The 267,851-nt window shown below is 43.7% G+C and overlaps 4 protein-coding genes across 22 annotated transcripts; 2 read left to right on the top strand and 2 right to left on the bottom strand.

The window, feature by feature from the left end:
- The first annotated feature begins 13,931 nt into the window (after positions 1-13,931).
- Positions 13,932-132,782, top strand: VEPH1 (ventricular zone expressed PH domain containing 1). Of its 13 annotated transcripts, XM_064516537.1 has the most exons (17): positions 13,932-14,049; positions 18,445-18,737; positions 19,490-19,623; positions 19,718-19,804; positions 19,995-20,075; positions 21,348-21,563; positions 25,639-25,813; positions 40,380-40,546; positions 42,350-42,559; positions 51,075-51,295; positions 58,745-58,954; positions 60,196-60,590; positions 76,005-76,144; positions 81,838-81,972; positions 88,169-88,286; positions 101,568-101,704; positions 127,336-132,782. In XM_064516537.1, exons 6-17 carry the CDS (start codon positions 21,546-21,548, stop codon positions 127,579-127,581), a joined length of 2,172 nt encoding a protein of 723 aa, XP_064372607.1. In that variant the 5' UTR covers positions 13,932-14,049; positions 18,445-18,737; positions 19,490-19,623; positions 19,718-19,804; positions 19,995-20,075; positions 21,348-21,545; the 3' UTR covers positions 127,582-132,782. The 13 variants fall into 13 exon arrangements, with proteins under 13 accessions (XP_064372607.1, XP_064372608.1, XP_064372604.1 ...); XM_064516538.1 differs by lacking the exon at positions 19,995-20,075; XM_064516534.1 differs by lacking the exons at positions 19,490-19,623; positions 19,718-19,804; positions 19,995-20,075 and adding an exon at positions 88,647-88,842 and having other exon boundaries at positions 127,336-127,497.
- On the bottom strand, positions 29,727-35,976 carry PTX3 (pentraxin 3). Its single transcript, XM_026096882.2, has 3 exons — positions 35,670-35,976; positions 34,734-35,270; positions 29,727-31,050 (listed from the first exon to the last, which is right to left on the bottom strand). Exons 1-3 carry the CDS (start codon positions 35,815-35,817, stop codon positions 30,437-30,439), a joined length of 1,299 nt encoding a protein of 432 aa, XP_025952667.2. The 5' UTR covers positions 35,818-35,976; the 3' UTR covers positions 29,727-30,436.
- Positions 132,783-136,624: 3,842 nt separating the features above from the next.
- CCNL1 (cyclin L1) lies at positions 136,625-150,616 on the top strand. Of its 2 annotated transcripts, XM_026096849.2 has the most exons (11): positions 136,625-137,002; positions 137,198-137,272; positions 137,471-137,580; positions 143,903-144,023; positions 144,420-144,484; positions 145,828-145,927; positions 146,039-146,143; positions 146,427-146,568; positions 148,487-148,598; positions 148,742-148,840; positions 149,825-150,616. In XM_026096849.2, the coding sequence occupies exons 1-11, from the start codon at positions 136,727-136,729 to the stop codon at positions 150,171-150,173; spliced, it is 1,554 nt and encodes a 517-aa protein (XP_025952634.2). In that variant the 5' UTR covers positions 136,625-136,726; the 3' UTR covers positions 150,174-150,616. The 2 variants fall into 2 exon arrangements, with proteins under 2 accessions (XP_025952634.2, XP_064372611.1); XM_064516541.1 differs by lacking the exon at positions 137,198-137,272.
- A 23,271-nt stretch (positions 150,617-173,887) lies between these two features.
- LEKR1 (leucine, glutamate and lysine rich 1) lies at positions 173,888-249,462 on the bottom strand. 6 transcript variants are annotated; one of them, XM_064516523.1, is made up of 13 exons: positions 249,148-249,462; positions 245,328-245,606; positions 236,316-236,530; positions 223,188-223,307; positions 222,363-222,538; positions 218,790-218,975; positions 199,023-199,104; positions 194,587-194,664; positions 194,107-194,310; positions 191,705-191,798; positions 186,557-186,709; positions 185,247-185,546; positions 173,888-181,401 (listed from the first exon to the last, which is right to left on the bottom strand). In XM_064516523.1, exons 3-13 carry the CDS (start codon positions 236,528-236,530, stop codon positions 180,988-180,990), a joined length of 2,022 nt encoding a protein of 673 aa, XP_064372593.1. In that variant the 5' UTR covers positions 245,328-245,606; positions 249,148-249,462; the 3' UTR covers positions 173,888-180,987. The 6 variants fall into 6 exon arrangements, with proteins under 6 accessions (XP_064372593.1, XP_025952654.1, XP_064372594.1 ...); XM_026096869.2 differs by lacking the exon at positions 245,328-245,606; XM_064516524.1 differs by lacking the exons at positions 245,328-245,606; positions 249,148-249,462 and adding an exon at positions 248,947-249,090.
- Positions 249,463-267,851: the final 18,389 nt, after the last annotated feature.

The following is a 267,851-nucleotide window of genomic DNA, read 5'->3' as shown; positions in this document are numbered from 1 at the left end:
ACCTCCAATTTAATGGGTAATGGCAGCTAGTGATCCAAGAAGTCTAATGAACAATCCTGGGATCCTTCTAGGATATGTGCTTTTAAACATGAATATTTTAAAGTATTTTGACAGGAAAGAGTGTTGTATAATTTACTGAATTTTTAATACAATTTTACTTGTTAGTCTCATGTAGAATCATCATTTCTGTAGTTGCTGCAGCCTAGCTAATTAACATAGTGTTGGAAATGATTAGAGAAAGGCTTCGGGTGTCTGCATTGTTCTAGTTTAATTGCTGCTCAAGCAGCGACCCAGTGTTGTTTTTGGCAGTGGAGCAGAATTTGCCTGGCGCTGTGAAATTCCCTGTTTATGACCATAAGACTTATCTGTTGTTGACTGGCAAAAGCGTGCAGATTTGGATACTCTTTTAGTAGGGCACGGACTGAGCAGCCTCACCTGGGACCGTGACCCCGACCCCGACCCCGACCCTCTGCCCAGGAGCCCCATTTCAGGGCCCTGAGGGTGCTAATCAGCTTTAAGGGCCCTAAGCAGCCTCACCTGGGACCCCCCACCCACATCCTCTGCCCAGGAGCCCCATTTCAGGGCCCTGAGGGCACTAATCAGCTTTAATGGCCCTGAGCAGCCTCACCTGGGACCTCCACCCACATCCTCTGCCCAGGAGCCCTATTTGAGCTCAAGTTGGGCCTTCAGTCCTAGATGGACCCCTCATGTATATGTTGTAGCTTGTTTTCTGGCCTGGCTTTGGCCCTATTTTTTAGGCGGGCTTTGGACCCATGTGGTAGCCTTGCCTCCATTCCTGTTGCTGGGCCTGTCTCATTTTGCTCTTGCCTGGATGCATCCTGGACCTGGCTCCTTGCTTGTTTTCTCTAGGACTGTCGATGGACCCTGTTGCCCGTGCCTGGTCCTACCTGCTGTGTTCAGACCCTGCGGGACTGTGTCTGCTGGAGGGGGACCTGCCAGTGCCAGGGTCATTCCGTGTGCACAGCTTGTCTTTCCCTAGGGAGCTGCTGGCCCTCGCTGCACCCTGATACCAAGTAAGGAACTTAAAGTATTTTTATTATTTTAGTTCAGATACTTATGTGTTGTTAAATACATTGAGGTAAGTATACTGATATTCAGACGCAACTTGTTGAAATGGAACAACTTAATACATTTAGAAATATATAGTATTAATAATAAGAAAAAAGGAATAAACTAACAGCTTAAATGTGGAAAGATACCTTTAAAATGCTTTCAGAGGTTGGAAAGCATTTTCAGAAATGGAGGTTGGAAATAATAGGTTTATGCAGGCCGGTTGCTTACGTTCCTTGTGTGTATGCATATCCTATGTTGTGAACTGTATCTTTGGACATTCACTTAAAAAAAAAAAAGTGAATGAAGAGAGGATAATGTGGTGAAAGCCAGCCAATTATTTCATAAATGTAAACTACATTAAAAATGATGTACAGCATTATATATTTATAGGTACAATTTTGTTCTACTGTCACATAGCAGAATGAATAATACATTAGTCCAGGAACTTGTTATTAAGTGAATTTCTTTGTCGTCTTTTTATTTAAAAAAAAAAAAAAAAGGGCTTTGGTCTGTGTATATGCATGGCTTTAACCCTTTTCTGGGTGTGTAATGTAGTGTGGGTGAGGTTACTATGAGACCATAAATTTGAAGTAAACTTTATAAGTTTTAAGGTGAAATAATGCTAATGAAATTCATTAGACAGAAATGAAAATATTCAGGAGGGTTTTACATTTTTTTTTCCTGTTAATGAGGTGCGGTAAAAAGGAACTGATCCTGGATACTATTTAGACAAGAAAATGTTGTTCCTACTTACCTTGTCTGTTGTCAGAACGTTATTATGATAACCTTAGGAAAGAGTTCCTTGACAAGAATTAATGAGAACATGGAATTGGAGAAGATGTAGTTAAGCATCAAAAAACTTTCAGGTAAGGCACAAAATCGTGCTTTATCAGATCTGACTCTAAAATACCAAGCCCTTTTCTCTTGTAAATTACTATGTATTACAATACCATGCTCATGTCTTACTTGTTGCAATGAGGCTGTGTCCAGCTATGACAGCAATGACTTTTCTTCTGTTCTTCCTGCTTATATTATCCTAAAGTCTGATTTTTGAAAGGTGATGAATGAACATATTTGAAAGCAATGTGTGAAAAGCTGAACTAGTGTCTACAGAAGTTTCTGGACAGGCTCAGATCATCTTCACTGGCTCACGCGCCCTTGCAGCAAAGGCGGTCGGTGGTATCCTGGGCTGCATCAGGAAGAGTGTTGCCAGCAGGTCGAGGGAGGTGATGGTGATCCTGCCCCTCTGCTCAGCCCTGGCGAGGCCACACCTGCAGCGCTAGGTCCAGGTATGGGATCCCCTGTACAAGAGACACATGGACCTACTGGAGCAAGTGCAGCCCGAAGATGCTTAAGGGCCTGGAGCATCTTTTATATAAGGAGAGACTGAAAGAGCTGGGACTGCTTAGCCTGGAGAAAAGATGGCTCTGGGGGATCTTCTCTGTGTATAAATACTTGATGGGAGGAACAGAGCAGTTAGACTCTTCTCAGTGGTGCCCAGTGATAGGAGGAAAGGCAGTGGGTACAAACAGAAATACAGGAAATTCTATTTAAACATAAGGAAAAAATCTTTTTTTATTTGAGGCTGGTCAAACACTGGAACAGGTTGCCCAGAGAGACTGTGGAGTCTCCATCCTTGGAGTTAAGTTTAAGAATCTGTGGTTTGAGCTCCAGGACCTGCTAATAACATCTCCTGAAGTCCATGGTATCCGACCTCTAATTTGTGTGTGTTTTGATCTTTTTCCATGGCTTTTCTTTCATTCTTTCAAGAAGTTAGGGTAACATCTATTTACTGTCTGATAGGGAAAGATTAAAGGAGTAATTTAATTTGAGGTTTAGGAGAAAAAAAATACCTTTATGATTAAATTCAGTTGGATATGGGAATTTCAGGCCCCAGCCTGAATTCCTGTCTTGCCCCATGAGCCCAGCTGAGTTAAAAAAGAAAACTCTAATACAGTTACATGGTGATGCAACTTACAATACTGAGCTTCCCAGGTATTCTGCAGAGTTCTCCATTTAGATGTGTGTGATGAGTTTGCACCTTTCTAAAGTAAGATTAACCTTATCTGAAATGCTATTTATCTCAGAATGTGTTAATCTGATTTTTTTCTATTTTCTCTTTTTCTCCCTAATGTAGTTGACAGCAAAATTGAATCACCTTACTACTGAGTTGGGCATTGAAAGGTGAACACTGAATTTTCTATTACTTGATTTTTATAAATGTATACACTGCAGCATTTGATAAATTTTAGACCTTCTGGGGAAAAAACAAGAATAACATTTTGAACACAAAGGCTCAGTCGTTGACTCATTGCAGAGACCATTGGTTTAATTTTTTTGGTTTATGAGAGGAAAAATGGATTCTCTGCAATATATTTTGAAAACTCAGGGAGCTGGTTTCATACTGGAGCCCTTGCTATTAGATGTGTGTTACTCCTGTGGAGTTGGAGATGCTCAGGCTAGTGAGAATGCTCAAGAAAAAAGACAAAAGGTAAAGCAGCACCAAAGTACACCTGAAGAGCCTGGGGTTATGAAAATTTTGGTTAGGTCCTGGCCCGAAGCCTTGACTCTTACTGTGGCCTGTATACATAAGCAAGAGGAGAATGTGTATATGAGAAAGGCAGGAGCACATATTAACAATATGTACTGCTTTTTTCTTTCAAGAAAGTTAGCATAAATGCTGTATTAATTTTAAATGTGGATACATAGTACAGATTACTTGGTATCTTTAGTAGCTTCAGAGGGTAGCTGTTTAAAATTAATAATCACTCCGTTAGCCTATAGACTTAATTAGAAAGAGAAACAGCTAGATGCATGTGAAAACAGCCTGGGCTCTGGATGTGCTGTTTCTCTGCAGCAGGCATGCTCCGATTGCCGAGCTCTTAACTCAGGGCAGCTGAGAACAGCATGTTCTCATGGTTACTTTTCAATACTGCTTTTTCTCTGCTTCTAGGACCTTTCTAAAAGCTTCTGGCTCTTAATAGGTGCTCAGGCTCTTAGTTTATCATTAAAACAGTGCCTTGAGGTCAGGCAATTTTTCTTCTGTGTGGGAGTAGCTGCCTTTACCCTTCTAGGGTAACTTCTCTTGTCTTGTGTTCTGAAGGACAAAAAACATGAGTTACTTGGGCTTTCATCGACAGTTTGATGCATTTGTCCTAGCTACCCTTAGGCAGATTTTTTGCTTAAGCCAAGTGCAATCTTCAAACTATTCAGGTATTCCAAAAGTAGGAAGAATATACAGAAATCTAAGAAGTGAAGAATACAACTGAACTGTTGAGGTACTCCTCACCCTACAGAGCTTGTAACTCCAGTGGCACAAATCCAGCCCTCAATACAATGTGATTGATATAGTATATAAAAACTCGGCAGTGGAGTTATGCAGCTCGGTTAGCACAGGTCATAAACTATGCAGCTCAATTAAGAAAGCCCTGTATGTGGGAAACAATGTGCATAAAAGTAGATGCCTGAAGTAATAAAATATGCAGTTCAATCAGTAGATGATGCAGGTGGATAATGAAAATATGCTACCTGAGACGCAAAATGTGAATGTGAGAGTGTATGTGCATGTGTATATGTAAAAATAGCCTGGGTGTGTTTGCAGCTAGTCCATCACAAGAAGACAGGCTGCTGAGCGGGTGAAGCACTGTGTCAGATGTTGCTCGTTGCCTATGAGTATTTTGGAACTTTCTCCAGAACAATAGTGGCTATAAAGAAATGCCTGTGCAAACTTTTTCTATTTCTGATATACTTTAGCAGCGAGATGGCACCTCGATGCACAGCAGATGTTGCCTTTTGTGATGCAGATGAGTCGTTTGGAGCAGTGCAGCTGCTAATGAGCTCTGTGTATTGTTACAAGGTAGGGCTGCCAGGCAATAACCACGTAGGAACCCGACTAACAAACAGTTACGGTGCTGAGACGGGGTCTATCTCCTCTGAGACAATGGGTCACATCCCATAGTTTTTAGTCTTCATTCAGGGAAAACCTCTTTTAATTTCAGTAGGAGCTTTGACTTTGTCTGGAACACAGGATTTGGCCTTTAGAAATAAACAGCTATTCTAAAAGTGTCAAACGAGATTGCTCGGCTTTGCCAGTAATTGAAGTGGAGTATAAGCAATACTTAGTATGCAAAAAATAAAATAATTAGAATAGTTAGAAAATAGCTTTGCTAGTTAATATGGAATTTGATGAAATGTTAGGTTGACATCTAACATTTCTTATTTGGCAGGACAGTTTACAATCCTGGATAATCCATTTAGTGTATGAAATAATGCAAGTACACTAAACATTGGGATACTGCCAGTCAAATGTTTAGCCCAGAAATGCTTCTTGTAAGCTGCTCCATATAGAAACCAGAATTTTTACTTTATAAATGTCTGTATGGTTATCCCCTTCTCTATATGGGACAGCAGATTGGCATGAGGTAACTTGAGGAAGTATCTGCTGGGAGAACAAGACTAGAAATCCTTGTAATGACAATAAGAGTCTCTGCGTTAACTTCAGTGGACTTCTGAGCAGCCCTTTCTTTTCTGGAGTGAAATATTTCTTCCTCGCAGGAGTGGACACGCCAGGATGTGACATCTGAAAAAATAAAATTAGCTATCCCTTATTATGGTAGAGGAAACATTGAATCTGGTTCTACAGGTCTTAGACCAAACTTGTGATATCTATGTACGAGGCATAGCTGTGACTTAGTGAACTGTGTAGTATGTGATCCATGAAGAACTCGCTTACAAGGGAGATGTTTTTATGGCCCGCCAGGTATTTGTATTATCACTGACTCCATCAGAATCAGAGGAATCTGGCCAAGCTTTTAAAATCTGAGCAGGTTAGGGGAACATTCATCAGTGGCTTGTTTGGCAAGATCTTGAAAGGTGCGTGTCCCATGTATTTATAGGACAGTAAGAGGTTGCACTGTGCGGGATCAGGGCTCTGACAGTGCCACCATCAGTAACTGACCACGGGGCACTACAGCACAGAACAGAATTTCACTCTTCAAAATCGGGTGATTATTAGTCAAATATGTAAATTATTTGTAGGTACTATCTGTAATTGCTGTAACACTTGCATCAGGCTTTCCTGTTCTGGAAGGTTCACTGTTCTTGGTTTTCCCTGGCTCACTCTGGGAATACAGGAGACCTTTGTGATCTAGACAGACTGCAGGAACATAGAAGTGTTCTTTTCTTTTTTTTGTGTGTGTGTGTTAATGGGGTGGGGGTGGGAATTTTTATAAATAACCTAAATTAAAGTGACTCCAGCCTGACTGTGAAATTAATAGAGCTATCAAAAAAACCCACTGTCTTTATACAACAGCTGTTAATTATTTACAAGCAAACTTCTGCAAGAACAGTATTGTAGCTGTCAGCATTGTCATTATTAAAATTAAAATGCTTCGAGTAGAAGATAACATGACTCATTTAGGCTAAATGCAGTGAATACTGAATATTCTGTTTCTCCTTGCCAATTAGTCACAGTGAACAATAGCATCTCTCTTTCCTACTGCAACGTCTATTCAAAGAAGTCTAACAACTGTCCAACAAAACAAATATTTTCAGGGTTTTGTTTAAAAAGGTTTTCAGGGTTTTGTTTAAAATTTACAAATTCATTGTACATATTGCAATAAAAGTTAGACAAGTTTGTTTTTTTCTAGGATGGAGGGGCAGAAAAACTACCTGCAGTGAGTAAATTTCCAGAAAATATACGTGAAAATCTTTTGGACTTATGATATGATATTGTTCAACATGTGTGTTATATGCTTTAGAGTCATGAATTGCTCAAGTGCTCCTTGCTGTCTCTGATTTAATTTGTCTTTCCAAACATATCCAGGTCCAGTGGTAATTTCTTGTGGTCTTTGTGTAGCTGATCATGATTTTTTTTTATAAACAGCAAGTGGGATGTCAACTTTCAGGAAGACTGTGTGGGGTGGCTTGAGTCAGTCTTCCTGCGGCTGTGTATTCTTTCCCATGCAATCTTTCATTAGCTAATATTTCATTGTTTTAGTGACATTAATGGTGTATGTCAGTGCATCCATCAGTGAGGAAGTAGAAGGAAAAGAGATGAGGTATGAATATGTTGAGGTCGTAAAGGGTGATGCGAGCATGGCAAGTCTCTGCAGATCAGAAGGGGTTGAAGCATCTAGCTAGGAAAGTACCACGTCACGCTGTCTGTCTTCACAGTAATGCCATCAGTCGTCTTCCCAAAAACTCTTTGGGTCTCTCTCACTTGATCGTTACTTTGCTGCTGTACATCCTCTAGCCTACTGTCTTTGCTGGTTTTCTTTTGGGATGATCAGACGATTCTGGGAGCAGAGCACACTTGCTTCGGAGTAAGAGCAGGAAAGAACAGTAAGTGCTGGAACTACTGTCCACCTCATGGCATGAAGAGAATGAGTTGTCTGAGAAGACAGTTGAGACTTACCCTTTTCAGCATAGCAATCAGAAGATTGCTTCTGTGTAAATCTTCTGAGGACTGTGCTTAGCTATGACTGTAGTTGTGCTTGAATAGGTAGTTGTGCTTGAACTAAGTACAAAAATAGTTTGCTCTTCTACATTTTCTTCCATATGAAAAATTAAGATTGTCAGACACTGGGGGAAGATGTTGCTTGGGTGCTATTAGAAGCCAAAAGTTGGCTTGCGGTGAGTGATCTGTTAATTTGTACTGTATGACGAGTTAATTACTTAGCTGCAGAAATACAATCCAAGATCCTCGGTTACAGTCTCCTAAGCCAATGATTAGGCCATACTTCCTCTTGAAACACTTTTTTTTTCTTTTTGTTTAGAAAACAATTTGTAAAGTGAGAATTTTTATATTCTGCTAACAGCTTCCAAGTTTTGAGTACTCTCATGGGGGTAGGAGAGAAGCAAGCTGTATGTTTTATATACATACTAACTTGAAAGGAAGATACAGAGAACACATAATCGCATTTTATTAATAAAGATCTTTTTTAGTGTCATTAAAAGTAAGTGTTCATCCACTATTAATTTTGTGTTTGGTTATAGAGGCCATGCTGGAATGAACAGGAACAAAAAAGCTATTCCCAGCATTTACGATTAAAATGGAGGATGCATATAACTGAATGTGGATTCTATGGAGCAGATATAATTTGTAAATCCTTCCTATATTGGGGGGGGGGAAAAAGCTCTAACAAGAATGGTGCAAACATGCCTCCTCATTATCTCTGGGCAAGCAGTCTCTGTTTTTCCAGGAGCTGGCTAGCAGTGCTTGACCTTCCAATTTGCTTTTCTGAGAGTTGGTTCACTTGACATTACTTTGCCTGTTATTAGAAAAATGTCAGTGCTGGAACACTCCCAGCATGGGTTTGCTCGTATGCTGTCATACATGTGGCGAACATAGCCCAGCATCGGCTCTAAAGACAAGATCCTGCCGGTCCATACGTAGGATTGGCTTCAGTTAGGGTCGATTCATTGGAAATCTGGAATTTACTTGTTAAAGGAAAGTTAAGGAGAAAAACTTACAGATGTGCTTTAAGTGGAAGGAAAGTGTGCTCAGCTTGTGTGCAGAAGGCTGCCAGAATTATTTAGAAATCACTTTTCCATTACAGTTGCCAAGCTTTGGATGTATTCTGCTGGCTGTATCGGGTCCTGAGCATTGGTTTCACTGGGGCAATTGCACTTCTCGAAGCCTGTCTAAAGTTCTGTGATTTGGTGAGATACAACCAGTATTAACTGAAAGGATTTATTTCTTCCAAAGTGTCCTATTCTTTCCTAACTTTTCTTTTGGCTAATCTTTCCCCAAAGATACTGAGGGGGTCCAACCTTCTGCCTGATTTCTGAGAAGAGGCCCCGTCAGTTATATTAACTTCTGCAATTTCCTTGTTACTCTTAAGCAAGTTATTAATTAACTGAATGTAACCACTGGCTGTTGATAAATCCTTTTAACTAATTCAGATTCCATATCAAGCTCAGATATTTTCACTTAAGCTGCTGCTGAAGTTGAGCTTTGTGAAGAATTAGTTCTGATCTCTTTTTTGAGTGTTAAGAGTTGGGGAAAGCAGAGAGAAGATATTTGTTTGCTTGATTCCACATGACAACTCCCGGGTAACTGAATAGACTGTACGGTTGGCTTGATAAGGCTACGCACGGAGCCAGCAGCCTCACATACCAGCGACGGGGGGCTGGACGGGGGACTGCCAATTGTAATGGATTTTATCAGAATTTCTCTAAAGACCGACAGTTTGCCTTCAATTATTAATGTTTTTCAGAGGTTTCCCTTCTGAGAGGTATGAATAACTAACTTAAATATGCATTCGTGTAACATTTTCAATAATGAATAAATTACTACATCGAAAGAAGTTAACTAGCACATCCAAATATTAAATAATGGAAGAGATTTTTGGGAGTGTGGGAAATGTAGCCTTTAAGTAGTGTAACTCTTACTGTTTTTGATGTGTATGCCAGTACTATGGTTATTACATGTATAAATGTATTACAATAATGTTTGTGAAAAACACATTGTAAATTAGCTTGAAGTGCTGTAGAAAGATAAAGCAGTGCCTATGTATCTGGGTGCATCACAGCATATGTGTTAATCCTGCAGCGTTCTTAATTCATCTTTGGGCTCAAAAGCATTTCGTTTTCCTCCCCATCCTCAAAAAGCACTTTGTGCCCAGTGATGTAGGGTTATTGCCTTACATTTGAAGCAAACGCAGACTGGAGAAGGCATTGGCCCTATTAAAACATATACTGAAAACAAACTGGAGTGGATTGCCAGGCGCATGGAAAGAACCTTAGGGCATTCAGTTATCGTTCGGGGATTGATATCGTAGGAGACTTGGAGGGACAGTGATTTTGTATTTATTGTTCTAGTTCAGTTTTTACTTTGAGTGGAATTCTAGGAGACCTGTTCCTGTAGTTTCCCTCTGACTGCTCTAGTCTGTTTAGTCTCTGTCTCCCTTTTCTTCTTTTTTTTTTTTCTTTTTGATAAAATTTTATAGCAAGTCCTTTTCCTGTAACAGCACTGTAGCGTTCAAAATTCATCACAAAAATGAAATCTCATCGAAGAAACACTTGAACACACAAGCTTTTGACAGCATCACCATGACAATGAACGTATTGGTATTTGTTTTGTGATACAATTTATAGTATATTAGGAGTATGTTTATTTTTAGCATAATATTTTAATATCAAGCTATTTAGAAGTGGAATTCTTACAGGGATCTGTCTTACTGATATTTAAAAAATGGGAAGTTTTATGAAGTGTTACATATGGCATCAGTGTGTTCTGAAGCACAGCGGTCAAATTTAAACCTTTATGATTTTTTTAATATACTGAGAATTGCAGAAAACTGTCTCCACAGTGTATAGCTTGTAAAGTAGATGCTCTTTTTAAACAACCTTTCTTTTGTGTTAAGATACAAACTGCTTGCAAAAGCAACACTTGAAGTTTATAGGTACATTCTTCACTTCTGTATTGCTACTTCTGCATGAATTGTCTCCAAAATCATCTCGGAGATCTGTGGAATCTGGTTTGTTTAATGCAGCATCTGACTTCTAAAACCTAAGAATTAAACCAGTGTATCATAGGAGAGAATATTTGCCTGCATGCCAGCTTACATTTCTAGGGAGAATACCAAACTTATTTCAAAATGGGGAAAGTAATGGAGCCTTGCAATTTCTAGTAAAGAGATGCCTCTTAAGAGGCTGTGCAATTCCTCTGGATGTTTTACAGTTGCTTGCAGTACGAGTACTGTTTCCTTTCATATGAGAAGTGGATGTTGAGAGCAAGTCAGTTCACGGCTCCTATGACTGTAGCAAGGTGTTTCATTAGCAAAAAATTTTTTAACCATGCCCTAATTAGTAGACTTCATAATTCATTGTTTCACCATCTGATCTAGCCTCAGCATCCATAGGATTTCTAGATGACATGAAGTGTGGAAACCTGTCATGACAGAAAAAAACGGAGGGGCATGTAAGAAACAATGGTTGTCTTGTGGGAAGAGTTTAAATATATGCAGCTGATCCCATGGGAACTGCTGTCGTCTATTCACCCTGTGTGAAAATGATGCTCTTTCAAAATAATCTTTAATCCTTTTCTTTCACTGGAAAATGTGAGAACTTTATTTGAAAGTTTCAAGAGTGCTGTATTTTAATAAGTAAATACTCTTCAAATGTAAAAATAAAATCATTAGTGTAACCTGAGGGAAAAGTTGTCTGAAATATCTTGTGGTATTTTGTTGTGATATTCATAAATCACATATGTGAATGTTCTTGGAAAACTTTCAGACCCAAACTAAGCAAGGAATGTATCCAGGCTTGCTTTTTCCTCCATGGCTGCATGTAGGGAAGGAAGTATGCAGTAATCCTGGAGCTAATACAGACTTATGTAACTGGTTGAAGCATATACTTTTCCCACAAAATAGATTTTTTTCCCCTCTGAGATAGAAAGGCATTTCAGGAGAAGGGAATCCTGTCTTATACATAAAGTAAGTTTGCTTTGAAGATAATTCTAGTCTTCCCCCTATTCGTAGGGAATTAAAATAAAACTAAATGTGCAGTTGTTGAAAACTTTCACCCTCCGCCCCAGACAGAATGTAAGTCTAAACCTGTTTTTGTTCAATCCATGCACGTGTGAATAACTTCACAAACTCCCACAGGGTTTGGAGCTGCTCTCCTGCTTGTTTTTTTTTTTTTTCTTAATAGGACCATGTCCTAAATATTACATTGTTTGGTGAAATGCACAGTCTTATTTCTGGCTGTATCATGCAGCATGTGTTTTATAGTCTGCATACAGAGTGCTGAAAAGGCAAAGAATTACTGATACTATTTTGCTTTCCCATAGCTTCTTTCATCCGAGCCATCCAAAGCACTTCATACAATCCAGTGCGTTAAGCATGGCAGCATGTCTGTGAGGTAAGGAAATTTATTCCCCCCCCCCCCTTTTTATGGATAGAATAATGAAAACATTGTGGTTGTGATTTGACCAAGATCACCATGGTAAAGCAAGGCCTCCAGCCTCCCAGTCCTTTAACACAAGTGCCTTAAATTAAGTGGAATTCTTCTCTGTGACCATCTTCCTGTCCTGTGTAATTTGCTTTAAATTCTACATTACTGCTTAGAGCTGGATCCTGCATAGTTCTCAGAGTTTATACCTTTGAGGTGGTTGGGGTGGTTTTTTGTTTTGCTTTCATAAAGTGAAAGTTATCTTTTGTTTACCAAAGAATTTTTGGCTCATGTGGTAACTTGGTCCCTAAGTGAAGAACAAGAAACAGCAAAGGGAAACGCTCCAGTTCTGAGCCGCACTGCAGCCTGTGCAGAGTGCCGTGCACTGTGCCATGGCAAACTGCACGTTACCAAGGGGAATGGGGTTTGAATGAATCAAGCAACGCGACCAGTCGCCTCTTGGGAACGCTGGTTTTCCACTGGTTTTGGAGTGTAACATGTAGTCAGTGTGGCCCAAGCGAGGTGATGGTTTGCACCCAACAACCTGTTGTCCCTTGATGTAGACTGCAACTGGTCAGTGGCTTTGAGAGCCTGCAGGGAATACTGCTAATGGCTGTGGGTAGATGGATTTTAGCGAGGGGATGAATTAGCTCAGAAGTTGCTACCGTGCATTTAACCTCCTCCAGAAGTGAGGCCATAAATTAGCGTGCAGTATTATGTTAGTTCCCTTTTAAGTTTAGTTCAACAGTATAATAACATTTAGGTGTCTCTTGCTTTGCAGCAAGTGATCTAGGAGATGCTATAAGATTGATTTAACACTAGATGCAGATGATCTACTCTTCTTGAAATTTCTTATATATGTTGTGAGGATTTTCTCATATTTATGTTACTTAGAGAACAACTATATTAACAATATTGTGGCACAGGTGTGCAAAGCTTCCCCCTTTGTTTTCAGTGGGATAGCACCATCTGGGTAAAATCTAGTCACCATACTTCCATTATGAATCCTTTGAAAATTAAGGAGGTGATTCTAATTTCTTGCAGAGTTTGCTTTACTATAAATTTAACTTTTTTGATCTCCCCACCTTCCCTATGTGATTTCAAGGGGGGTACTTCTAATGTCCATCAGCAGAATCTGAGTTCCTGATAAAATCGTAGTACTTGGCTTCTCAGCTCAGAGTTCCACCGGCTGTTGGATGGCCTTAGGTCCAACTGCCCTTTTACATGGAATTTTTATTGTTTCTCTTCTATTATTGGAGGAATTATTTTGCAAAGAAGCCAATTCAACGGCTTCAAGCTCTGAAACCTGTCAGGCTAGCTTTTATTCTGACTGCTGCTGATAAGGAGCTTTGGTAAGAATGCTGTGCCTCCAGCAAGGGAGAGACTCGCCTCGGAGGGGAACAGCTTCGAGGTCCCAGGGAACGTATGACTCTGTTTTCCACGAAAAGGGAAACTAGGTGCTGAAAATCAGAATCAGAACTTTGAATTAGATGTGGGAATGTGCCGGGAACCAGTGGAAATGGCCTGTGTCATAAGCTGGGTCTGCATAACCATGACTTGAAATTTGTTAAAAGAGCTGGAGCCACCACTTTGTTTCCACATTTTGACCACATATGGATCCCTACCGCTAAACCCCCCAAGCGATGCAACGATGTGGAGCCAGACAGGAGTTAAAAACTTCTGCCGAGACCTCTTTCGTCTTTTCTGTTGATTGTGTACCTGGGACCCAAATGTAAGTTGTTTTGTGTTGATCTGGCAGATACAGTAATCTCTATCCTATCTGAACAAGAAGACACTGATAGATGGTAGGAAATCCAGCTTATGAGGCATTTCAGGAAAAATACTCTGAAGCAATTTTATTGTCCAGCCTGACCCTATTGTGGGGTGGGGGGGTGAAGAGAACAGTTAAAAGATGTATTTTACAAGATTATATATATTATGCTTTTCCCTTCTCCTTAGTACCAGCTACTTATTAGCAGGAAACAGAATGAGCTTGTAGTGAGCAAGGAGATACTTAAAGGACAATTTCTTCCTTAGAAGAGCTATACAAGATAAATCTTTTCAGCACTGTTACGTAATGTAAGTATTAAGAAGATTTGCTATAATTCCATTTCAAAGAGCTTATGGTAAGTAAATGTTTTTCAGTATTGTCCTTAATGTTGTCTGTAAAAATTACATTGGAAGAATCTGTTTGTAAGATAGAGAGGGGCCTTTCTGAGAAGCTCTCCTTATGCAGGAGCACATTGAGTAGAATATCTTTCCCAAAAGCTCGAGAAGAGGCTGCTGTGTTTCAGTGCAGCTGATCAAAGGCGGGGTTCAAATGGAGCTTCGTTCCTTAAGCGTTTCTGTAAATTATATGCATGGATTTTGTAATGCTAGTTATGAAAAGGATTGTTAAAAGCCAAAATAAATTTCAGACCCTCTTTTGTATTCATGCAAAGTGTTACAGAATGATGACATTTATTCTTTTGGATAGCAAATGTATTCTATGCTAAGTTTTGTTCGCTTGTTCTTTTTCTTTCAAACTGTGTGAGCTTATTGAGGTTTTTTTGTACATTCTTCCTGAGGAAGGATAGCTTTCCACTAACACAGAGTGTTCTGTTTTCTCTGTTTAAAAACAACTGCACTCAAGTGGAGTAGGCTTTGTATTTTGTCCTAGGAAACAGAGCATTTCATTGAAAGATAAGGCCTCTGCATTTAAGTTCATTCTAGTCACCTGACTGAGCCGTTGGTAACTTTTAGGCTGCTTTAGTCTGCATTCCTGGCGTGCCTTACTCCTGGCGCTGGAATTAACAGCTTCAGGTTCACTGCTTGGAGTGGATTCCATAACTTTCCACTTGTTGTGCCCTTGGATATTGCCTGTGGCAGCACAAGAGCAAAGCAAATACTCTGTTTCAAAGAACACAAACTCTTCATCTGTAAGCATCATTAAGAATGTCACTGTGGAGTCATGAACAGGTAAAAAAGAAAAAAAAAGAAAAAAAGAAATCGGTTTGTGGCTTTTCTTGAAGTTTTGTTTTCAAATTTGAGAATTACTGAATGAGTACGATGGGCCCAATCCCCTCTGTACTTACACCGTTACCTTCAATTCAGTGACTGGTGACTAATATTATAAGGATTGTTGGGAGAATCTAGCCTGTTATGCTCTGGGTTTGGGGATTTTACTAGCTCTTATCTGCTTTTGTCTTGTGAATCGAGGAAAAATCCACTGTAATGATACTAATAGATTTAGAGAAATTAAAAAAAACTTAAAAGTAGGCTTATGGCAGATCAAATGCAGGGTGCCAAGTATGCTATTAAAATAGAGATTGTTTCAGTGAAAGATTTCCAGAAAGCCCTTGGCGTTTTGTATCGGTTTTGCCCTTTATTTGACTTTTACGTTTTGTTTCTGAAAAATAGGGTAATTTTAATGCCTGTTACTCTAATTTTATGCCATATCTCAAATAACAAGTATAACTGATATGGTATGCTACAACATAGTACTTTGTTCATAAACTCCAAAATGAACACGGATGAGCTGAGTTTGGCCATGAATCCATACGGGCCATCTGGAGGACTTGCTTACTCGATCTCTTGCTATCCAATGAAAATCAGTAAGTATTCTTCGATACGAATGAGTAAAAATAGGGTAAGATCTTCTTTTTGACAGTGCTTGTATTTAGGTAATGTTTAGATACCTATATACAAAGAACATTCCTACCAACCCCTGATGCATTTGAGTCAGGCAGAAGCAGGCATGAGCTGTTTGTACCTGGCTGAAATTGGTTTAATGTGGCTATGCGCAGGTATAGCAGTTTCATCTAATGCAGAGCTATGTGGAAAATCTGATGTTTGATGCCTTAATTTGACTGTTATGCTTACACAGCCCCTTCATCGCTCTGTGTAGGTTATGAGTAGCTTATTCATCACAAAACTCTCCATTCTCCTAAATTTTATTTCAGCTAATACCTGTCAAATCTCAAACACTTTTTTTCTTTTCTTTTTTCTTTTATATAAAGCTACAGGGAAATTCTACTCATTGGAAATATGGAGATGTCATTTAAGCAATGTGTACAAACAAAGGCAAACTGATGCAGTTTTAGCAACTGCTTTTCTTGTGCATAACACTTGAAACTAACTCTTACTCTTGAATAAACATGAATATCATATATTTAGCATGTCTCCCTTAATGTCATAATTTTATGTCAACTAACCATTTTACATGTGTATCTCATATTAGTGTTCCTGCACAGACAGCCACTAGTAACTAAGCAGAAACTTTCTTGTTTAGAATATTACATATTTGTATATCTTATATACATACATTATATATATATTTTTATATACACACTATATATGTGTATGTATGCATATCCTTTATACTTGGGTAAATTTACTTTAACTCTGAAGGAACTTTTGACTAACAAAACAGCAAATGGCCTTCTTCACAGTTCTATGAATGATACTATTTATCTCCTCACACTTCATTATAGAGAAAATAGTGATGAAATGGAAGATGCTTTTTAGTGTAGCGTATTATAAATAACTTGAAGGAGTGAGATTGATCATTTGTGTACTAAAAAAGGGCCACCACTGATGCAATTACAGCAAAGACCTCGAGGTGAATGTCGGGCAAAGCTTGTTCAGCGTGAGGTCTGTTAAGCTGTACGGTGGCTTTTGGGAAGAGTGAGGCATTCCAGCCTAATGGCACCTGCTCTAAATTTAAAAAGTAGATTACATGTAATGCTAGAACTGTGCTGTTGCACATGCATGTGATGAGAGTTGAGGAACTCTGAGAAAAAAGTTACGTTTTGCTTTCCCAGAAAAATTTCAGAAAGTTCTAAGTGAACATGTAACCTAGCTGTTAATGCGTGTGTTAATATACTCTGAGCCATGTGCTGTGTATTTTGTTTCCCCTTGTGACTAATGCAAGCTTTGCATGCTTCTGGTTGGTAGGAGTGCTTGCGAATGTACTTTATTCCTTACGTGGTTTATGCCTTTCTCTGTGCAGCTTCAACCAGGGGACAGTTTCCACCACTGCCTTTCCCTTTCCAGCTCCCTGTGAAGCCCTGGCAGCCAGGGAGGACCCTGCACTTAGGCTTTTACACCCTCTGGGCTGGGAGAGCAAACGTTGGCCCTGCTTCTGAATTCCTCTCCAGCCTGTCAGCAGCCTCGTACGCTCAGGTGTTCTGGATTAACGCTTCTGTTGTGGGCTGTAGTTCATTAATTCCACTCAAAGTGAACATCCAGTGGCTTTGCTGCTTACAGGCTCAGCCCTTCGCTTCAAGCCTTCCTTGTCTGAGGACTTGGAGTCCAGTTCACCACGTGCTAACTTCCTCGGGCAGTGGGAGCTCTGCTTGTTCTTCTCGTTGTCCTGGATCTCTGAGGAGATGGCATAAGTTTTTCTTAATCCCCGTTTTAAGGGATTTTTCTCTTTGTGGCTGAAAATTGTGGCTTACTGGGTTTCTCTGCCATCATGAATAGTGCTGGTGGGAAAGTGTAGGAGTACAGTCCCTTTTCCCATTCCCCACATGTGAGGCCATCATCCAGACTTGGAAGACTCCCAGTGAGACATCCATTTGACCGAAATAAATTTTTGCCTATCTTGGCAGCCTCCAAGGAGGGTGCCCAGATTCAACAGGATGGTGATGGTGGGGAGGACCCCGGGTTGGCTGTCCTCTCCCGTCATGTGCAGGGCTCCCTGGGGCAGCATGACTGAAGTTAGGGATAACGACCCTCACCTAGAAGGTGGGAAGGAGCAGAGGAGCCACATCAGCATGAGGAAAGCCTCGGTAATCCCAGAATACCAAACTGCGTTTCTGTGAAATGTGGAAAAAATAAATCCCTTCTATACTTAAGGCAAATGTGTCCTCTGGGGTGCTTTAATCATCAGAGCACAAGTGTGGTACTGTCCTCTTTCATGAGTGTGTCAGTGGTACTAAACAAACCGAGGTCCCTGCTTCTGCTCTGCTATTGTAAAATTCCCCAAGAAAAAGGCATGTGTAGTTTCAGCTCAAGTAGGTGTTTGTTTTACATGGGTTGAGAAGACTGCAGGTATCATTTTGGCAACAAAGCTGACTTTTTTCTAAACAAAAATCATTATCTTTTGAGTCTTATGAATAGTGTAGTTCTGGGGTCAAGACACAAGAGCCCAGAAAACAAACTAAGCAATTTTACCCACCTGCTCTAGGTCCAAACTACTATTGACTGAAGAAAGGAGGTTTGTAATCCTTATCAGTTAGTCAAGTCAGCATCCTTCTCAGGACCACCTTCTCTGTGGTATGGATTGAAATGACAAAAACTTATTTTTGGTTATTAAGTTACTTATTGTTCAGCTAATTTAAAGCTATTCAATATACAGTTGATGGTACATGCTTAACTACACCCCCGTGTCAGGTGTGTATACCTCTTAAATGCACCATTTAACAATTTTTGCTGAACTGGAGAGTGACAGGCAATACTTCTGCTAATAACTGCTTTTTTTTTCCCTTTTAGATCATGGCTGAGAAAGTCTTGAAATATGCCAAAGACACATTCTTCCTGCTAAATTGATCACTAGTCAACAGGATTGTTTCCATACTATCCTCATGTGACCCCTTCATATGCATGGTACATGCAGGGATCTGGCTGACTGGCAGAGAACATCAGCCATGCATCACTTGTTTGGACTGGTTTTGGCACAAAAGGACCTTTCACGTGCAGGGGATCTTTTCTCCTTAGATGATGCTGAAATTGAAGGAAGCCTCTCAGAAGCTCTTGAACAAATAAGAATAATTAGTTCATCTGTGGTAAGCAAAACACTGTCCTTAATCATTTTGCATGAGATTAATGTGTTGTATAAAGTATTAAGTACGGGGACATATACAATTTAAATCTTTACAATCCTGAAGAATGCCAAGCAAAATGTAAGATTTAATGTAAGTTTTAAAATGTGGCTATCAAACTTGGTTCCCACTAGCTGATTCCATTTAAAGGTATTTCAAGTTGATCTTTGTCATAAGCTTTAAAAGGCTCTTTAATAAAAATTATTGAAGAGTAACAGGAGTTTAACAGTACAGGTGCACTTCATATGAAGTATGTATTTGCTGTAAGTACTTCAGCAAAAAGTGTTCTGAGTGATGATAAGCCTACTGATTTCTTTTATTAAACTCTAAGTACCATCCTAGAGAAAAATGCCCTTTACCTTTTCTGCTCATACTCCTGACTTTGGTCGGTCTGTGACGTTATTTGAAGTGGGCTGGCTATACAAGCCCCAAATTGGGCCCTATGTGGTGAACTTAGAGTGTGAGTGTGTGCGTGTGATATATTTTTTTTTTTCCTCTCTTTTCGTGGCTGTTAAAAATGTCTTATAGGTTTTTGGAGGAGGACACAGAAATAATAGTGTATATCATCACTGTACAGTTCAAGGCCGAAGGAGTCCAGCAGCTGATGTCATCTAACTTCCTTTGTCACCTGTCTGCCCCTGTGTTTTGCCTTTAACTTATGACTGACTACAGCATAACTTGTGTACAGTTTGTCGATCAGCCAGTCCGTTCCTTAGTTATATTTCAGAGGAGACTTGAGCCTGCTGAGCCACTTCAAAACTTCTCATGTCCACTTTTGATTGCAACATATATCAGTTTGCAAAAGGGAACTGGAAGCTTTCATGAGCCTAAGACAGTCAACTAGCAACAGGTATATGTTCTGAGAACGGTGCTTTTCTGGCATGTTTATAGCATGTGATTTTTTTAAAATCAGTTTTGGCAACATACAAACCTCTGACTTTCAGAGCTTTGATCACCGTGCTGCTGGTTGCCACAGGACCTCTAAATCATCCATTAGGAAGGCCACTCTGCAGAGGCTATTCTTTTCTGCGGTAATTTCTTTGACAGCAATTACATTTGCACAATCTTTCAGAACATTAATCAAATTATTTTGGCTGTTGTCTCTGCTGTTTCGAATCTACTTCTACTAACCTAACTGCAGATTGTCAGATGCTGCAGAAATTCCTCCTAATGTACTTTTTCAAGAGAAAATTACTGAATTTGCTTCCAAATTTTTTACAGACATACCAGTTTGCATAAAACTGCTAAGCCATACTACAGCCTAAAGAAAAATATTTTTCTGCACTGTTAAGTTCCTGAAAGGTAATTCCCACTAGAGGGCATCAATGATCAATGAAATGCTACTTTTTTTCTTAAAAACCAATGTAGAACTGTTTGTTGCAATGTTAATATTCTAATACTAGAATTTGACACTGAGCGCATACATTTTCCCCCAAACATGAGGAATTTCAGAGACATGTAGACAGGACCATTATGCTTTCTGTGTCCAAACGGCACCAAGGACTGTGGTATAAACAGGATGTTGAACCTCCCTTCCCTGCTCCTGGGTGGCTGCTCCCAGCTTGTCCCAGCCAGCAACTGGCTGGGAATGTTCATCCATTTACCTGTTTGTCAATATGTAACCTAAAGCAAAAGAAAACATGTAAATGTTCTTTAACAAGTACAGGGATTTTCTGGCATACCGGGCAAAGCTCCTAGAGTGTCAGCCATGTATAAAGCCAGAGAATTGCTTATGAGACAGGCCAAAATGTCATGTCTTCTGTGTTTCGTATAGCGTGGTAGAAAACTGCAGCTTTAGATCTCAACAGAAGCAACCCCAACTCCACTTCTGTAACCTAATGCAGAATTTGGCCACGACCATTTAAAACTCTGCTTTAACTTGCAAAAATGATGACTTTTAATACTTCCATCTGTCTCTCATCTTCATTAGTTTTTAAGGCAGAATAGTAGATGTTAGACTGAGGGATGTCTGTTGTCATTTCTGGGCCTGGTTCTCCACAGGAGTCTCTTACATTAGTGCAAAGTGATACCCTTTCATATCCGCATGGCATACATGTAAATAATTACGGGGGATTACAGGATTTTGTGATAATGCCTATTTAATTAGTTTTTATTCATTGTTACGTTAATACTAGTTGAACCTAATTGTGTCCGCATCAGGGACTGTGTGATGTGAAATATTTGGGACCCTGCACTTGGCTATGTGGATGTAACAGTTTGTTTGAATTTTGAGATGATTGTGGAAGAAAAGGCCCGTGCAAGTGGTTGTAAGGTATATGTCTTCAGGCTCTGGAACCAGAAGGCCATGCTTCCTGACAGAGACTACTAAAAATCATGTGATAACATGTTTACAGAAAAACAGGTTGTTTCTTCTCTTTTTTTATTGACATTTAAAGCTTAAAATGGTGTATTGTCTGCGACATGATTAGCTTCTGTTTTTAATCATTCTAAACTTTTGAAAAAAGATGTATTTGAAGAAAATGGACAGTTGCAAGAACTTAATGACTTTGATTAGTTTTGTGGGTCTTCTTAAAGAATGTTGAGTCATTGGCAAATGTTCCTTCTTTGAACTAGGACTACCAAACTAATGACAATGACCAGGCTGTGGTGGAAATCTGCATCACGCGAATCACCACGGCCATCAGGGAGACGGAGTCCATAGAGAAGCACGGGAAAGCGCTGGTGGCTCTCTGGGAGTCATGTTTGGAACACAACCTAAAACCTTCAGGAAAAGATGAGGACACGCCACATGCCAAAATTGCATCTGATATCATGAGCTGTATCTTGCAGGTAAGACTGAATTGAAAGCAATGCAGCATAATGCATACCTCAGCCATGCAGCGTTATCCTTTTTAAAGCCGCTGTACTTTGTTTTCTGAGGGGGCATTAGAGTGGTTGCGTTGGTTTAAAACCAAGAAACTGACCCCAAATGTTAATGTTACTACATGTATGCAGTATCCATTGTGATGAATCAGAAGTTTTGGCAACTTTCTTATCTTTGGAAATGTCTTGACTGTTTAGTGCCAGATTTCATTATACTGATGTTCCATTAATTCTAAGTAATTTGCACTTCATGTAAGAATGGAGGGCAGAGACCTATCATTTGTTGTGGTTACAGAAAGTTTTATCTGAAAACGCTTAATATCAAGGCATAGGTTATTCTTTGTCGTTGTTCTGGAAAGCAGCAAAATATCAGAAATACTTTAATGACTTGAAATTTAGGTCATCGGATATCCTGTCAGTAAGGAAGGTCTCCCTTTAAAATTTTGATTGCAAATGCTGAGTCCAGATACAACACAAACTAACTTCCAAACTAAAATCTGATCTTGACCATAAAACTCAGCCCTTCGCCCTCAGCCAGTTAAAGATGATTTGCTCCTTTAAATATTAAATTGTCGTATACATTTAACTGAAGCAGGTTTCTAAATGCGATTCCCACTGAGATTATAAAGTTCTTTGCATGTCATCTGGAGAGAAGTTCCTTTTGCAAAGAAATGTTAGTTTGCCTGTTACAGTAATGGAGGGGGGGAAATGGTTTTAATTTTAAGGGCCTGATAGTCAGCATTCAGTTCCCTCTTTCAAAAACCTAGTCGTCTCCCTTGCTTCATTCACTGATAACGTACCTCTCATCCAGATCTTTTAGGAATTGCATTGCGTTATTGGCTACGTCAAGAAAGGAGTTCCCGTAAATGAAATGAGAAAGCTGTAAATGTACATTTACTTCTCTCTCAAATGCAACTTTGTCAGCAAGCTCCTTTGCATTTAAAAAAAAAAAAAGAAATAAAGCATAAACTGAGTTTTTATATAATATGTGAGCAATAGTTGAAGTAATGAATATCTTACAGCTGAGTTGAATCTCACAGCATGTTTCTGTTGATATTAGCAGCAGGGAGGTCTCCTAGGTTTGCAAACTTCACAATATCATATTATTGAAGTCTGTTTTTCATTGTCACCTTCACATTTTCCAAAGTGTGCTGTCATGCCCTGGTACTTATAATGGAGCAACTGAAACCTTACTCATCCTTCCATCTGAATTAAAATCTTTCCTTGTCTAAGTATTTTATCTTTATTATGAGGGAAAAATCCCATTCTTTGAAATTTTCTTAGAGCTTTTAAATCCCAGTCAGAGGGCCAAACCTCATCTTCCTGTCCTTTCTGTATGGATTTCTGGAGTATGACTTGGAGGCAGAATCTGCCTCCTACTCAGTTGTGCTTCTCAGTCAAAAGCAGTGAGGCAGTATGTTGATTTAAGCATGCTGCTGCATAAAGCTCTATTCTTCTTTAGGGCTTTTCTCATTAATGAGACAGTCATTGGTCATATAGCAGTTGCTGCAATGAACTATCCTGACACCTAGGAATTGCTGCAGCGCGTTCCTCCTTCGGGCTGGAGGAAAGGGACTGTGCTGGAGCTGCTGCAGTACTCCGTTGCATGACAAGTCCCGGCGTTGGAAAACCCTCGTAGCCAGTTTAACTTGGCTCTTGCACTACTCAACCAGTGCAAAATGCAGCCTTAATTAGGGTCAGTCCTGCTGTCAGTGAGGCTAATGGGGAAGGCAGTTACTATTGATGGAGGCAGAACTGGCCTAGTAGGCAGTGTAGCAGTGTGTATGGAACAATAGGATTTTGGGGGTTGGGTTCCCCCCCCCCCTCCGATCTACATTTATTTTTTCAGTGCTGCTCCAGAATGAGCATGTGTTAAGTCTGGACTGCCTTTCTTTTCATTGTTTTGTTGCTTTCTGAAACATCTGGGTCCCAGTGGTTGACTGATTTCAGATGCTAATTAAATATAATCATATAGCGGGATTATTTTCAAAAACAATGATGTAATCCAGTTTCAAAGAGATGATCAAAACTGAGTGAAGATGAGAGAAAAGCACTGATTGAGGAGGTTCCAAAAAGAATGCAGGTCCTCAATTACACACACAATATACAGATGACTGATTGCAAGGGGAGCTGTGCATGGGCGATAGATGTGTGTAGTATGTGCACACAATTCCACATACAAGTAACTGGAGAAAGCAGTTTCTTACCCTAGTGTCAAAACCTAAGTATACATACAGATACCCCTGAAGTTTGGCGTCAGTTTGGAGACAGAATTTAGCTGTGTTTGGTGCCACACACAGAAAAATTTCAGTTGACCCTCGTGTTCAGTGAAATTGGCTGGGATTTGAGAAGGGAAATCTTAACTAACAGAGGAAAACTGATGATCATATACTGAAGTGATTACCAGTGTACCTAGTGAAGATGCCTCTCTTGACAGGTATGCCTTTGATTTCAAAGTTAATGACATCTTTTTTCCTCTCTTCTGCTCTTCAAAAAAGTGTGTTTTTTTTATTTACTTCACAAAAACTTCATGAAACTGCAATTTGGAAAGAGTTCTTTGCATTCAGTGAGCAATGCTATAGGGTTTTAGTTCTGATTTATGGCTTTGGGCTCTCACCACCCATTGCAGCCATTTTCCTGCCTTGCTGTGAGTTTCTAAAACCAGACAAAGAAACCAAACACGAAAGAGAAACCTCGCTGCTAGGTCGAATACAAGGAAGATCCGACACTGCAGAAGTGAATGTCTCTAGGGCTTTCTCCAGTGTGACTATATGGTGCTCTGATGCTGTTCTGCATGTGAATGCAGCACGGAAGTGACTAATTTTCGGTCAGTTTAACGAACACGGACTGGCTTCTGGGGAGTAAAGAGTGTCGCGGTGCAGGTATAGCAGGGTGGAGAGGAGGCGGGTGCAGTGAGGAAGAGGAGAGGAAGCCAAGGCTCCCTTTGAGCAACAGCAAAACTTTGGTGTGGCTGAGCCGTGTTGTCCTGCCTCATCCACAGTGGTGCTGAGTGAGGAGTCGGCTGTTGCTTTGGGTGGAAACCTGAGCAGGAGGCGGAAAGGAGGATAGTGAAGAACAGGAGCCTGGAAACAGGGAATCTCTTAAAGTGATGACAGAGATGGAAAAAACAAATTATTTATGAAAATGATTTTCATATATTGATTACCATTTAACAGTCAGCCTTCTAATGACCTTCCCTTACAGAAATAGGAGTACTAAACCCAAATTACAAATAGATAATGCTGTTTTATACCTGTGCTTTGTCGCAGTCGTTTAGCAAGAGATTCCGTTTTGGGAACGTAGGAATTGCTTCTCAGCGTGGTCTCTGCAAGCACAAAGATGTTCCAAAACTCAGATCAGGGTGGTTGAAGTAGTCATGCAAGTTGCACCTCCGATGAGGGAAGCTGTGACTTGCGCTAGGGAAGATTTCCTTCTACGTGGAGTTAAGAGACTCTGCGGCTTGACTCTGTGACTGCAATGCTCTGTCTGCATGAGCATTTAAAGCTGTTCTTATCGCTAGCCCTGCTTGGGGCGAGACCTCTGTGAAGAGGAGGTCGCTACGACAGAGGACCGAAACGGAGCAGTACATCTGTTAGCGCAGTGAATGACCTTTACCAGTCAGCAGCGTGACTGACTGCTGCAAAACGTTTCTGTGCTTTGGGACAAAACATCTACTCTGTGTGAATGATGGATATAGCTTCTGCTGTCTTCTCTGATTACACCAAACACAAGATGTATTGTTAGAAACATTACAGCACTTAGCATTGAAGTAGTGCACTTAATGTCAGTGTCTTCTACTCCTCTTGCAGAAGACAAAAATAGGTATATTATTAGCATATCCTGATGCAGCAGTTTTAAATTTGCTTGCTCTTTGAAGCCTGACTTCAGTGTTGTTACCAAAATATAACCTTCCTCAGTCTGGTTTTTGTCTTTTTCTGCTTTGATTTCTTTTTTTTTCCCGATTCTCATCATCATGAGACTTTATTTTAATCTTTTTTTTTCCAGCACACTTATTTTTCAGTGTGCTTTCTTGTTCTTGCAGAATTACAGTCGACCTCCAGTAATGGCCTTAGCTGTCCCAGTGGCAGTGAAATTCCTTCAGAGGGGAAATAAGGAACTGTGCAGAAACATGTCAAGTTATCTGTCCTTGGCTGCGATTGCTGAAGTGGATCTGCTGGCTGATCACACGGATGCCATTGTCAAAAGTGTCCTTCAAGGTATGAACACAGTGAGACTCTTGCATTTGGTCCTGCAATGTGCCCACCATTAGATTAGTTAGGTAGGCTGTAGTAGGCATATATAGGCAAACATACAAATAAACATATTATACATAAAACATGGCATGTAATGTTTTATCAAGTGTTTATAGATATCTTCATATGACTGTATAAAACAATCAGGCACAGCCTAATCACAGAACATACCAAGGAAGAATCTTCAACAATACATGAATTCAGTAAACCCTGATTACTGTGGAAGTTCCTTTCTAGACTAGATGATCTGAGGAGCAGGAAATCTATCTCTGTGTGTTAGTGCATAGTACTAATGGACTTCAAATTAGAAGCCATTATATGAGACACTAGTTACTGGGCTCTTATCCCTTCTATTCTTATTGCTGGCAATACTCCAGAATTTAAATGGGGATGGAATGAAGCCCATTCTGAAGCAAAATAGTCAGAGGTAAAATTTAAAAGCTTTGTAGTTATACTTTATTCTTGCCTACGTTATTAGCTTTAAGTGGAATTTGTTGCTAAATTCTGTAAACTTACTCTTACAATTTAAAAAATAAAACCAAATAGACTCCCTTTTATAGAATTATGCATAATGTAGTTGAAGTAGTGAGGTTTACAGCCCTTGTTAGGGTACTAGTACAGTAGTAGGGTTACAGCTTGGGTTTTTTATTTTTTGGGTTTTTTTTGAGTAGGGGTAATGGCAATAATAGCTGTCTAATTATTTCAAGAACGTCATTCTGAAGCTATTAAGCCTTCAAATCAAATGTGCATTCTGTATGTCCTTAATTCTTTTTTTTTTTTTTTTTTTTTTGAATGTAGTTATTTTATGGCATTTTATGGAGGGATTGCTAAGTTTGAAAGTAATTTGTTCCTTAAGACATTGTGGTAAGAGTTTATTTCTGTCTACTTTGTTTAAGGACAAATGTGTGATAAATATGTATGAGCTATGTGATAATGCTGATGGAGTAGAATCCAAGTAAAGAATTTTGCTAACAACTTACAAAGCCACACAGATAATTATTTTAAGACTTGTGACGCTAGTATTTAATTTTTAGCATTTTGCGTTACCTTTGGGAGCACAGTGCTTTTAATAGAAAGAAGTGAAGCAAAGCAAGTTTGATATAGTCATAGATTTAGGAAAAAGGCAACAAAACCCCACAACTGTTTGAAGATTTCATTATGACTCTGCTTGCTCTTTTTATGTATTTATATTATTCTACCAGCAGATGTTGCTATGGACATCAGAGATGGAAATTCCAGATTAGGAAAGGGCACTCTGAATAGGCAAAATGTGCAGTTTTGCATACTGGGTTAATTGCGCTATGCATAATTTGTATTTCAGTCATGAAGAGGTTGGTTTCCAGCAAGCTAAGAACCATGGTTAAAGACTAGAAGTGTTTGCTGAAGGGAGAAGGGAAGCAAGAGGATAATCTGTTAAATACGGATTTACAGAGCAATGTGGAGACAAAGGGCCGTATTCTGGTGTTGCGCAGACTGGGCTCAATCTAATGGCACTAGTGAAACTGATAGCAGAATTTGGCCCATTGCCTGTGGGTGTTTGAGAGCTAGCTGGATTTTTGACTACTTGGGGCAACTGTTTGGCTGCATAATCAATTTCTTATCTTATTAGCCAAAAAAAGAGCTCTTTAGGAAGAATGTTAACTACTCTGTTCCATTTAGTGTGAACTCTGCTTCTAACCACGCGCACGTCTATCCTGTGTGCAGCGCTGACAAATAGACTGTGTGCTGACAAGCTGCATCGGGATAATGGATCGGGCAGATCTATTCCTGTTTCCAGGGGATAGCTGCAAAACTGCCCTGCAGTCATTACTGTAATCCAAGAGTCCCATGGCTCCTCCATCTTCTAGGGGAACTTAGCCAATGCACGTGTACTGCTGTGCTCAGGAGAGGCTGGTCAGAGAGCAGAGCTGAGCTCTGCAATGTGTTGCAGGCGTGCATGCTTCGCATCTGTTCCTTGAGGTGTATGTGCTCAGTGCACTAGTAAGATCGCACTGGGTCTTCCATGTTCAGAGCCCAAACTCTCCCAAAATACTAGCACTACCATTTACTTGATGTTTTCCAAACAGGTATAGTAACTGCTGATGAAGAATACCTAAACTAGGAAAGAAAGATCTTCAGTCAAGAAATGAAATTTGTGCAAGCAGATGTCATTCTTCTGCTTGGATGAAGTATCATGATATGGTCTATTTTGGGGTTGTAAAGCCTGCTAATGTGGTTGCCTCGAGGTACTGGACAGGAGGAGGCCAAACTGTGGAAAAGATTTCCTAGTGATAAAGGGAAAGAAAAGTAGTTGGAAAGAGAATGATTTCCAATTGAATGAATGAGAATGAAAGGGCAGGAATTGTATTTGGTAATCTGCCAAACCAGTACAGCGATAGTAAAAGACTGCTTCAAAGACAAAGCATTTCTGCTATGAGCTACGGTAAGAAAAGCGGTCAGTAAGGACTTTCAGTAATCTTTTTGAGGATTTTCCTTGTTCTGCTATATTTCACATACATTTGTTTCCATTTAATGGAGGGCAGGGTATGGAAAGAGGCTCTGAGAGCGTTGTTGCCCTTGCACGATGTTGGCAAGTCAGTGTTTTTCTTACCTCTGAAGATATGTTTTCTGGCTGACAGCGGATGGACAGAGGTCGTCTTTCATTGTTCCATCATTGAGATTATTTGCAGATATTGATTAGTAAGTGATTTTTTTTTGTGGTGTTAATAGCTAAGCATTTATAACTTACATTCTTATTGCAAGGTAACAGCAAATAGAGCAATTATTTTTACCTGGAATAAATAATATTGCCAACATGTCAGAGCAGACCATACCACTGTAACTGTGCAGTGTAAGACTCTCGAATGGCGTAGTGAAGTGGAGATTACCTTGTCATAGCTTTTTCTTACTGCTTTTGTATCATGGAAAGATATGGCAGCTGCATTGTATTGAGGAGTGAGTGTAACAGCAATGTGTCAAGAAACCTTTCAGAGCGTGGTCTTAGGACATCTCTAGAGAATGAGAAACACGAGCAGGTGGATAGGGCAAAAGAGTATGGTGATTCCAGTGGAAATAAGAGTTGCTTTGAATAAGAGATCCTCTGAGATTACTTGCAGCGGCTTCAACATGCAGTGAAGAATTATTCTTATATAAATGGTTACAAATTCAGTTAATAATTGTTCATCACTCTCTGCTTCTGCTCAGTTTTCTACAGGCAGATTGCAACTAGTGTGTACTCTCTGAGTCTGTTTCTTATGTACCATACCCAGCCCTTCTTTTATTTATTTATTTTTTTTTATTTTTTATTTTGGAGAAGCTTGTGTACACAGGGCTGTTCTTGTTTGGTTTGTGAAAGGCACTGCCACCCAAAGTTCATCAATTCTGTCTTATACAAACCTCCTTGTAGCATCAAAAGCTGGTTGCTCTTGACATCTAAACATCTGTTGAAGCTGAACATGCTCTCCTGGGATAGGAACATTGAATTTTCCATACTTGGAAGGCCAACATTATGTCTTGAGTACTGATTGATTTTACTTGGGGATACCTCAAAAACAACCCTTCCTTTAGTCTCCAAGCACTCTGCTAGCACAGCCTTGGGCTGACACATTATCCTCTTTATGAGTGACTCTGTCCATGTGGGAAAAGTCCTGGAGTAGTAGATTCTTCCATATGACAGCGTTCATAAGAGGGATTGTTATAATGACAGACATTTAAAGCTGTCTCTGGTGAGTGCTTGGATTTCAGTCCTCCAAGGGTCTCTCTATTTGTATGAGATGTTGATATTTTATGTTCTTTTTCTATTAGTAACCAGAAACAAGTGTTTAAAAAAAAAAGAAAAAGGACAAGTTCCAAGTTTGTACACACTTTCAGAGTTTTAGTTCATGAAGAGGGTGGAAAGTATTATTCTAGTAAAGTATCTTTATTTACAGAACAACTTACAAAAATAATTTCAATAAAATTAATACCAAGTGAATTTACAATATAATACAGCTGCACTTTTTTCCTCAAAATGTAACATCAGATTATAATGGAGGAATATTACTTTTATGTTAGATCAATCTATGGTATAAATAATGTTTCAAACAAGGAACTAGTTTTATTATAGTCTACAAATTGCTAAGGATTAATAAACAACACACTTGGCTTATATGGTTCATCTGTACAATTCACATTAGCACTATAAAAATTGATGACTGGAGAAGCCTGGAAGATGCACACAGCCTTATGTCTGCTGCAGAGAATAGGTCAGCCATTTACCTGATATACTTAGTTTAGCGCAGATTCCAGGAGCCAAAATCCTGCTCTGAAATGTCCACAGTGGCACTCACTTCTATAAATCTGAAAACACTAAGCTAGGGAGACAGCAGTTGTCTGACCTCAGGAACAGCTTTTCCAATGTCATTGCTTGATGTATTTTTTCGGTGTTTTGCCAAAACAGCAGGCGGAGATCAAATCCCATCTCCACAGTACCTCATTTTGTAAACTTACAATGCTAATCTTCCTTGGGAATTTGAGACTCGGGCTCCTAAGGCTCTGTTTACTTGTACATATTGGTATTCTGCTCTTAGTTAACTATGTTCTTTGGTTCAGAATCTACTTTGTCAGATTTTAAGAAACATACTGAGCTCCTCCGTATGGCAAAACTTCAGTGACTCCCCACCCAACGATATTGCCCCTGATGCTGCATGCATCCTCTCCGCTCTGCATTGCTATCTCTTCATCGTTGAGCACTCTGTCCCACATATTAAAGCCAGTTAACTTTCCTGAGAAGGCTAAAGCTTCGTCAAATCCTCCTCCAACACAGCAACCATTCTTTTCTTGGCCGATCTGCAGAATTCCTCCACCTGGAATTGTGTGAGTGTCTGCAATTTCGGAGGTGGTAGCTGCAAGCTCTCCGTTTACCCACAGTGATGCGGTTCCATTTCCTGAACTCCAGGTGCCACAAAGATGGATCCACTTTCCAGAAACAATTACGTTTTTCACAGTTAACTTGTGCTGGTCACTACCTACAGCAAGCACTGCAGATTCCTGGCTGAGATAAAGCTGAATTTCATACGGATTTGTCTTTGTTCCATAGGAGAAGACAACAGTTTTGTCCAAAGCCTCGGTCACTTTGATCCAAATACAGGCGGTGAAGGAGTGGAGTGTCATGTCAGCAGTTGGGTGCACACTCCCAAATATCTTTTTTGAACGCATTGGGAATAAAATTGCTGTTTCACACCCTGAAAAAGTTAAAGATTAGAAAGATTATCTTATATAAATGAAAAATTGCATATTTGCACATGCACAATTAGGACCTTGACATATGCTCACTTTTCAAAGGAAGCTGTGAACTTGGCTCATCTGCAGGATATTTTGTAGACTGTGAGAAGCTATTGCATCTGATGGATGAATTTGCTGAACGCTTTGTATGGGAATGGGCCTAGGCTAACAGCACTGCTTGAACAGGACGGGTCTTTCCTCTTGCTGCAAAAGTGTATTGCTGTCCTGTACCATGAAAAGTTGCATTTAGGTTTAATGCTGCCTGTCTGTCTTGGTGCTTGCATTAGGAAGTTGGACTTCCTAAAGAGCCTGTGCAGAAGGCAGTTACCTTCTGCTCTGAAGTACCTTGTAGAGGCGCTGCTCTCATTTCTGGGTCACCTGGAGAAACTAGCACTTTACATTAGGTAATTTTGTCGGGAAGTCAAAGGTGAGTGGAATAATACCTGTTTCATGTATGTATGCCTTTAGCTTCCATGCTCTTTCTGCAATACGATGTTATGAAAACAACAATATTATGGTAATGGGGTGGGTTCAGCGATCTATAAAACTGGAGGTTTTAAACAATACAATGTACTTATCACAACTGCAATTTCATGCTATCAGTTATGAAATGGAGACATTGGATAGTTATGTTATAGCTACATAGCATTTTGCTGTATTAGATAACAGATAATCTCTTTCAGAGTACTACAGGGACTTGGGGCACGTCAGTATGGTGAAGTGGAGAAGTGCCCAAGCTAGCAGGATTAACTAAGAGCTAAAACCAGAAGCCGTGAAACCATATCACTGTGGCCTTCTGCCTTGACTGCAGAGCATCAGCGCCTGGGTGCTACTTTAGGCCAGAGGGCAAGTATGGATATGCTGATGAGTTGCCTGTCAGCTTTCTGAAGATATTTCTGTGCCTCTATCTAGACTCACTTTTGAAAGTCAAGCTCTAATCTTTTACGTCATGTTGTTGGTTCAGAAAATCTCATCTGCTACCTTGGATGTATGAGGCAGCACAACAAACGCTGTCAGCTCATGGAAGCTGAAATGGTACAGGCTGCTATTAATACTTGTGCATCGAGAAAGCAGACCACTGCGCCAAAATCCGTTCTGGTTACGTCAATGTGAATCTAGTACGGCAGAACTAACACTTGTGGAGATATATACTGGATTAATTAGGAATGGGACCAAGCACAAAGGAAACTGCATGAGAGTAGTTTCAAATCCTGGTTAGTTCCCCCATCCTCTGTGAACATCTGCCTTAACGTTTCCATGCAATTGGTCACAAGAGGCAACCTCCACCAGAGGAGGATGGGACAACGGCGGGAGTAAGAAGTCAGGGCAGAGGCATGCAGAGAAACTTTTTTAAGCAACTATTAGTCATTAACTTTCACATGCACTGGTTAAACATGGAATAAGATGACTGATATTTTTAAAGCAGCTTGTCTCCCATCTTCAGTTAATTGATATGTTGATAACAGAAATTAGGTTAGTAAACCACTAGCAAAAATTCATGAAGCTTAAAGTAACTGATAATCACTAAAACCAAGACACTTTTGACATTCTATGTGCTGTTCCCTAGTTATTATGTCTAACTCGATATTGTAAGTGACACAGGGAAAAGGCAGCCCCCTTCTACAATTAAGCTGATTCATTTCCTGTTTGAACAAGCTAGAGGATCTAAAATGTCTAGAAACTTTTGCTTTAAAGTATCCTTCAGGATTATGCTGATGCATTATTTCACAGAGAGCTTCCTTTGAACTTTGAGCAAATTTTACATTTTTTTCATTCTCTCTTTGGAGAGAGAGAGAGGGACAGTAAGTAACTGTAGGGGTTATTCCTTAAAATGCTACTTAGGAACACTTTTGCAAAACAGCTTTTTAATTAGCAAGCTTTCTGGCCTTATTATCAAGGACTAAACAAAATTAAAAACAGCCTTGCTGAAGAACAAAAAGTGTGATTGGAAAAATCCCTCAAGAGTATGTCTGGCAATAGTTCAAGATGTGAGAAATTAAAGGCAGTTGCTAAAAACTCCTTTGAAAAAAATGTCTGGAGAGACCCTGGAAGTACTTAGTGAATCTTTAAAAAGAAAATATATATTCCTTATAAAACCATTTAGTGATGGATGCTGATCTTTCTTATGCAGTGTAAATCAAGATTAAATTCAGTAAAAGCAGTGGAATTAATCTGGATTTCCACTGATGAGACTGAGATCAGAACTGGTCAAGTTTACTCTCACCTAGTCCCTACTATCTGAGAGGTCTGTCATGTTACAGGAGAGAGGTGAAGAATGAGATAACGATTTTTGGAAGGTGAGATGCTTATCTCTGGTAAAAGGAATATGCTGTATAATCTACTCCCAGTGCACAAAGACTACTAAAATGTTGCAATAAAAAAGGAGTGAAATAATTTTTTTTTTTTTTTTGCTTATAAAGCTGAGTTCATGTTCTACCACCAAAGGGTAGATTTTTGTCTTAGCTTGTAAAATGCTTTGATGTTCACTACTGTTGTGCTTGTATTTTAACAGGCTCATGCAAGTTACTGCTTTTACTCTTTGCCTCGCAAGAAGTGCTCCTACTTGCTCGCCTGTGTAAGACCTCATTTGCGGTGTTGCTAGGGTGTTGCTCACGAGACGGGTGTAACTGCACACCAAACTTCCTGTTTGCACACACAGTTGCAGATTCTGTGAGTGTAAATTCTTTTCTTAAGCTGCAGTAACTTTTTTTGTGGGAAACATGATCATTAAAGATGTATCAATACCATTTAGAAAACGTGCAAAGATAGTTATCCATAGGTAGTTATATACAGCATAGTTATATTCATGTAGCAATTTTGCACCCATGCTTTCATGTAAATAGGAGTCTGTTCTGTCATCCCCAAGTTTCTGTAATTGCTTATGTTGGGTATCATGTTACAGCGCATAGAAAAATTGAGATGAATTTTGAGATATGAGCTCATCCTTCTACAGCCACCTCATTTGCTGACCAACAGAAATGCTTCAGAAGGACAGGAAAAAAAATAGCCGTGCAAGGTAACTAGTTTTTCCATGCTGGGGGAAAGCTGTTCTGTCCTGACCCTTGCATGCAATGAACGTGTCCTCCTGGACACGGGAAACATGATTAGCTGTTGCTGGCTGACAGCAGCAGCAGGTCCTCAGATCTAGATCTGCTCTTAGGCAGGCAGAGCTGGTGAGGAGGAGGCAATAGCTAGTGCAGAAGGAGGGAGTCCGTATGTGCAGGGAGAGAGGAGGAGACTTCAGTGACCTGTGAGTATGTGTGGGAATTACCAGCTGGAGAGGTAAAAGGTGAGAGAACATATTTTGTAGGTTAGTCTGTTTAAAATGTACTTGCTGCTCTTTGGCAACAGTTTGAATCTGGGAGATTGCCTAGGAGTCAGAATCCTGGTTGGGTGGCTGGTTACCCTGTGTAAGGACTTGATTAGATCTTTGATTCCACATTTGAAAAGCTCAGCAGCTCTCCTTAGAGAGAAGCTATGGATCTCCTCCCTGTGTGTACAGGCTGCTCCGAGCTGCTGTATTGTTCATAGGATTTCTCTGGAGTCGTGCACAAAGGAAAGAGCGTTCAGCGAAAGTGTTTGCAGTGTGTCTGGACAGGCCCACAAAAGAGCTGTCCAGGAAAATGTAATGCACTGGACTTACCTGCTGGCAGTAAGTGCTGAGCTGCCCATTTTTGAGATGCCTTCAGTTCAGCTCTGGTTTGCTGTAGCTCTTTCCACAGAGAGTTCAAGACGAAACCGTCTCCTCTGATGTGACTGAATTTATCCTGCTGCTGAAAAGCCGTCTCTTGAGCCTCCGCCTCGGATCTCCTCTGCCAGACACTCTCCAGCTGGCTGAGTCTGTTGGACACGTTGTGGCTCAGTGACAGAACGTGTTCAAGAACCTTGCCTTGTTCCGGCTCGTGGAGCTTCTCGGCTGCTTGAGCTTGCTCATCGTTCCTCACGAGTGCCCGCTCTACCTGTGACACGACGTGGGAAGTGACTTTCTCGACCGCTGTGGTGAGCGTGCTGGCGAAGCTGGCTGTGAACCGGCTCAGCTCTGCTTGCACGGTCTGTAGTTCCACCTTGAGGATCTCATCCATAGCCTGGAGCATCATGTTCTCTTTCATCTGTGAGTTCTCAAGCATGATGAAGAGCTTGTCCCATTCTGTGTGTTCTCGCTGACAGTCGCATGAAACAGCTGAAATGCAAGATACAGATGTTGCTATTCCTTTGTACTTACGTTTATAAACAGTTACTTAACAAAATCTGCCTCTCTGTAAAGCTTATGTGCTCCAAACTACCAGTGTGTTTCCCTCTGGATTAAAACAGAAAGGTAAAGCAATGTGTTTTATAGAAAATCTAAAACTTAACGTCATCCCCAGTATTTCCTGGGAAAACCAAAAAATAGAGTATAAAGCAGATTCCAAGGGATGCTGTTTGAGTACTCCAACGCTTGCTATCCATAATAATCTACTTGTATAAGCACATGCATCTTCCTTTTAAAAAATGTAGTGCTTGTAATAATGGTTACAAGAGCTAAGCAACAAAGAATGCAATTCTGCACTTAGTAAGAGAATGCTAGTTTAAATCTACTTACTTTCCTCAGTACCAAGAACGGGACCTTCAATTTCATTATCCAGATTCACGTACATGAGATCATAGTCGTCATCTTCATCCAGAACAGAAACAGAAGCCCTGAAAGCACAAAACAGTATAAGCAAGGAAAGCATTTCTTGAGGCAGCATTCTCCAGCTGTTTCCTAAAAGTATCTGAGCTGCCTGGAGCTAAAGGTCTCGAGCGGAGACAGGACTCTGAGTGAGAGGCAGCGAGCCCCTAATAAATGCTCCGAGTGCCTCAGCTTGAATGAATGAGTAATGCTCGTGCCAGTGTTGTAATAAGAGCACTTCTGATTGTTTTCCTTGGATGGGAGTAGAAGGGGGCGTGCTGCTTGCTCAATCTCAACCTTCAAGGTTTGCGCCGGGGGGAGAGGTACTGATTAGAGGAGGGGAAGAAGTGGGGAAGGCTGCTTTTGCAAACTGCGACTTCCCCTGCGAGAGCAGATTGCCGTAACGTGCAGTGATGTGAGGGTGAGAACAGGGGATGAAATCACTCTGAGTTGGCTGTCTAAAAGCACAGTACACATCAGATAGGCTGTTTTCTATTCTTTGTGAAAAGGAAAGTGTTGTCTACACTTTGATTACTCATTTTACAGTTGATATATGCCAGGGGTCCGGAAAGGATTGGTAGAAAAAACTATACCTGGAATTGGTTTAACCTAAACATTGCAGCTTTTTTGATAGTTATATTTAAAAACTTCTCTGATACTAGCCATTTACTGCTTTAAGCAATTGAGGAGAACTCAGAAAATAAAGATGGCTTGTTAGGATTTTATTTTTACATTTCTAGCTCTAGTTCCTGATGATAACGTTGTAACTCGGGATAATGCATTACTACTAGGATCTTGTTTCAGGAGCCAATAAATTAGCAGCTGGACAATTAGAGTTGTTTCAGTTAACTTAAAATGAGGCATCCTTTGATTAAGCATTAATCTAGTGCTAAATATTATTGTTATTGTTGTTAAAGTCTATCTAAAAACTACACAGTTTCTGGTTTAGGTTTTGGAAAGCTCAGTGAGCTATTGGTTATTTCAGGATGCATTGCTTGGGTGAGATTAAGGGTAATAGAATGATGATATAAATATATATTGGCTACAAAATATTTGGAGTATAGAGAAAAGGTGTAACTGTATCTATTGGGTATTGTGCATCCCCTTTCTGTGTGAGAATCTCTAGGTTGGTGCCCTACCCTCATGCACATGCCTTACAGGAATAACTGGTGCTGCATACAGAGGGTCCTGTGCTTCTGTGCGTTTCTTGCTCATTTTGCCTCTGTCCATGAGAGCTGGTGATTAATGATTGGACTTACCTTAGAATATTCAGTGTAATATGAAGTGAGTGTCAAAATACTGCTGTATAGCCATGGAGAGCTCTTTCTATCCATGTTAGGTTTGCAGCGTGCTACCAAGTTCGTTGTTTTACAGTGTCGCTGTGTGGGACCAAGGATTGCACAGAGCAGAAGCTGAGCAGAGGGCAACCCTTGCTGCTGTTAGCGTGTAAAGGGAAGATGGACAAGGGGAGCGTGGGGGCATGGTCCAAGGCCAGCCGGGGAGCTGGGCCAGCGCAGAGTACTCCCATGCACAGCTGGGGTTACTCCTGCTTTACGTGCCTCTTCCCCGTCTGCCTTGAAGCCAGCCGTGCAAAGCCATCGCATGTGCCCAACTGTATGGCAGTTTCCGACTGAACTGCGTAATTCTGTGTGTGTGGTTTCCTTGGAAAATCCAATCTGGAAAGTATTGGGGATAAAGATGGCAGGGGGAGGAAGAGGGAGAGAAGGTAATTAAGAAGGTTTTTCTGTTCTCAGATGGCAAACATACTTTCAGGCTCATAGTTTAGGCTGAGACAGACAAAGCAGGATGGGACAGAAGTGAATTGCTCAGGAGTGGGCACGGTATTACCTCGCATAGCCTGAGCTCTGGAGATGCAAAAGGTTGCTGAACTGCACGTGCATCAGTCTCTTAAAAATTGAAAAGATATATATGACAAGCAAATGGCATGATGTATTCAGAGCTAATTCAAGGTGTGAAAATCAGAAAATAATGAATTGGATTATGTTTCATGACTTTAAATTACAAGAAGAACAGACATAAACTGTGTTTTCTGCTTAGGTTGTTTGTGAGTTTGTCTATACAGGTTATTCAATTAAAAGCAATTCCAAGTCAGTGAGATCACTTAAATATCATTCAGAAGCAGTGGGATTGCTTCTAATTTGCCCTTGCTTTTCTTTTATTGTTGTCAGTGAATATAAACCCAGTAGTGTTGGCTGTGTAATAACTGGATGAAACTGCCCCATCTACATTTGTACAATGTATTTTTGTTCAGAGAAGTTTCATGGCTGCAATCCGTCATGTCATGTCAAATTACATTACTCCTTAATGCATATGATATTTAAAATGGCTGTTTTCTCAGATGGAATAATTGCTGTTAATTTCCAGAGCTGACAGCTTACTACGCATGATATTGTAATTTAGGCAATAGCGTGTCTCAGGTTGATGTCTGTCATTCCTCCTTTAGAGCTGCTAGTGGTTTGGGTTTTTTGTTGGTTTTTTTAACAACTGAGATGAATTTTGCCTGTTGAGGAACATGGGGATTTGCATCTTTTGCAATTGTTGCCGTTGCTGAAATCTGACTAGAGTTTCAGGGCTCTATCCTGTATGTGCAGAAAGCTTCCAGTTGAAACCGGTGGGTGTGCAAGCACAAGGAATGAATGGCTTATTTCTGTGAGCACTAAATTATCTGGAGCAGGAAATAATTTTAGAGCAGTCAGTTATAAGATTTTTCCATTTCAAACTAAGATGTGAGTCTAGAAAATGTTAAATATGTCTTCTCACCATTTTATTAAACTCTGAGTAAATTGGTGCTCTGCTGTAACTACAGGGCTGTCATAACTACTGCCTTGCTTGGTGTTTAGCTGTGTGCCATCAGCTGTGTTACCCTGTCCGGTGAGAAAGGACCCATAAGCTGCACGTGCAAGTCAAAGTCAGTGGGACTTTCCAAAGAACTTCTGGGCTTTAGGAGCATGAGTCCCACAGTACGCTGGTGACACTTGTGCCCCTTAATTTTTAGTCTCCTGTTAACACCAGGAAGAGATTTATAGTAAGAATGTGGATAGAAAATGGCCCAGCTGAACCACTTGCTAATCTGTTTAGGGTAATTCATCAGCAAGTATCTTTCCGTTGCAATTGGCCTTTATGCTTTTGCGCTGAAAGATGCCAGTTCACACTGCAAACTGGACATGCATTTGCACTCGCATGAGGCCATCCCTCTTGTAGCAGAAGTTGTGGTACTCTCCAGTTTAGGCACTGCACTTCAGGGGGAAAGGAGATTTCACGCGGGGATTGCACTTACGTAAAGCAATGGATATGCAACACGAGCATTTACAGACTAGAACAGCATAGAAATTCTCCATGTCCATGTGAGCAAAGGCAGGATCTGAACCTTGCCGTGGCCTTTAGTGCTGCACTGGTGGTATGGAGGGGGTTCAGAGCTGTCTTCAAGGAGAAGCCAAGGATTATTTGAGCAGAATAAATGCTTTAGAGTAGGATGCAAAAGTCTGGCTGAATATATAGCGCAGAGGCATTCCCTCTAAGCATAAGGACCCCTCAAGGATCATTGCAAGCTGTTTTGACTAAGTTTTCTGAGCCTGGTAAGAATTATATTTTAGTTACCTGGCCTAGAGAAGATGTTGCAAGACCTAACGGTGCCTTGGGGTCTTTTTCCTTTATCTGGCCTGAGCTTGATGTGGTCGAGTTTGACCCCATATCCTCTTTTTACCATCCATTAAGTGACCTGTTTATCTTCCAAAATTACAGGGCTCAGATTTAAATGGGAGAAAAAGCAGCAGGCCAGAGTGCTTGTTCCTGCTGGAAACCAAATCCGAAGAGACTGCAGGGACTTTCAAGGGTTTACAAAAAGGATCCATGCTACACAGCACTAGGCAGATGTTTTCCATATGTTGTTCAAGTGAAACCTAAATATATTGAGGCAGGCGTGTACAGCAATGTGAAGTTATATATTTTGGTATGAGCCTGGGTTTCAAATTGAATTATGCACAGACATCTTAAGAAAATGTGTGAGAGAGGGTTTGCATATCTCTGTCTGTCTGCAATTGACTCTCTCTCTGGCTCCTTTCTATTCCTGGAAATGACATCCTTAACTATTTATGTTCAAATTTAGTCATACATATTCAGTTCTCTTAATAACTAACTATTCTTTCCACATGCTGTTTATTTAATTTAAATGTCTGAATCTCAGCAAAGGAGAAATATAGCTTTTATGTGCTCTCTAGGCTTTTTTTTTTTTTCTTTTGGATTAATTTAAATCACACTTAGTCTGGTTTCAGACTCGATGGAGTATCATCCAAATCTGAAAGCTCATTAAGTAGTTACGAGTACATGATCTTGTACTTGAGACTGAAAATTATAGTTAATGGGAAATATTTCTTACTCCCATGTTATTATACCTAAAATAATTCTTTTTAGCCTATTTATTTATTAGGCTTCTTGGCCCAGTATGCATTTTTCTACAGTGAGTTTTATGCCTCCCTGGTTTTATGCTGATGATTCTTAGAAATTGGTGTCTCCAGATGTGAGCTGACTTTCTAAGGATCTGTCTGGCTATAGGATATTGACATGGCCAATCATAGGGGCAGTGACTTTTTTTGGATGGCTTCTCATCTGTTTTGTTAACAGGGAACTCCATGTTGCTGCGCATTCTGCCTTCTTTGTATGAAAAGCAACCACAGCTGATAAACTGCCATATGAGGGAGCTGGTGGCACTGATGGCTCAGCTGGATCAAGCCGAACAACACCATCTCTTAAGGCTCTTCCAGATAGTGGCCAGGAAGAAAGAACTTGGGGTAAAACTCTATTTGGAAAAAATTACAGCTCAATATTGCACCTCCTTTTGGAGAAGTTTAATTAGTTATGGATAACTAGATAATGTTTGTCTGCTAGCTACTCTCAGAGCAGTAAGGAGTCCCATAACACGCATGGCAGTGCTTTCCTACTTTAATTCCATGTAAATTCTTCAATTCCATTCCAGATCTTCCATTTAATCATAAAGAGAACATTACAATGACTCTGTTGGATCAAAAAGATTGGTTAAACCAGAGCTGCGTTTTGCCTTTTTGGCTGTTCCTCTGCCAACTGAGTATTAGTTCCAACAACTATGTTTCCATTAGAATATAGGAACTGTACTAAATAATTCATCAAGGAGAATTAAAATGAGTTAAGAACTGATTAGAAGTGAGTTATAGATTAACAAAGGCAAAATGTATCAAGCTTTGAAAATGGTATGACATTGACAGTAGCCAGAGCGTTAAAACGGGGCACAAAACTCCCTACTTTGTAAAGCAATTTATGAAATTTCTGGGGAAGAAAAATAATAACAGTAGTTAAAATCTTCTCCCAAGTAGCCAAGGAATACTCATCATAATGTACATTCACAGATGGAATAGAACTGCTTTTGAGAGCAAGATATTTGTTAGCCAAATGGGCCTGTTGTGCCTCGCCAGCCATGGAGGGCCAGATGTGTCTTGCAGGGCTGCATGCTGGAGCTGACACTGCTCAGCTGCTTCGAGTGACTGGCATGTGCTCGCTGCAGAACAGGATTCTGGCTTTGTGAAATGCAGATGTATAAACAAAGAAATACAAAATTATGCATTTAGCACATCCCCCGAAGCCCCTTGACGTTGGCGGAAAGCCTCCCTTTGACTTTGGATGTAGGATCAGTCTGTAATATTAACATGCAAATATTTATCCTTGATCCTCATTAGTTTTAAATTATTTCATGTTTGTGCAGTGCTTTGTGTCTGTGTCATGCATAAATCCTAAATATTATCATCTATTACTACTAACAATTTATTCAGACCACCCAAATTCAGTATTTTGCCAGTGATAGGTGTCAATTTACTGACCGATAATTCTCAAAAAAGCAACAGAAGAATGAGTCTCTTTATGCCCGTAACTGTAATGAAATACACCTTACACAGGTGACAACAATTTCACGGTTCAGAGGGGGATTGGGGTGTGTGTGAACGTGTGTGTGTGAATGTGTGTGTAAAAATAATTCACAACAGAGGTAGCTGAATACACTACATCCTGTTTGCTAGAGGATTTTAAGGACTAGATCCTCAGCCTCTTGAAAATGGTGTTGCTACAAGAAATGACAACTTGTCTACACCATTTTCTGTGCAGCGAGGATCTTGCCCCTTATTTTTTTTGTCTGTTCTAGCTATTAACCTTGTCATGTTGTTTAGTCTCCCGGGGAAACCAGACATTTCTACTAGTACTTTAATTTACTGCATCGTTGGGGAAGACTAATTCATATGTTGTTTTAATCACTGAAGTATAGGACTGGCCCAGAGCAAGGGAAATACTTGGTGAGGCTTTTTGTCTTTTTTTTAACAATTGGGCATTAACTTACTTACTTACCTATGCATAACTGCAATGTTTCAGGGCTACAATTTACCCTTGTTCCATATGTTGAGCTGAACTCCTATTGACCTCAGTGATAGCTTTGTGCAAAGGTCAGCAAGGCTGGAAAAATATTTTACTAAATCAAAATCTAGTGTTTTATTTTTATCACTGCTATGTACAGTACCTATATAAGTTACATAAATTCACAATTCATTTCTCTCTCTCTTTTTTTTTTTAAATAGGTGCTGAAAGAGTGTATTCCATTTCTAATGAGACACTTAGGAGACCCTAATTATAGTGACATTATTCTAAACATACTTACAGAAATATCTAGGTACGAACCAATAGCCTTAGCCACTTTTCTTCCGATGCTAAAAGAAATTGGTGAGAGTTTTCCAAGCTTGATCGGGCAGACGGCAAAGATTTTTGGAGCTGTTGGACGTATTGGTGAGGTAAGTTTAAAAACAAAAAGTTTGTTTCTTTTGTTGGTTTGGGAGATTTTTTGGCTAAACCTTGTGTAAAAAATACATCTAAGTATTCCTTTCTTCAGGTATAACCAAACCACCCTACTAGGATATGCTCCTGGTCAAAACCAACAATATATCCGGGATGTAACACTAGGATGGCTAGAAGAGCAAATAGAAAATTATCACGTGGTATCTTAGTGCCTGAGCCTGCCCTCAGAACTTTTAACCAAAGGAATATAGTAAAAGGAGCCTGCACAAATAGGGTTTAGATTAGTGAGAAAGAAAATTTCTACAAGAGATTAATGATCATGGGAAAGAAGAATATCTAAACTCTTATAACTGTAAAGATAAATATCTAAATTATAATTGTTCATCCAGTCTGTGCATGTTTATATTTGGCTTACTTGAATTATCTTTTTATGGAACTGTTAAAACTCTAATTTGATAAAATCACAAAATTGTCATTATTCCAGGAGCTTGGCTAAGTTAGACTACAGTGTCTACAAGTGAAGTGAAAATCAGGCAGAAGTGAAAAAATATTTTGCACAGCCTTGGTATGATATTGAATTTTAGGTACGTATAGCCTTCAAGAAGGTGGTGGTAATGCAGTGAAATATGAACTTCGTAGCATAGTGTAATCCAGTGTATGGCTTTATAGCCATGATTAATTGGTTACTTCTGACTAATGCCTTTATAATGAAAGTGTTCAGTGGTGATGCTGGGCTCAAGTCTGGTCACAGGAAGCTCTTCAGGGACTGGAATAACTGCCTGGCCTTTTGGAGTTACTGTGGGTTAACTGGGTTCAGGATCTGACCCAATGGAAATATTATGCCTGAAAACGACTTACAATGACAATATCCTAAAAATTATGGGAGTTTCACAACAGAGTAATGAATCTGCACTGAACTCTTTGCTTTAGTCATAAATATGCAATCAGGACATAGCTTCTATGTTTACCTAACCCAGATGCCACAAATAGACTTGGATATACCCTATATATGGAAACCACTCTCCTGCATTTCGTCCCTGAGGCTAGAGCCCCTCTCCCCACTCCCAAAAAATCCAGGGTCCGACGTGCATCCCGTAGCCTCCCGCAGCTCCGCCAGCGGAGGGCAACACCATGGGCAAGGAGCCGCCGCTCCGTCCATCCTACGGGAACTGTTCAAAATGCTGAAATCAGGGCAGGCTGCGGCTTTGCAGGGGCAAACGCTGGAGTGTGTTCTGTCACTTTGTGGTGTCTGTGTCACCGTCTCTCTTTAGATTGACAGTGAAGTGACTTGTAGTCAGTGGCTACCCCAGCCCTTCCGACGACCCGCAGCCTGTGTGCAATTAGCACCGCACGTGTACAAAGGACCTTGTTGCCTGAGACTTTGGGTGTCCTGGGGACACCAAACTGGTCAGATATATTTAGAGTCATGATCTTTAATGAGTTTTTATTTTTGTCCTTGGGTATATGCTTATGTGTATTTCAACACTATTAATAGATGTTTTACTTCAGCATCAAATCACTGGCCTGTAGAGTCAAAATAATGTTCTGCTGAATTCAAAGAGTTTCTGTAAAAAATTATTCATATTTTTAAGTCTGTGACAGCACTTGATTATTTATCTAGAAAATGAATGGTATGTAATAAACATTTACTGAAGTGTGGTGATGCCTATAGCAGAATAACTTGGATAATTTGTTTCAGCAAAGAGCTGAATCCTACAATTTCCTTGTCCTTTCAGCGATTCCTCAGGCAAAACTTAGAGTCAACTGGAGCTTGTCTGCATAAAGGCTCTAGAAATTGGTCCTGTGTATAAATCAGAATGTGGCTCATTGACTATCTTAAATGTTTTAAAAGACTTTATTTTCATAAACTGCCTATTGAAGTTGCAATACAAGAGTAATGTTTTGCCCCTGAGGAGACACCATTCGTTCTTTGCCTTGCTTTGCTTTGCTTCTCTCTTCTTTTCTCCTTTCTCTTCTCTCATCTTCTTTTCTCTTCTTCTTTTTCCTGTTCCCTCTTCTCTCCTTTCCCACCCTAGATGGTTTTCTTTCTTTGCTTAGTGATCATCACTTATTTTACCATCATGTCCTACTGCTTTCTCATGGGTTCTGCATATAGACAGGCTGCAGGATTCAAACATGTTTGAGCAATTTCATTGCTAGAAGGGAAACTATTTACCCTGTGGCTAAATATATTTCTCCGTTAGCGGGTGGTTGGCTTCCTAGCTCAGCGTGCAAGGCACAGTAAAGGGGCAGCAGGGCCCTGCATGCAGGGGAACGGGAGCTGTCGGAAGCAGATGGCACAACTACGAGGTGTCGTTACTGTATTTTGCACATACGCTCTTACGTGAGCTCGTGTATGTTTCATCATATGGCTGCAGCTTCCAGCATCCTCTTTAGTAAATACCAACTGTGAATGTAAGGTGCAATCTATTACTCAGCCATTAAAACAATTCTGTATAAATTTCAGATCTTGAATACTCTTCTTTATCAGATAAGGGTTATTGAGTAATTATTAAGTAAATATTTTACTGAAGATTTTGCCTTTCCAAATTGGACCTTTTGGTTGTCCTACCTACTCCTTTGACTCCCATAGAAGCCAATTTAAAGGGAGGAGGGGAGAAAAATGGCATAGTTTTGCTGTGCAGAGGAAAATCCTCCACATATTTGTCTTCTGCCTTTAAGACAACCGTTGCTTTTATTTACAGTTGTTTAGATACAGATGATAATGTGCTCTCAGCAATGATGGTGTCATCACAATCTCCAGAGAGATTTTTCTTTCCAGGGAAAATAGTTTCTTTTGGTCCCTAACCAAAGTTAGTCCTCTAAGTGGTATTGTGCAAGATCGTGGTGAGGTTATGTTCTGCACATCGCAGTGCTGCTTGCTGACAGCTGTCAGCCTGTTCAAGCAATATACCTGCTCTATCAAGAAAGAGCACTGGAGGACCTGAAGAGGGACTGTAAACTCGCTGATAAATGATGTGCCATCACCCAAAGGTGCAGTGCAGCTGGCTTGACCTGACACAGAGGCTCATCTACCCCAGTGTGTATGCCTCAGAGTAGCTCATCACGTGGCATCTGGCTGTGGTATGCCCGGTTATGTGCTGCTAAAGGTACAAGACATCCTTTGGGGCAGCTTAAGGGAAAGTGTTCCTTTGCACAACCATTTTAATGATTCAGAACTGTCTCAATAATACTCTTAAATTGGATAGTTGCACTAATTGAAACTGGGAGCGTGTGGAGTGGGGAAGCCTGATGAGAGGATCCGAGCTGTGGCCTCTGGGATGTGGGTGCAGGAGGTTGGGATTGGGAGGGAGTTCCTCTGTGCTCCAGGTCTTTGGCACAGATAAATGTCACAGAGGAGTTACCAAATCCCCACAAAACCATAGGAACTAAAAACATCACTTGTACACAGAACTAGCTTCACATGCAGGCAGGGCTATGTGGACACTAACAGGAAGCCAAAAATCACAGTGGAGGCTGTGAACCAAATTAAGTTTGCTCTTGTCTCTCTCTACTTAATCCTAGCAAAATTTGCCTTTCACAACAACTGCAGCTGACCAAGCTTATTTCTGTCTGGCGCTGGAGAGTTAGCATCTCCTAAAAGCCTCACAGCTCACCTGTACCTAGTTAATCCTGGTAGGAACACAGTTGAGATTAGAATGCAAAGATTAATTCAGATTATATGTATTTAGCATACTGAACTGGCTCCTCACATGTGAGTGTCTGAGGTCCCTTTTCTGCTACATCCTGCTACTTAGAAGTGACAGAATTTATTTTACATTTATGTATTTATTTTGTTGATTTATACCGATACTAAGAATAAGCAAGCAAGAAACTGTACATACGTTGTATTTCTTATATTGTTGGAAATAATAGAGCACAGTGAAGTAGTTTACAAAGAAATGATTTGCCAAATGCTTCCTTCCCATGTGTTTCATGTGCTGCTTTGTGCAGACACACGCAGAGCTACCACGTTTTGCCCACGTAGCCTGCAGTGAATAATTCCTCTCTAATTTCTCTCGTGTTTAGTAACTGGTGTTATGTCCTGCGTCATCTGCGTCGTTTTGCTAACGAGCTGTAACCTGCTGACTTAGCAGAGGGCTGCGGCGCGGCATGGCCCCGCGGTGGGGACGTGGCTCGTTTGCGGAGATGACATGCGTTTGCTGTGTTTGTAGTGGGTCTGTTTGGTGACATCTGGGAGACCTCTCGCTAGATGCTGAAAAACATTTACAAAAGCAGCGTGAAAAGGGTGGCAAGGGTGAACTTTCCAATGTTGAGACAAACGGCTCCTTTCCCTCCTTGTTTTGCTTTCTAAAGTGATACCCGAGTAAGGAAAGGTCTGCCCTGGCTGAAGCGTCCAAGTCGTCGCGAATGGCTCGGCTGAGCAGAGCAGTGTCTGCCTGTACCTGGCTGCCTGCTCTGGCACCGCGGGTTTGTGTGGTTTTTCACCTCTTCTGTAACGTGGGACGTGTCCTACTTCCCCGGATCACCTGGACGCTTTCATAGAACGCGTTCCCTGTGCTTTCACAGATGTTATAATTGATGGCTTTTCCTCTCACTTCCTCTTTGCATTTGGCACCTTCTAGTTGTGACTTTTGGTATTTCATCCTAAAAGTTTTTTCATTTCTTTTAGGAAGCTGGAATGTTTTGTGGCCTACAGGTTTGAGGGTGCGTGGACCCGCTTTTGAGGGACGTTCATCGGCCCCCAGTTGCCTGGGGCTGCAGGAGGCTGGGCACGGCGACCCGGTGGTCACTGCCGCTGCTGCGTGCTCGGTGACAGCGTGCATCTCGTGTGGCTCTCCTCTGCTCTTGTGGGGGCTTGGCTTTGCTTTGCTCGGGCAGTTCCTTTTCTAGCTGTTGTCCCCACCGTGTAGTGAGCCACGAGGCAGGTGATGCCTCTAGGTCCTCCCATGCCTCACGTGTTGATAAGATTTCTTGAAAAGACACCAAAAAAAAAAAAAAGCAAACAAAAACCCCCAAACACCTCTCTGAATGCTGCATAGACTCACTGCAGGTAGGGCACTGTTCACTGCAGCGCAGACCGTCAGCTAGCCTCAAAATAAGCAGAAATGCATTGGGCATCATAAGAGCCAGACAGATCTTGGTGGTTCAGCATGTGAATAATTAGTGCACCCTCAGAAAGAATTAAAATAGTGCTCTGATCTAAGAGTAACTGCTTAATTACAAATATTGATGTAACCAGTTGGTTTATTTTGATGGGGTCAAGTAGAAATATAAAAGCAGCAAAATGCCCCTGCCCACGTATGTGCGCTGAGGCTCGCCTCTTATCTCAGCCCACCGTGGCAATGCCTTCCTGAAAGTGCCTGCTGCTGCTTTTCCCCCTCTTTCTCTTGCTGTAGTGGAGCTGTGTTATACGTGCGCTGCTCGCCGTTACTTATAGACATGAATCACCATCAGGAACTCCCTTTCGAGCCAAACAAAATAAGTGCAAAGTGAAACGATAATGGTAGCCTTGTCATTTTATTTATGCATATTTTATGTTACAGGGAGGTTTACTTGGGGAAAAGAGGTGGTAAGGATTGAGGGCTGGCCCCTTATAACATAGATTGCAGATACGAACAGAAAGTAGTTTCTGCTGGATTCTAGAAGCGATCTCTTGTGCTTATGCGAAACGCGTTCCCCACCTTGGCAGTTCAGGCAGAACCCCTAGAGAGATGAGAGATTTGGCTGAAAAAACATCCCTTTATTTTAAAGGTTGCTGTCTTGTTTATACATGCCACTTCTGATGTCAGTGGGAATCCCATGGGTGAAGCTGAAATAAGAAGTTGTCCCTTAATCATAAATTTGTGCAAAGCAAAACACCATCGTGGGGCATAGGTCAAATGGGCACTTTATATTTTTCAAAAATGGCATGTTTTGAAACAATTGAAAATTGGAGTTTTTTTTCCTCAAATCCTTCTGATCTCTTTTATAGTTTCCTGAGCCTGATTTTAAGACAAAGCGAAATATTTTGCCACACCTCATTGCCCGTATTTTAAATCTTCACCTACTGGCAGATAAAGTAATGGCATAAAACGCAAGAGATGCTTACGATAAACCGTATGAATGCACAGAATAAGCACTCTTAAAATAGCAGTGGGTTATGTATGTCCGGATAGGCTTTCTGAAATTTTTGGGGTAAAAATTGTGGCAGAGATAATAATGGCTTTCATGTTGAGCTATTTTACTATAATTTTGTTTTGCAGAACAGTTAGATATTATGTTACTCACTCGAGTTTATTGTTCTTTTACTTCACTCCAGGCGAGTAGCAGCATTTCAGCGTGGCTGGAGGCATTCCAGCTGGATCAAAGTGACACGAAAATGGTCAAAACTTCTCTTCCAGTTACGTCTGCTGCACAGTTTGTTTAGGAAACAAAAATGTGTTTTAAATGTTAATTGAGCCTGTGTTTATCTCTTGGAGGGAGGAATGTCTCCCAAATAAACTGTTGAATATGTACCAGAAGGTCAAGCTCTTTCAAACCATTGAGGAGAAAGATCCTTCCATCGCAGCACCCCATCCCAAACAGAGATGTATGTGTAGTTTTTCCCCATATGGCTGAAGGGGAAGCAATTTGTCTGATATGCTTTTCCCATTTATCTTTGTCATGGCACAGTGCAGCAGATCATCTTTTGTTTGAAATAAGTTGACTTTCTTTAAAAAAATGTCTTGCTTGTGATATTTAGGCAGTGTCCTGCCAAAATCTCCCGTGTATTTTTATGGCCCAGCTGTACTTGGAATTAAGCTTTCAGCAACTTTTTTCTCTTCTGTTACGTGGTCCTGGAAGAATACAGGTAATAACGCTGTTGCCCTGCAGTGCTCTGAGTATGTATATGGCACATGACTTCCCCTCCTTTTCTGATGACTTCTGGGAAGAAGAGAATTTTTTTATTTTCCTAAAATGCCTTTGCTTGCATTCCAGTACAGGTTCGAAAAGCAAAAGCTCTTGTTTTTGTAACGATGTGCTGCAAGCCTAATAGGTTGCACTCGGGGAAACCATGCCCCTTTGCACGTGTTGAGGATCTGATGGGAGCTGCTGAGTTAATTGCTTCTTTCTCTGCTACTTTTCTCACTTTGACGTTTTTAGGTTTGGGGACCCTAATACACTTAGGGCAGTTATGAGAAAACCAAGGAAGCCCAGAATGTTTCCTTACCTCAAAGTTTATATTTTAGTATCTGAATTTATTCACATACATAGACAAATAGTTGGAATCGGAATTGTTTGCACTTGCCAGGAAGAGATAAGGTATTTTTGATTTGAGTTTTTTATGTTATGATCTGAAGCAGTCCCTTTAATCCTAACTTGTGGGGGACGCGGTCTCACTGATAATGTGGCTAGCAAAACTTTGACTACGCGGGCAGATCAGACTTGCGATATGTTGGCGACGACTGATATAACCGTCAGCAGTTTATCAAGTGTGATGAGATCTTAACATGAAATCTAACTCTGAATTTCTCTTTGTTGCAGTGTTAGTCATGGTTGCAATCTGAGTGTTGCTCTTAAGTGAATTGCTATGAAAGCAGAGGCTCTCGGTGACTTAGGAGGGACTTTAACTGCAGCCGTTAGGCCCTGTGCATGGAGGAAGCGCTGGAGCTGGTGTGATGGCCACAGCGAAGGAGGGCTGGGACCTTGCAGTGTGGCCACTTCCACCTGCATGACATTAAGTCAGGAGGAGTCTAGGTGAATCTGAGTAGCCCCAGCAAAGACAAGCTCTTAGAAAATACTGCTAAATACAGAAAATCAGTAACACCAAATAGGTCCAGAAAGGACGTTGTGACTAGGAAACATTTTATGGTCTTCTCAACTAGGTGCTCATAACAATGAGTGACATGTGCAGAATTCAAGAGTTATAAGGCAATTACAGTGATTATTTGCAGTTGTGGTGTGGAGGGTAACACGGACAACCAAAATGCTGGAAATAACACTATTAATACGATGGGGCTGTAATGCAGATTAAAAAGCTCAGATACTGTCATTTACGAGATGCAGATTTCCCCAAGCTGGTGCAGACCCAAGCCCCAGAGTCTTCTCAGGGCTGAGGTGAGCTCTCGGGGTAGGTTGTGATGTGTTTGTGTCAATGCTTGTGCCTTGGAGAACTTAGTATGCAGCAGGTAAGTTACAAACATGAGGAGAAAGGCTCTAAGAGGGAGAGAGCTTATGACTAAGGCAGTGTGCATGAGACCTTGGCCCGCTGTGAGAGAGTTTACTTGTTGCAAACAGCACAAAATATAACAAGGAAAGGGCAAAGGAAACTGAGGTATAGACAGGTGAGTTAGCTTATAAAGCTCATCAAAGACTAAGATGAAAATGGGATCCAGTCTCCTGCTGGGAGATCACTGAACCAGCCTGATATAGTGTCCTCAGAGCAATGTCTTTTTCCTATCATTGCAAGGTAGCTGCTATTCCCTAATGATGGTGTTTTAATCAGCAGCATGCACACAAAGTATCCTTGCACAAACAAACACACAATGCATTTGTTTAAAATTGTTTTTATCTCCTTGCATTGTCTAGGAGCGAGCCAGAACGTGTCTGATATATTTGGTAAACCAGCTGGCCAACATGGAGCACTCGTTTCACCATATTCTTTTGCTGGAAATTAAGAATCTCACCGACACCTTCTCGGGCATCCTGGGCACCCAGAGCAGAGATATCTACCGCATGAGCAACAGTTTCACTGCCATAGCTAAGCTGCTCATCCGACAGCTAGAGAATGACAGCACATCAGGAGCCAGGTAAAACTAGTTTTCACATGATAAAGGGCTGTGTGAGGAGGGAGAGGCAGTATGAATTTATATTAAGTCTATTCAGGTTGCGATGAAAGAACAATCAACTGAAAATAAGACGTATTGTAGTTCCTGTAAGTTGGAAAGTTGCCATCTTTGAATTCATCTTGATAGCCCTCCAATGCTCACTCAGTCAGCCATCGGAGCACGTTATTTCTGAAGTCAGGTAAGCGTACAAAATAGCTTACAGACGTGTAATAGAGAACATTTTTACAAGTAACTGAGATACACAGTTCAAATGCAGGCATAAGTATGAACGACACCAAGGCAGAAATCCGTAGTTAAAGGATAGCAGTAAACATTGTAGGTGCATTGCAGCTAGGCATCACGTGTGTCGCGTCAGGCAGAACGATCTCTGAACATCACGCAACGGAGGAAGCTACTGAAGTTCTAACATCTATAAAAGAATGGAAAGAAGCCATATCTCAGCTAAGTAGAATAAGGCAATCTAAAAAGCTTCAGTTAAAAGTACATCAGTAAAGTCAGGCTACACAGTTTTATTCTAAAAGATAACCAGTAAAGCCTACCAAAATAATGACTGGCATAGCTCTATGATAGAGGTTTGCTTAAAAAGTCTGGAAAAGTATTTTTAAACTTGTGCAAAAAGATATTCTGATCGCTCAGCTTCTTAATAATTCGTATCTTAAAGCATTGTGAGCCTTGCTGCATTTGTCACAATCAGAATATAAGTGTTGCTTAAATATGTGGTACAGTAGTCAGTTTTAGTTAGGGAGAACCTTATAATTAGCACTGTGTATACTGAAATAGGTCAGGAGGACACAATGGTATAGTAATTCTGTGATAAAATTTAACACAGATGTCAGAAAACTCATAACCATGAAGGATAGCCTTGGAGACAGACTTGTAGAGTTGGAGCCAAAACACTGAGGTCATTTGAGAAACAATTAGTTGGTATCCTGGAGAGAGTTAAAAATGAAAAAAGAGAGGAATCCTGACATACTGACTCATTTTAAAGTAAGGCTATAAGAAACATGCAAACTTCACCCGGTGGCAAAAATCTCAGCTGAAATGGAACCCTCCGACCTCACTTTTATAAGAAGTTTTATTGAAGACAGTGAAAAAAACTCAAGTGAGATGACATATACGTTTTCCAAGCAAGTTAAGTTCAAGTAAATTAAGAGTATGCCAGTTGTCACTTAACTAAGGGGGCCAGAAGAAAGGAAGAATGTCCTGTATTATGGGAATGATAATGAAACAGAATAGGAATTGATGCTTTAGTAATAAAGCATAATAATTATCCATGCAGGCCTTATCTGCTAAAATGCTGAGATATTCCTATTCCTTATTATCTTTCATGCCTTATATTATTAAAGCTGATCAAAAAAAAACAGGAAAAGGTTTTCATTAAAATTCTATTGGCATATTTCCCCATTTCTGTCTAAAATTATACTTTAAGGACTTGATTTGCTAAGGAGTAGAAACTGCTTCATCTGCATGTGTGTGTGCTTACGTATACAAAATACTATTTTGAGTGGAGAGTCTGGGGGGAGGAAAAGGTAGAGAATGATAACAATTTGGTGAATTTTTCAGAAAAGTCCTTATTTTCTTTCAGGAAAAAAACCCTCTACTGATTATACGAAGCATGAAAGGAAAAGACTTTCATTGTTTTAATTACAGTTGCTTCTGAGTAACATGTTTGAACATAGCCATGCCTATAAGTGAATGAAAATGCAACTGCTGTTTTTGAAATGTAAAAGTTGCCATGGGGTTGGAGGGCCAAACTCTAAATAGTAATACCTAGGGAAGACAATTAAAATGCACCAAAATTATCCTAGGGTTTCAGTGGAGTTGCTCAGAATTTGTTTAGTTTTAAGTAAGGGCAGATTTTGGCCTTGAGTGAGCAGTGGAAAGAATTCGGAATAGAAGGTGGCTACACTGTTTCGTTGTTGTTATCATTGTTTTTTTAACATTTCTTTGGATAAATTGCTGCTTTTGCGAGACAGGGTAGTCCATGTGTTAGAGCTGCTTTTGCCATGAGGCTGGTGTGAGTGTAGCCAGAGGTGATAGGAATGAAAGCCTGTTGCTCGTCGATGATAATCTGGGTAATGAATTGCCGTCTCGGGCTGTTTCCTGTTGGATTGGGTCTGCCTCGCGCACAAAGCCGCCTCAGTCCAGCGGCAGGGCCTGAATCCTTCCAAACAAACCGCTCTAGAATCATTTCTTGCTCTCCATCTGCCACTTAATTTCTCCTACTTCATCTGCCTAATCCTCCGTGACTCTGGTTCCCCGTATTCTTATAGCTGCAGGCCTTTTTGCTACCTGAACGACTTCTGTGCTGAAGGTATGTGCAGACGAATGTGAGGGGCTTCCTGCGGGGAATGAATGCGGTTTGGGGTCGCAGGGCATTAGGTCATGTAGAGGCAAAAGGCAAGAGTTGAGGGAGATGGATATGACATGAGGAAGGAGGAACTGCAATTTGGAGTCAAGCCTTTAAAGTGTGTTTCATTTTTATGTGGGTGAGAGCCCTGGGAGAAGGCGATAGTGATGAATCAGTCCGCAGTGTGGTAAGGCACAGTAAAGACATCACTCGAACAAATGACGTCTATTTTTCATGGCCTATCAAACTGCACACACAAGTGAGACAGATTTCGTATCTGTGTCAGTGGAAGGATTTCCCACTCTTTCAGGGGGCTGTAGATCAAACACGAACGTGACCATTTCAGCTGCTGTTGATAGCCCTTTCAAAACATCACAGAATAAAACACTGATTTTTTGCAATTATAGTTTTAGGGTTGTCTTTGATTTTTACATTTCAGGCCTATATCAAACATAGTATCAGCTATATCAGGCAAGAACAACTGGAGCAACAGTTAAGACTAAAATAAGAGTTTTCCATTGATTTCAGTGGAGTTTCTTTTGACTTGTCCTAGCAGAAGTGGGATAAGTCCGGACACAGACATGGAAACATACTCAGTAGCTCCAGAGCTGCTATAATTACTGGGCTGCAGTGTTTTCTGAAGAGCAACAATTCAGAGTATTTGTGCTGTGAAGGGAAAACAGGATTTGAAAATGTATGGCTGGATTATAACCCTTCCTTTCAGAATCATGTGTTTACATAAGAAGAAACTGATTCCTTCAGAGTGATTGCTGCCTTGGAATCATTTGACACAGGGAATTTTGCATGCATGTAGTGGAGAGTATAATTAAAACCATGTGATACTCTATTAGTATTGCCCCTTACTGTCACAAAATTGCAAGTTATTTGATCTCAGAGGTGCTTTTTAAGGAAAAAAAATACAAAATTATAACAGACTGATCCAACCTAGAAGTCTAGCATGGTCAGTTAAAAGAAGGGAAGGAAAGAAAGAAGGAAAATTTAATGACACTTCCAAGCCCTCATTCTGGGTAAGAACAAAGCATAATAGGCTACACCCGTTGTTATTCACTTTAACATAGTGGCTGGATGAAATTATCCTTTTGCCTTAAAGGAGAGGGTTGGTCTAGCATATGGCTTCATTTAGCATTCATTTACAATTCATATGCCTTTCATTTTTTATAGCATTTGTCCTCCTTTAAATCAACATTTGTAGTGGTGAAGAGAGCTGTAAGAGTATCTAAGACTTTCATATGTTGATGAGGGACTACAGGGTGATTTAATTCTGTGCTTTAGAAACAGTGCAGGTACCAAGAAGGTTGTCTGCGCAAGGCAGATGTTCCCACTGCCCCTCAGCCTGGGCCTCGGCATTCCTCCTAGGCACTGCATGCAGCGACGCTGGAAGCAGGAGCAGGAGGGATCTGCTAGCCCGTTCGGGATGAGCTGGGTCACCCAGGCATACTCCATCATGGTCTGTTGTCTGTGTCCCTTTTCATCAGCTATTAAGAATATTATAGGCCTTCATCATGAGTGACCCGCATATACAGAGCCTGTAAACTGCATTGCAGCTGAAGTGTCTGAGGATGCAGTCTCCAATTGCATGTAATACCTCACCCTTGGATATTGTCTGGCTAGTTATATTTCCATAGCTGTTTTTTGGCAATATTTGGAAGTTCTTAATAGGCTTCCTAACTGTGAGCCTGAGTTTTTGAGATTCTGCTGTCTTTGGAAAGCAATGTCTGTCCCAAGGTATCTGCCACTTGCCTTCTTGAAATCTGCACTGCCATCATATTTAAAGAGGTGCTTATGTCTGCATTTGATGAATCGCAAGGACCTGCACTTGATCCATTCATGTCACTTCCATCCAGGGTTAAAGCCCTGGAAGCAATCACATCTGGAGTGTATTTTTAGCAATTTATATTTGTGTGTGCTTGTTTCCCATTTTAAGTGCCTGGCTGGTGATGCTGATAACAGGGTTGGTGGACTGAGGAAATATTCTTCAAATTAAAATATCACTTTTGACTTACGTGTATATTTAAGTCTCTACAGAGAATTTAAAAGCAAAGAAATAATGAGTGACATAGTACCATCAAGATTTTTGCAAGCAAGTTCTTTATGATTTCACAATAGACTTCTGCATCCTTTTCTTCCCAGAAACAGTCTGGGCTTTGGAGTAAGCTGATCCTACTCCAGCAACCTCAGCAATGTACTAAATGCATTTTGCCAAGATTTCAAACAATAGTTTATTTTATTGCCATTGGAAGGAGAGGCCAGCAGAAGGGTCTGCCAGGCTTCCAGTTGTGCGTGGGGTGTAGGCGTCACTGAGTATTTCACTTGGGTTTAGTCTTTGCTTCATGAGAATTGATTTGAGTGCAAAGCACACGCAGGTGAGGGAGAAAGTGGCCCTCCTTGGGGTGTCCTAGGGATGAGCGTTGTGCTGTGTTTAGCTGCTGAGGGCACGACCGCTTGCGCCAGGCCCCATCGTGCCCACTCACTGGGTCAGGAGTGGGGTGTTGTGTTGTTTTGCAGACTGCTGAGTAGTGATGAGCCATGTATTTACTAACTTACTGCTCCTTTACGTAAGGCGAATAGATTTGTTTAATCTGGTTGTTTAGCAGAAGCATTCACCTGTATTTCCTGCAAAATCCATCGACAGCACTTCAGGTGAGGGTTTAACTGGAGAAAGCTGGAAAAAAAGGTGCTGTTATAAAAGCCCATTCTTATTTCAAAATATAAGGGTTTGCTAGTTTGGATCTGTCACTCATAAACCTGATCAGTCCATCAATCCCGTCTCTGTAGCCAGAGGGTTTTATGTGTATGCATGTATGTAGCAGTTATTTTGGTTAGTGCTTAGTTCCCACAATGAGAGCACTGTTGAGAGGGATTTGGGAGTGACATTATTCTAATAAATTAAATCTCGTCCCACATCTCCAGAAAGATTTCTCAGCAAAGGTCATACTGAGGTTTTTTATTACAGAAGAATATCTTTTTTCAAAATGTTCTGCAGTGTTAATATATTGCCTAAATTAAAAACAAAACAAGACAAAACTTGCTAACTCTCTGGAGAAATACCCTGAGCCTCCTTTATCAAAACAAATGAAAAACTGCATTTTGTGAGGCACTATCCTTGGTTGTTGTTTTTTAAACATTCTTTGTTTCCACAATTGGTAATTTGCAATATTTGGAAACTCTTAGTAGGCTTCCCAACTGTGAGCATGACTTGTAGAGACACCGCTGTCTTTGAAAGGGGTGTTTTAAAATTCTCATTTGTGGCTTTCCATATTCATGCTTTACAGATCTAGCCATTCGGATGTTTGCTTCTAAGGAAAAAGAAACCTCTACCAAAAATTAGTCAGAAGCAAAATGAGCTTGTTTTAGGACAGTGGGTAGAAGTAAAAAAAGATAAATACAGACACTGCCCAAACCCTCTTAACTCTGTAGGAAGCTTCTGATTCTGCTTACGAAGTTTCTGCACACTATCCAGATCAGGCTTATTTAGCCTTTGCACATCTCTAGGATGCAGTAGTTTGTTCTCCCTTGAGTTGCTGTGGGCAGTCGTGATCATGGGATTGCACAAGCTGGGAATTTGGAGGGAAAGCACACCGTTTTCCATCTTTGGGAACCAGCGCTGGCCCTGTTTTTGCTAGCATTTCACCCCAGACTCCCCTTCCTTTTGCCTAAACCCTTGTGGTTTTTGTCTTTGCACTACCTGTGTGGTTTCTTTGCTTTGGACCCGGTAGCTGCATAGTTGTGGGAGTCGGAGGGAGCACACGTGATGAGCAGCAAGGCTACCGAGCGCTCCCGCTCACGTAAACCCTCACCAGAAAGCACATCTCTCGAGGGAAAACAGTAGCACGGCTTTTGCCATAGTATTCCGCTGATTCATTGTGAAATTCAGTCCTAGCTGGATGAAAGGCCAAGCTGGCATTTCCCAGAGAGAGAACATATACCCTAGATTTGGGCTTCTGGCCTGATAGCGGTGCTGAGCCTGCCCCACGGGGCTCGTTGCACGTGTTAAGCAGCGTGGGGACCCAGCAACTCCGTTTTCAGGAGCGTTGCCTGTATGTGTGCGGCACTCGGGTTAAAGACTGGTTTAGGAAATCTGGCTTTGGCAAGGGAATCGCTCCACTGTGGCGTACGGCGTAGCCGCTCTGCTAACCTGTGAGCATCTCTGCACCTTCCACTGGCGACGGTCCGGACACTGGCTCTTCATCCCGGGACTCTCCTGCAAGTCTTTCTTTCCTCTGGGCCACAGTACTGCTGCACCTCTAACCGAAGGCAACGTTCTTCACTGGTCATTGAATATTCTAATCTCTAGAAAACTCCTTTCCACCAGCAGCAGAGCTGAAAGCAGATTTATTTCTATCCCTTAAGATCACAAGCTTCACTCCTATTTGTTTTAAAGTTATCTTTGAGTTTTGCATTAGGAGACTGCATATTGAGACTAATGTAACACTTGAATTTAAAATAAAACATCTTGTCCTGCAGTCCAGAAGTTCATTTTAACTCCTAATTTTATTTCTATTTTGCTGAATTTCAGTCACATTACTTAAAACTTTTCCTGAGCCTGTTTCTTCCCATGCGCTGAGTTTAAAAGACTTTTCTTACACAGAGTACAATAATTCAGTAGAAGCTGCACATACTTTTGTCAAACTTTTAAAACCACAAACTTTTATAAACTCTGCAGCTAGCTCTGCTTTTGGTTTAGGAAAATAATGTAACAAGTCGCTGTGTAGTAAGCTTGGAAGAGTGGTTTGTTCAGCTAAACTTTTCTCCAAGAAACTTTCCCACGGGGCTGTCAGGAAAAAGAGTTGTTTTTACGTATGCAGATATAGCACATGCAGCTTCCAGTGTTTTCAGAGGGGTTCAATGTTTCTGATCTGTGACAGAGCCATTGAGCTAAAATATGTTTCTGAAAATGATTAATCAGCCTTTAAGAAAATTTCTGCTGAAACATAATTATTTTACCAGATACATTATGCGGGTCAAAGGCTGAAATGCAGTGTCAGCATCACCATGAGCTGAATGTGCCAGAGTTAAATCTTCGCTTTTTACTTTCGTAGGATAGAAAATGATACTGAAACAGAATCTCCTGTGCCATTGGATGATTTAAAATCTGTTATGAATGGAAATGAAGAAGATGAAAAGCTACAAGTTAAAATACAGGCTTTTGAAGAAAAAATAAATGTTGACAACAGTACTTCTGGCTCTGTGCGCAGATACAGTTTAGGCCAGGTTTCTAAAGAAGAAAGGAAGGATATGAGATTTAACAGGTATGGTTCTGTAAAATGCATGAGTGGTTTTCATGAATATCGGTTTTGTAATAAAACTTTATCCAAACATTGAGAAATCAGTCATGTTGTATAATTGCTGTGGCTTGTAAGTCTAATTTTAACCAAGTCTCATATCCATGTATTTAAAAGCTGGATAAAAATCAGTATAAATTATTTAAACTGCTTGTGCCCTAAAATAGCATGAGGGATAGGAAACAAAGAAACATACAGAAAATGCTAGAAAGGAAGATGCAGATACCTCTCCTGGGTATTTTTGCTAGCAAAATATATCAAATATTTGAATCAAATTTTTATCATTTGTTCTGCATATATACTGTGTTAAGGCAAGCGCCATTCCCATGGGATCTTAGAGCCAAGGGCCTGCTCAGACAGTAGCCCGCAGCTTTTGTTAGGCCATTGGGGCACCACGGGATCACATAGGTGGTTTTTGCTTCCCACTGTGATGCTTCCCACACTGAATCTGCCATATTCCCTACTGTAATGATAACCGGAGCCTTTGGAAAGTTGGGGTGTTGCCTCCTCTGCTGGGGCTTGGACAGGGGTATTGCCACTTGTGTACCGTTCTTCTCTTCAGCGAAAAACATACATTCACTGTCCCCCAGCTGCCTCTGCAAATATGCACATCAAATCTGTAGGTTCCCTGTTCACTGAGTGCCTCTGAGAAATGAAATTTCCTTGGAAGAAGGGATACTGAGAAGAAAATGGGAGAAATGTCTTTCAGTGGGTTTTCATCAATGCTTAGCACTTTACATAGCCATTTAAACCTGTGCAAATCAAAATTCCTGCTTGCTATACAGAGACTTTAATTTTATGCTCACCGTATAGGTACAGGGGAATTGGAGGCAACTCTTGATTCGGGTTAAGTTCAGTTAAATCACTGTTGGATGGCATTTTTATGATGTGATCAATAAGCAAATACTCCAGTGCTGTGTTTGTAAGTTCCCTATAGATAGGTTGACTAGCTCCTTCCATGGCATACAGATGTAGTGATATATGGGTATTATTTGGTTTCATTTGCTTGTTAAATCTGTGGCTTGAGTTTTGCTATAGGAAATGCATATTTATCAAAAGGCATTTGCCGCTAGCTAAATTAGCCTTGGATTCTGCTTTCTGAAACAGCTGCATAAATGAAACTTGGGAGAGCACATGTTCAGATTTTTCTGTCCGATTGTTCAGCACCTCTATTGCAAAACATTTTTTCTTTCCTTAACACTTTGCAGATCCAAAAGTCTTGCTTTCCATGCAGTCCGCATGAAGGTGGTAAACTCGGACAATGGACAAGACCAAGAGAATGGGGACATAAGTGCTGGTATCTCCTTTACTGAGATCTATATTAGCCAAGAAAATGATAAATTGCCTTTTAATGTTGATACTGAAGAAATGCAACTGGGAAATTCTTTGGTTTCTCACCAAAGTATCGATTACACAGAATCGGAAAATCTGCCAGAATCTGTTAAAGCAAAGGTCCATGAAGGAAGTACAGAGACAATAAAGAATCCTGTGGAATACCAGGATAAGCTCTACTTGCACTTAAAGGAAAACCTGGGTAAAGTGAAAGCATATGTCATGGAGATGGGGAGGAAAATTCCTATCCCTGATCAGTGTATTATTGAAGGTAAGAAGTCTGGAATTCTTAGATTACAAGAACTTTCATGCAATGGCGAAAGTCATATCACAGGATTCAGGCAAATGGGCAGCCAAGATCCTCTAGCACAGAGCTCATGGATGGGGAGGAACGTTATTTTTATGGAACAATGTCATTTATGAATGGTAGGGCTTTAAAATCTTTCAAGACTCTTGTTCTTTTCCTTCAGAGGCGTAGTGCAGCCTCACATATTCCAGATTGCCCTGAAAATGATTGCAATGATTGTTTTTTGGTTGTGCTACAGGGAACCAAAGCAGAACTCTCCAGAAAAGAGCATGACCTGTCACAAAGTGAGCTAAAGAGCCATACTTGTTAGCTAGGGTTGTCAAAACCTGTGGGTCATGTCTGCAGGTCAGGTGCAAAAGGGGAATGTGCCCTTTCTGCCTTTTTCCTTCTGGCTATGAGCCAGCTCCAGGTCTGTGTTAAATGGCCTTGAAAAGTTGGAGTGCAAGAGAGCCCACATATCATGGTTTGGACTTGACAAGGTGGACGTATGTGTGAATACAGAGAGGGATTTATAGCATGTGCTGATACGTAAGCCTCCTCCTTCACCTGTTGGGTTGGCCTACCAGCTCTGGGTCTCCTTCTTCATTAACATGACATTATTGAATCAGTTGACTTACAAGACAGTTGACTTACACCAGAGATGATGCAGGTCTAGAATCTCAGTTCAGCATATTCCAGGCCTCAAAAAGGTCCTTGAAGGCAACAGGATGAGAAGCCTGGTGCTCTATTTTGGGTTGGAGTGTGCCTCACCACTTCCCTGAGGTTGTTTAAAGTTTTCTGCTTTCATCAAGGGTGGATACTTGTTTTCAAGTGTGTGAAAGCTGATTATGTGGGACTGCAGGATGGATCTGTGTTACTCTCCTTCAAAGGAAAATTATTTAGGTAGGGTTGTGAGATTCTTGCTTACACTGAACAGCTGTCACTTACTTTAACATGAATCTACATTCATCCAACAACTTGGTGATAAATGTGAGTGATTTATAGTCCAACCGTTTGAGGTCCACGTAAAGAGTAGCTGAATCAAAAAATTAAATTAATTTCCAGTCACTTAAAATGTCATCTCTTAATACTACATAAAATCAGTTCCTATGTCCATCAAGTATCTTACCATTTGTTTACTTTTTGAACGATTTGAATGAAGAAATTGAAAAGCAGTTCTCACCCATAAGAGATGCGCATATAGAGGGATATATTTTAAAAGCTTATTTTTGTGCAAAAATTTCTGAGAAAAATCTCAAAGGCCAGGTTCATTATTTGAAATAGCTGTTTAGTAGAATTAGTGCTATAACTTTTGCTGCATAAAATCACAGGGGAAGCTTGAGTCATCTGTCTTGAAGAGCTGAATGCTATATCCTTGCATAAATTGAATATAATATGCTGAATATTTTTAAATATATGGCTCAGTTTCCTTTCTAAAGCACCTAATACGATCATGTTATAAGCATGTAGCTATTTCAAAATTCATTCAAAGTATTGTAATTTCCTGGAAGTTCTCAGCTAGCATTCTTAGGGAAATTCTTTGAGTAGGGACACATGTGGAGAATGCAAAATTTATGTGACTCATTCTAAATGCACTCGGAGAAAGGCAGTCTGTCTCATTACACAGGGGACAGCTTTGTTAGTATTTCAGATATTACATAAATCACTCAATCAAAAGCTTGGCAGCTAATGGACTTCTATGATTCCTGTGCACCATCAAGGCTCATTCAAATGTATGTTTTCCTTTTTAGATAAGATGTTTAGAAAATATTAAGGTATTTAAAAATGCATATAGTTGGCTAATTTTACGTAGGCAATGTAGGAATTTGTTGAATTGGAAATCTAATCTGTAAAAGACAGGGTGGGGAATAGGCACTTCAGAGCAATCTCCCATCCTGAAACAGAATGTTGAAAGAAAGAATGAGTAGATGTGTTGCAACAAAATAGTGCTGCAGTCTGCTAATAATGGAGAGGGCAGATTTGCCAAAATACCACTTTATTAGAGTCATGCCTTCCCTGGGCTTTTAAAATGCAGCTTATATACACATCAACAAAGAGTCAGTGTCAGCTGTAAGAATTTCTAATGAATGATGGGCCAAATTCTGTTCACTTCACTTAAATGCGATTTGAAATCATGCCTGTGGTTTTTAATGCTGAAGTTGTCTAACCTTTGGGCAGACTACCTGTGAACATGGTGCATTCCTCATCTCTTAAAATGGAGACTGGATGTCATCCTAGGAAGTGTGCTGTGATGGCTTATTGGCTAGGATGGAAGAAACTTGCATGCTTTTTGATGCATCAGAAATCAGACTATGTGGCTCCTGTCGGATCCGTGAGTAGAAATACTAATAATAGTAAGAGCAGTAAGAATGAAAACCAGGAATTTGCAGGTTTTACAGATACTGAGTAACTGGCTTACAGAATGACAGGTGACATTCAGTTCAGTGCTCAGCAGCAGACAAAAAAGCAAATGGACAAGATAAGAATTATTAAGGAAAAATAGAGACATCATTATAACATCATTACATGATTGTCTAAATTCATTGAGGCCTGAATCTTGAAGGACAAAGTAGACCTGTCGCAGAGAAGGGTTACAAGGCTAATGAGAGACTTCCATATGAAGATAAATGAAATGGGCTGGGACTGCACAGTCTGGAAAAGAGATGTCTGTAAAGTCATGAATGTTGTAGAGAAGATTAATTGGGTGTGGTAGCTCACTGTCCTTCCTAACACAGCTACTAGAAAACATTTAACGAAGTTGTCAGGAAGCAAGTTCAAAATATACAAAATAGGTATCTCTCAACATGAAAGTAAATGGCAGAGCATATTGCTGCAGGTCATTATGTACGCTGAAAGGGTTCCTGGTTTCAAAAGTGATTAGGCAGATTCATGGATTCAGTGCACTTGAGGGTTATTAAAAATGGTATCACCTCTGCCTCTGGAAATGCCTGAGCCACATCTCAGTGTGGAGGTATGAGAGGAGTAGAAGGGAAATTATTACTGTATGGTTGTTCTGTTCTTGCACTCCTCACTTAAACTTGCCTTTCACTCGTCCGCTGCTAGCTAGATACTGGTTGAATTTTCTGCCTCAAATCAGAGTTGCCGTTCCAGCATTACTCTATAATGTGACCATTGCAGGGCAACTGCTTATGGAGTGACATCATTTTATCTGATCCATTTATATGCTGGAGAACCTGCCCTGCAGGTACTGCAAGAACATTGAAGGAAACTGAGGGAAAGCAAGGAGGGTGCTCAGAGATCAAGGAAACATGACTTATGAGGAATGCTGAAAATATTGGGTTGCTTAACCAAAAAAGGAGAAAACTGAAAGAGGGCATGATAACAGTTTTCAACTTTGTGTAAGACTATAAAAGGAACAGCCTATGCTGGACAAGACAGGAAATAACTATTTCAAATGCAAGGGAAGATTCAGCTTAAACAGTAGAAAAAGCTCTCTAGTAGAACTACAAGAATGCATTGCCAGAGGAGGTTGCAGAGGACTTCTAAAAGCACGTTAAACAGAAGTCTATCAGGGCTGACATTGGCAAAGCAAGGCTTATATGTGGGACACTAACCCTTCAGATCTGTCAAACCTATGTTTTTTCCAAGTTTGCAACATTAGTTGGTTTAATAGCAGATTTTATTACTTCTGAATATTGCCTTACTCGATCCTTAAACCATCATTCAGGTATACTGCTACTACAACTGGAATGTCATAGGTATTTGTGACTGTGAGTGTGGGTAAGGGACAGATCTGATGACCACTTGCATCCCCCTGCATGCCTTTGATTACATCCTCTGCTCTGTGACATTGTCTGTATTTCGCCCAATTTATTTTTTTGCTATTGCTTCAGACATTTGGTATATATTTCATAGCTCTTGCAAAATATTTTTGCTTGACATTGTGTGTTTTGCAGTCTTCTTGTCGATTTATAAGCTCATTCAGTGCTGTTCTTCCATCTCTATGGGCTATAATATTTTTTATACTGTATTTCAAAATTTATGTATTATTGAGTTGTGTTAGATTTTACAGGTTAAAAACTGTGTGGGTGGATCCATAGCCAGTATAAGCCGTCAGTCAGCAACGGTTTATTTGAAGGTACCTCTATACACTTTGAAAAATTGACGTGTCCTCAGGTCTGTTGTCCCGTTTAGTATTTATTGTTTTAGATTGCATGTGCTTCAGGCAGAGGAGGGTTGTGAACTGAATGATGACTGTACAGCAGAAGCAGTGGTAAGACTGGGGCTGTTGGCTAGAATGTCTTAGGCTAAGAAAATGGCCAAGTTGAGGGTGTTCTGAAGAGCAGACAAGATACAGCAGCTCACCAGATACGTGTGTATATTTGCATAAGTGAGTCTTTTGGAACTAACACTGCAGTTTGATAGGGGATTTGAAAGGGGCAGAAGGAAGGCATCCGAACCCGCAAGAATCTCTTTATTTGAGCTTGTTTCAGTTTGGGGCTCATGCTTTGGTTCAGCTCTTGTTTAGTTTGAACCACTTTACCCAGATTCACCTCTCTACTATGCCTTAAGACATCTCAGATTTTTTTTTTATTATGTTCATCACTTCAGTCCTCTTAATCCTGTGAATCTTTTCCTTGAAAAAATTGCGACCGTATTTGTCAAACGCTTTAGCTTCCATGGAGCTAAGCAAAGTAGTTTTCATTGGCTCATATTTTTCCAGATGGTTTGCGATCTTATATCTTGTCAGTACCCCTAGGATCTTGCTGATGGCAGAGGCCCAGAGAGGTGTATCTATAATTTCCAGAACGCTCCCCAGTTTCATTATTACTTTTAAGCGTACCTTAAGCAGAAATTCCACCACCTTAATGTCTTTGGGATTCCAACGATTGTGAAGGAGGACCTGTATTTAAGATCCCTCTGCTGCATTTGCAGTTTCTCCACTGACAGTACTGTGTGCCTTTTAAGAGATCCTTTATCCTTTCTGCTTTTCTCTGTGGCACTTTCCCCATCTGGGGAAACGAGGATGGTTTCAGTAGGTTGCTTTGAAAGTTGTAGGTGAAAAATGACATTCCAGGATTAGATGATAGTGGTGTGTGACCTGTCAGAGTCAACTTCAGGAGTGCCACAGCGATCCATCTGGGAACAGACGCTGCTCTCTTTTACGTCGTTTGCTGCTGATTACTCCTCCATCCAGCCCAACGTTCTCCATCTAATGGCCTCCATCTGCTCCAGCCTTGCCAGTTCTCACCTTGAACCCTGCATGTCAGATGACTTTTGACTTATTCTTCCTGTTTCACAGACATTTAGGAGTTATAGATCAAGCACATGGCCTGTGCATCCTGTCTGTGGGAGTGGCTGCTGTCAAATGGTTCATGAACAGGAGTCTGTACGACTGCTGCTGTTTGCTCATAATTTGAGGGCAGGTGCCTGTTTCCCCTCTACTTATATTTGCTCTTTATGTAGTTGGGATAAAAATGTCACCATTGATGCCTACAGTTTAAACTGTTAGAATTAACAGGAGTGCCATGTGAACCATCAGAAAGAAAACATTTGATAATATATGTATATAGAAGATACTGAGGATTTGCACATCTCTAGCCTGTTTAAGCTCTTCTTTAAAAGACTAGAGCTCAGGGAGATATAACGTATCATTCAGTTCTTGGTCGTTGAAGCCACATCAGGATCAATTTCAAAAGGTGATGCCATTCAGTGAAAAATAATATTATAATCATTTGGTAGTAGAAAGTCATTCCTGGCTCCTTGTTGCTCTATAGGAAGAAATATAAACACCAAACGGTTTGTAGGATTGATGACAGGGCTCCAAAAAAGGAGGCGGCGGCAGTGGAAACAGGTTGCAGTATGCTAGTCCTAAATCTGGTTGTTATTGTGTTTTATGCTGTACTGAGAGATAATTGGTACCATATGAGAGAGTAGATGGAAAAGATCATTGCTCCCCTGCAGTGCTTGCCTCTGCGCTGTTCTGATAAATTTAGGCATTCCATAAGCCAAACATTGATTTAGAACATATGAGCCTCTGCTAATTCAGTGTGACCACAAAGTTGCGTAGACTCAGGCCAATGTTTCCAGAGATCAACTGTGCTTTTGCTATGCCAAAAAATATTAGTTGGCATTTTATTATATAGAACTGGTATTAACTTTCAAATTCATCCCAAATGTGAGAATACGCTGTGAAAATGGAAGTGCTAACTCACAGAATGGTGATCCTGTTTGCAATGATCTGGATCATCAAATTCCAGAGAAATTCCCAGCTCAACAGGGAGTGTAATAGGAACATGAACACGCTCATAACTTGCTGCCCTCTCATATGTGGTAATAGCAAATTATGTGCCTTTTACACCTAATTTGGAAGCATCAGTTTAAATATTGAGAAACAAAGTGATCTCCAGATGCATTTACGTGGTAGCTGATAAATTTCCTTTGAGGATTTATTATCACTCTACTATGGAAAAAACTCAAACCAAACAACTTTTACTTCCGTGATTCGGTAGGTGGGTCAGACCAGGACAGACCTATATATTCCTCCAGAAGCTTTCACAGCTGCTAGGACATCTCTACTTTGACTCCTAGGTCTAGCTCCTGTCCCTGGTTTAAGAATCAGAGAGAAAAGCCAGATTTCACCAGGAGAGCAGTCAGGGTGCAGGGAACGAATCCTAAGAGAATGCCCGAGGTTGGGAGGATCGGATGTGTGCCCTGGCACGGAGGAGAGGAGTCCAGCGGCCATGTGCCGGAGCTGGGAGCTTCCTGCTTGCTGATCAGGGACAGCTAAGGGCCATCACAGAAGGAGACAGGCAGCTATGGGACTGCAGAATAAGGACACTTCTCCTGCGCCCTGTTCTCCTACGCAGACCTGACAGGCTCCTTAGAGTTTGTACTTCTTTACAAAAGCCCTTTTGCTTCTGAAGATGGGACAATGTGATGGAGATTACTGCTGTACCTTCTCAAATGACATCAGCTTTTCATTACCCTGATGGCGCGAAGGGAGGGAAGATGGAGCATTTTGTAAAGTTAGCAAGTCTGTATGTTCTCAAAGGTGGCTTTTGTCACTCAAACTTGCTGAACCCAGGGTACTAAGTGCATTGCAGTGGCTGTCCAGACCCCATTATAATAATATCTCCTCCAGTAGCACTTATGTGAATTTATTGGAGGTGAAATCTATTAGTCTCAGTTGTGGCATGCATAATGAGCTGTCAGATTGCAAAGCTGGTCATGTTCAGAATCAAAGCAAACAATAAATGTTGTTTCTTGAAGCTGATTGCTTCAAAATTACCCTTTTTTCCTATAAACATATCTGTAGTTTGCATACTCATCTTTAATCAAAACTGAAGAGATCAGGCAAAGGAAACTGAGGAAGCAGAAATGGTTTAAAACTGAAATTTAAAAAGCTGTATCCATTTCTTATTATCTGCTTGCATGTTTATGGGTCATTTTGATTCTGTCTGGGAAAATTTATGAGCATACTTTTACTCTTATTAGGAAATTTTATTGAAGAGTAAAGGATTACCTATGTAAACTAAATAATGCATGAATTGTTCCCCAAAACCAGTGATTATGTGCCTACTGTTTACTCCAGCGTGTTAAGCGGAGGTAAACAACAAGCAACAACTCTGCTGATGAATTCTTGTGTTTATGGTTTGTTCTTTTCCCCAAGCACAACCACTTAGTAGCTAATTTCAAAATTCCGACATTTATTCCCTAGTTCTTGTAGCAGAAGCAAGTTGGTACTTTATTCTTTTGATAGAAGTTTGAGACTTGTCAATAGATATTTTGAGAAACATTTCTTGACTGCAAGTTGCGTTTCCTTGGGAGCTTGATCAGTCTCTGAAATCTGCAGCATTAGGTGACTTTTACATTATATACATATATACATACACACACACACACACACACACACACACACATATATATATAATATAAAAAAACATAAATGCTTTGCATTGCCTTCAACACATTCTTGATGCTTTGAAATATTTTCTTTGTGCTGCTCTAAATCTCGTTCTACCCCAAGCTGAAGCCAAGGTGGAGAAGGAGGAGAACTCATCCTTGAGGCCTCTTTGAGGAGGAGATATGCCTAAGTGTCGCCGACGGAGGAGCGCAGGGCACGGGGGCCGCGGGAAGGAGCCTGAGTGGTGCGGTGTCCCTGGGGTGAGGACCCCCGTGGGTGAGAGGATGCACAGAGCTCTAGGATGTCGCATTTCAGGTTTGCTCCTATGTGCTTGAATGAAGGGATAATTCACATTAGTGGGGTAGAAACAGCAATTGCTCCATCCATTCAGTTTATTACCCTAGCTGTTTGGCAGCAGTAGATATTTCTTTGCTGCTAATGAGCTGAAGCAAAACTATGACCCTTCCTTTGCTGAATTAATTTGGCTTCTGAATCAGTGCTTACCCTGAATGAAGACCTTATCAGCGTGCAGAGGCTTCTCCCCTAATAACACTGCTTTGCACTGGAGCTGGTTGGGTGCAGCGGTGCCGATAGCGTTCAGACGAGCAACCTTTCCGCCTCGCGGTGCAGGCACAGCCTGAGCAGCCCGCGTGCTGAGGAGCTGCGCTGTGCCTTCCCGCTGTTCCTCTGCCATCACTAAAATGAGTGGCAAAAACGCACACAAAATGTCCCATAATTCTCCCTGAGAAAGTCAGGGCACGGCTCAGTTTACAGCAGCACTCAGATCCCCGAAAGCCTCGTTTTTCATGTGAGTAGCGTGATGGCAGTGTGGATGCGGTGGGGACTCGCACTCAGGCCAAGCCCTGTGCGTGTTTACACGTGACTGCAAAGTTAACGCTACAATGAAGATGTACCTGTTGTTGTATTGTTTTGTCCTTTACTTCTAGTGTAATGTCTTTTGACATATTGACAAGTACAGGGAATTCTCCTGGTCCAGGTAAAACAAATGTATCCATCATCCAGCTCCATGAGCTAGCATTCTTAAACTAGTCATCCTTTAAGACCATGTCTTAAGTTATATAGTTGACATATTCTGTCTCTATTTCTTTGTGTATTTTTTCCCCCCATTTAAAGCTTCTTTGAGTCCAGTTAGTATAGAAGTGCTATTAGAGTCACAAATATAATGATTGAGATAGTTTCCATAATCCTAATTTAGTTCAGATGAGACAGGTTACTAAGTGAACTAGAAGTTGACATAAACACACTGCTTTAAATTTGCTTTCTACTTTTAGAAGCAACAATAGTTTTTAAAGCACAAAACTAGTTCTAGAGTCTGTAAATGTGTGGCTTAAATGTGACCAGTGTAATAGGCTTAATGTCCTCAGGGAAATTAGTTAATTTTTCCCTTCCTTTCTCCCTCGCATACTTTTGACCAATTATTTTAAAGAGTTGCAGATCCATCTTTGCAGTAATTTGGGCTTCATTGCTTTAAATCACATCAAAAGAATCTTAAGTCAACATTGAATTACTGGCACTTGCCAAGATTTGCTACGTGCTGGGGAAACTGTTACAGAGCCATTAGGTTTTGTTGACAGGAATCTCCTATGTATCGTATCTCACTGTTATCCTGAAAGTTTCTTCAGGGCTAAATTCATCTTTCTTTACCAGGCAAAGTCAGAGTGAATGCTTACATGTGTCCACGTGGGGAATTACATAGAGGTTCAGGAAACAAAGTTGTCTCCACCTCTGTAGGCTGAGACTGTTTTTCTTCCCCTTTCCCCAGGGATTCTTCCCTGGTTCAGACACAGAAATAAAGATTGAGCATGGAGAAGTAGGACCTGTATGAAGGGTGGATTTATTGGCTATGCTTCTAGCCCTCACCTATCCTGAGCTCGTAGCTCTTGCTGCCATTCACATGGACTGTGCGTTATCCAGCTGTGCAGGCCTTGGATGTCCCCTCCTTACTTTTATATCAACTGCTTTGTACAGTATTAAAGCATTTTCCTCAATTATGCATACATCTTCCTGTAATGGGAAATTAAAGTTTTTTCACTGTCTTACTCAAGCCTGCAAGTGGTTAATTTTCACTTTTTCCAGCAGTTTGTTTGCTCCCCTTTCCTAGCTGAACCTCCGAACTTGCTCCTTGCTGGGTCAGGTTCCCTGCTGTAAGTTGCTATGCGTTCCCAAGTGCAAGTGTTGTGACTTGTTTTGCCTAGAAATGACTATCTTAAAGTTTCACAGGTGTGAATAGCTCTTGCTATGTTGTATTAGCTCTGCTTTAACTCTTCTGAAATCAGTTGGGATTACACAGGCTTCATAGTGTTTTATATAACATTGCGACGAGGGACTGGAAAAAGTATGCAACATAGCTTACTTAAAGTTTAGCTGTTTTTCATGTACATGTGTTTTAGGAAAGCAAAAAATATATCTTCTTAAACTGCTTATCACATTGAGCACATAATTACATGTCATTTATATAAAAAAAAATAGTGATTTAAAAAGCACCTCTTTCGTTCTGTGTTAAAATGTGTGTGAGCACATCTGTGTTATGCTCCCTGCTTTGCACCTAATGATCCTTCCACTCTTCTGCTTCTCACTTATACTCAAGGTAAAACAAAAAAGTCCTGCTATGATGGATGTTTTGAGGCTTAAATAATGGTTCCTTGGGATCACCAAATAAGATATTATAGAAGGGCAATGTTATTCTAGTTCTATCAAAACGTCTGGTGACTGCTATTACTGCGTGCTGCAGAGATACAGTGCACAGTCACCAGCTGAAACTGCTGCATGAGAGGAAAATTGTCAAAATACTGGCATTTCGGTTTGCACTGGAATGTAACCATGCCAAATACGGATCACAGTCATCTCAGTCTTTGTCAGGAAGAGTTTATTACTGAAATATCACTTTCTACTGGGGATCTCTGGAGATAGCAGAGACTGGCTGTTGCACGTTGAAACTGGTTATTTGTTGCAAACCATTTAAATACATACACAGTAAAGTTTGTCTTATTACCAGACATTGCCATATTTGACGTATCAAATGTAGCAAAAATAGGATAGCTACAAGTAATTGCTCATTTTATACTGAATGTTTGAAGATTATCTGAGATGAGCAGGACTCTCTTTTTGGTGGTCCTGACAAACGAAGGCTCCTTTTTTCCAGGGACTAACTTTTTGGGCAGCCAGCATGGACTCCAGTGCTTGAGCTAACCTTTAGTTTGGTATGTATTATCAGCATTCGTGTTTTTCTCAAAGTCTTTGAGAATGTCTTGCTGAGCCATTTCGTAGACCTTTGTGTCACCTCCATATATTCTTTCCAACGTTTTGTGTTGGAGCACTTAGGAATCCCCTTCGCGGTCGTATTGAACGCAATCCCGGCTAGCATTGACTTCTTCCGTAAGTGCCGACCGGAGCAGGAGTCGTGCAGCTTGGCTGCCCTCTGCTAATAGGCATAATGCCTCCTGTGTGCAGGTGTGCTTTAATCAGACTGACGTGGCCTTGATGTGATTGACAAGAAATTTAGCTCTGGACTTTGCTGCCTTGCACAGTCGTTTAATGCACTCCAGTGTTTGCCGGCAGCCTTTAAATGCCTCCCAGGTTTCTTGTCAATTTAGACATTTGTAACCGAAGAAATAACTGCTGTATTCACAGCAGAGGAAGGTGTTGATTGCCAGCTCCTTTTAGTGGTGGCAATAAGTGGTTTATGGTCACTTTTAGCTAAGAGTGATTTCCCATAATGAAACGTTAAACTTTTCACATGCGTGGACTGAGGCCAAACTTCCGCTTCTATTTGAGTGTACTGAAATTAAGGGTTTTTTTTAAGCATCTGTGATGCTTAAAGCAGGGGTCTTTAGGTTGGACCGTGCTTTTGGAAGAACGTTCTGTGAACAGTCTCCTTGGAGGCATCATTTAATTTTTGTGCTTTAACATGTCCTAGGGCCTCTCTTAACCACTTCAATTTCTCAAACTCTTTCTTAGTATTGAACACGAACACTGTCAGGTTGCTCCTTTGCATAATTAATTAAACTCAAAATTTCCCCGCAGTTCCTGTTCCAAAAATAGTGGATTTTATGCCTTATCTTTTTCCTGCTGGGGGAGGGAGGGGGCATGTTGCTTATGGATGTCGTATTTCTATGATCTGCATCAAAGTTGGTTTTCTTTCAGAATTATTATCTCAGTTTAGCAGAATTTAGCAGGACTCTTCTTTCGACACGTTCTGCGAAGCCAAGAGGAATGGCTCCAGCTCAGTTCCTCTTTTCATCTCTGTCTCGCAGCCAAAGAGACTCCTTCAAAGTTGTCCTCAGCTACGTGCGCTCTCTTGGGACAAATACAGACGTGTTCGCTTGCCCATACGGCAGGAGAGTCAAGGCTGGTCTAGATGACCCGTGTCTCTTTGAAGGGTGGTGATCCTGTTCTGCTCGATATCATTTTGATTTAGTTCATGTACTCCTTCTCTGAGAGGAAAGTTCACCAGTTTGCTTTACCCTCTGACCTTCTAGTGCCTGTGGCTTTTTTTTCCCCTCCCTTTCAGTATCGCTCTTTCTGGGCCTGTCTTGGCTCATGCACCTGCCTATGATTAAAGATTAATGAACACCCCACTGGCTTTCAGATAATCCAAGATTCACCTGCTGCAATGTTGTTGGTTATGCCTCATAAGTGCTCTTCTGAGAAAGAAGTGCTGTTGTCATCCATTTATCTACAGTCTGTATAATCCATTTTCGTTCTTTGTTCACTTCCAAATATTAAGCGTTGCCTTGGCTTGTGTTTTTTCCCACAGCATGTGTTATGCCTGTACTGTTTTTTGTGGACTCCAACTTTAATCTTCCTGTGCTTTTTTTATGTCTCAGATCTTTTTCTCCTATGTTATTTTGGAATTTCAGTGAAGTCTACAGCGTCAGCTTCTTAGTGGATGACTTTTTCTTTTGGCAAATTCAAATAGCTTTGTCAAAATAAAGTGGCTGCCAACAGCCAGCTGCTGAAGTTGTGTCCCAAATCCTAACAGCAATCTGGCGGCTCACTTGGAGATTAAGTGGGTTCCCACATCCCAAGTTTTGAATTGTCTGCGTGTTCAGGGACAACCTAATCCATTGGTGCTTTTACGCTATGGAGCCATCCTTCTGTACCCGTGGTATAGTCATTTCTCATGTGCTGTGTTTTTATGTGAAATACTGAATTTATTACATTTCTGTCCTGTGCTTTCACATCTTGATTAGATGAAAACTGTTAAAAACAAGTATTTCAACATTATCTATAGTTGGAAATGGAGGCTACCTTCTGACAGTCTTCCTTTTTGCCGACTCTCATTGTCGGTAGATCCAGAAGGATGTGATATCTAAGCCATCTCCCATTAGTCACATTTTCAAAAAGTTACAACTCCTTTTCCCAGGTAGAATGTTTTCTTACGGCGTTTCATTCCTACACCTTCATTGCGTTGTGACTCATCAGGACAGTGCAAGACTCTCCGTAACGTGCCTGTTTCCAGCTGGGCCGTGTCAGCGTTCTTAAATATGCAATTCGTTTTGTCGATACTGCATGGAGAGACCCGGCTGAAGGGCTCCGCATGACAATATGCGTGCTCTGTGTTTGCCTTGGAAATGCTCTTGCGTTGACGTTGCGGGTGTTGGCGGGGCAGGTCCTCAGGAGAGGTCAGGAGCAGCAGGTCCGCGTATGGATCTGTCTAGCGGGCTCGCCAGCCAGCGCAGGACCGCTTTTCTGTCTGCCTGCTTTTTCAGCCTTTAGCCAGGAAACGAGTGTGGCAGCAGCTGGCAGGGCTGGTTGTTCCCCTTCCCTTCGGAGCTGAGCTGCCTAGCCGCACTAAGAGAGCGCAGCTATCCCCTGTATTTTGCATCGCGGTCCTCGGTTAAGGATTTATCTTTTGTTTTCCAAGCCTTTTTACATTGGAGAGCTGCTTGTTCCTGTTCCAAGGGGTTATAAAATAATACTGCTATTTCAAGCTAATAACGAAATCTGATTAGGTTATGCCCTACATGCTGTTATCATTGAGTAGTTAACCAAGACAAAAAAAATTGAGTTCCATATTTGCAAAAACAGAAGCATGCATCTCAGAGGGCTTTATTTCCAATTAAAAACAGTGTAGTAAGTTCAGAATTGGTAAAATTATGATATGTAGCATACAAGCTTCTGTACTGAGCATCTGATCCTGAAGGACACTTTCAAATTGCATGTAACCGCTGTGTTTCTTATCTGTAAATGGCATGATGACTGATGGCATGAGGAGACAGTATTTGACAGAGCGGTGAGAATTAGAAACACTTTCTATATATATAGTTTGTAGTGCAGTGAGGTTGGGACTATGAGTCAGACTGCCTTTTTGAAGACAACCTGTCTGTTCAGTGGATGATACTGAATCATAGCTATGAAGGTACATAGTCCAAATTTCCCAGCACCTAACCAAGTGCAGCTTTGGTCCTTTGGCTTGTTAGAATCCCAGGCCTTCTCCGTGTGTTTTTGCCGCAAAGCCTGCGGCCGCGTTAGCAAGCTGCCCTCATGCTCCCTTTCTGGTTTGAGCATCTTCCCCTGAAGACAGTCGGGAGCAGCGATCCTTCCCCTTGCGTGTTGTGCCTCTCAGTTAGCAAACGGCTGCAAAATACGCCAGCACCCTGGCTTAGGGAGCAGTGTCCAAGAGTAAAGCAGTACTAGCAGACCTGCAGTGCGCGCGCTGGGGGAGCGGTGCGTGCAGACCTGGGGCCTTCGGAGCAGGGCAGCACCGAGAGCATCCCTGCACGGGCAGGGCAGGCGGACGTGCCGGGGCCGTGCGCGCGCGGAGGTGGACGGGGCGGCTGCGACTGGGAAGATGGCCCGTGCAGCAAACATGGGACAGTAGTGTTGTAAATCTATCCATGCATCTTTCGGCCCACGGAGACTCCGTTACAAGGTGAGGGAAGTAATGCTGCTTTTAGCGATGGCTTAAGAGTTGTTTTCCAGCTAGGAAGCGAGCGCTGCATTCCTTAGCAGGGTTCAATTCCTATAGAAACCAGCTTTTATCTGAATAAGGACTCAGCAAGAATTTCATAAATGTCAGGCCACATATGGCTGCTTCCTAATATGGGGTGTTTTGTCCAACAAACTCTTCAAATATGAACAAGTGATGGACAGTTTTGACACATCCGTCTGGTTTAATAAGTGAAACAACACACACAGAGTACATGAGAACTTAAAATGCAAAGAAGATAAATGCGAAAGGCCTGATTGTGCACTGTCTTACACCACCTGTATCTGGGTGTAAACTGCTATGTAAGTTTTAAGGCAATAGAGAATAAAATTTCTCTGGTACCACCACATGGCTTGTATTTAAGGGCACAGATGCAGTAATGCCCTTCTGAATAAGCAGAAGTTAACCCAGAGTGTTTTATATATGCTTGATAAATGGGAGTACGATTAGACTGTTTCAAATACACCGGTAGCGGAAATATATCCGCAAGTACTGCATGATTGCACATACACTAATAATGGACAGTTAGATTTATTTCTTTTATGTAGCTGATTTTAATATTATGTATATTTATTTCTAGATACTGTTAGAAGTTGTGTAGCAAAGCTGTTCTTCAGCTGTCCCCAGAAGGGCCATTACTGCCTATACAGTAAATCCAGTTTTACTCTCATCAGCCGACAGCCTCCGCTATGGATCCATATCATGTTTCTCTTTCAGCAGGTGTGTGCAAAACAAATTAGTGGCACCTCTATATAGTTAACTTTATACTTGGAAAACAATGTTTTAATAGTTGATCTGTTTAAATATGCTTACAATCCACAGTGCTGTAATATGAGTTTTTGTGACCCTTGTGATTTCTCAGAAAGGAGACAGGTTTATTATTAAACTCACCACTGAGAGTACATTACAGTAGGTTGATGTGATTTTGCCATTTTTCAGGATTTCTATTAAATATAACAACTTAAAACTGTCTGCAGAGAGTACAGAGTCTGAGAAAGAACCAAACCTTATTGTCCTTATTCAGGCAAAACTTCCAGTAAGCCCATGTGCATCCTGTTCCCTCACAAATGAACAGAAAAATTGCAGTTGGTTTGTGTGGGAGCAGAATCAATTCCATAGATTTTGGGTGGAGCTGAAAGTTTTGGCCCCTGCTGTGATTTTTTTTTCTTTTTTTTTTACTGTAGGAGATTTGACTGAGCAGGATTTTCAGATCAGATCAGTGGTGTTCTCTACTAATTCTAAAGACACTTTGTTACATTTAATGTCACTTCTAATTAAAGACCATTAATTGGCTATATGTGGAATTTCTTAATAGATAGTATTTAATTGTAAGAGAAAAATCTACATTCACAGTTCAAGATGAAATGCAAAGTTTTTAATTTAAAATAGTAAGGTTTTGTGTCTCAGCCTATATCCTGCTGGTCATGGCAGCTCATCCCATCCTCTTGCAAACTTAGAAACAGGGAGGATCTGCCTCAAATTTGAAACGTGTGATGAGTTACGCTGTGAATTTAATGGGTCAAATCATTCTTCCCTGTGTTTATTCCTAGAAATAAATACAAAAATGCTTAAGGATTTCCAATAATGAAACCAAAACACGTTGATTCAGTTCTCCTCTCCTGTAAAGCAAACCAGAGTAAGGGCAGAGTTGTCCTAACGCGCTGAGCCCTGCTCCCTGGCCCCAGCCCTGCCAGCAGCGGGGCCGGAGCCGGGTGCATGTGTTGGGAAGGTAGTCGCAGGGACGGGAAGTGGGGAGACCACGCGTGGGCTCAGGAGGAAGGAGGGCTGCTCTGGGACGGATGAGGATGGCTGTGAAATGCAGAAGGGACGAAGACCGGAGGAGGAAAGCGGTCAGAGCCCGCAGGGGTAGGGGTGTATTCTGTGCTGGGGTATCAGGCTTTGCATGTGATGCTTTTTTAGCATCTTTAAAGGGAGTTTGTGAGACCCAAAACTTGCCTGGTTCTCCAGCAGCTGGTCTAACAGAAGATACTGCCTCTCCCTACAAACCTGGCCTTGGTTATGTTCTCAGAGTAGAAATGCTGCCACCGTAGCACTGCTATTGGTAATAAATGAAATATCTGAGTACCAGTTAAGAACCCGGCCCAGCGCAGTGTTTAAGTGAGCACCTCTCCTAAAGCATTGCAATTAGAGCTGGTGGAGGTCACCGAGAGTTTTTGAGTGCGTAAGGATGAGCAATGCTTGCAGCGGCTTTGGTGGCACCTCTCTGGGGCACGTGAGCTTTTTGTTGTGCCCCTGATTTGTGATCTGCGCTGGCTGAGCGGGCGGTACCGAGGGTGAGAGGAGCATTAAGGGACTGGTGTTTTCCTGTAGATGAGGAAAGGGGATGGTCAGGAGACGAGCTGAGCGGTTGTGACGGGGAGGACATTGAGAGAACAGAGAAAACAAAGCAGGAGAAACTGCAGTGAGAAGACGACAATATGAAAGGGAAAAGTAAAGGAGGTGCATCACTCTGTGAATGAAAACCTGAAGAGAGAGGTTGACTTTGAACAAAGACCAGATAAATTAAGTGAATTATCTTACAAATATACATTTCCCATTTTATTTGTGATGTGAGGTAAACATATGTTGAAAAACATGGACAAAAGCATTAAAACGCGCAGCAGCGAAGGAGGAGAAGCAGGAGCGAGGACGATGTACCGGTGCAGTTAGCAGTCCTTGCTCGCTGGTGCGCGGCCTCGGCCGGCTCCGGTGCTGCGTGTTAACAAAGTGCCCCCTGCTCTGCTTGTGGTTTATGTTTTGAACCAGTTGCACTGACAATTCAATCACTGATTCCCCCTTTAATCCCCCATGCCTAGCCTTTTCCTGATCCATTTTTCATGTAAAAACCTCTCCCTTTAGCCCCTTCCCCCATCACCGCAGCTTTGGCCCTGCCTGTTCCATTTTTTATCGGCGCTATTAAGCTTCACATACTTCCCAGCTCACAGGGGACGTATTACTTTTCTCCCCCATTCCTCTGCCTGCTGTTCCTCCTCCTCTCCCCCCGTCGCGGGGCTGGACGCAGGGCTGGTCCCCTCCGGTGCACGGGGCTTTCCCTGCCCTGTGCTGGGTAACTGCATCTGTCCCGTTACAGCTGCTCTTTCGGATGCTGACAGCCTTCACTTGGGGCACACTACAGTCCTACTAGGTTGTCTCCTCAGTCTCCCTTTTTGGGGTGTTGACCTTCTGCATGGGCTATTGCACAAAGTAGGAGTCGTTTGCAATGGTTTGGGGTATAATTCGTTATACAGGGTGCTGTAACCCCCCGGGGCCCGTCCTGCCCTCGTGCAGGAGGAGATGCTTACGGAGCAAGTGCCCGGGAGGTGAGACTGCTCCTGCACGCCAGGCTCCGAGCGGCTTTCGCTCCCACCCGGAGGGGTGTCCCCGTCCTGCTCAGGCTCCCGGGCAGGACTGGCGGAGGCGGTGGCCCTGCTCAGAGTCCCCAAGCCCCCGGCCAAAGACCGGTCCATCCCTGGGTGAGGGTCACTTGTCTGGGGACCTCCGGACCTCTGGCGTCCGTCCCCTCGCTGCTGGGTGCCCGGGAGCCTCTCCCCCTGCCCCTTCGCCGTTTTTGCACGCTTTGCCCCTTTCCCGAGAGCTGGCTCCTGTGGCACGTCCATCCGCTGCGTTTGAAGTGCTCGGGCTGCTGCACATCTGGAACCTGGCTCGGGGGCCGAGCTGCCCGCAGCAAAATTGCCCCGGCTTCACTGGGACGGGCTCGAAACAACGCAGGTCGGTTTTGCGTCTTTGCAAACGCATTGTAAATGCAGCATTTTATATGCTCTTTTATGGAAAAATCATGGTTCAGCTTGTGTTGCACTGAGTGTTCAAACCTGCTATGCATCAGTGTGGTGTTTAATGTAAGGTAATTTATGCTTTTCCTTTGTTTGAAATCCCAAAGCTTTTATGTACTGGAATTATAACTGTGATTAAATTAAATACAGTGCACTAAATTCAGCCCTAGGATAATGTTATTTAAGTCTGTGAAATTGCACAAGAGATAAATTTGACGTAAAACATATTTATAGTGTGTTAATAAGAAGTTAAATGAAAGGCCAGTGATAAAAATGTAGCTTTCAGCAGATTTGTCATAGATTCACAGTCAAAAGAATAATATATGATTTCTAAGAATTTCCATATAAGTTACCATATTTTTATTCATCTTTTTTTTATCAGTCATTCTATATTCTCTTTGACATGACTTTTACTTTTCTAGAACGCAGGAAAAGAGAGGTTTTTTTACTCAGGTCTCCAGAGCAGATCCTTAATTTCATGACTCTGCTTTCCATTTAGTTTTAAAAATATTAGTGAATAGCTATGTTTCGAAATGCTTGAGTGGAAGTTGTGAAATTGCAAATTATTACTGTCTTTTCAGCAGAGTAGCTTTTGGCCACTAGAAAGAGAAGATTGTTTCCATTAAGATCTATTGTGTGGATCTGGGAGAGAAATTTTCTTATAGCTAAACGATTACTAACAAAAGGAACAGAGGTAGAGTAAGGGATGATCTTAGAGAGAATATTCCGCAGATGAGATACTTGATTTCACAGATTTGTTTGTTAAAATCATCCTCTACTGCCACTTGATTTATGGTTTAATTTCTCTTGTTAGGTGCGACAGTGTTATGCCCGTTTGGCAGCCCCATCTAGCAGCGATTGCCTGACGTGTCCTTTTATAATACCTTGCTTTTAGTTGTTCATAAATTTGCCAAACACTAGCTAATTGGGCTGCGATTTTCTCATGCCAGGTGGTTGCCTCGAGCTGACTGTTTTTTAATTTTAATTAGGACAAAACGATCCAGCTGTTTCTGACAGCATAGCTGGAAAAAATGCATTGCTTTGGCTGTGTTAAAAATTTCTGGTGACCATTTCTCTCAATAGGTCTAGTGTCTACGTGCTTCGAAGCAGGAGCAAGAAATTTTTTTAGGACAGTGTTGCTTGTGAAAGGATTTTGCAGGGATGGCAAAATCCTGCCAGATTTACTTACAAGCCTTCAGAGTTTGCACAGGCTGAGCAGGAGCTGCCTGGGTTTCTCGAGGGCCAGGGCCACCGGGGACCTTCGCGCCTGCCACCCGGGGCGAGAGCAGCAACGGGTTCGGTCACCAGAGCACTCGCACCTGAAAACCCCGGGATGCACCCCAGGAGCCTTTTACCTTTCCATAGCAGTCAGCAAATTTCCGTAAAATCCACTGGAATCGTGGGTATCCCATCCCCTTGCAGTGCTACCCCGCGCCGAATACGACAGCGCTGCAGCCGTCGAGTTACGTCGTTGGCCCAGAGGGTAGAAGCCGTTTCGGTAATCTGGGGTTTGAGCCTTACCGATGAAGTGCGTCTGTGACAGCTTGGTACCATAGCATGGATTCTGCATTGATAGTTTTCTGCTTGGAAAGAGAACAAGGAACGCGAATCCATGAAACCTGTGTTAGAAGGACATTATTCATATTGTGAGATCTGGTATCTGAAATCTGGAGGATCAGATGTGCTTGCGCACTCTTGTCTCCTGTATGCAAATGCAATTTTTAATTACAAGGTCATGTAAAAAAAATTTAATAGAGGCAGAAATGCTAAGCTCTCACAACTGCAGTAGTGTTCTTTTAACATTGGCTTTCTGTGAGCAGTTTATAAAATATTATATTATTATATTCAACACAACTGTGTTGAAATGTTGGAAGAACTTAAGGCAGCATAAGGTCCTTTGAAAATAGGTCACTTTTGAGATGATAGCACCCAATCTAACACAGGCTTCACCTTGTGCTGTTTCACCTTGTTTTGTGAATGTTCAGGAGATGAAACTTCTTGTATTGTAGCAGTGAAATCTTCATTGAACATGCTCTGTGGAGTTTTTTCTCTTGCATTTTGTCCCCGTGGCTGCTCAGTGCGGTTGCAGCGTAATCCCTTGTAGTCACAAGCAATAATTGCACAATTACTCTTCCCCCCACAGGGACCAGGAGTTGCAGTCAGGCCCAACTAAGCGTATGCAAACATTTAAAGATGCTAATCATCTCTTTGCATTAGCTGATAAATGACATCTCCCTGTTATTTGCAAAAAATAAGTATGTCACTGAGATGTACATTTAGCTTATAGAAGCCAGCGCTACTAAGGTTTTGTTAAACTAGCATTTAAATACAAACATGACATAAAAGTCGCTACGCATGGTAGTAGTTGATACATAATCTTCAGGGAGCCAAGGATCTTAAAGACATATAATGTACTATAGAAAAACTCCCCTAAGAGCAAATGAAATATTTTGGGATTTATCTAATTGTGTGCATGTGGATCTGTTGTAACTCCTTAGAGAGAAATGAACTAATTCCTTGTTATTTTGCATGATTGTCCTATTATGAAATAAGAACAAGATGCTGTTTATTAATGACCGAGTAGAAAAATGCTCGAAATGCTGCTTTCAATATTTTCTGCAGAGCTTGTGTGCAGAACCCTTGTCCGTACACAGTAATCCTGTGCAAGTCCTTAAAGCCCTGTGGGAGAAGACGCAGCTCAAGGGGACGCACAGTTTTGAAACTGCCATGATTCAGTCTACGTTTCCCCAGCAAAAGGTAAGCATTTTTTTTCTGAAAAAAAGAGTGGCAGAAGAATTTTGCACTGACTTTTAGAACTCTTCTACAAAGGTCTTTGCAATAGCTATAACAAATCTTTGCTGTACTCATATAGTGAAAAACAAAACTTTCATTCCCTTACCCTGCTCTTCTACCTCCCTTTCTTTTTCCTTGTTTCTGTTTCTTTTTCCTTGTTTCTTCCATCTCTCACACAGTACATCTAAAGCTGTGAAAGTTATAAAGTCCTTAGAAATGAGGAATTAGGCCCAATCTCATTGCCAGTAATGGCGATGGCATTTTTCGATGACTTAAATTAAGGAGAATCAAATCAACATCCCCTCCTGGCTTCTGTCTGCTGGCTTACTTGAGAATAAATAAATAAATACATGAACTATTCTTTTAATGTGACATTTCCACATAAACAATAATTATATTGGCCAAAAGGCAGTAAATAGGAGTTAGCCTGTGCAGATGCAAACTGCAAGGGAGTTGACCTGTGAGCACAAGTAGGGTTGTAAAAGGGTCTGTTAAAGCAGTAAAAAGACGTTCAGCATCCCTACGAAGCGGTGCTCCGTGCGAGGGGCGTGCTGCGTGCGTGTGTCCGGGAGGGAAGGCTCTCTGTGCTTTGAGGACTGTGGCTTAGGTTGTTTGTTTGCCTTCGCTCTGGGTTCTTCCGAGCATTTAAACTCACTAACGTGCCAGGTCCTCTTCTGCTGGGCGTCCATATGGCGGTTCGTAGTGTGTGCGTGTGACCTCCCTTTTGTATGAAGCACTCAGCTTGCGGGAGCATTGGAAAATGTTCACCAACTATTATGTTTTCAAGCTCTGCAGTGGGTCCACGGCGTTGCTTTGTACTGCGCTTTGAAAGGTCTCCAGGCTTCTTCTCTAACCCCTCCTACACGCCTCGTGGGGATCGCTCCCAGAGCGATGAAAACCGGTGATGGTACATATGGATCTTTTCCTGCTCACATGAACAGTTTCAAGCTCTAGATTCAAATTAGCTGCCATTAGGGGTTGTTTGGCAGCCGCTTGGAGAGCCACCTAGTTAAACACGGAGTTGGATTTTATGGGAACGGTCATTTGCACGTGCACCATTAGTTACCCCCATCAGTTTAAAAGATTACTCATTCAAAGCTGTTTACTGTCTCAAGGATTTTAGGGAATGCTATTTCAAAGCTATTAATCAGGCTTCCTGGAAGAGAACGCTGTAGGTTTGTAAAACAAATATCTATTTATTCCTGAACATCTCCATCCAGCTAAATTGGATGAAATGAATTGTCAAACATGATTTTAAAATATTTTCTCTCAGAATATTTTAAGCATAAAAAACATCTGACTGAATAAGATTAATTTACTAAGGTTATGGCTGATTTAAAAACAGGGGTTTTGTTAAAAACACCTTCTGAAACTCAAAGATAATTCTGCATTGAACTGGGAACTCCTACTGTGGCTTGCAAGGGGAGTAGGGGATCCCCAAATCTGAGACCCGGCTTATGGGCCAGTTTTACTTAGACACATTGGAGCTTGCACTAAGTATTTTAGCTGCTTTTGAAATCCTAGCCTGAGTCATCTGAAGGCATTAGAACTGTCTTTCTGTTTAATAGTGGCTTAACTTGAGCCCATGCCAAAAGCCGCTAGTTGAAAGTCAGAGCTGGTTGAGTGTAAAAGAGTTTGGGGTGAATAAAGAGCTTAGAAAAGAACATTTTTTCATGGGTAGAATTAGATGTAGTGCATCATACATATAAATTCTACAAAATATGTTCAACACCCTGGAAATGTGATTACTCTCTAGTGTCTTGGTTGCATAATCCTGCTACTGTTTAGATACTAGCATTTGGCCTATTTTGGGAAGTTTCATCATTTCATGACAGTAACAGTATCTTTGAGTTCCCAAAATAGTTGAGCTGGAAAATAAGATACTGATCTTTACTGATTTAATGAATTAAGTAGCAAATTGAACCTTGGATGCTCTGGGAGTTGTAGATTACATAACGTCCTTCAGAGGCTGAAGACAGTCAAGTGAATGTACTACATCTGAAATGTTAAAAGACTTTGAAGTTCAGCGCTGGTCCCTGCAGCATGCTGCTGGGTTTACGTTCTCTGTTTTGGTTTTGCTTACTAATACGGAACCTGAATTTGCTTGTAGTAAAACTTCCACTGAGTTCACTCAGAAAAGTCCCATTGAGTTTTGTGGGAGTAAGATCTAGGTCTGCTGTGAGGAAGATTTCTTTTGACTTGTACGTTCCCCAAAATACTAGCTAGAGGAGCCTTCTGCAGTAGATGCCAAACATGACCTAATAACAATTTTGCTTAACAGAATAAGCTTCTGCAGTACTCTGAATTTTTACTTTCAGTAAGTTCTTCCTGTTATTAATGGAACTTAAAATATTACAAATGATTTGACAAAATTATTGTAGTTGTTAGTATTATTCCTCTTCCACTAATACAGAAAGCAGAGTTGTAGGTGTGTGGTTGTTTTGATGAACATAGTACTTAGCTTTTCATATAAATTTTTTTGAAATATGTTGAGGTAAATGCAGTATCAAAGTCCTGTATTATATTCAAATTTTATGAGTCATATTCCAGTAAAGTCTAAATGGCTTTATCGGAATCGAGGAACTTCTGTGCTGTATAAGCACGTGGGGAAAAGTAGGGTACAACCCTACTGAAGCAAACAGGAACCACAGGAAAGCCAGTATTGTAACAACTGCTTTGCGATTGCTCAACATTTCACCTTGTGACACTGGCTAATCCAGAATAAATGAATTTACACTTTGTTTTTAATTTGATAAAGCATTTTGCAAACCTGGAGAGGAATATATTGCATCAATGAGTTATTCCAGGGTAAATTCTGAGAAATATTTTCAGATTTACATCACTGTAACAGATCTTTGGATTTGGCCTGATGTGTGAGTGCAAGGAATTTGCCACGAATACCTAGCTTATAGAAAGAATGTCATGTATCGCTGTGCAGTGTGTTCATGCCACAAAAAATATTTATACTACGCTGCTTAAAATGTGCCAGAAGTAAAGTATTTCCAGATGTACATCCTCACAGATTTCCGTTCAGTTGCTTCATCGTTCTTTATCAAAGTACACACAGGCTACATTACAAAAACTAAACTGGTTTCGAGCTCATTGCAGAATTCTTTGTGTTGACTCATGCTGTGTCAGAAGAGAGACATCGTGACTACTTTACGAGCCCCATGTGATCCTCAAGATAGTCTTTTGTTGAGCAGCCTTGCAAGAGAATAATTAACATTTTTAAGCCATTGTTAGTTCTGTTCTCTCGTTCTTTGTTTGCTATCTCAGTTTATGCAGCAGAAAGAAGTGCCACACTTTCGCAATGGAGTCACTGAAATTTTCAGGATGATGTAGTGTAAGAATGAGATAAAGCTCCCCAAATAGGCTTTTACCATGCAGTCCCCCTCCTAAAATAAGTGTCTTGTTCCAGATTATTTCCACTATTACAGAGTGGAAAGGTAAGCATAAGAAAGATTGCTGCATTGGTCTTTCAATGATATTTGCCTTTCTTCTGATCTAGTGACTCATTACAGCAACTAAAGAGATTTTTCACAGCATGGAGAGGTTCCTAGAGGTTTTTTTTAATTTGATTCCTGTGTCCTTATCAGGCCTGGCCCAGCTCTACTCAGAGCAGTACTATCATCATTTCGTCCATCTCGTGTCCTCTCAGAACCTCAAAACAAGGGAGATCAGAGCCAAGGCGCATCAGGGCAGGGCATGTTCCTGGACACGCTGCTTTGCACCTTTCCATACTCGGGGGCTTCTTGCACTGGGTCAAGAACCTGAAGTGGGAAGGAAACCTTAAGAAGCTGGCTGGATGCGGTCTGGCACTCCTGTTCTCCCAGGTCCTCCTGCCTGAGGAGTCACAGCCCCGGATCTCACAGCAGCATGCCTGGTGCATCTGAGTGTAGCTTCCGTCGGAGATCTGCCGCCGGCAGACCAGCGGAGGAAACGGGAACGGAGGTTGCACAGCTCTCCAGTCGCGGAGCACCAGTCAGCTAAATTCCGTGAATATGTAAAATTCCTCTTTGGAGGAAAACATGAACTTCAGCGAGGTATAAAGAGCAGCTAAGGAGCACAGTGATGAAGTTTTACTGGCTGTTTCCAGGAAGCCAGTGTTGAGTGCTGTGAGGCAGAGCAGGCCAGCAGCAGACTGTGCAAACACGCTGTGCCTGATGCACACGCTGCTGGAGGAGGGTCGGTGTCAGGGAAAACGCGAAGGCATGAGTGCAACCTTGATGCCGGGGAGCAAGGCACACGAAGTGTAAGGAACTGTGCAACCAGATGTTATGCCACGTGCAGCAGTAGGATATGATTCCCCAAATATAGAGGATAGCAGGGAGGCTGGGCACCAAGGAGAACCAGAACAACACCAAGGGCTGCTTCTGCGGGCGAGCACGCAGCCCTCTGCACCCGGGAGCAAGGCCAGGCTGGAGAACTGCTCGACTTGGAAAAGCCGTCTTGGTTTGACAGATCTTATATGAGATGCTCTCCTTGGAGGTTTATCTAAAAGCATCAGCGTTCGGGGCTTCGTGTGTTCACAGAGCTTAGAGCCAAGGCAGTTCAAGGTGTCACCAGCTTTTTCTTACCCTTCTTCTGGCAACTGCTGCTGCCCCTAGGCTGAACTCAGCTTCCCCATGGTCCATCCTGCTCTTTGAGTGTTTAAGTGGGGCACCAAGCTCCGAAGTGCTGTTGCTGTAGGAAGGGCCTAGAGCGAGGGTAGCTGCTGCAGCAGGGCCAGTCATCTCCTGCGTGCGAGTGGAGAGAGAAGCTGTGTTCTCACGGCTGTGCCACTGCTCCCGGTAAGGCTGATGTGGAAACATCTCCGGGTGATGCTTCATGTTCTCCTGGGCAACGGCTGAGCGGCAGCAAGGCGGATGAGCTCATCCTGGGCCACTTTGGTTCTTGGGAAAATAGCTGCTTCCTGACCACGTCCTGGTTCGAAAGAGCCTGGGGAGGAGAGACGCGGTGCCGTTGGGTCTCTCCTCCGAGCTGTGGGCTTTCTCGCTCTCTTATTCTGTAAATGTTTTGAAATGGAGGCACATGGCAAAGGCCTGAATCAGACAGCTCTCCTTTGTACAGCCTTCTTCAGTGGGTTGAACTAATGTCCCTGGCAAGAGAAGGTATTTTTTCCGTTTACTCTATGAACTGTGTAAATTCATGTTTTCTTTGGGCTGCTGCATGCAGTATTGGAAGATCTAGGAAGACCCCACGCAAATAAGGAGGAGTGTTTTCTGAGCAGTCTTGGCATTTTCCTTTGTGTTTGTAGTGAGCAACTGAGTGTTTTTTAACACCAGTGTTTGTTTAAGTGTGAGATCCCAATCATTTTCAAAATTAAATAACTGGGTTTAAATTACACTGAATTATACAGTGTTGCTAATTGTCCAGAAGAGTATTCTTCAGCTTTTCCAGTGCTTGGAGCTGCAAGTGTAGTTTCTGTAGGCTTCTTAGACCAAGTTGGACGTTAAGTTTTCTTTTAGGATGCATAATTTGTACTTCCCTGACTGCTCTCACTGGGAGAGAAAGAACATTGCATTCACGTGGATATGTTTTGTCTAACGTGAATTCGTCCCATCATTGCTGCAGTTTTGGAAATAAACATTCACGTTAGTATATTAGTGCTTCTCACAGGAGATTTGGGTTCAGAACCTCTGTTCTTTAAAAGAGGGGGGGAAAAAAAGTGAGCCCCAGCCACTGCGGAGTTGTCAGCTCTTGTTCTGACGTGATGCCCTTCTGTTGGAAGGGATGAAGTCCCCAGCAGTTTAGACTATTAGTGGAGACCACTGAATTGTGGGTCCTTGGGAAACCCTGCGAGAGGGCCGGAGGTAATCAAGGAGGTTCAGCTGGAGGGAAACGTGCTGGGCAGGACTGCTAAGAGTGCAGCGGGCAGGAATGTCAAAGAGGCAAAAAAAAAAAAAAAAAAAAAAAAAAAAAAAAAAAACAGGCCTCTGCCTCCTAAAGACTTGTTATATTAGCTGCTACTGATGATAAAAAGAGAGATGTGTCCTGCTTAGTACATTTGCTCAGGCAGGTTGTTTGTCCACATGAAGAATATGCAAGATGGCACTCGTTAGATCCTGATGGGCTGCCTTTGTGGTTGCGTTTTATGAGCTGTTAACTGCGCAGCAGTTCACGTGGTGAATGGCTTTGGTTTTTTTCATTATTGGCCTAGGATCTGGACCATGTACAGATGCACCTGGAAGAAGTGAGGTTCTTTGATTTATTCGGCTACAGTGAGGAAGCAGGAACTTGGCAATGTTTTATGTGCAATAATCCTGAAAAGGCAACAGGTAAGTGATCTGCATTCATTACTGATACGCTGTGAGCAGGGGAGATTTATTCCTGGCAGGCGAGCTCTGAGGATGGATGATGCAGCGTAGCTCGCGGAGATAGTGCTGTGTCTCTTTGCTCTGTGCAGTGGTAGTCGTCTCGGAGGAGAAAGCTTATGGAAAAGGGAAAGCAAACTTTCAAGCATAAAGTAGACAGCGTCTATTTTAATTGGAGTTCTCCAGTAAACTTCTCCCATCTCAGCATCTCTGGTGAGATTCAGAATCAAAAGCAAACCTTATTTGGTGTATGCTTGGAGGGGTGCAACCCAAAGTCAGTGTGGACTCGTAAATCCCCATGACTAAATCTCTAATAACCCTCAGGGAGTGGGAGTGCTGTACACCCGTCTTGCAGTGTCCAGACGAAGGAGCATATCCAGGTACAGGAGACACGTCTGCTGGACCACGTCCCAGCGTCCACTGGAGACGACAGCAGTTGCTGCACGTCAAGGGAAATTGGCACAGATATTGCACCCAATTCATGTTCTCTTTGTCTGACAGGGCATCCCTGGGCATCATGGTAAGGGTTTTTCCTCAGAATTATTTGCTTTAATAGAAATGAATCCATAGTATGCATCTTCTTAGGAACAAGCTAGTACTGAATAACAACCATAATACTTCAGATATACTGGAAAACAGGCTGAGTCGGAAATAAATTTTTGCCCAGGTAGAAGAATCTGGTGATCTTTCTTTGAAGCTTTCTGATACCTGTGTGTTTTAGATCAATGTATTGAAATTTAGAGGACTGGCCTTTTGCTTAGATGTTTTGCCACTCTGTGAAAGCCCGCACAAATCTGGCCAAGAATTTTGAATATTTTGGCCAAGACTTTGAATAATGGACTTTTTCAGCTATTTATTTTAACAGCTAACATCTCTTTGTAGTTTATCAACACTCAATTTAGGAAGTCTTGTAAGCATGCCACAACTTCTGCTGCAGACCGGACTGCCTGTGCTCATCTTTATAGGGTGTTTCACCATCTTCCTCCTTTCACAGCTCTCACGTGGCACTGAACTAGGGTCAGAGAAGCCATGCTTTTAGCTGAAACTTTGTCTGAGTAGAGTAGGATTGCTGTGGTTTGCCCATCACATCAGCATTAGACGTGTCAAGCTACAAGGAAAATGGGGGTCTCTCACTTAAAATTACAAAGCTTAATAGAATTGTCTTGTTTTGAATTTTCAAATACATTTGTCCAAAAAGGAGTATGTTTATGGCAAGCTATTGATTATGCTGGTAGAACAGCAGCATTACAGCCAACAGACAAGACGGGGCCTGCCACAAATGCAGGAGGTGGCAAAGGTAATCCTTGGTGGAGACATGAGGCACCATTTCCATGTTTATGCCATGGATTTTGCTGATTTTGCTTATGTCACTGGTCTGGAGACATCACAGGAAAGTTGACATCTTGCTTCCCTTTTGCTTCTCTAGCAAAGTGCTGAGATCTCCTAGGATATTTCTGAGAAGGCTTGAAAACATGACACAGAGCGGGAAGCTCTGTGAGCCACAGGACTGTGGACTGTGATGATGGGTATTGCTGTGGGTCTGTGATCTGGACCCCACCAGTCCAAGCAGTGTAGAGCTGGTATTTCCAAATGCATCTAAACGGAAGGCAAATAGCAACAAAAAGGGCTTGAGAAGGCAACAATTCCCAATGAGCTCTTCATTGCTCTTTGGTTAATATAGTGAGAGCTTAGGAAAATGAGGACCGTATCCATCTCGCTGCCAAGAGGCACTTGAGCCTGTTTTCAGGGCACTTGAACTAACATCTTGAGGAGAGTAAACTGTGTATTGTGCTTGACTCTAACAGTCCCTAGGAAGTAGGAACGGAACACGTATCTTTGAACGCGTGAAGGAGGGAGTCTTGGCGTGCTCTCTCACTTATTTGTCGTTGTTTTAGGCTGGTGAAAAATCACGTGTGTCACAGTGCTGTAGATCTGCTGTCACAATATCCACAGAAACACGGGGGAAGGTCGCTTCACTCCCAAGGGTTTATCACTTGCCTAGATGCTGTGAAAAGGCAGCAGTGAATGTTGTGTTAATCCCACTTATCTGTGTGTGTAAATAGAGTTCTCCATTTATACACTTGTGTAAAGTGGAAGGATTAGTGTATTGAGACCTCTGCTCTCAAGCTGGAAGGTTTTCCAGCTGACGGGAGAGGAGTTCTGTGCTTCCCAAGGAGTTTGTGGTTGTTGAGGGCTCGGTCGGGTTGGCGATGGCTGTTCACGGCGCGGGTAGGTGAGCCGGGCGGGAGGCGTTGCTTTGGACCGAGCGCTTCCCGGGAACGCGGGCGGAAGGGCTGGGAGGTCTTTTGCTGGTAAGGTTAACAAATACTGGGGGTTGCAAGGGAAATAGTTCCCATTTGTGGATGAATCTGGGCAGTAGGGAAAGCGGGCAACCCTCCAGGCGCGAGAGCTCGCAGCCAGCCGGGCTGGGGAGCGCTGGCCGTCCGTGAGCCGAGCCGCAGGGGACGGCAGAGGCTCGCGCAGCAGCTCCAAGCACGAATCCGACTTGCCTTTCCTTCATTCCTCTATGCTGGTATCTGCATAGGCCCCTGGAAATTACATTGCCTCTTTTGGGGGGAAAAATAAATAAATCTTTTGTTAGACTTGCCTTTTATCTAGCTTGCATTCGTATGCTGTCAGCTAAACCCCAATGGAAAAAAATTGTTAGTCAAGCATTAAGATTTTAAGTGAAATATTACCTTCTCAGCCAGATGCAGTAACTTTAGACTTTAAATACACTTTGCTCAAGGGTTTTTCAAAGTTGGCTCCTAACATTATGGTAACTCTTCATCTTTATTTGTGTATTTTTTCTAAACTGCGGATAGCAATAACACTGCTCTCCCAATCATGCCATTTAACCCATTTTGGAACCACAGTTTGCACTTGATAATGTGTCTCTTAACATGTAGCAGCTTTCTTCTCTTCTTCCCCAAAACAGATATAGACAAAGCCCAGCAATGTTCTTGTGTTTTAAAAAATGCACAAGATCGGTTAGATCAGTGGAGCTGCTGATTTTTGCACAGACAAAAGTTTAGGACTAAGGGTATTAGGGAACTGGGCTTTAGGTGGCAAAAGAATTGAGGATAAAAGGATTTTTTTTTAAGACAGGGTTAAAAATCTTGTGTACAGTGGCTTCAGCTGACAGCCTGGAAACACTAGGCAGCTCTTAATGCTGTGAATGTCTGAAAAGGGAGAATGTTCTTCCAAAGTTCGGGGACTTATTCCCCATTCTCAGGTGCTCATGGCAGCTTGCAGCTCTCCCTGCCGCAGCGGGACAGGAAAACTTGCTTAAAATTTTGTCTGGTTCTCAGAGAGCGACTGTGTTTCTTCGCTACCATCGTTCCAGCGCGCAGCTAGCTCATCCGGGGAGGCAGCGGGGGTTACGGGATGAATGAACCGTCCCAAGTGAGTTGGGATCATGACTCTGTGGCAGGAAATAGTGACTGAGAAACACGAATCTCCACGTCCGCAGGACAAGAGGCAGCTACCGAGGGGGTAGGACGGGACTATTTATGGTGGGGAAAGTGGGCGGTTTCCTTGGCCCCTCTCTAGAGAGAATTCCCATGTTGTGCACGTTGTGCTCTTTAGTATATGGTTTCAGTGGTTGCCACGGGCCTCGAGGACCCTCTCTGCGCCTGCCAGAAGAGGCTATATGGAAAAGGGTTCCTTCTTTCCTGCAGTTACGCCTTTCCTGACCGTAAAATAATCCTTTTTGCCCCCTTTTTTGCAGATTCACTCAGATATCTCCACTTCCCTAAAACCAGAAGTTGTCTCCTCCTTTCCTTGCTGCTTTTTGCTTGCTTTTCCCTCCCTTCTCCTGATCCCTCCGTTTATTTTCATCATCCAGTCCCGTTCTTGGCCCGGGGTGTGAAACGCAGCAGCAGGAAGCACAGCCATGCATGTATTCTTGCATGAGCCGAATCTAAATCGGCAACAAACGTAGCTCCTTTTCCTGGCTCCTCCCAAACGTGTAGAAAAGAAGTGTACAGAAGGAGGAGGCCTTCTTAGGTCTTGGCTGGAGAATTTTATGACCCTCTCTGCTGCAGAAGGGTCAGTGTATCTGGGAGGGTGAAGAATGTAAAAAGAGGCAGGGGAAAGATGGGTTACTAAAAGGCATCAGTAACAGAAATAGGCAGCAAGAGGAGGCAAATGTGGTGGGGGTGAATAAGTTGGGGCCATACAAGTGTTTATTTAGCAGCAGAATATGCGGTGTCATGTTAACCACAGGGAAATTTGCAGCTCTCTGGGCTTTGAGGGCAGCTCAGGAGCATCGCCGGTTGTTGGGGAAGTGGGAAAGGGGTCCGAGGGCCCGTCCTTCTGGCAGCTCGCTCCTCGGTGTCCTCCTTCGAGGGCCAACGATGGCAGGGTGTCATGCCCCAGCCCTGGGCAGTGTGGGAGGTACTTCCTAATGGAGTCAAAATCTGCAGGTGAATGACGAATTATTGGTATTGGTGATGGAAAGCAATGGCAGCTGGGGACAGCCATATCAGAGTGGGAGATGCTCCAGTGTCGTCTTCAGTTTACAAGACTTGATGAAGAAAAAAAAAAGGGATCAGAGGTCTCCTTGAACTGGTAGGAAATGTAAAGGACACAAAACATTTTGTATTTTCATTCCACAGTGGAACAGAAACTTTTGAAATCTCAAATACTTTTGAAAGACAAGAAAGTCCTTCCTCCCTCTCAGCAGTGCTGTTTAAAGACCAAATTCTTCTCAAAGAAAGAATTCAGAAGCAAATTCTTTTTCTATTATTTTCTTTTGGTTTTTGTTAATGCTGGGTTTTGTTACATTTTTTGGATACCGTGTTGCAAGATGCCATTTATCCTCAAGACTTAGGAAAGGATTATGCCTTAAAGCCTTGATCCTGCCTTGGGATGCCAGATCAGTGATGTTTTTCTCAGATGTAGATGGTTTTCAGAGGCACACCATGTTTGGAGGCGAAGTTAATGAGGAAAGAGGCAATTACGTTTAAGCAACATAGTGGATGTACCCAAAGTAGCAATTAACCCAGAGAAAGTTTGAATATTTCTCATGCATTCTTCTCACTGCAAAGCATTTCTTAGACAACCACACTTTTCCAGAAGTGCCGTTAAATCATCATGAATTGGGGGGTTTTTTTGCCCTTTCTTGGGCCAAGGGGGAAGAGGGTTCCCACATATCCTGCTCCTCTGATCAAATACACGTATGTGCCCTAAGTGTGCAGATGGTCTCAGAGCTAGGAAAAACAAGTTGTTACTTTTTAAATGGTGTCTGTTGAAGCACGGATATAAGGCATGTAAAATTTTAGTAAACACAGTGTGTGCCTCTTGTTAGGAAAAGCTGGCTCTTAAGAGCCTCATTTCAACATAACCTTCCGTATTGACAGTTGGCTTCACAAGCTCTTGCACAAAAAAACATTCAGTAAAACCACTTGATAGCCTAGGAGGGAATTGCAGTACATTCCATATTCTGGAAGCTTACAAAGAAATTGCAGTAATCCCTGTGGGCTGCAGAAGAGACATTGTGCCCATGGGCAATGATTCGGGTAATACTGAGGCTTTTTTATGAATTCCTCTTTAAAAAAGCAATTCGCTCAGAATAGCCTACACCATATTAACTTCTGAATACATTTATCTTTTGCTAGCAGTGGTGATTATCTAGTGAACTGAAGTATCCCAGCTATAATGCTTGCTTGAAAATTATAAAAAGTGGCATTTAGTAATGTGTCCTTTCCAGGTTTTCAGCAAAACCAAATGTGATGATTAATGAAAGAGAGTGAATCCATATTCCCTTAGGCTAATTTATCATCTTTTACTTACCACCCACACATTCCATTCTTTCAAGTTAAGAAGAGTTTATTATCATTAAGATCATTCATGATTGGGCTGAATTTTTGTGGATGATTTTGTGTTTTTATCTAACTTGAGTTCATCCTGGAAGAGATTTTTACCTCTTATTCCGTACCAGAACTACTTAAAGCTTGATGCAGTATAGCTCTGCAAAGAAAGAGAGATACAATTAATAGAATATAATTCCCATCGGCACTTATGGTAAGGGATACTGTTTAGGCTTATATTGATTTTTAGAGTCAGTCTCTCTATACTGAGATGGTTTTCTTAAACCAGTAAATAGTAAATAATTTTCCATTTATAGTTTGTGTAATATTTTCAGCTTTTTTTGTGGATTCTACAGAAAAAAATATGAAAAGTATTTAGTAAATTTAACAGTTTGAATCCTGTAACCATTTTTTTTAGCAAAAGGTCTCATAGTACATGTCAGCATACCACCCTACAGAGAGATTTTAAACCCAGCGGAGACTGCTTGGTCACCTACTCTGATCTTCTATAAGACAGTAGCCAAAAAAATCTAGCCCAATAATGTTTATATCAAAGAAATGCCTTCTCTTTGATCTATATGATCTTTTCATATTTTTCTAAAGATATCCAACCTTGGTTTTTTTTAAAAGTCAAGTGAAAGAGAATTCATGGCATCCCTAAGTTGTTGCTCAGGTAAATTAACCTCACTGTTAAAATACAGGTTTATTTCTGGTCTGTCCCTAAAGCCTGGAGCACATTATGCCCTTCCCCGCTGTGGTGAAAATCTCCATTATGTGTAGACTTTATCACGTCCCATTTTTATGTTTGCTTGGGTAAATTAAAGAGAATAGACTTCATTAGTTTCCCATGATATGAAAGATTACCCAGTCCTAAATCACTCTTGAGTCATTTTTATGAACTCTTTTCAATTTGTCTAGATTCATGTGAGGTGAAGAAATCAAAAGCAGAAATAATACTCCAATAATTAAAACGAACATAGGGAATGTGCACACTCCAATTGGTACTTGACTACAATTTTAAAATTCTTCTAACTGTATTAAAAGTGCATATGCTTCTTTCATGTAACTGTCCTCTGCCACAATAAGCAGTGGGTGTCACCAGCCACAGAGTCTGGTTTTGTCAAGACTTCAGGCAGAATAAGTTCTGCATTTCTGCAGCAGTACGGATTTACTCAAGGCGTGATCTCTCCTGCTAACAAAGCTCCATGCGCTTACTCCTAATTTGCACCAGGCATTCAGTGTGCATTTGGCTACAGTGATGTGTAAGTAAAATACCAATAAGGACTCCAGGACAGGCTCCAAAAGGAAAATTGTTTCATTTAAAGAACAAAATAAAGCAGCATATAGGATACAAGGGCTCTTACATGCTGTTTATACAGGTTAGACTTCATCTCGATTTCTGCATCCAGTTTCGGACCCCTCAGTTCAAAAAAGACATCAACAAACGGGAGCAACTTCAGTAGAGGGCCACCAAGATGTCTGGAGGCTGGTGCACTTGCCCTCTGAGGAGAGGCTGAGGGAACGGGGCTTGTTCAGCCTGGAGAGGAGAAGACTGAGGGGAGACCTAACAGCAGCCAGCCCATACCTACACAAAGGCCATCAAGAAGACAGAGCCAGGATCTTCCCAGGGGTGCATGGTGGGAGGATGAGAGACAGCAGGCATAAACTGGAACACGAGAGGTTCAGACTGTGGATGTAAGGAAAACGTTCCGACCATGAGGACAATCAAGCGTTGGAATGGGTTGCCCAGAGAGGTTATTGAATCTCCATGTTTGGAGTTTTCAAGACTCAACTGGATAAATCCATGAGCAAACTAGTGTGACCCTGTACCTGACCTTAGCTTTGAGCAGAAGGTTGTACTGGAGCCTTGTAGAGGTCCCTTCCAGCGGAATTATTCTGTGATTCTGTGAAGTTAACCGCACTGAAAATAAGCAAAAGGGTTTAGAAAAATATGGAAATAAAGCTTCGTTCTTATCCTTCACAAATCTTTTTCTTCTAATCAGACCCTCAGACATACTGGCATCTACTTCATTATGTCGTCTTTGGAAGCTGACGTCAGAACTCCCCATGGACTTTTTTGTGGATGTACATGAGAACCACTGTTTCAGCATTGGTTCCAGCCACCGAGTGCTTTAAAAGAGATCAGCATTTCTTTAATAAATCCTCTTTTTGAAAGATTTTGGCCATAAAAATCCACTTTAGGCCAAAACTGCACATTAACTCCCTTTCTCATGTTGCTTTCCTGACCACCAGCCATCTCTGTATCTTCTGGTGCCTGAACTTTTTGTGCTTTACAGCTTCTTCGTTTGAGTTAAAATACATTCCTACTGCAGTGCAATCAATATCAAAGCTGTGCCGAATGGAACCAGGAGCCAGGTAGATGCACAAGATCCAACTGTTGAGCAATTGTCTTTTCATATCAGACCACTCTTGTGCTATATCTAGACGTTTATACAGCTCTCATCACACTCTGAAAATTACTATGCATACTTTGAATTCTTTATAGTTACCCTTTAGGAGTAAAAATTCTTTTTCCTGTCTTACCTCTGTCATTTTTGTGAAGTTCTCCCCTTTTTCTTTTATACAAATGCTATTAAAGCTTGCTACTTGATGCCTCTGGAGTTTCTCAGATTCACAGCTTTCTGTTCTCTGATTCTCACTGGCTAGACTTTATCATAGCAGTTTTAACATTTCGTCTTGTGAAATTATATGGAAGCATGCCTCGTTATCATTACCCACAAGCAACTGAGGTGGTAATTTGCTGACACCAGACTACATGTTCTCAGGGTGATATCTTCCACCAGGAAACTGCATGTGTGCATGTGCGGTATGATGGAGGCTGATCCCATCTCAGAAGTAAAACAGAAGTCTTTTAGGAATGAGATACCGGAATCAGAACTCAGTTCTTAATTGTAACATGCAAATACGGTGAATCAAGGGTTCTCCAAAGGAGCGGTAAATAATGGGACAGGGGGGTGTTGCGCTTTGTATCACCAGGTTAGAGCTTTGTTGAGGCATTTGCACAACAAGCAGTGATAACACATCAATATAGTCATTAGTTTAGGTGTCATTTAAAAGCAGCTATAGCAGTTTAAAACTTTGAATCTCTTCTCACAAATCTGTGTGTCCTGAGCACCTTTCAGGAATGATCTGCCTGCCACGCTGCATGCCTTAAATCTGTACAGCTGATCTCTCCCTTCCCTTTGGACTTCTGCAAGACTGCGCGGGGGGCAACGCAAGAGACGCATTTCTGAGCCTGGCAGGTTTCCTCCACCTTTCAAGGATCTTCAGGGCTGCATCTGCTAGGTGCAATTCTTCAAGGCATTGCAAAGTAGTATTAATGGACATCCAAGAAAAACAGGCCTTCCCTTTCCTCTGTGCCCTGTATTTGTTTTCCCTGCTCAGCTACCGTCAGCAGATGGTATTCCTGCCAGCAGGCTGTCATCGATGCACAGCCGCCATCCCAGGCAGAAGCGACCGTCCTGTCCTGCCCAGGTGAAAAAGTCAAGGCATCGTCTAAATTCCGATGGTCCAACGATCCAGCCTGTTTGCAGTAATGTATCTGCAATTTATCTGAAAAATTTTGTCTGAAAAAATAGCTTTTTTTCTTGCTCAGAATGAATTATTATACCCACTGGTGCTGTTTGCTCAGTAGCATTTGACAATATTTTGTATGTGTTTTGTGCCTTGTGTGAGCTGGATTTCAGCTGTTCCTTCCCCTCTGTTTGAACTGGGCTAGTCGCGATTAGAGAGCTTTGCCACAGGATATTGTTTCTCTTGCCAAGAAAATGCGGAGCATGCCCGTGCGGGGTGTTTTGCTGCCGGTTCGTCAGCAGTTAGTTCGGCGTGCGTTGCATGGGTGCAAAGCTTAGTGTTGACTGCGTGGCCCGAGGCTCCTTCACAGAGACTCCTGGCCTGGATCAGTGCTTCAGAAACCGAAATACCTGGGGCAGAGGGATGTGGAGATTGGGCAGTCTCCCTGTGGCTCATGCTCCATGTCACATAGCTGGTGGCCTCGGGAGCTACAAGGGGTTTTGCTTCTCTGCAAAGCTGGGGCCAAAGATCTCCGCTTGAGGAAAATCTCTAGAGCGAGTGAGAACATGTGTATCTATTTGATATTGTCTTTATATTTGTCTTTGAAAACAATGCTTAATACAAGTGAAACGTTCCTGTTAAGGGGCGTAGTGTAAAACGTGGCTCCATCCAGCTAAAGAGCGTGTTATGGAATTGGTGCAGGCGCAAACCAGTTTTCTTGTAAACTTGCGTGCATGACATTTTGCACTGATAGAAATTTTTGCAGGGATAAAGCAGGCATTTGTTTTACTCTGTCCCCTGTCAGGTTAGGTGCTGTAACCCATCAGTGGTGGCATAAGAAGGATGCAGAAAACACGGCCCATTGGAAACAGATGCGGAGTGCAGCGAGGGATGCAGGGACTGCGAGGAGCGAGGGAATGCCCTGCTTTTATCACAGTAAATCACAGTTCAAGTTTCCCATTGAAGCCGAAACTTGGCCACCCTCATTTTCATTCAGTGTGTCTTCCAAAAACTCTCTAGCTGAAGAGACAGAAATATTTATAATCTTTCATAAGGAAATTGAAATAGTGCACGCTGCGGACCCCCGAAGCCTGCATGCCTGCCAATGCAAACAGTGCTGGGGGAAAATGCATTCTTTATCTGAATCTGATGCATTGCGTTTGCATTATTTGTTTTTCTTGCATCAGACAGGAGGTAGTGGAGAGAGGGAGGTGTCTGTAAGGTCTTTGAGATCTCAGGTGAGGCCCTTCTAAGGCAACGGCAGTGCTACCTTTGGTGGCTGTGCTTGGCCTTCAGCTGGGGTCTTCAGGGCACCGGGGCCAAGGCATCGCACCCGTTCTTGCCCCCGGGGCCGGTCTCCAGCGCCAGGAACAGCCCAGGGCATCCCTCGCTCCCTCGGGACTCGGAGGGGTTGGGGTGCCCGAGGCCAGGTGAGGGGCTGGGCTCGGGGTCCGGTCCGGTCCTCCCCGCGTGGGCTGCCCGAGCCGGGGCTGCGCCGGGAGCCCTCGTGCCGCCCGCCCTGGCCTGGGGCTCCCGCGGGAGAACTCCCGCGCTCGGGGCTCTGGCAGGCTCACGCACAGCAAATAGCAAACGCTTTCAAGAAGAAGCTTTATCGAAGAAACGTTATGGCGAGGGATGCGAGTACAGCAAGCCAGAGGAGAATTAACTCTTTGACAGATGCTGGGAAGTACTCCAAGTCAAATATGAAATCAAAATAACATCCGCTCCTAGACTGCTTAAGCCTTGGACTGCTGTTCTGTCTATCTGATCTATCGCGTTCTGTCTATCGGTATAAAAATAGAAGAGAGAGGAAAAGAAACAACTGTGGCCTAAAAAATGTAAAGTTTGCGTGCTCCGTTATTCTGAGTTTGAAAAGGCAGTTTCAAGACGAGTTTCTTAAGTCTGTAATTTCAAGCCTAGCTTGTTCCTCTTTAGCCTAACTTTTCTACTTCAATATAATGTGTGCAGCGTGACAAACTGCCCGATAAGCTGAAATGAAAGGTGGAGAGTGCGCTCGGGAGCAGGTGGAGGCTTCCCTGGCACACATCTGTGCCCCTCCGTGCCATTCCCTTCTTCCCTCTTCTCCTCTGCGGCCGGGTCCTCCGTCGGGCTGGCGCAGCGACTCCCCGGCCGCGCTGCCGGTGCTGCTTTAAACCCAGGTGCTTCTCTCGGTCGCTTGGCTTTTCTTGTGCTGGAAAACCCCTTTTTGTGCACGCGGTTTTTGCACGCTGTAGCGGCTCTTGGAAGCACGCACGCTTCTGGCTGCCGTAACTGGCAGCGCACGGTGAACCGCGTGCAAACATAAGGCCTCCTCACGGCCATGCAGCGCTTCGGATTTGCAGACTCATTTTAAATATAGCAATATTTTTGCAGCGTTGGGGAAATTAAGGTTTTCGTTCTCTTTGCTTTATTTGGCTTTTATTTTTAAGGGAATTGATTGAAGAAAAATCTGTGCTGATAAACAGAAGTTATCTTTCTAAGGCAAACTGAAGTCACTTCTTAGGCCATTATAGAAGATGGACTGGAAAGTAGCTGAGCTGAAGCTAGTGCAGCTGAGTGAACCCGTATTTTTGCTTCTATGCTGATTACAGTCATTGAAATCTATACTACATATTATGCATTTTTAATCACATTTTAGATTATTCTTAGGCAACGCACTGTAGAGCAGGTCATGGCGGGGGGGGACAGGTGCTTTGGTGTCTCTCCCTCCCTCCCTCCGTGGTGCTTGCCTTGGGCAGAGCTGCAGAGAATGTTATTAGTCAATGGCAGGCTAATAGTTTGTAAGTGAATTTTGCCCCGAGAGGTGAAAATCTGAACGCTGCTGGCTGGTAACGTTTGGAGGGCCCCGACCGCTCCCGAGGGCGCGCGGTGCGTCCCGAGCCCCCGGCAGCTCGTGACCAGGTGTCAGAATAAAGGGTGTTACTTTAGAAATGCAGAAGTGACGGAAAACATCGTGTTCCCCACGGATTGGTGCATTTATAGGCCACGAGTAACTCTTGGTTTATCATAAGGTTTATTTTTTATGAAATTGAGTGTTGATGTTAAATGACTTTTGCAATATCCCTGAAGAAAGACCCAGAAAAGAGGATAACGATGTGACAAGGAGTGACCTCTCCAAAAGGCAGGGCCCAGTTACCGCTTGCACGCTGGATGCGGGAGGGCCGATAAAAGGCATCGCTGTCCCCAGAAGCACATGAAGGAATTGCACCATGGTGCCTGGAGGAGGCAGGGACAGGTCACGCCTGGGGGACAGCACCCTGTGTCACACCAGCCCTTTGCCCAGCAAAAAGTCACATTTCTAGGCTGGAATTTGCTGTGAAACCGCAGAGAGACTGGTGATAATTCCCGTGGCGTGCGGGGTCCCGTTTCTTAGCTCCTTTTGAAAAGTAGCTCTAGCTCTGTATTTGGTCCATAACTGTTTCTGGAAAGCAGCAAAGCATTGCAGTTAGCAGAGGGTCTCATCCCTGGGACACTGTTGACTATAATACTCCATAGCAGGAATATAACTTTGTATTAAACTATCTAGTGTGGCTTAAAGTCTCAGAGACAACGTGAATGCCTAATTTTAGTTGCATAAAATTATGCAGTATTACTGTGGGGCTGAGGAACCATTCAGAGACTTTAGGGTGGGGATAAGTGTGTGATGAATAACAGGACCAAAGATGTGATAGACAGAACAGTGCGGGTTGTCGGCTCCATCTGTTAGGCCTCCCAAGCAAAATGCGACTAAGGGCTGAAATGCCTTTCTTCAGTGACAGCTGAATGCTTGAGGTCACGAGGAATGTGGTCTTGTAGCTGACACAGCTAAACTGCAAAAACCCTTTTCTGCATCCCAGCAAAAGCCTGGCTTTGCACGGAGAGGAAAGCAGTAACCCCTCCTTGTCTGTTCCCTCCCCAGTTGTAAATCAGGACGGCCAGCCTCTGATCGAAGGCAAGCTCAAAGAGAAGCAAGTCCGCTGGAAGTTTATCAAAAGGTGGAAAACTCGCTACTTCACTCTTGCTGGCAACCAGCTCCTTTTTCGGAAAGGAAAATCCGTAAGTCAGAAGAACATCAGTTCGCTTGCTTTGTTTCCCTCCTCCGCAGTGCTATTTCCCAGCGGTTTTTAACACTCAGCTTTTTCCTTTACTCTCTTTACACCATATGGCTAACTTCAGCCAAGACTTTGCTCACTGAATTTGTTTGTACCCTTCCCTGTGGATCAAGAGCGTGAGATTTTCCAGGGTACTCGGTGTTAGACTGACGTTGCTGTTGTGCAAGTTAATGGCAATCGTGGATAGCCCGTTCCCAGCGCGCAGGGCTCAGACCCGCCGTCTCCAGCGCTGCCACTCGCGTGGCCATTAACGTCTCAGCACTTCATAACGTCCAGGTTGGTGACCAGGGCCTGAGAATCCTCCCCTCTGCCTCGATGCATCCGAGGGTCACGTTTTAGATCGTTTAGAAGCTCCTCCTTCAGTGGGCTGAAAAATTATTTTCAGTCTTGACTAGGGATTCTTTGTTTCGTTGAATAACACAAACTCAATAAATTCTGCTCAGGTAAATGCATATTTCCATGTGCAAAGAGCACGGTAAGTAGTAGCCACAGCCAACACTGAAAGTCATCTGTGCTTTTTGGGTGCCAGACTTCCTCGGGATCAGCAGTGCTGGGGGGGAGACAGTTACGTTCGGCACCTCTAGAAAGTCAGGCCCTTTTAAAACATCTCAGGGTGTTCTCCAAAATCAGAAACAACTCACCAAATAACAAATAACTTGCCTGCTTTTATACATTGATAACCAGTCTTGAGATAGTGGCATTATAATTGAGGCTGTTTGTGCAGGAAATACAAGGCTCTTTAAAGCGAGATGATGCTAGAGTGCTTCTGTCTATGAGGAGCTGAGATTTCTGCTTTCACTTCTACCTTTGTCTAAATTCAGAGCAATTCAGCTGCAATTTCAGTGCAATTGTTTGAAAATTATATCTATATGACTCAGAGAAAAGTTTGTCACAGGACATGGAGTACCTTATAACTGAATTTGGTCTTCAATGGTTATTATTTCTTGGTTATTAGAAACCGACTTTCTTCAGCTTTTCACAAGGAGAATTATCAAACATTATGCAAAGTAGTCTTTTTATTTAGTTACAAGAGCTCTCTTAGATGGTCCAAAAATAGCTGCATTTTCCAATTATAGTCAAACCTTAGTATTTTTGGTAAATAATCTTTATTGTTACAGAAACCTAATAGAGCTCTTTAAGCTTCTTAAATGGCTTCTTGAGTCCCTTCCTTTAGGAAATATAACAGGGTGTCGAGCCTAGGAGGAGCATGTGCCTGGGCACATGGGGCAATGCCTGAAAGCAAGCGTTTCGTAAAATGGCCTTTTCCTTAATTTCTAGTGACTTCTGATGCTTTGGTTGAGACTCTGAAGACAATCCATGCATGTGTCAAGTTTTGTTCAGTACTGGTTGACGTTCACTTTTGCAAGCGTATATGAATAATTGTCCTTTTTCTAGCAAGCTGATTGGCTTACAGAAGTGTATTTAAGGGACTGGGTTTAATTAGCTCTCCAAACAAGCTGGGCACAAGACACATCAGAATACCTTGATTACTCCTGGGACACGATTAGCACATAAAAATCAGCTCCTTGGATTTGCATTCTCCGTGGTCTCCCTGTCAATGCGAGGAGTGCGTAATGCTTCCTGGACGGATGAAGCTGGCAGATTAGATTGTTGAACAGCAGATTTTGCTCAACGGTGTCATTCATATAGATTAATTTTCCCCTTTTAACTGGCAAACTCAAGGCTTCTTTGCTATTTTAAAGTTGAGCACAAATATTTGGAATGGTTCTGCGGAGCAGCAGGCTGGCTTCCAGCCCTCGGGAGACGGGAAGCACGGTTGTCGCGCTTGAGTAATTGGCCTTCCAAGTAGGTGCGTTATAGCCCGTTACTTTTAGGTTTGTGCTTAAACTGGAGCTATCGAGCCCTGCCTTCAGCCATTGCCGGGTGCAGCCTGAGAAGGACAGCGAGCCCCACGGTCTCAGCTCTCGCTAGCGTGTCGCGTGTTGTTCTGACGGCCCTCGAGAGAGACGGGACGGGCTGCAGCCTTTAAGTGGGGCTCGAGATAAAGCCTCAAAAAAGTGGTTCAGACAATAAAAGTGTGAAGTAAGACTTTCGCATCTAAACCTGTGAGGTGCATGCTGACACCGCGAGGGGAGGAGATAGCGGTGTTGCCCGTATTCCCCCGGGCTGCAAGAGACCGTGTCCCAGAGCTGGGCTTGACTGGGGCTGCGCGTCTTGCACGTGCATCCTGCTCCTTCGCATTGTGTTCCGTGGGGAGAGTCCGTTTTGCCTCTGAGACCTGGGGAAATCCGATGAAGGTCTTAGAGCAGGCAGTGAGACATCCATGGAAGGCGACATAAAATCCACGGTGAGGTAGCCGGGGGAGCTGATGGCCGTAGCCGGGGTTGTGAGGACTGATCTACCCCTGCGGCTTGAGACGTTGCTAGTGAATAATGGGCCCCTTTTTCTTTTGTCATTTAAAAAGAAGAAAGATTTAAAATGTAAATAAGTGGCAACCAAGTGCAGAGCTGGCTGAGACCATCCCATCCCCAGGTGGTCAGAGGCCAGCTCCTGCGCAGCTCTCAGCCAGGGTCCTGAGACAGCGGCACGCAGGACCAGGCTGCCCAGCTGCAGCTGGGGTTTGCTTTAGTTATTGAAGCTGGCAGATACTTGTCTGGCGGAGGATGAGAATCCTGCCCTTCCGCTCTGGCATGGTGCAACAGGCCAGTGCTATGTGGGTGTTTTGACTTTGCACAGTGCTCGCTCACAAATACAAACCAAACACAGAAGAAGCATTGTGAAATAGCCAGCTGGCTGTGCCTGGTTGTTCCTGCCGTCCTGCTATGAACCTTTCCTTTGTAAAAGTCACCGTGTGAACAATATTTGCTCTGTGTAAGCAATTATATGGCCAGTGGGTAAAAGGGAGGCAAGAGAAAACCAAAATATGAGAGCTCCAAATGTGAGCCACATCCTAAACTCTTGGAAAATTGTGGTAAACTCCTTCCACAGAAATGTGTCTAGGGTGCAATCAACTTTCTTCAGCAACTTGAGGTCAAACCCAATGTGTGCATGACATATAATGAGGAGAGCATATAATTTGTGCTAGATAGGGGTCTAAACCTGAATATCTGGCTCACAGGGTGTAAAGTTTTGGTTCTTTGAGTCTGCCATTGCTTTGAATCTTCTGTGATACAATATTCATAATTTTTTATCTCAGGTCTGATTTCAGTGCCAAGCCTGCTTAAACATGGTTGATAAAGCCTTGTCCGAGCTGGTGTTTGCTGAGCCAGTGCTTGTGGAACCAGAAGAAGGGGGGACAGTTACTGCTGTCCCTTGGTCGTGCGCGGGGAACTAATGCTGCCTTCGGAAACATTAGCTGCTACACAAAGCTGGTCACGAGCATCCATTGTCGCTCAGAGTGGAAAGTCATATTGTCACAGCTGAGGGCTGGAATGGGATAACTAGTGAAAAATGAATGAGACCTCCCATTTCTCCGAAAAACCTGCTCACCCAGCACCTGGCGCTTGCAGTGGGGTTTTATATCAGTGCCTTTTGCTGGAGAGCTGCTCCGGTGAAGGTGTGGGATTAAATGTTCTTTTGGCCAGAGAGGGGGAGGTCGCCCAGTGATTACAGCACTCCAATGAATGTAGGAGACCTTGACTGCAAACAGGACATTTTACCCAACATGGAAGGGCTCCAAAAGTTGGGAAACTCAGCCTGAGAATTCATCATGAAAGTGGGAAAAATGGCAGATCAGCCATCAACTCCTGAGTTGGAGTTTCATGATCAGCTCCTGAAAGATATGTAGCCACTAATTCTCATTCAGATCTTTCCTGCATGACAGGAGCAGAAAGCTTTTGGAAAATCTGCCTTTGAATTTTGGATTAAAATTCACTACTATTCTAAGTAAAAAATATAAGGAGCTCAACAGGAGGTACCTAAATGTTTTTGAGGAATCAGGGCCTTGGGCTTGAACTTCTCATTTGGAGGTCACAATTCATATCTTGAGCTTACAAATCTTTTCTTCCCCAGGAAAGTTCCATAACTTTGAACTATGAACTTTTTTTCTGCCTGCATCATATTCCCACTCTTAAAATAATGCTAAGATTCATAGACTTATCTACTTTATGCATTCCCAAATAAAATTACAATTGAGCTATCCTGTATTCTCCATTGCCCACTGAAAATTCTCCATGGCCCATGAGTTCCCTCATGTTCCTGGACCACATTCAAAGTACCTGTTACATTTTCCAAAATCAATGGAAGGAGCTGCTGCTTCGTTTTGGAGGGCCTGAGAAGGGGGATAACTTATTCCTTAAGAGAAGAGGGTCTCCTGGGCACTGGCTGATTTTCATGCCTAGGAAGTATTTGCCATTGACAAGAATTGTACACAGCTGATGGGCTAAAGATTTTTGCAAATGTGTGTTCCAAATGTTTTTATTTTAGATAGTGTCATTTTTTAGTAATGCCTCCTTCTTGTCCTGTGTTTGAAAGCACATCCCAAAATGTAAATGAAATCTGGGAAGGTTTAAAGTTTGGGAATTGTATGGGGATACAGTAAAGAATTGTTTAACTGGAGAGAAGTGGCTAACACATCTACCACTAATTTTAGAAATGACTTTGTGCACATCCACATCACTGAATGATGTTAGTGTTTGGAGGCAAGTTGACACTAAGGCTTTAGACCCGTAAGACTAGTTCCTTTGCCCTAGCTCCATGAAACAAGTGCATGGGTCGGAGTCCAGTTCCTCATGGGTGGGATGCTAAACCTGCCCATGGCTGTGTTTGCCTCACGGAAGGACTCCATAAAGCACAGCAGCTGTGCTGGGACAGACGTGCGGGGACACCCTGCTCCTTCCCTTCTAGGCCAGGAGCACGGTGCTGCTGGGACAGAGGGTGTCAGGGACAGAGGCAGGCAGTGCTCTCGTCAGAGTTGGGACTGTAATAAAACGCTGTGTTTTCCTGGAGAGTTTTTCAGGCATCTTTAACAAAGGTCACCATTGTTTAAAGCCAGAGGAAGGAGAAATTGCAGCCCATGTTCATAGCTGAAATCGTCACTAGGAATTGAAACTAAATAGTGCAAATGTGAAAGGAGAGCAGCTGGTGGCATCGCTGGGGACCCCATGGCCGTGCGTGCTTGTGACTCCACTACGGCTCTGTTGAGAAATCCCTGCCAGAGTATTTGCCCCCATGAGTAATGTTTACAGGTCTAGCTCTATCGACACAAATGGTTCAGCAAGACGATGGAGTGCTTGACCTCATGAACTTGGTTTTGTTTCTCTTCCCCATCCCGTGTTTCAGAAAGACGACCCCGACGACTGCCCCATTGAGCTCAGCAAGGTGCAGAGCGTTAAAGTGGTGGCAAAGAAGCGCCGGGACCGCAGCCTTCCTCGGGCCTTCGAAATATTCACCGACAGCAAGACCTATGTGTTCAAGGCCAAAGACGAGAAGAACGCGGAAGAGTGGCTGCAGTGCCTCAACGTGGCCGTCGCGCAGGCTAAAGAAAGGGAGAGCAGAGAGGCAACGACTTACCTGTAGGACTGCGGGCACGTCGGACTCGGGCCGCTCGGCTGTGGCTGTGCTAGTGAATTAAATAAGTCTGCAACCGTTCTCTGGTGCAGAGGCCAACAGCCCCGATCACCCCACTGCCATGCTCTTGACCACTTTGACCTCCAGACCGGCGTAGCCACATGCAAGCTGTTTGACAGGAATGTCCCTGGCCCTGGATAACTCTTGGCTCTTTGGAAGTTGTTGGGGACACCATTGGTTGGCCTGGGCCAGGGATATTTTTGTTTAACGCTACACCTTCAATATGTTTTGATAACACTACCAGATGACTGACTGCCGCTGCCAGGAACACTCCTTGGCACCATCTAATTTACTAGTGTAGAAGTAGCTTTCACGGCCACATGCGAAATACAATTTCTCTTTAGCCTGTTTGCCATAAAACTAGGAAACGTGATTAGAAACAAACCTGGATCTCAACCCATCTGCCTTTGCTTCCGAGAGGAGCAAGGTGCCGGTGGGTTTAGACACTGCTGGGAGCATTCGGGCGTTCAAGGACCGCAGGGTCCAGCTTCTTGGGAGCTCCAGGCTTTCTGGGAGAATCTACTGGCTAAAGAATGAACGTCCATCCAAAAGTAGCTTAGCTTTATATCTAATACAAAAAAGATCTCCCTTTTAGTCTGAAAGAAGCTGGAAGACCGAAGCTGTCTGACGGCTTTGTCTCCATGTACATATTTCGACTTCTTTTGCATTTGTTATAAATGAAGCAGATTTAGAAGGTTGATCTCTGCCCAACGTAAGCTTATGAAATAAAAATCAACATTCAGGGCTGGTTTTCCTCTCTTTAAGATAACCTGATTCAGGCAGAAGTACGTATAAGTGATTATTACATAGTTCTTTTCTTACCTTATTTTTCCTTTTAGCCAAAAAAATGAAAGAAACTGTTCTCAGCAAAAGCATTTACAAAGCAGTCTCAAACTATCCAGAGTTTCCATCCACTGTCGCTTGGACAGATAAAACTGAGGCAGCTGTTAACTACCATTTCTCTCTTTCATCTTTCCTCATTCACTTTTTATCTGTAAAAAGACAATTTTCCTTCAGTTCTTTAATCTCAATGTATGTTATCCTTTTTACTGTTTGTGAGTCAGTGAAAAAATCAAATTAGTTTCTGGTTTTTGGAAGGTTTCAAATGGAGCAATTTTAAAGAGCTAAAAAATAATTTTAAATATATAAATGTTTTGGTTTTCCCCTTTTCTCCCCCTTTTTCTCCCCTTGTCACTGAATGTAATTTTTAATCTAATTCTTTCTCTGTTCTGTAACTTTTCAGAATTGCTCCAAATCTGGAAGATTTCCACATTTGGGGTTTTTTTTCCATCACTTTCAAATGATTCAAAAGTTGAAGAAGTACAAAGCAGAAAAAGCAAAGAGAGAAAAAATGAATAAGAAGTCTGTGAGTGAAGAAATTAACTTAGCAATCATTCAAGGCTGAGTAGAAATAAAATTTAAAAATTTTCGATTTGATTAAACCTAGAAAAATGTATCTTTTGCAAAAGGTTGTTTCCCAAAAAGAGGAGGTGGGCTTACGAACAAAAAAATCTGGAAAAAAAGTGAGCTATGCATGATTTTTGCTGGAATCTGTATCTTCAGCGGTAGAAAGAGCCCACAGTATTCCTGCGTTCCCTGCAGAACGTGTGTATTGCAAAGTCAGCAATGTAATCCGCTTTCTGAAATGCTCCCTTGTCTGCTCTCTGCAGCTTTTGCCGGTTGAGTTTTGGACCGTGCTCTTGGCTTTCGTGTTTCAGCTGTGACGGCAGCAGACACCAGTAACAGATACCGCGCTGTTCCGGGCACTGCGGTAGCAGCGGCGTTGGAAGGTTTCCCTTTTAGCATTTGACTAAATGACAAGGAAAAGCGGGGAGTGATTAGAAACAGGCTACGGGCAATGTTCGGTGTCAGCTAAAAATACGACAGAGCACGCGGCCGTTCCTTACACCAGCGGCGCGGGTGTTGTGCCTGTGCAGGGGCACCGCTGTGTCCGCGCCGTTAGTGGGACCAGCGACTCGGGCTCCTTTCTCTTTGCTATTGATGCTGTTGTCAAACAATATATGTTTTTGCAGAGCCTGAACTTGTAGCATGCTGTATGATCAGTTTTGGTGGTTTACAACTCCGCAAGGACTGAGCGTTGCTGGCGTTTGTGTCTCTAGCTCTTCAGAGCTCTGTAATTTGTTACATCATCAGGCAAAATGCTAAACTTTGGTGTTGAGCTTTTACCCAAATTAGAATGAGAAAAAATTAGTTTCTTCGTAATACGGCAACATAGGAGCTCCTGGACTCTGTGACCAGGTACGAGTTGAGTGTCCAGTCCAGCATCGTCCCTCTTACGGCAGCCAGAGCTGGCTGCTGGTCATCCAACCTTTGGGGGAAAACATCAGGGACTTGGGAGCGGTACCACTACTGTGATTTTCCATTTAAAATCAAATAAAACCTAGGCAAAACTTTGAAAGGCTGTTTACGACTTCTGTTTTCCCCCTTCAGCTGCCTGCATTCATGGGCATGTGTGTGTGTTGCTTTGCTTGGGTTTTTTGTTTGTTTGTTTCTTTTTGATCTTTTAGACCGTGCTGACGAACCTTTTTCCTTGCAAAAGGAGCACTGCAGGTTTGTGTATTTTAATTTACTCTGCTGTAGTCACATAGACCTGTGATCATAGCACAGTGATTATAGGGTGGGAAATGTGCAAACTAGCTTGAAATTGGTTAGTGCCAGTATTAATACCAGGCTTAAAGCAGGTTTCAAGACCCGTGGAAGGAGCCGCCGAAGCGGCCCATGGCAGGCTGGAGGTGTCGCGGGCCGCTAGCAGTGGATCCGTCCAGACCGTGTCCCAGAATTGCCAGCGTCTGCTCTGGAGGGATCTCCCTGGCTCGAAGACTTGGCACCTCCTGCTTCCTCATCCACGGAGAGCCAACGGCACCAATCCCAAAGCATTTATTATCCAAATCAACATGTTCTGCCCAAGTCCTCTTGGAGACAGTGAAGCAAAACTAGCAATCCCTTCCTTATGCTCTCTCACGCCTTTATGGACTCTTCTGAGAGTTCATATAGGTTTGTTTTGTTTTCCTTAAGGATTTCCAGTCTTCCCTTTGACCTGGTTCCTCTCAAAACTTGCGGCCAATGCCTCTGTACAACACGCGTACGACCTCCTGCCTCGTTGGCCGCGGCGCGTTGCAGCCAGCGCGCGAGTCAAGGCGTTCGGAACAGCTTCTTGGCACCCGTGTCCTGCAAGGTCGGCGAGCCCTGATTTTGAAAGACAATATGTTATTTCCAACGTTCCCCTAGTAATTGGGAAAGGAAGTCCTGATAAATCACATCATACTGTGTGCGCCTGAGCACAGAGCGGTTTGTGAAGCATTCCTGTATCGGGGAAAGTCAGGAGGACTTTAAAGCCGGCTATATTTTTGTAGATCTGCGAGATAGATTTGTGTGGATGCTAACAGCGTTGGGGGAAGGAGGAGTACGCTGTGAATGGCCCATGCAGTGCTTTAACCAGCTCCAGACTTCCATTATGTTCTCAGCTTTTTGGAGAAAAATTTCTGAAAAGTCTTATAATAACTTGAATGTGCAGATGAGCATTAAATCATGCAATGTAACAAAGTGAACAGAACAACTTTGTTAAAGCTGAATTGAGTCAGGGAAAATACTGAAAGCCAGTCTGGGACCAATTTATCCAAGCAAGTCTGTTGACATCTGCACAGGTCACAAGTCCATGCAGAATATGGCTCTCCAGTGATAAAGCAAAAGTTTTGCTTAAACGAGTCAGGCAACTTGTGCCAGCAATATAATATTATAATACTTACAACTTCTATTACACTTCATGTCTCTAAAAAACATGAAGTCAAATTCAAGCCTGATGTTCAAGAACAAAACCGTGTTTGTTTTCAGGAAGATGCACCATTTAGTCTGTGAATCTTTTTTTTTTATTGCTATTTCAGTGATAAGGGGTGGTTTGGTAGGGGTTGCTCAAGCACAGAATATGAAACAGATTTGATCCAAATAACTTGCACTCCAGTAAATCACACGACATGTAAAGAGCAGGGGGGATATCTGCTGTAACTTATGCGTTATGTTCATATAAATAACAGACATGTCTGTAGGCTGGACCAACCCATCAGGTGATACAGACCTGGTAGCAATAAAGCTTTGAGCATCTGGCACCTCGTCAGCACATTTGTGATGCAGACGGAGCTGTGAGCGTTTTCCCGTGCATCCCTCCCGTTTTCCCCCATGGGAACGTCGCTACCCCTTCTGCTCCCTGTGAGTGTACCTGAACCGTGGAGCTGCACCTGGTTTGAACGGGAACAGTGCGATGGTGGGGACAGATATGCAAAGGGAAATTTCCATGGCCTGCGTGACAGAAAGGGAAAAGAGACTTCAGTCATTTAATTTTAAATACCTGGATCGCTCAGTCCTAACCGCACCCACCTAAGATGCACCACTGAGTCTAACGGAGCTCCTGATGGGTATGAACTTAAATGCAGATGTATGAATTTGCACATTCATGGCCTTCAGTTCCTGCATTATGTCCTGTACAAATTCCTGTGTTTATTTACCAGGGAATGTCACTGGATTCTGATACACTGCGGTGGCCAGTTTAAAAACTTTTTCAGAAAAACATTCTATATTTGTTAATCTTGATGCCCAAATTCGGTCTGGCACCTATGCGTTACATCATTGGCTTAATCACCCGATTATATGTCTGGGTGTTTGTACAAACACATGTTGTCGTCCAGCTAACAAACTACGGGGATGCGCAGATCGGGGCAGAAAACCCATTCGAGAGTCAAGTGATTTCTGTATCCGAGTTTGGGCAATGACAGTGCTGCTTCCCCTGCGGTCTTGCAGCTTTGCCATCAGCGTTTAGGTGTCACGGGTCACTTCTGTCTGTGTGACTGAAACAGTGCGGATGCAGAGCTATGTAGTCAAAGAGAACCTGGTTCGGGGGCCCAGAAATAATTACATAAAGTAAGAAGCTTAGCCACACTTCTTCTGTCTTAAATTAAAACTTGGAATAAAATAAAAGAGAAATTCAGCAGGCAACTTATTCCAGTTATCCTCCCTAAATGGAGAAACACAGAAATCATCAATCTAGTTATGATGAGAGCAAGGAGATTTAAAAAAAAAAAAAAAATCCTGCTGTTGCAAGTTTTCTTTTTGAGCAAATATACAATTAGTTTTTATTGGTTCCTTTTAAAATAACATGTATTGAAACAGTCTGAATTGCAGTGGAGGGCAGGGGATGTGCTGGCCGTCGCTGCTGCACTGCAGTTTCTTGTTTTGCTTGCTTTCCCTGCAGAAACTGCCCCTGCCCTCGCGGAAGGCAGCGACGAAGCTCCGGTGGCTTCGGCGGGAGGGTCCGGGCAGGCGAGCGCGCGGCAGCGTCGGGGAGGAGAGGCGAGTTCCCCCTTGGCTCCCAGCCTGCGTCCTCCGCAGAACTTATGTTCCTCTCTTCCAGGAAGCAATCTGTCTCCTGTCTTGCACAACTTTGGGTACAAAAGATGTCATTCTCTCTGTTGTAGTGGGATTTAACCTCTGCTGAAGAATCCCGTAATTCAGCCAGCGTTTGGGTGAGGAAAGGAGCTTTACTCCTCGGGAAGGATCTGCAAGAGCTGCTTTTCTTTATGCCCTGGCTGCATGGGACACCGAGACTAGGTGCCGCCCCGGGTGCCACGCTCGTCCCCGCTGCACATGGGTCGCAGTGGGGCAGGCCCCCCGGGGCCGTGCAAGGAGGTGCAGGGCTCTGGGGCGATGCCAGCTGCGATCCCGGCTCGGCCCCCGGTCCCCCCGTTCGTTCGGCTGCCGGGACTGTGGCACGAGGTGGCTCCGAGCCCCGGCTGCGACCCGGAGAAGTGCCCAGGCCAGGCCACCCCTCCAGGGCCCCGGCTTGCCATCCAAACCCGGCTCCGTAGCTAGACCAGACCAAAATCCGGATCTGCACACTCCCCAATGTGGGCAGTGCCCAAACCCAACCCAAATTTTGCAGTTCAGTATAATTTCTCCAGGAGATCTCTCATTTCTGGAAAGTGCTGGCTTCAGTTTGTAGGAGCTCTTTCATGCGAGGAAAATAATCCACTTTTTCATGGAGCAGCTGGTATCCACCATGACTTTTATGCCATGTCGTATGTACCTTTGAGGAATCTGAGTTTGCAATAGTATGTGGCTTCAGATTACACTTAAAAACAAATGGTGCTTAGCATCGCTTAGCCTCTCTGACAACGTAACGGCAAAGAGGAACAGCGTGATGGTTTTGGCACGGAGGAGCTGGCTCTCACCTCCCGGGCTATAAACCCGCGCTGTCACCAAACACTTCTGCCGAGAGGACGGAAGCGTGGGCTCGTCCGCGGGCCATCGCAGCGCGAGCAGCAACCGGAGGAGTTGCAGGGAGGGAGCTGGTGAAGGGGGCAGAGCCAGGGCCACTCGGGCTGGGTGACCTCCCGACGTCCCTTCCAACGTGAAGTATCCTGTGATCTAGAGCAGGGTGGGAGCAGTGCCAAAAATGCATCAACAGCTACCCGTAACGGCTTCTAAAACACGTCGCAAAGCAGGCTCGAGCCGCTTGCTGCTGGGGCCCTGCTCAAAGCATCGCGTTTAGGGAGCTGCATGGGTCTAGCTGCAGGTATTCTTCGTCTTGTGGTTACTGCTAAGAGCGAGCAAAGAGGAGGTTTCCCTGTCACCAGCGTGGCTAGCCATGAGCGAGTCTGGAAAATCTTCTCACGGGGGAAATCTCTTCCCTCCCTTTCCTCTAAACTGCGCTGTCAGGACCCTCTTTCTTCCCGTGTTTGTTCTGGTTACGACTATTTGCATCGCCGTAATCCTGCAACGAGTTCCTCCTGTGCAGACCATGCCCCTGGGAGGATTCCCGCAGCCAAGACCGGCCGCGTGGCCGCGAGGATTCACCTGCGCCCCGGTAGCAGCGAGGGTTGGGAGGCCCTGGCTTGCCGGCCAGTGACCCAGGTTACTATTTCAGGCTCATGTCGAGGGCCGTAGGTATTACAGGTTTCTTGCCTTCCCATTTTTCCCCTTGTGGGGTCTCGCTGGCTGCAGCTGCACCCTCAGCAGCCGTCTGGTTCTTCCCGTTTTCTCTCTGCTTCGTCTAAACTTGGTCGAGGGAACCGGGAACGGAGCGGCGGAAACAAGGGCACCTCGTACCCGAGGTCGCTGCTGCTGCCCCGGACAGAGCAACGCCAGCAGCGACAGCGGCCCCGGGGCACAGGGACAGCGTGGGTCCAAGAGGAAAGGTCTGCAAGACAAGCAAGGAAATGAATTACTTTTAGCCAGGCAAATAATAAGCAATGAATGATTTCTCTAACAAACTTCACCTCTTCCTCTGTTTTTCTGTTGTTCACAAGGAAATAATGCTTCGTTTCAAATATGTTGGTTTTATTATTCACTGAAAAATTCTGCTCTTCTCTCTTGCAAAGTCTTTCGTGTTGCAAACTGCTGCTTCTGATTATTTGACATCTACATTGTGCTGGTCAGTCTTTACTGTCCAAGCAGGAATATTTCGGTCCCCGACTGGATGATTATAGCTTGCAGACTTGGATGACAAACAGCAGTGGTCTTCCACAAATGTTCTTTCAAAATCCTATTCTTATTAAAATGTTGTTTCCTCCCCACTGTTGAACTGCCTGTGCCTGAAAATTCAGATTAATATTTGTGGCATTTTTGCAGTGTTTATTAAGCTTGAAGTAGGTCACATTCTCAAAGCCAACGGAGCAGCAACTTCCAAAGAAAATTCTGCCCTTGCAAGCAGGGCTGGTGGGGCTGAACGCCGTCCAAGCTGTGTGCTTTAGTAACGCAGGGCTTCCAAGGGGCCGTTAGTAGCTCTGCTTGACAGTATTTCCTAGAAATATGAACCATGGGTTGCACACAGCAACTGCCTTCGCAGGGCTTGTTTGCGAGAGCTGAGCCCAGCTCTGGGAAGTTATCCAGGGAAATCTTACCCCCAGATTCCTCCCTGCCTCCTCGGACAAAGAGGTCTACAACATGTTTGACAGGAACAGAATAAAACAGGCGATAAATGCTTAGATATTGTATACGTGCGTCACATGCATTGTGGGTATAAATGGAGTAAGCAGGACATTATTTTTCACTGGTGGATTTTCCGATTTTTCTGATCCCGAGTTCAGCAGCCTTTGGGAATAACCTTGCCTGCTTATTGTTGACAAGTTTTCCAATTCATCTTGGTACCGATGACTAATACTCTCAGGATAAAATCCTCGGCCCAGTGAGGTCAAATGCAAAACTCTTGTTAACTCTCATGGGCCAGAATTTCACTGTGATCACTGCCTGTTTTAATCTTACCTGTGAAGTTCCGTGTGATCATTACAATAACTGAATTTGTTTCTCTGGTACCCAGGTACAGAAGCAGAAGAAACCTCCCACCTCACTAATGAGCCTTAGACACTGGTTTCGCAATGGCTTGGTGGGAAATGCTGCTTCTTTCACTCCTGGCAGCTCAGACCATTCGCTGTGGCCTGAGCATCGTGCGTCCACGCCGCTCCGAGCGGAGGCTGCCCTGCGGGACCCACATCCTCGTGAGCCTCCCTCGCCGGAGAAGCGTTCGGTTCAGGCCACAGCGTAAGCCGGAACGTGGGCAGGGAGGATGGCCAGCCTGCGCCCCAGCTCCTCACGTTGGCTCCTGTTCTGGGACGCTCCGCTTTGGTCAACATCGCTCCTTGCTCCCTGGAGCAATCATGGTGCTCCAGGCTGCCGTTGACATTAGAATGGTAGGAGTAGAGGAAGTGTCAGGAGTAAGCAGGAAATAATAGAAATTTTAATAGAAATATTAATTTTCAGTAGAAACGTGTTTCCATCAGTTAGGAATTATTTAGATTGCACCTGCAGAGGAACCGGACATTGATGAATTAGATGTCAAATTACAGAAACATTTAGTTGGCTCAATTACACTATAAATCTCCCAGTTGTCTAATTAGGTGAAGAAAGAGGCAAAATCAAATTTCACTCATTTGACTGGTTCATTGAAATGACTTGGAGCTTTCTAAACTGTATTAGCATTGGTTTTGTCAGGGCCCCGAGGGCACTAACAGGACCTGACGGCCCCAACCAGCCTCACCTGGGATCCCCAGCCCTGCTCGTCCTGCTCCCTTGCAGGGGTGCTGGGACCAGCCCTGCTCTGCCAGCGCCACAGCCAACTCCTGGGAGCCCCCGGTGCGTCCTGCATCCAGTCAGCTTCCACTGACCTTCAGGACATCAAAAGATTTACATATATTTACTTCCATAAATGTGGATACTCTAATGTGGACACCTCATCCATCTTCTGTGAGTACAAAGCTTTCAAAAGGTAATCCTGCTATTTAAATGCAACTTTTAGTATACACAGAAATCACTTGATATTTATAAGACAGAAGTAAACATACAGCATCAATACGTTTGCACAGCAAACGTTAGCCATAGCTGTTTTTTAAGAGCCAAGATTTGCTCGCTGATCTGTGTCCTCCACCCCTCCCCTCCATTTCTTCTGACTCTTCCTCAACTGGGAAATCAACCTGGACATATAATTTCTGTATGTCTTACAGATAAAGCATGAGGAAATTAGAATTTGAGAGGGTCTTTAAAAATCAAACAATGTCTTTTGTTGCTAGTAAGCCTCAGGGAATAAGCATATCCAACTTTCTTTCAAGAGAGTAAAATAATTATCCACTCTGGGAAATATCCAAGGCCATGCTGGCTCGGTTGGAAACCTTGTCTGTGTTTGTGGCACAAAGATTATATTGTAGGGCGTTCTTTCTAGCAGTGCCCAGCAATAGTTTAACCAGATCTGAGCTATTCTCATATTCTTGGCTATCTGGCAAAGCCCTGAAGCCATAAAATTCTTGGAACAGCCTAGAAGTGATGATGGGCTTAAGCTGCAGACCTACAGATGTTGATCTCCCTAAAGTCAGGAAGATTAAATTCATACCTGAACTAGTCAAAGAAGACCTCCAGTTTAAGTCAGTAGCATTTCTGTTCACATTCGTCACCTGTGGGGTGTTGATCGGTTGTCTCTTCCCTCAATTCAGTGTTCAGGTCATGGTGGTAGGTCATTAAAAAAGTATGATAATAGAAGGGACTCCAGTGTCTCCAGGATGTGAGCAAAAAGAACCTTTTCTGGCTACTGGCCGTGGAAAGTATGTGTAGCTGTAAGAGGGTTGTTTGTTCCTATGTTTTTGTAAATGATAACTTTATACAATCAGGTAGCACTACTGTTGATGGATACAAAAGCATATTCATTGGAATGATTCCTTATTTAAGAACAAATAACAGCTGGAGGCTATGTGCCACAACATGCAAAACAGATTTGTAACCAAAGATCTTTGGTTGGTTGTGGTTTGGGGCTTCCAGCCCAAGCGAAAACAGTTCATGGCAAGTGTTTTGTTTTCTTTTCTTTTGTTGAAGTACGCTAGCGTGAAGTTTCCTTGCTTCAATGCGGGTGGTGCTTCGGCAACAGCAGAACGTGATTTTTCCAGCTGTCCATGACCGTGCTTCGGTTTTGACACTGTGAGGCCACCCCTGGGTTTCAGATGGCCTCTGCTGGCACCGCCACGCTGAGGTCAGCTTTGAACCCCGGCCACCAGGTCTCTAGGTGCTGGATAGTGAGTGATCATGTACTCGCACGGCCCGTCAGGCTCTGTTTTCATTTCTGATTCATCAGGAGTGTTTTCCAGTCTGTGTAGTATTGATTCTCTGCTCTTAACTCTTGCTCTGCTTAGGATTGTCTCATTTCACAGGAAGACGCCCATAACTGGCTACGAGGTCAGAGTCAGGAGCAGCACTGTCCTATGAGACTATCTGCACTCATTAATCAGAAGTCATGCAGCAACGCCTGCTGTGGAAACTTTTTACGCTTCCATGTTGGTTTTCAAGTGTCGGATTCCACCTGTTTTATTTTCATTAACTCATTAAGACCCCTCATACTCTCCTAGTATGCGGTGATTACTTATTAGCATAGTTACCCTACCTAGCAGACAGCCATAGGGCTACTGAGGGAAGCAGGATCTCAGGCCTTCAGGTCAATAGTCCTAGCTGGGCTTTGTCTATGTGGCGACCCTGGGAAAGGTGGCACGAATGAGCGGGTTTGGGGAGCTAAAAGTTTTCATGGGCTCAAAAGGGGGTTGGACAGTGCATGAAAGAGAAATCTGTTGTAGGCTACTAAACATGTAGAAATCACCTCTGGCTCAGGAAGCCCGTTTTGGGAAGCTGGAATATCATTCTGGCTATGCTAGCTGTTTTTCTGCTGTTCTTCAGTAATCCAGTACAGTTGCTCTTAATAGAAGTGAATCTAAAATAGATCAGAAATTCAGAAATAAATAAAAACAGGACCACTTTAATTCTAGCCAGGCTTTTGCTAATCCACCGTGGACACTGATTCAATGACTTGCCCTCTGCGTTCCACTGCAGCAAGGCCCTGCTCTAATGGCACGTGGTTGGGACCAACGTTTATGTTAGAGCAATGGTGGGAGGACGTTTTCCACTAGCACCTAAAAGGTTTGTCTTTAAAACATACACTAAAACCTGAACTACAAAGAATCAAAGGCACTTTCTAAACATATCCCATGTGCGTACAGACCTGTGACTGTTACATTTGGCTGTCTTCCGGAGGCTCTACGGTATCTGTTTCACTGTATTTTCACCATATGTCATCCAGATCTGGATCCAGCATGATGTGTCCCCTAAGTAATCCAGCCCAGCTAGTTCAGGATTTCTGTCAGTAGGACAAAGAGGATTTCAGAGGAGCTCCACCGTGTTCCTGCTTCCATGACTGAGGAGACCAGAGGGACCTAGCCTGCATCGGGCAGATGTCTTGCACTAATAAAAGTAAATTATGGGTCCACGAGACCTCTTTCCAACCTAAAATCTTTCCCCAAGGGCTGAGTACTGTGACAGATTCACGTCTGTAACGGCATCCCATCACGACAGTTAATCCCTGCGAGGTTGTGGTTGCTCCCTGGTGTCTGGGTGGGGAGAAGAGCAGGGGTTTCTCCGCAGAGCACTGCCTGTGCAATCTGCTCCCTGGACACGGTAGTCAAGCAAGTCCAGTTACCCGTGGGTATGGTCGTGCTCCTAGCTTGAGGTACTGACAGCTAAAGTATTTCCCAGAGTAGAAGGAGAAATACTCTTTGTTTCTACTTGCTCTCAGCTACCATTAGTCTGGCAATGCCCTCTTGGCGTTCCTCGCAAGGTTCGTCCACCAGCCTTCCCCCAGGAAAGTTTAATGAGTTTTATCTGATCTTTCAGCACTAGCTTTGTTTTGTCCTTCCCCTTCAGGATTGTGCCTCGAAGAGGCCGCCAATCCCAACATTTAGATTCATGGTGTATATGATAAACCAATGTAAATAATACCATATACTCTTGACTCAAGCCCTTGTGCCACTGACTTCTCTTATCCCTCACTAAGACTTCAAACAGTCCTGTGTTATCATTAAACCCCCCCTTAGCATTAAAAAGCTTAACCTATCAGCCTGTCTTCCACACCACCATGAAGACTGCCACGAAACATGGCTGGCTGAATCCTGAGTTCACTGACCCGCCACGGAGGTAAATCGCTAGGTTTATATCAAGATCAGAGCTTGAATGTAAAGATGCTTCACAGGGAAATGAACCAAAGAAAGAAAAGATTGGGAAGCACCTTTCCTTCTGTTACGTGGGAGCAGCAAAGAGGGGCCACAGGAGCCCTGGTTTCTACTCATTGCTTTAGCCAAAGTCATTTGGATACTAAAAGCTTAGGTGGACAGGAGAAATTGCTTAGAGACTGCTGCAAAGTAGCTGCTTCTCCCTTGAATATGCCTCATAATTTTAGGGGATAAGCTACTTGAAAGTGTTGACTTTGCCTAATATACAATTGGCCACTTGCTTTTGTTTCTGTTTCCTGATGGAATGGCTGAAGCTTACAGACAGGAAAATAATGATAGTCAAATATTTGTTTGGGAGGAATATTTGTCCTGTGCAAAGCTATTCCAGCCGGAATTCATCAATAGTTGGTAAACACCTTACAGCCATCCAGATATTTGTTTGGCCAAACAAAAAGCAGAAAAGTGAATAGAAGCTGAGTATTCCAAACTATTTTTGCAAACTCTTTCTGCCCTGTTGCGTGCGTCACATCTGGCTGTATCCTGTTCCATTTAATTGCTAATGAAAATGCATGTGAAAAGCAGTCGCCCTCTTCAAAAAGCTTACTTCTGCTTTGGGGCTTCCCTTTCTGCTATCTATTAACTCTCCATATTCACAGCAGCTCACTTTCTCATTCGCAGTCTCCTGCTGCTCTGATCGTCTTTGACGGGGCAGAGGAATGGCGGTGGGGAAGGATGGTGGAAAACATTATGATTTTACCAGCAGCCTGTTGTACATACTGTCATGAAACGAGAAATAAAACCCATGTGTAAAATATCAGTACTGGTAATAAACTGTAAAGCCCATCAGCCTGTTCACTGCAGGAAAGGCTATGACGGGGCGGATCAGTGGCCTCAGGTGAAAGCCAGCTGCCAGCATCTTGCCTCTGACAACCAGTAGCAGATGCTTAGGGAGAGCGTAGGAGAAGACAGATATAGTGACCCCCCTCTCTGCAGCATCCCCTTTGCTTCCACCGGTGGATGCTTTAGGGACCTCTAACGCCAGACGCTTCTTCCTGATCACCGTGTTTAATAATAGGATTTTGCCCAATCCCTTGTTAAAGCCATTCATACTTTTGGCCTCCGCAACACCCTGTGGCTCTGAGTTCCACCGTTTAATTACGTGTTGACTGATCGCCTGAGCGTCCTCATCAGCAGATCTTTTAATGGCAGCAGGAAGGCACCTGGAAGCACCTGTGTAATTCGGGTATCCAGCACTGAGGCTTCCTGCCCGTCACGCACAAGCCTAAGGGCCCAGCAGCAACGGTGAAAGCTCCTTAAGGCAGGCGCAGCAAGCAAGGAAGACGAATGAGAGATGGTGCATGCGAGGAGCTGAACTCCTTGCACTAACTCACTGCAGAAGAATCAAAGGGAATATGTTTCAAGGTCGCTGGGCTTATGTGAAATCTGAAATCATATCTAAGCATTTAAATACAACAGGATCTTCAGTATGTTTCTATTGCTCAATCAGAAAGAGCAATAGAGTATCTCATACCATCAAGTGTAATATCAAATTAGACCACAAGTCTATTGAAATGTGAGCAATATATGTCGCTTTCCCCCAAAAAAGCAGATAAAAGGCCTTATAAACTTTCACATCTTCTGAATAATTTACCATATAAATTTGTCTTAGTTAAAAGGTTGTCAGCTCATAGACCTGTAAACATGACAGAGTGGCAGAAAATAGCTGGATGACTTAATTAGCATCTTTTCACCTCTGTTAAAGCTACTCGTGTCTGTTCCTACCTTTTGCTTTCATCTTCCTGGAGTGTTTTTCATGCCCAGGCAATGGCCAAAGGACAGATGTGCGAGAAGGTGCAGTCTTTGCACTCACCCCATGAGGGCAAACTAGGGGCCCTGTTTGAAATGTTGAATATATCTTTGTGTCTTATGGGCTGTTTTGCTGGCTTGGGTCTGTCTGCAAAGGTCTGATACGCTATATTTTGTCTCTTCCTTTCAATCTTCTTTTCTTTAAATCTATGGCTCTAATATCTACATAGCAATACCTTTCTTTCCACTTCTGTGTCACTATCAGTCACTTTTTTCAGTCCACTCCTCTTTTCATTTTTCTTTTAAAAAGTTTATCTCCGGTCTTTCCATCTAAAAGATTGAATTGTGATTAATGGAGGCAACGGGGAAGCGAACACTTGAACACTTGGGATTAAAGTGCAAAGTATAGGTCACTTATTTGTTTTGGGAAAGATCAGGCTTGCCAGAGCAAATCCATCAGCTGAGATGTCTATTTATATACAGACATTATCTACTTATTTGGTAGGGAGGCTCTTGGGGACAGATCTTAAAGAGCCTGCTGCCAAGCAGACATGCAGGAGATATCACCGAGCAGGTAGGATGACTGCGAGGGCACCTGCAATGCGCAGAGTTCACACTTCCCCCGAACATGGCATCTTGGTCAAAAGGCCTCACGCGTCGATGGTACTCTGTGTACCAGCAGTATCAGTCTGGGAGGAGTTCCCACTGTAACAGCAGTTTTAATTTTCCAGCTGCTTTCTACGAACTTTACAGTACCAGTTCATCCCTGCATCTTTTATCCACGCGAATAGCCTCTCCGACTCCCTGCAGGAGCACTTCTTGTGTAGATGCTGGGGGGAGTATGGTGAGGAAGGTCCACACCACCAGATACAGCACCTTGGCAAGTAACACGCAGTATAGCTTCTGCTATTGCACACGGGTCAGAGGTCTTACCAACTGCATAGGTTCATAAGAACCAGCCATTTTAAAGGCATCTCTTTTTCTGACTTACGATTAATTCCATGAGATGAAGTATCCCCGTGGAAGAGGTTCTCTGCTCCCAGGATCTGAGCTAGCTCGGGTGTTCTCAAGCACAGCGTTGTGACGGGTATGCATTGGTGGGTGGTAGATAGGATAACACAGAAAAGAAGGAAAGAAGCTGCGTGAACCTTCACATAATTCTGAATAACCAAATGATAAGCAAAGTCTCAGCTGGGTGTGTCTGGGTGGAAGGTGTCTTTATACATATTGTAAATCGTGGAGGAGACACAGGCAACACGAAGTTATTCACTGTGCACCCGAGGCTTCTGGCCTGACAAGATGCCTCCTGCAGAGAATGTCAACAGATCCTGTGGATACGCTGGATTTCCCATTGGGCCTGTTAATTTTAGGAAAGGTCTAGATATGTGCATGTTGTTTTGATCATTACATTTTGTATTAACAAATATAGCTTGACGTGAGGTCCAAAAATGCCAGAAATGTCTCTTGTCCACCAAAGGATTTCAGCAGCTTGTTAACTGTTAACAGACTGTTTAAACACGCTATAAGCTGATGAACCCAGAGACTGGCCCGTTGGAGACATCTCTCATTTATTTGGCCTGATAAGTGAGCTTCTGCAGCACACGCTGTTAACCACGGCTGCATCCTGAAACGTGGCTTGGTAAAAACAGCAGTACGAAGGCGTCAGCTGGGCTTTGCCAAAACCGTCCTGGAAGTTCTGGTTCACGACCGCGCAAAATATTTTCTCCCAGCTTCCTAGGAGCAAATTAACTTGAGACACCCACATAGAGGTGGTGCCTGGGCTTACCAAGTTGATCAAGAACTAGCTGCTGGGATTTAGGTAATAAGTTGGAGGTGACAGCAGATTTCCTTGTTAGTGTTTTCTGGTGCAAGAATGAGGATGCTGAAAGGGTGGCTGGTTCTAAATGCAAGAAATGTGTCAGAAAGCTGGAGATTTCTTTGTCACGGGAAGTTCTGGGTGCTGAAATTTTACATGGGTTCACGAACTGGAAATATTTTGGGGAAAAGTCTAGCCAAAAGGACAAAGATATCGACTCTGGTCTGAGAAACTCCCGAGTTTGCTGGAGGCTGGGAGAACGCCTGAAGAAAGTCACTGTGTGGCCTGCTTTGGTCTTGCACACTTTAAAAATCTGCCTCGGGGCGGGATGCTGAACTGCATGGAGTTTAGGTCTGGTCCAGCACAGCCAGTCTGAAGCTGTGGAGGTGATACCAAAATCGACTCCCTCTCCCCTGAGTGCAGCCTTGGGGGATGCTCTAAGTGAGGGTAGGTGTTGCTGTGACTGCGCGAAGGAAGCACTTGGTGAAGAATGCGTGAGGGCCATTTTTTTAACTACATTTTGCTGAGCTTTGGATGCACAGTAAGTTATTTTGAAGGAGTGAAGACCCTTAGAGGAGGCCTTGCTCTATCCCATAGAGTCACTAGGTGAAGGCAGCACATATCTGGGTAAACAGAGCCTGTGAAATAGATTCTGATCTGAAATGATATATTAGTTATTTTGATGTGGGGCAGGCATGTGAAAATCAGAACTGTCCAGATAGGTGGCTTAGGCTCTGACGTATTTCAGCTGATTTAATCATTTCAGTTTTCTATTAAGATCCAGGGCAGTAAAAACAATAATTATGGTAAACTGTGAGGGTTTTTTTTTTTAGTAATGTATGCAAACAGTCTAAAGGGGGACAATTGATCTATGCCAATCCTTTTTATCGGTTTCATCATAACACCAAACCAAAATTCTGGCATTTTTCAAGACCATGTAGAGTCAGCAAAGTCATCTTCTGTTTCAGAGTAAAGCCAAACTCACAGAAAGTTTTTTGAATATTTGAACCTAAAAGTACGCAGACTTTGCATAGTTTCTAAGACAGATTGTGTACAGTGATCTTTTTTTGACATGTTTCTTTCAATGTAATGATATTTGAGATATTGTTTGCGTTACAAAGCCCTTGCTTTGAGGTGGCTCCACAGAACAATGTTTCTCCATAGGTGATCAAGCCCCTTCTCTCTGCAGTGAATCCCCAAGGCCAAAAGGGTAATTAAATTCAAATTAACAGTTTTTTTTATCAGATACAATCCATTATTAGCACAGTCATACTTGCAACTAATGCAAAATAAATATAGCATTTCTCTTCCGAATACCTCTGGTTCGCTTCGAACCCGTTCCGTGCCTTCTGCCACCCTCCACCACTTAGGTGGAGGATTAACGCTGCAAGATTCATTCGTAATTACTGCGCAAACCTTTATCGTCAGTACCACGGAGACAGCTGGCAGATCAGATTGCAGAGGACAGGCGTTATTTTGGTTTTCAGTTCACTTCAAAGTCTAGATTTACTTCAGGTCAAACACCAAAATGTTCCTAAATTCTGGTTGTTTTTTGTAGTGAAGTGCTGCCTCCTGCTGGGTAGCAGGTATCCTAATAAAGCCCTGCTTTTGTAATAATTCCGTAATTTATTATAAAGTATTTCTTTCACCTGAGGTTTAGGAAAGGGCATTTTAAACATTATTCTGTTAGCAATTGAATAGAATACTCATTTTTCAAATTGTCCAGCCCAGAAGGAATCAAACTAACTCCAGACACAAGGGCTGCACAAGAAAATGTCTTGATATTTCAAGACCGTGTACTTATTTCCGTGAACAGGGAGGGATGCTGCCAGCGATGCAGCGTAACTGAGGCAGACCTGGGGCTAAGAAAAAAAGGGGGGGTGGAGTGTTATTATACATACACACAGATATTTGTCAGATCTGTTTGTCATCAGTTTAGGGAAGTATTAGCAAATGATACTGTGGGTCTTTCCAGGACCTGGATAAGGTTAAGAGCATCTTTAAGACACTCCTAATTTAGACTGAGGTCTGTTCCAAAAATAAATGACACAATTATTATATTACATTGACTAAAAGGACAATTATATTAAACAGAAATCCTATTCTATTTTATGTTACTGTACAGTTTGGGAAACTGATTGTAGTGGTATTAATCCCTATTTATGTCAATCGGTGAGCAGAATGTGTCCATCTACACAAGTAAATGACCTGCTCACATTAATTTTTAGGTCTTTGCTTGTTTCTAATTACCTGGTGCTGAAATTATTCTGGGATATTGATATAAAAAGTGTTTGGTCTTGCCTACAGCAACACAGAGCATCTGCCCGTTGCCAGGTTCTGCCAGGTGTCCATGGCTTTTCTTAGCGGTGCTGAAAAGCATTTGAAAAAGTTTTGATTCTGTCTACATTAATACTCCATTTTTTTTCTCAGCACTATTGGGGGAGAGAGCGAGTGACCTCACTGATGACAGCTATAGCTAATTACTGCAAATTTTCCTTTTCCTCTCTCTGTAAGTGATTTGTGCTCTATTGATGGTGTTATCTTTTGCATATTTAATATTGCTGTTGGTTTTATTAGCTCGGAAAATCTTGCCTATATATTAACAATGTAATGTCCTCTCGTTTGCTAGTGAGGGTCTCGGTGATGGTGTGACTGTAAAGCACTACTCATCCCCTCTGTGTCCTGACCTGAGGTGACACAGAGATTATCATCCTAGGGCTCTTCTGCAAAACTAAGTCAACCCACGAGATGGCACACAACCACTTAGGAAAGACCAAAACATGCTGCTTTTACAAACAAACAGCCACATAAAATTCACCACTGATATGGGAATTAAGTTTGCACTTAGAGTATACTGAAGCTGGTCTAATAACCACCATATTATTAGCAAGGTATATGATTAATACTCTTTCATGTACTTATGATCACGAACTACAATTAACAGCAACATATTTAGTGTTTTCTCATTCTGTCAGGCTGGTTAAAGGTGTCTTCCTAATCATTACATGGCCCCTTCATCCAGTGAGGTACTCTTGGTAAGTGATATATAGCGACCAATAAGCTGTGCTCTTTTTCTGTCTAAAATAAGGACATAAGGACAGAATTGCATGTTTTAATGGCAAATTTCCTGCGGATTGCAGTGATTCAGTAGAGCTTAGATTTCAGCTTAAATGCTGGAAGAGAAATAATATCCCTGATGGAGCAGCAGAGATGAAGAGGGAAGGACTTGAGTCTTTCTTTGAATCGTTCTGTATGAAAATAAATAAACAAATAAAACACCTCTCTTGGAGTTGATAAAATACCCCAAAGTGCTTTATAGCAGAAAAAGCTAGCAAAAGCATGAAGAAATGTTCGAGCAGCTCACACCCCATTACAGCAATTCCTACAGCAAAAAAAGAAAGCCTGCTGACATGCTTAGCTCATCCCCAGCACTGCCTCCTTGCTGCTCTTCTGTGTTTGCTAACTACCCTTCTGATATTCGGGTGCTAGCTGTAATATAAACAATTTGCTTCAATACAAAAAGCAACCTACACAAAGGGCTCATCCTTACTCCAACAGAGGGATGAAAGCTCTCGTTCCAAAAAAGCAGCCACAGAACCAGAGCCTGATTCACTTGAATGTGGGCAGTCCTCCCAGGTAAAACACTTACAGTGGTTTTAAAGAAGTTTGTACAGTCTGAAAGACTTCTTGTCGGCTGCAACTTTCGTGTGCACCCAAGGTCTGGAGGGCAGCTGGTACTGCTGTTGCTAAACTGGCCTTTTACTCATTTTGCAGAGATCCGCAGTTCAGTAAATATAAATATGCAAATGGACTAAGCGGTGAAAGATTTCCTTGATATTTACATGCGATGAAGCATTTCTGTACTGACTGTATCTTTGTCTGTAGGGGAAGCACCTGCTAAGGCTGTTCGTTGATTGCAGCTCGATGTTTCCCAGCTTCTGCAGCTGCTCGAGGAGCCCGTCAGATAAGGTTTCAGAAGAAGGCCACCTCCCCCAGCTCCGTGCACCGGAGCAGGATGCGGTTCTGTGGCAGCAGCGCGCTCGCTGCCGCGACTCGGAGCCTCTCCTGGGCTCAGAAGACGTCGGAGGCCGCTGCTGGGCTCTGCCTCGGGGAGCCAGGCTGGAAGGCTAACCCCTCGCCCAGACGGGGCTGACAGCGATGCTGCAGTCAGGTTCGCAAGTCACCTCGTCCCGCTGCTGCAGAACAAGGTCACCGAAGGACTGAAGTGTCTCGCTGAAGCTGAGACAGATCTGTTAAAGCAAAACAGCTTCCGAGTTAGATATACAGAAAGCAAGACAACGCTCTCAGCGCCGTGAGCCGATGTGGCATGCCTCCGTTAGGCGTTCCCATGTCCGACTGCTCCGTCCGCAAAGGGTTCTCGCTAGGAAAACTCATTCGGGCTCAACCTGCTAGTCATCCCCAGCCCCGAATGAGGACAGCGTGTGTGAGGTTAGGGTTTCCAGACTACTAATGTCACAGCTAGTAATGCTAAATCCAGACGTTGTCCTTGAAAGAGCACTACAGCACATCATGCCTTGCATATATCGATACACACTGCTCAGCTTCCCAGGCCTGCGTGCACATCAGTGCACATCTGCTTCGCAAAAACACAAGGACAGGATAAATCCTCATAAGACAAGATAGCCTGATCTTTTTCTTTTAAAGCTGCAGACTCATGATGCAACCCCTAAAAATAATTCAGGCCTGCCCCACTAGTGACAAATATTCTCCTGGATGAATAAGAGCTAAATATGTCTCTCTGATGTGTGCCTTTCAAGGTACAGCCTGTTCTTTCCCATCCCCTCAGCAGCGCGGTGGTGTTCGCGCTCTGCGCTAGCGGCTCTGGTCTGATTTATTCCAGGTTAATGCCTTGATCCTTCACCCCTTTGTACATATGCCTATAGCTACAGATTTGTTCGATTGTGATATATCTGCAAGAACGGCATTTGCACACAAGAGGTGTCTGCGCTAGAGGACTGCATGGGAAGGACAAAGAACAAACTCCTGCGTGTTCCCAGCAGCTCAGGTTTGCCATCACGTCCCAGGGTGCGAGACCCCGTTATTGAAGCAAGGGGTTGTACTGTGAGATCTGAAAGACTGTCCTGTGCTCGATGTCATTCTCTCTCATTTGCCATTTTCCTAGTTCTCTTACCAACAGATGGAAATACTGTTAGTATTGTGGTAACTTCCCCCAGGACAGATCTGAGGCAGATGTATGTACAGGCACACATGCAGAGCATATTGCTTTTTAAGTGCATGGCGATCACCCGGCGTAGAAAAAGTCAAGCATTGTTGTGGATTTCCAACCTGCTCCAAAAGCAAGAAGGCTGTTATTTCTCTCTCTTATGATGATAGGCTGCTATGAGGAAAAGGGAAAACAGTGTTCCCTCTGTCTGCTCCTGCGGTGTCATTTCTGGCTGAAGAAGCTGGCTGCTAGCTGCTGCACACCTCAGGGACAAGAAACAGCCCATTTTCCCATCCACATTTTTAGGTCTTACCTAATAGGGCTGAGTCAAACCTGAGATGAGAGCAGAAACTGCCCGCTTCTCAGAACCGCTCGGCAGCAGAGGCGTCATTTTACCCTTGTTGCACATTTGGATAATCATCTACTCTAGTACAAAGTGAGCATTGCCCGCTCTCATCTGCCTGCCTGCGTTTTGCATGCGTCTCCAGCCCTGCTGGTGACCATACAAGGTTCATGCAGTAGAAAAACACGACTCGGGGAATACCTAAGCCTGCTAGGCTTCTTGCATCAAGCCTTCTGAGATGCCAAAGCACAGAGAGCTAGCCGGAAAGGTCATCACAACTGGAGCTGTTGGAGCAAATGTGCACAACCCTTGCCCCAAGCGTCATCGAGCCTATTGGGGTGCCTCTGCCTCCTTGTGATGGGGATGCTGACCTTGTCACGGAGGGACCACGAGCAGTGAGTCGCCCATCGCTGGCGGTAATGTCTTTAAATGGCCTTGGCATCTATCAGAGCTTCTGCCTCAGAGCCCGAAGCAAATGTCAAACTTTTTTGTTATATATGTACCCTTGCAAAAAGAAGATTTGAAGAGCTGCTTATCCCATGGAAGTTGTAGCCAATGAAAACAAAGTGATGCTAAATCAATGAAATTAATTGATCCAAAGATCCTGTATGAACACGGAGGACTGCTACAGCTGTGCTCTGGTAATTCATGGGGGCTGCTGCACTGCTAGTGTCGGCCCTGCCCTTTCTCCAGAGGTTACCTACCGCAGTTTAAATGCTGGTACCTTAACTGCAAGTGCCAGCTGCAGTTGGACACATTTAATATTTTCTGCTTCTGAAACCAGCTTACTTAAAGCATTAAATTTCTGTATGCAGATGAATCTGTCTCTGATTTGCAGTCTAAATATGACTTCTGTGATCACATAATTGTCTGACCTTGATAAGGGCTGATAAATTAAATTCTGCTCAGCTTTTTCTTGAAGACTGATGTGTCTAGACGAGAAAAACAGGCTTAAGTTTTAAATGTGCTGGAAAACATGTTTGAACTAAGATGACTTTAAACATGCTGTTCAATCTGCAAATGCATAAAGTTCTTGTTTATAAAAAAGTAAGCTGGTCAACATCAACTTATTTTAAAAAAATGACAAACACTCTATACTTAGGCTTATTTTCCGAATTCTTTATGCTTCTATTGATGAAATAATAATTAAACCAATACACAAGAGCAATGTAGTATTAAAGTCATTAGAGTACATTGTGATGGGAAATTTGAAGCCCTGACTCCATAAACTCAAAAAATGAGTGGAAGAGGTAGGCTTCAATTAGTATTCAGATGCTGTAGAGCCTGGAGTCTTTAAAAGTGCTTTATTCATTTTTCAGAAGAAATGCAGCTTTCCTAAGAATGCAAAAGACAAGAAATATTGTACCATAAGTAGCAGATTTGAAGAACCCCAGTATTCCAGCTCAGCAGCAGATTTTTGCATTTTAGATTACAACATCCTGGAAAAAAAAAATGCTCCTCTCCACATGGGGCAAGGTTTGAATCTTTTATTGACAGATTAAGCCAGTCACCACCAGTGACTTCACTGGAGCAAGCAAAAAGGAGTAATACCAGGAAGAATGTGGAGTAATGTGACTGAAACCAAAAGAATAAGAGTTTTAGGGAGTGGAAGGTAAAGAATCAGTTAACATGAAACAGAGAAACGTCTATATAGAAGTCTGAGTTCAGAATTACACTTCTGGTTTCATACCAAGTTATTCAGAGGAAAAACTTCAGATTTTTTTTAACTCACAATACTGAACTGCTCTTTTCTCTTTCAAGACCAATGAGTAGGAGCTTAAAGAAACTATCTTCTGGGAATGATTTCAAAATCTTCACTGTTTCTCTGAGCTATTAATTTAGACTCCAAAATTGACTTCCATCTTTTTCAAAAATATCTGTTTTCTCTTAAAGTCTTAATTTGACAGAGCAAAAAACTGTAATTGTTACTCCAGCCAGAGTAAATTTCATTGCCAAGTCTTTTCATGCCAAACTTTTTCTTTTCTATCAATGCAAAGCCAGTATTCAACCCATAGTGGAAGTGTACTGCTTCCAAGTAAAAGTTGTATTAGAGCCAATAAAGCAAATTTTTTCACCGGATGAGAGAGAATTCTAGATTCTCAGTTAATTTATCAGATTCAATACAAAGAATTGAAGTCAATCTCTTAAATGATTTGATTAAAAAAGACTTGTACTTTCAAAAATCTTGCACATAAAAACTGATGTGAATGCAGTAAGTAAAAATGGATGTCTGATCTATTTGATATGACAGCAGAAAATTAATGGATTTTACTGGCTAATGTCCTAACATAGTTTTCTTATACCTGACATCAATCACTCTGTAAGGAAATTAGAATTTCCTATCACAGATTCTTACTTTTTTCAAACATATCCTGTCTATTATATTAAGGTAATTACATGTATCAATTTGCAGTTCTTTGCTGAGAAACCTGTTCTCATATTATCTTTTGTGAAACATTTTGCTGACAAACCTATAAAACCATTAGGGGATGTCAGGCACTGAGGTAGTCAGATTACCCACTAGAAAATGCTGAGAACAGAGCTCTGTCCTAAATCTCCCTTCTCAGAAGACTTGCTCAGCAGAGGGTGATGCCACCTTCCTTTCAGCTCAGCCATCCTTTGCCAGTGCAGCTCACTGCTGGGTTTTGAGTCTGGAACTGCGATGGAAGGCACAGACGGAAGACGGAAGCTGCAGCCCAAAAGAAACAGCACAGCCGTTGAGAGGTGGTGGAAGATCTCTCTGGCACTGCAGAAACGTGCAAGGGTATAGATAGCAAATGTACACAACAGATAAACAGATTTGGAAGATGCACCACGCTGACATGTCCTATCCCCCAAGTGCATTTACTTGCTTGGACAAGGAAGGCACTCATGGCCTCCCAAAGCTGTTCTCAGCAGCAGGGCTCAGGCTCCAGCCGTGACTCCTAGCAGCCCTCCATCACTTTGGTATGGAGTCCTGGCACCTGCAGGATGATGCTGATGAAGAACGAGTATGAGAGGCAAAGGCAACGTAGCAGTGATGCCAAATCTGTTTGGGCACCAGTGTTGCAAATGCTGTACATGTGATTGCAGCCTGTTATGAGAGTACATGTGAAACAAAGGCACATGCTTTAAAGTCCACTTTGATATCCAACAGCTATTTGTATACACTCAATTTAAATACAGAACCTCCATAAACTACATGGTACCAGGCCAAAGGACACAAAACAATTAGGCTCATTACTGTATTCACGTTGATGAGTCAAGCAGCAATTATTGATTGCCACTGTTTTCTGGCAGTGTAGTCTTTTGGCAACAAAGCATGAACTTTAATTAATTCTGCTTTCTTAATGGGTTTTAATTGTCCACTGCGCATATCTGTGTGTGCTTCTACAGGGAAGGCACTGCTAATGTGGACACCAATTCCTGTGGATTCTGTTGCAAAATAAAACATTTAACGTAACTCCATGTTTACCAGTTTGGAGACATCAGGTACCAGCTGACTTGCTACTGCAAATTGTTTGCACATTTTTTAAAGCATGATACAGAAAAACTTTTCAGCATATCTAAGGCTTTCAGTTGCATAACAGCTGAGGGGACAACACACTGCTCAACTTAACTGAATTCAAAAATATATTCATGAAAAACATCAAGAAGTTTTAAGAATGGTACCAGCAGGTTGAGTCACCCCTAATGAAAGCAAATATACTTCTTTTTAGTTTTTAAAGCTTCTAAGTGTAATATGGTAAAACAGAGCAAATTAAAACCAATACACAATGGGTGTGTGCATGAAAATAAAAAGGCAAATTCCACTGTGATGACTGACACCTGCTGTTTCCATGACTCTTGTTTTTCCTTCTCATTCCAGATCTTTCTGCACACATTGCTAACTGGTATCAAACGAGAAAGAGCTGTTTGCCCTCTGCAAATACCAAGGAACCTGTGATAGTCTCACTTTCAGAATAACCTCAGAATGGTCCAGCCACAATAAATTTTCCCCAGCTCCCCTTTTTATTACTATTTCTTTAATCTTTAGTACATTGAACTGATGCTTTTGCCATTGCACACATGCTTAGCATTAGTATCATGGGTTCCTTGGTCTTTTTTTGGCTGTGCAGTGCAACACAGAAGAATGTTGGAGGTTTCTAAAAGACTTGAGATATTCCAGGTTGGTGATGGTATCCCTTCAAACTGTGTAGATCTGTTTTTAAAATCTCTGTGACTGTACAGTGTATGACTCATGGAGGGGGCTTGTGAAAGCAGCAAGAAAATAGGGTGGGCACATTAACCTTTCTGACTAAATAGCATTCCTGCTGAGTCACAAACCTGCAAGCACAACACCCTCCAGCACTAGGGAACATCTGGAAGAGCAATTAAATGCTCCCGCAAAGCACTACTTCAGTGGTAGTTATAGGCTGGCTTTCAAACCCCCAGCTACAAACGGGAAGGAAAGGTAAAGGCAAACTTTGTGGACTCTGCGATCTTCCTACAAGATTTGCCTGTAAAACTAAGGAATATTTGACTAAATACTGTAACCAGGGCTAAAAATAAGCTGTGGCACCCACCTACGAAGCATCGAGTGCTGGCTGCTCTCAGAAACAATACACTAGGCCTTATGTACCTCAGCCTCACTCGACATGACTGTTCCTGTGAAAGCCTAGCAATCAATAACAGAATTCTGTACAGATTTTTCTTGTCCTCGATTAAAATTTCAGATTTGTATGTCTCCACAAACATCCCTTCCTATCCCAGGCTCTCTCAGCATAACAAACCCTGCAAGCAATGAGTTGATTCTCTGCTCAACTCAAAACTACACAGCAACTTGGCCTTGTTCAGTGACGCTTGGGCAACCTTATGCCTCTGCAAGGCCTGAGTCTGATCAAGCCTGCTCTTCCTCAAAAAGCAGAGGGAAGAAAAATGTTTCCCATCCCCTTTCAGCGGCTGCGCGGGGCCGAAACTCGGGGCCGGACCGGCGGCCACCGCCAGCCCTCACACAGCACCGCGACCCCGCGCGACATGGCGGCCGGCAGCGGGGTGGGGGGGGCCCTGCCAATCAAACCCAAAGAGCCAATCAGAGCCCGAGCCTGCCCGCCGGGGCGGGACTTGCCGCCGAGCCCGCGGTTCGTTACGGCCGCGGGGAGCTAGTCCCGGCGGCCGCGGAGGGATACGGCCAGCGAGGCGAAGCGCGGCCGCTGTTCCGAGAAGTGATGCGCGGCGGCCGGGCGGGAAATGCCTCGCTCGCCCCGTCCGGTTGCGACAGGGCGGCGGCGGCCGCGGGCGGGAGGCGGCCGTAGGGGCTCCGCCAGCCCGGCGGCAACCTGCCTGCAGCGCCTCGCGGGGCGGGGGGGCCGGGTCCGCGCGCGCGGAGGTGGCGGCGGCGCCGCGCCCCTCCCCCCGCGGCCGCGCTGAGGCGATGGCTGCCGCCGGGGAGGGGGAGCCGCCATCGCGGCGCCGCGAGCACCTTCGCTTCCTGCGCCCGCTGCCGCCCCGTCGCGCCTCAGCGCACAGAAAGGACGGGGAGAAGCGTGCGGGAAGGGCCCGGCTCGGCTCTGCGCAGCCGGTCTGCCAGGAGTAGGGGCCCGGGGATGCCTGAGAGCGAGGGGAACCCAGCTGCCTCTGCACGGAACACACTGACCTTTTTTTCCCCCAAATAAATCGGAGAGGGGAGTTGAAGACTTCTGAAATCCTGGTGCCATACTCAGTTCACGGGGTTGTGACCGTGTTATCAGCTACACACCTTGCTGTTTACCAGAAGAATTTATCTCAAGCAGTCTACAAGATTGCAATAAAAACTTAATACAGTTCGTACAGCAATCTACCCACAAAAACATGACTGTTTTCTGCTCTTAAATACTCTCTTTTACTATAAATAAACACATGCTATATGGCATGTCTGCTGTCAGAAATCAGATGAGCTAGCCTACAGCTTTGTGTGATGTTAATCAGAAGTTGTGGCTTTGAAAAATGAGGAATTTCCAGCAAGCAGAATTCAGATCAGTGCGTGTGGCTCAAGGCCAGTGTATCCCCGGCTTTTCTGTGTCAGGATGGGGTAGTTGCACACTTACACACGCTAAATGACTGGAAAAACCTTCAGACAGAAGTGCAAGTTGCTGTCTTGGGCAGCATGTTTTGTGTGGTTGAGGATCCAAACGTTTGAGGAAGCGCAGGGAAAATGTGGGGCAATGCCATACGCAGCCATGACAACGTGGGGAGGGTGGTGGGCCACCGCCTTTCGGAGCAGCCCGTTCCCCCACACTTGCCTATGTAAGTACAACCGCATACAGCGCAGTAGCCACTGTAGCCTCTTATTTTTTTCTATTAATAAATCCACTTGGTAGAAGATAATGTGGGAGTTCACTTTCAGCTTGGAAACGCATGGCCCAGCTTCTGTCACTATTTGCGCCACAGCACTTATGTTTATTTTGTTACTTGATTTTATTGATTTTTTCCTGTATGACATACTGCACTCTCCAAATGCCAGAAAATATCACAACTGCAAATATACCGTATTGTGCCACTTCTGAGCGAGTTACTTTCAGTCACAAGCCTGTCTGCTTGAGACAGTTGTTAAGATGTGAACCTGAAACGACTTCATTCACCATTCGATACAGACACCTTAGTTTCACTTTTTTGGAAAGCTTTTCCAATCTGTTTAAAACTATTCACAGTTGGAATACAAAATAAGAGTTCTCATACAGGGTATGAACCAGTTAAACTGTATTGTCTTTAAAACATAGTTAAGCCAGTGTAACTGCCCTTTCCCCTGTGTGAAACGTACAGAGCAGCTGTTAGGTGTTTTTCGGTGGTGAAGTGGAATACTTTCTAAAGTCATTTTGCAGTGGAAAACGCTGTGGAAAGGTGAATCAAGACAAGCCTCCTCCACCCCATTCTGCTTTCATCAAAGGGACGGGAAGAGCTGCGGCTGAAATCGTTTCCTTTCTCCCCTGCGAGGGAACAGAGGCACTGCGTATGGTTATGCACGTCACCGCTTCCTTCCTGCCTTGCAAAACGCCTTCTGTGTGGCGCAAACATCCTTCCAGTCCAAGGCGGCCATCAGGCCCGAGCGTTTGCCCTCCCGGGGAAAGCAGGCCCGTCCTGCCCTGTCTGCCTGCCAAGGCCGCACACGGCTCATCTTTCCGCTCCCCGGGGTTGGTTTGTCTCGGCGCCGTGACAAACCGCTGCTGGTTTGTTTGCCTTGAAGGGTGCTGGGCAGCGGACACGGCGTCGTTCGCATTTAGAAGCGGAAGGGGCTGAAAAGGGGGAAGTTACAGGAGATCTTTGCTTCCCGTCAGGGGCAGAGAGCAGGGGCAGGCCTCGATGGGCCGCCGGGGGCAACGGGAGGTGCCGGGGCGGGAGCTGCCGCGTTACCGAGCCACTATGCCCGCAGGCCGGCAGGGAAACGCGCCCCAGCCGCCGTCCCGATCCGACCCAGTCCGGACTCAGCCCCCTCAGCAGCCGCCCGCCACCCCGCCCCGGCTAGCGGCGAGCAGGCCGCCGCCGGGAACCGCCGCGGGGGCGGAGCCAAGGCGCCAGCCAACCGCGGCCCACGCCTCCCCCCACGTGACCGCGCCGCTCTCGCGCCGCCGCCCGCGTGCGTCACAGCGGCGGGCAGCCGCCAGGCGGTGTTGCGTCACGGGCAGGGCGGGGCGGGCGGACTTTTTTTTCCCAGGTGGCAGCGCGCGGAGGCGCCGCTGTGTGCTGCGTCACCGGGCGCCGCGCCGCGCTAGTCTGTGCGTGGCCGGCTCCGGGTGTGCAGCAGCTCCGCCATCATGGCCTCCGCCGTCGCCCACCCGGCCCCTCCCGCCGCAGCGGCCGCCGCCCCGGCCCCGCCGCCCGCGGCCCCCGCCGCCGCCCCGGGCATCCTCATCGGCGACCGGCTCTACTCGGAGGTGTCGCTCACCATCGACCACTCGCTCATCCCCGAGGAGCGCCTCTCGCCCACTCCCTCCATGCAGGACGGCCTGGACTTGCAGTGCGAGACCGACCTGCGCATCCTGGGCTGCGAGCTCATCCAGGCGGCCGGCATCCTCCTCCGCCTGCCGCAGGTGCGCGCCGGGCCGCGCGGGGGGAGGAGGGCGGCGGGCGGGCGCCGCCATTGTGGCGCGGCGGGAAGGGCGTGTGAGGCGGCCGCGCGGGGGGGGCGGCGGCGCCAGCTGGTGCCTGACACAAAATGGCGGCGGTGGCGGCGGCGGCCGGGCCCTGCTGACTGACTCCCGCTCCCTCCCCGGCTGCGTTCACAGGTGGCGATGGCGACGGGGCAGGTGCTGTTTCATCGCTTCTTCTACTCGAAGTCCTTCGTCAAGCACAGCTTCGAGGTGAGCATGGCGCGGCCTGCCCGGGCTGAGCGGCTGGGTAGCCCCGGCCATTTCCCGGCTTCCGCGTGGGGCTTCGGCCGGGTAAATCCGGAGCCGCTGCTTGCTCCGAGCCTTTAGGCCGCGTTTCTTTATAATCGCGTAACATTAACTTTATCGTGGCTGGAAATCAATATCTTACGGAAACGGTCTTTTTTTCAGATTGTTGCCATGGCCTGCATCAATCTCGCTTCCAAAATTGAAGAGGCGCCTCGTCGTATAAGGGACGTGATCAACGTGTTTCATCACTTGCGCCAGTTAAGAGCAAAAAGGTAAGATTAGCTTCATTATCAATTTAAGCATCTGTTGTCACTAATACACACTGCAGTTCTCAACTCACAGGATTTTTCCAGGCTAAGTTCAACGTCCTAAAATTGAGAAGGGAGTGCTCCTTGGCTGCTACGTAGGCAGTACAGTTCAATGCTGACTTCTGATGTGACTTGATTACTTGGTAGACACATTCTTCTTACTTGTATAGCTGTAAGTTTTGAGTGTTGGTTGCAGTTTTAGGCCTCTTGCTAGTTGAATCTGATGTCTTAATTCTTGAAAGGAAGTCCTAGGTATTACTAGCCAATTAGTGGGTTGCTGCCCATGTGTTTCCATTCTTTTAACCATATTCGGTAGTCCTAATGTTGTTCTCTTGTTAGTATGTAACCATCGATGTGGTTATAGGGACAGTAAAGTATCAGTTTACAAAAGATGAACTCTAAGTTATGACAGTATTACTTTTTAGTAATTAGAAAAAATAATTTTAGGGGAAAAAAAGTGTGGTTTGGCCTACAGCATTTGCAGCTTTAATGATGTCGCTTCAACAGGGAATGTGTAATTGAGTCTTGGAAGCTGAAGGAATCTTTTATTACCAAAAGTGAGACTTGTGTTTTTATGGTACAGCATGCTTGTGTCAGTCAGTACTGGAACATAAACTTAACCTGATCTGTATGCAGATCTTGATAATTCTGTCTGTGCTAGTTGTGGGGCTGTTCTTAGTTGTGAGTGCTTAATAAGGGTTTTCTGTGTGTAAACTTATGCAAGTTTTCATGCGTCAAGCAAATTAGTGTGATTTGTTGGAGCAAGGAATGGATGAAGAGAAGGAGTTTGCTGAACTACTATTAAATACAGCACTTCAAATTTAACATGAGGCAGTATTACAGACTTCTGTGAGATGTTCTTGGAGGCATGTCAGCTAGGATAAAGTAGTATTAGCTTTAGTGGTTGTTTACTTAAAGTATAAAGTAATCTATAATTTTAAAGGGATTTTCTTTTCAGTTAGCTTCTTAAATATACCTTTTTTCCACCCTTCCTGTATGTTGCCAGGTTACAGCAGGAATTGAAGCTGTGTGTTGTATTGTCTTTTGTAAGTAGAATAGAATAGAGATTCCTTAGGGATACAAGCTGTTTCTTGGTATATTTATCCTGGTTATGCCTCTCTGCATCTAAAACTTTTTTTTTGCCTTGTGCTCACCTTTCCGTAGTTAGCTTTAATTACAAGAAGAATGATTGTCACTGTTATGATTTGAATGGAACTTAGCTTTGTTCTTTTTCTTTTTTTAAGTTGTTATCCTGGTGGCCCTGAGAGTTCTGTGAAGTTATGCTGAATGTGCATTCTGTGGTATTGTTTCTGACCACAGTTATGACAAGGGAGTCTGGTTATTTGATTACTAAAGCTGGTTCAGTGATTCTTAATGTTCTGGCCTTGATCCAGACACTGAAGGTTAATTGATCATATGCAGTGCTTTTCTTTGCAATGAGAATACAGATTAGTTGTTTGTGCTTTGGAAAGGATCAGAGAAACTGAACTTAACCTGTGAACTTAAATCTTTCCAGCTAGCCTGTTCCAAATCAGAATGTCACTTATGCATGTTACATGGTATCTAAAATTCATCGTGTCGAGAGAAACCGTACACTTCTATTGACCCATTATTTCTGGAGAGATGGGTATTTTTGCTTTGAGATTCCGAGTGAATCTGCATGAAGTTAATCTTAAGATGCTTAAGTCTGACATTCAGGCTTGCCTTTTTCTTTTTTCTTTTTTTAACAAGCAGGATGTAAACATTTTTCTGTACTTTTTACAAGATTACAATTACATAACCTGTACACGTTATTAACTTCAACTCTTTTTTCCCTTGCAACCGACTATACAGCGACCAGCTACATTTACCAAAGCCTGGGTGATGTGGAGTGGTACATAAAGATGAAGCTGTCGTCATGGCAACAGTGAGTGAAGTATCGAAAATCCCCAAGGAGAAGCCAGTGCTCTGAGAATAGGTCACTGGAATCGGGGGACAAACAGGTTGGCCGCTGGTGAACCATTTGGAAGAACTCCTGTATCTTGTTATAAGCTTTTTTCTTTGCTGTCCAGGTTTTTAGAATTCTAGCTTGATCTTTTTTTATCTGAAGCTAACACTTAGGCCATAGTTAGTCTCTCACACACAACCCAAACCTGAAACAACCAGTTAGGCTGCTGTACTTTCTTTTCACCTCTAGTCTAGTATTTCTGTTAACTGAAGCTTTTAACCTGCATATGAAGTTTGCGTAGTTTCAGTAGGCTTGCTTGCTTTCTTAAACAATTCTGGGTTCTTAGTTCAACTTTCTTGCTCTGTATAATTGCAGTTTTCCTAGTAAAACACACTTTTACAAGGATACAGAAGTCTTGAATTTGTAAAGCTATTTATATACACACACGTGTAAAAATGGTAATGTAAGCAGTCCCTTGTATGTAAGTGTTTGCAGAACTGGGAATTGCATTTGAATTTTCTTTTTACAAGACCTGTGGTCAACTGAGTTACTGATAGGTAGTATTTCTAATACTGAGAAATAAGAAAATGCTGAAAGTGTTTTGAACAAGCACATTCTCTTCTGAACCTTTCATGAGTGTATGTCATGGAGTATTGCATGTAAAATTGTTTGTGTGCATGGAGAAAAGCTCATATTATGAAAAAAACTTGCTTTATAAATGTGTGCTGAAACATCTCTGTTTTGAGCCAAGTACAACCATTGTTTAACATGCAGAATATAGTTGAAAGTTGGGGTTTTTTTCTTAATTTTGAATGTGCCTGAAAGCTGCAGAAAGTCTTTACAAGGCTTCAACCAAACGTGACTACTGTCATTATGTAATCTTACAAATGTTGGTTTGAGATGTTTAGTCAGCTACTCTTTATTTCTGTTGTAGCAATCAAATAGCTTCATGCAGTTGTGTTGGGAGTAAAATTTGCCTTGGAGGTGGCCTGTACTAAGTAACAATACTTAGCGTTCTTAAAAACTGTTCTATATATCTACACAGTGCTTGTATTTGTAATGTTGGAGACAGATACAGAACTCGCTTCCTTCTCTCACGTTGGCTGGCGTAAGAGACTTCTGGTCTTTGAAATGAAATGCTGATGTTGTGCTGTACTGCTCAAAGTATCTTTATATTAGAAACATGCAGGGCACCTCTTCCTCCAAGGTATTAGGCATTCCAAAGACATGGAACTTTAATATTTACTACACCTGTAGTTGTGTAGAGAACATGGGTTTTGTTTGTCAGAAGGGATTAAAAAAAGGATATTTGGAATTTATGTAAATCATTACAAACGTTACAGTATGTCTTTATCTTGTGGGTTGTTATGCTATCTCTAAATCCAGTTGAAGTTTCATGGCTAAGTGTTGGATTGGCCTGCCAGAATGGGCCTCTGTGCTCTGTTTTTCAAGTGAAGTCTTGCACTGGGCTCTAGTGCTGATTTATAAGAACAGGTTACTTGATACAGTGTACAAAGTAAGAATTTGATATATCCTTTGGTTATATAGGGCTTAAGCTTGTATTTTATATATGAGCTTATAAATTATTTTTCTTTTATTACTTGAACTTAAAATGATTACTATTTGGACTGAGAAGTAAGTGTAGCCAGTACAGTATGGAAGTTCCTCCCCTCCTTCTCGCTAGGAAATGGGCTAAGAAACTTTTCAAGGGGAAATCTCTGAAGTTTGCAGCTTTAAAATAATTATGCTTGCTAACACTGCTATTCATGGTGGAAGTGCTAAATTGATATATCTTATAGAAAGGGGAAGATCACTTTTGTCAGTATTAAGGTGCAGTGAAGCCTTATGCAGACTTATCTTTTTACATAAGTGAATAAAAGGCTGCCTTTATTTTCCTATTCCTTAAAGTACTGTATGGATACACTGTTTTCTATGGCTTTCCTAGATCTGTAGATCCATAAAATTTGTATGTCCTAGGGTGAGCATGATAATTTGGGATGATGGAGTAAAACACACGTGAAAGTGTCTTAATCTAGAGTTTCTTATCACTTTGGTGTTGACTGATCAAAACACATAACCAAAGTATGAACTGGTTGTGCTAACCCTATTGTCCTGTAGAAGGACAAGGGAACTTAAAATGCTGTAAGCCTTGCAGTCTTTCCTGTTACACTCCTAGCTACCTCCTTGTGTTTTCATAATACTGACTTTTTTATACGGCTGTCAGAGAATACAAAGACATGTGGAAGGCAGTGATCTACTGCGAGTTGTCACTGATCACATGCAGTTGTATTGCCTCACTGTTGATGTTTAGTTTGGAAGTTCTAGCTGCCTTAGATGTTTCAGCTAAGATTTCTTCATCAATTCTGATGAAATGTTCTGGTAATGAGAACTTGTCTGGACATCTAAAACTCTTTTTCTGCTTTGTGCCTTGCAGGTCCTGTTACAATAGAGATCTATAAATAATATTGTACAAAGCAGTATTGGGGAAAATGCTTCTTTTAAAAAAACTAAGTGGAGTTGACTGATACTGACCCACTTTCAATTTCACTGATTTGAAGAACTTCTAGCTTGGTTCTTCTGAATGTAGTCTCCCACTCCAAAGCAATGTTATGGTCCAATTGCCTTTGCAGTGTTTCCCAATGAAGGTTAAGATAAAATCACAGGCTCTCTGCTGAAATGGTCACCTTAAAGAAGCTTTAAAAGTTCTTCCGCAGTTACTCTTCTAAAACAATATATATTTTGACTGGGTTGTTATCTTTAGAATGGCTGAAAACAAACTTCATACACTTGCCCTGCTGAGTCTAAGTTAACTAGAGAAGTGACTCTGAAGTAATGTGGAAAACATTCTATTCTTCAGGAAACAGGAGTAGTAAGGATAGCACCCAAACCAAGTGTGCTTCCTGGCATGATGGAGCTGCAGAACTTAATTTCAAACCTCCTGTGACCTGCTTCTCAGCTCTTTGTGAAGAACAGGGGTAACTTGTACTTCTAGTGCATAGAGGTACAACATAATGTTTCTATTTTGGTGAAGTGGGATGTCTTGTTGTATCCTTTGACTAATGGTAATAAGCATCCTTCCAAGTGACTGCAGGAGCCTTAATTAGCACAAAATGTGGATTATCAAGGTGTTTGAACTCTGGGAGTGCTTCAGTGAGCCTTAGCCTTGCAATTCGATTGACGTTCTCCTCTCTGATAGATTTTGAGTACCCCTCCTTGCTAGGACACAGTGTGGAAAGTGTGATCCACTTGTGTTAAGTCAAAAAAAATAAGTTAATAGTGAAATACTTGCCTAGTAAAACAAACATTGTATTTTGAATAGAAAAAAAGTAATACAAAGCAATTCAAGTTAACCTGAAACTTGTCGCCAGTGCTTATGGTGCACTAGGTTTATAGTGCAAACAGAAGAATGTTTTTTAGCATAAGCCAAGGGCTGAGTTGGAAAACATTTGCAAATATGGGAGACATAGTACAAATAAGGAAAAGGCTGATCTCTTCTTTTTTGTTAGGGATTAAAATGCAGCATATGGAAGGATGAAAAGTGAAGCATAAGCCTGTTTAAAAACAACAACAAAACTTGTGCATAAACCATACAGCAAATTCTTTTGGCTAAGAAAATCTTTTGGAGAGTTCAGGCATGGGATTTGGAAGGAATTAGGAATTGATTTGATAACGTTGGATTTACGACTCTCTGTATTTGAAATGGCCTATTGTTTGGCAAATGCTATAAACAGCAAAAGTGTACATGATAGCAATGGATGTCATGTCCACATTCAGAACCAGAGGCACAGATCTATCACAATATAAGATACAATTCTTTGCTTTATTAGGTTTTGTTTTATTAGGCTTTTTTGTATGTCATAGTAGCTGATCTGTCTTGTTCTGTCTCAAGAGCTGAATAATCTTGTCTTCTGGTGCATAGGAAACTGCAATATATAAAGCACAAACTTCCTGCTTTAATTTAAACTGTTGAAAACCTCTTCTGGCTTACCCTTGCTTTGAAGTACTGACTTGCAGAGGTAACTGTATCACCTGCCTTCCCCCCACCTCCATCATCAGGTGTAAAAGTACTTCAAGATCTTCACTGCAAGCTTCACTTTTGTTCCTGCAGCTTGATAGGTGCAGTTTGCATACACAGTAGCAGAAGATTATTGTTCATCTTTAGCCATCTAATCTGTAGCTAGTTAAAAGCAGAAACTAAACTAGTTTAGGTAAACTTGGACAGCACAAGATTAATGCTTAAACTTGCTTGCAGGAGTTGAAAACCGGTTTCTGTTGCCATTAGTTGGTTGGAAGGGAAAACAGAGTGCCACTATTTTGGATATGCAAAACAGTTTTGATTTTATTTCTTGCAAACTATAGGACTCCAAGCCCCCTGATACTTGATCAGAACTACATAAACACCAAAAATCAAGTAATCAAAGCAGAAAGGAGGGTACTGAAGGAGTTGGGATTTTGTGTTCATGTCAAGCATCCACATAAGGTGAGTTTTAAAAAAATAATATTCTAAATGTTATTCTGCCTTGATGGCATCATGTTGAGGTGTGGGACAAGAAACACAGATTTAAAAATGACTTGGTTTCCTCTTCTTTATTCCTTAGTAGTCATCAGGAATGCTCTTGTCAGAATGCTTGAGCAAATAGCCATGGTGACTTTGGTAGAAAATGCTTCCTTGTGAAATGTGAAAGGTGACAGTTTTTCAGAGTTAGCTATGATAGCAAAGAAAAGAATTCTGAGCCTGATTGGATGACACATGGGCTTACGCTATATGCTTGGAAAATGGAGGAGACAACTGTTGTGGAATACTATTTGATTATAAAGTTATTTAACTACTGCTGCTTTGTGTTAAAACTGAGTCTTTTTTTTCCTTGCCCCTTAGATCATTGTTATGTATTTACAAGTCTTAGAATGTGAACGTAATCAAACCCTGGTACAGACAGCCTGGTAAGTTATTTTCCATTCTCTTCCTAGCCAGGAAAATAGTAGCAGAAATAACAAGCCTGATGATCCATATGCAAAGCAATGAGATGTAAGTTACTATATAAATATGTACATTTTTAATGTGTGTTAGTGCTTGTTTCTGCTTACTATTTTCATGGCTTGATTCAACTATTTTCATGGAGAACTCAATTTAACTTTGTTCTTTTTTCTACTCTTTAATTAAAGGGTAGTCCCTGATGGTAAGTCATAGAACTCTGCCCTCTGCACCTCAGCCCATGACCTGGGGATGGCCTGTTTGGCTGCCCTTCTCTCCAGCCAACCCAGTGCAAGCTCTCATCCGAGATTCACTGAAGTGGTCCATATCCATCGGGCAGCATCTTCTAGTTCTGTCTGGGTGTCAAAAGGATTTGTATATTTGCTTTTAGAAGTAACTGTTCAAAATGTTTCTAAATGTATTTGTTGCCTAGCTACTGTATACTGTAGTGTATTTAAAGGGCACATGGACACATTTGGTAGACTTTTTGAGAACGTGAATTTAGTCAATTTAACAAATTTGCTCAATTTGAGTTTATAAAGATTGCAGTGCATGCAGCATGTTCACTTAGAAGCTATATTGGGCACTGTTTCCTATATAATCAATACTTACTGACTGCTGTTTGTTTCTTTCCTGTAGCTCAGGAACTTAGAAATCATTGGATGTCTCTGCTGTTTAAACATAGCTCTTGGCATATATTGCTTGGCAATGCCATCATGCTGGAGGAGAACTATTTTAGTGAAGTAGGAGGTCGACTACTAACCTGTAGATCTTTTTCCAACATGAAGGTTTTAAGCTCAACGAGTAAATTGGATGCTTCTCTTGCTGGATGAAGTTAATGTTACTCAAGGCACAAATAGGATTTAAATGCAATGTTCTATGAACTTTGTAGGCTGTATCCAGCCTCTGGAAAATGGTAGGTTATAAATATACTATGCTTACATGCTTGCATTTTAGTTTTAAAGATACTCATTTTGAAAAAACAAGGATATTGATGTTTAAAGCAAACAGCTGGACGGATACAAAGTACTTGTTAAATTGTTAGCTCAATGGACACTTCATAGGGTAATTAATGTATCTAGGAAGAAAATATTAAATACTATTACCTGCATTGGGATTTCCAAACAATGGCAATGGTGCACGCTTTGTTACGGAAGTAACAAGTGTAAACATAAAATATGGTAGTTCTAAAGAAACCAAATGTTTATTATATTAAAAGAAAAAATAATAAAGTCAATTGAGTCTCCAGTATTATCCTCTAAATTAAAAAGATATAAACCTGAGATCCAACCTTTTGTGAACTTTTTTTTAGGAATTACATGAACGACAGCCTTCGAACAAATGTATTTGTTCGTTTTCAGCCAGAGACTATAGCATGTGCTTGTATTTATCTTGCTGCTAGAGCTCTACAGGTAAGGATCAACCTTTCTTTAATTTTTTTATCACTTTTTTTTATTGCTAGTAAACTGCTTTCCAATAAAGCATTGTCTGTAATATCTGCTAAGACTTAGCTTTATTTTCAGATTCCGCTGCCTACCCGCCCTCACTGGTTCTTGCTCTTTGGTACCACAGAGGAAGAGATTCAGGAGATATGCTTAACAACTCTTAAGCTCTATACAAGAAAGAAGGTAACTTTGAAGTTTTTGGGGTTTTTTTTCCCCAATTTATTGCTCAATACAGTTTGAGCTGCCTTATGGTTGTCTCGCACTTTGGGAATATCTGCATACAAATCTATCAATCTGAAAGGCTCCACTGTGTGAATACTCCCCCTCTGTAGGGGAATGAATGAGAGGATGAATGACAAGCTAGTCACATTGCACAGATGATTTAAAAGTGCTTGAATATTTGAGAGATGAGACTGATGTGAATTGTGTTAGTTCAAATTCTCACCACTTTGTTATGCTTTAACAGCCCAATTACGAATTGCTGGACAAAGAAGTAGAAAAGAGAAAAATGGCACTACAGGAAGCTAAACTGAAGGCAAAAGGTTTAAATCCTGATGGAACTCCAGCACTCTCAACACTGGGTGGCTTTTCTCCTGCATCTAAACCATGTAAGTTTGTTCTCTATACAGAAACTTGCATCACATTCCTTTTTTGGTATTCTGAATAATGTGTCCTGATGTATTTAAAAAACGTAGGTCTACTTGCTGAATTGTTAAGACAGCTTAGCTTTCTTGTAGAACTAAAAAGCAAGACAAGTCTTACTGTTTTTAAACACTTTTAAAACCAGTTACTGATATCTTGAAATAACAAATCAGAGGAACACTGTAGAGGCTTCACGTTCTCATGAAATAGTTCTGTTAGAGAGACATCAGTGGTATGATCCCTTAAGTAATAAATACTGGAAATTTGTGTTACGAAGAGAGATTTTTTTGGACTTGGTCTCTTTCGTGGGGGAGGGGGTGTTTATAATTGCCTTTGATTTCTTTTACAGCAGGTATTTCTGAAAAGGGTTTTGGCACGGGGTGGGGTTCTCTGTTGCTTCAGTACAATGGAGGAGCACAACTCGTGGGTGAGAACAGTCAGGAAATGGAGAAGGAAAGCTTCAAATGGTGCTGGTTTTGCATTACAGCAAAGAAATTACTGTAGCATATATCTTGAATCAGTCAGTAAAGCTGTCTGAACTTTAATGATCTAAAGAACTATTTCTTAACACTATTATTGATCTGTAAACCAGCAGCAGATATAAAGGGTATGGTGAGCTTTGTTCCAGTGAGGATAAGTAACACAGAAGGCACAGGCATTTGTTTCTCATGAGGTCTCTGGAGCAACTTGAGAACACGCTCCAAGAAAAAAATATTTGTTTATAACAGTCACTTCTCTGAGAGCTACATGTCTGAGCTTCCAGAGGTCTTTGAGCTGGCTTGTGTAAACTTCTCATAAAGGATGAAAGCCCTCCCCTGCCATTCCTCTCCCCGAAAGGGGGAGCTTAAGTAGAAGAGTTTGAGTGAAAGTAAGACCTTTGGAAAGTAGGTGCGGTTTTGGAAGATCTCTTAGTAGCTGACAGACTGAGGGAAAGCTGCTGACAAAATGTTGACTTCCTATATTCTTACTTAAAGCCTCTGGGCCTTATTAAATGGGGAAGCTGCAGGCTAAGTCATAATGCAGCACTTCTGTCTTACTGTCAGCAGGCCAGATACAAATGTGTAGTTCTTCTGTAGTAGCTGTTCCATGAAACTAATCCATCTTCTGGTCACATCAGCCTTCTGGCTATAGGGACAGGTTGCCTTTGCAATGCACTTGATGTAACAAGTGATGGGCTTCCAAACACGAGGTTTTTACCTAGCTGACGCTTTTTCCTTGGGTTGTCTTGATGTGGACTACAGACTAGATAAAAATTTTTTTCCTTATTCATTATTTTTGTACCATCAATCTAGAAATGAAATCTGTAATTCTGCTTTTCAGTCTCAGTTCTTTCTATCATATTGGAAACGAATAGACAAGGTAACAAGTTAAGTCGTGTATTCATGGGACCATAAACTCAGATTTTTATATTATAGCACTTGAGACTTGGTCTACCAGGGCCCAAATGTGACCTTGAAGCCAAGCAGCAAGGTTCAGTATCCTTTCCGTCAACTTCCTCCAAATTTGAAGAAATGCCGTAGATGCAGAAGGTATTACTGGTGAAATAGCCTGCTGTTCCTGCTAGATAGAAAGGAAAGATCCCATGCTGTGTTTCAACTTCTAATATATTCTTGAGCAAAAGATAGTGAATACAAAAATCGTGTCACTAAGTTGAATATATTGGTGTCTGTTCAGTCAGCTGGCTTTAAAAGACTGAGTCTACTGATGGGCACTGCAAAATTATTTTCTAAAGTGTACTGTAAATGTGAAGAGGGAGTGAAGTAGTGGCTATTGAGTTCATATTTACATTTTATGCAGATATTCATAAAGGTACATAAAGAGTACAGTACACTTATGACAAAGCCTGTGAGATACCTACCTGATCTTGAATTATTTAATTCTTAGCTTCCCCAAGAGAAATAAAGACTGAAGAGAAGAGTCCAGTATCTCTGAATACCAAAACCATTAAAAAAGAGCCAGAAGAAAGGCAGCAAGCTGCAAAAAGCCCTTACAATGGGTAAGTAAAAATCTCTCAGATTAAGAGAAGACTTCTGTAAAAAGGGTTTCTCAACTGCAATACAGTGAAGTACTTGTTATTTTGATAAAGTAACACAAGTATAACCATGTTTTTTGGTGTGTCTTTTTTCTTCCCTCTCTAAGCATGAGAAAAGAAAGCAAGAGAAGTAGGAGCAGCAGAAGTGCTAGTCGATCTAGGTCAAGAACAAAGTCAAGGTCTCGATCTCATACTCCTAGGAGGCAGTAAGTGTTTTTTGCTTTTTGTCCCAGTCAGTTCTCTGGGATATTTCAGAAGTACTTTTCATCTCAAAGAAATGAGGCCGCTCTGTGTTCCTTGTTAAGATGCTTGTCCTAAGCACCTACTGTTGGCCGGCAAGTGTGTGAGTCTTGAGTCACACGGCACTCCCAGTTTTTGACACTAAGCATTTCTGTGGGTAACTGCACAGTCAGTGTAAAAGTCAAAATGCTTAAGAGTATACTGAAGTGTGTGTTCAGAGAAAGGTGTAGTCTGTCACAGTGGTCAGTAGTGGAGTGAGTGTAAAGTGGTTGTAACCTGTTAAATGATTTCCACAGGTATTCCTTGTAAATGAGAACCTTCTCACAGAATTCAGTCACTTCTGAAAGTAGTGATGAAGGCCCTAGAAAGAAGCAAACTTTATATGTTGCAGCTTTCTTCCAAATGTATGGGAGAAGTGCATTCTTTTGGTGTGGATGGGTGTTACGTGATGCACTGTCTGGCTCTTTAGTGCTTTCTTTTACTGTGGCCGGGGAAGAGATGGGGAACTGCCAGTGAGTAGATAACACAATGATAGTTGCTGGCATTATTTTTTAAGAATCCTCAGATGGCTATCTTAGGTGGGAACTGCCAACTTGGATCTCAACAAAATGTTCCCCTAAGTATTACTGACTCAACTCCCTGAAAGAAAAAGGCAGTAGCCAATTTTCAGGCTGATGTTGAAGGTTCTTAACAAGGTGGAAAGAAATTACTAAAGGAAATATTCTGGTTTGGGGTTTGGTTTGGGCCTTTTGTTTTTAAAGGAACTCATCTGAAAAAGGCATATTCTGGGAATGTCACTATCATTCATCATAAATACCCCTTTGGGAGAAGGTGTCTCATGATTTCTTCCAGTAACTTGGAAGATTTCCTAAATAGGAAAGAAAAAAAAAAAAAAAAAGCTTTGCTTTTTTCTGTCAGAAAAACATTTCAACCTAACACTTTTCTGTAAGCTACAATAATAGGCGGAGTCTGTCTGGGACATACAGCTCAAGATCAAGAAGCAGGTCCCGCAGCCACAGCGGCAGTCCTCGCAGACATCACAATCATGGCTCACCACACCTGAAAACCAAGCATAGCAGGGAAGAGTTGAAGAGCGCAAATAGACACGGTCACAAAAGGAAAAAATCTCGTTCACGTTCGCAGAGCAAATCCAGGGATCATTCTGATGTTGCCAAGAAACACAGGCACGAGCGGGGACACCACAGAGACAGGCGTGAAAGATCCCGCTCCTTTGAGAGATCTCATAAAGGCAAGCACCATAGTAGCAGTCGTTCAGGACACAGCAGACACAGACGCTGAGTTTTGAGCCTGCACCAGATTCTAGTTGAGCCTGTATATAATACAGTAAATGGACTCTTTGAGAACAAAGAAACCGATTAGGATTTGATTAATTTAAAGCCCAATATCTAATTTTTCTAAAACGTGTAGAACTTTTTTCTTTTGGGGGGGGAACTGTTACCAACTTTTGCACATAATACCTTAGCAGTATCAAATTGATGGAAAACTGATCAGGTTAAATTGTATGTATTAGAGTTGTGTATTGTTTATCAATATGAGAACTGGAGAACGGATTTCTGTAAAGAGCAGAACGTACCTTATTTTTATACGAGCCAATTGCAGACACTTATATTTAAGTATAGTTATTTGTTTAAACGATGGTGGATACTTTCTTACACTGGTTTTAGTCTGCATGTGTTAAAAGATTTTTACAAGAAATAAAATATAAGGCTTTTTTTACTGCCTGTTGAATCTCCGATTTACTAATATTACTAAAAATAACTTAGATACAGTTACTTTGACCTTTGCTCATTACTGGGGTATTTAAATGCTTCTACCACAAATGAAACTTTCAGAATAATCTAGGGGTAACTTTACTCATTTTGTACTTCACAGCAGGGGCTGCTGTGCTTCTGACACACACAACAGTTGGAACAAATGAGCACAGACACCTATGTGAAACTTGGTGGGACAAGCAGCTGACGGAGCAAACAGCTGTGAAGGAGCTGCCCTTCGCAAGCTACAGAAGGGAGCTCTAGTCCCAGCTTAGCTCTTGGTGGGGGAGGTAGACTGTCCCTGTTAGAGCACCTCCTCTAGCAGCTTCTGCAGGAGCTAACATGTTGCTGCTGTCTGTTCTCTCCTTCATCAGAGCCAGGCCTAGAGCTATAAAGCAGGACAGGTAAGAACATACCCAGGGTGGGTGAGGCTTGAGGTTGGGGAGGAGGAGGAGAAGGAATCTCCTTCTCTCTCATTACTGTCAGCAGGATGGTGCTGGTAGGAAGAAGGAGGCTTCTTGTAACTGATCCTGTTGCTAGTAAACTGCTGAGCTCCTGGGTGCAACTTCTCCCTGTGGTTTGCAGGCTGAGAAGTCCCTTGAGTCATGTGTACCTTAGCTCAGTGTTCTCCCACGCCAGGGGCGCAGCTGGTGATTCTGCCCCAGCTCTTCCTGTTCAGCTGTGCTGGCATGTACAAAGCTGATGGATTTTCATGCAAAGTTGTCGGAAGTCTGGCAATGTAGATGTGCCGCATCCCCCCATGCCTGCTGGCTGGCTCCTGTTGCTGGGCTGTGCCTGCGGTTGTGCTGCCACAACTTGATAGGTCTTACTGTGCTTACAGAAACTGATCTGGCTTAAATTAGCATGTCAGCTGTGCTGGTTCAGCATTTAAGATACATAAATCAGGTGGTTGCTGGAAGCTCACCCTGTGCTGGGGTGAATGGGGATTTCTCAGTGTTCAGCTGCTGTACAGTGGTGTTGGGTGTGGGTACAACCCAAACCTGTAAGTGTACAATGTACCTTGCTCCTGGTAGAGCTGTGGGTGCAGCTGTAGGTGAAGTGTACTGAAATGGGGGGAAGGAGGGAGGAGTTTGATTCGATTCCTTCAGCAGTTGCTCAGATAGCAGCAATGCAAAAATCTGAAGCCTAAAGGTGCGAGCTCAGTGTCTACTATCCTTGCGTCTTAGACGTTAACTTGGGAGTCCCGTTGGACGTGAAAACTGCTCATGCAGCATAAAAAGACCTTTGCTCCCATCAGAAGTTTCTCAAAGCAACTTCTTTGCCGGAAGCTGACCTGCCTGGTTTCATTCTGCTGCGGCACGGGAGAGCGGAAAGCCCAAGCTCAAGCAACCTGCTAACTGACTGGAATGGGTTTGGCCTCCTGTGGTACTCGAAGAGGAAGTACTAGTTTCTGTGTTTGGCCAAAAACTCTGGAAACCTCAAGAATAAGAGGGTGGGGGTTGAATATGCTGAAGTTTTCAAAAGCGTCACTGAAATTGGTGTATTCATATAAGCAGCTACCCCGGGGTCCTGCCAGACTCCTGTTTGCACCTGTTCTTTAGAAATACCAGAAGTGAACATACTTTTTGAAAAATGGGAGAAGATAAATGTGTTCCAGAGTTGTTTCTTGGTTACTGCTGGTTCTGAAGCTGCAGATTAAGAGCTGCTGTTAACGTGAGCTCTGTTTGACATGATTGTTGCTTTCAGGAAAAGTTTTTATTTAGGGATACTAAGGTAACTTATTTTTTCTAGATGCCAGTATTCAGTCAGGCTGGTGTGGTAATAAAATCAGGTTTTTAAAGTAGCAGCACAAATGGAACAAATGGCTCAAGCTCTGTTGCACCTCAGTTTGTAGATCAGAGTGAAACATTAAGGAAGAGGGCTCAGCCTCTGTACTTGTGTTCATGCACAAGCACTAATTACCCTTTCCTACTCCTAGTGCTCATCAGCTCTCTTTACTCCAGAGCATGGAAGTGAACTTCCATGTAAAGCTGCAACATCTGGTGATGTTAAATGTCTAGACACCATCTGCCGTAGATTGCTTACACGGTGACTTTGCAGTCAGCCAGCACACGTTCAGTGTTTGTCTACTCTTTCGTGGGGGGAAAAAAAGATGTCTTCAGTCAGCTCTATTGATGGCAGTCTTAATCATGCCCATAAAATTTTTTTGCGTACAAAACATGTAAGAAGCAGATCCGTCTCAAAACCCAAATAAACTAGTGTCACTGTTCTAAAGGGGAGGAAAAAAAATCTTCTGGGTTTCTGAGCAATTTTAAAAAAGCACCAACTGGGCATTGAACTGGTGTTCATCTGCCTGTGTTTCTGTCCTTACGCGGTGCCGGCACGGGCTGTTGATAACAGGCGGAGCGCTTGGCACGCAGGATGGTGGTCCGTACTGGCTGTAGACTATTCCCGTGCAGTTCCCTAGCTGCCCGGTTAAAGAAGAAAGCTGCTCGTGGAACACAAGCTTCCGAGCAAGCCACAGCTTAGATACTTGAAGACGTGGCATGTGCTTGTCCCCGGTGGTGGCTAAGCTGCGCTCAGGAGCAGTGGTTTCATCTAAACTCCCTGCCTTACGCGAGCAGGTGACTCCCCAAGCGAACGCGGGTGCACGCAGCCGTGGCGCGAGAGCTGGAAAGGGAAGAGAGCTCTCTCCAGGGCATGCTGCCCCGGGGGGCTAGAGGGGACACAACAGCAGCGGTGCCGGGGAGGGGAAGGGTACAGGCAGGGCGAGGGGGAGCAGGGACAGCTAAAACTCTGGCTTTTTCCACAGAACCAAAATCCGAAATGCCAGCTAGCAGTGTGCGCGGCCCAGGTCGTGCTGGGAGCCAGCGTTAGCAGCCGATGGAGTCAGCTGAACGCCTGGGGTGGATTTTCGGCAGGGCCTCGCTGTGCTGCGCCCCGTCCGGGTGCCGGGGCTACCACAGTGACCCTCCTTTCAAAAACACACCGGAGCACAAGCAAACGTCTGGTTTCAGGGTGATGCTGCGTTACTGTTAAAACTAGATCTTGCATTTCTCTGCCAGGATTCTGAAATGCTGTTATTTGTTCATTAAACTCTTAATCGCAAAAAATAAGTTTGAGGGTGGTGTTTGCGCCTCTGCAGTGGGCAGTTAAGGCTGACTCGAGGCTATGCCGACAAAGCCCAGTAGTAGAAAAGTATTTTTTCTTAATGCTTGTTATTTTTAAATGCTTCAATGTTATTTATGTGCTTTAGTCGCTAGTGGGAACGCTTTATAGGCCGAAGCTCGTGTGTGAAACGAGGCGCCGTGGGCTGCAGCCCGAGCAGTGCAGGCTGACGTGGGCTCTCGCGGCCCCACACGTCTCTGATTTTTCGGAGTCGGTTGCTGCGCGCTTTGCTTCTGCTTGTTGTGGGGAGCCCGAGGTGTCCAAGAGCTGCAGACGGTCCTCGCCGCTTTCCATCCAAACGCGTTTCTTGACTGCCCTTATCAAGCGAGTCCAAATGCAGCCGTTTCTCATGCAGGAAAAGCAGAATCAAGCAAGTGCTGTTCCTGGCACGCCGGTAAAACTAGGCTCTGTAACACCCCCCGCAATAACATTTCTACGAACCGGTGAAGGGCGGGGGAACAAAGTGCAACGAGAGGACGACGGCGTCTTCTCTCTGGTGCGTTCAGCGATCGTTACCGCGGTGCAGGGTCTGGTGCTGCGGAGTCGCGCGGGAGGGTTGCCCGGTCTGCTCCTCCGAGAGCAGCTGGTCGGCAGCCTCGCGGGCTCCGCGCCGGCGGCAGGGACGCTGCCAGCGCGGGTGGCAGATGGCAGCCGGGAGGGCGCTGAAATACGACCTGCGCGCGGCATCGAGCCGAGCCGCAGCCCTGCAGCGTGGAAATTTCCTTCGAGAAACCGCTCTAGCCCCAGCAAACGCCGGCGCAGACGCTGAAGGCCGAGCGAGCAGAGCGAGCTGAGCGTCGCGGTCCTGCGGTGCAAAGTCAACCGGGTGCAGCTAAATGCAGCGGGGTGGTGAGAGGAGCGTGGCGGGGTGAGCCGGGGCGGTGGTGACACCCACTCGGGTCCCCACCAAGCACAGCTCCCGGGAGGAGAGCCTCCCCTTTCCTGCAATCCCAGCTTGGATAACGCTCGCACCGGGAAACGCTCGTGAAATCAGTCATTTGGTGCTGGCCAGTGATGGGTGCTGGTGCCCGGCCGTTCCCAGGCGAGCCGGCCAGGCCCCCGGCCCACTTGCACGGCTGAGACATGTTGCATTCCCGTAGGTAGCACCCAGTTTGGAGGGACAGCAAGGAGCCGCGCCGCAGCCCCAGAAAACCCAGAGCCCAACGGTGCACGCGGCACCGGGCTCCCAGGGCCTGGGGAAACGCGGCCTTGCACGGCCAGGAAAGGAGCAACGTGCAAAACCCGTTTGTCCCCGGAAAGGGAGTTGCTCCTCGTGCCGTTGCTGAACGGGCCGGGGGTATGAGTGCAGCATGCAACCGCTGCGTGAGGGTCGGGGCGGCCCCCCAGGCAGGAGGAGCCCCCCAGCCTGCCCCGCCGGGTCTCGCTCGCTCGCTCGGCTGCCGTTCGGCCTTCGCGCTGTAGGTGGAAGTGTTGCAGAGCGGACGCGCTTCCCCTGTGCGTGCATGCACGCACCCCCGAGCACGCACACGCACCCCCGGCGCACGCACCCCCGAGCACGCACACGCACCCCCGAGCACGCACACGCACCCCCGGCACACGCACACGCACCCCCGGCACACGCACACCCGCCCGCGCTGCCTCTGCCGCACGCACGACCTCCTGCGCTTGCCCCCGCGCGCCGTGCGGCCCCGGGGCGGCCGAGCTGGGCCTGCCTCTTGGCAGCCTTCTTTCTAAAGCTTTCGTAATTGCTAAATGCCGTCTTTATGCTGACAGGGGCACCAAAGGAGGCATCGTCTCGTCCCTTAATGGTGCCTGGGTGGTATTTTTGTCTTACTCAGACACCAGCAGATAACCAACTGGTTCATTTTCCAAATAACATAAATATCCGCTCCCCAAAAGCAGCCGGTTGTAGCAGGGCCGCTGGTTTCCGGGGCGGCACAGAGCCCTGGCTATCCGCGCAGCGGCGGCATCAGGAAACCGGTACGATCCGATGATCCCCGCAGGGTTTTGTGCCATTTTAGGGATTTAGGGGAAGAATGCCACTGGAAGACAGAAATGAGAGTTTACACAGAGTCACACTGCTTTCCCCCCATGCAGAGCTTCCTCGCAGTGAAGACTGTAGAAATCTAGATAAAGGTATCGAATTTAGTAAGAATAAATGAATCTTTGTGCAGGTTTACAACCGCCCGGGGTGCAGGGTCAGGGCCGCGCGGCCGAGGGGAGGGAAAGGGCTTTCCCGAGGTGAGACGGCAGGCAGCAGCGCCCGGCTCCGGTGCCGCGACCCTGCTCGGCCGGTGCTGCAGGTCACTTTCCCTCCAGGTCCCGGGAAAGGGTGTTTTCAGATGCCTTTTCAGGAGCACTCTTGGAGCAGAGGCTCCCGGTCATGGCTAACTTCAAACCTCGCAGCCCCTGGGATTATGTTCTGCAGCGGCTTTCCCATTTGCAGTGAAATCACCCACCAAAAAGTTTAGGAAAACTGCAGGGACCGTAACAGTCACTTTTCACACCGCTCTTGCAAACGGGAGCGCGAGCTGCAGGGTCGGGAGCGCTAACGCAAGCGAGCGGCCGCAGGCTGCGTTCCCGCGGGCCTCGGTGCGAGAAGAGCAGGTGTACGGCCGGGATGCTGAGGTCCTCCCTGCAGCCTCGCTGCCTCCACTGCCGAGCGAAAGCAGGGCTCTCCCGGGAACGCCCTTCGCCGGCTCCAGCGTGCCGCCCCACGCCCCACGCGAGCAGAAGCGGGCACGTGCTGCTGCTCCCCGGGGACCGCGTGCACCAGCGCCACGGCCCCGCTCCCGCTGGCTGCCTGCTTCACACCCTCTTTGCTGGCCGCAGACGTCTGCCGCAGCCCGGCAGCCCGGCCCCGTCCTGCAGCTGCAACAGGGCTTCCGCGCTCTTTTTTATCCGGCCACCTATTTTCCCGTTATCCCCCCGGAATGCCTCCGCCTTACCTCGCAGACCTGCTTCGGGCAGCAGCACCACGCTGGGGCTGGTACTTACCCCACGGTCCAAAAGTGCACCCGGAGTTGCCACCCGCCCGGGTTTGCAGCTGGTGAAGCCCGGCTAGCGGCAGGAGTCTCGTTATGAGCCCCCGGTAAATGGGTTTTCACTGTGCGCTGTTCGATTGCAGCCCATTTCTGCAGCCCTGTTTCCCTGGTACGACTTTGCAACCCTCCTTCGCGTCGATGTCTTTTAGTGCTGTAAATAATCCGCTGCACGCCCAGGCTGGATGCACCAGTGCCGCTGCCGAAGTCGCGGCATGGCTCAGGTGTGGGGCTGCCCGCGGCGGGTGCAAACCCACGTTTTTCTTCTCCGTTCCACACAAAAGAGGGAAAAAAGCCACCTCCAACTGCAGTCGAAGCAGCCGCCCCTCGAGGAAGGGACTCGGGCTTTGCGTCGCCAAGTCGCACCTTTCGTTTGCCTGCTTCTGGCAAAAAGACGGCCAGAAATACGCGCCTCGCTGGAAAGGTTTCCCCGTGCCCTGAGCCGCGGCAGCGGGTGAAGCCGGGGCCTCTGCAGCCCCCAAACACCCCTCTGCTGCCGCGCAGGCTCGGGCCGGGCCGGGGGCAGGCAGACCGCTCCAGAATAACCACTTTGTCATCAAGCTGCAGCCGAAATCGCAAAGCAAACACTGCTGCTTAGTCCAGGCACGCTCAAAAAGCAACCAGCGCGCGCAGGCACACGCGCTGCGAGCCCCGAGCCGCTGCAGCCGGGGTTAATTACCGCGTAAATGAGGGGGGAGCGATATAATGGGAGCCTGTGTGTGAAATCTGATTCATGCATTAGGACCACCTATCTGAGGAAGACGGGGACGGGGGGGTCCCGCAGGGCACGAGCCGGCGGCGGGGGAGCAGGGAGAGGGGCGGCGGGACGCACGGAGCACGTCCCTCCGCCGCCGTGTTGGGAACCTCGCACACCAGCCCCTTGCCGAGCGCCTGCAAAAGCGCAGCGCGTCTGCAGCAGTGCGAGCGCTGGTGAGCAAGGAGAAAGGTCCGAACGGTGCAGCCGGCGGCAAGGCGAACCTCCTGCCCGCCCTAGCCGTACGCAGCCTGCCTGCCTTCGAGGGCTGCCTGCGCTACAGCTCCCACCGCCTCAGACGCGCCTGGCCCTAAGTGCAACTAATTTTTTTTTAATTTAGTAGGAAAAAGCAGATACCGCTGCAATTTGAGCTTTTTTTCCCTGAGGACAGAACCGTTCACTTAGATGACAAAGCATTATGGACTTGGCAGTAGCTACGCAGCCAAATGCGTTTGCACACACGGAGCTCAGGATATCTGGGCTTCTCCCTGGATAGCGGAGCAGCAGGGTGAAAATCTGCGTATCCCACGGCACGGCCGCAGAGCACAAAACGGCTCAGGGTGCTGCAAGAGAGCAGCGGTCCAAGAAAGGCCATTGAGCCACTAACTGCTGCACAGCTCGTGTGCACTTGTCCTGAGCCGCTGACCAACAGGTCAGAATTATCCGACTGCTGCTGCCGACCTCTTCTGCCAGGAATACAACCACAGCGAAAAATAGTCATGTAAAAAGTAGAGCTCTCCTCGCTGTTGCTTGTTTTTCACGGTCTTACAAATCACTTCATTAACAAGTTCCCCCCCCCCCCCCAGCTGCTGTAGCAAATACCCAAGTAAGCTAAGCAGATTTTTTTTGTCTATTCATCAAATCTAAAAGTTGGTTTAGTCTGAGCAGGGCAGTTTTCTTATGCAGCTGAGTGGCACGTGCCCTGTACTGATTTACCTTATACTGATAAGGAATCAAGAGATTAAATCACTAGCAAAATGATCTTAAAGCAAGTGAATCTACTTACGGGCTTGCACAGATTCAAACGCACGTACAGCAAAGCAGCACGACCTCTGTCTCCAAATTGCCCGCCTGAGCCGGGAGCCTGAACGGGAGCCAGGTACCCAAACGCCTTTCGCAGCTGGTCTTCAGTCCCACGTTAAAAGTGATTTGGAGGCTTAGAAACTGAAGTTCGGTTTAAAGCCAGTAGGCTTTTATATGCCACGGTACCTTCTGGGGAAAAAAACTTAAGTACCTGGTCCAATTAGATATATTTGAAAGTACAACCCTTGAACTGAGAGGACAGCTGAACTGACAACACGTATAAGGCTGGCAACTAACTTAAGGAAAGCAAACTGGAGGGAAAAGAGTATTAGCGCTCTCATAGGTGCCCTTTAAAGAGAATAAAACCTTTGCTCTGCAGAAAGTGCTCCTTTTGCCTCCTGCAGCTCCCCGCAATCCCCTGGGCAGGTCTCTCGGGAGGGCTCCGGTCCGTGGGCAGCCCGAACCCCAAATGAGCATGCCCCATATTTCATATTTTTGCCTGTGACAATTTTATAAACTAGTTGGACGATACAGGATTACGGCACAGTAGTTTGCCATCAAGGAAACCGCAAGCAACAAACAAAGATGCTATCTCTAGCATATGGTTCTTATTTGAGGAAATATGTCTGGTTACACTAATTGACACAACACGACTCGAGGCTGTTTCTTGTTTTATAACTACTTGCGGGTTCCCCTGGCAACAGCAGAACTAACGACACTGATAGCAGAGTTGAAAACAAGAAGGCCGAAGCAGCCCTCCTCCCCCTCTCCCCGCACGCAGGCCTGGGAGCCAAGCGGTGGGCTGGCCTCGGATGAGGGCAGGCACCGACCTTGCAAGCACATTTGTCAGCGCTCCTTGGGATAGAGAACCACGGCAGGAAATGTAGTGTCTATTCAGCCTTTTCAAATCCCCCAAATGCAAACTTAAAAAAAAAAACCCCAAAACGACACAAACCCGTGCCAGAAAAGAAAAGGGCCAGGCGAGCGTGGCTCTGGGGTCAGGAGGGTCCGTACGCCTCGTCACTGGCGGGTACCAAAGGCAGAAGCGTCATGCACATCCGTGAGATCGCGGCAGCCCGTGCTGCTCCGTGCCGGGGCTTGCTGCGATACCAGCCTTGCACAGCCAAGAAACACAGGGCACCGCGTCTTAACCCGGGTATGCGGGATGCGGTGCATCCCCTACAAGCGCTGCTGGACCCTGGGCCCACTTCAAAGCAAATCCTTCACTTTGCCCTGCCGTATGTGGAACGGAGTGCGGATAACTTCGGTCCTCGTTTCAGGAGAATTTAGGCAGCTGCTGGGTCTTCCAAAAGCACCTGGGTAGGTCGGGCGCCTGCTGCCCTTGGCTTCAGTGGGAGTTAGGCCCTGGGCTGGCCAAAAAGTAGTTCAAGGAGCGGGCAGCTAAACAGCTTTCAGGCTCCGGGCCAAAAGTGACTTATTATGTGCACTTAACTCCCGTTGACGAGGATGGGAGTGCAGCTCCCAAACTGCACAGACCATTTTACCGGCATTGCAGCTACCGCTTAGCAGTCTGATGTTCCTAAATGCCCTTCACCTTCTGGGGCTGCAAGCACGACAGCGATAGCCAGTACTGCGCATGCCTGACCGCTCCCAGGATTTATCCCGAGGTCAGTCGTAGCCTTAAAATGAGCACAATTAGGTCTATTCAGCAACCAACGTAGCTGGAGAGCAAGCGGCAGCCCCAGCGACCCGGGCAGATTTTCAGACTTGGCTGACTGAGGTTAAGACTTCTTAATCCACGTTTATACACTTAAATAAAGTGGCCTGATTTTCAGACATGTCAGGCAGCTGTAGCTTCTGACGATTTCACTGAGATTTGTGCCGAATGTATTTCTGAAAACCACTTCATTTTAGGTAACTGAAGCAGAATTTAGGACCCTGGCTTTGGGAGCGAGAGCCAAACATTTTGGGCTCCTATGTTACAAATAGAGGGTTACAAATAGCTGCTTGGATGTTAAGAGAAAAATTTTTCAAAGAATCCTGCTTAAAAGCCAGTGACAGGGTCTTTCTTTTTTGAGGGTCTCTGGAGGAACGAAAACCGCTTTCCAGCACTGCGACGTGCTGCAGCGTTTGGTACCCAAACGCTCGTAGGGAAGGAGCTTCCCCGCTGCAGCCGGCCCTTGGCAGGGATATCACCCGCACTTTTCACCCTCGAGGTAGCACGACGGTCCGTGGCCATAGGGGATGCGTCCGTATTGCGCCCGTTGTCCCAGACTTGTTTTGCCAGGTGACAAAACCTTGACCCCCCGGGTCCACGGCTCGGTGTCTCCCCGGCATTTTTTGCCATCCGTCCGGATGACCAAAGTCAGCCGTTCTCACCAGGAGCCGAGGCAGGCGCGGACGCCGTGGGGCCACTTTCCATCGCCGCGAGGGCGGAACGGTCCTGTGCTGCGAGAAGCCCTGGTGCAACGCTGATGTGCCGCACAGCCGCTGCTGAGGGCTTTGCGAGGGCAGAGGGATGATGGGGCAACACACAGTGACAGTGCGACTGTGGCCGGGGTGGCTGTAAGTAAGATTCTCACTGTTAAAAAAAAAAAAAAAGAAAAGAAGTAGAAACAGCTGTTGATATGATGTAGGAAACGATACAAACAATTCCATGGCAACAACATGAAAGCAAAACTGCATGGTGAGAAACTGGCTTCTCAGCTTCCTCCCCGGGGTAAGACCCAAGCTGCAGAGCCTCAAACTGCACGTCCTGAAGGCAGTAATGCGTGCTGCAGCGGCAGGCACGCAGAGCCCGTGGCTTGGGTTTTCCTCCTCGCCGAGGCCTCCGGTCAGGCTGGGGAGGTGCTGGCCGTGCTTTTACCACATCTAGGGAAAGGGGAATCAAAAATCGGTCTCCGACAGACGTATTCATCAGCACTGAAATCACCAGCTTGGGAAGGGGAGCCCTGCCGCGTCCCGCGCACGCGTGCCGGATCTCCAGGGCTTCCAGGAGAAGCGCCCGTGTCTGCGCCGCTTCCCTCCGACAGCGCAGCTTGGGCCGACTCCTCATGTTCACTGCGATCGTCCGCAGGCTTGAGCGGAGTTTCACTGGTTTTAGATCAGTGCAAATGAGCTCATTGGCCTGAGGGCGTTTTCTGGAGGCAAAATTAATTTTGGACTTTTTAATCCTCTGCAACGCTGTAACGCGTTCGGAAAGGGCAGCTGTCATCCTTGAGCGGTGGATGCCTGCTTCGCGCGACAGTCAGCACCCGCATCCAGCCAACTTCTTTTGCCTCCAGAAAATGCCCTCGGGTCGAGGATATCCGTGAAGCCGGGAAGCCTCCGAATTATCGGTGCACTGGTGTGTGACGGGACCTGGCAGCGTGCGTACAGCTGCCAAAGGCAGGTGCCAACACCTACGTGGCCTTACGGGAGGCTCAAAGTCAACCGTGACGAAGAGCAACGCGGGTGCTAAGGGGGGTGAACTTGCTCGCAACGTTGGAGGAGGAAGGACTATCCGGTTAAGCGTGGAAAGACGGCCGGGTTCCCAGAGATGCTTTTCAAATGGAAATTTCTATTTCCTTACCCTTCTGCTTAAAGTTTGTGAAACGGCATGAACAAATTTGTTCTACGGGAAAGCAGAGCTCTCCAGGAGCGCTGCCATTTCTTGAGCCCCTGAGGCAGCCACTTGAAAAATACGCTGTTTTGCTCAGATCGAATGCTTCCAGGTTGCTTCTTGTCTCATCCCGTGTCCTCACACACATCTGGGGAAGTAACCTGGAGCCTCAGCCTTTGCGTCGACTGGTTTCATCTTGTAAGGCCAAAAAGAGGTTACAGACTTCAGCACCTCTGGAGCTTAACCGTGCGGGTTCGTCGGTACGACACGTGGGGATGAAAGCACCAGCCCTGCGCCTGCTAATAATCCACGTGATCCACGGGATCGCAAGGGCTTTCAGCACAGCTTCGTTAAGTTTTCCGTATGTTCCTCACCACGCTGCAGCAGGAGCTAGCAAGCAGCGTCAAGCTCTTTGGTCAGCGTCCAGGCTTTCCCCCCACACCTGGACAGCTATTCCTCAGGCACAAGGATGAATCCAGGCGGAAAGAGGAGCCCAACCCCCTCATTTTAAGGGGGTCACGTTGGGTTTCTGTGGCCCCGGCTCTGCAGCCCGGGTGCCGGCAGGCGCGTGGGCAGGACGCGGTTCCCCAGGCCGCCGTCGTCGCTCGGCGCGGGCTGAGCAAGGCGCAGCTGCTTTGGGGTGCCGGCTGGGGATGCTACGCCTCAAAGCCTACAGCTAAAAACACCAGCATTACCAAGCCACGCTGAATGGTTTTTTAGAAGCATAATGCTCCAAAATAATTAAAAATGGTAATTTTTCCCCTTCTCTTGGTATTTTTGTAATGTACGCTAGATTACATCACATGCAAGAGGTAAAGGTAAGCTACCACTCTCGGTCTTTATACATATGAGAGTTGACACTCGCAGCCACATTCACCATGCGCATCGTGCTCGTGTTGCAGAAGTGCCCGGCTTTTGCACCGCCGTGTCCAAGGCTTGCAGATGCTTAGAGGCCTTTTAGGTAGGTGCTGAGATCCTTAGATACCCAGGTTTTGGCCATCAGTTTTGATACATGTTGCCCGAAAACCACATAACTAACCCGTAGCAGACTGCGTTAACGACGTGAACCCTGCTTCAGCCATATGGGATTTGACAGTCGGTCCCTGAGACTACGCTGCTTGTAGACAACTGATGAAAATTAAACCAAATGAGCTGCCTTCGCACGATGTCCCGAAGGCTGCCGAAGCCAAATCACGGCCGATTAATAACAAAAGGTCCTTCCAAAGGCAGAGCCTCTCAGCTGGGAAAAGCGCTGCCACCCCAGAGCTCAGCCTCCGCGAGTGACTGGAGATAAACAACACAACAGCACACCGAGAGCAGAGCAAGTGGGTAAATCAGCCTCAGTTCTACCGAGATGATAAAAGAAAGCGGTGTAAAATGGAATGTGGGGAGTCCAGCAAGGATATGTGTGTGTGTGTACACATATATTTTTATATATATATATATATATATATATATATATAGTGTGTGTGTGTGTGTGTGTGTGTGTGTATATAAATACATATAAATATTTATATAGTGTGTGTGTGTGTGTGTATGTGTGTGTGTGTGTGTATATATATATATATATAGCGATATCTATCTCTGTGTGTGTGTGTGTCTGTGTACACATATATACACACACATATAGAGAGAGTGTGTGTGTGTATACACATATATATACACACATATATACATACGTATATATATCTGTGTATGTGTGTGTGTGTGTGTGAGTGGATGTTTGAACACACTTCCTAATGCAGGAGAATCAGGTAAAAGTGAAAATTACTTAATGCCACGCTACATCCTGGGGAGCTGATCTGCAAAGTGACCTGACTTCAGGGTCCTTTGCTCTGCAAGCCAGCAGACTATCTGCATCCCATTATTTCTCCCACAAACGGGCTTACGATGGAGTTGGGTGAATTTAAAGCATGGACTGTGCAACAGGGAAGGAGGGATGCTGGTGTTGGAAACATGATCTGGGCCCTTCGTGTGGCTGAGCCGCGTGCAGGGAGACGGGAGAGGGTGCTGAGGAGGAGATTCGATCATTGTTCGTTCATTGCATTGGCCGGGAATGGATTTTCACCCCTAGATGTGTTACTTTAAAAGACATTCCCAACCCAGAAATTAATTTCCACCTTCTTCTGAAGCAGCTGCGATTGCCCACAGCTCAGGGCCGGGTGCTGGATGAGAAGTGCCAGGCCGTGATCGCTGTTTCCTGCTCACACGCTCAGGGTTACGGTGATCACGAGCCTTAAGGCTTGGTAATAGCTTTCTCCAGGTCACACTGCGCCGGATCACTGGAGATTTTTGCATTTTGCGGTCTGTGGTGTGCTCTGCTTTCTGTAGTGCTGCTATAGATGTAGATATATATGTATATGATATATATATATGATTGTATATGTATATATATGATATATATATGATATGTATATATATATGATACATATGTATATATGTAGAGCTGCTTAACACAACCTCTTCTCTTTCAGGGACCTCTTAAAGCTTTGCTCTCTCCTATTACTCATAGTTCCAGCTTTTCAGTCTTTTCTGCAGATTTAATGCCCATTACGTAGAATATGGTCTGTTCTGTGACCTTCTGCATAGACCCTCTATTGCATGCGTGACCCTGCCCATCGCTTTTATTCCACCATTTCAATTCCTGCAGCTAATGCATAAAAAGTTCGCGCTGGCTGTCAGGCTTTCCTAGGGTTAATACGCTTAGATGAAGTTTTGGGGCAAAGGGACGTTTCTTCGTGAGGTGTATGCAGCCCCAGCGCAACAGCTTTGGAACATCTTTGCCCCAAGATAGAGCGAGGAAAGTGTTCCTACGCATTTCTGTGAATACAAGTGCACAGAAAAGTCTGATCTCCTGAAGCAATCTTTTACTCTTTTGTTTTAAAGCATAGACATCAGAAACCAATATACTACTCCCTTTATACGGTTTTAGCAGATAAATTACAGTCTCATTCTAGCTCTGGTAACAGCTTCTATTACCCTCTAAGGAGGAGCTACGGTTATATTCAGAAAGAATCTACAAAAACCAAAACCAAAAGGCATCAGCAAACATAACTAAGCTGGCGACTGGCAGCCTGTGAAAGCACGGAGGCAGCCCGGCCGCTTGGTCACCCCCCTGCCAGCCGCAAGTCATCACACGCAGCGCCCGACCGCTGCCTGGAAATTTTTCAGGCTGCTTTGGGGCTCCCGCTGCCCGAAACGGGCTTAAATATAATACCAAACACCCCAGGCGTGGCCGAGCAGGAGCGCGTGCACCCGAGCATCGCCCCGCCGGAGCACCGCTGCCCGCGGCTGCCCGCGCACCCACCCCGAGCACCACGAGGTTTTAGCAGAATAGGAGAAATTTATAAAACACAGCGCTGGGGGCATAGTTCATATAGATTTTCTGATGCCAATTAAGCGGTTTTTAGCCAGACATGGGAAAAAAGTGATCTCATATATCAAGAGAGGGTAGTCCACACGTTATTAATGCTTTCCCTGGTTTTATCTCTCAGCAGCCTGAAAGTAGGTTCACGGAGGAGGACATTGGAGCACAGCGAAGAGCCTGGCTCTCAACGCAAACCCATCTGCGAAGGAAAATCTGCCGTACTTTCGGTGGCTCTTAAGATTGCTCTCCTAGTCCCTCCGCAATAATTAGATAAAAAGGACTCTTTACCCAAAGTTCAAATCATGTACTTGCCGGCTGGGAATTATTCATTATAGTAAAATGATGGTAGGCCAGAATAAATCACTTTCCATGTCACATAAATTGGGAGATGGAAAATACCATTTAGCTCATGCAGTTCATCAACTGCTGCCAGTGTGGAGTTGCTCCTGACAGCACATTTTTCCATAGCTTTTTTCCTGTCCACTTTGAAATGACTCAAAGCAGAGGGGCTCCACCACTCCCCCCCCCCCCCAGCCTCTTCCATGGACATCAGGACTTTTTCCTTTGCAGTGCACCAAAACTTTCCTTTGCTCGATGCCAGTCCATTACTCCTATCACGGACCACCCTGAATTATTCCGCACTTTCCTTTGTGTTTACCACTGTTTTTATGCTGTGCCTGTCACCATAGTACCTGAATACTTTTGGTCTTCAAATGCCTCCCAGCATGGGTAGGAGAGGGCAGGATGCCTAGCGCTTGGCGAGGCGGCCAAGGCCCCGTCCCCCGCACGGACACGTCCCACGGAGGCACCGTGGACAAGCCAGCTTCAGTCTGTGGGCCTTTCCTGGGCCTTCTTCTCATGACCTGGGCATGGGTGAGAAAAGCCACAAAATAAAGACCATACATATATATGTATATATATATATATACACAACCCACTCCTGTACTTTGGAAAGTTGCAGAGTCCAGTGAGCAGAGACAGATTTTGGGACGTTCTGATCTGGATCTTCAGTTTATTGGTCCCGCCTCTCTCTGCCATCCCAGCAGTGACATTCGCAGGTAACACTTGCATTTTTGGCACAAGGCACCATCAGGCTTCACATCTGGCGAGGAAGCTGTTTGGGGGGGCCTATGAAGGGGTGAGGGCAATATAATGTGTAAAATCAACCGCCCGGAAACAACACCCTCTAGCCCCATCCCACTCGGATGCTTGTGAATTTGCTAAGCAGACGGCACAAGGAAAGCAGCCCCATGTACCGCTTTACAGCAGTGCGACCTGAATTCGTGCCGTGCTGGTCAGCAGAAAGCAGAGGGAAACGCACCTCGAGGCAGCCACGGCTGCTTGGTTTCTGCCTTGCACGGATATCACTGATATTTTTCTTGATTTTTTTCCTCTTTTCTTATGTTTCAGTGGCCAAAGGGCTACTTGTCCAGCGTGCCACAATCCAGCTCCAGAAATGGAGCTGGCTCGTTTATCACCTCTAGGAAGAGCATCCTTAAGGTCCTCTCTTTGCAGGGTGAGAGCTGTGCTCACTGACACTGCATCCAGCGCATGAGCAGGGCTCCCGTTAATCCTGGCACATTAACCTGGATTTTGCATGCTCGAAGCAGCGGAAAATCTGCATGCAGGAAACATCAGCTGAGCAATTTCAGTTGCAGATATTTGGGCTCCACTGGAAAATCTTGTCCCAATAAAACAAAGATGTGGGTTGAGACGATGTGAAAAACTGGACACTCTCACGCAACAGCCGGATGCGCTGCCCTGAGTGAACAAATGGTTTCGAACCATTTGAACAAAAGGCAGTAATCCTCTGTGATCCTGCATGGCAGATACTTTGGAAAACATCACAAACTTGGCCTCAAAATATTTCTTCTGGAGCGACAACATGCTCTTTTCACAGGTACAAAAGATCAGTGCTCACAAACGTGCATGCACAAGGCCTGACCCAAAGCGCACTGAATTCACTGGGTTTGAGCGTTAGGTCTGAGGGAGGGCTGAGAACGGCATTCGTTCTCTGCCTTCAAGAAAAGAGCAACACTTGTCCATTAGCACATGCAACATGGGATGAAAAGGCGGCTACAGCTGTGCTAACTCACACCAAGCTGATGACGACTGTCGTATAAACAGGAAAGAAGACACAGCTACAGAAGCACCACCACCACCACCACCACCACCACCACCACCACCACCACCACCACCTTCTTCAGTCCCCTCACAAAAACCGACGCGATAAGCTTTCTAGAGGAGGATGTGTGTTAGGTATTCCCGCAGCCTGCTTTAAAAAGGTTAGCAATTTTTCTGTGATTTTAAGGCAACCCCCCAAACTGCTATTTTCCTGCAAAGCTGTGATTCCTTGACCACAGCCAGACGAAAACCAGCAGTGCTTCATCGTGGATGTGATGCAGGGAGGAGAAACGATTGCTGAATGTGAAGAAACTGGAAATATCCACCGGCCTTGCATCCCCTTATAAACTGAATTACCCATTAGGGTAATTAGGAATTAATCTTACGAAACTTGTGGTGGCTGCAGACCAGAGCTCAGCCTCTCCATGCCTTCGGTGGCTGCTAGCTAACGGAGCATTGCCCAGCCGACCCTCTGCTGCTGCTTTCCACCTCCGTCGCACGCCACGGTCTAGGCGTACCTTGGCCTGCGTCCGTGTCCCTCGGACCCTCCCAGGTCTCCCGAGGGAAGGGCCACCAGCTGTTCTGGTCACCAGTGACTGCTCCCAGCATTGCGCTGGCTGCACGTCCTGCAGGGGCGTCACCCTGGCCCTGCCTCAGCCCCAGCCCTGCCCTCAGCAGGTCCCACAGGCCCTGAGCTTCACCCGAGCCCAGATCCCACCGTCTGGCCTTGCAAAGTGCGTGTGTGTGTGTGTGTGTGTGTGTGTGTGCGTGTGTGTGTGTGTGTGTGTGCGTGTGTGTGTGTGTGTGCGTGCAATGTGGCAATCCCGCTGAGAAACACCTATTGCAAAATGCAGGCGGTGGTGGCTCAAGGCGGACTGACACGGAGAGGAATAAAAGGGAAAAACCTCCGTCTGACCAGCGCAGTTTGAAGACGTAACCTATCTGCACTGCTCCTGTGTAACTGCACGATCTCTGCTGTGCTGGGAGGAAACAAAAAACTGGTAGCGAAAGATGCAGGCTTCAAAGTGTCTCTATTCGGCTGCAGATCGCAGAGCTGCTTATCTCCCTGTGGGGCACAGGCACACGCACAGCCGAGCTGCGAGGGCAGGGTAAGCACTGCGGGCTTGTTTCGCTTAGCCAGTACCAGAGATGCCCCCCCGCACACACACACAATATTTATCCGTAGCCGTAGCTACAGCAAGTCACAGAACTAGAAGGACTTCTCGGTATCAGCAGAAGCAGCGCCCGGGGAGCCTCCGCCCGCCCCGTGCCTCGTGTGCTGGCACCGTGGTGGCGGCGAGGGCGGCAGAGCTCAGGCAGGGCGGCAGGCGTGGTCACAGCTCCCCGGTCCCACCCGCAGCAAAACGTGGCGTGTCGAGGAGATACCCGTCTCGGCAAATAGTGCTCCCTAGCCTGATCCCTTCCTCGCCGAGGGTAAACTTGAACGGCAGCGTGCACAGGGAGCCCACTCATCCCGGGCGATAACCGAGGGGCTGTGCAAAACCCAGTACGACACAGCTCTGCTTGCTACGCACCGCGAGCGGGGAGGATACTGTGCGCCTTGGTAAGATTTGAGCTGGCGACTAAGATCAGTGAGAGGTCACGTTTTTTCAAAGTTTTGTTTCAGGGTTTCTTCGGTAAAAGGCAGATGTCGCGTTTAGCCCTTTATTCTCAATTTGCAAGTTTACGTTTAAACTAGAGAAAGAGCAACCAGGCAGCTTTACAGCTGCAGACCAACCCGCTGCGAAACTGTGGCCCGCAGCCCTGCCAGGCGGGTTCAGCCAGTAGCTCCAGAATTCATGAGGATTTCCTTCCCTATTCAGTGACGGGGACGAGGGAGTATCGGGAACAGAACGACCTGGCTCAAGCCTAGCACGAGCGTGGGAAAGGTGCACGCCCAGGCGCTGGGGGCCCGTGCACGCTGGAGCTCGGGGCGACCTGCGGGTGCATCTGGGTGGGCGGCGAAGGCAGAGCACACCCGGCCCCTCCCGGCCCGCTCGGCGGGTGCTGCAGCTCGTTGGATGTTTCTGGCTGCCGCTTTGGCCCGGGCTCTTCGCTCGTGGCTGCAGCCCCTCAGCCCGGATGGCCAGGACTCACCAGGAGCCTCCTGCTAGCGCAGGGGCTCTCCGGACCTTCTGCAGGAGGGCACAATACGCAAGCTCGGCTTTCTTTGCTAGGTACGTGTGCAGCTGGGCCAAACCAAGCGAAATCCAACTGTTCCTTATTTGTTTGTCTTTTTTTAATCTGTATATACCACATATCGTCAACACCTGACAAAAAGGAGGAGAGCTTATTTACCCCTCGCTTTAGGAGTCCGTATCCTTGCCAGCCTGGCCTGCCTCTTTCCCAGCAGTGACCCAGGATATCCGGGGGATGAGGCAGGAGCAAGCAGGAGCCTTTGTGCAGCCGATGAGGGCGAAGGCAAGACGGGACCTTTGGCGGACCTTGGGCCAGGCTACGCTGCTGCTCTGCCGGGAAGTCCCAGGCCCCAACACTCAGCGTGCAGCCGGCGATCCGGGTGAGCTGGGCACATCCAGCATCCACCGCAAAGCCGCTGCGGGCTGATCGGTGCCTTCCACCGTCCTCCTGCAGACGCCTTCACGCTCAGGCCCAAAACCGCTCCGTCCTCTGCCTCGCTCCTACACAGCGGCTCGTGCTGCACTCAGTGGGAACGGCACAGACCAGCAGATCCCGTGAAGGTCCCTTGTTGCATCGCACACCAGCGCTGGTAGCTGAGTTTACTTCGGTTTGAGCATTCCCAAAGCACCCTGGACCCGAGCAACACCGTTCTTCACGCAAAATAATTTAACTGACACGTCTTCCTCAGCTTCCAAGGGCTGGATTTGACCTGGACAGTTCAGGTTTCAGGGTCGGGTGTTGGGGCTGGAGAGCAGCCCGTGCCCGCAGAAGGACAAGCTTCAGCAATAAGCTTTCACCAGAAAAGCTCGCGCGCAGGCAGGACATAGCAGCCCACTGGCGTGGTGGCTCCTCGGGCAAGTTTTGGCTGGAAGTGGCGAGGGACTATTGCCGGGAGGCAAAAGGGACACGGCCCTGCCGTAAACACATCACGGCCAAGTTCTCCACAACGCTCCGCAAGGCTGGAGAGCGTGAGGGCAACCAGCGCCGGGACTAGGTCCAGGCAGATCCGGCACCGGCATCTTCCACGTTAGGTGCGTTTCTCATTGAAACAAGACTTGGTCTTATTTCATAAGTGCTAGCAACTTTTACATGGCAAAATATTTCTACTATTGCCCCTTGCAGGTTGTTACTCTCAGGAAGAATTACCGATGATGGAGCGAAGTTGTTCTTTGTGCATTTCTGTTTTGTTATAAAAAGCAACTTGCTTCCTACAGTAGGAATCAAAAGCAGAAGGAATGATTTGTTTGCTCATATCCCCAAGCAATTTTCAGCAACAAAGCTACCCCAAACCTCTCCTGGCTGCTTCTCAGGGCCGTGCTACAAGTAGAGGGAGATACAACTCCGATTTGAACAGGGAAGGGGCCAGTGAATGGATGTGCAACCACTTGATCTTTTCTGATATTGCAGGACATTGCCCACAGGCTCCACGAGCTGATGGAAACCGAGAGCATAAAAGGGGCAAGGGAGAGCGCTGCCTCACGACCTCCCTTCCTGGGCAAACCTATTCCGGCCTGTCCGGGGTTTCCTCCGCTCGCTCTCAGTGCTTCGGCGGTGTTGCTTCTGCTTCTGCCTCTCCCCCCCAGCCCTGGAGCCCCAGCGTTTCGCAGGACTTCTGTTTTGGGTGATGGCTGCTATTTTTCTTATCTGTTCCACAAAAGACTTAATTATTTCCTTTGCTTGTCATGATCGAGTGGCCAGTACACCCACTAACTCCAACGCTTTCCACCCGGCTCCCAGTTTATTTACAGCTATAAACAAAACCTGTGAGGGCTGCTAAAAGGGGAAGAAGGGGCCAATGTGTCTTTTTGGCTCTGTTTTATCTCCCCCCAGCTACAGCCTTCAGCGAGCAGGTGGCCTAGGTCGGCTGGTGAAGGAGAAGGATAAATTTAGCTATTTCTGCGTGTGAAAATGGGGAACCGAGACTCCACGGTTTCACTGCAAAGTGCTTGACTGTACACGCAGCAGATTTGACAGGTACAAGACAGGCATCCGGTTTTCAAAAACCAGGCCCCAAGGAACAGTATTTTGCATAAGAAATCTATTGGTGAGGATAATAATTAACCAGCGCCAATTGCATCAGCTTTGGAAATGAGCACGACACAAGTTGCCAAGTCACCGAACAGCCAGCGACACGGTAAAATACTACAGCAAGCCGCAAAAGTAAACTGAAAAGAACAGACATCTCCAGCTTACTCCAGTATTTCCAAAAAACACTAACTCGGAAGCTTGCATAAAGGCAGCCACGAGGCAGTGCAGGACGTGGGACGTTATGCTTTTTCCCCTACGGAGATGTGCGGAGGATGAATTTCCACAGCAGGCTCGGGGTGACTACTGGGGCCTCTCCGGCTGTGAGCGGGGCTGAATCCCCGCAGGGAAGCGCGCTGGATAGACCAGCTGTTGATCTGGCAGGGTGTGACGGCTCTTCAGGGTGTTGTGCAGGCCCAGGCGCCAAACGCTGCCGCTTTCCTCGCGGGGTGCAGCGGCCACGTGCTTTCCACACATTGCCATGCAGACGCTTTTTCTACCCTTAAACAAAAATAAATAATGCTCCCCAAACGGTGCGACTCAAGGAGCAAACAAGTCTGCAAATCAGCGCAGATTTCTTTACGCTTTCTCCCTTTGGGAGAGCCAGAGCAGACGAGCTCTCCTCTGCCCCAGCGCCCTTATCCGCTCCGCGCACGGCCCGCCTGCAGCCCCGCTCCTCCAGGCAAGCCGCAACGCAGCATCCTCTGCGTGCGTCGCCGCTGAAGGCAGCTCCCAGGGCGCTCGGCTCCTTCTGCTCCGCAGACGCACGAGGCACGGGGCCGTCCCGACGACACGCCGTAACGTTGTAGTGGAAACGCTGCACCTTGACAGGCCCCAGCCTCCCGCAGCTGTGGGCTAGTGAATAGCAGCTTTGCTAAAAAACTTCATGCTGAGGTTTCTCTTCCAGAGACCTAGGCGTGACTGGCTCAGGAAGCTGGGGTTTCCTTTAAACTGTGTTTAAGACCAGCCCTATCCAAGCTGGTCATTAACCCCAAAGTGCAAAAGGCTCCCTGGGGCCTCTGCAACCGGGGCTTCTTGGTGCACGTGCTACAAAGCACCCGCGTTTTGCACCCAGTCTAAATTTAAAATCCCCAGGAATGTTAGCTTGGCATCTTGGCTAAACCGTAGCCTAAGCACTAATTACATTCTGCTGAGTACAAAGCACGGTAGTAATACCCCGTTTACTCCCCGTTTTGGTTTTCCTTTGTTTTTCTTTAATGGGTATGAAAACGACTGGACCTGAAGTTGTCTGCGTGCTTGTATTTGTGCCTACAGCCAACTGCTGCCAAAAGAGACCACAAAGAGACCTCTCCGCACCGTACGCCTGCCATGCCTTCTGACCTATACGTTTAATTCTCCTCTTTTGTACTTTGGCCAAAAGTTGTTTACCTCATTAGAGACCTTTTACACACTGCTGACTGCAGCTGGCTTTCCTTGTGTGCATAGCAATCGACTCGATAGTTATACAGAATTGTTCTTTAACTTTTACATCAGTGACTTCATCCCAAAGCTTTGAAGCGTTTCCAGGAGCCGGCAGCACCCCGCGCCTCACCGGCAGCTACGGTCCACACCGGCTTTCAGCACAGAGCTGCGCGAGATCCTGCTTTCCCGTCCTAGGAGAATTAAGATTTCCACAAACGAGAAGACCGAAAGTAAAACTTGCTGCACTTTCCAAAGTGAAATCCTGTATGTTTGTTTGGCTACGATAGCCAAGAGCGTTCAGCACTCGATTTGAACTCCAGACCTTTTCCACCTTCACCTATTATTATAATTAAGTTGCTAATTGAATTATGTATTTTCTTCCAAATGGAAAAAACAGAATTTTAGCATTCAATAGTGTCAAAATGGAGTACTCCGACAATGTGACAAACGTTCAACATCTTTCTGGAAATAGGAGGTTCCCCCGAACAAACCATTTCCTGCAAATTTGTGAGTTTAATCAACTACCAAAACTGGTTTTGACAGGCTAAAATGGCTCCATGCCATCACTTGCATATTCCTGACATTTGGAAATCAATTGATTTTTTCAGAGATAAAAATCTATACTGCTTTCAAAGCAGCCAGGAACAAGCGCACGTAGTAGGAGGGTAAGAAATAGATGGCATCTGCAGTGTGCTTTGGGACTGCTCTTTTATTCTCCAGTATGTCATGACTCACACAAAGAGATAACAGCTAAATCTGATTTTTTTGAAGAGGCTGGTGAAACTGCAGACAGTGACATTTACTAGCGCAATTAGACAAGCTTCACAACCGAAATGGCTTTAGGATTAGCACATCCGTTTTCTTCATAACTTTGTCTAGTGTGCGACAGGGAGTACAGAATACATAAAAAAATGAAGTATCTGTTTTACTCATGATCCATGAAAACGGGAATGCTCTGACATTTCACAAGCAGACAAAACACCGCACGGAGGAAAACGAGTTGCTTTAGTTTCTCTCAGTTTGCCGTATTTCAAAGCTGACCTGCACGTAGATCGCTACTGAATTTCAGAGCGTCGGTGCAGCACAACATGCAGCGTGAATACACAGCAGCCCAGCGGCGTGACAAGGAACGGGGTAAAACCCAGCAGTTCACGTACATGCAGATGGTGGTAACGTGCAGAACTGTAGTAAAAAGACAAAAAACAAAGGCAACGTACACAATACAGTCAACGCCCTAATAAGATGCTTAAAAACCAAAGTCTGATCACGACTTGATTTTTGCAAGCCGGTTAGTCATTTGTACTCCAATTTCAGTTTTAACATACCAATACAGTTACACATAGACCACAGCTGGAGTCACAGCCCCCAGCAGACACCTCAATACGTGACCAGGGTGGGAAGACTTGCAGGTCCAGCCCCACCACAGCTTTGGGGCTGCCCGAAGCTCTCTGTGGCCACCCGCGCGCCCTGCCTCTAGGCCAGCTCTGCCCGAGCTCCCCATCGCAGCTCCCATCCGGCTGCCCAGCGCGTTTCCTACCCTTCAGCTCCGTGCTGCAGCTCTTGCCTTAAATCATCTGCCCCTAGTTTCAAACCCTTGCTGTGCCAGCGTCCCAGAAAGTTCATTGCTACTGAGAAAACTTCCACGTCCATGAAGAACGCTGCAAATGCTGATGTGTTAGCGGTATTGCTGACTTCTCAGGAGGTAAACGAAGCAAGCATACGGTCCCCCTGCACAGGGCTTGGTACTTGTGAGTCCCTGCTTGGACATAGCACTTGTATGGAGAAGACTCCTTAAAGCGTCCTTCAGAGAGCAGCCACGCTGCCTTTGACTCAAATCAATCACTGAAGCCCTCTTCAGTGGAGGACGAGACCTCTGGCACATGCAGAAAGGGCCACCTCATAAAAGGGATGGGACTAGGGTAAAACAGGCATTGTAAACATGTTTTATCCTAATACTCTTTTAATAGCAGAATTTCTAAGAAGTTCTACATATACTTTTATTGACTTTTGCATACAAAGCACATTGGGAAGGACTGTCCATTTAAACTCGTGTAAAGCTTATCATAACAAGCTGGTATGGTATCTATACTACAAGTTAACTTCAAAATAACACATACAGACTTCTGCCAGTGAAGTAATGATGGAATTGAACTTGTTTTAGCTGTAGTGTTAAAATGTAACGAGATCTGGTTTATATATAATAGAAGTACAGCTGCTGCAGGTTACTCAGTGACCATCCTTACTGGGAAGAAGTACAGTCACATCCTCATACTGACCTTAATTCACCAGTAATGCAAGGAAAACTGCAACTATGGCACGTTTGTCACTCATTTATTTCAGGTGATAGGAAGGTATCTCCAGAGATACAAGCAAAAAAACCCTGCTGGACCTGTCCATGCTTGCTGGGAAGACTTTTTTCACTATCTGGGAACAGTCCACAGTGCAATGCCAGATGCTCAGATATTCCAGCGCACAAATTATAATTCTGGTGTTAAAATCTCTTCAACATAAATCTTTTGCAGTGTCCTTTTTATTATCCTAACAATATTAATCTTGTACTATGCTTTCAGGGTAGGAAAAAACCACATAAATGCTAAGCATATCTGGTTATATTATTCTATGCCATTACAGTTGCATATGGAGTTTATTCGTTCCACAGTACAATAAACTCAACTACTTGTAACAATTAAACACAAAACCTGTCATCGAATTTTGATTAGGTAAAAAAATCCCCTTTTAAATTAATTAAAGATGTGCGATTTTTGTCTGGAAAGGAAATTTCCCCAAGTTCATTCTTTTGCTCTTTCTTTTGTATTAAAAATGTACAGTGCTTTTTGCAGCATATTACAGACTTTAAAGGAAACTAGTTACGCAATGCTGACAGCCAAAACAAGAATTTGAACAACAGCATATCTCACGGCACAACTGTTTCTTTAAATGAAAAGAAAGACGGTCTATCTTTTCTTCTGATTAATGTATTTTAATATATATGGCATTGGGTCTGGCTCCAGTTTCTAGTTTCATATATTTCTAACAAGATACTAAGATGCTGAGATACAGCCATCTATTTGCATTAGTGACTTTTCACACTTGAAATAACATGCTTGGCTCTCATGGTATGTACCACGGGCTGTGACTCGCATGAGCTCTGAGTTAGGTTTGGCTTTGCCAAGCTAGTCCTTGAAGTCTACATAGCAGGTACTTGTAATGCTGCCAAACAGCTTAGCTCCCCGGTCTCCCCTGGGTCCTGATCTCCTGACTGTAGAAGGCCTTGAAGCCCTTATAACTTCTCCAAGCTCCATCTTCAAATTTACCTCATTTGCACCTATTGTAAGGACATGGGGAGGGCGACGGCCTGGGCCAAAGTTGGGGGATTCTCCCCAGTGAATGCAAAACGGCTGTTTGGGCTGACACCTGAAAACAAGCATTCAGAAAGCACACGCAAAAATCTGAGGCACCCCAGAAGGATTTTTCTCTTGCTTCACATGCCAGAAACTCTGTGATGGCTCCATTCGCCCTTTCTCACCCGGGCTTTGGGTAGGTGATAGGTCACACGGGTATGTTTCCCCCACCAGTAACGATGGCTTTACCTTCAAAGAGAGGCAGCTGGCCAAGACACAAAGCGTGATGCTCACACAAAGCCTTCTTTAAAGAAGCGGACCAGGATTATTGGCTCTTATGTCCCTGCCCAGCCGAATCGCGCTTGGTAGAGCAGGCAGTCCGGGGAGGGCAGCCGGCGGTATGCCACCCCTCTGCTCCCCTGCCTGCCCAGGCTCAGGCCACCCCGTACGCGAGGGGACACCGGCTGATGCAGCCTTCAATGCTCACCCTGAGTCCTGCAAGGGCCTCGCGGGGGAACGACCCAGCTAAGGTTTCCATTCCTAACTCACGACCTGCCCAAGTGGCAGTATCCCTTGCGGTTTCGATGGAGTCACTTCTGCTTACTTGTAATACTTTACATGCTGTACTTCATTATTCAGTGCAGACTCCCTTCAACTAATAGCAAATATTTACTTTTTACTTATTTAAATATAGTAAATATACAAATAGACACTAAATATTTGAAACTTCTCTGGAATTTAAGGCTACTGGATAAAAATAAACGGACACATTTGGTAATAACACGGTGTATTAGATGGCATATTAGATATCCTACTATGCAAACTGGTAGTCTAACAGAGGGCTTAATATTTTATGGAAAGATTTAGGATTATACAAATTACTATGCTAGATCAGGCAACTGTATCAGCTCTGTGAAGGAAGACACCAGAAACCATGCATTAGGCAAGAACAAGACATGGGGCCAGTCTCCCGCATAGACATATTTGTTTTAAGCGTGGCATTTTTTTCATATACCCTTGTGTGATGAGTCCTAGCATACAAGGTCCAGCTTAAGAAAATCCCATTCATAAATGTCATTACTCCTAAAAGATGTATTACCTGCAGTAAGCTTTATTTCCTGCAGATGTACTGATATGAGGCTGTCTATATTCCCAGCAGTACTCCCTGTTACAGAGTTTCATCCCATTACAAGAAATGCTATGTAAACTTTCCTTTGCTATGTGAAATTAATATAATTCTTTTTAGAAGCTCAACTCTGGTGAAAGAGACATTAATATATTTAGTTTATTGCTCAGCAGCAGGAGTTCTGGGTTTCTGTGAGGGAGGGAAAGTAAGGGAAATACTGTTCCTGACTTGGTTTGGATCCATGATTTATATGCTCCCTCATGCTAGAAACATTACTTCTGTGACTGTTCTCACTATTTTATACGGCTTTTCCTTTCTTTATAATTAATTTATGAATAGACAGCCATTCTTTATATCTGCTGATATTACAGTATATAAACCTTGAGACAGTTGACAAGATGCCAGACTTCAAATCCGTCCTCTGTGCACTGCTCCAGCAGCACAAATAGGATGAATGGCTGCTGTAACATGGAATTAGGGATCTTCTATTACAAAAGGTGGGAATTAAATCAGGATAGGCTGATTTCCAAATCTGTGCACTGTCTTTAAGTATAGAGACTTCACTGCACAGTGGTGATTTCCAATCAATCAGTGGAGTAGCCCATAGGTAAAAATGTCCAACCTTTTCTTCGATATGAAAATTCAAACATTAAACTTCAGATTAAGACATCAACTACCACGGGTTTCACCACGATACCTATACCATAGCCATACAAGTCAGTAAAATAATGTAATAGCATTTACTGTATTTACATGATTTAAGAATTCTTATAATACTGTGAAATATAATTGAAGTTCATCTAAGAATTTATAAAAACCTATGTAATAGAGATCTGGAACTCACCACTTTAAGAACTGCCTTAATAAACATCTATTACTTTGTCACATGAAGACTGCAGATGGTAATGGAATTATGATTTTCAAGCTCAGAGAAGCTAGGATCTTCCCTAAACAAAAAAAGAATATCAACATTACCACCAACCATAGAAGGGGACCGTCTGGCTGCCCTCGAAGCAAGTTTTGGGAGCGCCAAGCATCCCCTTCCTCTGTGCATTTGTGGAATTGCTGAAGAATTGACTGAGCAAGGTCAACAGCCCCTGCAGACTGTTCACACCGTTTCCCAGACATCCTGGTTGTGCTTAGGGCTCATTGTTGCCACTGGCCAATAAATCAGTCGATTGTTCCTGAATACAATCCCGTTTTAGTACAACCAGACAAACTTCCACTGAGCATACAGAAGACACAGTATAGCAGAATATACTTGGTTTCAAAACTACAACTAGGCTCTCCTGCAAAAGGGAAAGGCAAGCTGGCCTAGCTCATAGCAGCTCTCAGGCTCCTGTTTAGCCCAAGCTGAGGACAGCTGAAAGGTGGATTTTCAGGCTATAGCTTAGACCTCCACCAAGCTGAGCTTATACTTTCTTGCGGACAATATTTGTAGTTGATTCTAACACATTGCAGTCAAGTGACTTCTTTAACAGGTTCTTTGAGGTTAATGCATAAAAGATTGTAAGTTCAGAGCCATTCAATTTGCTGTGTGACTGCAGAGTAACTAAGCCATTTCTGTACAGCAGTAGCTATCAGAATAACTTTTAAAATACTCAGTTTTGTTGCTTTCTGAATTTGTGAATAGAGGATTTTTAAGCTCTTGGATAAACTCTGCTACCACTGAAATCAGTTATGGTTTTCTGGTGGTTTCAATGGGAGCAGAAGTTGACTAAGACTGAACATGCTTTAAAATATAGCTCTAGATGCTAAATCTGTAACAGCCATTTCTTCCACTGCTTTTATTACATGAAATGTATTCACTGTTGCACCACTGGATTCAGAGAAGCTTTTCTAGTATACTCCTGCACGAGTATAGCAGCACACTAAAGACATGGCACACTGCAGTCATTTTGCCACACATAGAACCATCTCATCACGCTGAAATCGTGAGAAGGTCAAGGTTCATGGTGTGATTGCAAACGCATTCAGGCTACAACTGTGCCCTGCAAAGAAGCCACTCCATGACACCAAGCGAACAGTGCCCAGGTCTAATCCTTAAAAAGGAGCAGTTAATTTCAGTCACTCTGCTGTTGATAAACACCCCGTGAGCACCTCCAAAATTTCCTCCTTCAATTTACCTTCCGTGGCATTTTAGTCCCAGTCACAGCTGACAGTTTCTGAAGAAGATGAACTGCAACCTTTTGAGGGAGTGTCTACCAGGGCAGACTTCCCAGCCTGATCTAGACCTGCCTCATTGCCTGGTATTGTCTGATGATTGCTGGACTGTCACCAGAACCTCCTACTGTCACCAGGCTGGGCTTGGTGATAAGCTCACCTGAAAAAACACCAGCTCTCTGGCGGTGTAGGAAGTAAAATCTCAGAACATATCCGTGTTGGCCACCACTGTTTCACTTAGCGCACACGGATCTCCATGTTGACACAGACAAACTACTTGCAAAAGCAGAGCTAGATTGTTAGAAAAGCTGCTATTTCTAGGCTAATTTTCTGTCTGCAGTGTTTGCACTCTATCACAGATGCCTGGGCTTTGTTTGGGGTTTTTATGTTCCAAAACAAACCACAGTTCCATGTATCAAGTGGTAAAATAAAAATATTGATTCTCCTGTGTGACAACTCCCTGCAAACTCCAGCACATCTACTTTCAAGCTAAAAATGATGCTGAACATAAAGACACTCTGTGACGAAACTCAGGAGGCAATCATCTTTTAGACAAACTGTATTAAGTCTTTAACTCCGTGTTAATTACCGTGGCTTGAACACAGGCACAGAGAGACGATAAGGGAGCTATGTCCCTGACAATGTTTAGTCTACTTCTTAGTGCTAGAATTTGCCCCATTTTCATGCTGAGTGATATATTACTTATATATCTCACTCAATTAGACAATAGCAAAAACTGATTCTAACTGAACAAGTCACATTTTTACACCAGAAATGAGCAATGGAATTACACTGGCCAGCACTTGAAATAGAAAAACTACAGTAAAATGGTTAAGGGAAAATAATAGTTGAAATTGGCAATCATTTTAATTATACCTATTGAAGATGTGCTCCTCTTGGAGAAGTAATACTTTTCTACTTTTCTCATCTTGAAATGCAGATAGTATTTAATTACACTGATAAGCAATGGATAAAGAAACATTATTGCACCAACAGTGCACATATACACAAGTTTAACTTAAAATTAAGTTGTAGAAATGCATGCATTGCATTTGGTAAGATTTGGCCCCGGGGCTTCACAAGTAAATGGTCATTGAATGAACTGAAATGATTTCCATGTGCTCGACACACATGCTAACGCACTGTCCTTGGCATTTTTAGCTATCAGAGCTGACTCAGTTGTCTTCTTATTACTGCAGCGATTCTGCTTCTGGACTCGTTCAGTGAAGACGCCCTTCCTCTTGGAGCATGTGGTGGGGTTAGAACCGGCAAACTCACGTTACCATTGCTGTTACGCTTACTGGAGGTGGGGGCCTTAGGAGCTCTTGAAATACCAAACTGTCCTGAGAGACTGCTTTCCTTCCCAGAGCTGGGGCTTGTGCGGCTTTTCTGTCCGTAACTACTGACCAGAGCAGCGCAGGAGGTTAGGCTGCCCTGGGTAAGGGAACACTGTGATAACGGGAAGTTTCCACTGAGCTTTTTTAGTTCCAGTACTTGTTCCCTGGCTTGAGTCAAAGCTTCAGTCAGCTCATAGCGTTCCTCACACTCTCTGCGCACTGTTTCCTGGAGAAGAGTGTTCTGCAAACAGAAACAAACACTTGCTTTAGGAAATGCTATTAGTCAAGAGCATGCCTATTAAATTCCTCAGGTCTAAGGCCGGGGTGACTGGAGGGTACTTGTTCAAAAACATCATGAACCGAGGCATACAGACCCTTCAATAGCTCTTACTACTTTGGTTTCTCTGAAAGTTGCTCAAAGGACACACAACAAAATGTACCTACCCTTCATCCTCTGAGAAGACAGGGGAAAACATGAGGCAGGTTATCAGAAGTCACTGCAGATCTCCTGTCCCATCTTCTAACTAGGGGGAAAACAGGGAATCCCGTTCTTGGAAAGAAAAAGCAATGTATGGAGGGGAAAAAATGACAGCACTGAAGCTGATGCCCACCTTCGATCAGCATACAGCAAGGGTGGTGAAGGGAAGAGGGAAACGTGACAAAGAGCAGGGACAAAAAAAAGGAGGTATAGGGAGGAGAAAGAGAAGAGGACTGGCTTTTTTGTCTCGACTGTCAGTGTGCCAATACTTTGGGCCCAGCACAGCGACACGGAAGGAGAGGAAGAACAGAGAACAGGTGAACAAAGAAAGGACATGGGAACTGGGAATGCACATCATACCACATGATTACAGGCCATGTGAATGGAAAAACATCTTAACACATAGGGGTGGATGCTTACTAACGATGCTTATGTAGACTAAATAAATCTACAGCGCCTAAATGCCTACTATTGTTTTAAAAAAGCAGTTATGCGAACAGGAACAAAACCCTCAGGTGCAGACTGTTCATAATTAAAAATACAGTTAAAATTTAAGCTTTCATAAAACAGATGTGCCAAACGTCTGTGAGGTCACTTGTTTAACTGGTATGCACGTTCTCCAAAACAAAACAAAACTAAGGCAAGAACGTTGAGCAATTCGCAGCATTTGGGAAAAGAAAGCTTTGACTGGCTCAGAAGGGACAGCATGTACCTGGGGCAGAGGGTACATGCGCACGAGCATGTGTACGAAACACAGGTGAGGGGTGTGCGGAGAGCAGTACTAGGAGTTCTCAAAGGAGACCACAACTATAAATGATATTGGTATCCCAGGACTGACGGTTTATTAATTACTGAAATTTGCCCTATCTGATAAGTCCCAAGAAATCTGCAATCAAATGTAACAATTTGGTGCAGTAAAACATTTCTAATCAATGCTTCAGTTAAGTTAATGCGTAAATTAGATACAGGCTATAGCACAGAAGAAAAAACTGTGACAGCAAAGAAAAAGCAGTCCTCAAACTTATTCTGAGGTAGCAGACACCTTATTTGTTAAATATTACAATGTGCCCTATGTGGATACAGCTAGTCAGTGCTGGGAAACCTTGCATGAGCAGCACCCCACCTCGTAAGCAATCAGACTGCAGTGATTTCAGCGAAATGAAGTGATTCTCACCAAGCAGAAGGACCGTAAAAACATGAGCTGATTCTGTCCCATAGACAAGGCAAAAAAAATTTGCTGAAGAAGTGCTCAGTGACCCATATTGTTATTGCAGTCATTCTCAGGAACGAAGTTATGAACTGTTACCAAGAAGGGAACCTCATAAATTAGAAATGGAAACCCTGCAAATCTAGTTTACAAAGCTACATTTAAAGGATAAAATAGGTAACAGCAGATATAAAAGCTGAGAGAGCAAATATGAAAAGCACGTTAACACGGCAGAACCTGGGAAATCATGTGGAAAATCACAGTATTGACACAAAAACAGATCTTCTGTTTTAATAACCTTTCTGTAAGTGCTTTGAGTCTTGTGTTGTAGAACCTGTTTTTTTCAGTGGTAAAAATAACTACTTTAGGGGATTTTATGAAAAGCTAAGAGTAATCCAGGAAGTCAAAAATATTTTCAACCCAGGCAGGCTGAGCCACGTTTGCTCTGTCGCCAAGACGGGCTGCACCAGTCGCATGCAACGGAAACGCACAGAAAAGGCCGAGTCCAGTGATCGAAACCATCCAGCGGGGCAGATTTCAGCACCTCCGAGCAGTGAAGATATATTTGGCATTCACGAATACATCAAAGGCACCGGCACTTTGTGCCTTGCTACCATTCAAACTTATTTATAGCGATGTGACAAAGTTTGGGTATTACTATGCCACGTTATTATGAATAAGATATCCAAGAGGTTATCTTTTTCTGTATGGTAAGTAATTGTGAACTGATTTTTGTGAATGAATTCTTTACTGATTATTATTTCCGAAATAATTTGGATAAGTGATTTTCAGTCTAGTGGTTCTCACAAACTGTTCACTGTGATTATTGATACCCAAATAATAGGTGACTGGTGTTGGTCCCTGAGCAGACAACTGAAACTGTTTCGGTGTAACAGAAGCCCCCTGGTACCCTATGTAGAACCTGTTCCTGATGCTAATTTTCTTGGTTTCCAGCTGAAATAAAAAGTAAATAAATAAAAAGCAAAGGACAACATCATTAAATTAATTCACAGAAATAAGAACTACTCAAAAGCACTAACACAAACAGAAAATTTCCACATACTTCCCTAATTTTGCTCTTCTAAGCAAGTGACAGAAATATCCAGAATGATTTCTTCTTTGAATATCTATTTCTAATGAGAACTTAATAAAAGAAGGTTACATATTAGCTTCTCTGCCATGCAGGTGGTCAATGACAGTCTATGAACCAATTTGGAAACTACTACCTGAAAGTCTGAGGAACTATCATGGTGTGAAGTTTATCATAAAACTAGTTTCAATTTTCAACCACTTTTATCTGACCATTTCCTAACATAATCGTATTAGAGAAGGAACTACACTTAAGAGTGGGGAAAAAAGAACATATGAAGAGCTAGGGGAATCTCATGACTAAGGCTAACACTGTGTTCCTTATCCTACTAAAGTTCCTTACCCTTGCAGAAGGCATATCTTTCTAAGGCTCTTTTCCATAATTACATGACAGCATGCCTGCCAACATCCTTCTAATTTCACTAACACAACGATTCTGAACCTTTTCACAGCAAAAACAAACATCAATTCAAGACCTAATTCGTTTTAGAGTTTCGTTTTCATTTTTTACCATTTTTTTCTGCTACTAATCACTTTGGAAATTCCAGTCTAATCTTATCTACGGTCATGGATTTAACTGTTTTCACATTTCTCATATAGTAGTAGGCTCTTCCTCCCCCTTCCCATTATATTCCAAACATTCAGCAAACGGCTATGGTAAGAATATCCAGCAGTCAAATTTCTCTTCACATTCGATTCTTTTTTTAAGCATTCCTACTTCACAAAATACGGATTTACTGGTGGGAGGCAGGACAAACCCACAATGGCATGGCACGATATCCATACATTCTCCCACAGTAAGAGATGCAATCTCTCATCCCTGTCCCTTTGAGACCAGGACTGCATCCATCCTTGTTTATATTGACAGTATGCAGGTTTTTCTTACAAATTGCCTCCAAAATAAGTAAGATAACAGGGAGGAACTGTCATGTTCTAAAAATAAGAACTGCCCATGTTTTCTACTTTGAAAACATGAAGAACGCTTTATGTTTATACTCCTGTTTATGTAGCCTGATGTGATGTGAGGCTGGAGACTAAAATTGAAATATCTTACAGGACTTGGAAAAGTTTTTTTTTTTTTTAATTTTTTTTTAATAAAACACTAGCTGAAAGGCTTGCCTAATTATAAATTTCACATATTTTGTGATACTTTCTATCTATGAAATTGTGGATTTTCTTTACAAAACATTTAATTTTAAGGAACTTTTAAACTGTAGGTACCAGGGTCCAAAAACGTATGCTTTGAAAGAGTTCTAGAAATCACATGTCTCTAAGTAAAAATAGAAAGGCATTTCTTCGGTCATGTTCCTACCTCCTCTTGAACTTGACTCAAATTGTGAATCAGTTGTGTTCGCTCCTGTGTTAATTTTTCCAGTTCATCTGACTTCTGTTTGATTTCTTTCCTCATATTACCCAAAAATGATTCATTATTGTTCTTTTCCATCTTCAGCTGAAATTCAAGCTCAGTAATTAGTCCTTTGAGGCTCTGAATATCTTTTTCCTTATCTCCATCTTTCTCTGCAAGTTTGATCTGGGCATCTTCTAGCTTCTTTTCAAGAATTTCCATTTCCATCCTTAAGCTATTGATGGCACTGGATATTAATTCAGGTATCTGCATGACAAATATCGCATTAGTCTACATTCAGTTGGTTTCTTTAGATATGTAGAATTAAGTATCAGACAAATGTTAACTTTGGAAGAAAAATGCAAAGGCATACATACAGGTCCTCACAGATATAAAAAAATGCTTTGAATTTACATATCTTCAGAGGATATCCGAGATCTCTACATGTACCAAAACTCAGGAAAAGAGAGATTAAGTAGTGTGTCCAAGATCAAACACAGAAATAGCGATATAAATGGGAAAACTTAATTTCTTTACAGCAAGTCAGTATTTTTGCAGGGTTTTAAAATCATAGTCAAATTACTGTAAATCAAGTCAAATGACTTGTAAGGTGAACTATGTTAAACTGTTACTTTCAGCTCTTTAAAACGTGGTGTAATGTAATGAATTTTAGATATAATTTCATTGAATTTCTTTGATTTTCCAGATATCTCAAGGAACATGTTAAACCTATCGAGAACTAAGGTTACAGGCACAAGTTTCAGTTTCTATATAGAACTTGGAAAACCCTAGATCTGGATAATTGCGAATGGCAAACTGCGTGTGATGCAACAACCAATCCAGGCAAGAGAAGCAGGTAACTGACCACTGCATCTTAGCCCGTAAGTGCTGGATTAATGCAGGAAGGGAGAAAACAGGGCTGATGGATCTATAACAACTTGTCATAGTCCGGAACAGTCCAAAGCCTTTTAAAAGATGACTTTGTCATTATACAAATAATTAGCAGCAACACTGCATGGATACAGATGAACTCTGGGAAGGAAAAATGTGAGAAAAGTAAGAACTTCCACAACATTTAACTTCAACTGGAGTAATTCTTTCTTAGACTGTTCCATTTGAAAAAAAGTGAAACATATGCCATATACCAAGACTGGGAGAAATGTCATATCATTTAGATGCAGAACTACACAGAAAGAGGTTTTTATGCTATCATATATAATTTTTCAAAGGTTTACATTATCTACTGTCACAAAAATTTTCTGTTGAGTGTTACACACCTTCTTCTGGAGCTCTTCTTGATCTCTCTGATATTTTGTGATTAATTCTTGGTGTTTCTGTCTTTCAGTGTCAAGTTCCATTCTCGCTTCTTCCTTGACTTTAAGGATAGCTTCTTTGTGTTGTGCTTCACCTTTAGCCAGGTCAAGTTCCATCTAGGAAACAAGTGTTTTTTAACGATATGTACCAACTTACCTTAAAATACCTTCCAGATTCCACTCTGCCGTAACTAAGTGATGTGAAATCTGGCAGCCTCAGATTTTGCATGCTAACCGCACATAACTCAATCATTGCAACTGTTAGACTCTGGCAATTAAAAGCTCTCACCTCCCATTGACTCACGGTAGGATGGACGCTCCCTGATCTCCACCAAACAGCCTACCTGAGTCATATCTGGCAGCCCCAGGAAGATGCCTCACAAACCCTACGGCATCCCAAGTCATGCGAGATGCCTAAGTTCAGGCAGCTGAACTTCACTCTAAATCACTGTGAAAATACTAAATTCTAAAATCTTTAGCTGGTTCTTAGGAGAGATGCCTTTTTTCCGGAAGCACTTGCTTTGTAAGTAAAACTCTGGTCATTATTATTTTCAAAGGCAGCAAATACATTTCACAGTAAATGACATATACTGTACTAACCATAGGCCATAAGCTGAATATTAAAAGTGTAAAGATACTAATTTCATCTTTCTTATAAAATCATTTTTTGTTCATGCTACGCCATTCAGTTCTGTCAGCGAATAACAATTTACCGTATGAACCGCTACTATTCCTTTGCTCCCAGGATCAAACTCAGATAGCACACACACTTCATCTGTGCTGTCGTACAGTCGTGGAATGCCGTACACGTTAGTTCTGCATTTCTATTTCCTCACTTGTGTTTCCACTAAATCCAGTCTGTTATAAGCACCAAACATAGAGCAGAGGAGGATACACAGGAATTCCAAGTAAATCCCACAGAATTTCTCAGTTAGCATTGCGCAACGGTTCTCCCTCCAGGCACTGCCCCTACGGGCAACGCACAGACGGCGTCGCTGACGCCCGCGTCAAGTCACAGCTCAACGCAGCAGTGAGCTTCCAAAGCTAAGGAGACGGAGGAGGCAGCTCGTAACTGCCTCAGCCTGCTTTTCAGCCCAGACAGCACTGCACTGACGGCACGCGTATGGGACAGCTTCGGGTCCGGAGATGGGAGAAACTTCAGCGAAAGAACTGCAAATTCTGGATAAAATATTCCAATTCTGAAGGCACCGCAACATGCACTTAATATTATAAATTGAAATGTGAAAATTCAGCCACGATTTCCTCGAAATAAAAGCCTGGATTTTGAAGGGAATACTGAAGGCTGTATTTTGAAGAATATTTTCACTAAACCAGCATGCTAATACTGTATTACTGCAGGCTGAATTCTACCAGATTCATCTGTAATGTGCTAAAAGATTATAAACACTATGGTAAACATGCACAACACCATGCTAATTACTTAAAGTTATTAAAATCAGAAAAGCCCAGAATGAGCTTAACTTTAATGATCTAATTTCTTTCACTAATTATGAGCAAAAGTATAAAAAAACCCTAACTCTTTTTGGGGAAAAGAAAAATATTGACAATTGTGGGCATGGAATAGGCACAAATCCCCCACTCAGAATTAGTTCAAAACTAGTATATACCAACTGATATATACTCTCAAAATAGAACTTCTTCTTATTATTATTATTGTTATTAAAAATATAGCATTATACATCTATCTTCTACATCACTAGATATAAGAATTAAGATTCTAATTTTAGAAAATCATAGGATTTAGTAACTCTACACATTATTCTAGAAGCAAATTACAGTGTTGGAGGCTACTTGATTACAAACCCTAATAAAATATATCAGCAGTATAAAAAACTGAACTCAATTTGAAGATTATAAAAGCATTTTTTGCATTTAAACGCTTGAAGTTAATATAGCTGGTAACTATAACAGGAAATAAAATGGTAGCTGGTCTTCAAAGACCTTGCTCTACTTGAAAGCATGACTACTAGTTCCTTTAAACCACTTGCAAGCCCCTCATTAATTAACTATAAAAAATTAAATATAAAAACAAATGTTTTCATCAATTTTAAAGTTTTTTATAAAAGAGATTTATGATGTTTGTTCTATCACAACAATGTAAGGTTTATTTGTTTTTTTAAATATAAAGCTGGAACACTTTATACTTGTGCAATAGTGCGCTATCCAAAGAAAAAGATAACTTTGTCACTTTGTCATGATTCTGATTCTTTTGTCTGACGAGAACATTTTTAGAGCACTTGACGTTCACGTTTTAATGCCTGTGATTCCAAAGATGCGATTGCTCTCTATTACTAGTAGCAGTCTTTATCTTGCTTTAATGTCAGTTGAACAGTATACTGTGATTATGCAGAGAGTGTGACCTCATTCTAAAATTATATCCTCTGATAGAGAGGTTAAGAAGTTTTAAGAGAAATGTAACTGATCTTAATTGCTAGTAGACCAAAAACTTTTCTAGGACTAAATAAAACTTTCAGACACTTACCACATACTGAATCAAAAAGGATGATGATGAAAATTTTAATTACAAATTTTATAAGACTTGAATCAGGAAACTTGGAGCTCCTGTTCAATACTATTTCTAATTTTTCCTTTGCAGTTATTTTAATAATTTCTTATATTCTTTTTTTAAAAAAATTCACTTTGTGTGAAAGTGTTTCAGATTAAAACAACGCGCACATGCTTATAGTTTATGGTAAATAAATTCCCAAGCCCCAGTAAGACAATGGAAGTGGGCTTCAAAATTCTAATTAGTCTTCAGCTCAGAACTTCACAGTACGAACAAAAATTACAGAAAAATCACATCTGCCCCGTAGAACAGTGCAAAAGATACTGACCCCAGAGATTACTGCTGTACATTGAGGCTACTGAAAGCCCAAGATAAATGATGAGTTGTAGCATTTGCAAATTCCAGTGAGCTGTGTAAGAGCAGTGCAGCATATGTATTACGCAGCAACGATAAATACCTACCAAGCCTGAGCAACTGCAGCTGGTAGATATACATGTATACTTTTTAAATCAGCTGAAAATACTTTTCCATATAAGACCCAAAAACCAAGCAGGTACTACAAGAAGTCTAACAAACTATAATCTTCACAGAATGTAATAACATCAGCTAAAGATGTGGCTAACAGGAATATAAAACACTTCAAATAAGAAAAGGCATATTAAGTGGATTTTATATATGTAGAACAGATCTGTGTAATTCTGACACTTTTCCTACATACAGCATCAAAAATATTGTGATCCACATGCTCTGGAAGCCAAGTACATGGTTGAGTGAGTTTATTTTTGTCTGAGTTATTTTCATTATGTTGGATCCTATATACACGGACCAGGATTGGACTTAATCTCTTTCTTACTTTGTCCTTCATCCATAGCTTTCCCTGAATTCTGGGAGTCTTTCTGGCTGTATTTTAATCATCCTTCCCATTTGTAACCTTCATTTCTTTTTTCCTTCATTCCATTAAATAGAGGGAAAATGGGCATGTATAATGAGCATGCACATATGGAAGGTTTATGATTCTCCCTCATGCCTTCCCCTTCTTCCTCACCACGGCAGGACACCATCGTCTCATTACCAAAAGAAACTAGTTGGGAAGGTATATGCAGGCTTCTGTAAGATTCAATGAGTAAAATAACAAAGGATGGGACGTATCACGGAGAAACTAAGCTGTAGGAGTGTGAAGGCTTTTCAGATGGAATATAGAGATAATTTTCACTGTAAAATGCACCAAGTCTTTATTTTCATACATACTCTAATTTGAAGGGAAAGCAAGTAAAAACAGCGGAGTCATTAGCAGGCGCCTATTTGGCAGAGATGCCATGCACTAAAGGCACTGCTTGGAGGATCACACACAGCCCCCAGCCACAGGTTGCACGTGCTTCCTTAAACCCTCAAACCTAAAACGATTTTTCCTCCAGGAAATATTTATCATTAGCTAGACGACATTGCTAGTTTGGGGGTGTAATTTGCACCGACACCAGTGGAAAGTACTGGCTCATACTAAGACAACAATAAATTTCACGTTCACAGAGAACTTTGGATAAAACTGTTGCATTACTTCTTCACTTACCTATTGCCATAAGTATTAGAAACACAGAATCGTAGTAAGTGTAACATTAACATGTATCTGCATCATCATTGCCATAAGTACTAGGCATGGTATTAACATGAATTTTGCCTTCATCTTCAGCTCTATGTTTAAGGACTCGGCTGTGTTTTCTCACTCAACCTGTGAGAGCTCCAGAAGTAATATCCTACTGCAACAGCTTGTTTGTGTAGCTCTACTTTGGTTTGTAAATATATGTTTTTAAAGGAGCAGACATTTTTGCTCATCTGCTTGTTACGTGTTTTACAGATCTATTTTACAAATAGCAACCCACCGCTTGGATTCACCTAACCTGTAAGCAGGAGGGTCTGTGTTCTCTGCATTTTGAGAACGATGTGCAACCTTATTTTTCCTGTGAAAGTACTTCAAAATTAAATTTATGCTTTTTTATGCTTCTTTCCTAGAATTGTCTGGACAATGAGAGTAGACACTGCTGTGTACACACACATAATCGTGGCCCAGGGTTCATAACCCAGACTGTCACACAGAAAGGGATGGGGTATGTTGCATAAGTACGTTCACCTCCCTGGAGCTTCTTTAGGGCAACGACCTGGAAGACTGCACATTTCCCATCGGATTCTGCCTTTCGGACAATATGAATGCAAGTCGCCTGCCATATCGGAGGTTCAGTGGGCTCACGTTCTCCTTCTCAAACCTGGGCTTTCAGGGGCTGCACTCTTAACACAGACACTTCACAAATACCCTGAAACCTGGAACATCCGGACCATATCTGAATATTGCCAAGTCTGTAAATGCTCATACTAAACACTTTTCACATTCAGTTCTGACCTGTGTCAAGAGATCACCCATTAAAACTTCTCATATAAAGAACTTACTTGTTATGTTATTTGTTAGAAGTTATGTCCATTGACATATTCACACTTGAGGAGACAGATATCTGCCTTACCACTCAGATTCGTGACAGCTGACCAGAAGTAAAGAAAACAAGTGAAAACTGTGCCAACTACACCTCCAGTATTACCTTTTCCCTCCAGTTATCTTCATTCTGCATCTTCTGTCTCAATGTTTCCTGCAGGTGCTCTGTTCTGTTCTGATGAGAAATCAGCATTAACTCCCTAGAAACCACAAAAACTCGTATGTAAATATGCGCTCTGCCTAGATCGATGGTATGCCATTTTCTTGCAATTAAGTCCTCTGAGACAAGGGCTCATCTTTTCCTCTTTGCTTAGTATTCAGTACAGTAAGCCCTTGCAATCCTGTCTGGAACCCCGGGGCACAACAATAATCGCTATTTAGCATTTGCATAATACCATCACATGCTTTAGGAATTTTATATTTTTAAGAAAATAATATAGTTGATCCTTCTTCCAAACAAACTTCTGTAAATCTTAAATGTCTTTATATTTCTCATGTCAAATTTTGGAGAACACTAAATAACTGCTAAAATATTCAAAACAAATTATTACATTTAATGAACTCAAAATATGTTTATGATTAATTTAAAAATGGTAAGAGGTTTTGAATTAAAGCCACTGAGTGGTTGCTATTGTTACAGGTACTGTTTGTTGTGAGGCTTGTAGAACAGGAGCCCTGGAGAGCTTAAATTCTTGTACCTTAATTACAATTTACATTACATTAAATTGCAGCTTACCAACTGTAACTCACGTATCCAAGCTTTAAGTAGATGGGAAATAGTCTTAAATTAACATGCAATATGTTTTTACGCAGGTACTCAGGTACCGTGGATATTCAAACCCTTTAAATCTGATGACAGGTTAATGCCTCTTGGTGCACATTACTATCAGAAAATGCTTCTTCAAAAGCCACTTTTCTGAATTCATTTTCCCATTCCGTACTATTCAAACAAATAATGTACTGCCACGTCTTTGGCCTTAAGTAGGGGACAGCACTTTCTATTTTGCCCATGCAAGACAGGCTGATTTATCAGTAACTGAAAATTTATTAGCAAGACACTTCTGAATAGTAACACCAAGCCTGTGGTAGTTATAAACAACCTAGATAATAGAATACACTCAAAGCAAAAAAAGGGGGGGGATTTTTGTTCTTAAGTGGAGAATTCTTAAACAAATGCCCACAAATTTGATGTCATCTCAGAAAATATGGGCTTCAGAAGCTCAGTGCTTTATTTTCCACATTTGAAAAGTAATTACAGGGAAAATGGAAGCTTCATTGATACTTGAGAACCTTCAAAATAAGACCAGATTGGTGGGAAGCTGTCCACACACTTTAGCAAATACTGGGTCATATCCTATAAATAAGCATATTGTTACATTTATTGCATTGTTGCAGTTGGTAAGTTCCTAATAATGTAAGTTACAGGAATTTGAACTTTCCAAGGCTCTTGCTCTATCAGCCCCACATAACAAACAATAACTATAACAATTGCAATAAATGAGTGTTTTCATTTGGCTTGAATTGAAGCCCTAGATTTTAAAACAGGGCTTTTTTTTCTCCTTTTTTTCTTTATAGACATTTTATTTTTCATTCAAGTTCTGTCTATACTGAAATAATTTTAAAAAGCCATCCAATGAATTCCAAAATTTCAGAATATGATTTCAGAGCTGTCAAGACTTTCAGATACAGGCATTCCTATCCTGTAATAAGACATTTTTAGAAAGCAAATTATGTAATTAATGAACGTGTGACATACTTGTTTCAATAACATGCTAGCTGATGTTTTACGGAACATAATATCTAACTTTGCATGCACCTCAATATGCTACTATTTTACATGGATATAAACATTGAGATCTGTCCTTGATGTTAGAATTATTTTGGAATAAATTGCAATGGTAATGGAATGAAACAGAAGAGCAGGACAGGGGAATTCTCACAGAATAAAATTATTATTGCAATACAGACAATTTCACAGGAACTTGCAACATATCTGTAAAAAGTTGGGAGATTTCATTTAAAACTGGACTACATTAGGTACTTCAAAATATTCTTTACTACAGCATTCCTTTTGACCTAAATCCGTATTTTTCTTAATTTGCCTCATTTCTGCTATGGTAAATTGCTAGCTTTTATTACAAAGACTAAATGGAACATCACCGAAAACTAGGAAGATGAAACTGTCCATCACTTCCTTAATATTTTGGTTTTTCACTAGTCTCAAGGTTAAAGTTGGCTTTTTATTGCATTGCAATAACTTGGAATATAGCAATATCACTAAAAACTATGAACACCGCTTCTGCTTAGAAATTTATCAGTCTGTGACAGTTATTCCACACACTTGGCACAAAGCATGCCTGGTGTTTTACAGATGCTAGTGATAAAAGCAAGAAACATTGAGTATCTGGCAGGGGAGGAAGGTTGTATTTTTAATAAATTTCCAAAAAGAAAAATTAGGCTGAATGTACAGTTAAATTACATTATCTATGGTGACTCTTTTCTAATTACCTTTCTTGTTTCAACATCACCACCTCTTCCTCTGTTTGTCTAAGAAGAGATTTAAGCGTTTCTATTTCACTTTCTGATCGACCGGTTCTTCTTTTTAGATCTTCTTCCTTCCTCTCTTTCTCAGCCACTTCTTCCTGTAAATGTTTGCATACTTGCTGGCAGATTAATAGTGATTCCTCCTTTTCCTTTAGCTCTTTTGTAAGTCTACAGACGAAATAAAAATGTATCAGCATCAGAGTTATTATATTCTTATTTACAGACAGACTAAATGGACTGAAATAATTTTTACATAGAAAAGAAAGTGTTAGGCAAAAAAGTATATAAATTTTTACAAAGGTAAATCTAATGACTTATACAAAACTAGAAACTGAAAATAGTAAAAAGTGACTGTATAAAAGCTACACTAAAATCATAAAATTCTTCACTCTCATCACTCAGAAATGCATCTATCATGTTATGCCACATAATTTCAAAATTTACCTTGATTCAGAAATTCCATTTTCATATTTCATTTTTTTCAGTTCGTTTTGACAGACATCAACTTCTGTTGATTTCATCCTAAGAAAATATTAAAAAATGAACATTTCTCCAAATAAATGATAGTCTTTACTTAAGCAATAACTTGAACATCATTTATTCATTTATTATCTAACTTGTATCTTCTGTTTTAATTAAACACAAGATCCTGAACTACCTGCTCTAAATTGTCCCTGCACTGAGAGGGGTGGATCACTTCCAAACTATATCATCTTATGATTCTGTGAGTCTAAAAAATGTTTTATAGGTTTTTTTTTCCCTCTGCAAGTTTTCACGTAAATAAATCTGGAGAGCTAAAATCACAAAAGATAAACATATTTCAATTCCTGCCTTAACCCACCATACTATTTAATGCATGCAATTTTACATACACATTTTTATGAAATCACTATATGGGATCACACAGAGAACAACAAATGATGTTTATGTGTTTGAGAGAGAGACTATTCTTAACTGGTGGCCAGTCCTTAGGAGTTGCTGTTAGTGAAAACAAGAGTGAAATTCAAGTTTAAATAAGCAAGCAAAGGGATTACATTTGTACTATGTGAAAAGTAAATTGTGAAACGCATTCCTATGGGATGTTATGGAAGCCAGAAGAAAAAATGGATTTAAAAAGAGATTAGACGAATTCATCAAAAATAGGTTCTCTAACATTATTAAACTTCTGCAACAGGATGCAGCCTCTGACTTCAGAAGTCTCTAAACAGATTGTCAGAAGATATATTAGGGGAAGGATCATTTCATACTTGCTCTGTTCTTACTTTTTTTCCTAAATATCTGCTAATAGCCACTGCTGGAAACAGGATACAGCAGAAGATGAACTTTTGGTCTAATTTTTTGCAACGGTTTTTGTGTTCGTAAACTTGGAATAGTCTTCCATTAAAATTTCTAATTATAGACCTATAAGAAATGAATTAGACATCTTGTTTCTAGCTATCATTAGTAATAGTAGCACGTAATACTTGTGCTAGGATAGTCCACAGAGGCTCTAATTAAGATCTGGGCCATATTGTGCAAGCCAGATAAGACTGTCCCAATCTCAGCCTACCAGCACAGCCTAAATCAGGGAGGAAATAATTATTTCCGAGTTAAATCTGAAGCAGTTTGCTTCTGATGACATCTGATGGGGTTTCCAGCCCCATCCACACAGTTCCTTAGTGCTTATAGCTAAGATGTTTTAAGAGTGTGTGTCTAAACAGGAAAAATTTGGATGTTGTTAAATATTTTGCTCGAGAAAGCAAGGAGTTTAAGAAATACATCAATATTTCAAGGAAGAGGTTTTTAAAAATGTCCAATTAATCCTGATGCATATTTTACTAACAATTCCAGATGGAAAATTAGACTGTTCCAAGAAGTTATCTACTGTAATTGAAGAACCAGAGCACTTGCACAAATGTGAAACAGTAGCATCTTAAAAATTCCTTAAATCTTTGTCTTCATCTCCTACAAACTTACAAAATCTCCTGACTGCAATCTGATCATGATTTCTATGGTGACCATTTCTGTGGCCATCATCTCAGATAATAACATATAACAAGGCCACAAGTCACTAGAACAGATGCTGCTAATTTCAGTAGCCTTTGCAACTACACCTCACTGCTTTCTATTTGCGAATAAGGCAGAAAATTAGTAACATTATTCTAAGTACTCCATTGAGACTGAATTTTTTGTGAAGACTAGAGAGACTACTGCCCATAACATTTCTTGATGATTACTGAGCATGAACAATCTCCTCTCCACATAACAGCAGTCCACCGTCCTGCAGAAGAATAAGTTGGGTACAGAGATTCTGATCAAATGATAAATGAATTTAAATTTTTAGTTACAAAAAAATCAAAAAGAATTCATTCTTCTTTCTACACAAAAACTGGATTTATGTCAACATGCTCATTTTAAATTAAATATCTCTTCACCTTATTACTAAAGAAGATTCATAATTTGTATTTTTGAGTCTGCAATGAAAAGGACAAAGATAAAAAACTAATATTCTCAGAAAAATCTACAGAAGGCAAAAGGCAGATAACAAAGCGTCCCATTAGTTCTAACATTCTGAAGTAATACAATTTACGTTTTCAATGTAATCTCAGACTAATCTAGGATTATAGTTCTTGTTTCTGCAAACAAGAAAGTATAACTATGCAACACCAATGAATGTTTCAAGTAAGATGTGGATAAAAAGGAACAAGTTACAATTTAGTAGGTAAGAGGGCTGGAAACTTTGAAGGTTTCTAGTCATTATGTCATCATTTCACCAATTAATAACCACAGTTAAACCTCATATTTATATTTAAACAAATATAGAATGTGTTATTTTATTCAGTTGTACCCATATTACATTGAAATTTTAGTATTACATTTGGAAGCACTTTAGCGTGTATAAAACTGTGTTCATGAAATCTTTTTTTCACACTTAATACTTGCATTATCATTTAAATACTTTGTTGCTAAGCATTCTAAATATTTGCAACTTTGTTATGATCTCTGAATATAGGAACTGAAAACAGAAAGTACATATCATAAAAGAATCATTTAAATTTCAGGAAAACCTATTAAAAACGTGATAATAGCTGCTCTTAAGATGGGCCTCACTAGTTCATCACTGGAGTTTAATATTTCAAACAGTAACATTTATTTTCATTACTGTATTAGAAAAGCTGATGTGACTTCTAAACTATTTGCTATTCTAGAAAGCAAGCAAAGTGCATTTTAAATACAGAAAAGCACTCAGGTCTTTGAACCTACAGCTTTTAAAGATGATGAAAAAACTCCCATTAAGTACCACAGCTGGGTTTGGAAGAGGCCTCCGGAGGCCATCCGATCCGACCTCCTGCTCAAAGCAGGGCTGACTAGATCGGGGTGCTCAGGGCCAGGCCCAGCTGGGGTTTGAGCACCTTCAAGGACTGAGATCCGCCAATCTCTCTACGCCCTTTTTGCAGGGTTTGGTCACCGCATGATGCAAAAGCTTTGCCTTCTGTCCAGGCAGAATATCCCATGTTCTGAGCTGTGTCCGTTCTCCCGTGTCCTACCACTGTGCTCTTCTGAGAAGAGCCCACCAGTAAAGCAAGCAATCCCGAACGGAAAGTAAAGCAGAGCCGGACTCAGTAACCGGTCTGGGCCCAGGCGGTTACAGCTCAGATCTGGCGGGTCTAACACAGAACCTGCTGGAGTCAATGGAAGCAGCCCTGCGGGGAGGGGGAAGCTTTGGAAAACGTCCCAGCTCCGAGTCCCCCCTTCTCGGCCACCAGCCGGAAGGTGGCTGATAGGCAACGCCTCAAGCAGCAAGCTCAGGGGAAGCGCAGGTGAGCCAACAGCCTGCTGCACGCAGGCCGGAGAAGGTAAAAACGCTCAGCTGGAGACTCGGGGTTTTATCACAGCCACATTACCAGCTCCTTCCTCCTTTCGCTTTTCGAAACAGGGTTGTGCTCTTTGGAAAAAAATGGGCATGTCACATCGTTTTTTCCATTCTTATGTTTAAAAATTAACCCAGAAGAACAGTGTGCAACAGCGCAAACAGTAGTTAAAAAGAGGTGTACCCTCTCCCTTTAGTTCCTCAGGTTTTGGTAAAGGGCTCATTTCTTCTCTCCCTTCACTTTTGGACCACAGCAGAGGTAAGTGGCCTGCCGTCCCCCGAGAGCAGGGCTCAACACAGAGCCCAGCTGCCAGCGACACCCGGGCACCCGCCGGGCCAGGACGGGCACGGGCATGCCGTATACGCTGTTGGGGCATATACCAGCTCCGGCTCAGTTGTTAGCAGCCCTGTGAGGAGCACTATCCCCTCAGTCCGTGTGCTTCAACAGCTCTGACATGTATTTGATGATACTTTCTTTCTCTGTTAATTTAGGTTTTGTATACTCTTATCTGAAACCATAGGCATAACATAGTGAAATCACAAATCGTAACAACATACTGATGTAGGTGAAATATTCACAGTGAATTTACATTTGGTAAAAATAATAAAAAAAAATCATAGTCACTGATTAAATAATAAAGTTTCTGAATAGTCTTATTACGCTCTTCCCTCCACCCCAAATCTAGAACGTCAGCTACTTCCCACATACGTTTCTAGTCCATAAGCTATGTGGGCTTCACAAAGTCTATCCTAAACTTGAGCATTAAATGAAGTGTCAGATATAGCCGATTTAACCCTCCTCTTTGCTATATCATTAAACACAGCTGGAGAAAGAAATCCCCACTTCCATAGACATGCTCAGTCAGTTACAAATACAGACTATTCAATATGAAGACAAAATATTTCCTCTACTGGTCGTAACCTTCCCAAACCACCCTGACAAGCAGCAGCACAGCTCTCTCTTTGCAGAGAGCATTCAATTACAGCTTTATGCCCAATTGCGGAATAATCAAGCAAATCCAAGTCTTACATTAGCAGCTTTTTGTAGTGGTCCATTTCAGCTGTTACTTTCTGAAGCTTGAGTCCAATTATTTCTACTTGATTTGTTAAATCTGAAATTAAAACACATTGGTTTCATGTCTGCATTTATAGTAAAATAATTCACTTCTGTACATGTTGCGTTTATTTGCACCCCAGATACGTAGCTCCTCTTCCCCACCTACGAGCTCACCAACTGCAAGAGGCAAGCCAGTTCACTCCAGTACCACATAGCTCTGAACCATGCAAAATATCCATCCCAGTAAACAGTACAGTTTTAAGATTTTTAGTATTTGAATTGATTTGTCACTGCTTACAACCATACAAGCCAGATGCTTACATTTCCTTAGGAATAACAAATTACTTTTATTGAAAAAGTTGGAAAGCCGTCGTACTGCTATAAACTTCATTTTAAAACAGTCTTTTAATTTTTATTTTTATGCTAGCACAGATTGAATTTATATTACGAAACTGGTTTGCTATTATTAGATTTTTTTTCTTTCTACCAGGAAACATCAAATTCAGCTAAATGTAGATGCATAATGCTTTAAATCATAAAAATAATTGCACATAATACTGAGAGCAAAAGCATGCAGGAGGCTCGACATGAGAATAAGCTGCAAATGCTATTTCTTATAAAATATTGAAACTGGCCTACTGCTCCTACATATTTTCTCCTAGGCTTTCTTAGATAAATGTTATCATTCTGAACATATTATCCACCAGTTTCAACCAGCCGTTGTCCTTTTCCAGTATGAATTCCAGCACTTTTCATCTATATGATTGAGTTAATTCTTTTTTTTCCACTTGGAAAATAAAAATCTTCCTATGAAAACATTAAGTAATGATAAAAGTAGTTAAACATCACTCATTTTGTACAGTCGCACTTCAATGAAAAACCAACAAATTTACTCCTAACAGACAATGCAATGCTTTCGATTTATTAGCTTTCGACCCTTTTAGCAACCCCGGTCTCTTCCAACATGGTTTTGCAGTGAAGACAGAATTCAGTCCTGCACTTTGAAAGGAATCAACCATTTTGTTGCACACCGGCAATAAGCATGTGCTATGCAAAAACACAGCCTTGTTGGAACAGAATGAATTTTCTCACCATTTACAAGTAAATCTGTTAATTTGTCTGTGTGTGCAAACTAATTTTAAAAGATTACTTAAAATCCTTTAGTTATATATATTAGACCATTTTGTCTCAGACAACAAATACATCTGTATACAGTTATACATCAAAGAAATCTCATCTAGAGTTTTACCTGTGGCACAGCACTATACAACCTTAAAAATTAAATCTGAAATCTTAGCACAGTAATAACGTAAAGATTTGGAGCCCATAACATAACAGCATGAACCTTCATCTGACTCTGATCCTCATGAACATATGTAAATATGTCCATGAAAGGAGAGCTGGCTTTCAAGAAAACTTAAGACTGACCTGAAATCAAAGTTCTTTCTACAAAAAAGGGCATATCCCTGGAAACAGGGTATGACAGAACATTGCAATGAACCTAGAAATGAAGAAAAAGCAAGAATTTTCCCCAAAATGCAAACTAAAACAGCTGACTTCCTCTCCAGAGGTCAACTCTAGGTACACAGAGTATCAAAATCCTCAGTTTTCAAAACCTCTTAAATATCCTCCAAGAAGCCAAATCTAATGTTGATTCATATTCTTAAAGTCATTATTTATGACACAAGAACTTCCTGAACTTTTGTAACTTGCACTATGCGCCTACTGCAATGGAAAAAGAGGTTTGGGAACAAAAGACTTTTCAGGTGCCGTCAGTCATTTGCTGCAACTATTATGACAGCGGATAATGACAGAGTGGGAATATTCCCCTAGGTTTGCAGGTGCCAGTTTTGGAAAATCTAGAGTCCATAATGATACGCTGTTTAAAAAAAAAAAAAAGGTATTTTCAAGATTATGCAAGTAAGTTATCTCATCTGGAAACATAGGTGAAAGCTCTAGGAGAAAAATTGAGATTGAAATACTTTCCTGTGGGGAAACGTGGATCTTGGACGCAGCAGGAAGCACAGCTAACTTTGCTGGAGGCCTCTCCAACCAGACAGCAGAGTTTTTTCTTATTTTTTTCCCCTCAGTGACTCTGCTTCACTGTTTGCATGCTCTGTATTTTTTTCCGTTTCAGGGGCTATTATTTCTGAAGTAGTCTATTTTTTCATGTTGTTCTCCAAGGCTCCAGCCTTCATTATCATCTGTTATACCAAATTATCTCTCTCTTTTTCCCCAGAGTATTGCAGGTCATGCTTTATAAATAAGTGACCACTTGTGATACTACAGCATAGGAACACGACACACTATTCACATACTGAATAGAACAGCCAAAGCTATCCCAAAATTCACTCCAGTTTTTTTTTTTTTAATATGAACTCCTAGAAGATTTTGAATCACTTTATTTGCTCCAAGAGCTTTTCCCCTAAAGAATATGGGCTTTTTAGTCCCTTTTTAAGAACTTGTCCTATCACTGGGTGACCGGTTGTCCACAAAAAATAATTCAGCATCAGAATAGGATACTTTTTAAATAAGAATACATTCTTAATCACTGGCCAGACAAAACCACAGGTTTAAATTTACTTTTGCCAATTTTATGGATGTACCAGTACTTCTGCGTTAAACAGCAGAAGAACACACACCTCCAAACTCTACTCACTGATTTCTTGAAGAAATAAATGTACAAATGACACTTGGACCATTTCTCAGAAGACTCTTAAAAAGGACACTCAGAAAACAAAGCCTCCCAGCAGCACGGAGGTATCATCTTCTCCAAAATGATTTTGTTGCTCTCTACAGTAACTGCATTTCTCACAAAGTGCTGCCAGCGTGAGCGGCAAAAAGGGCTCCTCTCCTAAGCAGCTGGGACACGTCCTGAGGCTGCACCACGGGGAGGAGGAGGAGAATCGTCCTCACAGTTCTGTGATGAAACGTATTTTTAAAGCTATGAAAAGTAGCTTATATTTTTCTACCTATAACATCTATTTGTATGAAAAACATTCTAGTTCAAAGCTGTAGAAAGAATACATGAGGTTGGGGAGTCTGTAACCAGCACTCTCATTTGTCCCCAGAACATGTTAGCAGGAGATTAGCAATAAGCAAACATTTCTACATCTGACAAATTATTTTCATGAAATCAAAAAATGGCATATTCATGCATATTCTCTACACCCCACAGTTTTTCAGGAATAAGTGTTCTAAAAAAGAAGAAAACTATTAAATACAAAAATTTTCAAACTTACTGATGAGGTTGTTTAAAGGAATTGCTACAACGGCACTGCCACTGAAAAGATGTTATCAGTAAAAAGCTAGAATTCACAGGTTAAAATTAATTCTATGCATGCTCTGTTGCAACTTCTATTTGACTAATGTGAAATAAGTTTGAATGGAGTGAATACTTGCTGGCTTGTAATATGTACATTATTCCTCACAGATATTCACAAAATACCTTGCACGGAGTTATACGGGAGGTAAAAAACGATCCTAGAAATTATGGCTCCTTACAAATATCTAAGTTAGTTACATTATTGCCTTTCCAATAATTTCTGACATCTGGTTTTCAAGGGACATATTTGAGAGGGTCTGAAGGGGGGGAACGACGTTGGTGGACTATTTCCAGGTGAATCTCTGCCATCGCCGCCCTCCTTGGCATCCGCACAGCACTGCCAGGCGACCGGAGGCCGCGGCAAAGCAGCTCCTTGGTACCCAAGGGATACGGGAGGCCTCCCGTACTCAGCAGCGCGTGCCCAACTACACCGCGTTTCCGTGAGCTGTGGGAACTTTCACATTTCTATCAAATCACAGGTAACTCAAATTCTTTTTCACATTTCATAAACTATATAATCCAGGTGAGAGTTTGTTTGTACAAAATTTTCACCAGGTATAATTTTTTCCTGTGTGAAAATAGAAACAAACTAATACAAAGCCTGTATAAATGCAGCTAGATCAGTATAAACTGTAGTGCTCCAACAGAGCCCAGAAATTTTCTTTCACAGACTATTTTAAGATTTCAAAGGAGGGAGGGTTTCCCCAAGGCTTCAGAATGAGATGATTTACAAACACACATGAGTTTCTGGGAATTCTGGAAGCTGCATTTATTAAAAGGAAGAGAACATCATAAGTAGTATAGATAATAATTTAGCATTATTTACTATTACTGTTACCTACTAATAGTAATTTACTCTCATCTGTTCTCCATTCAGTGAGCAGAGAATACCTATTATTTACACTAGACTTTCAGAAGCTTAAAAAATCAAAAGAGCAATTAAATACAGTTCTACCTGAGACCACCCTATCCTTGACATTTGGACTACAAATGAGGCTCAGAAATCCGTAGAGACTGACCCTTTTCAGAACACAGGAAGAAGATCCTTCCAGCTTTCTGGGAAGGCCTGTTTTCCCATGACAATGCTAAAAAGAAATGGAAAGTGAAAAGGTCTGGCAAAAGTTAAATTAAGCGTCGCACATAAATCAAGCTAAGGTCTGGCAAAAGTTAAGTTAACCTTCACTCGCACAGAGCTCCAAATGGCATTTATTACCTCTGCAGAGCAGGCCCTGCCCCAGGTCTCCGTCACGAAAGCGCAGATCCTGGTGCAGACCCAGTTCGGGGAGCAGCCGGCACTCGCGCTCTTCCCCTGGTACGAGTGCGCCGTCGGCCGAGGGGAAAGCCAAAAGATCTCCTGAATACTGCATCTAAGCCATTAAAAAGCACTGCTCTGTGCAAGAGTAGACACAGCATATGTTCACACCATAAGATACGCTGCAGAGCAACACATCCGAGCTAGCAGACGTGGGTGAAGGAGGAACGACAGCGGCAGGCACCTCTTCAAAGAGCCCTTCCTCCACACAGCACCTCGCTTGCCCCGTGCTCAGCCGCCGGGATCCTACCGAGATCACAGGCTACCCCGCTGCAAACTATCAGCCAAAACTTGGTTCGCTGGTTTTCTCACTTGCATTCCCCAGCCCATCTCAATATATCACGACTGTGTTTTCTTTTGCTATGAGTTAAGCAATACATGGCTTTGCAGGCATCAGAAAGGAATCTTCCTGAAAAGATCAAATTGTTGGAGGCTGTACAATTCTCAGTATTCCTCATAGCATCGCTTTTAAGGGTTTGCTCCTGGATTATTTTCACCAAGTATTTGTCTCAACCGCCAGGCTAATAAGCTGGACATGGCCAAGGACCAACATTCAGCAACAAAAAAAAGTGGCTGACCTTGACTTTTGCAGGGAAAAGCAATGGAGACTGGTATCTTCTCTTTTCCTACTTGGAATAAGGGAGTGCTATTCCCAGATCTGCATGGTTGCAGCCCATTTTGGTTCACTGAATACTGACAACATCTGGAATAATATTTACTAAATAAGCTGCAGTCTGCAGCCTGCAATTGCCCCTATTTGTTGCTGCCACTCCTGCCCCGACACCAGGCTCCGGGCACTTCGACTTGCCTGTGCTCCACCGGGCCACGAGAGCGGTGCGAGGTCGCTCCAGAGAGCCGTTCTCAGCGGGGCTCCGAGGTCTGCCGGCACGGTGCACGACCACGAGGAATGGTCAGCGCAGGGTAACTGCTTGTCAGAGCACCGGGAACCACTGGTTATAATGTTTTAGTGCCTTCACACTACTGCGGCTATAAGCCTGGGAGGCCGACCCGGTTTTCGCTCGGTTCCCTGCATCCAGTTGAACAGAGGAGCAATGGAGATAAATCAGTGACAACTTCTGACTATTTAAAACTGTGTTTGTGTGACAGTGCTTTCTGCCAAAACTTCCTCTCGGCTGTTCCAAAACCGCCATGACAAAGCTCCTATTGTAATCAGAGTCATGCGGTCACCAAGTTATCTAGGCTCTGTGATCTGTACTGCAGAGCTGCACAATAGGCACCAAACAAAGCCGCGACGTTTGTTTTTGAGAGCTGAGCATCCTCGCCGCTTCCAGGAACGGGAAGCTGTGGCCAAGTACGCTGCGGACAGATTAGACCACCTGCAGCCGCTTCGGTTTACTTTAGCTTCTTCAGCGGGGCATTCTTCAGTGAGGTATTGTTCTGTACAGTTCTCCAAAGCTAAATAGTTCGACTTTAATTTCCTGTCATTCATTCTGGCACTGGCTTATTAAGTAAATGGCTCTGAATGCCTACAGAGAAAGGGGGAAACTGTGCCTTCAAACAGCAAGCAGATGTTAGACAGAACATGTGGGAACAATCCAAAATTTGTAACAGCAAGTTCTACTGCAGTGCGACTGCTTTGCTCAAACAGATTAAGCAAATGTCAAATTATTGTAGATCAAAAGCACAAAAAGGAGAGCCTTTAGCCTTTCTTCCCATGGCGACTGTGAAGCTGACAGGGTAGCTGTTCACAAACACCTGATCCTGACAGTTACTTTAAAAAAAAAAAAAAAAGTCTGTGATTCTAGAAGATCTCTGGTAGTTAGCAGTAAGTGTGGCCTTTTTTCCCCTGTTGCTAGATGTGGGAGTATGGAAATGAGTTCGGGAATAAAGGCGAAGGAAAGGGACGATGCTTATTTTGCTTCTTGTACTTTGGGTGGTCTTTCAGCTCTGCTTTTTCTTTTACTTGGTTTGTTTTGGGAAGTTTTCACAATGACTGAGCACTGGATAGGAGCTTCTCATGAACGAGTGGATGGATTCCATCACATGCCTGGTTTCTGCAAGGCTCTGCAGAGACTTCCCACTGAAATCAACAGCAGCTTTGCAGCAGCAACGCCGACTGAACAGAGACCGAATAAAACTACTATCGGGTTTGAAGAACATAACAAAAATGAGGAAGCTAATAAGAAGAATGGTAATGCAAATAGAAACTTATGCAAATAGAAACTTGCTAAATAAAGAAAAATACTATATTCAAATACTTAAGTAACAGTGTTCTCTAGTAATGAAAATAAACATGTTCTGTACAACATAAGCAAAATCGACAAAAATCATTCATGCTTTGTAATATCAATTGATACTCATTTAAAAGTTTTAAGAATATTTATTCTAACCTCAGCATTACATTTTAAAGGAACTCCAGTCCTGGTCAGTTCTGAATCAAATCCATCTCAATATTCTTCATGTTTAATTTTATCTTTGTGTCTCACGATTTATCTTACTACAGTCATAAACTACGGAAACCTGCTGCTGGAGTGACTTTTCATAGCATCAACATTTTTATTTCTAGGTATATTTCTAAGTATATGCTAGACACCTTCCAGACACAGGACATTCATTCCAGGCATTAAACAAGAAAGCACAGTTCTTCCTGGATAAAACCTAGAAAATAGTTTGTTTGATCATTTTTACTGTCATTAATCCATTCTCCTAAAGACCAGTTGGGGTTTGTTTTGTTTCACTTTTTTTTTTTTAATTGGTCATTAGGGTAAGGAGGACTGGAAAAATCAGTGCAACAAGCCTTTTGACCTGGACAAAACCTCACTATATTTAGTATACACTTTTAACAGCATCATCTTCCTTTCAATGACCATTTCCATTAAAAATGTGAAAATTGGACAGACTTCTCTAGTGACTATTCACCTACTTTATGAAATGGCAGAGCACGGGAGGTTCTTTGAGGCCCATCCCATAGCTGGTGCACGTGAACCTAATGACACTACCACGACAGAGACTTTTGGTCTCCAGTAGCCTTTCAGACATCACCTGCAATCAATACTGTCTTCAGAAAGGGATAAAAGAGGTAAGAGAAGAGATTGCTTCAACTACCACCTAGCATTTTAGCAGCAACATACTCTCTACAGTGAGACTCTTGTGAGGAGGACCGAGACTGAGGTGGCACAGCACAGGGCATACGCAAAAACCCACATCTTGAAGAACCTAAGGTGGTAACTGCTGCTTTTTATCTGTGTGACTTCCCATGTTTATATGGTCCCCGGCGCCTGGAGAACACCAGGCACTGAGCCTGACTGGGAACGGGTTGCAGCAATTTAGCCGCCCTGGTTGCATCCTACCCAGACTCTTGGCCAACAGCACGGTGTTGAGTAAAAGCCCCAGTTTCTGCTTTGTGAACAGCAACAACTGGTAAAGTTTTCAGTGAAAAAAACAATGTGAAATACACTCACACTGGGTGAGCAGTGACTCTGGAAGCCATCAATTTTCCAGCTAATTCATAGCAGATTCCCAATGATATCAGTTCAGAAGAATGTATGATGAAGCTGTGCAATTTTCTACTTTTCCTGCAAATCCTACAAAAAATCCAAGACACTTTCTGAAACTTTTGGTCTTATCTAAGTAAAAGGTCAGGGTTTTAGGCACATATAAGAAGGGAGTGCTTCCCAGTAAGCAGATTCTCTGGAGAGGTTCGCATGCCTAGCTCAGACAGTTCAAATACAGATGGACACTGAAGATGCGCAGAGCTCCAGGCACTCCTGGAGACCTGTCTGCCCTAGCAGCACCGCTCAGCTGCTGGCCGAGACACAGCTCTGCCTGCTTATGTCAACAGTGCTCACAGCACAAATCTATCCTGTAACTATCATTAAGTCTCTGGTCTAACATGATCATGTCTACCTAAGAATAAATGCATGTCTACAGAATTTATCTACTTCCAATTTCAGAAACAGAGTCCACTTCTCAGTACCTATTTGGGGATATCAAACTAGTGGATTTGCTACTTTTAAGCTAAGTACCACACAACAGCAGATAGAAAATGGCACAGAGAGAAAGTAGTTTCTTTTTCCTTTTTTTTTTTGTAAGCATTGTTGGGAAAAAACTGGCAGATAGTTTAGTTTAAACAAGATAAACAAGATAAGCTCTGACTCATTATATTGGTCACTGATGAGAAAGAGCTGCTGGGGCAGTCCCGCGTAGGTCCTCGCTGAGAGCAAGGACACACAGGCTGCACGTGCTGCCTGCACAAGTCTTGCCGACCAGAAACACCCAGCCTGCGTGCACACGTACCCGGCAGCGAAACTTTGGTATGCAGGATTACTTGAAGCAGAATCACAGATTGAAGTACTTTAATTCTATGAAATTTTATGAAATTCTAATCACGATTCAGCCAGTCACAGATTCATAGCAAAGTCAGGCACCTCTCAAGGTTACGTAGTTCAGCCTCTGCTCAAAGCAGTACTACTGACAATGCCAGACTAGGTTAGCTGTGGTTTTACTCTGTCAAGTCTTGAAAAATGGAGATTCCCGCGGCCCTCTGGGTAGCTTCTTCCTGTGCTGTACTACCTTCCTGCTGGAAAAGCTTTTCCTAATGTCCAGGCTGAAGCTTGCAAGCTACAAGTTGTGGCCACTGCCCCTTGACTTACCATCTACCGCTTCCCAGAAGAGTTTAGATCCATCATCTTCGTAACTCCCCTCCTGGTGCTTGTAGACTGCAACTGGATCAGCCCTTAGCCTCCTCTTTGCCCATGAGACAAGCCCAGCTCCCACCACCTCTCCTCACAGGCCACACGCCTTGGGCCTCTGACCATCTTAGCAGCTCTCCATGGGACCTGCTCCAGTTTCTCTTCCTTACACCAAAGCTCGGGGTCCAGTGCTGGACCCAGCATCCCAGGCAGGGCCTCTCCAGTGTCAATAACTCTGCTTTGATGGTCTCATTCCTCCTAGCACAGACCAGGATACGGCTTGCTTTTGTACAATTAATCTCATTTTATGAATAATTGCTTTCAGAGACTTGATTCACATATACGTGCACACAAGCATTCTGCGAGACACACTATTATCTCAGATGGAGATGGTATTTGTTATGCTGAGGGACTGAATGAAACCTCTCTGAGGCTGGTGGGTGTGAGAAGCATCCTTCGTCCAGGAAACTGGGAGAAGCAGTTCAGGTCTTTGGGGCACAGAAAGGATTTGCTGGAACAGAAATTCAAATACAGGAACCTAGATATTGTCATAACAGAACTGAGCAGAAGGGAGAAGATGCAGCCCAGTAATGTTGCAGAGACAGGCAGAAAGAAATGGAGAACCAAAGGAGTCAAGAAAATACTCGCAGATTGAATCTAGGAGAAAGCTGAGACAGAAAGAGAAAGCGGCATAGATTACTGGCAAAGAAAGACGACTGGTCCACTGACTCGAATCTACCTCCTATTGCTTAATTTCTGCAGTATGCTGGGAAACGGGAGAGCAATACATTCTTTAAAAACAGAATTACACTAAAGAACTACTGATTAAATCCGCAGTTTTTCTCCCTGTAGGGAGCAACCTACAAGACCCTGAATATGGCTGATCAGCTGCATCAAGAGGGATAAAAATATTTAATTTTTCTTAAAATATTAATGCTACAGCAAGTAAGGATATACATCTAACATATTCTTAAGTGCATTTATTTAAAATGCACATTAGAGAAGCCGTAAGTTAAATATGAAATACATATATAAAAAGTTACTGTGTCAGACTAAGAATAATCTACCTCACTATATGCTTTTTTAGGAGACCCAAGAAGTGAACTAAATACTTAAATTCCTTGCAGGTACAAAACAGAAATATTGTGTGTGGGCTTTTTTATATAACATTTGATGTACCATGCCCTTTAAGATAAGTTATGTTTTGTATACACAAGACAGTATCTCTTTTCATTTGAGAGTCTGTATTTGTGACTCGCAGGCATCAAGGCTGTCTGGAAAGAGTGCACGAAAGGAATCTAGCCATCGAGATTGCATCCTTTCCAGAGACCTGACCAACGGCATCAGGAAGCCTCTAAATCACTAAAGGCTACCAGGAACTGAGAGGATGTGCCACAAAAAAGAAGAAAAGAAAAAAAAAAAGAAAAAAGAAGAAGAAGAAGAAAAGACTGTGCTATTTCTTACTTCCCTAAGCACATGCTGCCAGGACTGGGCTTGCTGGACCTCTGCTCTGACCGGGCATGTTAGTTCTTTCATGTTCTTATACAAACAAGCATGGAAAAACAAAGAGAAGAGGCCAGACTCTGAACTCTTTTCAATGGCACAAATCTAGAACACCGTCAGTGTCTTCAGGAGAATAACCCAGGTGCCATACACGTCATGCAAACATGATGAAAATCCTCTCCAAAACTTTATGAAGTGCTTGCTTACAGCAGCAACGCTAACCCAAACCCAGCCCTCTCCCTCTCTCCCTGCTCCCCGAGCTAACGAGTGACACTTTACATAAGCAGTTCTGAAGTCAGAGATTGCTTACACGGCAATTGCTCAACCATGCAATCTCAAAGGATTTGGTCCTTAAGCCTGAGCTTTTCTGGATACATTCCTGCCTTTTCAAGCCCAAGCTAATCAGGATCTAAGGAAGAATTATTTCTACGTAACTGCTTCCCCTATATATTAAATTTGATTAGAAATACAATAATTTACCTGTTAGCTAGGAAAATTGCGGGTAAGAAAATAGAGCTTCTGACCATAATTTTCCCTGGAGATGGATTTTTTTTTTCTTTTTGTCAGTGTTCAGGGTATCATCTTTTTCATCAGATGAAACAAAATATAATAAATACATTTTCTTTAACATGGATTCCTGCTTTTCCTGAAGCAGAAGTGAAGAGGGGTCCTTCCTCTATGACTAAATCATATTCTAACAACATTTCCCGAACACCTAGTTCGAGAGGAATAGAAAGCTGTTCTTTCCATCATATTAATCTCTTTCCTCTTCCATTTTAAAAGACTGCTGAAAAGTGCTAATGAGCCATTGCTTAGTCTAATCCATTTGTCACATTCTGTTCAAACAGCAAGCGCTGCCTTCTCCAGCTCTCACCCTCCAAATCCTGAGCATCACAGCTGGAACTCATAAAAAGTATTTCAGCAGTACTTGTCGCATGAATAGTGGATATTTGAACTGCAGGCTAGCTAAAGTTACAGGAAACTATTCTCTCCTTGGCATTTTCAAATTAGACCTCTTCAAAGTGCTCTTTAAAGTGTCATTAAAGACACTTCATATACATGAAAATACTGCTCCTGCTTTCCATGAAGAGTGCTAACGCTCCCTGCTCAAGCTCCCGGCTACTCCTACAGCTGCCCACATTTTTCAATCATCTCTCATTAGTCTTATTATGTCAGCAGACCACTGCTAAGTTTATATTTAGTAACATAAATGGACTAGGAAGCAGTAGCATCAAAAGATTTAAAGGACAGATTTCATGTCACGTGCATAGCCAGCAATTCAGACCCATACAGAGGTAACTCTAACTATAAACGGGCTGGAGAAAAACTGCAATGACCTTGTGAAGAAAAATTATTCTGTATCTGTGATTAAGTGAAACAAAGGATTTGACTGGTAATAAAAACGAAAGTGGGGATATTAGCTCCCAACTTACAGGAGCATGTGTCATTGAAGCTCCTTTGCTGCTCCTGAACCTAAGAGTATAGCCAAAGACACTGCCACAGGCATTACCACTTTTTTTGCAATTCTATTTGATTAGGCAGTTATCCTCCAGACTCTACTCTGACTTGAGCAGTTTTCAAGACCTGTCATCTCTAGCTAACCAAATGACACATTGCGAGTCTGAAAAGAGTGGGATGAAATCAGCAAATTTACCTCTTTGGCAAAATCTAAGCCACAAAGACAACTTTCAGAAAGTCATGTGAGGCAGGGGAACCAAGTAACAACATTAGAAACTAATACTTATTTTCGACTTTAGCAATGACTCTCATATGAAATATCATGCAGTAACTTACAATTCAGCATAAATATACAAAACAAGGATCTTCAAAGTGTTGATTGTAGAAATGAAAATCCTTTCAAAACAGGAACACCACAAATCCTGAGGCTTTTTTCTTTTTGAAGCACTGAGGTAGTGAACCAAAAAGGGTTAATAACTTCAAAATAGTTTGTGGAGAAAACATAAAAAACAAGGTCACCCTAGATCTGACTGGAATTTCCTACACACTAATTTTACACAGCGTAAACCTACCAACTGGAATTGATTTTCACTAAGATCCAAATGGGACAAAAAAAGTGTCTTTTATTCCTACTAATTTATTTTAATACAATGACAAACTAATGTTATATTTGATGGTTGTTTCATGAAGAAAATTATGTTTTCCATTTCAAAAAGAACATTTTTATCATCACCGTGTTAGCTAGCTTCATTACCCCAAAGCAGCAGCGAGTTCCACACAGATGGAGCCCGAAACTGCACATGGATTTCTGCAGAAGGCACATTTAATCATCCGTTTAGGAAGCAGGGGGAGAATAAAAATGCCTGACCTAGCAGTCCACTGCCCCGAAAAATCCCTCTAGATATCCTTATCAAACACCTCACTGCTCTTTAAGAACTGCTTTATTATGAAGTAACTGCTACATTTTACTTAAAAATAAAACAAAACAAAAAAAAACCCACCACCCTCACATAAAGTCAGCTTGCTTAGGTGATATTTTAGCTGTTCATTAGTATTTTGCAAACAGAATCCAAACATTCAGTATGAATTTCATATACTACGTTGTCCTTGTGTCTTCTCCACAAAATGTCTACTATTGCAATTTTGTATTATACGCAGACTAAAAAAGAAACCTGACATGGGCAAAATAACTGCGTGGCACGTCAAGCAGCAGAGCGTTAGGAGCGGCAGTCACGGTGACCCTTCTGCTGCAAGCACTGCACCGCTGAGCTGCTACAGGATCCAGGCGTACTAACCACGGAGATAACTTTCCGTGAACTCATTACATAAACTTTTCTTTTCTAATCCCTCTTCCCTGTAAACACATTTAAAAAAAGAAAGCGAGCAGGAGAGAAAAGGCCACAGTGCACTTCACAGTCTTCTTGAGGGAAGGAGGACTTCTGCACAGCACCGTAAATTTTCAAGTCTCTTTATAAACATAAACTAGTTAGCGTCCAAAATATTCCTTTGAAGAGGACAGAGAAAAAGAGTATTTACAGTTGTTTATTTTTATGACAAAAACATAGATGGTAGCTCTTGGATATGTCTCCTACAAATGCTACTAGTGGAAAAGTCCTGATAAAGATGTAAGCACAGAGGAAACTTTTTCAGGGTATTCTAACATTTTAAGCGTTTTCTTTCACAAGTTGTGCCTTCGCTTTCAGGTACGTTACATGGAAGTGACAAATGCTAAGTTAGTTCAACAAATCCCAATTTATTTCTCATCAAAAGCAGAAATCTAACACTGCTCGTGCTAACGCTGCAATCCAAGCGCAGCAGAACCCGCAAGAGCAACGCGGAGCAGCGTCCTGGACGAGCGGAGCGACCTGCGAGGGGAGCGCGAGGAACGGCAGCGCTGGGGTTACGTTCCATCCGCGGGACGCAATATCCCCCACCCGGGTCGCTCGTTCACACGTCCTCGCTTCGCAATTTTCGGCGGAGGTCAGCAAGCTTACTGGGTGATACCCCAATCCTGTTACCGCTGCTTGGAAGCCACCATCATTCCGGGAGCGTTCTTCTCTCCTGGAGGAGCCCACATCAAGGCGGAAGAGCTAAAGGCAGAAGGAGGCACGCTCACAAAGCCTATCGCTGATCACAGTCTCTAACGCCCAGCTATTAGAGGGGAATTTGGCTCCATCACTACAGAAACTACAGGCAACTTCTTAAACCATAAATACGTAACAGAAACCTCAAAAATGTAGAAACAAAATGCACCAGCAATACCGACACAGATTTAAATCCACAGGATTTATGGGACAGAGTAATGTTTTCACCAGAAGCAGACAACCAAAAGGACTATATATTCCTCACCGTCTCCCCTGGTAAGTCCAGGACCAGCTCCTGGTGACGGAGCGGAGGTGGAGAGGAGCGGGGGCTCGTGCAGGAGCCTGGCAGCCAGGCCGGCAGCGTGCGAGTGCCCTTCCAGGTCCCTTGCTCTTGACATCTTTGCTCTGCTTCGGTGAAGCCCCAGGCACTAGTGAGAGCACACTCTGTACACTCCCTTCCCCACCCCAATTCATTAACAACGGAACAAACTATAACTGAAGCACCTGCGAAGTCTATGGGAGCTGTTGCTCCACTGAGGCTATAAAAATGAAGCAAACCACTGTCAACCTCAAGTTCATCTGGAACCAGGCCAGAGGAAAAGAGGAAAAGCCTTTTCTTCTTCCCTTTGCCTCTGCTGTGTTTAATCACATGGTATTTTGCAGCTGTCTTCTCCATGTACAGCAGAAATTCTGGGGAAAGTGGTGTTTCTCTGGGGCTGACCGGGGTGCAGATGAGGACGCTCACTCCAGCTCACTAGCTCTATTTCTCAACGTGGGCCATTGAGAGCACCCTCTTCCCAGCCACCATGTAACACAAGTGTCTTACTCAAATCAGGTTATTGCTTTAGTATACAGCTCCATTTTCCTCCTATGGACACTGTTCCAGGATACTCTGCAATGCCCATTGACTCTGGGTTGATCCAAAACAAGAATGGGACAGTAGACTTCAGGCCTCAAATCAAAGGGGAAGCAGCTCTGATCATAGTACCTACCTGCCGTACTACACGCGAGGAAAACGTATGGTCCAGGATGCAGTGTAAGATACACACAGTATAACGCTGAAAAAACTGCATTAGTGCTTGTAGTTAAGGGCTGCTGTCAAACACACAGAATTAATATTGGGGTTTTCTCATGCTTTACTAACTATGCATTACAAAATACTCTTTCATATGTTTTTCCCCAGGATTCCCGCTTCCTTTGACACACGGGCTGAAAGCCCTGCAGCTAGGCGAGCCTCTCGCGTTGCACGGCTGGGGCGTTCGGCGGGCAAAGCACAGGGAGCACAGAAGAAAACCTCCTTTTTTTCCCGTTCTGCTGCCCAGCATCACAGCGACCTGCAGCACAAGCGCCGCGTGGGAAACCACTGCTCTGCTCCTGTATTCTGCAGCCTGACAAACCAAAGACACAGGGAGTTTAACCGTCATGCCAACAAATATCCACTGAGTGTTTTTAAAGACGTAAAAGTCAGTTTAATTTGGTCCTCTATTCCAAGCATACTGTCAACCCTTCCGTACTTGCTTTTAAGTCCTTGCTCAGAGAACAGAAGGTCCCTGGGTTTTTCAACAACATTTTTGTGGAGTAAGATTTAAACATAAAATCCATCAGTTTTCCACATATCTCATCTTTGTGAAAGCTATGACCACTTTTACTGGAATTAATATTCAAAAATCAACTGTTTAGTTAAGTTTGATAATATTTAAGCCATTGAATATGGTAGTTTTATTATAGGAAACGTTGAGCAATTTTGGTTTACTTATACGGTAATACAAAAAAAAAATCTAAAGAGTGGAGCAGTGCTTCTAAAACAGACACTTCCTGCAAACCTTAAAGAACAGATTTTTTCGGCAGAAATAGTAGAGATGCTCTGTTTGCACTGTTCTGACCTTGCTTATCACGCGGCACTCGCATACAGCACAATACTGTGAATGCACCATGTTATGCATATTAATTGACTGAAGACAGAAATTTAGAAGATAAATACAATGGCTGGGTGTGATGTTCTGCTGCAACAGACTAGCTTAGGAAAGGAAATAAATTCAGATTTTGAGAAGACAGGCCAGAAAGCCATACAGAGAAATAGTCCTTAACACTTTGGAATAAGATATGCAGTTTATTTTCCTTTATCCAAAGGAAGAAATATCACTTCATTCTAAAATCATCTAATTTTACTAAGAGATAAAATTAAATCACTGCTTTAGTATGCACACATGTTCTGAAGAAAATAGTTTATGTCACTGTGCAACATGTAGACTGAAATTTATGGCAAATTAAATTTATGTTATTTGCAGAAAATACTGTATACTTTAATACGACTCATCTGGGAAAGTGGCCGATAAATCAAGCATACAAGCTTTGAACTGTATAAGAAATATGAGAGCAAATCATAGGTAGATGGAAATCCATGGTGAGCCTTTATCTAGGACTGTATATGCGGAATGGGCTATTTATGCTAAATAACATCTGCAAAATTATCAGTTCTGCAAGTGGGAACAGGAATGACTAAGGGAGTAGAAAAGCTCCTAAACAAAGATTTTGAAAAGATTGAGATTATTTATCTCAGAAAACAGACCAATAGAAGGCATCACAAAAAAAAAAACAACACATTGAATAATCTTAAAAAAATACTGACTACAAACATCTTTCCCTGGTCTTCTAATATATGAACACGGCAATTCTCCATGAAGTTAAAAGGTGGGAAAGATGGAGAAAGGAAATGTGTTTTTACAATGCACGTAATTAAACTATGGAGCTCATTGTTTACAGGAACTACCGAAGCAAACAAGTGCACAAAAGTGAAGAAGGGGAACTCTAATTATAACTCTGGATGGTTGTCATACCAGTATAAAAATAATGACACAAATGTTTTATGTAATGATATTAAACCGCATGTTTCAAAGCTCAAAAGATTCTCTTATCAGGCTCAAGGTCCTCCTAGATCAGGATGAGATATACGACGAAGACAGATTACCCTGTAATTGCTATTCTAGGGTTCTTCCTTTGAAGCGTGCAGCATTTTTCAGTGGTGAAGACAGGATACTGAATCAAATGGTCTGTGGACTTTCTGCAGGAGCAGCTGGTGCCAACACTCCAGCTCCCACGAATGCGGGTCAGCTATCGTCGAATTCACAGAGATGGCTTCACCTGCCTACATACCGTCACTGCAGCTCAAAACTTCAACTCACTAATCTGTGAAGTTATCTGCGATACATGACAACGACATGACAATTGATTTACAGAAGCAAATTCTACAGTTCTGAAAATTACTTGTACCAAGAAAGGAACCACAGCAGTCTGTACAGAAGCCCTATCCAATGTGTACCACCCACAAATTATTTTTTTATTTGGTAGAAAAAATTAAGATATATTTCAACACAAATGGAATGTCAAAGCATACTTGAGAGGTAGCTATTTCTGTATTAAGCTTATTTTATTTTGAAAAATTTTTCCACCTGAAAAATGCATATAAGGTATGATTATATTTCCCTCTAACCAGTTAGGTAGTACACCCATTTTGAAAACTGAAGAACTGCCAGGGAAAGGTAAATAACAAATGATCTGGCTGCCTTATGACTTACCACAATTTGTGCCTATTTATAAAAAATTAGAGGGTAAGACATTTCTACCAAGAATATGGAAATAAGTTTGCCAGTTATATTGAACACAGAAGGAGGTGAGATATTAGGGCAAAACAAGCATTTTATGTGCACTGCTTCTTAGAAAATGCAACACTGTCACCAAAACATGACATTACATAACGGGTATATTGGTACATAAACGCTAAATAGAGTATCTGTGACAATCATCCATAAAAATACTCAAAGTGACATATAAATAATTTCAGTTCATAAGCAAACGGAGGAGACCATCCACATGGCTGTATTAATAACCTTCAGGACATTTTCTTTGCACGACACATGACCATATTAAAGATCAAACAAACTTTCTTTCCTTAAGTACTACCCCACTAGTAGAGAAGGTAAAGCTTAACCAACAGCAATAAATCATCAGTACAGGTACTAACACAGGATCTGCAACCGATCTGCTGTTGTGAGCCAGTCACCTTGCCTGTCTTGGGGTGATACCGGCTGCATGAACAGTCCCTAGTACAATAAGAACCTCTCAGCTCAGTCACTAGGTCTACTAGAGCAAATATAGACAACAAACACGAAGAAACAAAATACAAAGAATATTCTAAAATGATTTTAAGTTTTTGAATCATAACGTAATTTCATCAGTCTTAATCAGAACATAGAGCTGTGTATTTAGACTAAATCGATCCTTGTGAAGGGCCTAGTGAAAACCTTGCCTGCTACTTTGATCCTTAAAATAAGTCCACAAAGAAAAATCTTGTTGGAGCCAAGTCTAAATGATTTTGTGTTTGTTTAAAGTGTTTTGTGAATAAATACAAACAGAAAGACGTATTAAGTCTATATCTTGTGTGCACAGTGTCTGGAAGACACAGTAGAGCCATTTGCTCATACCTAACATTTCAAACATGTTGCTGCTGGAACACTCTTAACAATATTGTTATGTAGTGACAAAATACAGATTGCTCTCGATAACATGGGATGATACCTCATTGAATGATACCTGTGGTCTTCTACTTTTCAGTCTCACCTTCGGTATTATCACTGCTACTGTAGGATTAGTGAAATTTGCTCATCATGACTAGCAATAAGTAGTACTCTTAAATTTGAAATGACATACTGTGCATAAGACAGCAGGGTAATTACTGTTTCACTTTGATGACGTGTAACTATGCCTGGAACCGCACAACTTCTGTACGTCCTGAATGTCTCCAAAATGCCTTTGAGCCAGGATTATGAAAGCAACATTGCTTTAAAAAGAAACAGTTTCAAGAGATACTAACATAAAAAACCATAACAGCATTTTTGTCATGAGTTATTGTCTCAACAAAGCTGAAAAGATAACAATTTTAAGTGTTATCGCTACTCTTACAGTTTTCAAGAGGGCTATCTAGATTCTTGAGACAAAGTATCGAGCCCAAATCACTACACAGACTCCAGTTTAATGAATCTAAGAGAAAACAGACTGGCTCAGCCTGACACCATTTTCACTTCCCTTGCTGACAGGCAAAACTCCTGCATGACCTTCCCACTCAGGACGTGAGCACCTTTCATTTTAACCCCAGAGCCTTCTCCCTGATATTTTATAGAAGACTGACAAGTAACAGCACAACTGTATTACTACCATCTTCACTACTTTCCTCCCTTTCTTCATTGCTTTCACTCCGTCTTCCTGACTGTAAAACATCATTTTTTATTAAGGCCTGATTTGAGCTGATTAGTACTCTCACAACAACAACAACTTTAGGTGCTTAAGAAATTAATAATTTTGCATTTTGTTTTACTTGGAAGTTTGCTTGAAGTATCAAAATTTTCTTACCTAATGTTTCCTTTTGTAGTTCCCGACACCTGTTTTGCAGCTCATTCCCTTGCTGAAGTGAAGTTTGAAGCTGTTGCGTTTTCAACTCAACTGTATCAGCCACCAAAGTCAGATGTTTCACCTTTTCTTGGAGGGACTCGTTCTCTCTCTGGGATTTTGCTAATTTTTGATTCAACTTGGAAATTTCTGAGGAGAAAAATCATATAGATGGCTGTCAATTTTACCTTCTTCACTAAAAAGTATCTTACCTGATTTATGACCTCAGCGTTCTGGGATTTTAGCTGGGGTATGGGCAATGGTAAGCCATTTACATCAGCAACGCTTCTGCTCAGACTTGAGGGCCAAAAGGACAACCATGTGCAACACCTCTTGTATAACTTGTACTTAGCGAAACAGATAGTGCTGATGAATAATGCAAATTTCATTCTAAGTAATAATTTGATTTTGAGACCTTAGAGGAAATGCCTATTAAAACATACGTATGTATGTCAAATGAAATAGCAATAGCTCACAAATATTTGAATCCAGTATCTTAACAAGATATACAAACAATTATCGACATACAAAAAACAATTGCAAATCCCACTGAAATGAAATTTGAGAAGATTTCACAGTACTTCTCTGAAGATACTAAGGGGGCTAGCGCTGATAAGCATAACATAAAACTTATGGCTCCAAATACCTTTGGGCATGTGTCTTAATTTTGTTTTCTCTTTTCATTACTTAGGGTGACTACTGTTGTCAAAGTAATCAAAGTGCATCTTCAAAGCATAAAAGACAGGCTTTTTCAATCTATCATTCATTAGCTCTTCACTGTAGAAGTGCAGCAGTTCAAAGGCAGCTTCCTGGGTAGTTTCTATTGCAAGCCAAATAAGCCAGTTTTGGGTGGAGTATAATGAGCCTCCTCCTACATTTTCATAGGTTTTCCCCGAGCTTAAGTTATCCTTAATGACTGTACTTAACATTTGCCAAAGCAGCTGCAATTCATTTCTATTTTTCTCTCCAATTACTCCTAGATATTCAGTTGTCCAAAGAACTTACACCACTTTGATTTTTATTAGCAATTACAATGTTCAATTTAGATGAAGCCTAATTGAACTTTCAAATCATCTATTACATAATTTTTATATTCTGCCCACAGGCAAATTTTAAATTATTTCTGTAGTACAAATATTTTCATTAACTACAACCTTTCCCAGCTACATCACATTTAAATAAATTTGTTATACTACCTGATATAAACACTGAAAGATTTTACATTCTTACACTTGTTTCTACTTGCTATTAATTAACCAAGAGTAAAGAATGCCCATACACAAGGTTACACAAGGGTTTTTACAAGGTTTTTTCACACTGACCGAGGTAACAGGTTCATGTATGAAAAGCAGCACTTCATATACCACTTTTTCTTCTCAAAATCTGACAGAGAAAACAAGTTCTAAAAACAACAATGAATTACGTTACTGTAGAAATAGTAATGTAAAATGAATTAAAAGTTTACTAGACAATATTATGTTACCATATGTTAATAATGAAGAACTCATAGAACAGAGAATAAAAGTTTTAGAACAGCACTAGCAGGCAAAAAGAAAAAAAAAAAAAGATGGGGGATTAAATAGTTTGGTTTAGGAAGCTAGATTTAAGAACATATATAGTATCCACAGTCTGGCACTACTGTATGGGATATGTTGAATGCAGTGGGAGATACATAGCACATATAATGGAGATCAGAATAACAATTGCTTAGAATTTGAGAGAGAATAATTTTCTTTGGCTAGATGTGCACTTTTGTGTCTTCCATGGGATTTCATGAATCTGAAGGTCAAGGATAAAATGAAAATTACTAATAAGTGAATTGTGACATTCTATAAATAAATGAACATCTGCAAAGCAAATCGTACTGGAGTGAAACAATTGCATAAACAAAGCCCATGCTCAGCATGCACCAATGATAAATAATTTTTATTTGGGAGATAAATGTTTAAAAGAATCTGAAAGCTCTATTTAAGAAGTCTTAAAATGTTATGAATCTTTGAAAACGTCTGCAGAAATGCATCTATGTATTCTCTTTATTTATCCAGAGCTAGGCAGGGAATAAGCACAGGAAGAGATGAATTCTTAGGGACATTAACACTTTCTGTGCTCAGACTAAGTAGGAGATGAAGTCATGCATCAAAATGCAAGATATTGACGTTGACATTTAAATTAAATGTTCTTGCAAAATTTGAATAGAAAAGGGGATTTAAAAAAAAAAAAAAAAAAACCACTTGTCTTCAGCAGGCAATAGTCCTCCATCCTGGTTTCTCTGCTATTAGGCTCGGAACATCCCAGACCCATTGTCCAGATTCAACGCCCTGTCTCCACGGGTGCTGTGTGCCTGCTCACGCCCGCAGCAGAACTGCCCCATTTATTTGTTCCTATTTTGAAAAGAACATTAAAAATTACCTCTATTTTTACAGGGAGAATGGGCTACTGGGGAGCTATTATTTAAAATAAAGTTACTTATTCTCTGAGACACTCTGTGTATGCACGTTTCACTTGAGCTATGCATTTGCAGTGGAGTTCACAGGGTTTCACCAGCAGACTAATTTGGGAGATGGACATCGCCTAATGTGCCCTGATATTTCTCACAAGGACATAAAAGTTAACATCAGCTCACCTACTCCTTTGCTGCCTTAATAATCCAGAAAAAACTAAGCTCCAGGGCAACTAGCAGCTCATCAACAGAACACATTGAAGAGCTACAAGGAAAGGAATTCGTATATGAAAGTTACATCAGAAGACCAGTAAAGCTGCAGAAGTCAATGCAAGAGCTGTTTGGATGGTCTGGATGGTGCAGAGTCTGTAATTACACTACCACATGCTTTTCTCAGCAAAACGAATCTCTTAACTGGGGCACAGCAAAAATGGTATTCAAGGATAAATCAGTTTTAAAGCCGGAGGACTGGATATGACCTTCCAGAACAAGACAGCCGGTTGTCGCTGGCTCCCAGTGCTCCTTTTCCCGAAGGCTGCCCCGGTGCGAGCACAAAGCAGGCGGTGGGCCAAGGCAGCTCTCCTCGCCCCCGGCCGCTCCATGCCGCTGCCCAGGGCCAAGGCCCCTCAGACAAGCACACGCTCACCCCTGGACTACTGCCCTTACCCAGGCCCATAAGGAGGGCACAGCTGGCCGCCTATAAGGTGCGGTTTGCTCCTACGAGGCGGCTCATGTATTCAAGGCAGCCTGACCCCAGCATGAAAAATCTGGTCATGGGAGACATGAGGCAGATTAAAACTTCTCCAAGTCTTTGTATTAGTCATACCCACATACTTATCCTAAGTATCTTCATGTTTCAGTCTGACTTGGCTAACTGAACGTTGAGCCAGCACAACCCACTAGTAACTGGACGGGGTCCAACTCTGGTTGCATGGTGCCATTAAGAGTAGACAGCAATGGTATTCTACTACTTTTGATCAGGACAAATTAATATCAAAATTTTAGAAGTGATAATTTTACCCTCCAATTTGCTATGGTATGCTGAACTACCAAAAGGTACACCACCTTGCCCAACGTGTTGCAAGATGATGATTTACCTGTCAGAGCTTCTTTGCTAACAGCTTTTATTTGTAGAAAGATTTCTTCTTTCAGGGCAGCCCAGTTTTCCAGATTACCAGACACAACCTCTTTAATACTGTCTAGTTCACTTCTAATGAAAGGAAATAATGAAAGAGCCTTGTTGAGAGTTGAGCAATGGTGTTCCAACGTATTTCTGCAAAAGACAGAAAAATCAAACCAGACATACATTTGTAAAAGCAAATAAAGACATATAACAATCTTTTAATTATTTTAAACTTGATACCTACTTCTCTGTTCTATCATATTTTATAGTACATTCAGTTACAATAATTCAGTATATGGAATATGTTTAATATTAAGTATATTTATACTCACTTTCTCTTTTAAATGTTGATTTAAAACTTACATGTACAAATAAAACTGTACAGACAACTGTACAATTACTTCTTATTGTTTGAGAAATGACAACAATACAGTTTAAATGTCTGTATATCCAGGCTCATGCTGAATCCTTACAGACAATACACGTAAAAAATACTATATTGCTGCTGCATTACAAGTGCTTCTTTCTTATTTTAAGCATTAATCTTTTCAAAGTTAAGAAGAACTTCTTCTGTTGCTAATAACATCAGTGATCAGTAGTGATATTTGCCAGTTACATTTGCTAACACTACAGCATCTTACTATATTCTGGGAAACAAAGAAAAAATAGAATTGTTCTGAACATTCTCTCATTCACAGTATTCCTCCCGCCTGGGCCCGCTCTGCCGAATCCTTGCACCATCGTACGCTTTCACAGGAGACGACTTCTGCACTTCTCCGGGGAAGAGAAGTGCTCTTACCTGAGCACATGCGACTGTTTATATGCAGCTTCCTTTTCTTCTTGGAAATACCGCAAATCTTCTTTCACGTTTTTTAACTCATCTTGTTTGTTTTTCAGTTCCATTGTTAGTTTTTTTATTCTATATATGTAAATGAAATAATCAGAAAAGCATTATTTATACTACTAACCAATCTCTAGTTTTGCTTCAGCTTTAAATTAAAAACTTACTAAAACATTTTTAAAGATGATGGTTGCCTATTTTTTAACCTGAATTAACAGACCTTCAAATGGAGTCTCTCTAATAGTCAGCATTCAGTATGAGACACTTTGTAGTAAATCTTTCAAAATAATACTCGTATTTGGAAAATAATATGGAAGTGTACGTGCAGTATCAGCTCATATGTGACATATAAACATCTTTTAAGAATCCAGTGTTCATTCACAGTTGCAACACAGAACTACTCAGTTGTTTGTTATATTCACTTTCTTACTAAGATGTTTTAATCTAATATTTTTTAAACCTCAAAGGCATGAAAGAGCAAGTTTTATGAAAAATACAGCTAATTGTTATACATTTCCATTCTCAAATTAACAGTTATTAAAAACTACTATTTTTGAAAAATTACAACCTTCCAACACATGGAGGAATCAAAGCCAAAACCAGTGTCTATCATTCATCCTCCAAAAACGTGCTATTATGCAGATCTCCGTGTAAAGTTGCACTTGGTACCAATCTTAGGGGCTGCGGTACCTAAGAAGCAGGTACCTTGCTGCAGCAGGGCGATTCAAGGCATCCTAACTAGCTGCATAGGTTGCACATAAAATAGCAAGCCCGTGCGTTTAAAGGGGAAGTTGTCTCCAGCCAGCCAACAGGGAACACTAAATATTTGGTTACAGTCCCCAGAGTTTTGGGTTTCCCCCCCTCCCCTCATTCAGAGTGTTCATCTGTTTCTTAAATCCAGTCACTTGCAAAAAAAAAAAAAAAAAAAAAAAAAAAAGAATTCCAATTAGTCATGAACCCAAATGAGTCATTTTCCCTTTCCTCTGCACTCAGTTTCACATTCCAGTTCTTGAGCACTGAACAATACTTTCGCATTGCCGAGTTAAACAAAAGGGCGCAGCAAGAAAAACAAAAACAAAAAACAAAAAAAACCCCACCCAAACCAGAGTAAACATGGGTAAAATATACTTCTGCGTGTTATTTTTGCCCCTGTTGCTTGACAGTGTTGTTTTGAAGAGCTGAAGGGAAAAATTTTACATAAAATGTTCCCACCAGACGCCACTTCTATATACTCAGTTGAAATGCCAAATGACACTGGTATCAAACTGGTCAAAAATGTTCAGTTAATAAAACACTTTTCTTAGGGAAGACTTAAGGAGAGCGTAGCGAGTTCCAGACCAGACCTAGGTTTCCATGTTCCCAGCTTGACTAACGATACGACAGGGAAGGTACGCACTGCTTTTTCTGTACTTCTGCCCTTCCTTCCAGCAAAACCAACAAGCAGACGAAACCCCACAACAACAGGTTTTGGGCGCAGCAAATTGCCAAACACAAGCCGGAGCTGCAGTGTGGCTGCCTGGCTGCCTGCCCCGCTCGACAAACGGGAGCAGGGCGTCGGGCTCCGGCCCCAGCCTCCGCGCTCCGCACGGTCCCGCCGCTCCCCGACACCCCGCTCCACGCCTGGCACCCACTGCCCAGAGAAGAGGCGTGAAGGAGATGCTCTGGGTACAAGTGTTCACCCTGAACAGGCTGAAGAGTCTTTTCCTGCTTCCTCCCCGCAGGGAAGGAGTGTGCTCCACTGAAACAGCTTGGAACAGGTTTTTTAAATTGCAGTGCAGGTGACTATTTTGAGCATTTTGCATTAAACCTGGCACCGAAAAAGAAAAAGAAAGAAAGAAAAAGAAAGAAAAAGAGAGAGATCATGAATCTGGGAGTGGGAAAGGAAAGTAGTGCATAGTTATCTGGACTCACGAATGTACTATGCATCCTCCCTCCTATTAAAAACACATATCAATGTTCGTCACAGCTGTGCTTCAATTGTGCTGATTGAAATGAGACTGCAACACCGTAAGAGCAGAGTATCTGTGGTAGGCTAAAAAGTGAACAGAAACAGATGAGACGTGCTTATGGTTATACACGAGAGTAGAGTATTCAAAATAACGTGTCTCGTAAGTCTGAGGTGGGAAGGAACACCGACAGCCTCGCGTCTCAGCCGGCAGCTCGGCCGCTCAGCCAGCACCTCCCGGCAGGGCCTTCGCTCCGGCGTCGCGGCCCTTCCCGCCGGGGGAAACGGGAGCGAAACCAGACGTCTCTGACGGTGCAGGGGACCGATCCGGCTGACCCGGCCGGGGGCTTTCCCCTCCGTGGGGCTTCCCGGGCCCTCGCAGCCCCGCTCCGTGCCTGCCGCCAGGCTGGCCGCGCGGGAGACGGGGTGGGTCGTGCCCGCGGCTGCAGAGCCGTCGTGCGCCTTCCTCCGCTCCCGGGAGACCCGCGGGACGCCAGCCAAGGAGGCTGGGCGGCTGCTTGGGAATCGTTACCTTTCTTCTTGGTTTTAAACCTTAAAAAAAAAGCTTCGTGTCTGTTAATGATATTTATTTACATGCATGCATAAGTATCAGCAAATTTAGTTGCAGATGAACGACTAGCTGAGCAACCTTAGCGTGCCCTTTTCACTTTAACCGCTTTAAGTTTCCTTCGAGTCTGTGAAAAACGTCATTTTACGGTAACGCCAAATCCCCACCAAGCGAGCATTTCCAGCGGCCGGCACTACGAGCGCGAGCCGGGGCTGTGCTCGCCGGGGGGTGCCGCCGACCCCGCCGCCAGCGGCACCCGCTCCGCGCGCCGCACAGCACACCCTCGGGCGGCATTTTGTAGAGCACAGAATTTCTAGTATTTCTATAATAACGATGTCACAAGAGGAAATTACCACCTAGGGGCAGAAGACGCAATAGGGTAATAGGTTATAACAATTTTTCTAGTAAAACATAAAGGAAAACAATGGGAAAACATTTTGTTTAGAGATTTTCCATGATGCTTTAGCACGTCTCAGTATCCTGAAAGCATTCAGGAAAAAAGCAATTATTTACACATACTTAAATATTAAATAATACATTTGAAAGCTTTTACCATTCTGTATTTCTTTCAATGGCCGCCCTGCCACAGGAATTCAAGACTGCTGAACAGGAAAATCACAGCAAAGGTCAGAAAACGAGGGAAACAGACTGTGCCGCAGAGCGCAAAGCGGGGCGGCCCAGCGGTACAGGCAGATTTAAGGTTTACTCGAAATGCTTCCCAGGGGCTCACGAACATTCACCACATTTTGCTACACAGCAGGGTCAACTGCACTAACATATAATGCAGTTATCTTCATCATCAGTGAAAATATGATTACCTCTGTTAAAGTTCATATTCCCAGTTCTTTCTTTCTATTTACACTATGCAGCAAATACATTTTCAAGCCACTGAATAATGGGACTTTCAATAAGTTCTCCCAAAGCAAAAAGCCATACAAAAAACAAAGCCTATACTTTTTTTAATCTAATAGTGGTTTGCACGCTCTAGATCAATATGTTCTACAGGGTAAGAAAGTACTCACTCCTATGTCAAATTTGTTAAACACCCAAAACCCTAAGAATCACTATACTTTGAATCTGCTGTTTAGGATACAGATCTAAACTGAGTCTGGTGGCTCAGACCACCCCGCTCCGGCACTGCCACGCCGGCCCTGAACGCCAGCCCTCTGCTTGCAGCCCTCCCGGGGCCCGCAGCCCCCGCACAGCCCCACAAATCCCCTCTGCCCCGCGGGAGGCAAAGCCCGGTCTCTCCGGGCAGAGCCCCTGCGAGGATAGAGGCTCCGGGCGGGCGTCGAGGCCGTCGGAAGAGCCGGAGGCTGCCCCATCCCTGGCCCTGCGAGCACAGCCACCCGGATAACGGAGTGCTGCGTGCTCTCGGCTGCCTCTTTTGAGCCTCTTCCCTATCGTAGACAATCTGACTGACTTATTTTTCACATACAGCCACAATAATGTAAATAAATACATCTTAGATCCTGGTCTTCCAGCAACTCCGCAGTTATTCCCACAATTCTAATGAAACGAATGGCGGCATACAGCAGTACCAGACAATTAAGCATGATTATATGCCTGTGTTACATGCACAAAACCAAGATCATGTAGTACATTATTACCATTTCACATTACAAGGGTTTTTTTTTTTTTTTTTTTTTTTTTTGCTATCAGCTTTAAATAGTCATTCTAATAGCTTCCTCTGTCCATGAAAGTAAAATTACATGGATCTGTAACTTTTAAGAACTAGTCCCTTCCTAAGCTTTAAACGCCTCCTGTTAGTATAATGCAAAGGACTCCATTTACTGGCTCATTGTCAGCAGTAAATAAACAATACTTGAATCTGCAAATATTTTACAAAGCTAGAGATCGGCAGAAGCATTACATTAGCGTTTGCTTCAAATTTAAAAAGCAAAAGAATATGATAATAATTTACAGTAAAAACGCCCTAATATTAATGTGCATTAATGTTACCGGATGGATCATCTATAATGCACTTGCAGCAAAATACAAACTTCAAGAATATTGGCCCTGATAAAGAAACTTGGATCTGTAGAGCTCCGTCAAAACCATAACTGATCATCTAGTAGTTAAAAAGTAAGCTGTTTGGGCTTAATTGTGATCACGAAAAACTGATAGAACTGATTAGGGAAAAAAAAAGAAAAGAAGAAGAAATTTCAGAAATACCTTGCCAAGAAAATTTATCCATAGCTACCTGTACAATTCTTTTTGAGGGACGAAGGGAAGACAGTACAATCTTTTTGACTGCATTGGGGAGCAGAATCAGATTGGTACACCTCTGACTAACAGAGAAATGGCAAACATCTTAAGAGCCATGTAAATTCAAATCTTCTTTTGTAGATAATATATTGTGTTAACTATACCTTGAGGAACTAAATGCACTGATTGTCAAACAATAACAAATCGAAAATTTTGGATCCATGGAAAACTGGATGCTAGTTTTCTACTCTTATTCATTCCAGAATGGGTAGTATTTGAAGATCTTGTGGTTTGAACAAGAAACTTGCTAGTAAGTACAGACACTCTAAAGGCTTCTCCTGCCACTCTAAAGATTTGATATAATGTAGTTATCATAGAATTGCATCTGCATAAGGCAAAAGGAGATTATCAATGTCTTCTGGTCATTCACATATAAAAGAACAGGTGGACAAGTCAAGACAGTTCCACTGTGCCCACTGTCATCACCTTAAAAAGGAGCAAAATAGACATTTTATTTCAGTGATACTTAACACAAAGGAAAGAAGTTCAATGGATCATTAAACACTGGAATTAAAACAGAATTATGAGAACATAGTGATCTCGTCCTCAGTCCTGTATTTCACACGAACTGTGAAAACCAACATCCTATCTTTGCAGCTAGAATACATTCTTCGTGAACAGAGGAGGAAGTCTGCGCAGCGTGGGAGATGAATATGTTAACAGCTAGTGCTGACAGTGACAAGAATAGCATGAGAAAATAAAGAAGTAGCCGAAAGGGATTCTTGCCAGCAAACAAATCTACTCATTGTCCTAAAGTAATGACGAGCAGTTACCACATTTGCTCAAATATGTCGCATTTCACAGAAGTTAAGATCTGAAAACAATACCCAGATCTTTGCATGCTATATAGTATACAGCCCCTTTAAGTGTCCCAGTAGGACCCATCGTAGCCTGAATGAGCAATTGCATCCATAGTTACCTGAAGTCAGCAGAGTCTGCACAAAGCTGGAGAATATGGTCAATGGAAAAACTCTTTCACTACAGTATTTTCAGCTTCATGAAACTCTAGGACCTGCTCAAAGCCAATGCAAATTGCTCATTTTCATTTCAGCATGTTTCATTGCTTTTAAAAGATAAGTTAGTATGCATCCTGTGTACACTTTTAGACAGCTCAAGTTGCAGAGTAAAGTCAAATCAAACGCATAAAAAGCCAGAAAAATTCTAACACTTAGTATGTGCTCATTCCCCAGTGAAGAAAAAAATACCACATTTCCCTGTGCTGGGAAATGACCTGTGCAACACACATGAACTCCCTGAATTCCACACCCGTCCGACGCCTCTGACCAGATTATGATATTTATTTGTCTCTTCCAATCAGCTCCTCAAAGAGAACTCACCCGAGACTCGCATGGAGCTTCCGAAGTGTAACGAAGAACACTCATTTACTACCTTATGAATTTATTTCTTTCTAGGTGTTGATGATACACCAATATCATTCTGAAAATACGTTACGGTACTGCAGTGGTTGTAATGTTTTGTTAATTAGTCATGCTTTCTAAAACAGTGAAAAGATGTGCAAGTCTCCCAAGTCGCCAAGTCGCATACGATAGTATGTACTAAGAAGAACTGAGTGCATACCCTAAAGCATATCTGAAACTTCTTTAAATTATTCATTTCTTACAAAGCTGCTTATGTTTGCCAGTAAGAAATTGCATCTGGAAACATCGCTGATATTTTAAACAGATCTCTCATACCTTGTTCTCAGCTTAAAGACAGGAAGAGTTCATCTAATTCTCGTATTTCTTAATTAGTGACAATCACCTGATTAAATTCCTTCCCGTCACTCCACAACGACACCGCAAACATTAGATTTCTGACAAACAAAAAAAAGAAGCAAGTACATATCCACTGCACTCTGATTACTTAATGACTGGAGAACACCGATAAAAAGAAAACATTAAGGATAAAAGCAAAAGCTGGAAGTATCAGAAAGTCCTCTATAAAGTGTGAACTCCTTGAGGAAGGTCTCTTTATAGCTGAACTAGACATGAGATTCCCAGGATTTTAAAAGAAACAAGCATGAGAACATTTTATTAGGACTGTAGAGAACACCTGCAGCAAATAAATCGTTAATGGAATAGTTCAATCTCCAAAGCAACAAACTTCAAAAGACAAACTCCAATATTACCAAGGGCCATAAGACAAAAGACTTGTCTAATGAAGACACAAGCTTAAACAATATGCTGAGTTTTCTCGTGGGGAAGGTAAGTGGGTGGAAAGGTGGATACACCTTTCCTGCTGCTGTTAATGCTGAAAAAATCCCATAAGCAAATTTCTCTAATAGGTATCAACAGCTAGAAGTACTACATAAAAACTGAAAGATTTGAAGGTGCAAAGCAAAAACAATAGTCCACGTGGGATAATTTTAATACAGTGATCTACACCGGATGTTTAGCCATGTGAACATCTTCCTAAACTCCATTAGTTAAATTAAGGTAGAAAGATATTACAACAATTTATCTGGCTACATAGTCTACAATGGCAAGGAATGCAAGCATTTTTTAAAGGACCGACTGGATTTAAACATGAATCTTCAAAAGGATACAAATATTTAAGTTGTAGTACAGATGTAATCACAACAGTTTAGTTATATTAATAATCCGTGGTAATATCTTTCAATAGTAACTAGGATTGCTAAAGCACAGTTCTGAGCTGCAGACCATAGCTCAACGTGGCCAACTGGGGGCTAACGAGACCTTTCAAAGGGCTTTATTTTAAACTAAACACCTTTCCAAATACTGGATAAGTGCAAACATGCGATATTCCGAGGTGCAACCCCTACCCTTTAGGGAAATGGAGCCCAGGTAAAAAAAAATACCTGACTAGCTTTGCTTTTTATGAGCTTTGACATCCTGCCCCCTTTCCTTTTCCTGTTCATTCACTGGGAAGACCAGTGTCCAAAATGTTCCTGTCTGCCCAAATCTGGCAAGACACAACCAGAGCCTTTAATCCACCTCATATCCTTTCCATGTACTCCACTGAAACACCCTACTGCTGCTATCATATACAAAATTTCTTCAAGCTATCTCAGAGACTCCATAATACAATGTACTGATATTTTTTCTCAGAAAAAACACATATCCTGCTAACTTAAATATAAGGACGACAGCAAATAGTTTATGATAAACTTCCATGTAACTATACCATGTACCATGGTATAGACTTTTTCTAAGGCTTGACTACTGCCCTGACCAAGCACATGGACTCCAAAGAAAAGCCGTAAGATCTGCAACGTTTCTAATATGGAAAAGTATTTTCCTACCTAGTAAAGGGGAAAGTTTGTGTGATATTCTTCAGTGCTGAAGCTTCCATCTTTGCTTTTCAGACAGACAAAAAATGTGAAAAATGATACGGGCTTCTAGTCAGGAAGATGTCTATTTATGACATGTTTTATATTGGTGGAATAAACTGTACTTCGAACTATGTTCCCAAAATTCTTATGTCAGACATCTGGTAAAGATCACCAGTACATGGTAGAAAGATGTTGCTCAAGCTATACAAATACCTTCTCAGTGTCCCAAGGAATCAGAATCAGCAGCTGGACCAAATGAGCCATTATAAATAGAGCTTTCTGGATCACCTAATCAAAGCGATTTTACTTATCTCTCTGTCTTTTTGTAATCTGTATCATACCATAAAGTTCAGAGCTAGAAGAGTCAGAAAGAAAAATCATTAAAAAAATTACATGTTTTTTCCAAAAAAGTGGTCCAGTCTGATGACAGACTACAACAAACAGAATTAAACACAAAAAAGAAATATTCATATCTAGTATAGTCGGTTTTCACATTCTGAAGTTATTCACTGTTTATCTGGCTCTTTATCTTCTGTTACAGAGAGATGGCATCTGGTCATATTAGTTTAATGTAATAAAAAGTGTTTACTCCATAGGACATATTAGATCATGGTGCCTCTAAAGAATGCTGCTAGCTAAGTATCTGCCACCCATATCAAAATAATAAATGGCAAGACACCCACTATCTTTAGGTTAAAAGAATATTTATTAGTGCATTAAAAAAAAAAAGCATGTAGCATACTAGGTTAGGTCGCTTCAATTAGCAGTACACCCAAATGGAAATGATTTATAACATACACAAACAGATGCAATACTAACAAACTGCCGTGGTAAGGCTGATTATTTTCATAGACAAGCATCTAACGTGAGAAGCTTGTAATAGCTTAGAAAAGGAGAGCTTAGTTCGTTATTTCATTGTTCATTTTATTCAGTTTTGGCTCTCAGCAATTTTGACACTAAATCAACTCCACTTTATCACTAAGTATTCAACAGAAATATACTACTACAAGTTTAGACTTCACAAGTCACGTAGCTGCTGTTGCTTTCCTAAATGATCATGTTGTAAAAAAGACAATTTATTCTGGGCAAATTCAACAGTAAGGCATTTTCTATGGTATTAAATTTTGTCAGTGTCATAGGGAACTAGCAAACTCAAGGTGTAGAACTCAAGAAAATGCAAAAACACAAAACCCGAAAATACGGAAAATTGAGTTCCCACAAATTAAAATATGTGAGGTTTACTATCTATAGATAAAATTTCCAACATCTACACACATTACTCAGGAGCATAAGTCTCATGGTAGTCACTAACGCATAATTCCTTCTGATAGATTTTATAAAAGTTTTCAGGATTATATTTTAAAGGCGTCTGTGACATAACGTCTCAGTAACTGCTATCTATATACCTCTTTAGGTACACATCATAAAAATTTTCGCTTCTTGTCACACTCATGTTATTCAGTACCACCATACCATTACACGACATCTTTAAGTCTATTTTAAATTCCTTATTTCTGAAGTTATGAGAATTATCATAACAGACTGCAAATACAACATACACCTCCTTCAGCACCACACATTTCAACAGGCGCTTCCAGTGAAGATGTTAATGACCTGAACGCCAGGGACTGCAGGCGTTTGCGGGAGGCCCACGCAGAGAGGTGCCTGCAGCTGATCATACTGGTACCTCCGACAAATTAGCAAAGCAAGCCCACAGCAAAGTGCCCGCTACTCACACCTGCAAACTGGCAATACCAAAAATGCTCAGTCTCATTGCTCTTGCTGATGATAACTAGTATTTTATAAAAGAGAATCTAGCAGTTCAGCCTTCAGAGCCCAGTGCAGTCCTCTCTGCAGAGCCTGCTTAGCCACCAGGTAAACCAACCGGCGTTGCTGTGTCAAGTTTGCCATATCGCGTCTCTTCAGGAACAGCTCTCAGGTGGGTATTACGAATTAAAGTGTTTTTAACATGGAATAAGTATTTCCCCACAAAATACAGTGTCCAGCATAAGAATAAGACTTGAATAGCTAAACTGCATCAATATAGTCTACTGCATGACAGTCAGTTCCCCCTGTTTTGACAAAATCTCACAGGGTAAGCAGCCGATTTCCATGCACGCTAAAGCTCCCAGGCAGCTTTCAAGGTTAAGCAAAGGTACAAACAATAGCAATAGTCTAACCTTAAGGGAATATAAAAACAAAATAGACTCATCTAACACGAAAGATTAAATCTTGCAGCCTTCCAAAGATGAAAAAAAGGCACATTTGGCTGCTGATAAAAACTTATAGTTTGGGAGGAATGATTTGCCAACCATGCAAGAACCAGGAGAAAGACAGTATGTTGATTAGTTAGTTTATGCCAAAGGCACTAGGTAACAAGGGAGGCCCAGGATAATAAAGAGCAGATAAGGAATACTTGGACAGGTTACTTAGCAAGGCACAATAGCTGATTTATGGCCTCAATGAAAGCCTACTGGAAGTATTCCACTTGATTTCAGCAGGTTTTAAATCAAGCCAAGCCTTACGGGAAAAATGCAGAGATAAAGTTTTCATTAACTGTTCAAGCTTTGCTACAAAAAGTCAGCTAAACGAAAGCTTTAGTCTACCTCTGGCAAATGATTCTCAACAAGAAGAAGGTGCTGCCATTGCCCTGCTACCGCGCTGGATGCTGCCCCTGTACTTGTCACCCAGAGCCACGCAAGTAGCAAGGAGCAAATGCACTCCTCAAAAGTAGACTGTTAAACCAAAGAAAACGTTGAAAAATTGGGGGGGGGAGAGGAGGTCAGTTTGTACTCAAAGCTCAAAATGAAAAAAAAAGATTGCAATATACATGAGTAGGGTGGTCCACTGTATATATAAGGGTTTTGTTCAACTTTGTGAGAACTTCTGTGTTTTAGAGTGAAGGTTTATTAGAAATATTACCAAACAAAAGTCTATTTCGAATAGTAGTTATTTAAAATTCTTACAGTATTTAAGTGATTCACAAAAAGATTTAAATGGATTATAAAGTGCTGCATCTATAGATAAACCATACATGTTTCTTCCTTAGTGTTTCCAACACATTCAACTCCAGTCCTTTGAGAGAAGACCTTAATGTCCAAAAATGCTACATATTATCAGTTTAAATCCATTGCTAATGGCTATGGGGCAATTATGCAAGAAACACCACAATTAGGAGTCTTTAGAAGCAAAATGATGACTGACCTGATATTTAAAATTACAATCTCATTCCTAAAAAGGGCTTCTGACAAAGAACTTGATGCCGATGAGCAAGGAATTGCCAAGAAGCTTCTAATTCCACTGCTTATACCACTTTATTCTTTCAGTAGTCAACTTAAGCAATTGCATTTTTATTGTTGCTAATTAAATACATTTACTTTATAAATGTAAATATTAATGTTCAGATTATAGTCCCACTGTAAATAATGAGTGCAATATAGTAATGGATTTCAAAGAAAGAAAATCAGGATACAGAAAAAAGTACAGTGTATTCATGTTAAATCTGATTGTGGATAGTAGAATACAAGAGGAAAAAAGGAAGAGCAGTTCTTCAGAACTCAAGGACTAGAAAAGCCCAAACATTTGTATTTCTTTCACAGTAGAAAACAGCAGAAAAGATACAATCTTTTGTTATGAGATCTGTTATATTGTCATGGCATCATACAATGGCATAAAATCAACAGAAGGTTAATTAGGAACTGGAGATGTTAGTCCAGAAACTCTACAGCAACAAATTAGACAAAAAAAAAAACTACCCAAAATGCTAACGATGTCACAACATGTTCGTATTGATTATAACAAGTTCCATAACAGTCCAGTTCTTTATACAGCATAAATAACCTCCAAGGATGGCCAAATCGAGACCGCCATGCTAACGTGAAGCTTGGAGTTTAGACTGATGGCATTCTAATTGCGGCGGCACAAAAACATAGAAAAAAAGCCGACCACCAAGTCTCGCCGCCACGGCTGATGTTAGGACTGCCTCAACAACAGTGCTCGTGGTACTTGAATTAGCCATGTATTTTAAAGCTAGTGTGGGTACATCTACCTTCATAACCCATATTGTAAACCCAGTGAACAGGAGAAGTATTAGAAATGAGGAAAGCAAGGCAGAGAGAAGAAAAAGGCTATGAAACTCTCCTGTTAGGCTTTGCTTTTCATGTTTTCCCCAAAATGAACTTCTATATTTGGTGCACCAAATATAAAAATTGGCAATGGGCAGTTTTAGGAACCAAAGCTATGCTGTAGGCCCCATGAAAAGGACAGATATTTTGGAAGTAAGACTTCATGTCCTAAGTTATCATGTGGTGACAAACAAGCAGAAGACAAAAGCAGGCTTGCCTATAAGTATTAGCTGAAAGAGCCCTAAATCAATAGTCCTCAGAGACATATAGACTGCAGTTCTTAGGAGTACAAAATTCCTCCTTTAGCTGGGAACCGCACACACCCATCAGTAAGTATTTGCAAGCCCCAGTTTCTGAGGAACAAAGCCATAAGCAGTACCTGAGATTTTCATAACTATTTTAGTATTACATATTATCCTTTCAGACTGTGAATTGTAAGCTTCTCAGTGTAAGAATTCTGATATTTCTTTATCATATTGTTGCATCATTGTGAGCACAGCAGTAAGTACAAGCCTCAGAACTGTGAAACTCCCAATACTCTGAAGTTGCATTTAAATAATTACCATTCTGTAATAAAAATATTTGTAGGATGACATACTTGATCATTTCCCCTTTGAAGGGGGCAGGGGGAGGGAAGGTGGAAATACCTCTGAAATACCTTCTGGTTTTGTTGTTAAATACATTGACTGTAACTAAACTATTCAAAAATTCAAGATTTGCTTCTAGAGAATACTTCAAAATATGATTTAAGTTAAATTAAGTATTATGGAATATATGTTACACCTGACAAAAGACAGACAAAGCTTATTTGTCTTTTAAACTTCTTTGGAATGAAGTTAACCAGTACATAAACACGAGAAGAATACGAGGCTAGGCAATATACTCTGACCTTTCTGTTTTTGACTGACTCTCAGCTCGACTGTGTTCGAGGTCTCGGCAAAGAGTCTGCAATTCCTCTTGAAGTCTTTTTTCCCGTTCTATACTTCCTTCATAAAATTTAATCTCCTTTTCCATTGCTTTTACTTTTTCTTCCATCACCTTAAATTCGTGAAGTATCAAATAGCTTACTCCACAGTATTTGCACACTGTCTCATCCCGGGGCATCTAGAAAAACATAAAATACATGTCAGAAACAAGTAGAACAAAAATAAAAGATTGAATGACTCTAAATAATAACAACTCTAACTAGCTTAAACTGCTTACTGCTGTACAGCATTTATGATCAGAAGATGTTATTACTTTATCAAGTAATAAACACAAAATTCTGCATTAGCAAAATGAAATCAAGCTATAACAGGACTTTCATTTACAGGAAACCTCACAAGATATACCAGCTATGCAGTTTACATAGAAACTCCCACTGGAACTCTAAAAATAAACAAACAAACAAACCCTCTGAATTATGCTTTATATATTAATTTAAAATAAAAAGAATTGTTCTGTGTTTTACAAAATTATTTCCTTAATGAATAGCTGATTGCTTGAGCCAACAAAAATGTAATTTACTATGTTTTTGATAACCCATATCCAATTAAATAGGCAAGCTGAAAAGTGAAAAGTGAATAGAGTGATGTAATCCAGCAATCCTCACAAAAGCAATTCACATGAGTACAGGAATAATTACTGTGATGTAGTGTATATGGCACTTGAGTGCTGTGGAAAAAAGACCAGTTTGCTAGGTACAAAGGATCCATTGCAGATTAAAAAAAAATACAGCATACGTAATGGACATATAACTGAAAGACCATTTCTTAAATTGAGAAATGTATTTTTCAAGTGATCAAATATTTGAGCAAAGCTTAATAAAAAGGAACAGATAGATGTGCTCTAGCTTTGACACATACATGCTGCTCAGTATATCAGTTATTCCTGGAAAAATTCCTGTATTTTAATCCCTTTCACTTCCAGAAAAAAATTGCCTGGTTTACAAGTGATGCAGAACTGAACCTCCACAAGAAACCAATCCGTTTAATAAAACCAGGCCTTACTTAGATGACATTACTTGCCATTTAAAAAAGTATTTATAAAGATACATACATCTATTCAACAGAAAGTCCTTTTTGGAAGACCCTACATCACGTTACTCTTGGATAATATCACTTAAATAATACAAAGAGACGGCAAATGGGGGAGCTGGACCACAAGCAATAATGAAAAGGAGAACAAAACACGCTGCAGGCTGACCGACTAACCATGGGAGTCGGTCAGATGAGCAGAAGATGACATTTCTAAAGGACAGTATGATGAAGTATCAAAGCACCAGAAGGCTCAAAGACGAGGAAGGATGGAGTAGGGGTACCAAGATTTGTAGAAAGACATCCCTGAGAGTACACACGGACCGGCTTTTCTGTCTGCTCTCTGGCCCAAGTTGATCAGACACAAGCCTACACCAGTGATGACAAAGGAGATGAAAGGAAAAAAAAAAAAAGGTGTAGAAATTGAGTTTGATCTCATGATGCTATTTCAAGCACACCTATACCAACGTCATGTGTTGTGCCCTGTATTATAGGAATGATACTGAGTAGATAAACTAGCCAGAGCTACCCGAGAAGGTGTGACATTTCAGTATGGCACATGTAAGCATCTCCTTCTCAGTACAGATCTACCCTGTTCTCGAATCACAGCAGAAATACATTTGAGAGGAGATGGTTAGAATCAGGATTAGACTAGATAACACAGCTAAAGAGACAAGCTCAAAGCAGCAAATACAAGAAGTTTTGAGTAAGCTTGGAGACATGAAAGACTGAAAACAGGTGGCAGCTGAAAGTAGTTATGTGTTTGTGTATCGAGCTGCAAACATGCTTTTGCCTTTCTTGCAATTACCAACAGTTTCAAGGATTGTAATAATGATTTGTGAAAATCAAAAAGCTGCAAAACTGCAAACAGTTTAGGTTAAAGAATATATAAATATCTTGTGTTACAGAAAAAAAAGTATTTTGAAACATTGTGATGAATTGAAAGAAATCATACTTACATGAAAGAAAATAGCTTTTCAAAAATTATCAAATATTCATTATTTCATGATTCAATAGTCTTCAGCACTTCAAATACAGCTTGATAAAAATGATATTTCAGGATGCCCTGGAACTACCAGGCCAAACCATTTTCCGATTTCTTAGTTTTGCCCCAATATAAAATAACCCTAGTTACAGTTGCGTCGAATGAACTGAAAATTCAAGTTCATTTTTCCTGGCAGTTACAAACTGTGCTTGGAAATATGAAACTGTTATTCGGAATAAATTCCATAAAGTTCCAAAGCACTCAAATTACTATATTGAAAAAGGACAAAATGAGCTGTTAAAAGGAGGACAGGAGGGGGCTCTTATCCCAATAAGAACATTGTGCTCTCTTGCAACAACACCGCTCCCGTCTTTCAAGTAAGCAGTCATAGAAATATCACTGGGTACTAGGATAAAAAACAATCAGAGGTCTGAAATGAAAATGTTTTATGCGAGCACTAAAACCTTTTAACTTTCAAAATGCACTTATTGCTTTCAATTTTGTTGCTGAACTTAAAGTTGTAGAACAATAAATCATTTCCACCTGGACTTAATGGGAATGGTCCCATTCTCCTTCCCATCCATTCCCCTCAATAACCCTAGGAAACTAGCTCTATAAACTATTGCATAGTATATTATTTAAACCATTAATTACTCAAGAGCTGGTATCCAAATCATCATGAGAAGGGAGGATTCATCAGTGAAATCACAATTAATTTTGGAATGGATCCTGCCAATTTCTTTGCTTCCCCAATGCTTTTAAGACTCACCTAACAGGACTGGCATCTTAAAGAAATGTTTTTCAAACACAGAATGGCATAAATAGTGTCAAAGAACAACTATAACTGCCTTTCTCGATTAAGTGTATAACATTATACCATTCTCGATATGGCTATGTTTGGTTTGGGTTTTTTGTTTTTCTTTTTTTACAAGACTGATAAGGTGACCTCAAGTTTTAAATTGGAATAAAAGGAGAAATATATATACTTCTATCTTGGAAAAACTCCTCTTTAGTTGTTACTGAGGTTGCAAACCTGAACAAATAGAATACTCTTCTGTGAAGGATTATAATGAACTATAAAAAATTGAAATCCAAACAGGTTGCAGAATGATATTTGACATTTGATGAAGTATATCTGAATCAATCATCAAAAAAATATTCATTTTCAAAACTGAAAGACTTCATGGTAGACAGTCAAATACTTATGCTGTTATTTACACAGTCCTTGTTTTGTAAATGTTATTTACAAAATTCTACTGATTTTGTTAAAAACTAGAAAACAAGGCATTTTCCACTCAAATCAGTTCCTGCTTTCCCGATTTGGGGTACAAGCCACACTGTCTAACCTAAGCGAGGAGGGTCCGGCAGCAGCGTCACGCAGAAGAGGCGACTGGAGCCTGACAGCGTAGAGCAGGGAAGGCGAGGTGTGCCGGGAAGGAGCCATCTGAAATAAATAGCTCCAAAGAGCAAGGCCTGAACTGAGAAGAATAAGGGACTCACTAACCTGAATTTCCATCCTAAATCCAAGACTGCTATCTTACGTCCGCAGTGACCGAATCATAACTTCCAGAAAAACGAGACTTTCTCCATTATTTAATTCTCACTACCACAACCAGAGCTCTCCCCGCTGACACTTAAAACATGCCCTGAAATTCCCGAGCTGATCGGACGAGCTTTCAGCGGCTGCTGTACTGCACACAGGCAGACAGCGAAACGCGGTCAGGACATACATGGATTCTCATTTCCCTCAGCCATAATAAACACAAAGCCGTCTCGTGGCTACCCCAATTTAAAGGTCAGAGCCAGAAAACACCTTAATAGATGGGAAGATTACTTGCAAATTGAATGTTTGGGGGTTTTAAGCATTGTTTCTCCTGGAGATTGTGCTATGTGTTACTTTATCTGTGTGTGTCCTCCTCCGTTGTCATCCTTCAATAATTTGTGAACCAGAACGTTTGGCCAGTTATAACCAAATCTGACAGTGAGGGCAGAAATACTTCACTTTCTGAAAGTGTTAGGCACCCAGGCAGGGAAGCAGGACTTTGCAAGTGCCCTGCTGAAGAAAACTTGGCAGCATGAGCACAGTCCTTATTAAATACCAATCTATATAGGAGAGAGCCTTATAAATGGTCTGTCCAGGAGAAAAGATACCGTTAGAGCTTGCACCATAGACACCAAAGGATCAACCATTAGATGCAAATCTGTAGGAAACAAGTTTTCACGAGCTCCTCTGCTTACAAAGCTACTTCTTGTGGAATAGTGTTATCTTACCTTAGGAGTATGTACTACAGACAGATTTATGTTTTAGGTTTCCATATTTCACAGTTCACACTTGGTCAAAAGGCTGTTGACATCTTCTCAAAAGCAAGACAGGAAAAAATCGTGGAAAAAACAGTTTGGAAAGAATAGAAAGAGAAGAGGTCAGAGTTGTAACTAGAAAAGGGGCTGTGTATGCCCTCAGAAATCAGAATGAGCAATGAATAGAAAAAAAAATCAATTAGGAATTTAAAAAAAAGAAGGTATTTTGGCATTATATTTTTGGTCAGCCTAGACAAGGAAACTCAGGGCAAACAAGACATGGAAAGTCTATATAGAGAGATACTAAAAAAAACCCCTGCTATTTGAGTGAGCATGACAGTACTGCATGCATGACAAGAACATAAACAGAAAAACAAATTCACTGAGGACAAAGTGTTTAGGCTAGAAATATATTTGATCCTTAAGGTTTTTAGCTACAGTTCTGATATACATTACACCAGATGCTAGCGAGGCAGGACAAGAGCTATATTGGGAACAAATCACATCTAAAGGTAGTATTTCTAGCGGTGACATTCCAGCAGCTGTTCCACTACAGCATCTGTGGGAGTAGTTTCAACTCAGAGCTGTGTTCATTTTTGGAAGAACTAATATTATTCCATAGTTACATAGATTTCTTTAGCTACCAAGGGCAAGTGGAGAAGTGAGCCAAGATGGACAGTCACTCAAATTACATCTGTCTGACTCAATACCATAAGCATCTGCAAAGCGTAAGCTATAAGGGAAAGGAAGACTTTGCCGGTCTGGCCCATTTTTAGCCTTTTGAATAACAAGCTTCTCTTCAAGCTTCTGAAATGACAAGATAGGAATTTATATCGTTTCTGCTTGACTGAATAGCTGTAGGGAGCACAGACTTGGGCACTGCGACTCCTCTGATATTTTGGATTCCACTGGCAGAAATTATAACCTTACAGAATAAAGAGCTAAATTCTTGTTAAAAGGAGAAAAATCTACCAACTCTTTTAGAAGTGCCTTGATGTTTCAATGTCCAGCATATGGATCACCGATACTAAAACTGGCAATTATGGAAAGCTAATAAACAGACACTACTCTTAAAAGCCAGAACTTAAGTCCTCAATTAATGAGATTCTTTTAAAGCTTGAGTATGTTTCTAGTGCCAGTGAAACTAAAACTTAAAGCCATGAACAGAGATGTACTCCTTGTACGGTACTTTTACAGCACAGGGAAGGGAGAGGTAACGGGAACGGCCGTGCTCACCATCCTTCCGGCATCACCTGGTGCTACCCAGACGCACAGGCCAGCGGCAGCTCTTGCTCCCTCCCACCCCTCTGCTGCCAGGACCGAGTCTGCTTCAGGGAGGGCTGCCCAAATACCTGAAAACAGCGTCTGTCCAAGCGACACTTGTAGCGAAACAATACCTAAAACAATAAATCTAAACCATATCCAACACCTAAAACCCACTAAGGCAAAACATCATTAAGCTGCAGCTGGGAGCTGTTAAATTATTTTTGTATACTGACTGATTTATTCTATTTCCAGCTCGATTCTACCTTATTATCTGACACTACTTTCTTCTCCTCTCACTCCTTCTCCACGATATTGCTTTCATTTCTCTCATGCTACTTTTCTCCCTCGTAACAAATTAGGCTATCCCTATTACACACACACACGTATGTACAAACGTTACTTGAGCCACACAATCCATATTCCAGGAAGAAAGTGGAGTATTCTGCCATACGTGCAAAGCTGAAGAGTCATCTCATTGAAACTGAGCTACTTCTGTGTTCAAAGAAGAATTTTAGAAGAGTACAAGTATTTCTAAAGAAAAATTGTAGAATACCAGTATTTCTAAGGAAGCGTCACTTCTCTTTTCCCTTCCCCCCCCCCCTTTTTTTTTTTTTTTTTTTAAGTTTATTATGAGTCAGCTTTTCAGTCAGCTTCTAGTCAGAAGGTAACTAGCAGGCTGTCATACTAAACCATGTTGCATACATAATTGTTTGCTCAACTTCTATAAAACAGGAGTTGCAAAATAAAAGTCACAGTACTTGCTTTGAATACACACACACACACACACACACACACACACACACACATATATATATATAGGGTAGAAATAGGTTTGTAGTGAAAACAGAATGTGCCATTCTCGAGAGTTTAATTCAAAACATGCCCTGAAGTGATGGGTTTGTCACAACAGGAAATAATGCTCCAATTCCAGGTAACTGTAACTTTTTCTGCCTGTGAGTAAGGCAGACTAATGAATCATGAAAGACCATACCGCGCTGCTAGTAACCGCGCGCACTAGCACAAGCCCTGCGAACACCCAACGCGTGTCCGACGTGCCACGCGGACCTCGCTGGCTCTCACAAGCTCTTCCAGGGCGTGCGACAGCCTCCGCAGCTCTCCAGTGCCGCACGGAGCTGGGAATTCCCACACACTGAACCACCGTGCACTGCAACCAAACGTGGGGCCTGCGCGGACAGAAGGTAAGTTTGCCCATCGCTAACCATATCTCTGTTTGCCTGACAATACCGAGTTTTGGCATCTGTAGGTGCAGCCACTGGGGAAGTTCCTCCTAGCTACAAAGCGACTGCTTGTGATGCAAAGAGACTGCTATCCCCGAAACCCTAACAATATGCTTGGATGGTGGTTGCAGAAAGGATCCAGAAGAGCTCATGAATACGATGAACACAGTCCTAGCTTTGAAACAGGAGATCAAAATGTTCTGCTGCCCTAGGTGACTACCAGTGACTCCAAAATTTTCACATTAAGAACTGGAGTAAGATTATCCAAGTTCAGAAAATCTGCTTTCACAAATCCCCTGACACCCCAATCATTACGCAGTGGTGACAAACTAGGCTACTGCTACTGTCTGCAAACAGATTATCCCAAACCTACACAGGTCAATGGCTAACCAGTGTGGCACTGAGCGCGATCCACTTCTAAGCTGTAAGATGTGGGCTCACACCAAACACAACCAGAAATTTTCTAACGTTTCCAAAGCTCGTTGCAGCCACTGAGGACATTCACAAAGCCAGAGCTCAACAAAAGCAAAATGTTAGAAGTCCTATAGCTAAATTCTGAAAATCTCAGTGAAAATAGGGGCAACTCATGAACACCATCTCAAGCAGCATTCATAAGGTACAAGACAGTAAGACTGAAAAGACCTCCTGCTCCTAAATTTGGGTCAATATCAATATTGGAGATATTAGGTGTTGTGCCACTTTTCACATCTACAAAACCAGCCTGCATGCCAGACATGGCAGTTCCGTAGCCAATTCACACAACTGGAATTTGCCTTTTTAAGAAAAATAATCCCAGGGTCAAAGGAGGGAAGAAAAACTAAAGGTACCATAATGTGCTCACATCTATAGCACATGTAGCGAATCTAATGAGTAACCATTTGCCACAGCAGTACGTGATGTTTGTGGATAGTGAAATACCATGGAACATTCTGTGCTGATGTATAACAGCTTCAAAGTTCCTGTTCTGCTTATTTTTTTAAGCTCCTACGGTATCTGTAATCTGCATAGGGTATCTTGTGCCCAATTAATTTTATGATTTGTGTTAAGCAAGGGTTATTTATTTGCCAAATAAAATATAAAATTAAATATAACATTTTGTTATATAGACAGCTTCGGGTTTTGGCCTCGTGCTGTCTTCTGAACATTAAGCCCTAGAGAGCTATGCACTAACAGGTCTCATTTTTACAAAAGATGAATTCCCAACAGTAACTTTCTGATGGGGAGAATGTTTGCACTAATGACAGAAATCTCATTTGGTAAAAACAATCCAGCAAAAGGGATATGAGGACGATGCAGGGCTTAGAACATCCCATTCTTGTGGCAGTGGCACGGTGGGAGGCTGGAAGACCAGGGATGAACGCAGTTCCTGTGCCCTATTAGGCATTTACAGGAATTACACCGTGTAAAGTGTGTCTATTTGGGCCTGAACAGAAAACTGCCCGACATCCTGGCCCAGCACGGAGTCGCAGATGCACATAATGTTCCCCCATGCTCAGTTTTGTTCAGTAACGGTCTGACCGGCTGCTCCGCCTGACCTGGATTTTGCTGCTTCCTAAGACACTGGAACCCTTTCTGCGATCCTCTGTTTTTCTGTTCACTGGTGATGGACAATATATAATTATATATATATATAATATATATAATAATAATACCACAGTAGGACTGTGATTCTCGATACATGCATATACCAAAACTATAAGGCACAATCATACTTCGTATTAAACTAATTTTGTGTCCCATTCAGCTGTCCTCTAGGCCTGCCTTGTCCCTGTGCCTTTGCCCTGTTTCTCTCTCCACAGCCGGTGCAGTGCCCCGGCACCGTCTGTGTTTCAGCCAGGGGAAAGTGGAAGATTCGGAGAGCAGGTGGATCCAACACCCCCTCTTTATTTTTTTCCCTTGATACCCCAAACTGGCAGTACTCCTCTTTCTATCCAAAGTGCCTGGACAAGCAGAGATGCCATACACATAGGGTCAGGGCATTTCAGGTGGGAGACAGATGAAGAAGGTAGCTCCAGTACTAGTATAAACAGAATAAAGTCATATCAGAAAAAGTCCTGGCTTTCAGCAGGATTAAACTAGTAGAAGACCTTTGTACCCACCTATAAGCTATAAATTCTTAAGTAATCCCTTGCCGAAAACACTACTGCTCGAGTTGGTGATATCATACTTTTCAGTACGAGTATGAAGACAGGCTCAAGTGGTATCACCATCGTCATTGCTCGCATTCCTCCCTTCCCTGCAGCAGTTCCCTGAACTCTGCACCTCTCCCTTGCATCTCGGATGAAGGCAGCTACAGGGCACTTTGGTTTTGCCCTTCAACGCACTGTGTGTACATAGGCTCCCAAGCAGCATGGCTAGCTTTTCAGGTCATGAAGTACCTGCAATGAAAGCACGCTCATCAAAAATAAAAATAAAAATAAAAATAAAAAGAGAGAGAGAGACTTCCCACTGTATCTCCTCAACAAGGCCACAGATGATAAACAGGATGGCACACCAACATTCTCTCATTTGTGAGCTTATGGATCTAGAGATCTAAGTGGAAAAATCAGCAAGAAACCAAGATCACATAACAATTGTCTTCTTTTCTCTTGAGGGGGGAAAAAAGGCAAAAAGTGAACTCCCAAACAATACACACCCACAATGCTGGAGGAAAGGAAATGCTAACTTTTTTTTTCTTTTTTTTTTTTCTTTTTTTTTCTTTTTTCTTTTTTTTTTTTTTTTACCATCTTGGGTTCTCTGATACTTCTCAGACTGAATTTCATGGCAGAAACTTTAAGACATGCCATTACACAAAAAGAGTAGGCATTACAAAGCACTGATCTCTGCAAGTTCATTCCACAGTCCTGTAACAACACACATATGAGAAAGTGCAAGGCAGACCAACCACTTTATCCAATCGACTGAAACACCTATCTAGCACACCAAATCTGCAAGCACCACCTCCCAAAGAACGTAATAGTCCCTAAAATAAGGTTAAGAGCTACATAATTCTCCCCCAAAAAAATGTCACAGAAGAGACCGTAAACTACGGCTTGGACTTTGCCATTAACTGACTTGGTTATTTCCCTCCCCAGAAGTCACCAGTTCTCCTGCCTGTGCTGCCAAAACAGCAGCAGCTGTTCTCAATACTGTCCATCACCACCGCCCCATCACAGAGCTTCCTCTGAGATCTCCAGGGAAAGCTTACTCCTGCTGACTGCTAACACTGATAAACACTGCTCAGTGAGGTGGTCAAACTGCCAATAGGCAAAGTCACAACTCTGTTTTTTATTTTCCAAAAATAAACCATGATTTAGATCTTCATTAATAATTAGTTCCTCTGTAAATACAAAAAACCCTATAAAATTGAACAACTGACTTGTGGATGTTTACCTGTTTTCCTCTATTTAGCATCCATCTGGCAACATGTATTGTGTGAAACGGGTATGGCAGAAGGAATCGAAGAGAAGGATAAAAAAGGGGAGGGAATGTAAAATTCTTACCTGACTTTCTTTCTAAGCCAAAATTGAGCAGATCCTGAGGAATCTAAACCCCTCCCCATCTATATATTCATTGACAAAATATCAAGAAATCTCTTTCCCTTCGCATTAAGGCTTCCCTTAAGATATAGCAAACACAGCGGGCAACACCTACCTGGCCCAGGCTGCCAATGGTTAACTTGCACCAACTTCTGCCATAACATCTGTGCCTCCAACGCTAGACAGAAAGCCCTGTTACAGACGGACAGCAGAACAGTCTGTAGAATAGGCTGTTCCAGGGCTGATGCAAGACGCTCCCCTCCCTTTCCCTCTCTGTAAACAGCCTCCAGAAGAGTGTCGTTCTGGAGACAGTGCTGTCACTGCTCAAGGCACTGATAAGCAGCTTGTGAAGCTCCACCTGGAAGGAGCACGAAAGAGTGGAACGATTAGGGCTCTGGTCTGCACCCTTCGCTTTGGGACAGCTGCTTGGTAAGTCCTCGACAGTACAACCCAGTCTCCCAAGCCCGCAGCGGAGCAAGCCAACTCAAAATGGCACCTAGCAGGGAGCATTCTTGGTTCTGCAGCTGAAATCATGATGCTTCAAGTATTCCCTCTGGACACGTGTTCTGCTGGCCAGCTAGCTGCATGCTGAAGCATGTGCACAGCCTGGCAGAGCAGTCTACAGCCGGCACAAGTTCTGCTTACGTTAAGAGCAATTTGCAACAAAGATGCCCAAAGAGAAGCTATAATAATCAAAGAAGTAGAAAATGTGAAGGGAATAAGAAAAACTGTACTTAAAAGGTAGACGATTGAAAAGTATAAGACTGAAAATTGAGAGAGTGACTTGTATTCGAGCACTATCCTTTTTAAACTATGCTGCAACTACACTGCAAGTCAGCTGAGTGAAGAGTTGAGCAGCAGCAAAGGAAATGCGAAACCAGGAGTCTTAATGGATCCTGAAATCTAGGGCTGTTGTTGCCTTAGAACTCAAGTATGGGATTTCACATTGACAAGACATAGACGTGACAAGAACCTAAGACTATACATACACATACCTTGAAGTACTGGTGCACCTTCTGCATACAGATCCTTTTGTTAAAGACATATCACACGGCTGAAATAGAATTCAATAGATTGCCTGCTCCATCCCTCCACTCTGAAACACAAGTCTGCTTTACCTGTCCCCCCACAGTAGCACTGTAAGCATTTTACAACCTCCCAAGGTGACCTAGTGCAGCGCTCAACTTCCCTGCACAGAGTTTTCCAACATTCAATCAAAACAAGTCCACTGAGGTTACAGGGAGATTAATTTGCAGTTGGAGATGGAGGACAACTGCTGCCTTCTCACATGTTAATGAAAATATTGAGCAGTACTAGATCCAGAACAATTCCCTGATGTATCTAACACAGACCCTTCATAGGACAGCAAACTTCTATGACTATTCCTTGGATATGATCCTTTAACAACATGACTAGATCGTCCCTCCCCACCTACCTGTGAAAATGTAATCTGAAACTCTGACGAGATCTTACTAAAGACTAGGTGCTACATTTCCTTGTATTCATCAACCCACTTATAAAAGAATTTGGAACAATTTTATTCTGGCACAAATGGTTTTCTTGAGAAACTTATATTGAATTTTGTTAACCACATTATTGTGTTGATGCCAGCAAACTAGTTTGTAAACAAACATACCTAGTATCTTTCCTGCTACCAAAAACGCAGCTGAGTGTCTCTAAGTTTCCCAGGTTCTCCCCCATCTGCTCCTTTATATGCAAGTACTCCGTCGCCCTTCCTTTGGCTGCCTTGTCCACCCTTGAATTCTCAGAAACCATCACTGATCGTTCCAAAACTATTTCAACAGTTTCTTTGATTATTCCGGGCAGAACGTCTCTAGGCTCTGTTAGCCTGAACGTATAAAACTTTCCAGTTACTTTTTGATTATTGAAAGTACACCACAAAATGAGGACAGCTGGGTGTTTTATAGCCAAAGGGAAAATTTCACGGTGTAACTCATGTGCATCAACGAGTGCCCCACACAGACAGCATCACCGTTACTTTGGTAATAACCCACCTCCCAAACAACAAAGAAAGAGCAGTGTCTTACACAGAGAGAAGATACAGGGAAACAGGAGGGGGAACGGTCTGTCCCCATTTGTGTTAGCGGTACGTGCAAAAGTGACGATACGCTTCTGCTCTGCGGTCGGTCCAGACCCAGGACAAGGAAGCGCGCCCCGCGGGGTCAAGCCTGAAATCCACCCGGCAACGACACCACCGCTACAGAGCGAGCACGTTCCCATACGGCGTTCCTACGGCGCTGTCACGCGTCGTGAACACCGGCGAAGCCCAGGGACACGCCTGGCCTAAGGCCCCGACCGGCCTGCCCTAGGCGAGGCTTTAGGCTCCCCGGTGGAACACCCCAGACGGCCGCGGCACCCGGCCTCCGCCCGCGCCTCGCACCTTCTGGATCTCCTCGGGCAAGGCGTGCACGGGGCCGCGCCGCGCCATGGCCGCGCCGGGCAGGGCCCCGCCGCAGGGCGCCCACGCTTCCCCTCCGGCTCCGGCTCCGGCCGCGCTCCCGGCTTCGCCCCCGGCGAGGACACAGGCGCGGACCTGCTACGGCCGCCCCGGGCCGGGCGCTGCGCGGGGGCCGCGGCGGGAGGCGCCAGGGGGAGGCGCGGCCGCCATTTCCTGGCCGCGGCCTGCGCGGCGCTGCGGCGGCTTCTCCCTGTCACCGCGGCAACGCGTCACGTGACCGGCGCTGCGCGCGCGCGCTCCCGCGGCGGGGATGGAGGGAGGGGGGGAAGAGGGGGAGGTGCTCGGTGTTAGGGCGCCGCCCCCGGCGCAGCGTCGCCTCGCGTGTGTGGCGGCGGCGCAGCTGGGCGCCTTGCGTGCCGAGCGCCCGGCGCGGCCGCCTCGCTAATCCCCGCGCTGGCAGCGGCCGCCTCCATCCCCCGCGGAGCCGCTTATCTCCCCCGCCGGGGCCGGCACGCGAGCCGCTGCCGCGCGGGTGGCGGCGCTCCGCACGCCACGGTGCGTGTGCGAGAGGGTTCGCAGCGCCTTCGCAAACATTAGCTAATCCTGCGCTGTCACGCAGCAGGGACGCGCGTCCAAGGGTCACCGCCGGGTGAAGGAAGGGGGGAAACGGCCCCGGGGAGAGCGCGCGGGCGGCGGCCGTTGGCGAGGAGCGGCCGGGGGGGGCCGCGGCCTTTGAAGAGCGGGCGGCGGCGGCGCTGCGTGCCGGCGGCGCGGGGGGGGGCGGCGGGGCAGCGCCTCGCACGCTATGGCCGGGCCGGGCCGCCGCCGTGTCGTGCGGCGCCGCGATGAGCTCAGCGCCGCCGACCGCAGCGCCGCGGCCGGGAAGCGCCGCTGTCACGCACCCCCCGAGCGGCCCGGCCGCGCCGCCGCCGCGGGCTGAGGGAACCTGGCCTGGCGGGGGGGGAGAGGGGGGGACACCTGGCCTGGCAGGAGCTGAGGAGATCCTGTCCTGGTGGGGGGCTGAGGAGACCTGTCCTGGCAGGGGCTGAGGAGATCCCATCCGGGCAGGGGGCTGAGACCTGTCCTGGCAGAGGCTGAGGAGACCTGGGCTGAGGAGACCTGTCCTGATGGGCTGAGGAGATCCCGTCCTGGTGGGGGGCTGAGGAGATCCTGTCCTGGTGGGGGGCTGAGGAGATTCTGTTCTGACAGGGGCTAAGGAGATCCTGTCGTGGCGGGGGGCTGAGGAGACCTGGGCTGACAGGGGCTGAGGAGACCCAGGCTGAGGAGACCTGTCCTGATGGGCTGAGGAGATCCTGTCCTGGTGGGGGGCTGAGGAGATCCTGTCCTGGCAGGGGCTGAGGAGATCCCATCCGGGCAGGGGGCTGAGACCTGTCCTGGCAGAGGCTGAGGAGACCTGGGCTGAGGAGACCTGTCCTGATGGGCTGAGGAGATCCTGTCCTGGTGGGGGGCTGAGGAGATCCTGTTCTGACAGGGGCTAAGGAGATCCTGTCGTGGCGGGGGGCTGAGGAGACCTGGGCTGACAGGGGCTGAGGAGACCTGTCCTGATGGGCTGAGGAGATCCCATCCTGGTGGGGGGCTGAAGAGATCCCGTCCTGGTGGGGGGCTGAGGAGATCCCGTCCTGGCGGGGGGCTGAGGAGATCCTGTCCTGGTGGGGGGCTGAGGAGACCTGTCCTGGCAGGGGCTGAGGAGATCCCATCCGGGCAGGGGGCTGAGACCTGTCCTGGCAGAGGCTGAGGAGACCTGGGCTGAGGAGACCTGTCCTGATGGGCTGAGGAGATCCCGTCCTGGTGGGGGGCTGAGGAGATCCCGTCCTGGTGGGGGGCTGAAGAGATCCCGTTCTGACAGGGGCTAAGAAGATCCTGTCCTGGCGGGGGGCTGAGGAGATCCCGTCCTGGCAGGGGGCTGAGGAGACCTGTCCTGGCAGGGGCTGAGGAGATCCCGTCCTGGCAGGGGGCTGAGGAGACCTGTCCTGGCAGGGGCTGAGGAGACCCGGGCTGAGGAGACCTGTCCTGACGGGCTGAGGAGATCCCATCCAGGCAGGGGGCTGAGGAGATCCCATGCAGGCAGGGCTGAGATCCTGGCAAGGGCTGAGGAGATCCCATCTGGGCAGGGGGCTGAGGAGATCCTGGCAGGGGCCATGGGGCCATGGGGCCACGGTGCAGGCGCACGCGGGTCGTGAGGGGACGTGTATCACGGGACCGGCTGCTCCCGCCACGCTCCGCTCTGGAACGACCGTCTCTCCCTCGGTACGAAGGGTGAGGAAGCAGCCGGAGATCAGCCCGGCTGGAGCTGCCGCTGCGCCCACGGCCACGTGCAGGGGTGGCTGGCGGTGCCGCCGCTCCCCGGGGCGCCCGGCTCGCCAGCGGCAGGGCGACGGAGGGGCGAGCGCGGCGGCAGGGACGGGAGCGTGACCACGGCTGGCCCACGTGGCGTGGCGGCCGCCTTGCGTGCCAGGCCGAATTGCCGGGGCCGCGGGAGATCGGGTTGCGGGCGGCGCGAGCGGCTCCAAGGGCAAACGAACAGGCGGGGAGCGAGTGCGTGACACGCAGCAGTCATAAGGCAGCTATTTCCATTGTTTTCCTGCAGGCTTTGTACCTTCCCGAACACACGTGGAAAGCCTCCCGCTGCTCAGGAGCCCCAACCCGGAGGAGCAAAGTCCATCCCAGTGGGCAGCTAGGGAAAACGGCTAACAAACACGAACGCCCTCCCCACCCGGAGCAGGAGCTGCAGGTGTGCGTGTGAGGGTGGATAGGTGTGCCTGCGCCTGCGGTATTTCCCAGTCACTCCTTTTCCTGATTTTAAAAAGTCATATTTTTATATTAGCCCTCTTGTTTTGAGTCTGTCCTTTCATGTGTTCAAGATAAAGATCAGTGCAGCGCAGTGCGTGATTCTGCAGAGTTATCCTGGAATAATTCCCCTGGGAAGCTGCTCATGATTCCAGTTGTTTTGCGAGGGAACAACAGAGCTAAAACACTTATCGCTGAGCCCTGCGGTGCCAGAGGCAACAAGGAGCTGCACAGAGAAGCAGGAGAGAGGTCTCCGCGCTGGGGGCACGCAGCGGAGGTTGACAAAATGCAGAGCGATGGCAGGAGCCGTGCAGGGGGAGGGGTCAGGGGAAGGACAGGGCTCGCGCTGCGTATGGCAGCGAGGTTATTTCTGGTGCTACGTGCACATCTTGCTAGTTCCTGTTTTCAAGCTGTGTTGTTTGCTAGGTTTGTTGGTGTGCTTCCCTCCTGCCCCCCCCCTTACAAATGTCACCAGGATGGGATCGTCATGGGACAGCAGGCGTTGTGGAAGGATGTTTGGAGGAGGGATTTGAAAGCCGAGGCTACCTGGGGATCAAGGTCAGGCAGGTCATGCTATGCAAAGGGACAGCAATAGGGCAGAAACTCCCCAAAGCAGCATGAAAAGGGGAAAAGCAGCAAGGGCATAAAGGAGCCAGGGTGCTGGCAATGTGTGTGCAGCACATGGAGGCGGAGGTTAGGTACCGGGGACACAGGCGGTGAGGTGGTAGCCCACACAGCCGAGTGAAGTAAGAGCATGCTAATGGCCGTGGGGCACGCAAGGCAGGAATGGGATCAAAAGGAAGGAGATCCCAATACTCCTGTTGTGCAACTGCCAAATCAAAGACAAGCTCTTGGCTGCAGAGACCCACGAGGTGACTCAGAGATGGAGTTTGCGTGATTAAGCAGCAGCTGGGTGCCAGGAGTGAAGAGGTGTCAAGGATAACATCAGGAGTGTATGTGTAGAGGACGGTGGATTTATTTGCCACGATAGAAAAGGATTTGAAAGGGAATACAAGAAGCTCATACTGAGCCTGTGTTGGCAGCAAGAGAACTTGGGAGAGATGCCAGAAAAACAGTCACATATACAAGACTGAAGTGAGAAAGAAATAGGGAGCACAGAGGCAGTTTTAGCAGTTGGCAGGATAGGCATGGGCATGAAAGCCAGGAGGACACAGACCTCAGCTAACAGGACTTGGTTAACGGAGGAGATGACCAGGCAAAAGCCCAACCCCCAGGATATCAGTGCATAAGAGGTCACAGTTTTCTCCCTTATCTTTAAGGCATTCAAGGGCTTGGGCTCTGCATATCTGAAAGATCACTTAAAGCTCCATGGTGGCACTTCTGATGGCACTTTCCTCAGGCAAAACAGAACTTTTACCATAAGGGTGAAGTTCATCTGTGCAGGACTCAGCAGTTTCCCAGAGGCCTGCTAAGAAACTCCCACGGGAACGCAGAAACCCCATAAATCTTCCCACTCCTGCCCATCCACGAGCAGAGTGACCTGCTTCTTTCTAATTTTAAACACACAATCTGTAGGGAGCAAAACATTTATATTGTTGGCTTAAAAAAAACCACAAGATACTGCCAAAATGAAAACTACACTGCACACACAGCCCTCCCCACTGAAAGGGTGTGAGAATGGATGAAGCAAGACAGATGTTACTTGCAGTCCTAACGAGCTACTGGAAGAAATTTGTATTGTGCAGTGATGAAGCAACTATGGAATCACTGTAAAACACAAAAGGGAAAGAGAACAGAAAAGAGAAAAAAATGAAGGAAGCCTGAGGGTTTAGAGGAATGAAAAGGCTAAGGAGGATGATGTGACTGACTTGAATCTAGGAGTCAGGATTAGCATGTATACATCATTGTGAGGTTCAGTGTGCAGAAATGATGCATCGGAGTCCCCCAGCCTACAGTGACGTGAATGGGATGATCCACACGAATGGGGACTATTTGGGAGAGTCAAGGCTTGCAGGCCCTGAAACTGTGTTATGATACCTACTGTCGAAATAGTTCTGGAGCTGTCCTAGGTCTCCACCACATCTCCTGATGCCATGGAAGGACTCAGTCAGCTTTTTAAAATACTAAATAACAGCAAATAATACTTTGCAGTAGATTAACCTACTCCTTCCTCCACTCCACATTATTACTTCATGATTTGAGATTGCAGTGTAACGTCCTGGCACATCCTGATAGGAAAATGCAAATGTTGCATTTCCATGGCATGGCCTGACAACTGAATTATCTCGCACAAAGAGATAACACTACGTGCAGGTTGATTGCATGCTGTTGCTGCAACCTTGTTGTTAAAATACAGCCATATCCTTATATCTCGGAGTGTGGATCTCAGATGAAAATGTTACACAATAGGAATTTTCTTGCTCTACTTTAGAACCTGACTTGTTTCCTATTACATCCATCAGTTAAACTCATTGACTTCAAATGAGACAAGCTCAAGATCCCATTCAAAATGGGGGGCTGTGTTTTTGCTACCCAAAATACAGGTATAGGACTGAAGTGCGAACATGGCTATTTCTGCAATCTAAACAATACAGGGGTAGATGGCGGCCAAGTGAGCTTGGCTTGATTCTGCTCGCTTATCCCCGTGCACAGCTGTGACCAGCTGCACGGCCGTCAGCAAGTGCAGGAAGCAAAAGGGAGCTCAGAAGCACAGCCCGTGGCCATCTAAGGTAACGTGCATCACGTTGCTGCTCTGATACTGGTTAAGCTGACAGCTCAAGGGAGCTTATGCAGTTAAATGAGCTGTGGCTGGTGTCACCATCACGCAAGTTGGTTTATGGCGGATCTGGGACAGAAATCGACAGAAGAATAAAATTTCTTAAGACACAATTGCTTTGGGTCTCCTATAGCATATAACAAGAGCGTGATGACCTGCTCTGCACAACAATTAATTTAGTTAATTCAGCTCTCACTTCTGTGAATTATCTGTGAGCAAGTCATGGTTTCCATAATGTTTGCTACTTATAATCATTCTAAATGGTTTAAAAAAGCAATTTTTAGACAATAAATTATTTGCTTTAGAAGCTCTTGGTTTCTTTGTCATTTGTCCTGGAACAAACTATGGAAGGATTTGGCACAGCTGTCAGCAAAAGGCCCAGAACCGTGGAGAAGCTTGGGAGCACAAGTGGAGACTGAAGTGTGTTATCAGCACTGCGCACAAAGAAGTGTTTATTGTTCCTGCTACGAGTATATCTCGTGCCAGCCAGGCTTCGGACACAGCCCGTCTTCAGCAGCGTATCCCCCTGCGAGGCTGCAGGAGACGTTCAGCACGTGGAATGACTTTAGTTCTGCTGTCTGATTTCTGCACCGCTTCCCTTCCAGATAAGGCTCACGCTGGCTTAGCCTCCCGCTGTCTCACCAGGGGTTGGTGCTTACGGGTTAAATTTTAGCTGCCTGGCAGCTAAGATGTTTCCGGGGAGAAGCAGGTCAGCGGTCCGGAGGCAGCCCAACATCACGGACTGGGTATGTCACGGTGTGCAGCTCGCTGCAAGTGCAAAGTACTGTCGAGGGCCGGCTCCAGCTTGGCTCACTCACTTGACAGCCGTGGGCCTAGTCAGGAGAGCTGGCGAGCAAAACTTGGCCCTTAAGAGGAAAGACCTGATTGTGCAATTGCACAGCGTTTCCCTGTCACTATGGAGTCACTAAGGGAACAGGCGTATTTTTTTCCTGTTTACATAATATTTCACCAGTAGCTTTGCACCAGTCACTGGTGAACTGTGCCACAATGTTTGAGCTGTATCGACACATGGAGGTGATAAAACTTGCTGGAGCATTCTTAGGCTTTGCTCTAAAACAGAGGGGCTCCCCGGGAGGTGCGGAGCTGGCTGTTCGGACCCTGTGCTCACTGTGGGATCCCTCAGGGCGGGAGAAAGTCCGCGGTGGCTTCGGGATGGGCTCAGGGCAGATGTAGCCGTGCCATCCTGCTCGCTGAAAGCCCACTGAGACCGCAACAGCTGAGGTACACGTCAGGGCAGACTTGAAGGTTGTGCTGAGATGTTGTGGGGTGAAACTGCTCCCCAGGGAACCTGGGATAGCAAGGTACCACCAACATTTCCTGGGTACCAGTGCAAGGCTGAGCCTCACTGCAAAGTTAGGCTTGAACCGGGCTTCCAGCCGCGTGAATAAGAGAGCGTGGCCACACTTTCTGGGTCCATCTTCGGTGCGGTGGCTCATGGCTTACAGGCACAGGTGCTGAGTGTGCTCAGTCCTGACATTGCCTTTCAGGACAAGGCAGGCCTACATCATGCCACACACGACATTCATAATTCACAATTTACTCACGACACTGTGAATAAAATACAAGTGAATTTGTTCACAGTTGCTGTGGCAGGTGCTTTAGCTGTCTCCCATTTCCAGAATTAATTTCACTGCGAAAGCATTTTCATTTCATTTTCTGGTGGTAAGAAGCAGCGGAGTCCCCAGCTGCACCAGCCAGAGCAGCAGGCTCCAAGCGCGGGGCTGTCACAGGGGATTAGTCATGTCCGTAGCCACAGGAAAACTGCGGAGAAGAACAAATCTCACATCCGACGGTTTACAGGCTCTTTTCACAGTCAATGATTTTCTTCTCCACAGAATACAAAATGCCATAAAAATACAAGCTTCCTGACCCTTTCGTGATGGCCTTTCTGCCCAAACGCGAGAGGGGAGGCTGGGACTTTGTTGCGCGGGGTGTGTGGAAAGCCCTCGCTGGCCAAACAAACCGAGCATGGCAAATGGGTGAAGGCCGCTTCCCATTCCCTCCACGAGGCCGGAGGGAGCCGGGAGGCCCAGCTGCCGCCGGCCCTGCCGTGCACCAGCCCGGCCACGCTGGCATTTGTCCTGTCGTCTTTGCACTCTTCCCTCTTACCGTTCCTCCGCAGGAGGCAATTCTCTTGATCCTTGTTATCCAACGTGCGGAGGGCAACACGCCAGGGAGCAGGAACGCTTGCTAAGCAGCACGTTGGACTTGTCCAGCTGGGACTAGTGCCCAGGGAGCAGGAGCACTGTCACCGTGCCGTTGGCTCGTTGCGCAAAGCACCTTCGAGTGCTCCCTGCGGCACCTTAGCAGACACCTTTCACGGTATAGTGTCTCCAAGGGCAGTCATGGACTGAGGATCAGCACTTCCCATGGGGGATACAAATTGCATTCTCCACCCTAAGATTAAAGGCACATTAAATATTTATATTGCCGCCACGCCCAGAGGCCCCATCAGGACTAAGGTGCACAGTGCTTGGTGCTCTGAAAACGCACGATAAGGCCGGTCCCTGCCCCAAAAGAAGGCAGCCCCAGCCCGCTGTGCCGTCTGCCTCGAGGTGCTGGTGTGCGGAGCCGTCTCGCCGTTTCCATTGCACAAAGAAAGACCAGGCGAGTTCTCCGGGGTACCAAAGGGTGGAGGGATTTGTTTTGATGCTGACGCCCGGCTGCCAGGCCTTTCACAGCTGAGGATCCCCCACTGACAGTGACCAGCTTCTGTAGGATGCACCGTCCCTGGAGAGGGCAGGATGGCGGTGAATTAAGCTGGAAAAAGCAAACAGAACAGCACAGGCAGTGCTTTTCTGCATTGAAAAGTGGCTCTCTCCATAGTGAGCTTTTCCTCACTATAGAAGAGGATTTCTGGTGGCTGAAAGCACAGTCCTTGCAAGTGCCGTGGCAGCTCCCACGTGCGATGCCCTCGCTATTAAACATTGCTGCTGGCGCTAAGGCAGCCGGGGAGGGGGGAGGCTGGTAGGCAGCCCGCGTGCCCCCCGTGTGCCCCCCGCGTGCCCCCCGCGTGGCACCGCCTTCGCCCGGCTTTCACAACCCGCGGCGCGAGGGCAGGAAGCAGAAGCTGCGGCTGGAGGTGACGAAGCCCAGGCTGGGGCCGGGCGAGGGCAGCGGCTGCGGGTCAGAGCAGCCTGAACCGGCAGCGGAGGAAGCGCGGGACGCGGGCAGCTTCGACGGGAGCGGCAGGGTCGGTTTGGAGCTCTCGCTGGCACGGCAGGAGCATCAGCAGGACTTGCATCCTAACACGAGTCTGCTTAGAGCCTCGCTAGCAGAGGATGCCTAGTCCTCAATAGCCCGCGGAGGTACCCAGCACTCCCCTAGCCACCACATCTGTCCACATCTGGGACATCGCTGCACGCCCTCCTCTCGCCCCCAAAGCCGGAGGAGCCGGGCTGGCGCCCGGGGGGCTACGAGGGGCCGGCAGCCAGGCTGCCCTCCTCCCGGGGCTGCTGTGCCCCCGCGCCAGACCGGTGCTCTGGCAATGCCCCCGCCCGGGCGGGCTGCGGAGGGGGACTCAAAGCACCAGCTGCTTCACCAGAAATCGGCCTTCTGCCGCGGCGCGCTGGACCGCGTCTGCGGGGAGCGGCGGCTGCTGCGCCCCCCCGGCACCGTGCCCGCTCCCCCTCGCCCCGGCACCGTCCCAGTGCCCGGGAGCTGCCGCTTTGCTTATTTTAAGGGTGGCAGTGACTAACGTTTAGGTATTGCCTTTCAGCACCCTGAAAATAGAAGTTGGAAAATGGTTGCACGTAATCCGCACCGCGTAATACCTTCCCGGCTGAGAGGGGGAGACCGGGCGACAGGACATGAGGGTTTTGGAAATTAACCTCTGATCCAGAGAGCAGCACAATTAGGGGTTATTTATACAGAGCCTTTTTCCCTGACAGATGCACAAACTGCGCAGAAAGCGGATTTGCAGGATTCCCCTCTCGCCGCGACGGGAATCCCAGGGTCCCGGGACACTCTGGCTCCTGCAGCTGACTTCAGCCTCCGTGACTGCAGCCTAACGATAAACGCACGACCAGTAAGAGAGACTCCCACCAAAGCGTTAAAAGCAACGAGTCACGAGGCAACGCTCATTCACGTTTCCAGACCCTTGGAGGTCCCTGGAGAACCGCTGCCTCCTGCAAGTTCTCCTTTGCAGGAATCGGAAAGTAGGCCATTCCCCGATTTCCTCAAAACCCCTATTTCCCAGCGCGGCGTACCGTCAGGGAGGGAAGCAGGGTCAGACGTGGGCCCTCATTTCCAGTCAAGCCCATGAGGTTATATGGCGTTACATAATACGGGGAGAAACCCACGCGCCTGGCCTGGCGTGTCGTCGTGTCATTGTTCCAAAAGGAAATTAAAACAAACGCAGATTTATGAACGAAAGCCCATTTTTGGCACCGGGGATGGATTTCCTGGCCGACTGCTAGCACCGGAGTGCAGATAGTCCATTTTACGGGAGCAAAGGGGAATCCCGGCAGCTCATGCCACAGTGCTAAAATGCAACATTCCAAAAATAGCACGGAAAAGCTGGATTAAAAACTACAGTAGCAACAAAAAAACAAACCTTGCCTCTTTGTTTGCTTGCTATTCTGCAAATAAGAATGTTAAATTCAAGCGCCAGAGCTCAATTCAGACAGGCTGGGGAGGAAAGCCCCGCTCCAGCTGCCCCCTCACTGGGCATTTCTGCTGCCGCCATGAAAAATGCTGCACAGAGGAGCAGAAAAGAGCAGAAACACTTCCAAAAACGACTGCAGGGAAGGAGGAGGGCAGCGGGCAGTCCCGCTCCGTGCTCCCCGGGCTGGAGGGAAGGGGTTGAAGCCGGCCGGGCGGCGGAGCTGGGGGCACCACGCGCGGGAGGCGATGCGCCCTGCGCGATGCCGCCCATCGCCGCGCCAGCCGCAGCAACCGCGTGCTGCTGCACGGAGACGCTTTCTGCTTAAATCTTACCTCTGCTGAAGATTACTAAAACTTGCCGCTTTCCAAAGAGGGTGAATTCCCAGCCGCCACGTGCGTTATCACGGTTTTGTCATTCCTGGTTTCCCGTGCTCCTGCTGATTAATCCGCGCCGATACCCGCTGGATCTGGACGACTCCGGACCTGCCTTCCGCCTGCAGCCGCGTCCCCTCGGACGCGCGGGGAGAGGAAACGGGGAGAACCGTCCCCCGCCGAGGGCCCTTGGGCTACCGCCGGGAGACCACACACGCAAGCGCATCCAGCACCACCCATCCCGACGTGGGAAAATCCCTGGGCCGGAGGAACCAGGTCAGAGGCTGCAGGTTTCTCACAGCCGCCTTGGGCGCCCAGCATCCCCACCGAGCTGCGCTGGGACGGGGACGGGCAGGACGGTCCCGGGGGACGAGCCGTCCTGGCACCGTTAGTGTCCCGAGGAGATCCTCCGCGCCTTCTCCTACGCTGGGACTCCCTTTGCAAAGCCCGCTTCCTTGGCAGGTCGAGGAAGCAAAGTTTATGAGAATTTCCAGTGTTTTCCCCTTGGAAATGGAGTTTCTCAGGGAATTATGCTGTCTGAGTGGAAGAGGTCAGGACCGTGCAGTGGGGTATTTACACAGCTGGCTGATCAGATTGCTTTGGTATAGTTTTTCCAGAGGTCTAATTATACATGGCCCTGCCAATTCACTCTCAAACCCGACTCATTACAATTCATTAAGTAAGCACATTGGTATGGCAATATCCAGCATTGCTTTTCCATATTCCTTAGCATTCTTGCTAATACATAAAACCTGGCGACTCAGAATTAAAACCACAATCAGAGGGAGCTAACAAAGTCCTCCTGTAAGGGTCTGTTCTCCTCTGCTCCCATTAGTGCTAATTGGCCTTACAGAGGTACAGCAAAACGAAAAGGTACCCCGGAAGACAGAAAAAACTACTCATTTGTCCAGAAGCTAAAGACCAACAGTATCAGCTGTTCAGCAGCTGGGATTTTGTGAGGGCCGTATTTAATACAACAGCTGTAGCTATCTCTGCTTCACCCACCCTGCCCCTCAAAAGCCGCAGGGTACTTTGCAGAGAGGAAGATTGCCAAATAAACTCACTCACATGACTCACGCTGTGACAGTGCACGACTTAAACCAAAGAGGAAAACAAATCAGTACTAGAGCCTTGCATCAGGAGAGCACTTAGCATCTGTTTAACTTCACTCATGTACTTGAGTTGTATGGGAACCTGTAACATCTAAACACACTTCCGACGTGGCCCTGCACGAGAACTGGTGAAACCAGTAAAAAGTCTCCCGTGGTGATGCGAGGAGCTGCTGGTGTCGGGGTCTTGCAGCCTTCGTACCCACCGGTTTGCGTGCGGGCTGAGACGGCCGGATCGAGGGCTTCTCCCGCCTCCCTCTCCCACCTAAAAGGGCCAGGTCCCCAGAAGCTTTGGATTTCCATTAATTAGTGCTGGCGGAGCTCTACCCGGTGCCTCCCAGAGCAGCCCAGAGCTGCTCCCGTGCTCCTGGAAGGCGACTGGGGCTGAACCAAGCCGCAGGCTGAAACTGCATCACGTAACTATTCAAATAAAGTATTCCAATAACCAGAACCAATAACCGCAAACAGTCTGTGAAGCGACAAAGACGAGCGTTTCTTGAATAAGTCTCATGAGAAGGGAAGTAGAAACATGGACTGAGAAGTTTCATTTCAGTTCGATTAAGAAGTCAACCGTCTTCAGCTGACATTCGCCCAAGCAGGATGAGGGGGACAACGTTCTTCTGCTCATCCGCCCTGAAAGGAACACGGGAAACTTCTGGGAAGGAGCCAAAACGTCTCTGATCTATAGGGGCCAAGACAGCGCGGTATTTCGTTAGGAACCCCATGCACAAGCTGCTCCATGCTAACGGAATACAACGCAGATGCTACCTATGGAAATACCAAATTGGCTGGACACGATCCAGCACACTGTCACGAATGCAGAGTCTGCACTTGCTCTGAACTCCTCGTTAACACTACGCACAGATTTCTCTCCCGAAGCTGTACAAGCGTAACGCAGACGGCAACGGCGCTCGCTACCCAGCAAGGCCACCCGGCCCCGCGGCTGCCTGCTGAAGCAGCTCGCACTAAGCAAACCCGTAGCTGTGACCCGCGCAAAACTCGTCCGAGGCATTAAAAATCCACGTATGCAAAATTCACAGCAAATTTCATTCCTAGATAATGCACTACGTAAAATAAATCAAGGTGGCTGTTGTTGTCGCTGAAACTACGCCGCAACAAGCGGCATTTCACCAACACGACTGAGTTCTGCTCCTGGCTCCTAATCCCAGCAGCCTCTCCTGAAGGACGTCAGCAGCGGACACGGCTCTCAGCCACCTCGCAGCAGACTCACAGAGGACCTCCTTAAAATCCTCTGTCGTGGAAAGGGCCAGGCGGTTTGGAGGTGCCCTGAGAAGCCGGCGAGGTTTGCGAGCGCTGGTGCCGCGGCGAGGCCCGTCACCCCCGCGCACCCCCGCCCTGCTCCCCAGCCGCTCGCCGCACCCGCACCGGTGAGGCAGGACCTGCGCGTTGCCACAGGGGCGCGTGAAATTTAATAATGAATTAGCATTTCTGGAGGAGAGGCGATCTCTAGCAAAGCGATAATTCTGGCAATTTCTGAGGGGGATGGAGAGCAGGGCGAGGGAAGAAGGTCTCTTACGAGTGGACGGAGAGACCAGTTGCTTCCCCTCCCGCCGCTGCGAGGAGGGTGCCAGGCCACACGCACATCTGTGCTCCTGGCGCCTTCCAGCTGCGCTTTGGAGAACGCAGGAAACTGATGCCACGGGGCAGATATTCCTCCTCCCAGCCTCCCTCCCGGAGCAAGCGCTGCGGCTCTGCTCCGGCTAGACTCGCTTCCTGCCGAATGCCGCTGCTTGCCTCGGCACCATGCGCAGCCAGGAGCTCTGGTTCAGCTCAGAGCACAGCAGAAATGACTAAAACATGTGCGAGTGGGGAAAAACAAACAAAAAAAGCCTACCAGATGTTTGCAACACAAACCCAAAGAACACAAAGCTCGCAGGAGAAGCTGATGCTTGTGCTTCACTTCCAAGCCAGGCCAGAGGCGCTGCCAAGCTTGTCACCGAGGCGGGAGCTGCTGCTCTGATGCCTCCCCCATCCATCAGAGCCAGGAAGACACGCGACGGGGCTCGGCACATTCGCTCCCTACAGCTGTCGGTGCAGGGAGACGCTGGAGGCGGTGAGAGCTTCAGCCGTTCGTGGCATGGAGGAGGCTCCCTCCTCATCACCGCCGCCGGGTAGCAGGGGTCCTGCACCCCCAGGCGCCGACGCCGCTTCTCCCCCACGCAGACATCCCCAGCCGAGCCCTCGGCACGATCCCGGGAACGTCGTGCTCCCGGCTGTGGGACTGCCTAACCGGCTCTGCAGGAAGCCTCAGCCTCCCCGGCCCTGGCCCTAGCTTACACCTCGTCACTGTCCTCTCCAGGCTTCGCATTTAGTGTTGGCTCTAAGCTCCCTTCCTAGGCCCTGACCAGCAGGCCACATCTCCCAGGGAGAGAAGTTAGCGGATAGGAACGACCTGTTGTGGCATGTGTAGATCTCGCCACGCTTACTTAAGCTGTTACCGGACTTGTGAAGGGTTAAGTAATCAGTGAAAATCATTTATTTAGAGCTCTAGCAGCTTCTGGTACAGCCCCTCACGAGGAGCTCTCAGTAAAACATGGTCTGCAGGGGAGGGGTAAAGTCTGGCTGTGAAATAACTGCTCTGTGCATGAGATGCGCAGGACGGCGAGGGAGAGCAAGAAGAGGGCAAGGGAGGGAGCAGAAATGGCCCGATGCCACGCTGCGAAGAGCAGCCAGGCTGAGGACGGTACTTCCCAGCACTTTCGTTAATGCTTGACCTAAAGACGCAGTGAAGAGCGAGGCAGCAAAATTCGTCCGCACCACCAGAGGTTTAGGAAGCGGCAGGATCACGGCAGTGACTGACTGAGCAAGGCGACGGCACGTGCAACGCGGTGAAGACAGGCGAGAGGCTGCCTATCAGCAGGAACAATCTGAGCAGCTCACACACTGGCTTCTGGCTGTCGTAACAACCCCTGGGAGAGGAACAGGGGCATCTGGGAAGGGCGGATGAGCTCCGCGCGGTATCTAGCAAGCCTGAAGTAAGAGCCTTGGCTCGGGCTCTTGGAGTCCCTTGCTGCTGCCAGTAATTAAGTTTGTTTGCATTCTGGCCCCGACAGCTAGGAAAATTTGGGGCCAAATTCCTCCTCAATCTAACTCTATTGATTGCACACACAAGCCGGACCCTGCAGACATTAAGACAAAATTACCAGCAGGAACTTTGCAGCCCCGGGACCCCAGCGCACCGCCCGCAGCAGAGAGGACTCCCCGGTGGCCGTGCCCAGCGGGAGGGGCCCAGGCGTCCCCGCCGCAGCGGTGCTCCCCAGCAGGGGCTCAGGCCTGCCCGGGGCCGGGCTCCACGGGTCACCACTGCGCGTGGGGTCTAACGCTGCTCACCCACGAACCAGCAGCAGAGAAGAGCGATGGGATTGCTTTCGAGTGAACCTGCCCCATCCCACGCCCGGGCGACACTCCTTGCCCCCGCTCGAGCCCGGCAGCTGTGCCCAGAAAATGGGAGAACCGAGCAGGCACACGGATGCTCCCGTTCTCCCCTTCGCCTTCTCTGGTCGCGAGTAACAGGCCTGACCCTTTCTCTTTGACTGAATAGCGACCCAAAGCTGGGATGGTGCTAAAAACCCTCCCTGAAGGAAGACCAACACTGATGCTAGCACCTCATTTTCCCCTGGTCTGCGCAGAAACTGCTGCTCCCGCAGCCAGCCGCTCCGCTGCGAGGTGCGCGGGGGCCACGGGACGCGTGCGCGGGGCCAGCGAGTGCACTGCGCATCTGGCACTTTGTCAGCATCAGCTACTGAATCCAGCATTAGCGTAATGGCATTAGACCACGCCGCTTTTAAGAAGTGTTACTATTTGTGCACAGATAGATTCAGCCTCTTCTCTGAGAAGGACAAATGAAAAGCAAAAACAAGAGAGGTTCGAAAAAAGGCACTGAAAGAGTCGGCGATCGGAAAGGTTATGTATACGTGAAGGGGAAAAACAGGCAACCTCCTTCCTACCCATCGCACAGGGCTCCACTAGCACAGCATGTCCCTAGGCAGCTGGAGCAGCCGAGCTGAGCCGGTGTATCTCTTGTTTACATAGAGCCACCGCGATTACTGAGAGGAGTTTGCAGCGTGTGCTTTCTCAGGCCTCGCTGCGTCCCTTTCTAAAAACAAAGACATATAAATCACTGGCGAACCACATTTCACAACCCTGCATCAGCCCTTGCCGAGCGCTTGCAGGACGGCAGCTCCCTTGCAAAACCCTCCCGGCAGCGGGGCGGAGGAGCGCTCCGAGGGGGACGCCCGCTGCCGCCGCGCCAGAACCCGGGACCTCCCCAGCGGGGCTGCAGAAGTCGCGCTGTCCCGGACTTGCGTGTCCTGTACCCGGGCAGGAGATAACAGAGGAACGGCTGTTCCCAGCCCTGCTGTGCCTCTCAGGAGCACAGCCGGTTACCCACAGTTTAACAGAGGAAAAGCAACCCTCTGTCTCCAGGCTTCGTTTCCCTTCTGCTCCTTAGATGCCTAAGCAGGCCCTGACAAAGCCGCTAATTGGCACCTGCCCCGCGCGTGCCGTCTGCGCTTTCGAGAGAACTTATCAGGCTGCAGAAACGTCACTTGGTGACAGACCAAGAGGTCTTGAAAGTTGTTGAAAAGAAGAAGATTTTACAACACGAGCTGTAAATTAAACGTGCCCCCTACAATCGCTCACTTGCAAGGAAATCCTTTATTAGGGGTGTGATAAAAAGAATTAGCCTCCTTGTTCTGGACCACGGCCTACGCAGAGAAAGGTCAGAAGGGGCAGGGAGCGACTGCGAAAGGTTGAGCGAAGTTCACTAAATGGCTCTGTGCAGATTTGGCTGTCTCATCATTTTAGGGCTTATGTTAGAAACGCAAAGCGAGGAAAACCAAGCAGGAACGCTTGGTAGGTACAGCTGGTCACCATTAGCAAAGCAGACTGCCAACAGTGCTGCTCTTTCGCCTGCTCCGAGGAGTGGATGTCTTGTAATTCAACTGATGTTACCAGTGAGCCAGTAAGCCACACCGCAATGCATGGCCTGTTTTTAATACAAAACAATATCTGTCATTTATCTGGTATGCTGCTCGCAATAATTACTCATCTCTGTGTATTAGAAAAGCTAAAGGCCTCCAGAATGTTGTAAAAAATGTAGACTCCTATAAACACTTCTACAATGTTATTGAATATTTCTAAACTCTGTTTCGCATGCTTCACGCTCTGGCAAGGGAAACTGTACAGGAGCGAAAGTACCTGATGCAGCTCGGTCAGTAGGAGCCCTCTGACTTCAACAGATCACATCCAAAGATTATCTGGAAAAGGCATCAGTGAGCATGCTGGCCTCACAGTTATCCGGGTGAAAATTAAAGCCATTTAGTCTGACGAAGCAAAAGTCGAGTTCATGGGAAATAAACAAGGAGTTTGATTCCATAGTGGTATTTACTGAATGTTTCCTTACCAAGTCCTTCACGCGACTGGGCATGACAGGCGTTCTAGGAAGGTAATTTCAGCAAGAAGCTGTCCTGTTGGGCAAGAGTATGAACTCTTGCATAAAATTTAGTTGCTTAAGATGTTTCTGAAAAAGGTCATGTTCTGGTACATCTGTAAATGGTTTGTCTTGGCATGCAAAACAGAAGAAAACCTGTAAGTGTCTAGTATTGAAATATCATTGCATTTAAGTATTAGGGTTTACTTTTTCCCTGAAGAAAAGAATATAAAATGCCTCACAAGCATAGGCCTGATTCACAACATTATCACAGTTGGCTGAATTCTTACCCTGCCTCCCAGCTCCTAAAATAAACGAACGTGACAGAAGGTGGCCCAGGCTGTCCTTATACAAAATAGCTGTAGAACTGAAGACCCCGAATTTGGAGAATTTGGGGGATTTTGAGGCTAGACCTAGAGCCAAATCTCTCCCTCCATGCAGGGACTTCTGACATACAATTCCAGGTTCCAGGCAGCTCTTCGCTATAGTGGTCGGATATAAGTTCAGAGGATCTGGATGCTGGCTAACATCCCCTGAACACCCCCCGCGGCAGTGCGGGCACTTCTCCCGACACGGCACAGCAGTTCTTGAGCACAGGACAGGAAGGCAAGAGCAGCGAGGGCCGAAAGCCCAGGGCCCCCAGCAAGGAGGTTTTGCAGCCTTTCTGCCGTTCCGCAGCACGCGCGTTTGGCAGAGCAGCGGCTCGGGACCTCGCCCGCGGCATTACGAGCCCTCTCCCTGCGCTCCCTCGGAGACGGCCTTTCCCAGTGCCGATAAACACGCTGCTGCTGCTTGTCTTACGGCTCTGATAGGATCGGTCACAACCTGAAGCACTCTGGCTGCAGGTAGCAGACACTGAAGAACGATATTGTGCAATATTCTGGCCGAGGATTTTTCCACTGTGTTTATTACAAAGTCTTATTTTCGGTGGCCTGCTATTTAAATGGAGGAGCCTGAAACTTGGCACACGGGGTCGGTTAAGGTGCACAATTATTCACGTCAGTATCACTGTGCAGTGACTTCAGTTTAGCGAAGTTATTTTTGGCAGGCACGAATCCTTCTTGCTATCGGTAGTGTCAGTACATTACGTTATCTATTTTTTGGCATGAGACTTATTCTAAGCTCTCATATTTAGGTACCACATGCCCAGTTACTATTCCTCCAGGCTGTTTCCTAGGAAATTTTACTAAACATACAAGTTCCTGCAAGAGGAGAATAGCTCCAGAATGGCTGCTTATAGCAGGTATTGGAACTGCTCCCTCCTCTGCAGTTTCAGGGCCTTTTCATATCGGTTGAATGCAGGCAAATAAATATTGCCCAGGAGAGAGCAAACTCCGGGTGCTCCTTGCAAGTCTGTGCACCCGGACGGTAAGACTGCCCCTTCGAAAAGGCAAGGGGCAATAATGTCACAACAGCCGTCTCCAACTGGGGACTTTATTCATGTGCTTCTCTTCCGGACCTAAACACTCAGAGTTGAATTCTTCCAAGTACTGAGCCTCCACAGCCCCAAAAGGGCAGGACAGCCCACTGATGAGGACACTGGTTTGGAAACTCCCTGTTGTGTTGTGCCCACGGGGAGGAC

Source organism: Dromaius novaehollandiae, chromosome 9 (assembly GCF_036370855.1).
Source record: "Dromaius novaehollandiae isolate bDroNov1 chromosome 9, bDroNov1.hap1, whole genome shotgun sequence".
Taxonomy (NCBI): domain Eukaryota; kingdom Metazoa; phylum Chordata; class Aves; order Casuariiformes; family Dromaiidae; genus Dromaius; species Dromaius novaehollandiae.
The sequence above is the reverse complement of the archived record's forward strand: the minus strand, read 5'-3'. Positions and strand labels throughout refer to the sequence as shown.

What these genes read in the sequence shown, in the direction of transcription:
- VEPH1 (XM_064516528.1), top strand. Translation starts at nt 18,552, where the DNA reads ATGCATGGTACATGCAGGGATCTGGCTGACTGGCAGAGAACATCAGCC. An exon ending in CTGTTGGACGTATTGGTGAG is followed by an intron (nt 42,560 to 51,074) that starts GTAAGTTTAAAA and finishes TGCATTGTCTAG; the next exon opens with GAGCGAGCCAGAACGTGTCT. An exon ending in TTTTTCGGAAAGGAAAATCC is followed by an intron (nt 101,705 to 127,335) that starts GTAAGTCAGAAG and finishes CTTTGTCTGTAG; the next exon opens with GGGAAGCACCTGCTAAGGCT.
- PTX3 (XM_026096882.2), bottom strand. Translation starts at nt 35,817, where the DNA reads ATGCTGCCTCAAGAAATGCTTTCCTTGCTTATACTGTTTTGTGCTTTC. An exon ending in CGTTCTTGGTACTGAGGAAA is followed by an intron (nt 35,271 to 35,669) that starts GTAAGTAGATTT and finishes CTTGCATTTCAG; the next exon opens with CTGTTTCATGCGACTGTCAG. An exon ending in TCAGCACTTACTGCCAGCAG is followed by an intron (nt 31,051 to 34,733) that starts GTAAGTCCAGTG and finishes TAACTTTTTCAG; the next exon opens with GGTGTGAAACAGCAATTTTA.
- CCNL1 (XM_026096849.2), top strand. Translation starts at nt 136,727, where the DNA reads ATGGCCTCCGCCGTCGCCCACCCGGCCCCTCCCGCCGCAGCGGCCGCC. An exon ending in TCCTCCTCCGCCTGCCGCAG is followed by an intron (nt 137,003 to 137,197) that starts GTGCGCGCCGGG and finishes CTGCGTTCACAG; the next exon opens with GTGGCGATGGCGACGGGGCA. An exon ending in TTGCTGCTAGAGCTCTACAG is followed by an intron (nt 145,928 to 146,038) that starts GTAAGGATCAAC and finishes CTTTATTTTCAG; the next exon opens with ATTCCGCTGCCTACCCGCCC.
- LEKR1 (XM_026096869.2), bottom strand. Translation starts at nt 249,195, where the DNA reads ATGGCGCGGCGCGGCCCCGTGCACGCCTTGCCCGAGGAGATCCAGAAG. An exon ending in TGCCCGAGGAGATCCAGAAG is followed by an intron (nt 236,531 to 249,147) that starts GTGCGAGGCGCG and finishes ATGTTTTTCTAG; the next exon opens with ATGCCCCGGGATGAGACAGT. An exon ending in AATGGAATTTCTGAATCAAG is followed by an intron (nt 194,311 to 194,586) that starts GTAAATTTTGAA and finishes TTTCGTCTGTAG; the next exon opens with ACTTACAAAAGAGCTAAAGG.